General features: G+C 45.5%; 8 protein-coding genes, 4 long non-coding RNA genes and 1 pseudogene across 58 annotated transcripts; 8 read left to right on the top strand and 5 right to left on the bottom strand.

The window, feature by feature from the left end:
* Positions 1 to 20136: 20136 nt before the first annotated feature.
* Positions 20137 to 22704, bottom strand: LOC127309740 (BTB/POZ domain-containing protein POB1-like; annotated as a pseudogene).
* Positions 22705 to 55920: 33216 nt separating this feature from the next.
* On the top strand, positions 55921 to 57484 carry LOC139832338 (uncharacterized). Its single transcript, XM_071822075.1, has 5 exons — positions 55921 to 56067; positions 56674 to 56763; positions 56850 to 56960; positions 57040 to 57174; positions 57248 to 57484. Exons 1-5 carry the CDS (start codon positions 55921 to 55923, stop codon positions 57467 to 57469), a joined length of 705 nt encoding a protein of 234 aa, XP_071678176.1. The 3' UTR covers positions 57470 to 57484.
* Positions 57485 to 64487: 7003 nt separating this feature from the next.
* Positions 64488 to 69202, top strand: LOC127308385 (uncharacterized). The gene is made up of 4 exons (XR_011746623.1): positions 64488 to 64635; positions 64750 to 65396; positions 68655 to 68756; positions 68884 to 69202. It is a non-coding gene; the product is annotated as an uncharacterized lncRNA (long non-coding RNA).
* On the top strand, positions 65628 to 68647 carry LOC127308384 (uncharacterized). Of its 2 annotated transcripts, none has more exons than XR_007856470.2 (3): positions 65628 to 65655; positions 66332 to 66419; positions 66558 to 68647. It is a non-coding gene; the product is annotated as an uncharacterized lncRNA (long non-coding RNA). The 2 variants fall into 2 exon arrangements; XR_007856471.2 differs by having other exon boundaries at positions 65628 to 65676.
* Positions 69203 to 71643: 2441 nt separating the features above from the next.
* Positions 71644 to 76816, bottom strand: LOC127308386 (uncharacterized). 5 transcript variants are annotated; one of them, XM_071821570.1, is made up of 9 exons: positions 76331 to 76816; positions 76022 to 76114; positions 75090 to 75224; positions 73621 to 73722; positions 72922 to 73125; positions 72735 to 72818; positions 72526 to 72643; positions 72344 to 72437; positions 71644 to 71952 (listed from the first exon to the last, which is right to left on the bottom strand). In XM_071821570.1, exons 1-4 carry the CDS (start codon positions 76726 to 76728, stop codon positions 73677 to 73679), a joined length of 672 nt encoding a protein of 223 aa, XP_071677671.1. In that variant the 5' UTR covers positions 76729 to 76816; the 3' UTR covers positions 71644 to 71952; positions 72344 to 72437; positions 72526 to 72643; positions 72735 to 72818; positions 72922 to 73125; positions 73621 to 73676. The 5 variants fall into 5 exon arrangements, with proteins under 5 accessions (XP_071677671.1, XP_071677673.1, XP_071677670.1 ...); XM_071821572.1 differs by having other exon boundaries at positions 72344 to 72445; positions 72735 to 73125; XM_071821569.1 differs by having other exon boundaries at positions 72735 to 73125.
* Positions 76817 to 79593: 2777 nt separating this feature from the next.
* On the top strand, positions 79594 to 207634 carry LOC127308387 (uncharacterized). Of its 11 annotated transcripts, none has more exons than XR_007856487.2 (12): positions 79594 to 80103; positions 80852 to 81774; positions 81855 to 81939; positions 82030 to 82137; positions 82913 to 83016; positions 83106 to 83228; positions 84133 to 84248; positions 84720 to 84834; positions 86624 to 86842; positions 87090 to 87224; positions 88013 to 88236; positions 88332 to 88935. It is a non-coding gene; the product is annotated as an uncharacterized lncRNA (long non-coding RNA). The 11 variants fall into 11 exon arrangements; XR_007856488.2 differs by lacking the exon at positions 87090 to 87224 and adding an exon at positions 87260 to 87417 and having other exon boundaries at positions 79595 to 80103; positions 86624 to 86796; XR_007856482.2 differs by lacking the exon at positions 87090 to 87224 and adding an exon at positions 87260 to 87417 and having other exon boundaries at positions 79595 to 80103.
* Positions 178046 to 184965, bottom strand: LOC127308388 (uncharacterized). Of its 18 annotated transcripts, none has more exons than XM_071821563.1 (8): positions 184264 to 184965; positions 184057 to 184138; positions 181868 to 183962; positions 181717 to 181773; positions 180936 to 181016; positions 179732 to 179830; positions 178853 to 179060; positions 178046 to 178580 (listed from the first exon to the last, which is right to left on the bottom strand). In XM_071821563.1, exons 1-3 carry the CDS (start codon positions 184708 to 184710, stop codon positions 183868 to 183870), a joined length of 624 nt encoding a protein of 207 aa, XP_071677664.1. In that variant the 5' UTR covers positions 184711 to 184965; the 3' UTR covers positions 178046 to 178580; positions 178853 to 179060; positions 179732 to 179830; positions 180936 to 181016; positions 181717 to 181773; positions 181868 to 183867. The 18 variants fall into 18 exon arrangements, with proteins under 18 accessions (XP_071677664.1, XP_071677660.1, XP_071677666.1 ...); XM_071821559.1 differs by having other exon boundaries at positions 178046 to 178400; XM_071821565.1 differs by having other exon boundaries at positions 178046 to 178387.
* LOC127309742 (uncharacterized) lies at positions 203789 to 205633 on the top strand. Its single transcript, XR_011746622.1, has 3 exons — positions 203789 to 204245; positions 204327 to 204430; positions 205386 to 205633. It is a non-coding gene; the product is annotated as an uncharacterized lncRNA (long non-coding RNA).
* An 8154-nt stretch (positions 207635 to 215788) lies between the features above and the next one.
* Positions 215789 to 217294, top strand: LOC127310611 (uncharacterized). The gene has a single exon (XM_051341270.1). It carries the CDS (start codon positions 215789 to 215791, stop codon positions 217292 to 217294), a length of 1506 nt encoding a protein of 501 aa, XP_051197230.1.
* Positions 217295 to 217755: 461 nt separating this feature from the next.
* Positions 217756 to 225207, bottom strand: LOC127310612 (uncharacterized). Its single transcript, XM_051341271.1, has 7 exons — positions 223945 to 225207; positions 223755 to 223853; positions 221884 to 223260; positions 221567 to 221688; positions 221393 to 221443; positions 219535 to 220180; positions 217756 to 218062 (listed from the first exon to the last, which is right to left on the bottom strand). Exons 1-2 carry the CDS (start codon positions 225205 to 225207, stop codon positions 223791 to 223793), a joined length of 1326 nt encoding a protein of 441 aa, XP_051197231.1. The 3' UTR covers positions 217756 to 218062; positions 219535 to 220180; positions 221393 to 221443; positions 221567 to 221688; positions 221884 to 223260; positions 223755 to 223790.
* A 19581-nt stretch (positions 225208 to 244788) lies between these two features.
* LOC139832337 (uncharacterized) lies at positions 244789 to 246300 on the top strand. Its single transcript, XM_071822074.1, has one exon. The coding sequence runs from the start codon at positions 244789 to 244791 to the stop codon at positions 246298 to 246300; it is 1512 nt and encodes a 503-aa protein (XP_071678175.1).
* A 625-nt stretch (positions 246301 to 246925) lies between these two features.
* Positions 246926 to 270138, bottom strand: LOC127308390 (uncharacterized). 15 transcript variants are annotated; one of them, XM_071821543.1, is made up of 16 exons: positions 269719 to 270134; positions 269516 to 269610; positions 268644 to 269025; positions 267675 to 267815; positions 267220 to 267377; positions 266484 to 266534; positions 261909 to 261984; positions 260926 to 261057; positions 260757 to 260799; positions 260423 to 260583; positions 252676 to 252850; positions 250376 to 252586; positions 250139 to 250279; positions 249248 to 249384; positions 247371 to 247560; positions 246926 to 247278 (listed from the first exon to the last, which is right to left on the bottom strand). In XM_071821543.1, exons 9-11 carry the CDS (start codon positions 260789 to 260791, stop codon positions 252729 to 252731), a joined length of 318 nt encoding a protein of 105 aa, XP_071677644.1. In that variant the 5' UTR covers positions 260792 to 260799; positions 260926 to 261057; positions 261909 to 261984; positions 266484 to 266534; positions 267220 to 267377; positions 267675 to 267815; positions 268644 to 269025; positions 269516 to 269610; positions 269719 to 270134; the 3' UTR covers positions 246926 to 247278; positions 247371 to 247560; positions 249248 to 249384; positions 250139 to 250279; positions 250376 to 252586; positions 252676 to 252728. The 15 variants fall into 15 exon arrangements, with proteins under 15 accessions (XP_071677644.1, XP_071677641.1, XP_071677640.1 ...); XM_071821540.1 differs by lacking the exon at positions 266484 to 266534 and adding an exon at positions 263075 to 263149; XM_071821539.1 differs by lacking the exon at positions 266484 to 266534 and adding an exon at positions 263105 to 263149 and having other exon boundaries at positions 261909 to 262167.
* On the top strand, positions 256647 to 257852 carry LOC139831905 (uncharacterized). Its single transcript, XM_071821343.1, has one exon. The coding sequence runs from the start codon at positions 256747 to 256749 to the stop codon at positions 257845 to 257847; it is 1101 nt and encodes a 366-aa protein (XP_071677444.1). The 5' UTR covers positions 256647 to 256746; the 3' UTR covers positions 257848 to 257852.
* Positions 270139 to 288358: the final 18220 nt, after the last annotated feature.

Here is a 288358-nt window from a genome sequence, read left to right as displayed (position 1 = left end):
TATTAGGTGTGTTGGGGACACAAGAGACTTCTTGATTTGTGGTTGCAGGGTTGCATGAGAGGGATATCTTTGACCTCTTCCTCCCTGAGTTCGATAAACCTTGGGTGATCCACTTAAGGGAAAACTTGCTGCTGTTCTACAAACCTCAGCTCTAGGAGGCCCAACACTGTCTACAGGAAAGGAGGGGGAACGTAGACATCAAGCACTTTTCTGGCGCCGTTGCCGGGGAGGAAAGGTAAAAGGCACTCATACTTCGGTTCCAGGTAAAGTACTTTTCTGGCGCCATTGTGTTTGTGCTCGAAGCTATTTCCTTTAGATCCTGCAATTGCATCTTTTTGTTTCTTGTTTACACTAGTTTGGCATAATGGACAAGAATGAGCTTCTTATTCTATTTCCTGATTTAAAACATGGATTGTTTGATGCGAAAATTAAAAAACCCATGGAACTTTATATGCATATTAATGGGAATGTTATTAATATGAATGCTTTGAACACTATTGTTGCTAATGCTATGGAAAATTCTAAGCTTGGGGAAGCTGGTTTTAATGAGCTTGATCTTTTTAGTCCCCCAAGAATTGAGGAGAAAATTTACTTTGATGATACTTTGCCTCCTATTTATGATGATTATAATGATAGTAGTCTTTTGTTACCGCCTGTTATGGAGGATAAATTTGATTATGATTACAATATGCCTCCTATATTTGATGATGAGAATAATAATGATAGCTACTTTGTTGAATTTGCTCCCACTACAACTAATAAAATTGATTATGCTTATGTGGAGAGTAATAATTTTATGCATGAGACTCATGATAAGAATGCTTTATGTGATACTTATATTGTTGAGTTTGCTCATGATGCTACTAAAAGTTATTATGAGAGAGGAAAATATGGTTGTAGAAATTTTCATGTTACTAAAACACCTCTCTATGTGCTGAATTTTTTGAAGCTATACTTGTTTTATCTTTCTATGCTTGTTGGATTATGCTTCTTGAACTTGTTTATTTACAAGATTCCTATGCATAGGAAGCATGTTAGACTTAAATGTGTTTTGAATTTTCCTCTTGATGCTCTCTTTTGCTTCAAATACTATTTCTTGCGAGTGCATCATTAAAACTGCTGAGCCCATCTTAATGGCTATAAAGAAAGAACTTCTTGGGAGATAACCCATGTGTTATTTTGCTACAGTACTTTGTTTTATATTTGTGTCTTGGAAGTTGTTTACTACTGTAGCAACCTCTCCTTATCTTAGTTTTGTGTTTTTTTGTGCCAAGTAAAGTCTTTGATAGTAAAGTCAATACTAGATTTGGATTACTGCGCAGAAACTGTTTTCTTGCTGTCACGAATCTGGGCCTAATTCTCTGTAGGTAACTCAAAAAATTATGCCAATTTACGTGAGTGATCCTCAGATATGTACGCAACTTTCATTCAATTTGAGCATTTTCATCTGAGCAAGTCTGGTGCCATTTTAAAATTCGTGTTTACGGACTGTTCTGTTTTGACAGATTCTGCCTTTTATTTCGCATTGCTTCTTTCGCTGTGTTGGGTGGATTTCTTTGTTCCATTACCTTCCAGTAGCTTTGGGCAATGTCCAGAAGTGTTAAGAATGATTGTGTCACCTCTGAACATGTGAATTTTTATTATGCACTAACCCTCTAATGAGTTTGTTTCGAGTTTGGTGTGGAGGAAGTTTTCAAGGGTCAAGAGAGGAGGATGATATACTATGATCAAGAAGAGTGAAGAGTCTAAGCTTGGGGATGCCCCGGTGGTTCATCCCTGCATATTTCAAGAAGACTCAAGCATCTAAGCTTGGGGATGCCCAAGGCATCCCCTTCTTCATCGACAAATTATCAGGTTCCTTCTCTTGAAACTATATTTTTATTCAGTCACATCTTATGTGCTTTGCTTGGAGCGTCAGTTTGTTTTAGTTTTTGTTTTGTTTGAATAAAATGGATCCTAGCATTCACTTTATGGGAGAGAGACATGCTCCGCTGTAGCATATGGACAAGTATGTCCTTAGCTTCTACTCATAGTATTCATGGCGAAGTTTCCTCTTCGTTAAATTGTTATATGGTTGGAATTGGAAAATGATACATGTAGTAATTGCTATAATGTCTTGGGTAATGTGATACTTGGCAATTGTTATGCTCATGTTTAAGCTCTTGCATCATATGCTTTGCACCCATTAATGAAGAAATACATAGAGCATGCTAAAATTTGGTTTGCATATTTGGTTTCTCTAAGGTCTAGATAATTTCTAGTATTGAGTTTGAACAACAAGGAAGACGGTGTAGAGTCTTATAATGTTTACAATATATCTTTTATGTGAGTTTTGCTGCACCGGTTCATCCTTGTGTTTGTTTCAAATAACCTTGCTAGCCTAAACCTTGTATCGAGAGGGAATACTTCTCATGCATCCAAAATACTTGAGCCAACCACTATGCCATTTGTGTCCACCATACCTACCTACTACATGGTATTTTCCGCCATTCCAAAGTAAATTGCTTGAGTGCTACCTTTAAAATTCCATCATCACTTTTGCAATATATAGCTCATGGGACAAATAGCTTAAAAACTATTGTGGTATTGAATATGTAATTATGCACTTTATCTCTTATTAAGTTGCTTGTTGTGCGATAACCATGTTCACTGGGGACGCCATCAACTATTCATTGTTGAATTTCATGTGAGTTGCTATGCATGTTCGTCTTGTCTGAAGTAAGAGCGATCTACCACCTTATGGTTAAGCATGCATATTGTTAGAGAAGAACATTGGGCCGCTAACTAAAGCCATGATCCATGGTGGAAGTTTTAGTTTTGGACATATATCCTCAATCTCAAATGAGAAATTTATTAATTGTTGTTACATGCTTATGCATAAAAGAGGAGTCCATTATCTGTTGTCTATGTTGTCCCGGTATGGATGTCTAAGTTGAAGAATAATCAATAGCGAGAAATCCAATGCGAGCTTTCTCCTTAGACCTTTGTACAGGCGGCATAGAGGTACCCCATTGTGACACTTGGTCAAAACATGTGCATTGTGATGATCCGGTAGTCCAAGCTAATTAGGACAAGGTGCGGGCGGTACACTATGCATGAGGCTTGCAACTTGTAAGATATAATTTACATGATACATATGCTTTATTACTACCGTTGATAAAATTGTTTCATGTTTTCAAAATCAAAGCTCTAGCACAAATATAGCAATCGATGCTTTTCCTCTATGAGGACCATTCTTTTACTTTTATGTTGAGTCAGTTCACCTATTTCTCTCCACCTCAAGAAGCAAACACTTGCGTGAACTGTGCATTGATTCCTACATATTTGCATATTGCAGTTATTATATTACTCTATGTTGACAATATCCATGAGATATACATGTTATAAGTTGAAAGCAACCGCTGAAACTTAATCTTCTTTTGTGTTGCTTCAATGCCTTTACTTTGAATTATTGCTTTATGAGTTAACTCTTATGCAAGACTTATTGATGCTTGTCTTGAAGTACTATTCATGAAAAGTCTTTGCTATATGATTCACTTGTTTACTCATGTCATATACATTGTTTTGATCGCTGCATTCACTACATATGCTTTACAAATAGTATGATCAAGGTTGTGATGGCATGTCACTCCAGAAATTATACGTGTTTATCGTTTTACTGCTCGGGACGAAAGCGAACTAAGCAGGGGATGCTGATACATCTCCGACGTATCGATAATTTCTTATGTTCCATGCCACATTATTGATGTTATCTACATGTTTTATGCACACTTTATGTCATATTCGTGCATTTTCTGGAACTAACCTATTAACAAGATGCCGAAGTGCCAGTTCCGGTTTTCTGCTGTTTTTGGTTTCAGAAATCCTAGTAACGAAATATTCTCGGAATCGGACGAAATCAACGCCCAGGTTCCTATTTTCACCGGAAGCATCCAGAACACACGAGAAGGACCAGAGGGGGGGCACTGGGCCCCCAGACCATAGGCCGGCGCGGCCCAGGCCCTGGCCGCGCCGCCATATGGTGTGGCCCCCCCAGAAGCCCTCCTGCGCCGCCTCTTCGCCTATATAAAGTCTCCGTCGCGAAAACCCTGATGCGTTCGACGAAACCCACAGAAACCTTCCAGAGCCGCCGCCATCGCGAAGCCAAGATCTGGGGGACAGGAGTCTCTGTTCCGGCACGCTGCCGGAGCGGGGAAGTGCCCCCGGAAGGCTTCTCCATCAACACCGCTGCCATCTCCACCGCCATCTTCATCACCGCTGCTGCTCCCATGAGGAGGGAGTAGTTCTCCATCGAGGCTCGGGGCTGTACCGGTAGCTATGTGGTTCATCTCTCTCCCATGTACCTCAATACAATAATCTCATGAGCTGCTTTACATGATTGAGATTCATATGAGTTTTGTATCACTACTATCTATGTGCTACTCTAGCAATGTTATTAAAGTAGTTCTATTCCTCCTGCACGTGTGTAAAGGTGACAGTGTGTACACCGTGTTAGTACTTGGTTTATGCTATGATCATGATCTCTTGTAGATTGCGAAGTTAACTATTGCTATGATAATATTGATGTGATCTATTCCTCCTACATATGCATGAAGGTGACAGTGTGCATGCTATGTTAGTACTTGGTTTAGTCTTTTGATCTATCTTACACTATAAGGTTACTTAAATATGAACAAATTGTGGAGCTTGTTAACTCCGGCATTGAGGGTTCGTGTAATCCTACGCAATGCGTTCATCATCCAACAAAAGTGTAGAGTATGCATTTATCTATTCTGTTATGTGATCAATGTTGAGAGTGTCCACTAGTGAAAGTCTAATCCCTAGGCCTTATTCCTAAATACTGCTGCGTTACTACTGCTTGTTTACTGTTTTACTGTGTTACTACTGCTGCAATACTACCACCATCAACTACACGCCAGCGAGCTATTTTCTGGCACCGTTGCTACTGCTCATACTTATTCATACCACCTGTATTTCACTATCTCTTCGCTGAACTAGTGCACCTATTAGGTGTGTTGGGGACACAAGAGACTTCTTGCTTTGTGGTTGCAGGGTTGCATGAGAGGGATATCTTTGACCTCTTCCTCCCTGAGTTCGATAAACCTTGGGTGATCCACTTAAGGGAAAACTTGCTGCTGTTCTACAAACCTCTGCTCTTGGAGGCCCAACACTGTCTACAGGAAAGGAGGGGGAACGTAGACATCAATCCGCCATGAACAACAAGCACTTGAAGAACAAGAACGACAACGACAAGTACAAGAAGCTCAAGCTAGAAGACAACGCCTTCATGAAGAGGAACAAAGGCAAGCGCACCAAGAGCGCCAAATCATCAATTTTGTTCATCCTCAATGCCCTCAAGGTCAAGAAAATCGCCGCCATCATGATGATCGATCTCATGCTAGAAGATCACCTCCAAGGGCAAGAAATGAGGAATCAAGTCATCACCAAGCATCAAGTGAAGAAAGTGTGATGCCTCGACAACGCCACAACAATGATGATCAAGATGAAGGTCATGGAAGACCACCTCCTCGTCAACAACATAGCAACAACAATAGAGATGCTCAAGGTCCACAACATCTACCTCAACAACGTCAAGACCTTGGTGAAGAAAGACCACCTCCTAGACGCAATGACCGCAACGAGGAAGAAATCTTTGGGAAGCTCAAGTTCACCATGCCTAAGTTCCACGGAGAGGAAGACCCCGGTGCATACTTATCTTGGGTACTCAAGGTTGACAAGATTTTCCGCATACACAACTTCTCCGAAGCAAAGAAAGTGGCCATGGCATCACTTGAGTTTGAAGGATATGCAAATGTTTGGTGGGAAGAAGTGAACAAGAAGCGTGACAAGGAAGATCTAGAGCCCATTGACACATGGGAAGAGATGCAAGAAGTCATGCACAAACGCTTTGTGCCCAACCACCATAAACACGATGATACGTCTCCAACGTATCTATAATTTCTGATGTTCCATGCTTGTTTTATGACAATACCGACATGTTTTGTTCACATTTTATGTCATATTTATGCGTTTTCTGGAACTAACCTATTGACGAGATGCCGAAAGGCCAGTTGCTGTTTTCTGCTGTTTTTGGTTTCAGAAATCCTAGTAAAGAAATATTCTCGGAATTGGACGAAATCAACGCCCAGGGTCCTATTTTGCCACGAAGCTTCCAGAAGACCGAAGAGGAGACGAAGTGGGGCCACGAGGTGGCCAAACCATAGGGCGGCGCGGCCCAGGCCTTGGCCGCGCCGACCTATAGTGTGGGCCCCTCGTGTGGCCCCCTGACCTGCCCTTCCGCCTACAAATAGCCTTCGTCGCGAAACCCCCAGTACCGAGAGCCACGATACGGAAAACCTTACTGAGACGCCGCCGCCGCCAATCCCATCTCGGGGGATTCTGGAGATCTCCTCCGGCACCCTGCCGGAGAGGGGATTCATCTCCCGGAGGACTCTTCACCGCCATCGCTGCCTCCATGATGAGGAGGGAGTAATCCACCCCCGAGGCTGAGGGCTCCGCTGTAGCTATGTGGTTCATCTCTCTCCCATGTACCTCAATACAATAATCTCATGAGCTGCTTTACATGATTGAGATTCATATGAGTTTTGTATCACTATTCATCTATGTGCTACTCTAGTGATGTTATTAAAGTATTCTATTCCTCCTGCACGGTGTAATGGTGACAGTGTGTGCATCCGTGTTAGTACTTGGCGTAGGCTATGATTATGATCTCTTGTAGATTATGAAGTTAACTATTGCTATGATGGTATTGATGAGATCTATTCCTCCTACATAGCATGAAGGTGACAGTGTGCATGCTATGTTAGTACTTGGTTTAGTCGTATTGATCTTTCATGCACTCTAAGGTTATTTAAATATGAACATTGAATTGTGGAGCTTGTTAACTCCGGCATTGAGGATTCGTGTAATCCTACGCAAAGGTGTTCATCATCCAACAAGAGTGTAGAGTATGCATTTATCTATTATGTTATGTGATCAATGTTGAGAGTGTCCACTAGTGAAAGTCTGATCCCTAGGCCTTGTTCCTAAATACTGCTATCGCTGCTTGTTTACTGTTTTACTGTGTTACTACTGCTGCGTTACTACTGCTTGTTTACTGTCCTGGGCAAAGCACTTTTCTGGTGCCGTTGCCACTGCTCATATATATTCATACCACCTGTATTTCACTATCTCTTCGCCGAACTAGTGCACCTATTAGGTGTGTTGGGGACACAAGAGACTTCTTGCTTTGTGGTTGCAGGGTTGCATGCGAGGGATATCTTTGACCTCTTCCTCCCCGAGTTCGATAAACCTTGGGTGATCCACTTAAGGGAAACTTGCTGCTGTCCTACAAACCTCTGCTCTTGGAGGCCCAACACTGTCTACAGGAAAAGGAGGGGGCGTAGACATCAAGCTATTTTCTGGCGCCGTTGCCGGGGAGGAAAGGTAAAAGGTATTCACATCCTCCGACTACTAAGCTATTTCCTAGCACTATTGCCGGTGTGTGAGTGCTCGAAGCTATTTCCTTTAGATCCTGCAATTGCATCTTTTTGTTTCTCGTTTACACTAGTTAGGCACAATGGAAAACAACAAAAAAATTGGTGAGCTTTTTAATCTTTTTCCTGATTTAGAATTGTTTGATGCGAAAATTAAAAAACCTATGGAACCTTATTTGCATGCTAGTAGCGATGTTATTAGTATGTATGCAATTACTGCTAATGCTATGGAGAAGTCTAAGCTTGGGGAAGCTAGTTTTTGTGATCTTTTTAGCTTCCCATCTTTAGGGGAGAAAATTTGCTCTGATAATACTTTATCTCCCATATGCAATAACTCTAATGATGCTTGTGATATTTTAAATGCACCTACTGAAAGTATTCCGTATAAAATACCTATGAAAATTATTGAACGTGTTATGGATAACCACTATAAAGGGGATGGAACTGTCCACCCTAGAGATCATTTACTGTTTTTGCATGAATTATGCGGGTTATTCAAGTGTGCAGGTATCTCTATGGATGAAGTGAGGAAGAAGCTATTCTCTGTTTCGCTGTCTGGTAAAGCGGCGCATTGGTATAAATTGTTGGAGAATAGTCATTCTCTTGGTTGGGAGGAAATTGCATCTCTCTTTTATTCTAAATTTTATCCTCCTCATGAAGTGCATATTGATAGGAATTATATTTATAACTTTTATCCTCGTGATGGAGAGAGTATTTCTCAAGCGTGGGGGAGATTGAAATCACTAATGCTCAAATGTCCCATTCATGAGCTTCCCCGTAATGTTATTATTAACAATTTTTATGCGAGGCTTTCAGGACAACATAAGGACTATCTGGACGCATGTTCGGAGGGATCTTTCACAAGCAAGGAGGTTGAAGCTAGGTGGGATCTTCTTGATCGGATTGAGGACAACGCTGAAGGATGGGAGAACGACAAAGGTAAAGAGTCAGGTATAAATTATGATTATGAATGCATTGAAGCTTTTATGGATACCGATAAATTTCGAAATATGAGTGCTACCTATGGACTTGACTCTCAAGTTGCTGCAAATCTTTATAAAGCCTTTGCTTCTCATTTTGAATTACCTAAAAAGAATTTTGATAAATATCATGAACCTTTTAAAGAGGCTTGCATGAAGAATGAAATTGTTGTTAATTATTGCAATAAGCATGCTCAAACTCCTAAGAATGCTATTTCTTATAAGCATGTTAATTTTTGTGGAATACATAGACCTTGTGGAATTAATCAAATCAAAGATGAATATTGTATCCATCATGCTAATGAAAAAACTAGAAAGTGGTTTAGGGCTCTAGATGATCTTGGTAAAAAAGTTTGTGCCCTCTATCCTTTTATTTGTGAAGTTTGCCATGAAGTGGGTCATTTTAATTTTCAATGCTCCTCCAATGATAATTTGAACCCAATAAGTGCTGCAAATTTGTATTGTGATGATGAAATTACTCCTAATCAGCATGATGAACTTACTTTATTTTTGGGGTGTGAAGAACTGTCGAGAAAAATCTCTTTGTTACATATGAGAGATCTTGATATTGATGATGTCCTGCATGGGTGTTTTTCTTATTGCATTGATAATAGCCATACAAATACTTACATACAAAATATTTTAGAAGATGACACCTTGCCAAAATATGATAGGACCGCTGTGTGTTTTCAACTAATTAATGAAAAGGAGGGATCCTCCCAAGTTTCTTCTATTGTTTCTGAAAGTAAATCAGGTTATGCGGACAAGCCACCCTTCAAGACTCTTCCTCCTAAAGAAGGGAACGAGGAGAAGGAAGAGAAGAAGAAGAAAAAAGGAACGAAGAAGAAGAAGAAGAAGAAGGAGAATAAAAAGAAAGAGGGAACGGCGTATCCCCGCGTGAATGAGATAACACTAAGTAACCGTAAGTATGTTGCTCCTGACGATTATTGTGATAATGAATCTGAATACGATGATCTTCCTATGCCCTTTACATACATTAGCAATCATGATTTGAATGAGCACACTACTTTTGATATTGCAAATCTCTGGGAAATTAATTCTGAAAATGATGATGATAATAATTGCCATAGTGTCAGTGCTATCCATGCTTCCTCCCATAATGATATAGAAAGCTCTAAGCTTGGGGAAGAGGTGTTTGAAAATCCTTTAGCTACTGGTCATTATGTTCTTGATACATCTCCTTCTAATAACAATAATGGTGTGGACACAGATAAACCGACTGTGAAAGATAACTATTCTATTTCCTATGATGACACTGTGCCTCCGATCTCTGATGATTATTACAAAGAATGCTATGATGTAGGTTCTAACTATCCTTATGAAACTTGTCATAGTCATGATTGGGTTACCAAAAACAATTCCCTTAATATGCAACTTGTTTACCATGTTCAAATTCTTGATAATAATCCTGCTCCAATTACTATTAATGAAAAGAACTCTCCTTATGCCAAAATTAATGATACTTCTATGCATATGAACCATGATAAGAATGTTTTAAGTGATGGGTATATTGTGGATTTCATCAATGATGCTACTGAAAGTTATTATGAGAGAGGGAAATATGGTTATATGCATCTTAATAATATTAAGTTTCCCCTCTTTATGTTGAGAATCTTGAAGTTACTCGTGTTTTATCCTCTTATGCTTGTCACTTTGTTCTTCATGAATTCATTTGTGTATAAGATTCCTTTGCATAGGAAGTGGGTTAGGCTTAAAGTTGTTTTGAATTTGCTTCTTGATGCTCTCTTTTGCTTCAAATACTATTTCCCGCGAATGGATCATTAAAACTGCTGAGCCCATCTTAATGGCTATAAAGAAAGAACTTCTTGGGAGATAACCCCTGTGTTATTTTGCTACAGTACTTTGTTTTATATTTATGTCTTGGAAGTTGTTTACTACTGTAGCAACCTCTCCTTATCTTAGTTTTGTGTTTTGTTGTGCCAAGTAAAGTCGTTGATAGAAAAGTTCATACTAGATTTGGATTACTGCACAGAAACAGATTTCTTTGCTGTCACGAATCTGGGCCTAATTCTCTGTAGGTAACTCAGAAAATTATGCTAATTCACGTGAGTGATCCTCAGATATGTACGCAACTTTCATTCAATTTGAGCATTTTCATTTGAGCAAGTCTGGTGCCCTTTTAAAATTCGTCTTTACGGACTGTTCTGTTTTGACAGATTCTGCCTTTTATTTCGCATTGCTTCTTTTGCTATGTTGGATGGATTTCTTTGTTCCATTGACTTCCAGTAGCTTTGAGCAATGTCCAGAAGTGTTGAGAATGATTGTGTCACCTCTGAACATGTGAATTTTTGATTATGCACTAACTCTCTAATGAGTTGTTTTGAGTTTGGTGTGAAGGAAGTTTTCAAGGGTCAAGGGAGGAGGATGATATACTACGATCAAGGAGAGTGAAAGCTCTAAGCTTGGGGATGCCCCGGTGGTTCACCCCTGCATATTTCAAGAAGACTCAAGCGTCTAAGCTTGGGGATGCCCAAGGCATCCCCTTCTTCATCGACAAATTATCAGGTTCCTTCTCTTGAAACTATATTTTTATTCGGTCACATCTTATGTACTTTACTTGGAGCGTCTGTGAGCTTTTGTTTTTGTTTGAATAAATGCTTGTGTGGGAGAGATACACGCTCCGCTGGTTCGTACGAACACATGTGTTCTTAGCTTTTAATTTTCATGGCGAAGGTTGAAACTGCTTCGTTAATTGTTATATGGTTGGAAACGGAAAATGCTACATGTAGTAATTGGTATGATGTCTTGAATAACTTGATATTTGGCAATTGTTGTGCTCTTGTTTAAGCTCTTGCATAATATAATTTGCACCTATTAGTGAAGAAATACATAGAGCTTGTTAAAATTTGGTTTGCATGAGTGGTTTCTCTAGAGTCTAGATATTTTCTAGTGAGGTGTTTGAACAACAAGGAAGACGATGTATAGTCTTATAATGCTTGTAATATGTCTTTTATGTGAGTTTTGCTGTACTAGTTCGTGCTTGTGTTTGCTTCAAACAACCTTGCTAGCCTAAACCTTGTATCGAGAGGGAATACTTCTCATGCATCCAAATCCTTGAGCCAAACAACACTATGCCATTTGTGTCCACCATACCTACATACTACATGGTATTTCCTGCCATTCCAAAGTAAATTGCTTGAGTGCTACCTTTAAACAATTCAAAATTTATCACCTCTGATTTGTGTCAATGTTTTATAGCTCATGAGGAAGTATGTGGTGTTTATCTTTCAATCTTTTTGGGCAACTTTCACCAATGGACTAGTGGCTTCATCCGCTTATCCAATAATTTTGCAAAAAGAGCTGGCAATGGGATTCCCAGTCCCAAATTAATTAACAAAAATAGACACTCCTCCATGGTATGTGATTGTTGGACGGCACCCGAAGGATTCGGTTAGCCATGGCTTGTGTAAGCAAAGGTTGGGAGGAGTGTCATCATAGATAATAAAACTAAAATAAAAAGGCACTCCTTCATGGTATGAGATTGTTGGCAGGCACCCGAGGATTCGGTTAGCCATGGTTTATGAAAGAAAGGTTGGAAGGAGTGCCATCCAAAAATAAAATAAAATGGGAGCCGCTCTTTGAAGGTTTGTCTGGCAAGGGGGTTAGAGTACCCGCTACCATGCATTCGTTGACAACAACATACACCTCTCAAAACTTTATTTTTATGCTCTCTTTATGTTTTCAAAATAAAAGCTCTAGCACAAATATAGCAATCGATGCTTTCCTCTTTGAAGGACCATTCTTTTACTTTTATTGTTGAGTCAGTTCACCTATCTCTCTCTACCTCAAGAAGCAAACATTTGTGTGAACTGTGCATTGATTCTTACATACTTGCTTATTGCATTTGTTATATTGCTTTGCATTGACAACTATCCATGAGATATACATGTTACAAGTTGAAAGCAACCGCTGAAACTTAATCTTCCATTGTGTTGCTTCAATGTCTCTACTGTGAATTCATTGCTTTATGAGTTAACCCTTATGCAAGACTTATTGATGCTTGTCTTGAAAGTACTATTCATGAAAAATCTTTGCTATATGATTCAATTGTTTACTCATTGCATTTACGTTATTTCTAATCGCTGCATTCATCTCATATGCTTTACAATAGTATGATTAAGATTATGTTGGTAGCATGTCACCTCAGAAATTATCTTTTATCGTTTACCTACTCGAGGACGAGTAGGAACTAAGCTTGGGGATGCTGATACGTCTCCAACGTATCTATAATTTCTGATGTTCCATGCTTGTTTTATGACAATACCGACATGTTTTGTTCACATTTTATGTCATATTTATGCGTTTTCCGGAACTAACCTATTGACGAGATGCCGAAAGGCCAGTTGCTGTTTTCTGCTGTTTTTGGTTTCAGAAATCCTAGTAAAGAAATATTCTCGGAATTGGACGAAATCAACGCCCAGGGTCCTATTTTGCCACGAAGCTTCCAGAAGACCGAAGAGGAGACGAAGTGGGGCCACGAGGTGGCCAAACCATAGGGCGGCGCGGCCCAGGCCTTGGCCGCGCCGACCTATAGTGTGGGCCCCTCGTGTGGCCCCCTGACCTGCCCTTCCGCCTACAAATAGCCTTCGTCGTGAAACCCCCAGTACCGAGAGCCACGATACGGAAAACCTTACTGAGACGCCGCCGCCGCCAATCCCATCTCGGGGGATTCTGGAGATCTCCTCCGGCACCCTGCCGGAGAGGGGATTCATCTCCCGGAGGACTCTTCACCGCCATCTTCACCGCCATCGCTGCCTCCATGATGAGGAGGGAGTAATCCACCCCCGAGGCTGAGGGCTCCGCTGTAGCTATGTGGTTCATCTCTCTCTCATGTACCTCAATACAATAATCTCATGAGCTGCTTTACATGATTGAGATTCATATGAGTTTTGTATCACTATTCATCTATGTGCTACTCTAGTGATGTTATTAAAGTATTCTATTCCTCCTGCACGGTGTAATGGTGACAGTGTGTGCATCCGTGTTAGTACTTGGCGTAGGCTATGATTATGATCTCTTGTAGATTATGAAGTTAACTATTGCTATGATGGTATTGATGAGATCTATTCCTCCTACATAGCATGAAGGTGACAGTGTGCATGCTATGTTAGTACTTGGTTTAGTCGTATTGATCTTTCATGCACTCTAAGGTTATTTAAATATGAACATTGAATTGTGGAGCTTGTTAACTCCGGCATTGAGGGTTCGTGTAATCCTACGCAAAGGTGTTCATCATCCAACAAGAGTGTAGAGTATGCATTTATCTATTCTGTTATGTGATCAATGTTGAGAGTGTCCACTAGTGAAAGTCTGATCCCTAGGCCTTGTTCCTAAATACTGCTATCGCTGCTTGTTTACTGTTTTACTGTGTTAATACTGCTGCGTTACTACTGCTTGTTTACTGTCCTGGACAAAGCACTTTTCTGGTGCCGTTGCCACTGCTCATATATATTCATACCACCTGTATTTCACTATCTCTTCGCCGAACTAGTGCACCTATTAGGTGTGTTGGGGACACAAGAGACTTCTTGCTTTGTGGTTGCAGGGTTGCATGAGAGGGATATCTTTGACCTCTTCCTCCCTGAGTTCGATAAACCTTGGGTGATCCACTTAAGGGAAACTTGCTGCTGTCCTACAAACCTCTGCTCTTGGAGGCCCAACACTGTCTACAGGAAAAGGAGGGGGCGTAGACATCACACGACCTCTTCAACAAGCTTACTCAACTCAAGCAAAGCTTCAATTCCGTTGAGGAGTACTACAAGGAGATGCACATGACCATGATGAGTGCCAATGTGGATGAGCGAGAAGAGCAAACAATGACAAGATTCTTGAATGGATTGAACATTCCCATCAAGACAATAGTGGAGTTCTTGCCTTACACCAACATGGTTGAGTTGCTTCATCAAGCTACAAGAGCCGAGCGCCAAGTGCGAGAAGACATAGCAAGTGCAAAAACACAGTCCTTCTTCGCCGCGAGAAATGCAACAAACACCTCCTCAAGCATCAAAAACACAAGTGCTATTTCCTCCAAGGATCCTCCCAAGCAAACGAAGAGTGCCTTCAAGACAACAAGCTTCAAGCCGGAGCAATCAACTATGTCCTCCAAAGCTTCCACGGGATCTAGTAACATCACTTGCTTCAAGTGTGGTGCTCAAGGACATAAATCCTTTGAATGCAAGAACACAAGAGTTATGATAACTCAAGATGATGGAGATGTGGAATACTTGAGTGAAGGTGAATATGAAGCCTTGGTACAAGCCGCAACCAATCATGAAGATGATGACTTGGAAGACCAAGAGCAAGTCCTATGTGTGCATGATGCAAGCCCATCACTTGTAGTAACCAAAGTGTTGACAACCCATGCACTCCCCAATGAAGATCAAAGGTGCAACATATTCCAAACAAGAGCCGGAATCAATGGCAAGTCAATAAAGGTTATCATCGATGGAGGGAGTTGCCACAATCTTGCAAGCACCGAACTATGCTCCAAGCTCAACCTCACACTCCGGAAACACCCCCACCCTTACCATGTGCAATGGCTAAGTGACAATGGAAACGTCAAGATACAACACACCGTCACCGTATCCTTCAAGATTGGCGCCTATGAAGACACCGTTGATTGTGATGTAGTGCCCATGACGGTGTGCCACATGCTACTTGGTCGCCCTTGGCAATAGAGCAAGCCATGATGGCTACACAAATGCCTATAGCTTCAAGGTCGGCGACAAGACATTCATCCTACGCCCAATGACTCCTAGCCAAGTAATTGCGGACAATGCAAAGGCTTTAGCGAGGGCTAAGGAAGCTACCATCACTAGTGAGATGAGTGGTGAGAGAGTGACCCACCAAAAAGAAAGTGAGCGCCACAAGCCATATGTGAGTGAGATGAAGAGTGTCCTCATAGCTACCAAGAGTGAGATGAGAGAATTGCACCACAACCCATCCACCAAATTGCACTATGTGCTCATTTGCAAGGGGACATCCTCGGAGACTAACGACTTAACAACACTTCCTTCGTCTTTGTTGTCTCTTTTGAAGGAATTCCAAGATGTCTTCCCCGACGAACTTCCTCATGGACTCCCACCGCTTAGAGGGATTGAGCACCGCATCAACCTCATACCCGGAGCCCCTCTACCAAACTGCGCCGCCTACCGCACCAACCCCGAAGACACAAAGGAGATCCAACGCCAAATACAAGACCTCCTCGAAAAAGGGTATGTTCGTGAAAGCTTAAGCCCTTGTGCGGTTCCCGTGATTCTTGTTCCTAAACCGGATGAGACGCAACGAATGTGTATGGATTGTCGCCCCATCAATGCCATTACCGTTCGATACCGCCATCCCATTCCACGTTTAGATGACATGCTTGACGAATTGAGTGGTGCCACAATTTTCTCTAGGATTGATATGCTTAGTGGCTACCACCAAATTCGCATGGCAATAGGTGATGAATGGAAGACGGCATTCAAGACCAAACTTGGTCTCTATGAATGGCTTGTCATGCCATTTGGTCTTTCAAATGCTCCATCTACTTTCATGCGTCTCATGAATCACATCTTGCGACCTCTCATTGGCAAGAGTGTGGTTGTCTATTTCGATGATATTCTCATTTATAGCAAAAATCTCGAGGACCATGTGCAACATGTGAGAGAAGTCTTATGCATCTTGCGCCGTGAAAAGCTCTTTGCAAATCGTCCAAAGTGCACCTTTGCAAAACACAAGTTGGTTTTCCTTGGATTTGTGGTTTCCGCTAATGGTATTGAAGTTGATTCTTCCAAAGTTGAGGCCATCCACAATTGGCCCACTCCTACCAATGTTGGTCAAGTTCGAAGTTTTCATGGACTTGCCGGTTTCTATAGACGCTTTGTGAAAGATTTTAGCACCATAGCTTGCCCTTTGAATGAGCTTACGAAAAAGAATGTTCCGTTTGTGTGGGGCAAGGCACAACAAAAAGCTTTTGATGAGTTGAAAAAGAGACTTACCGAGGCTCCACTCCTTGTTCTTCCGAACTTTTCCAAAACTTTTGAGATTGAATGTGATGCGAGTGGACTCGGTATTGGTGGAGTTCTTATGCAAGATGGAAAACCCGTGGCATACTATAGCGAGAAGTTGGATGGCGCACGCCTCAACTATCCTATATATGACAAGGAACTTTATGCTTTGGTTCGTGTTCTTGAAGTTTGGCAACACTATCTTTGGCCAAAAGAGTTTGTTATCCACTCCGACCATGAGTCATTGAAGTATTTGAAAAGTCAACACAATTTGAACAAAAAGACATGCAAAGTGGGTTGAGTTCATTGAGTCCTTTCCATATGTAATCAAATACAAGAAGGGCAAGGACAATGTGGTTGCGGATGCTCTTTCCCGCAAGCTCACCCTCTTACTCACTCGTTTGGATATCCATGTTTTGGGTCTTGATGAAATCAAAGACTTATATGCCTCCGATAATTTCTTTGGCCCAATCTTTGCAAAGTGTTCTAGTGATAAGGGCATCGATGATTTCTATTTGCACCAAGGATTCTTGTTCAAGGGCAACAAACTTTGTATTCCCATGTCTTCGCTTCGCCTTTTGCTTTTACAAGAATCGCATGGTGGTGGTCTTATGGGACACTTTGGGCGAGACAAGACGCTCTCCATGCTATCTACCCATTACTATTGGCCAAGAATGAAGCGAGATGTGGAGCGCCTATGCAACCGTTGCACGAATGCTTACAAGCTAAGTCAACATCCAACTCTTATGGTCTTTACACACCGTTGCCTATTCCTTATGCTCCTTGGTCCGATATAAGCATGGACTTTGTGCTAGGATCGCCTCGAACTAAATATGGTCATGATTCAATTTTTGTAGTGGTTGATAGATTCTCCAAAATGGCTCATTTTATACCATGCTCTCGAACGGATGATGCTTCACACATTGCCTCCTTGTTTTTTAGGGAAATTGTGAGACTCCACGGTGTACCAAGAAGCATTGTTTCGGACCGAGATGTCAAGTTCATGAGTTACCTTTGGAAGACATTAATGGCCAAGTTCAACGTCAAGCTTTTGTTCTCGTCATCCTCGCACCCACAAACCGATGGGCAAACCGAAGTGGTGAACCGAAGCCTCTCCACAGTACTACGAGTCCTTGTCAAGAAGAATTTGAAGTCATGGGAAGATTGCATCCCGCATGCGGAGTTTGCCTACAACCGCGCCAAGCACTCTACAACAATGAGAAGCCCATTCATGGTTGTCTACGGGTTTGAACCACCTACGGCGATTGACCTCCTTCCTCTCCCGCTACAGGAGCAAGTAAACATGAACATCGACAAGCGAGCACAATAAATGAAGAAGCTACATGAAGATACAAGGGCAACAATCGAGCAACAAGTTCTTCGTCAAGCAACACGCCTCAACATGAAGAAAAAGGCACGGATCTTCAATGAAGGAGACCTAGTGTGGATACATCTTCGCAAGGACCGTTTCCCTCAAGAAAGAAACTCCAAGCTCAAGCCCCGAGGCGATGGTCCCTTCAAGGTCCTCAAGCGCATCAACGACAACGCCTACATCATCGACATACCAACATCCAAGTACTTGGTGAGCAACACATTCAATGTGTCCGACCTCTCAACATATCATGAAGATGAAGAGACCATAGAGTCGAGGACGACTCTTTCCCAAGGGGGGAGATGATGTAGCCCTACCCAAGGTCGACACTACATCAAGACCGACAAGCCCTCCTCGTGGACCAATGACACGAGCTCGAGCCCAAGCCCTACACCAAGAGGTGAATTCGCTCCTTTCCACGTATGCATTTGATACCCCTTTGGATGGGGTGCTACTTCATGCAAATACCTTATGTTCAATCAGGTACATCGACCAAGACGCGAGCCATGGAGACCAAGCCAATGGAGAGGGAGCTGGAAATGATGAAGATGGAGCTACAGCGCCCAGGCCGGAACTTCCACCCCCCAGGACCGGAACTTCCGGCCAGATGCCTTCCAGATGCCTACCAGCGCCCAGAGAAATGGATCAAGCTGGAACTTCCGCCCCGAGGGACCGGAACTTCCGCCCACCAGAACTTCCGTCCAAGTTCCGCCCTAGTTCCGAAATTGCGCCAAAACGCCCCTGGATGTTACTGCAAGGAAATGGGCCATTTCCGGAACTAGGCCGGAAGTTGGCCGGAACTTCAGCCCCGACCGGAACTTCCGCCCTGTCGAACTTCAGCACAACAACACTTTTTAGCGTGTAACTTATCCCTTCGCCCCCAACTATAAATAGTCTTGTTGGCTCAGATCTGAGATTAGACTTGATGTGAAATTAAACCTGAGCTTTGCTCACCCTTGTGGGAACCCTACCTAGATCTTCGATCTTGTACCCACCCGGGCTCCTTATCGACTCGTGAAGATCTCTTTGGTGACTTCTACCGATTTGTTGGTCTTTTGCTTGCACTTCTACCTATTTGGTCTTTTGCTTGCACTTCTATCAACCTTCCGGTCTTTTCACCCTTCTAGATCTCTCGGGATTCGATTTGTCGATCTCTTTGCGGGACTTCTACCGGAAGGTCTTTTCCTGCAACCTCTATCGAGTTGGTGGTTCGGGCCAACGAGGGAAAACCGATTTGTGTGCGTGTGTGTTGTATCCCCACGATTCCCCTCCGCGTTCTTCGTGTTCATCGCGTTCCTCCACCTCCCCCACGAATTCCACCCAAATCCGTGAAGATCGGGCACATCCTTGGGCTTAGCCCTTATCAGTCTGGGTGTCCACCGCGGGCCGCGGCACGTACTGGTTGGACACGGCGAGGCATGTGTGGACTAAGGCCGGCGACTGGGTGTTTCCTTTCCGGGGACAAGCCCTCGCTGCCTGGGACCTCGGCCTCTGGGTCGGGTTCTCGGCCGCTGACAGCGGCCACCTCTACGGGTCTGATCTGGACGTCGCCGCCGACGAGGACCGGCCACCGGCGGCGGACCATGTGTGGGAGGGATTCGCGGTGCCCCAGGGGTACCACGAGCTGTACTCGCACCTCGTGTACCTCGGCGGCCGCCGGTTCTGTGTCGCCAAGGCCTTCGACCGAGACAACAAGTGTTCACCGGCGTGGAGCTGGCGCGCGGTCATTTAGATGACAACTCAGTTGAACCGTGAATCCCTCACCGGCTGTGTACTCTAGTGGCATTATGCGAGTTCACTGAAACTAAATAACCAGCCATCAAAGGGTTGAGAATTTGGAAATTACTCAAAGTTGCGTAAAATCAACCCAGAAATCCACTTTGATTGATCCCTAGTGTATATGAACGGCCTGGTAAACATATTTAATCTCAAAAAGTTCTGCAATGCCCATACAAAGGAGAGACCACCGGAACCATGCAGCAACAGACGGCGCAGGCCGTGAGGCCGCGTCTGCAAACCTTCAGTTGTGAACACTGATCTGTACTATATCAGAACTGCGTCCTGTAACGAATGTTGTCAAAGCTCCTATATCCAGAGATCACACAAATTATAACATCGCGTCAATTGTAAGGATGATAACATGACATATATGAAAGAGGTCACTGGCAATACATATTGGCCATTACAACGAAGTGCACATTAGCGGCGCATCGCTTCCGCTACCATGGCAGAACACATACGCACACTTGGCAGTGCTACAGTCCAGTCACCAAAAGAAAGCAGAGGAAACGATAGCAGATAGCTAGAGCATTACGGTTCAGGTTTCTTCATACATATTTCAAATGAACAAGAAGGGACCTGAGCAAGGCAGATCAATCTAACAGCTAATGCATCTAATAAGAATAACTAACGCCTACTGCATGCATCACAAGGGCTAATACACTGTCTTCAGGTGAATTCGCAGATGCAGTATGTCGTCGATGAAGAAGGGACTGTCATCAGCAATGAAGTTTGTCCAATGAACACTAAAGAGATCCTTGCATCGAACATCCTCTCTACTACCGATGGTGCAGGTGCTCTCGTACTTTGTGTCAAACTCCAGAGTCAGTCTTGTCTTTGCCTCAAACTTATAATCTATTGTCCTCCTCACTAGCTCCTTGTCTTCTACAGGCATCTCTATTCTCTAATAAGAGGCCAAAAGAGTTGGACGAGTCCATGTTGCAGTGCGCCGAGAGGACAAAGAGAATAAGAGATGCCCCATGAAACGGAACTGCCGGCAGTATTCTGATCCTGACAGGAAGAGCCTGGAGCATCGCTCACGTTCTAGATTGATGTAAAGTTTATAGCTGGGCTGATTAATTGTAATCACATTTTTCATGGCACGCATTATTGGCACTAGTGGGAGTAAACGTGAGCCCAAGATCTTGCGTCTTTCTTCTGAATTTGGGTACTGGCAATCAGCCCACCTGAGCACAAAGTCGTAGATAGCTTCTTCAGATGCGACCACGAGGTGATTCCTCGATAAGATGGCTACAATCCCAGCTAGAGGGATCCTCATCAGTTCATCTTGGAACCTGAAAGAGAAAAAAAAATGTGATGCACTCAGATAATGATTTTTTGTTAACAAAAACATCATATTTCCTTTTTTTTTTTGACCTGGGAACATCATATTTCCTCAAAAAGTCAAAAGGAGATATCAATCCAATGGGGATCACTTACTTTGTTGAGAGGAATTCCTTGTATCTTTCAGCAAGGAATTTCTTGGCGGCCTCTGCCAGGGCAGCTGGCATTGAAACAGAACATGCAAGATCCAAGCACAAGACTGCAGATTGTGGGGTCATAGGCAGGCCCGTGAGACGCTGACCGCAAAGCTTCATGCAAGAAACGACCTCAAATTTGTCAGCAGCCATCAAGATATCAACCAGAAGAGTGGGCTCAGTTGTTGGTGTCAACTTTCCACTGTACATAAAGCGAATAACCTCCATGAATGCATTTTCCTCTGTTCCAAAGTAAAAGACAAGGAGACATAAGGATTAATGAAACAGTTCATAAAACACAAGCAGCGACAAATGAAATTTAAAAAGTAGTACGAAAAAGGAGGTAGCTACTTTTATGCCTACATGATTATTTATCTGTGACTATGAACTTCCAACAATTAACTGGGAAAATACTATAATGAACAAAGAATCGAAAAAATACCCATTTCATAGGTAAGTCTCAGTGGAAATGAGTAGCAAACTAGAATCATCAGTTGTAAGATAAAAATGTTAGAGTTCACATGTTACCTGAATCATTCATTCTAAGTGTTGTCTGTCTCTGATCAGACTCTTTCATGCCATTTGAGAAAAGCTAAGAAACATGAATGTTATCAGAAAGCTAAGTCAAGTGGCTATAGAAAAAAAATTGGAATGAAAAATGTCATCAAAATTACCTTGAAAAAGAAAGGACTTTTTGCAGCAAGTATCGCCGAATTGACATTTACAGTATTGACCCGTAAAATCGGTGTACCCATCATTATACGAGAAGAGTCACTAGATTTCTCATTATCACCTGCAAAGTACTAAGGTCAGATAAATATAGAGAAACATGTAAATTTAGGGGAGCCAGAAGGTACACAACATAATTACCAGACAACTTTTTTCTGTGTCCAAATATTTGGAAGTTGGAACAGCTGCACATTCATGTAATCAGCCTTTAGAAACACGGCAAAATGTTAAGCATATCAACAACTGGATACCCATTGAGCTTCATCACGCATAATAAGCACGCCCATATGTCAGGTGAGTGAAGTGATCACAAATGTTACCCTTAGGATCCTATTACTAGAATTAAAAAAAAATTACAACACGTTTTAGTCGTCCAGTGGCAATTCTCAACCTGAATAATAATTTTTTTATATATCAACTTGAATAATGTATGATGTACTGCTTGAACACCACTAGTACATCCAAATCTGCAACTACAGATCTGCTGCAATATGGCACAAATTCTGAACAAACAAAGTTCCACACAGATCCAGATCCTAATCGCGTGGAAAACGTGGCCGCCATTTGAAAAACCGATTTTATGGACAACCAAACGCACATACCAATCTGACCGATCTGTCTCACAAAGACGGGGGAAACATGAGGATGGGTACCGTACGCACCATCGGCCTCTTCGCGGCTGGCGGCGTCGGCGTCAGCTTCGGCGCCGGGCCAGGGCGCGTCGGCGCTGCTGCCGAAGACCTCTATCCGCAGCAACTTGTCGGAGAAAGCATCGTTGTCGAAGGCGAACTCGAATCCGGCGTCCACCTCCGTCTCCTCCAACGCGTTGCCTCCAGCCATGCGCACGCTTCAACGCCTCCCAACAACTTTAGGGCGCCGGTGGCCGTAACCCTAGCTAGCGGCGGCGGAGGAAGAAGACGGAAACAGAGGGACTGGAGTGCTGTGTTCTGAGCCGAGACTGAGAGGTGCTCCACGAATAAGAGAGCGCCATTGATGATTTGATGTGACCTTGCCTTGCGCCAGCGGCGAAATTTGCCCAGGCTCGACTGCCGAGGCGGGAAGGAAATGTTTTTCTTTTCGCTATTCGCCGGTGCCATGCCGGTCTTATTCACTAGGTTGTCAATTTAACATTGACAGTGGATTATGGGGGAGCAATTCGTATGACGTCATCAAGCAAGCACAATTGAGAAATACGTTACATTTTGTTTCGGTCAAGACCGTCATCATCGAGCTCAAGTGGAATGCACAAGATTAAGGTTTGTTCTTGATAGAGTTTCTTTCTTGCCGGTTTCATGGTGTAGTTGGATACCGGTTTATAGTTTAGTTGCCGTACTATCAAGAGGGCTCTCGAGTGAGTAACTTGATCGTATCGTTCGGAGAGAGGTCAAACCCTTGCATCTTTGCATCATCTTTTTTGTTTGTTATTTAGCTCTAGTTCATTGAGAATAGATTTTGCATGGAAACTTGTTGTGTTTTCAAGGTTGGAGGTTTTAACTGTTTTTCTTTTATAGATAGGTAAAACCTTTTATCATTTGTGTCTATCATCACCTAATGGACTATGATGGTTCCCTGCAAGATCTTGTAGAGCTTATTATCAGCTCTGAAACAAGCCCAAGATCATCAAAATCGAAATCCGGATGCTCAAGTTATGGTCTTTCTCGTTTTACCGTTTCTGCCAGTTTTAAGGGGATAATGGGGTGCGGATTTTTCCGGGGCTGGATTATCCGGGAGCCCTCGAAAAGTGGCTAAGAACCTAAGGAAAAACCTCCCCGGATACCCTCCCCCCCCCCCCCCCCCGCGCGGGTATTTGGCTAGATATTTCATCCCGGGCCCCGGATATTCCAGTTTGGCGCGGATTTTCCGGCCCCAGATGACCCAAACGGTCATATTTCGAAGGGGACCTATAAAAGGCCCCCTTATTCCTCCTTGGGCTGGTTACTACTCACATTCTCTCTCTTCCATTGTTGTTCTTGAGTAGCTTGCTCTATCTCTCAATCCATCCATGATTCTTGCCCCCATTTGAGGGAAAAGAGAGAGGCGATCTAGATCTACATTTCCATCAATCAATATCCTCTCTAAGTGAGGGAAACTCACTAGATCTAGATCGCGGAGTTCTTTGTGTTCTCCTATTTGTTCTTCCTCTCTTATTTCCACAATATATTTTGTAGCTTTGTTGAAGTTCGAGAGAGAAGGATTTGAGTATCTTTGTGGAGTTCTTGTCATTGCATTTGGTGCATCGGTTTGAGTTTTCCATGGTGATTCGTGGAAGTGAAAGCAAGAAAGTTGTTACTCTTGGGTTTTTGTAACCCTAGACGGATTTGAGGCCTTCGTGGCGATTTTTTGGGAGCCTCCAATTAAGTTATGGTTGCATGCTCCAAGCTTTGTGTAAAGTCCGGTTTCCGCCTCGAAGGAAATCTCTTAGTGGAACCGTGACCTAGGCCTTTGTGGTGAGGGTCACCGGAGAATAAGGTGAGGCGCCTTCGTGGCGCTCGATGTGTGTTGTGACTACCACATCTTGGGGTGAGGCCTTTGTGGCGTTGATGTGCATCGAGCAACCACACCTCAAGGTGAGGCCTCTTGTGGCGTTCGGGAGCATTAAGCCACCGCACCTCTCCAACAGAGATTAGCACTCGCAAGAGTGTGAACTTCGGGATAAATAATCGTCTCCCGCGCGCCTCTGTTATCTCTATACCTGAGTTCTTTACTTATGCACTTTACTTTGTGATAGCCATCATGTTTGAAGTTGTATATCTTGCTATCACATAGTTTCTTATATTGCTTAGCATAAGTTGTTGGTGCACATAGGTGAACCATAATATATAGGCTTTGGGCTTGACAAAGTAAACACTAGTTTTATTCCGCATTTGTTAAGCCCATCTCGTAAAAGTTTTAAACCACCTATTCACCCTCCTCTAGGCGACATCCGTGTCCTTTCAACTGCTAGTCCTTTCTGAGTGTATGTAGGTGAAAAATGTTGGATGTTCTTTGCTATTTCATGTTTATGTACAACGGCTGCTGGGCTTGATTTTGTTGTTATTTCAGAGGTAGCTGGGATGGTAGCTACTTCCCCATCAATTTGGAAAAGTCTCAGCCAGTTTGGATGTTTTTCATTCTAGTTTTCCTGTTTGTTCGGTAGAAAACTCTAGTATTTTCCTTCCCTGTAATACTTTGGCTTATTTTCAATGGAATGGAGCTGGGGAGTGATCCTTGTTGATCTAAAAAATGCTTGATTCGAGCGTTTTTTCGTGGTCAGGTTCTAGCAAGCGGAAATATGGGCCCTTCGTGGATAAAGTTACACGAGCATGTACATAAGTTTGCCACTAATCTGCATCATTTTAATCCTTTCCAATCTACAAAACGGTGACACGGTGTGAAATATGATGAACACAAAAAAGATGCATATTGATGTAACGAATCAATTCCCATGAATGTTCCTAGTTTCGTGGAGTATTTGAATGGCAATTTCCTGACCTGTTTGAAACTTTTTTAACCAAATTTAGTCAAATTTGTCGCAACCGTTCACACGTTTCGTAATTCCTTCGAGGAGTAGCTTCATCTCACTGTCGCGCACGACTTTTGTGTTCATAGTTCTCTATTTTAGCATTTGTATATGAGTACATCAACGTCTTTCAAGTATATTGTACGTTGTTGTAGATATACTCATTTACGAATGTGGAAACCAAAAGGAATGTGAAATGGTGAGGTAAAGCTACTTCCCGAAGAAATTTGTTTTATGCTAATTCAGTGGTTTCCTACTTATAAGAGTGGAATTTTGTGGCACTATGTACTAATCTATTTGGTGCCTGACTTTAGTTATTAAGTATACTGCAAATTGACGGATATTCTTGGTGTATGTTTACTGAAATTAATTTACTAATATTTCTGTTTGTCATTATTGGAGTTGGGGAATGTGAGTTGATATCCAAGTTTTGTTTACTGCCATGCATAATGTTGAGCTGGTGAGAGTGACTACCACTAGGTTATGCTTTGCACCATGGTTCCTCTTATTTTGATTATACTTCTACTTTAGTCTTAAAAGAGATAGTTCCTTTGTTTCTGGATTGTGCTGCTACTATTTGATTCTTAGATAGTCCACTCAACTGTTTATTCTGAATTCTGTGTTTATTAGTGGGCAATTTCAGATAGGATCAGTCTGGTAATTCACTAGGAAAAACTGAGAACAGAGTATTTAGTCCTTTGGTGGCTACTAATGTTCTGTTCTTCATCTAACCAACATCTTATTTGCTTGGTTCCCTGCTTTATGTTGGATTCTTTCTACTCTGTACAACATGAGCTTTGCTAAATTTTCTATTATTAATGGGTAGTTGGTGCAAATTTGAAGATTAGAGGTCTATTGTTAATATGTGCATTTTTGAAAAGTACCAGATTCTCATTTTGAATCCGCCCGAAAAATTGGTACTCAGTACAAATTTGAAGATTCAAAGTCAGTTGTTAATGCTTACATTTAGAAACTTTCTTCAAAATGATGACACAATGTGTATCTCTCTTTCTGGGTGGTGAATTTAGATCAAGATCATTCAGATGTCTGTTCTATGTTACAAATTCTAGCTCTTTTAGGTTCTATGGGGCAAGTGTATTACTATTGTGAAAATCTATGTAGGCAAATTCATAGCTTGGTTTGAGCTAAAATCATTGGTACTATTGTGTTTAATTCTCTTTATTTCATTATTGCAGTAACATTTAAATAATTGGTATGTACATATCCAATTGATCAATACTATAGTAAAAACAACTTCAGGCCGCCACATGTATATCGAAGAAGCTGATGGTTCTGCAAGGGTTCTTGCATATGAAAAATACGTCATGTTTACAATTTCTTCTTGAAGATATTTGGCTGCCTTTCTGGCCATATCCAGTTGTTCTACATATCTTTGCACCAACTATACTTCTATTCTTTGCCTCCCAATTTTCTTCATCACATAAAATTGCTGTTAAATTGTATCACTCTGTTTCATAATATAATCCGTTTTAGCTAACTAAAATAGTTTGCTAAAATGGATTAATATTGTGGATTGAAGGTAGTAGCCTTTAGATAGTACATTGATCTACATAAACATACGAAAAAAGATTGCTTAGTCTTCACCTATAGTCATCTATTGGTATAGTGCTCTGGTACAAGTAAGTGAACCCAAGCACGTATATGTAGGATCAAGAAGAACCGTGATAGCAAAATATGCACACACCAAAAGAGACATTTTTTTCGATAAAGGATGCTTTATTACTCAATTTTTTTAAGCATTACACCCAACCAAAAGAGGCATAATTACGTTGTTGTGTCATTACCACTTTATTTGCTTAGATAGTTATCTCTGTTTACTAGAATGTTTCCTTTATGCAAGCAAAAAGAACATAGTAAGGGGTTCTTTTGGTTCTTCGTAGATACACGATGTAGCACTGCAGTTGTAGTGCCCCCCTCGGTACTTCATTAATTCGAGCCTTCAGACTAACATGAGATTAGTTATTACTTAAAGTTTTCAAGTGGACGTACAGAAAAATGTATGTATATTTTTAATCTAAGAAGTCTGTTCAATTGGGAGCTCTTTGAGTGTCACAAAATTTGTTCTTATATTATATATGCTATTTCATTTAGTACATATACTCTCCTTTAGGTATCAAAAAAAATCCTCTCAATGCATAGGAATCTATTCAGTGAAAGGGGATCTCGGGAACTATGTTTTTTTTTCGAAATGGGGTACGTCCCGGCCTCTGCATCGGTTGATGCACACAACCTTTTATTAATCTCGGGAACTATGTGGTGTATTGATGCTGGTTTAGAACAGACCATTTGTAGATACATAGAAACAACTTACTGAATGAGTATGTCATGTAAAGTGTAGAGAACCCTTTTTTGATTTGAGTCCTTAAATTGGATTTTTGGCACTCATTCCTTCGAAGGTTTGCTGATTACGTAGACATGCAATACTCTTATGGCATGGGCTGTATTGTATGGTTATTTTGATGTATCCTGCAACTATGTTAGTAAATTTTGAAAAAGACATTTTTTAAATAGAATATATACTTTTACTAATCACTTGTTCACTATTTGTTTTGCTCATATCTTCAACACTATTTATTTTGATTTGTCTTTTCTATGAATATGGTGATAGGTCCACAAGATCACTTTGGAACACTTAGAATGACTCAATGGGAAAATAGAAGCATGATTACCAGTTTTAGAAGAACAATTGAATGAAATTTCATGGAATTAAAGCACTGCTTAGATATCTCACTTCAGTGATGCCTGAGAGATACCTTCCAAGAGCCAGGAAATCGTTGTTCTACCATCCGATAATTAGGATGATGCCAACATGCACTGAAGAACGGAAAAAACTTAGGTATGATAGCTGCTTTCGGTTGTTTCCTAGGTACTGAATTTAGTAAAATCCATTGTCAACACTAGTAGGAAAAGCCTTATAGGTGAGATCTTAGTTCTGTGGCGCACCAGACAAAAATGCGCCACAGAAAGTTGTTTTCTGGAGCACCAGGCACAGTGCGCCTCAAAAATAGTTTAATTTTATGGCGCACCAAGAATCCATGCGCCACAGAAACTTAGTGGGGCCTACAACCTGCCACCCCCAATCATAGCTTCCACTATTTCTGTGGCGCATAGGATTTCTGTGGCGCACTTGGGCTGGTGCGCCACAGAAATAATTGGTTCAGTGGCGTAGTTGTTCTGGTGCGCCACAGAAATAGTGGACTTATATCATGCCGTACCCCCTCCCCTCTCCCTACCACCGCCTGTACCCCTCTCCCCTCTCCCCTCTCCGATCCCTACCGTCGCGCGCCGCCATGGTGAGCGCTAGCGTCGCCGTCGCCATCGCCGTCGCCTTCCTCCGCGAGGGCCGCATGCCTCCACGCTCCTCCCATCCCCGCCACCTGCAGCACAAGGTGCCGCTACGGCGAGGAGGGGCTGCTGCCGCATCAAGGTGGAGGAGGGGCCAGCGTCGCATCGAGGTGGAGGAGCCGCCGCGTCCTCCTCCTCCTCCACCCCTGCCGTCGTCGTCAACCTCCTCCTCCACCCCTGTCATCGGTGAACTCTCTCCCCTCCCCTCCCTCTTCCTCTCCCGCGCGAGCACAAAGTGCTCGATGAAATGGTCAAATGAACTATTGTTGCTATTGCTCGTGTGTGCATGCTCTAAATGGTCAAATGATCATCATGTGCTAGTGATTTACTTACTGGCTCATTGCTCATGCCTTTTACTTAATGTCTTATGCTATTGCTATGTCTCGATCTGTAGCTTCTCACCATGTATTGGTGACTGCTCATGCTTGTAAAAGCATGCTGGAGGGTTTTGGTGATGTGCCTGATGCTTCCATAGCATCCTGGTATGATTGTTGTTGCCTAATTCAATTATATGAAAAGGTTTTCTTCATTGATGTCAAATAATTGGATGAACTGCTTATGCAGTAATGATTCCTTTGATGTGTTATTGGAGCTTGGATGGAAGCCAACTAGTGTTGGGTACCCTAGCTTTGTATTGAACTCAACTGAGTAATGATAAATTTCTATTTCTTGTTGGCTTGGATGAATTTATGGTTGATGTAACCTCAGCAGTGGTTCACTGGTGTGATTGCTTGTGCTGTGCTGTGACCTCATTAGCTCTTGCTACTGCCACTGGTTGCATCTCATAGTTAGATAATTGGTTCGTTTTGGTGAAAATAGAGATATTCACAGTAGGGAATCATGTAAATGAATGCCACTGTGGTATCCTGTGAAGAAACCGGGAAGTTTCTGATGGTTTAAAAGACTAGGTGATGCTCGGTTATTAAGTTGGCTGTCAAAGTTGGTTTTATCTGGTTAACTTGGATAGGCTATGTGTTCTTTCTTACTTATGCATATCCATCTCTACTGGATTTACTAGCTCAGGCTTGGCCTCTCTCTTGCCAGCATCACTTGGTTACTACCAAAGTGATGAGTAATCCCTTATGGTACCCCAGCTTTGTTTTCAACTCAACTGAGTAATGATAAATTTCTATTTCTTGTTGGCTTTGATGAAAATAGAGATATTCACAGTAGGGGATCATGTAAATGAATGCCACTGTGGTATCCTTTGAAGAAAATGGGAAGTTTCTGATGGTTTTAAAAGGGTAGGTGGTGCTAGGTGATTCAGTTGGCTATCAAGACTTGTCTCATCTGGTTAGTTGGGATATGCTTTGTGTTGTTGCTTGTTTACGCATATCTATCACTTACTGGATTTACTGGTTCTTGATTGGCCTCTCTTTTGCCAGCATCACTTGGTCTATACCAAGTGATGAATAATCCCTTTGGAGCATCTGCTCCATGCTATGTGTGTTTGAGCATCTTGATTTATGTCACCATGGTTGCTGGTTTGGTGGTGTTTTTGTACTTGCCGATGATTAGATGTTTGGTCGATCACTACTCTCGATTTGGGGTGACGCCAGTGAGCCTGATGTGATGGCACAAATATCAATCTCTTGTGCATCCTACCTGGCCTCACTGACGCCATCCCGGAATGTTCATATTTGTTTCGACCAACAATGTATGAGGCATTCCATTTAGTTCATACTAGCTACTTGTCTCTTATTTGAGTTGGCACTTCTTAATTGCATTGGCCGATGATTAGAATGTTTGGTAACTTGTACACTCTGGGATGGGGCCAGTGAGCCTGGTGTGATGGCACAAATATCAATCTCGTGTGCATCCTACCTGGCCTCGCTGACCCCATCCCTGAATGTTAATATTTTTTTCGACCAACAAATTATGAGGCCCTTGTCATTCCATTTGCTTTGGTATTTTCAAAATGCCGATGATTAAAATGCTTGGTCACCGTACACTCGGGGGTGGCGTAAGTGAGCCCGGTAAGATAGCACAAATATCAATCTCTTGTGTATAACACTTGGTCTCACTTACCCCATCCCTGAATGTTAATATTTGTTTTGACCAACAAAGTATGAGGCATATGATATCTAGTTGAGATACCACTTGGCTCTTTATTTCATTTTAGTGCCGATGATTAGAATGTTTGGTCAGCTATACGCCGCACTATACTTTGTAGACGGCCCCCCTTTCCCCGGCCGCCGTTTCGTGAACGAGTCCTTGATGAGACAACAACGCCGACCTGTCTCTCCGGCGCAGAACCACGCCACTCCCAGCCGCCTCCCTTGTGGATGCGTCTCCTGCGCCCTGCGCTCTTCTCCATGGCCGGACCACGATTGGATTCACCGGGGGAATAATGATAATCGCCATCACCACTATCTCATGCTTCTCACATATAGTTTCTGCTCGTTAAATGCCCACGTGTTGTCATGGGGCCACATGAAATCAAAATCAAATGAACAACAATTTGAATGTTTATAATCTGTATGCCAGTCAAATCCAAATGTCATAGATTTCTTGATTGACATGTATTTTTTACCGTGCAATAGTGAAAATAGTAGAACATGCATTTTAAACTTGTATTAATGAAAACTAGAGACTGTCCAAATTTCCTAACCCATCATTAGGTTCGTGCAGGGCGAAAGGTGGGACAATGTATGATTTTGGGTGCAAACACTCACCCTTTCATTAATATATTAGGTATATCAATAGGTATTAGGTGAGAACCAACCTGTGGCTGGATAGTTAGGAGGGCAGTGGACACCCAACCCACCAGAGTTCAAATCCCAGATTTGACACTTTATGTCTCATAAAGGCGGAATATTCTTCAGTGGGAGGCGACGTTCCCGTCGACAGCGAGGCGCCTGTGGTGACTTCGTCAATCTCAAGACCCGCCGGATCAATTCTTCGACGCAGTCTCTTGGAGGTGCTCATAGAGGTAGGATGTGCGTGTATTTATAGGGATGAGTGTGTGAGCATCTTTATTGTACCGTGTTTCGCAAAAAAAAAGGTATTAGGTAAAAATAAATATTTATGTGTATAACATAACATAGTACAAAAATCTACATATGAGAGCTAATCTGAGGTTGAATGACCAGGAGAGTGACTTTACCTCAATAGAGCTCGAAGTCTGGGTTTGACACTTACTATCTCATAAAGACGATTTGGACTCATTCTTTGGAGGCATTCATTGAGGTACGGTGCGTGCGATTGTTGGGGTGAAATGGTGAAAAATTGTATAGACATGTACTCCCTCCGTTCTGAAATAGTCTACATTCTAACTCCAAAATTTGTTCTGAAATACTCTACATTCTAGCTTTTAGTCAACAACAACACTGAAAACGAGGTGGTTTTACTCTTTTTATTGGATGTTGTTATTTTCAACTAGTAAGTTTGCACGTGCAATGCACGTCTCAACTATTACAAATTGCTACTTAAAAACTACAAATCAATCATAATAAAAATTTGCAAATTTCAACTTAAAAACTACAAATGAATTATACTACAATTTTACAATGACAAACTTTTTAGCATGAAAAAGTTTCACTCGAGACTCAAAGAGTGATGACATTCGAGAGGAACCTTCACCTACAGCTTTCTTTATCTTTCATAAGGCGTAGTTCAGATGGAATTTATGGGTGTTCTAATATCAACCGATAATTCTACATATGACACCATAAAATGTTGACAAGAACAACAGCTCAAACAACTGTTGTACTCGAATATTATACAAATGCTAGCATTCATCAACAATGTTTAATCCAATTTGAGCCATCAAAATTGTAAATACATGAATGGAGTGGCTGGAACATCACATATCCTATTGACCGGCATACGCAGACTGGTAATTGGAGGATGGTATTCCTTATGCCTACGCCTTTGGTGTACTCTCGAAAGAAAAAAGAAAAAAAAAGTGTTCTTTCTGTCACATAGAACGGGTGGTCTGCCCGATAATAAAATCTTCTAGTACAACAAATTTCCCGTACGAATATGAAGGCCTCCTGGTCTCTTCATTCCCAATTTTCCATCACCAACTATTCTCCTCGGTGCAACCCTGGTACAGAATTCAAATCATACTAAATTTAGACATAATCTATGGCAAAACATGGATGACAGAAATATATATACTGATGAGTGGTTGATGTAATAAAAGGCTACAATGCTGATGATGTTGGTATCCAGCAAGCCACCAATAAATCAGTTCATATATATGTTATATGCTCGTAATCAATCTGGTAAATCATCTACTAACTGAACCAAGATTGTGAAAGGGGGGAGATGGAAAGCTATCCCAAGTTCAATTGATTAAATATTAGGACATTATATTTAGCAAGTCATTGAAAACGTAATTTCTTTTCAAATAGTCCGAAAGAGTAAATTTTAACTTATCATTGAAGAAAGCAAGAGCCAAACATACATAACACTTTGAACAGAAATGAACACAAAATATGATGCATACCGGACCTACTTAAATTGGCGAATACAGTAGCAACAACACATCATATTTAGACTCCACTCACTCTCGACAACTTCAATTGGCGATTCGTACATGTAGACATATAACAGACAGTAGAAGTGTGACATAAGTGGTCAGCACAAAGAAAAAACATTGGATGACACATACGCCTTAAAGAATATTATTGGGTTTGGATTTTCAGACTCAACTTTTTAGCAGAGAAATCACAAAATATAGTTTGAAAAAAATAGGAAAACATAAGATCAAACTTGGATACAAATGCCAATAGCTATAGTCAATGTTCAACTAATAGGCTAAGCAAAACCAGTTCATCCGAAACGGAAACCCACCTAAGCAAACTACAAAAGCTCTTGGTTAATGGCTGTTTGTCCATGAGAACTATTGATTAATTTGTTAATATCTGCTGCAACCTCAATGAAGGACCCTGGGAGGAGTCCGGGCATGCCGGGCTGAAGCTCCATTACTGCACCTTAGAAGATACGATTGTGTCAAACCAGTGATCATTACAGGGCATGGCCGAAGGCGGTTGTCAAAGCAGGATACAACAATTGTTCTTACACCAGGTCACCAGCCCATCTCAATGCTTCAAGAATATATTTAGCATCAGGGTCAATGGATTCCCATGCCTAGAAAACATTTTTTTTGTAGGGTCCAACATATAATAAGTTGGCTTCAAAGCATTTGGGCTCCAGAGTTTATCTCACCTTTTCAGTTGTACAGTACTGATCAACGTTCGTCAAAGTTTTGAGAATCTGAGCAGCCTGTAGCAGAACTGTCTAAACGGTTACCAAAAGGATCTCCATCACATACCTGGAGATGTTCAGAAATGATAGTATATGCAGCAAAATACTTTTTTAAGAGAGGTTTCAAATGTAAAAAGAAAAGAATGATAGATACAAAAGAGTGAAATTAGTACAGCTTTAGTACATATATCACCGGTTCACCTATCACCAGCGTCCAAATATGCTGAATGAAATTAGTTCCATATAGTCTCTCGACTCTGGATTGTACGGTGGCAGGTAGCTGTGCTCTGTTTTCAGAATACTGCAAGAAACCGAATCAACGTTCCTTCTTCGACATTTCCTGTTTAGCCACACCAGAAACAAGCAAAAGAACCTCATTCATGTTCGAGTAGATAATTTCCAAGGACAAAGCCCACAAAAAACTTGGTAGCATTCCAGTTTCTGGATCCCGATCTAAATTACTGAAAGATGCTCACCATGGCGGGATTGGCCCTGCCCTGTCGTCACAATCCCCGTGTTGCTGTAAATCGATGCGATGTGGCGGCGTGGAGGAGCTCGGGCATGTGGATGCAACCGGACTTGGAGAATATAGTCGCGGTACAGGTGGTAATGGTATGATAAGCAGGAGGTCGTGCGGTGGTCGAACAGAAGCGGGGTTCGCGTCTCCTCGTGGTGCGCGGCGTGGCGGCGTGGTCGCAGAGTGGTGTCAGTGCGGCGTGCAGGCGGCGGCTTCTTAGATGGCTGCAGGCAGGGGGGCAGCATGCGGCAGTGTCGTCTTCGCTGGCGGCAACAGGTGGCGATGCAGGCGGCGGCGGTGTCGTCGTCTTCGCGAGCGGAGCCGTCGGGCTGTCCGGCGACGTGTTGACAGGGAAGCGGCAGAGGCGGCGTGCTCACAAGGCAGCGGCAGAGGCGGCATCTTCGCGGGCGGAGCCATCGGGCAGGCCGGCGGCGGCGGGTGTCTGGAATCTGGATGCGGTGATTCTAAGGTTGAGCAGTTTTCTAGTCGTGCGCTGGGCAGCCCGACGTGGGCGAGGTGTTTGCCTCTCGCGAAAAACTGTTTTAGGCGGAGCGTGGGATGGTGGGCGTCTAACAATGTTTTAGTGCTAATATTAATCGTTGGATTAGATGATTGGACGGTCTAGATGGTTTGGATCTGCCGCTCTGGTTCTTTTAATAGTAGTGGAGATGTAGCTTGGATTGGTTGTTCAAATATCTAAGTAGTACTAATAAATGCACTACTAATTTGTCTCAGTTTTCCTAGAATGTAGACTAAATCAGAACGGAGGGAGTATGTGACTATGTGAGTGTGAACGTATAGATTTTGTAGGGGTGCCACAAATTGTGAAAAAAATCTGAAACCAATTGTCGGTCATTAGGATCTGGAATACTGCAAAATTGGATCCTGGAGTGGAGGGGCTGTGCAAAATTATGTTTCAAAATGGAGAGAATACTTACTTTTAATTGAAGGAAGTAGATACATACGGAGTATATATAACCCCACAAGTTTCAGGTTTTGGACTCATGACCCCCCAGGTCTAAACTGGCATTGTTGGCTTCAGGCTTGTTCTGTCTCTGAGAGTGTGAGTGTCGGATGATCGGTTGCAGTGAACGTATGTGCTGTCAGAGAACGCGCCGATTCCTCTCGGTGCCTGTATGGCTGTATATAGGAGTTCAGTACCATGTGGCCGGTCCGGTTTCAAGCCTCAGCTATTTGGGATACATGTTCTCTTAACATCTTCCTGCCTGTGCGGTCGGTCTTATTTCGTTCTCAGCTTGCCAAGCATGATGCAGTTCCACACACATGCTTCTCATTTCTAGCTAGGCACACCCTGACCAGCTATCTCCAAACCCTGCTATATATGATCGGATTGCATTATTACTGACTGGGGCTGGTGCACCCTTGGTGTGCATGCAGGAAATGCTTGGGACGGTTCCGCGGGATATTCAGAGAGCCACTCTTGCTGGCCTGGTCATTTTTAGTCCACATGTAATGGCGCGTCGATCGTCACTTGGATCTCCCGGCCATGATTTTTTTTCTTCCTCAAATTATTAAGCATGGACTCACAAAGAATTGCTTGCTCCGTTCACTATTATAATACGTTTTAGGTATTTCAATATGTCAAAATAAGTGAACCTACACACAAACACGTCTAGGTACATGCATTTTCGATTTTTTTAAAACATCTGATAATAATCAATATAAGGAGTAGAGTCCCTTTCCTTGGCATTCTCTTGTTGTATGTCACGGTGTATCGGGTGCTCCTTCTAGGGTGTGTTCGGTTTTAGAATTAGGTAGAATGGGACGGAACGATTCCATGCCTAGCAGCCGTTCCTTCGGTTGGATTCAAGGAATGGAACCAACTAGTTCTCCAGAACGGAATATACCCGTGAGATGTGGAAGCAACTCGTTCCACCGAATCGGTCGAATCTGGAGGAATGCCTCGCTAACCGTCCTCGCTAATCATCCCAAGCGAACAGAAAAAAAGCCTGGCCGAACAAATCGGCTACCCTATCTCTATTCTCTCCCTCTCGTCTCATGTACCGCCGCTCTCCCTCTCCCTCTCGTCTGCTACGCCGCCGCTCTCCCTCTCCCTCTCATCACCTGCGCCGCCTCTCTCTCTCTCTCTCTCTCTCTCTCTCTCTCTCTCTCTCTCGTGCGTTGCTGCTCCCCGGTGGGAAGAGGGCCTGGTAGCCGAGGGGAAGGGAGCAGGCAGTCTAGGCGGAGGAGGGGTCGGGCGGGAGTGGCGGAGGAGGGTTCGAAGGGAGTGAAGGTGGAGATACAGGCGCGAGTCGACGATGAAAGCGGGCTAGGCGGCGACAGGCGGAGCGAGCCAGCGGTGAAGGCCTTCTCAGCGACGGCGGCTACTGCACATGTCCCCTGGACATTTTGATTTGGCTAACAACGATTTTTAGATTTGATTTGACCAAAATCCGATTCCATTCCATTCCAAGTTCTTCCCAACCGAACAGAAGACGGAACCATTCCGTTCCTTGTTTTTGTGCGAACCGAACATGAGCACGGAACCGTTCCGTGACGATGGAATGGAACCATTCCATCCCTCCAGGTTCTTGAACCGAACACATCCCTACCCTACACGTCACGAATCGTGAAAATTTCGGAAAGCAATCTACCATGTAGATACACAATGTGATAATCATGTCACAAAAATGAACTCCCTGTAGTACTCTTGTAGATACATTCAAATTAGCGACAAGAAGTATGAAACATAAAGGGTATTCAGTTTGCAATCAAAGAATATAAAATTTACAATACCAGACTAGGAAATTATAAATAATATAAATTCCATTAATTACCACATGCGATGATGTATTAATTTGTCTTACTCAAGACACTAAATAAGGGGCACCCTCTACAGAGGTAACACGTCCACCTCTCTGTCCGCAAGCTGGCTCACGGTGCACGTTCTGTTACATATGGTTGTTTCATTGTACGTAGATACTCGTTAAAGTTTTTTTTGCGGGCTATACTTGTTAAAGTTAACTTTGAGATGCAGCCATAGTTAAACCAAACATCGAAACTATTACCCGATGGCACAATCACTACGGGAGAGACGCCGTGTGCCGACGGCCAGGCCATGTGCCGACGGCCAAATGTCGGGGCCGTCGGCACAGAAGCGTTCGTCGACCGGCGACGGAGCTGACCGTCGGCGCACAGTCACCGTCGGCACACCGCGCGCGACACTGACGGTCACCGTCGGCACCAAATGGACCGTCGGCACAGGAAGCTAGTGCCCGAAGGTCACCGTCGGCACTGTGACGGCCGTCGGTACATGCGCTGACACGGGGGGCCCAGCCGTTAACTGTCACGGAGCCGTCTGCACTGTGCCGATGGTAGCCCTCGGCGCAACGGTGGCCGTCGGCACATAGACTGACAGGTGGGTCTTTCTAATGCTGTGCCGACGGTGACCCTCGGCGCAACGCTGGCCGTCGGCACATAGACTGATATGCATATTTTTGTTTTTCCATTTTTTGCATCAAAGAGATAATTATTACCCATATAATTATTAATCACAATCATTTTTTTTGTTTATTTATTTCTCACTGCTATTTTGGCGAACCCCTTTGCGGGAAACCTATATATATGTATAAGGGCGGTATAGAACCCCTTCGCCAGAAATCGAACCTCGGAGGGGGTGAATGGTCCCAAAACTTGTGTGTGTACACATGGCATGCACAAAAGTGATACATTTAAGAACTTAAGACCCACACACGACACAAAATACTTAAATAACTAGACTTACACACATACCAAAGCGCTTACAAAACTAGACCCACACACGAACCGAAACAGTTAAAGAACTACACCCACACAGAGGAAGCAAAACACTTAAAGAAACTACACCCACACACATGAACCAAAACACTTAAAGAACTAGACCCACACACAGACCAAAGCATTTAAAGAACTACACCCACACACGAACAAAGCACTTAACACTGGGTCGACACATGACCCGCTAGACACACGGACTCGACACACACACATATTAATCAGAGAAGTCGAAATCTTCATCCTCGCTGGGGGTGTCCTCTGAAGCGGTGGTTGTGAGGTTCCACGACCACCGTTCATCATTCTCCCCCCATGTCGACGCCTCTCCTTTGGCGTACTTTGCTTCAACCTCGGCCTTCCTCTGCCGCTTTCCCGCCCTCCTCTCTCTCCTGTACGTCTGCTTCTCCTTCCAGAATGCGCGCGTTGCCTCGACGTCTCCGGGATGGTCTCTGCGCCACTGTGCCATGAACTGCTCGTCCGCCTCGGTGGTATCAATCCGCCGCTGGCCAGCCCTGTACCGCCGCGCTTCACCCTGTGAGCGAAGTAGCGGCTCAGTAGAGAGACTCTGAGCTTCCGTCAGAGACCTGACCTCCGGGAAGTTCATTTCGTGGCGCGGCCGGCCAAACCTCCAAGCCGCAACGTCGTATGCGCGGGCAGCAGCCTCCTTCGTGTAGAAGGTGCCGAGCCACACACGCGTACCACCGGCGGTGATTTCAGCCGCGAAATGTCCCGCAGGCCGCAGGCGAACGCCGATGAAGCCCGTGTTGCTACGGCGACGAGGAGCCATCTCAGCGGCAGCTCAGCTCAGAGGATTTTGTGGTTCTATTGGATGAGAGAAGTGATGAAGGGAGAAATGTTGCTGGTGCTGTTAGTGGAGAAGCCATGGCTATATATAGGCCGACGAGGGGCTGAAACGGCGAGAAAACATGGCGGGAGAGAATGGGCGGGAAAGGGTGGGCGGGAAAAAAGGGCGGGAGAGAAGCAGCGGGAAAGGGTGGGCGGGAAAAAAGGGCGGGAGAGAAGGAGCGGGAAAGGGTGGGTGGAAAAAAAGGGCGGGAGAGAAGCAGCGGGAAAGGGTGGGCGGCAAAAAAAAGGGCAGGAGAGATTCTGCATGTATAGGGGGAAACTCCCTCGGAGGTGAACCGGAGAGAACCTTGGGATCATAGGGTATGATCCTTGTTTCCACATGTACCTATGACCTAACCAAGCTCAAACGTATGCATACGCCCACCGGGGGACCCCCGATGGGATGCAGTCAAAGGGGTAGACGGCGCGGTCAACAGAACTAGGGTTTCATCGGAAATCGAGCATCGGACCTAGGGAATGGCCCCAAAACTTGTGTGTGTCCACATGGCATGCACAAAAGTGATTTGAGATGGTTCTATATCCAATGCTATCCCCTCCGGGTGTGCCCGGCTTCTCGGACATGGGGTTCCTACACTTAGGCAGATTCTGCATGTATAGGGGGGAACTCCCTCGGAGGTAAACTTGAGAGAACCTTGGGATCATATGGGCTGATCCTTGTTTCCACATGTACCTATGACCTAACCAAGCTCAAACGTAGGCATACGCCCACCGGGGGACCCCCGATGGGATGCAGTCAAAGGGGTAGACGGCGCGGTCAACAGAACTAGGGTTTCGTCAGAAATCGAGCATCGGACCTAGGGAATGGCCCCAAAAGTTGTGTGTGTCCACATGGCATGCACAAAAGTGATTTGAGATGGTTCTATATCCAATGCTACCCCCTCCGGGTGTGCCCGGCTTCTCGGACATGGGGTTCCTACACTTAGGCGGTTCTCGCATGTATAGGGGGAACTCCCTCGGAGGTGAACCGGAGAGAACCTTGGGATCATAGGGTATGATCCTTGTTTCCACATGTACCTATGACCTAACCAAGCTCAAACGTAGGCATACGCCCACCGGGGGACCCCCGATGGGATGCAGTCAAAGGGGTAGACGGCGCGGTCAACAGAACTAGGGGTTCATCAGAAATCGAGCATCGGACCTAGGGAATGGCCCCAAAAGTTGTGTGTGTCCACATGGCATGCACAAAAGTGATTTGAGATGGTTCTATATCCAATGCTACCCCCTCCGGGTGTGCCCGGCTTCTCGGACATGGGGTTCCTACACTTAGGCAGATTCTGCATGTATAGGGGGGAACTCCCTCGGAGGTGAACCGGAGAGAACCTTGGGATCATAGGGTATGATCCTTGTTTCCACATGTACCTATGACCTAACCAAGCTAAAACGTAGGCATACGCCCACCGGGGGACCCCCGATGGGATGCAGTCAAAGGGGTAGACGGCGCGGTCAACAGAACTAGGTTTCGTCAGAAATCGAGCATCGGACCTAGGGAATGGCCCCAAAAGTTGTGTGTGTCCACATGGCATGCACAAAAGTGATTTGAGATGGTTCTATATCCAATGCTACCCCCTCCTGGTTTGCCCGGCTTCTCGGACATGGGGTTCCTACACTTAGGCAGATTCTGCATGTATAGGGGGGAACTCCCTCGGAGGTGAACCGGAGAGAACCTTGGGATCATAGGGTATGATCCTTGTTTCCACATGTACCTATGACCTAACCAAGCTCAAACGTAGGCATACGCCCACCGGGGGACCCCCGATGGGATGCAGTTAAAGGGGTAGACGGCGCGGTCAACAGAACTAGGGTTTCGTCAGAAATCGAGCATCGGACCTAGGGAATGGCCCCAAAAGTTGTGTGTGTCCACATGGCATGCACAAAAGTGATTTGAGATGGTTCTATATCCAATGCTACCCCCTCCGGGTGTGCCCGGCTTCTCGGACATGGGGTTCCTACACTTAGGCAGATTCTGCATGTATAGGGGGGAACTCCCTCGGAGGTGAACCGGAGAGAACCTTGGGATCATATGGGCTGATCCTTGTTTCCACATGTACCTATGACCTAACCAAGCTCAAACGTAGGCATACGCCCACCGGGGGACCCCCGATGGGATGCAGTCAAAGGGGTAGACGGCGCGGTCAACAGAACTAGGGTTTCGTCAGAAATCGAGCATCGGACCTAGGGAATGGCCCCAAAAGTTGTGTGTGTCCACATGGCATGCACAAAAGTGATTTGAGATGGTTCTATATCCAATGCTACCCCCTCCGGGTGTGCCCGGCTTCTCGGACATGGGGTTCCTACACTTAGGCAGATTCTGCATGTATAGGGAGCAACTCCCTCGGAGGTGAACCGGAGAGAACCTTGGGATTATAGGGTATGATCCTTGTTTCCACATGTACCTATGACCTAACCAAGCTCAAACATAGGCATACGCCCACCGGGGGACCCCCGATGGGATGCAGTCAAAGGGGTAGACGGCGCGGTCAACAGAACTAGGGTTTCGTCAGAAATCGAGAATCGGACCTAGGGAATGGCCCCAAAAGTTGTGTGTGTCCACATGGCATGCACAAAAGTGATTTGAGATGGTTCTATATCCAATGCAACCCCCTCCGGGTGTGCCCGGCTTCTCGGACATGGGGTTCCTACACTTAGGCAGATTCTGCATGTATAGGGGGGAACTCCCTCGGAGGTGAACCGGAGAGAACCTTGGGATCATATGGGCTGATCCTTGTTTCCACATGTACCTATGACCTAACCAAGCTCAAACGTAGGCATACGCCCACCGGGGGACCCCCGATGGGATGCAGTCAAAGGGGTAGACGGCGCGGTCAACAGAACTAGGGTTTCGTCAGAAATCGAGCATCGGACCTAGGGAATGGCCCCAAAAGTTGTGTGTGTCCACATGGCATGCACAAAAGTGATTTGAGATGGTTCTATATCCAATGCTACCCCCTCCGGGTGTGCCCGGCTTCTCGGACATGGGGTTCCTACACTTAGGCAGATTCTGCATGTATAGGGAGCAACTCCCTCGGAGGTGAACCGGAGAGAACCTTGGGATTATAGGGTATGATCCTTGTTTCCACATGTACCTATGACCTAACCAAGCTCAAACATAGGCATACGCCCACCGGGGGACCCCCGATGGGATGCAGTCAAAGGGGTAGACGGCGCGGTCAACAGAACTAGGGTTTCGTCAGAAATCGAGAATCGGACCTAGGGAATGGCCCCAAAAGTTGTGTGTGTCCACATGGCATGCACAAAAGTGATTTGAGATGGTTCTATATCCAATGCAACCCTCCTCCGGGGTGTGCCCGGCTTCTCGGACATGGGGTTCCTACACTTAGGCGGTCTGCATGTATAGGGGGAACTCCCTCGGAGGTGAACCGGAGAGAACCTTGGGATCATATGGGCTGATCCTTGTTTCCACATGTACCTATGACCTAACCAAGCTCAAACGTAGGCATACGCCCACCGGGGGACCCCCGATGGGATGCAGTCAAAGGGGTAGACGGCGCGGTCAACGTAACTAGGGTTTCGTCGTAAATCGAGCATCGGACCTAGGGAATGGCCCCAAAAGTTGTGTGTGTCCACATGGCATGCACAAAAGTGATTTGAGATGGTTCTATATCCAATGCTACCCTCCGGGTGTGCCCGGCTTCTCGGACATGGGGTTCCTACACTTAGGCGCATTCTCGCATGTATAGGGGGAACTCCCTCTGAGGTGAACCGGAGAGAACCTTGGGATCATAGGGTATGATCCTTGTTTCCACATGTACCTATGACCTAACCAAGCTAAAACGTTGGCATACGCCCACCGGGGGACCCCGATGGGATGCGATCAAAGGGGTAGACGGCGCGGTCAACGTAACTAGGTTTCGTCAGAAATCGAGCATCGGACCTAGGGAATGGCCCCAAAAGTTGTGTGTGTCCACATGGCATGCACAAAAGTGATTTGAGATGGTTCTATATCCAATGCTACCCCCTCCTGGTTTGCCCGGCTTCTCGGACATGGGGTTCCTACACTTAGGCAGATTCTGCATGTATAGGGGGGAACTCCCTCGGAGGTGAACCGGAGAGAACCTTGGGATCATAGGGTATGATCCTTGTTTCCACATGTACCTATGACCTAACCAAGCTCAAACGTAGGCATACGCCCACCGGGGGACCCCCGATGGGATGCGATTAAAGGGGTAGACGGCGCGGTCAACGTAACTAGGGTTTCGTCAAATCGAGCATCGGACCTAGGGAATGGCCCCAAAAGTTGTGTGTGTCCACATGGCATGCACAAAAGTGATTTGAGATGGTTCTATATCCAATGCTACCCTCCGGGTGTGCCCGGCTTCTCGGACATGGGGTTCCTACACTTAGGCGGCATTCTGCATGTATAGGGGGAACTCCCTCGGAGGTGAACCGGAGAGAACCTTGGGATCATATGGGCTGATCCTTGTTTCCACATGTACCTATGACCTAACCAAGCTCAAACGTAGGCATACGCCCACCGGGGACCCCGATGGGATGCGATCAAAGGGGTAGACGGCGCGGTCAACGTAACTAGGGTTTCGTCGGAAATCGAGCATCGGACCTAGGGAATGGCCCCAAAAGTTGTGTGTGTCCACATGGCATGCACAAAGGTGATTTGAGATGGTTCTATATCCAATGCTACCCCTCCGGGTGTGCCGGCTTCTCGGACATGGGGTTCCTACACTTAGGCAGATTCTGCATGTATAGGGAGCAACTCCCTCGGAGGTGAACCGGAGAGAACCTTGGGATTATAGGGTATGATCCTTGTTTCCACATGTACCTATGACCTAACCAAGCTCAAACATAGGCATACGCCCACCGGGGGACCCCCGATGGGATGCAGTCAAAGGGGTAGACGGCGCGGTCAACAGAACTAGGGTTTCGTCAGAAATCGAGAATCGGACCTAGGGAATGGCCCCAAAAGTTGTGTGTGTCCACATGGCATGCACAAAAGTGATTTGAGATGGTTCTATATCCAATGCAACCCCCTCCGGGTGTGCCCGGCTTCTCGGACATGGGGTTCCTACACTTAGGCAGATTCTGCATGTATAGGGGGGAACTCCCTCGGAGGTGAACCGGAGAGAACCTTGGGATCATATGGGCTGATCCTTGTTTCCACATGTACCTATGACCTAACCAAGCTCAAACGTAGGCATACGCCCACCGGGGGACCCCCGATGGGATGCAGTCAAAGGGGTAGACGGCGCGGTCAACAGAACTAGGGTTTCGTCTGATTTCGAGCATCGGACCTAGGGAATGGCCCCAAAAGTTGTGTGTGTCCACATGGCATGCACAAAAGTGATTTGAGATGGTTCTATATCCAATGCTACCCCCTCCGGGTGTGCCCGGCTTCTCGGACATGGGGTTCCTACACTTAGGCAGATTCTGCATGTATAGGGGGGAACTCCCTCGGAGGTGAACCGGAGAGAACCTTGGGATCATAGGGTATGATCCTTGTTTCCACATGTACCTATGACCTAACCAAGCTCAAACGTAGGCGACCCCCGATGGGATGCAGTCAAAGGGGTAGACGGCTGATGTCTACGGGTGCTTCTATTCTTGTAGACAGTGTTGGGCCTCCAAGAGCAGAGGTTTGTAGAACAGCATCAGTTTTCCCTTAAGTGGATCACCCAAGGTTTATCGAACTCAGGGAGGAAGAGGTCAAAGATATCCCTCTCATGCAACCATGCAACCACAAAGCAAGAAGTCTCTTGTGTCCCCAACACACCTAATAGGTGCACTAGTTCGGCGAAGAGATAGTGAAATACAGGTGGTATGAATATATATGAGCAGTAGCAACGGTGCCAGAAAATAACTTGCTGGCGTGTAGTTGATGGTGGTAGTATTGCAGCAGTAGTAACGCAGTAAAACAGTAAACAAGCAGCGATAGCAGTATTTAGGAACAAGGCCTAGGGATTACACTTTCACTAGTGGACACTCTCAACATTGATCGCATAATAAATAACTCTTTCTCATATGTGCTACATACACTCTTTTGTTGGATGATGAACACATTGCGTAGGATTACACGAACCCTCAATGCCGGAGTTAACAAGCTCCACAATAATGTTCATATTTAAATAACCTTAGAGCATAATAGATCATTGCAAAATAAACCAAGAACTAACATAGTGCACACACTGTCCACATTACGCTATGAAGGAGGAATAGATCACATCAATACTATCATAATGATAATTAACTCCACAATCTACAAGAGATCATGATCATAGCCTACGACAAGAACCACATGGTGCACACACTAGTCACCTTTACACCATGCAGGAGGAATAGACTACTTTAATAACATCACATGAGTAGCACACAACTAGTAGCGATACAAAGCTCATCATATGGATCTCAATCATGTAAAGCAGCTCATGAGATCATTGTATTGAAGTACATAGGAGAGAGATTAACCACATAGCTACCGGTACAGCCCCGAGCCTCGATGGAGAACTACTCCCTCCTCATGGGAGACAGCAGCGTTGATGAAGATGGCGGTGGTGTCGATGGAGAAGCCTTCCGGGGGCACTTCCCCGTCCCGGCGGCGTGCCGGAACAGAGACTCCTGTCCCCTAGATCTTGGCTTCGCGATGGCGGCGGCTCTGGAAGGTTTCTGTGGGTTTTGTCGAACGTGATAGGGTTTTCGCGACGGAGGCTTTAAATAGGCGGAAGGGCAGCCTCGGAGGGGCACAGGGCCACCACACCATAGGGCGGCACGGCCCCCCCTCTGGCCGCGCCAGGGTGTGGTGTGGGGCCCCCAGGGCTTCCCTCTGGCGGCTCTCAGGTGTTCTGGATGCTTTCGGGCAAAATAGGAACCTGGGCGTTGATTTCGTCCAATTCCGAGAATATTTCTTTACTAGGATTTCTGAAACCAAAAACAGCAGAAAACAGGAACTGGCACTTCGGCATCTTGTTAATAGGTTAGTTCCAGAAAATGCACGAATATGACATAAAGTGTGCATAAAACATGTAGATAACATCAATAATGTGGCATGGAACATAAGAAATTATCGATACGTCGGAGACGTATCAGCATCCCCAAGCTTAGTTCTGCTCGTCCCGAGCAGGTAAAACGATAACAAAGATAATTTCTGGAGTGACATGCCATCATAATCTTGATCATACTATTTGTAAAGCATATGTAGTGAATGCAGCGATCAAAACAATGTATATGACATGAGTAAACAAGTGAATCATATAGCAAAGACTTTTCATGAATAGTACTTCAAGACAAGCATCAATAAGTCTTGCATAAGAGTTAACTCATAAAGCAATAATTCAAAGTAGAGGCATTGAAGCAACACAAAGGAAGATGAAGTTTCAGCGGTTGCTTTCAACTTATAACATGTATATCTCATGGATAATTGTCAATGCAAAGCAATATAACAAATGCAATATGCAAATATGTAAGAATCAATGCACAGTTCACACAAGTGTTTGCTTCTTAAGGTGGAGAGAGATAGGTGACCTGACTCAACAATAAAAGTAAAAGAATGGTCCTTCAAAGAGGAAAGCATCGATTGCTATATTTGTGCTAGAGCTTTGATTTTGAAAACATAAAGAGAGCATAAAAATAAAGTTTTGAGAGGTGTATGTTGTTGTCAACGAATGGTAGCGGGTACTCTAACCCCCTTGCCAGACAAACCTTCAAAGAGCGGCTCCCATTTTATTTTATTTTTGGGTGGCACTCCTTCCAACCTTTCTTTCACAAACCATGGCTAACCGAATCCTCGGGTGCCTGCCAACAATCTCATACCATGAAGGAGTGCCTTTTTATTTTAGTTTTATTATGATGACACTCCTCCCAACCTTTGCTTACACAAGCCATGGCTAACCGAATCCTTCGGGTGCCGTCCAACAATCACATACCATGGAGGAGTGTCTATTTAAGTTAATTAATTTGGGACTGGGAATCCCATTGCCAGCTCTTTTTGCAAATTATTGGATAAGCGGATGAAGCCACTAGTCCATTGGTGAAAGTTGCCCAACAAGATTGAAAGATAAACACCACATACTTCCTCATGAGCTATAAAACATTGACACAAATCAGAGGTGATAAATTTTGAATTGTTTAAAGGTAGCACTCAAGCAATTTACTTTGGAATGGTAGGAAATACCATGTAGTAGGTAGGTATGGTGGACACAAATGGCATAGTGTTGTTTGGCTCAAGGATTTGGATGCATGAGAAGTATTCCCTCTCAATACAAGGTTTAGGCTAGCAAGGTTATTTGAAACAAACACAAGGATGAACTGGTGCAGCAAAACTTACATAAAAGACATATTACAAGCATTATAAGACTATACATTGTCTTCCTTGTTGTTCAAACACCTTACTAGAAATTATCTAAACCTTAGAGAGACCAATTATGCAAACCAAATTTTAGCAAGCTCTATGTATTCTTCACTAATGGGTGCAAAGTATATGATGCAAGAGCTTAAACATGAGCACAACAATTGCCAAGTATCAAATTATTCAAGACATTTTAGAATTACTACATGTAGCATTTCCCGATTCCAACCATATAACAATTTAACGAAGAAGATTCAACCTTCGCCATGAATACTATGAGCAAAGCCTAAGAAACATGTGTTCATACGAACCAGCGGAGCGTGTCTCTCTCCCACACAAGGATGAACTTATTCAAACATAAACAAAAACAAACAGACGCTCCAAGTAAAGTACATAAGATGTGACCGAATAAAAATATAGTTTTAGGGGAGGAACCTGATAATGTTGTCGATGAAGAAGGGGATGCCTTGGGCATCCCCAAGCTTTGACGCTTGAGTCTTCTTGATATATGCAGGGGTGAACCACCGGGGCATCCCCAAGCTTAGAGCTTTCACTCAGCTTGATCATAGTATATCATCTCCCTCTCTTGACCCTTGAAAACTTCATCCACACCAAACTTAAAACAAACTCATTAGAGGGTTAGTGCATAATCAAAAACTCACATGTTCAGAGGTGACACAATCATTCTTAACACTTCTGGACATTGCCCAAAGCTACTGGAAGTCAATGGAACAAAGAAATCCATCCCACATAGCAAAAGAGGCAATGCGAAATAAAAGGCAGAATCTGTCAAAACAGAACAGTCCGTAAAGACGAATTTTAAAATGGCACCAGACTTGCTCAGATGAAAATGCCCAAATTGATTGAAAGTTGCGTACATATCTGAGGATCACTCACGTAAATTGGCATAATTTTCTGAGTTACCTACAGAGAATTTTGCCCAGATTCGTGACAGCAAAGAAATCTGTTTCTGCGCAGTAATCCAAATCTAGTATCAACATTGCTTTCAAAGACTTTACTTGGCACAACAAAACAGAAAAGTAAGATAAGGAGAGGTTGCTACAGTAGTAAACAACTTCCAAGACACAAATATAAAATAAAGTACTGTAGCAAAATAACACATGGGTTATCTCCCAAGAAGTTCTTTCTTTATAGCCATTAAGATGGGCTCAGCAATTTTAATGATCCACTCGCAAGAAATAGTATTTGAAGCAAAAGAGAGCATCAAGAGGCAAATTCAAAACAACTTTAAGTCTAACATGCTTCCTATGCAAAGGAATCTTGTACACAAACAAGTTCATGAAGAGCAAAGTAACAAGCATAGGAAGATAAAACAAGTGTAGCTTCAAAAATTTCAGCACATAGAGAGGTGTTTTAGTAACATGAAAATTTCTACAACCATATTTTCCTCTCTCATAATAACTTTCAGTAGCAACATGAGCAAACTCAACAATATAACTATCACATAAAGCATTCTTATCATGAGTCTCATGCATAAAATTATTACTCTCCACATAGGCATAATCAATTTTATTAGTAATAGTGGGAGCGAATTCAACAAAGTAGCTATCATTATTATTCTCATCATCAAATATAGGAGGCATATTGTATTCATAATCAAATTCATCCTCCATAACAGGTGGTAACAAAAGACTACTATCATTATAATCATCATAAATAGGAGGCAAAGTATCATCAAAGTAAATTTTCTCCTCAATGCTTGGGGGACTAAAAAGATCATGCTCATCAAAACCAGCTTCCCCAAGCTTAGAATTTTCCATAGCATTAGCAACAATAGTGTTCAAAGCATTCATATTAATAACATTCCCATTAGTATGCATATAAAGTTCCATGGGTTTTTTAATTCTCTCTTCAAACACATCATGTCCTAATTCAAGATAAAGTTCATAAAGATCTCTCATATTTTTGTTGTTTTCCATTATGCCTAACTAGTGTAAACAAAAAACAAAAAGTTGCAATTGCAGGATCTAAAGGAAATAGCTTCGAGTACTTACGGCGCCGGAAAATAGCTTAGTAGCCGAGATCCGGAGTGTGAGTACCTTTTACCTTTCCTCCCCGGCAACGGCGCCAGAAAATAGCTTGATGTCTACGGGTGCTTCTATTCTTGTAGACAGTGTTGGGCCTCCACGAGCAGAGGTTTGTAGAACAGCAGCAGTTTTCCCTTAAGTGGATCACCCAAGGTTTATCGAACTCAGGGAGGAAGAGGTCAAAGATATCCCTCTCATGCAACCCTGCAACCACAAAGCAAGAAGTCTCTTGTGTCCCCAACACACCTAATAGGTGCACTAGTTCGGCGAAGAGATAGTGAAATACAGGTGGTATGAATATATATGAGCAGTAGCAACGGTGCCAGAAAATAACTTGCTGGCGTGTAGTTGATGGTGGTAGTATTGCAGCAGTAGTAACGCAGTAAAATAGTAAACAAGCAGCGATAGCAGTATTTAGGAACAAGGCCTAGGGATTACACTTTCACTAGTGGACACTCTCAACATTGATCGCATAATAAATAACTCTTTCTCATATGTGCTACATACACTCTTTTGTTGGATGATGAACACATTGCGTAGGATTACACGAACCCTCAATGCCGGAGTTAACAAGCTCCACAATAATGTTCATATTTAAATAACCTTAGAGCATAATAGATCATTGCAAAATAAACCAAGAACTAACATAGTGCACACACTGTCCACATTACGCTATGAAGGAGGAATAGATCACATCAATACTATCATAATGATAATTAACTCCACAATCTACAAGAGATCATGATCATAGCCTACGACAAGAACCACATGGTGCACACACTAGTCACCTTTACACCATGCAGGAGGAATAGACTACTTTAATAACATCACATGAGTAGCACACAACTAGTAGCGATACAAAGCTCATCATATGGATCTCAATCATGTAAAGCAGCTCATGAGATCATTGTATTGAAGTACATAGGAGAGAGATTAACCACATAGCTACCGGTACAGCCCCGAGCCTCGATGGAGAACTACTCCCTCCTCATGGGAGACAACAGCGTTGATGAAGATGGCGGTGGTGTCGATGGAGAAGCCTTCCGGGGGCACTTCCCCGTCCCGGCGGCGTGCCGGAACAGAGACTCCTGTCCCCCAGATCTTGGCTTCGCGATGGCGGCGGCTCTCGAAGGTTTCTGTGGGTTTCGTCGAACGTGATAGGGTTTTCGCGACGGAGGCTTTAAATAGGCGGACGGGCAGCCTCGGAGGGGGCCTGGGGCCACCACACCATAGGGCGGCGCGGCCCCCCTCTGGCCGCGCCAGGGTGTGGTGTGGGGCCCCCAGGGCTTCCCTCTGGCGGCTCTCAGGTGTTCTGGATGCTTCCGGGCAAAATAGGAACCTGGGCGTTGATTTCGTCCAATTCCGAGAATATTTCTTTACTAGGATTTCTGAAACCAAAAACAGCAGAAAATAGGAACTGGCACTTCGGCATCTTGTTAATAGGTTAGTTCCAGAAAATGCACGAATATGACATAAAGTGTGCATAAAACATGTAGATAACATCAATAATGTGGCATGGAACATAAGAAATTATCGATACGTCGGAGACGTATCAACGGCGCGGTCAACAGAACTAGGGTTTCGTCAGAAATCGAGCATCGGACCTAGGGAATGGCCCCAAAAGTTGTGTGTGTCCACATGGCATGCACAAAAGTGATTTGAGATGGTTGTATATCCAATGATACCCCCTCCGGGTGTGCCCGGCTTCTCGGACATGGGGTTCCTACACTTAGGCAGATTCTGCATGTATAGGGGGGAACTCCCTCGGAGGTGAACCGGAGAGAACCTTGGGATCATATGGGCTGATCCTTGTTTCCACATGTACCTATGACCTAACCAAGCTCAAACGTAGGCATACGCCCACCGGGGGACCCCCGATGGGATGCAGTCAAAGGGGTAGACGGCGCGGTTAACAGAACTAGGGTTTCGTCAGAAATCGAGCATCGGACCTAGGGAATGGCTCCAAAAGTTGTGTGTGTCCACATGGCATGCACAAAAGTGATTTGAGATGGTTCTATATCCAATGCTACCCCCTCCGGGTGTGCCCGGCTTCTCGGACATGGGGTTCCTACACTTAGGCAGATTCTGCATGTATAGGGGGGAACTCCCTCGGAGGTGAACCGGAGAGAACCTTGGGATCATGGGGTATGATCCTTGTTTCCACATGTACCTATGACCTAACCAAGCTCAAACATAGGCATACGCCCACCGGGGGACCCCCGATGGGATGCAGTCAAAGGGGGGTAGACGGCGCGGTCAACAGAACTAGGGTTTCATCAGAAATCGAGCATCGGACCTAGGGAATGGCCCCATAAGTTGTGTGTGTCCATATGGCATGCACAAAAGTGATTTGAGATGGTTCTATATCCAATGCTACCCCCTCCGGGTGTGCCTTGGCTTCTCGGACATGGGGTTCCTACACTTAGGCAGATTCTGCATATATAGGGGGGAACTCCCTCGGAGGTGAACCGGAGAGAACCTTGGGATCATAGGGTATGATCCTTGTTTCCACATGTACCTATGACCTAACCAAGCTCAAACGTAGGCATACGCCCACCGGGGGACCCCCGATGGGATGCAGTCAAAGGGGTAGACGGCGCGGTCAACAGAACTAGGTTTCGTCAGAAATCGAGCATCGGACCTAGGGAATGGCCCCAAAAGTTGTGTGTGTCCACATGACATGCACAAAAGTGATTTGAGATGGTTCTATATCCAATGCTACCCCCTCCGGGTTTGCCCGACTTCTCGGACATGGGGTTCCTACACTTAGGCAGATTCTGCATGTATAGGGGGGAACTCCCTCGGAGGTGAACCGGAGAGAACCTTGGGATCATAGGGTATGATCCTTGTTTCCACATGTACCTATGACATAACCAAGCTCAAACGTAGGCATACGCCCACCGGGGGACCCCCGATGGGATGCAGTCAAAGGGGTAGACGGCGCGGTCAACAGAACTAGGGTTTCGTCAGAAATCGAGCATCGGACCTAGGGAATGGCCCCAAAAGTTGTGTGTGTCCACATGGCATGCACAAAAGTGATTTGAGATGGTTCTATATCCAATGCTACCCCCTCCGGGTGTGCCCGGCTTCTCGGACATGGGGTTCCTACACTTAGGCAGATTCTGCATGTATAGGGGGGAACTCCCTCGGAGGTGAACCGGAGAGAACCTTGGGATTATAGGGTATGATCCTTGTTTCCACATGTACCTATGACCTAACCAAGCTCAAACATAGGCATACGCCCACCGGGGGACCCCTGATGGGATGCAGTCAAAGGGGTAGACGGCGCGGTCAACAGAACTAGGGTTTCGTCAGAAATCGAGCATCGGACCTAGGGAATGGCCCCAAAAGTTGTGTGTGTCCACATGGCATGCACAAAAGTGATTTGAGATGGTTCTATATCCAATGCTACCCCCTCCGGGTGTGCCCGGCTTCTCGGACATGGGGTTCCTACACTTAGGCGGTCTGCATGTATAGGGGGGAACTCCCTCGGAGGTGAACCGGAGAGAACCTTGGGATCATATGGGCTGATCCTTGTTTCCACATGTACCTATGACCTAACCAAGCTCAAACGTAGGCATACGCCCACCGGGGGAACCCCGATGGGATGCGATCAAAGGGGTAGACGGCGCGGTCAACGGAGAACTAGGGTTTCGTCGGAAATCGAGCATCGGACCTAGGGAATGGCCCCAAAAGTTGTGTGTGTCCACATGGCATGCACAAAAGTGATTTGAGATGGTTCTATATCCAATGCTACCCCCTCCGGGTGTGCCCGGCTTCTCGGACATGGGGTTCCTACACTTAGGCAGATTTTGCATGTATAGGGGGGAACTCCCTCGAAGGTGAACCGGAGAGAACCTTGGGATCATAGGGTATGATCCTTGTTTCCACATGTACCTATGACCTAACCAAGCTCAAACGTAGGCATACGCCCACCGGGGGACCCCCGATGGGATGCAGTCAAAGGGGTAGACGGCGCGGTCAACAGAACTAGGGTTTCGTCAGAAATCGAGCATCGGACCTAGGGAATGGCCCCAAAAGTTGTGTGTGTCCACATGGCATGCACAAAAGTGATTTGAGATGGTTCTATATCCAATGCTACCCCCTCCGGGTGTGCCCGGCTTCTCGGACATGGGGTTCCTACACTTAGGCAGATTCTGCATGTATAGGGGGGAACTCCCTCGGAGGTGAACCGGAGAGAACCTTGGGATCGTATGGGCTGATCCTTGTTTACACATGTACCTATGACCTAACCAAGCTCAAACGTAGGCATACGCCCACCGGGGGACCCCCGATGGGATGCAGTCAAAGGGGTAGACGACGCGGTCAACAGAACTAGGGTTTCGTCAGAAATCGAGCATCGGACCTAGGGAATGGCCCCAAAAGTTGTGTGTGTCCACATGGCATGCACAAAAGTGATTTGAGATGGTTCTATATCCAATGCTACCCCCTCCGGGTGTGCCGGCTTCTCGGACATGGGGGTCCTACACTTAGCGGTCTGCATGTATAGGGGGGGAACTCCCTCGGAGGTGAACCGGAGAGAACCTTGGGATCATAGGGTATGATCCTTGTTTCCACATGTACCTATGACCTAACCAAGCTCAAACGTAGGCATACGCCCACCGGGGGACCCCCGATGGGATGCAGTCAAAGGGGTAGACCGTACGGTCAACAGAACTAGGGTTTCGTCAGAAATCGAGCATCGGACCTAGGGAATGGCCCCAAAAGTTGTGTGTGTCCACATGGCATGCACAAAAGTGATTTGAGATGGTTCTATATCCAATGCTACCCCCTCCGGGTGTGCCCGGCTTCTCGGACATGGGGTTCCTACACTTAGGCAGATTCTGCATGTATAGGGGGGAACTCCCTCGGAGGTGAACCGGAGAGAACCTTGGGATCATATGGGCTGATCCTTGTTTCCACATGTACCTATGACCTAACCAAGCTCAAACGTAGGCATACGCCCACATGTCAGAATGAGGAACTCATGGGCTGGGAAGTCGTGTTCCAGGTATCGCCACATGGTAAGCTACCCATCCCCTCCTAGGACGATTACAACAACATTGACCCGGTAACATATGAGGGAATTTTCTATCAAGAGGAAGAGCAGTTCGGGGCTCTTCAAATAGACATAGGTCTTCAGGATCTCCACAACGATGTACAAATGCGTGGTGAGACCGTGGTGGACCTGAAGGACATAGCTATGCTCACCAAGCGCCATGCGAACAAAGACAACATTGTCGAGACTCAACCGGAACCCAATGCCGACCATGAATACTCATATGATACTAATTTTGATAGTGAGGCTGAGAACCCAATGCCTAGAGATGAGAGTGGTGATGAATGGTGAGGGTCTTTTATGCTTAGTACCTACATTATCATTATGCTTAATACATACATTTGTCATTATGCTTAGTACCTACATTATCATTATGCTTAATACATACATTTGTCATTATGCTTAATACCTACATTTTTCATTATGCTTAGTACCTATATTTGTCATTATGCGTAGTGTTTACTCATTTTCAACATGCTTATTAATTATTTTCTCTTTTCTTATGCAGGTAATTGCCTAATATGAGCGGACGGAAGGCATCATCGTGCTCCTTGCTTGATCAGATGCATCAGCGGAAGCCAGGGCCGGGTGCTTCCAGACGGAGTGGAAGACCCATTGTTCCCACCCGGCGTTACGAAGACGCAGACGGAGGACGGGGAGGACGAGGGGGAGGACGAGCTGGAGGACGAGCTGGAGGACGAGGGGGAGGACGAGCTGGAGGACGAGGGGGATGCACAGCTCCTTCTAGCCGACATTCCCTACGCCACAGCTCGGTGGCTTCACAGTCTATGGACGAGGAGGAGGACACTAGGGAGGAGGAGGAGGACACTAGGGAGGAGGAGGAGGAGTCTAGGGACGAGGAGGCTTCGACGGAGATGGCTCCGAAGAAGTTGCGGATTCGTGGGGAAGCGTAGGTTCCCGATGAGAGTAAGGAACCTGCTACGGAGGATGAGAAGTGGCTCCTTGTCCCAGGAAAGATAGAGTAAGTAGTAAGGTGATTTCATTTTCGTTATGACACTTAGCATTTTCTAATGTTTGATAATTGTGCAGGAATTTCACATATACGGGGAAGAATGTCCGCGTGCCAGGGAGTCTGATTGGAGCTGCTATTAGGAAGTACTGGCCGGGGATGTACACTCCGGTCCTTGGGGGCGAGTCCAAGCTAGCCTACACTTGGGAAGACTTTGAGATAGCGCCTTACCCTGGCTTTACTTCCGCCGCCGACGCCGTGATCAAGAAGTTTTGGATACGTAATGCATACTCTTTGGGTTTCGTTCATATGTAGTTGATAACCCCACCGTGATAACTCATGCCTCTCACACTTTCTGTTATGCTTGATTGCAGCGCAATTATAGGGTGGCGACTGAGCATAAGAAGAGGGTGGACGTGGTCCTCCGTAACATGTGTCGGAAGTTGACACGGCAGCAGTGGTACAACCAGAGGATCACGTGCATCGGCCACTTCTATGCTGAGCAGGGCGTAAGGTACACAAAGCCTGAGATTGTGCAGGAACTCGCCCCGGCTATGACGATAGATGACTTCATGTTGGTAAGTAATTGTCAATGCGATTCTATGTACTGCGGCTAACTTGCAACTATATTGTTTGTTCTTCAAATGAGTTTTGATTTTGCAGGTTGTACCACATTGGGCTGATAATAATAAGAGGGCCGCCTTCATGGACTTGGTCAAGAATTGGGTCGCGAAAACCCCGATTTCAAGGCCGTGAGCGACCGGAACAAGGCCAACCGTGGGAATCAGGGAACACACAGTGCGGGGAGCAGCAACACCGATCGCTATCGGGAGCGTCTGGTACATATAAAAATGGAACAAGCTGCATTTTTTTGATTTTCGATGATATGCATAACATTTGTTTTGTGATGCAGGGGAAGAAGCTCGGGAGGGAACTTGGTGAGATGGAAGCGTGGACGCACATGAAGCTGGTGACGCCCCGTCCGAACGAGCCTCGGCCCGCGCCTGAGATGTACTACGGCAAGGCCAAAGAGAACAAGGAAAGATACTACGAGGAGTACGCCAAGCTCCATCCAGAGGTGGAGGACCCTATGACCGAGCCGGTCGACGAGGTGGCGATGATCTTTGGCGGGGTCCGGCCAGCCGCATGGACGTCTGCCTGCCTTTGGGGGTTTCAAGCCTCAGAATAACTTCACGCAGATCAAGGCTACCCTCCCCTCCGGCAGCTACGCTACCTCCTCGCGGACTACATGCCGTTCTCGGGTAGAGGTAGATGTAAGTCATCCACACTTTCATCCTCTGTTTTGACTCTTGTTCCTGAATGGCTATGTTGATGAGACGCATTATTTCTGAAATTGTAGACTCAGCTCGAGGAGGCCTATGCAGTAGCTTACGAGGAGTATCTCGAGAAGATTAAGGAGCATGACCTTGTGAAAGATGCCTATGTCCAGTGGACGAGCAACCAGATGGCGGTAAGTTTCAATCTCTATGGTTGCAAAACATCATAAGTCCCCATGTTTGAATCTGAGCTATCTCTCCTGTTTCTTGCAGAGTTTCACTCGGTTCATGATGACTGGAGTGCGAGAGGAACCACTCCCAGAGCCACCTCATCCGGGGCCGACGCCAGTGTTCCCGTCCAAGGAGGAGTTCTATATCATGTACAAGCGTCAGCGTCAGTTGACCCCGGTAAGTTGCTAACTTGGCTAAGTTGCTAACTTGGTGTGACATGGCTAAGTTGCTAACTCCCTCCAACATGTAGGGATTGGGAGAATCCGGGAACGACGCTCCTGATGGTACGCCGATGCACCCCGGTCGCTGTTCTCCTGGTGCTTCTGCCGAACCTCGGCATGGTTCTGCTTCCGGTGGCTCTCGTCGTGGTTCTACCTCCCCGAGCACCGTCGAAATACAGCGGCCTCACTTCACCCACTCGGAGCTAGATCGTCTGGAGCTAGATCGTCACTCGGGTGGTGCACCACCATAGTTTCTACATTGTACTAGCTACATGACACATGCTATATGTGTAGAATGATCTATGTAGAATGACTATATGTACCGTATTGCTTGTGTGCTATATTTGTACTAAATTTGGGATTTGGTGCCATATTTGTGCTATATCTGTGATGTGAGCTATATGTGTGCAATTCATATATGATACTGCTATTTTATATGCAATTGCTGTGCAAATGGAGCAAAATCAGGGAAATAAAAAAATCTGGGCAGCAGCTGTGCCAGGCCCATAGCTGTGCCAAATGGCAGGGCCTGTGCCGACGGTGACACCGTCGGCACAGCTGCTGCGGTTCGCGCCATTTTTTTCCAGTTTGAAATGCCGTGCGTTCGCGCCGTTTCTGGGAAAAAACAGGACGGCATGTGCCGACGGTTACACCGCCGGCACAGAGGGACGGTAACGGCGAGCTGGGACATGGCGAGCCACGTGTGCCGACGGTAGTACGGCCGATGGCCACCGCCCAGCCGTCGGCGTACGCGTGTGCCGACGGTGGAGGCCTGTGCCGACGGTGAGCGCGCCGCCCCCGACGCGATCTGTGCCGACGCGAAGACGCCGACGGTCACCGTCGGCAGAGACGGTGCCGACGGTGCTCCACCCTGTGCCGACGGTGCGGGGCCGTCGGCGCACCCCGTGTCTCCCGTAGTGAATTGTGCTTCTCATACATGAAGGGTTTCAAAATTAGGCTCCATTTTAATATATTTAGCTAAATAGTTTAGACAAGATTTGTAAATAGAAATGGCTCCTTCCCTGAATACACCGTGCCTTATATGTTGCCGTTGACGAGCGTGCTCTACAACCTATCTCCACTTATATAATGTATGTAAAAAATTGTCAATGAAATGCAATTATATTTAAACCAAAGGTCCACATTAAGATCTGGTTGCACAATTGTGTTTCTTATGTAAAGGTCTTGTCCCATCTTGGTACATTCAGCTAAATGTTGCCAGTAGTAGAGCCATGTCGTATATCGCCATTGATGAATGTGATCTTTAACTTATGTTCCACTTGCACTATGTACTCCATCCGTTCCTAAAAGTAAGGCGTATTTTGGTACGTTGGGATATGTCTTTGATCAACAAATGTTGAATAAGGTTATATGGCATGAAATTTTTATCATTTTTTGTTGTTTTCAAAAGTATTTTACTATTATACTGATTGTGTATCACATTATAAGCGTATTAAAAGAGTATATTTTTGTTAAAAATGTGCCTTAATAAAATAAAATGCCTATAGGAGTGAGTGTGTGAGTGTGTTCATAGAGATGAGCGTATGTATATATTTATCCAATAAACTATATTTTAGGGTTTCTATTCAATATTGTTTGACAAATGGCATCAAAATTTACTAGGCTGAACTTTGGTGTGGTGGATATTTCCTTTGCTCCATGTATTTATAATGAGGTAGCTCATGCATTAGCTGCGTTCGGTGCCGGCCACAAGGCGACCGTGCATGCTGGGTCAACATGGTTCCAAAAGATGCAATGTGTGTTGCAGCCAGTGAGTTTGCAGAGTCGATATAATAAAATTATGGTGTTCCGGGTAAAAAAACTGCCTGGCCAATATTGTAAAGAAGAACCGTTCAAAGAATCTGGTGCCCTAATTTGAATCGTGCCGATAAAAACTAGAAGGACAGAGTGCCATGGAAACTTTAAATAAAGACCACACCCATGGCCGCAACTCGCAACCGACTTTCGGAGCTCGCACGCACACCGCCCATGCTCAACCCTCGCCCACGCCGGCTATAGCCGCCTGCTCCACCTCCCTCACGGGATGGCCGCGCCCGTCCGCGCACTGCAGGAGCTCGCCGTAAGTGGGGCCCTCTAGAATTTACAAAAGCCCATAATAATTAGATCTGCCTTGGTTAGTTGGTTGGAAGGCCTCCCCTCTGCCGTGTCACCACTGATAATGGGACCCACTGTCACATTCCGCGTTAATACCATTGCAACGAATTTTCCCAATAAGACCTTGTTTGGTACTAGTGTTTTAGTGGGGATAATACTCTAGAGTATTGGGTGAATCACTGCTGTTACCCAATCCCCACAAAATCTCATCCTCAATCCACTAGGTAGGGGTAGAGTATTGGGGATTGAAAAAATTACACTAAAATTTCAGAAAAAGTGGGGATAAGTGAGGATTAAACTCGCTCATACTCTAGCACCAAACATGTAGGGTTTGTTTGGTATTAGAGTTTTAGTGAGGATTAGTGGGGATAATCCGCTCCAAATTTCAAATCCCCACTTATCCCCAATACATGTTTGGTGCTAGAGTATGAGCGAGTTTAATTTCCACTTATCCCAACTTTTCCCCAAATTTTAGTGTATTTTTTTCAATCCCCAATACTCTACCTCTACCTAGTGGATTGAGGTTGGGGTTTTATGAGGATTGGGTGACAGATTCACCCAATACTCTAGAGTATTATCCCCACTAATCCCACTAAAATACTAGTACCAAACAAGGCCGTATTGGGGATAAGTGGGATTTGAAGTTTGAAGCGGATTATAATCCCCACTAAAACTCTAGTACCAAACAAGCCTTAATGGTGGATTTTGCAATTTAAACGAATGTGGTAATTTTTCGGAATTAACTCGATGTTTGTAGAACACCAAGCACACCGGAGCATCGCTCTCCTGGTACTGAATTTCCTGCTCGTCCAAGCCACCACTGTTTGCTTGCTATAAAACCAAGGGCACCCCATAAGCTTGTGGACCATCGCTCCCTTTCCTTCTATACACCGAAAGCGCCGCACGTCCGATACACAATGGCATCACCGCTCGCCGGCGTTCTCACCGCCAAGCACTCCTTGGCCGTGCTCCTCCTCCTCCTCGCGTCGTATCCGGCGTGCCACGCCGCCGTGAACGTCACCACCATCCTGGTTTCATTCCCAACCGGGCATCGTCGGCTGTGTGCACTCAGAGTTTCAGACTGTTAGAGTGGAAACCCCAAATGTTAAGAATAGACCTGCTGAAATAAACATACACCTACGTAGCTTGGAGGTTATGTACTTCGCGCAGCAGTTATTTGTACCGTCTGCTTCTTATTTCTAGCTTTGGATGCCATGCATTTGCAGTCAGTTTTGTTTTTATTATCAGCTTTGCCTTGATCCAACTGAACATGCATGCTTCTCTTTTATGGGTACACCCCTCAGAATGTTTTCACAATGTTAAGTCCGTTTAAAAAAAAGTGAGTTCCAGTAATTGCTTGCTTGACAAACTATCGATACACGGTGTAACTGATGAGTCAAAATATTGCTTAGACTAGAGAAAAGAACTGCCTACATGTCTGAAACTGCATAGAAATACTGCTGCTAAAAGGAAGCTCATGCTCGTCGGATTTGATACGATACAGCGGTTGTTGCAGGCCAAATTGTGTCTGGCGAGACATAACAGTGCTTAGACTACAGAAGAAACTGCCTACATGACCGAAATTACATAGCGATATTGCTGTTGAAAGGATGCTCGTGATAATCTGAAGTTGATACGATGAAGCAGTTCTTGCTTTGTATTTGTCTAACTGACGGCACCAGGCTCCGATGGGGTGCATGACCCTGCTGCGTTGCCCTTGCTGCTCCCATTGGACATCACTTCCTTGCCCTTGCACTTGGGCATCTTCCCATCCACTTTCCTCTTCTTTCTATGTGGTCCGGCAGGATCATCTCCATGCCTTTCAGCGCCGTAGTTTCTCCCCAGTCGCAACTCTGTTTATTGATCAATCGATAGAAACTTAGGTTAACTAGCAGCGTCCAATCAGTGTATATAAGAAAATATTTCTCGTGTGTAAAAAATTAATTGAGCAGCTAGCGTGTGCCGTAACCGAAAATAGATAATAGACCAAGCATTTTGAACTTGCCTAGATGGTTCTTGTTCATCTCGACAGCTCTTTCCTGAGCAGCGGCTTCCCGTGCCACCATCCGTTTTGTCAACTCCATCAAGCACTCAGCTGCCTTCAGTAAGTTTTCGGAGGCAGCATCGAGCCTTTCGCAAGCTTTCTTCAACTGCTCTGCCGCCAATTGAAAGCTGCGGGCTGCGTCTTGTAGACGGTGCTGCGGGCAGCCCTGTAACAATGAATTGTTAACACTATCATCAGTATAAGAAGCTGATAGACGCTACAGCTACTACATTTTTCCTAGATCACACACGGAGATACCTGCGGTGCCGGCAGAGGAGCGAGCATCGGTCCTGCAGGCGACATCTGATGCTGCTGCAAACGTTTTAGAAGGTTTGATTTTGTGTGTGAGCTACCATTTAAAACTGAAATTCCTAAAGTCAGCGCTAAAATAAACCTAGATTAACTACTGTGTGTCGATCTGCTATTGAAGAACATCTGATTCAATTGTTTCCCCCGCTACCCAGATCCATAGGAAATTTTGGACTAAAGCTAATTAGTTCTGTGGGGATTATACTATACCTGAATGAGCAGCCTGCACACAACGGCTGCTCTTGGCCCTGACCTCCCTGCCGGCTGGGCTGCTGCGGCGTCCATGGCTGTGCAAGCGACTGGCTCTCCGTCTGGAACCCTGATGTTTGCTACTGTGGCAGAGGAATGTGTGCCATCCCCCGTTCCGCTGCACTCTATATATATAGGATAGGAGGGGCAGGATGTACATCTACTTCTTGTCCGTTCCATTGCCAAAGAAACTGTAGAATCAGTGGTATTACCATTCGGTTTGCATTGTACAATAGGAGGGCAGGATGTACACATCTACTTCTTGTCCGTTCCATTGCCAAAGAAACTGTACAATCAGCCGTATTACATTCGGTTTGCATTGTACAATAGGAGGGCAGGATGTACATCTACTTCTTCCGTTCCATTGCCAAAAAAACTGTACAATCAGCCGTATTACCATTCGGTTTGCATTGTACAATAAACGGTAAAACGAATGGTAGGTTGGGTTGTATGTCCAGCGAAACTGCAGAATCGGTTGGGTTGCTGCTGCTACCACGTGAGTCTCGGTCAAATCTCACACGGGACTATGGTGGTGTTTCCTTTTGCCAATATCGTGCCACTAGGAGCATCTCCAGCCGCGTCCCCCAAAAAGATTTGGGGCTCGCCGGACTAAAAACCGTTCCAGCCGCGTTCCCCAAAGCTTATTTTTATCCGGCGCACCCCGATACGGTGTCTGGCGCCCCGAGCCCGTCCCCGTCCCACAGGGGACGTACCGGGGACGTCGACACACCGAAAAGCGAGGCGGGGAGTGGCGGGGCCGACTCGTCAGCGGCACAATAAATTTTAACCTAACCGTCGCCTACCTCACGATGGAAGTTATTGGCGCGCAGCGACGGTGCAGTTCCTGCAGCGACGGTGCAGTTCCCGCAGAGCCGCAGCGACGCGTCCCGTCGCGCCTAGCTCTGCGTACCGACGTTAATGAGCGCCACCGCTCCTCCGCCTCCCTCCGGCCTATAAAAGGGTGTAATAACCCAGAACATAGGAACAACGAATGGTAGATTTAGAAATGGGATGTGCATTTCATCGCAAAACGGGGGAAATTTTCGCGCCTTATTGCAACTAAACCTAAGAGGGATCGAGGTTCTCTCTCATTTTGCACTTAGGGTTAGGCAAGGTGAGTTGGGAAAATTTCGACATGATCTCTTTTGTATTTTGTTAATTTGGGAGATGATTTCATTTGGCAAGTTATAATACATTGAACAATAAGCAATAATCATTATGGAAATTGAATTCACAATTCAAATACAACTTATGAATTCAAATGAGTTTGAATTCCAAATTGAATATTAAATACAATATTTATTCAAGAATATAAACATTACACAAATCAAAAGCTCATAAATAAAATTCGAGCTTTATTGATATATCAACACAGATTACATTATCTTTACAATATTCTTGATACAAGAATTGATGCACAATAAACAGAAATGCAAAAGAAAGATTACAATATTGATTCTAAACTAAAACCTAGACTAAATGACTTAAAGTATATCTTCATGGTCATATTCATCTTCAAAACCTGCAAAACAACACAATATGTAATAGCCAGGGGTTAAGTGTTAGACAGAATTCAGTTTGGACAGAAGTTAAGTGTTGACAGAATTCAGTTTGGACAGAACCAATTGTCCTGCACACTTGTGCTTGTCCAAAGTCTTGGACAGCACAAGATGAGCCGCATAGAAACATTTTCCCCGCTGAATTTTGGAGGAGCTACCGGGATTCTCCCCCACAGTTGCAGCTCCTCCTCTTTCCTTCCACCACCATGCCACCGAAGAAGCTCGCCGCCGATGGCGCGCCGAAGGCGAGGAAGCCGCGGGCACCAAAACAAAGGCCGTCGGGCATGTCAAACACGGAAAGGGCGGTGGATCAGGAGCGGCGCCGGAACGAAACTCGCGGCAGGGCGGAGAGGGAGAAGAAGTGCAACGCGAAGAGGGTGGTGGCGGTGGCGGAGGAACATGCGAGGTTGATCTCCATCAACTTCGGCAGTCGCGCATCGGTCAATTCCCCGGGCCATGGCCGACCCAAGGTATGATCGGCTGTCCGTCCTTCTCGCCGACGTCGCCGGCCACGGCCATGTTCCACGACACCTACGCCGCCGGCATCTATTTGCAGAGTGCCAACAAAAAGATATATGCAGGTTATCCAGATTTTAGAAAAGGAGTATCTTTCTTAATAAAAGAAGTTAACTCACCTGCTATTGCTGACCACTGACAAGGGAAAACAACTTTGTTTCCAGCCTTGCTCTAAACATTGACCTGTAATATGCAGAATTAGCTAGTCCGAGCTGCTCGAGATGCATGAATACACAGTCCTATTCCTGCCCATTAGCTAAATCAAGTTTTGAAATCAATTTCCACTGATGTCTATTTCATTCTAATTCGTAAAGTGTAGTGCTATTTTAATGCCTTAATCGGTTCGTAATTACTTGGTAGTAGTAATTTGTCTTCATATGCTAGTTTGATGCCTCTCTTCTATAGTGGATCATTCAAATTTCTTCTGATTTTATTTCACAAGCACTCATAATTTCTTCTGTACTCACTTTATGCACTTTAAGCAGGAAGTGACAAGGCAAGAGGCATTGGTGCTGTTCAAAGACACTGGAGGCTTGACTGTAATTTGGAGTTGTACAAGGGCACTGGAGGCTTAGCTATAATTTGGCTATCAAGTACTTGTTATCTTTAAGATCTTGTGATAAGTGTACGTCCTCTGCATAATGACCATGGTGCATTCAACTGATAAACTGTGTTTTTCTATAATAGTTTAATTGTATTTGTTTCTTTTCAAATATACACTCTTCTTCTAATATGTTAGGTGCATAACAGTATGTTGTAAGGCTGCTGTTGTTCAAGCCATGGCGGTGAGTTCAGCGTGCCACAACCGCGGTGGTGGTGCTATCTCGGTTTCAGCTACCGTTCTCTCAGGTGAGGGACACCCGTTTCTCCTCACCTCTGGTTCCTGGTTTGGTGCGTTGTGAATCTGCACATGCTTGCATTCGTTTTTGGAATTTGCATCCCGATGTGTGCCAACAGCTGGAGCTCAGTAGAGAGCTTTAGGTGAAAAGTTCAGATTTTTTTGTTTCAATTTCCGTGTGAGCGAGTACATGTACGTCCAGATAAGGTTTGGTTTTCGTTTGATGTAATATCGACTCATGATGTGCAAGATTAGCTAGTCTGAGCTGTCAAGATGCATGCCACCAACAGTTGCAAGAGCCATCGCCTTATTGGGTCTTGGTTTCTTTTTCCGTTGAATCTTAATATCCAGACAGTATTACCATGGGTATGACTTTGTACTTGACTTGCATGTTGCTTGAACTATTGCTTTGTTTTATTGCATTCCTTGTGCAAGTGTAATGACTGCCCTGTTGATAAATTTTCTAGGATGCACCATTTGAAGGAATCTAGAAGACCTGGAGCGGTGGCCTTCTTCTTCGATTCCATGTTGTGTCTAGGTAGATTCTGGTAAGTGCTAAGTGTTACACGCTGTGCATAGTAACCATTGATAAAGTGTATTTGGTTTTCCATAGTAGCTTAATTGTATTCGTTCTTTTTTAATATATGCAATCTTTTTCTAATATGTGAGGTGCGTCAGAGTATGCTCGGTAGACCTAGACGGCGAGTTAACCTTGCTGCAACTGCGTTGGTGGTGCCATCACGGCTGCGCCTGAAATTCTGTCAGGTGATTCCTTGAGTCAATGCGCTTGGTCCTCCCATCATGCCGGTGAACATTCAATTATTTCTGGTTCTTTTTGGATCGTGCTGCTGGTTATGTAGATTATAATATGGTCCTAGTTTTTATTTAACTATAATGTCTAAAATGAGTAACGATGGTGGTGCTGTCTTCTTCGAGTTGGCCATCAAGCTGAGTTGTTCATATTAGCAATTTTAGAATTGTTAACTCAGAAATGCCTTGGTAGAGGATTTTCTTGCGCTGCTCTGCCATTTCAACATGATCTGTACTCATATGCTTCACCGTGCCGTTTAACTGGTGCTAGCATGCTTGAGAATAACAGGGAATGCATGTTGATATTAGTTTCCTAATTACAACATTTTTCCTTGGAAAAGCATCAAGATGCGGTAGTATTTTCGCATTCTTGCGCCATGAGATGAACCAAATTAGTTGATTCCACTTTATCTAGATACGGATGTACCTAGATACGTTTGTTAACTAGATACATCCGTATCTAGACAAAGTGGAATCAACTAATTTGGATCGGAGGGAGTACTATATTGTTTTTGTTACTTCAGTATTTTCGCATTAACTGGTGCTAGAACGCTTATGTCTTGACAGCTAGTTGTGTATATTATATTTCATTTGTTACTTCAGTTATTCAATTGAATCTGTTTTTCATGTACCTATGTATTCTTCACTGACACTGCCCTTCATTGTCTCAAAGATGCATTTCTGAATTGATGGAGAGGGTTGCCAGAGGAGAAGATCCTACATAGCTGCATAAATAGCCAGTGGAAGAAATCATACCAGAGGTGAACCAAACACTTTATTATTTGCTTATAGTGCACATATGCAAATCCTTAGGTGTTTAGGTTAGATGTGCACTTGTCTGGTTCCGTAAGCTGCATTGCAAACATTCTGAACATAGCATTGCTCATTGTTTGTTGCAGATGGAGCCACACAGCAAGTCCTAGAGACCAAACCGTCGTCGATGGAGTTGGTGCAAGAAGATAGATCCAGCACTGATGGATAGTAATGATGCCGATCCCATGCAACACACTTTTGCTGGATGAAATATACCAAAACACAGTTAATGTAAGTCATACAATACCTTGACAAACTTTACATGGCTATTGTTGCATTTAAGAGGATTTGCAGATGGAGCCACAGCTGAACGAAATCTGTAGCTTTATGCTATTTTTTTTTTGATTCAACACAATGAGGCAGTAATAAGAAGCTGGTTTAGGTTCAGTTTTAGTGTATTTATGTTGCCTCTGGAGTTGCATTTAGTAGAGCTGAACCATTTTTCTAATATGAAATGTTGATTCTTGCGCCATGAAAGTGTTCTTCAGCTGGATTGTTTCGCCCATTCGTGATGGATAAAAAAATAGAGCTTCAGTCTTTCTACTCTTGTTTCCTTTTGCAATTCTGCAGTGGAGATTTGATCTAGGATTTGTTTCTTATTGTTTCTAGTTCGTTTCTATTGTGGCTGGGCTGCTGGGAGTACTTTAAGCTTTTTTGTGTATGCTTCCTGATGTTAAGTTGGGGATCTCCAGCTTTTTGGATTAAAAGCGTACGCTTACCTTTTTCCTAATGTAATACACTTCGGAAACATTATGCTTATAATCGAAAGATAATTCTGGACCGAAGAATGGCATGGTAGATAACTGCTACTTTGCTAGTACAGTTAATTTCGACCTACTAGTACTCACAAGCAGCAACTGGTTAAGTATTTCTATAACACCTTTCTTTGTTTTTTCCAAACTAACACCCCCACACCATACACTTTAATGTAGAAGAGGTGAAAATAGCTCCGTCTTGCTATCGTTGCAGTTCCCACATCATAATACTTGGGTCTTTTGATGTTCCATTACTTTGTTTATGCTGCCATTAGTTTTGCTTCTAGAGTTGCATTTAGTAGAGTTGATAATGGTTAAAGAGTTACCATTTTCTTGAAGTGCTAGTGCTTAGGCCATGTGAGTGTTGTTCTTCAGCTGGATTGTTTCTTGCATTTGTGATGGACAAAATAGAGCTTCAGTCTTTCTATATTTGCTACCATTTGCTCTTTCGCAGTGGAGGTTTGCTTTGGGAGCTGTTTCTAATGTTGTCTAGTTGATTTCTTTTGTGTTTGGGCTGATAGGAGTCCTATAAGATTTTGGATTATGCTTCCTGATGTTAAGCTGGGGATCTCCAGCTATTTAGACTAAAAAGCATAATGTTTTCCCTAATTAAAAAGATGGGGATCTTCCTGTAGTGACGTGGTGTGTTCGTTTGATGGTTTGTTTGAAGCGGTAGGGAAAGTCCTTGTGCCTAGTGTCGTCCATGTTGTTATTGCCGTCCAGGCCTGAGCATAGCTGATATGTAGCTGCCTGTGGTGTGTAGTATTTTTGCAGGCTCACGTGTGGCCAGTTTAGAGAGTTGCTGTCCAATTTTTCCCTGTATTTTTGCACAGTAGAATAAGAATAATAGCAGTGCATGATTTTCACCTAATTTTCATGGTTTTTCTTTCTTGATGCTGCATGCATATACTATATGGGGCTGTTGCTTATTCGCTGCAATGATATAACCCGTTTTAACAAACTATTTTAATTTGCTAAAACAGCTTATATTGTGTAACAGAATGATACTATATTGCTGTCTTGCAATTTCTGGTGACATGTTTCCTGTTTATATGCCAAATTTCCAAGGGCTTGTCTTTTTTGTTTTGATTGACTTGCTGCCATTTGTGTCTTTGTGCAGCTGAAACACTTGTGTATGTAATTATAGGCCTCTGCATTTATTTGAAGATAGGTTACTTCCTGGTGACAGGTTCATCTCTATGCCAGTTTCCTTTCGTGACTTGCTCTTGTTCTGGTTCTATTCTTATCTTTAAAACAAATTGATGTTGACAATAACTCCACATAGTAGACTTGTTATAAATCTAGTAAACATGTAGATTTACGAGTGCTGATGTGTTGCGTGTGTTAAGTAAAATGCTCCTTTTTTTAATTTTACTTTTTAGGGTTTTATTTGCTATACTGAATATGGGTTGTTTGTTCCTGATCAAGGGCAAGGAGGAGGACTAAGAACCGGCAAGCTGGATGGAGCTATAGTCGGTAGTTGGAGTACCCAGTGACAACCAAGACATGCTGGTGAGCTGAATGTTCCAGGTCGGCTTTGGTTGTTTATGATACCTGCAGTTTCCGGTGATATGTTTCTTGTTTATATGCCAATCTCCAAGAGATTTGGCATTTTGTTTCTGTACATATCGATTCATTTTCTGCCGTTTGTGTGCAGTTGAAAACATGGGCAGACGCGGCAAATGGCATCAGCTGCAGTATAGGTTGGGTGCTCATGCATGCTCCAGATGATGCCGCGAGTTTTGTTGTAGTAAGAATCGATAGCAGTGTGGTGGTTTCCTGGGAGTTGCATCGATCATAGTTGTAATCGTGTGTTGTTTGATGTACCAGGCGCGCAGGAGTTGTGCCCCAGATTAGATGAGCATTAGTTCGTTGCTGGTTATTTAATCCTTCTTGTGGAAGTCAGTGAAAATATGAACTGGTGAATTAAGATTGAGTTAGTTGACCAAAGTTATATATGCAGGCCTGGTCAGTAATTTCAAATATTGAGAAACAAAAATAGCAATCAAAACATGCCACACACACATACAAAAAAAAAACAAGCTAATGCAAACTAATCTAGACATGATCACTGAAACTCCTAGTTTCCTATAAAAATCTTCATTGGTCGCTCCTTTGCTTGCTGAAGAGGAGTACGATCGTGGAAACAACAAAAAAAGAACTTGGACATCATATACCTTCTAGTATTTCAGCGACTTCTATTTTGATTCATAGGATTCTAAAATTTCACGAGTAAAACAGATTTTCGCCTAGGTAAGATGGTCGATGTATGCCTGTCATCACTGACCACCAGTCTACAGTACATCTTGGGGAAAGCTGTATTCACCAAAGTTATATCTGCACGACCTATGCTTGATCATGCGGAGTTCTCCGCGGTCGCAGCGCTCCACCTCCACGCCGGTGAGCACAGCGAAGCTAATCTCATTAGGCGTGCCGTCGTTGTAGCAGCGAGAGCAAGCCCCCGGCGGCACCGGCTCGTACGTCTGGTAGAGCTTTGCAACGCAGAACCGGCCGCCATCACCCAGATGCAGCAGGTGCGACCTCACATTGAAGCTCCGGCTTGGCGCCCCGAAGCCACCCTCCCACACGCCGTGCGCCCGTAGAGGTGCGGCGGCTCCACCAGGTTCAACGGAGTTGAGGTCCCACGCGCAGAGGAGGTCGCTGTCCCCGGACTCATACCGCCAGTTGTCATGGGATTCATACTGCCATTCGTCATTGGGGAAGCCGAACCATAGGCCGAGCTCCGGCGCGTACTCAGCACGCCCCGAAAACGGGAGCGGCGAGTCGCTGGCCCTGCTCCAGGTGCCGCTCGCAGTGTCCATGGAGAAGGTCCCGCGGATGCGGGTGGACGCCCAGATGTGCGACTCGCCGACGACCGCGTAGGCGCCGAGCATGTCCCTCCTCTCGGGGTAATGCGGCCGTGGGTCGTGTTCGCCGGTGCCTATCGCGTCGTAGGGTGGCGGCGGGAAGCAATACCAGTACCAGTCACTATCGATGTCAGGCTCACGCGCGGGGTAGCGAATAAGCGCTCGCAAATTTTCCTTGCTGGGCACGACGCCCTCCTCCTCCCCCATGAAGTAGAGGTTGTCGCCGACGGCGACAGGCACGGTGTCGCGCTCAGGCAATCCGGTGCAGAGCTGCGCGCGGACAGAGTGCACGGCGTCGTCATAGAGGACGGCCTGGTGCCTCCCAATTATTTCCGGTGTAGTCGGGGTTTTCGCCGTCCACGGCGACGATCTTATCCTTGCTTCGGCCAATGAGCGCGAAGTCCATGGCGATGCCGGGAGTGGAGAAACTCATGCTGGGGACAGGCAAGCGAGCCTCCTCCTTAATCGAGTTCGGCCACAGCCGAGACTCCCGCATCGCCTTTTTCCTAGCCCTCAAATCCTCCGCCGCCGCCTCCATCGTTGTCGCCCTCATACAAGCCGCCGCTGCCGCCGCCGCCCGATCCGGTGAATCATTGGGGTAGAAAAGACCCAACGGGTTGATGCGGTGCAGCGTGTACAAGCTGGGAGCGAACGAGCAGTTCCCGACCACCATGTAGAGAAACCGCCGGCTCATCGTGGCTCGCTCAACAAAGACCTCTCCGACTCGATCGTCTTTTTTGTTTTCTTTTCACCGAAACCTATGCCTTCTGTTATTTTAGGGTGTACGTGTATCAAATAGGACCGGCGGGTGGGTGGTCGAATCGGCCGGTCGGTCGGAGGCTGGAGCAAGCGCGCGCTGCCTCCGGCTCGCCCATGGTTGGATCGCGCGGTTCTCCGGTCGCTCCCTCCACTTCTTTTCTTTCGTCATGCTAGATGATAAAGAAAGGTCGTCGTTGCTCCACACTTGTCTCCCGGGCCTCCAGAACGAGGTCGTCCTGCCGCTGGCCCAGCTTCCGCAGAGCGCTGCGCCGCCGCCGTGGGAAGACCATCGTGCGCGTCTCCGCTCCCGTAGCGCCGCCACACCGTCGACCTCCGCCTCTTAGAGCCACGCGCCGCCGGCTGGGTCGCCGCCGTCCTCCACCGCGCCACCCTGTGCCCCGGGGGAGCCGCCGCTGATCTATCAGGGGGGTCGCCGCCATGTGCCCCGAGTGGGCCACTGCCGACCTCCACCATGCAGGCCACCACCGACTCGGAGCTCCACGGCGTCGGTAACTTGCAGCATCTCCTGCCCTACCGACGGCGCCGGGGCGCTCAACGTGGTCTCCGGATCTCCTTCGCCGCTAACGCCCAACGGGCGTGCTGCTCGCGGGATCTCCTCCACCATGACAGCCAGCATCGTGGCTGCTGCTGCGGGGGAAGGCCTCGATCTAGCTTCTCCTCCTCACTACTCTACATACTTATTACTACTGCTAGCAGTGTCAGCTCTCACTTGGAATTTTCGCTGCATCATCTTCGGCACCAATGAATTAATCAACTAGAACCAAAGAAAATGCCACGGAATGACTGCTCCAAATTTTGGCATGTCCTCGCCTGTTTTTCAAGATACATATCAGAGTAGAATCAAGCACAAAACTCCTCGACACGTCAAGGGCAACGGCGACACACATCATCAAAGTTTCCGCATGGTTACATACAACACAACACACCATGCTGCGTTACAACATCTGCAAAGCTGCTGCTTCATATTGGTGCCATCAGGTCTTCCAGCTTCCTAGGTAATATGCATCAGGTCTCAAGCCGCACCTACCCTGTCCTCCATTCATATACTCCTCCTCCTCCTCCTCCTCCTCCTCGGTATCCTCCAACAACAGAAACAAAACATGATGGTCAGCTCTACAGCATCTACAACAGACTAGCTAGCAGAAAAACAAAGACATGCATTTCTGGATTTGACCAGTGTCAGGCATCCATGTGTGATTTGCATAAAAAAATCATCAAGATTTTACAACAGCAATGCATCATCTGGATTTCAAATATATAATTGCTTTCTGCTCTCAAAAGAAACTTAGTGCAGCTTGCACTACAGGTAGGCACACAATTTACATGACATTTTGCTTTACTTGGCCGAAAGAGACATATACCATATGTTCATAAATACAGCACAACACCCCCTCAAAGCACAACAAGATTTCTAAGCAAGTTAATCTACTCGTAAATCAAGTGTGGTGTCATGGGTACCCAAGGGCTCACCTTAACCCACAGACTTGACGAAGAAGGCCCTCGCTGCCTGCCAGACAGATCCAACAGCCATGGCTACCTCCTGGGCCAGCTCTAGCTCGATCCACTTCTCCCCTCAAGTACAAAAGGGCAAAGCCAAATTATTTTCGAGCTCAAGTTACATACAACACAACATGCACCATAACCATATATACCTCACATTGTTCAAAGAAAGATCCTCTCTAGCCGAAGCTAGAATCCTTCCAGGTGTGCCCACCACAATGAGGACATCAAATAAATCCTTCTTTATGTGAACAACTCCATAGAATAGAGCTTCAATTCAGAACACAAAAGCAATGATCAAATAAAGAAATACGAGGGAAATATACACAGAAGAGAAGTGCAAACAACCAGATTTACAAACCTGGTAATTAAGCCAGCTCTCTTGTGTGGCACAATAAAACCAGCAGTCTTCCCCATCCCTTACTTTGCTTGCCACATGACATCCCTCCAACAGGAAATGAAATAATAAAGTAAGAACTTTATTACCACACAAAAAAACATACATATTGCCAAAGGTAAAGCTGAGAAAGCAAACCGTATGGACTAACTTAAATTGCCTCCTTTTGTCATACTACCTATCACACCAGGATGGATAAAACAAATATCCTGGCAGTGATCGATTGATGCACTTCATTACATTACAAGGCACAAGAACAAGGTTGCTGTGCATGGAGATCAAATTCAGAAACTATCATCAACTTTACAACCGTATGCTTAGGGAAGATCCTCGTCAACATAGATCAAAGCATCATCTATTCACAACAACAAAGACAAGGCTTTAGCTAGCTTGATCAATTGCAGATTGCAGGTTAATTAGCACTAGATTAGAGAGATACCATTGTAGCCAACACTGACACAGAAAAACAAGGATAATTACAAAATGAGCATCACTATGACCAAAAATAGCACAAGTCATTATGCACCATATTTCCATAGCTTAAATAAACTAGAGAACAAAAAAAACACTAACCAAGAACATGATATTGAGCAATTAAGTCGCGAGATAACGCTAACAGTCACCGATAGCACAAGTCATTATGCATATTAATTCAGCTTTTCATAACCTAGAGAAAGAATAAACAGAACACACTGATTAAGAGCATGCTACTGAGACATTATGTCGCAAGCGGTAAGAATCACCAAGAAATGTAGCATTTACTGTATTTCAATACATGGACACATGTCTGCTAATCCAGTGATAGCATGACAGCAATGTATTCCAGCTTTACCAAAGAAAGAAATTCAACCTTTGGGAGCCAATGTTGACGATCTCCTCGATGGTGGTGTCGAGGTCGCCGCGGCGTCAACCTCCTGGACATGTGATCATCTGCATCCGCGCATGATTGGAGCTGCGCCGACAAAAACTACAGCAAGTGAATCGAACCGAAAATACGACACACACATCTCGGACGAGATGACATGTCACACAAACTTCTCAAAGCATTCACATGCAAATGAGAGATGGGATGAACCAATTTTATCAGGATGAGTGGACCAAGTAGTAAGAAATCAGACATTCTCCAGTAAAACATTTTTTCGAGAAAACGCAAAGGACCTTTGCGCTTCATATCATTGAAAAGAGAGAGTTTAGGTTACAAGTCCCCTAGGGGAAACAAAAAACAAGCGAATAAAAAAAAATTCAGTTTGCCTAAATTGGACTAATCATACTACAGACCTGGGGACAACATACTGGACAAATCATGATATAGAGGACTAAAAATTAGGCAAATCAACTATGCTTAGACATTCAATAAATCCTTCCATTTAGGGACTAAGGATCCAGCAAAGGGGATACAACCTACTTAGGAGCAGAATTTTCTTGTTTTACATAATAGAATTGATCCCAGGGTATCCAAAGATGCCATAGCTGAGCTCTCATTAATAGGATGAGGCTGCATAGGGCCAAATGAACAATACGCTCTAACCAAATCATAACATAAAACAACAACAACGTATGCAGCAGATAATAAAAATCAGATCCACTAGCAGTTTTTGCAAGGCAATAACCTAAACATTTTAAGAGTAGAAATCCTTGAAGTTCTTTTGAAGAATATATGCAAATGTTTGGATACCAACAATGTGAAGCACTTATAACAACAGTGTGCCACATACGACAATTGAGTTAACATGTACATATAGGAAACTCCTTATGTTGCATATAAAAAATGGAGAATCGCTTCTGATGCATACATGCAAGTCAAACTAAACCATGCTAGTTCATAAATCAACAACACATCGGTACAAGGAATTAGCTAGCATAGCATCAGCAGTACCAGGATATGCAATTCCTGTGTCGTTAACCTAAATAAAGAGATATGCTTCAAGTGAGACAATGAGCTGATAGCTAGCTCACGTATTCATGATTTGTAGAACCATGGAAAACTCACAACAGGAAAATAAAACATGGTTAAGCGAATCAATCAAATCAAATATCAATCAGCAAGATTTTTCAAAAATTCACCACACCTTTTGCAGATCTGTCTTGTTTTCAACAAGATTTCTTAGATCAGTTAGCTTATTTTCTTTAAGAAAAAACAAAAAGATGGAAGCAAACAAGCTCAGGTGCATGTGCAATTTGATTCTAGCTTAGAAGCTAGCTATGTGCACTTCCGAAAGTAACTCATGTGAGGAATCACTAAGAAATGCAGCATTTCGCGTATTTCAACACATGGACACGAGTCTACTAATCCAGCGATAGTGTTGGCTCTATTCTTACCACGGCTCCAGGCGCAGGAGGCTCTGGCCAGCCCAGCAGCAGTTGCGCCACCGAAACCATCGCCAGTAGCTGCAGGTCGGAGTGGTGGCCAGCAAGAGCGACAGCTCGGTGACATGGCCGCATACACTTGTGCATCTCACATGTTAGAAAACGAAACGAGGTTCAGCATGCATAGCACATACACTGATCACAAGAACAATTACTCAACAAACATCATGAGATAGCATATAAGTGATCTAGGGTTCAAGCAACCTAGAAAATAAAGGGAAATCAAGTGGATGATCAATTATACATTTACAGATTTGCGCAATTACTAAGATATGATCATGAATTAGGTTGTTAAGCTGTCATGGTAAATATTAGTGGTTCATCAACTGCAACAATTAAAAAATTAACAAGATTTCGAATTGCTACTATGATTTCGCTTGCTTTTTTCTTGCTGTTTTGGATGTGAGTTGTGAAATCAATTGCCATCAACAAGCAGGAAAAAAGGCTTAAGGCTTATTCTATGCAAGGCAACATAGGACAAAAATCAATTGAGGTGCAGAGAAGATAGGCTGCTCCATCGATGTGATATTGAACTACCACAGACGATTTAACATCATGCAATGCATATATGACAAACCAGAATGTGGCGGCGGCATGATGTGCTGCTCCAGCAATGTGACCCCGAGTAACCACACATAAAAAAAAAACACCACGCAATGCAAACAGAGATAGCTAAAGCACTCATTTAGCCTCAGTGTTCAACACCAAATTATGGAGAGAGCTTTGCAACAATTCCACTAGACTCCACTACCATGAATCCATCGTATTCATCCCAAATTGCCAAAATCAAACCCACAACATACCTAACTCTGTACAAGGCAGAGCTAGATGGCCGTGCTATCACGGAGAAGCAAGAGGGCAAATGAGAGGAACCAGAAAATTACCGAAAACCATGGAGTCGAAGAAGAAGGAACCGCTTGCAACTGCACGCCTCCGCGGTGAGCACACTGGCTGGTTTCCACTCTTGCCAGGGACACCTAGAACGAACATACATGCAAAACCAGTTCGATCAGTTTCCTGTAGGTTCGAAAATTTCTTTCGATTGTATGCAGCACAAGTACGGAAGTGTAGAGTGATCTAGGACGACAGCGCCTGCAGAAGCAGCTCGACAAATAGGTCCTCGTACAACAACAAAAATCGATGGCGAGCATCGGGTACATTCTAGAGCGCGAAAAAAGGGGGAAATTTTCGACCTTTGGGTGGCGAGAGGTGCTCCTGGATGGACGGCGGCGTGGTTGTGGGGCGAGGTCCTGCAGGTCGTGGACGCGCCCCATCTGGCGCTCACGGCCGCGTCCATGGTGTTGGGCGACCACGCGAAGACGCCGGCGAGGCAGGGGCGCCGGAGTTCGCGCGCGGACAAGCAGCGGCTGACACGGCTGTTGAATCGAAGGCGAGGGCTAGCAGCACCGCGCGAGGCTGGGCGTCGTCGTCCTCGACGCCGGCGCAAGGGTTTGAAGCAGGCCGGGGAAGTCAGCTCACGGAGGCGAGCCGTGCTGGAGCGCCGCAGGCGGCAGGGGAGACACAATTTGAGGTGCGGGCCGGTGTGCTGCATCGGCGTGCGAACCAAGCGGGGAGACGGCGGCGACGTCATGGGTGGCTGGCGTCGGGGAGTTGGGTACCAGGTGGCGCGTCTCTTTCTCTGTGCTTTGGAGAGGGAATTGAGGTGCGATTTTCTTTGTGCTTTGGATTTCCCAGGAGCTCACCACACCACCTTAATTGCATGGCATACATAACTAACCCACGGAAATTGTGCCGCTCACAATCGCAGGCCAGTAATTAACTAGGGTAATCTATCCGATGCATCCATCTCCTCCTTAATTTAATTTACAGCGCACCTCACACCTTTTACACAGTTACTAATAATTTTCCGAATCTAGGTCACCGATCCGTCGAGTGTAGAGGTGGAAATGGAGCATCAAATAGTGTTCTTCTTTGTATCGCTTTCTATATTTTTAAAACGAATATCGATGCCGACCGAGTATGAATTGGAGCAATAATACGAATTGCAGCGGACTGATTTGTTAATTTCTCTAGGTTAGGTAATTGACATATTAAGTACGAATTACTGAAATTAGCTAACATAATCTTATTTATATACAGGTATATCCATTTCCAAATCCTTGTTTTATTCAAAACTCAATACCATATTTGGATTATTTTTTTCCGCAAAATGGATCCGGATATTTACCATATTCATTTTCACAAATATCCGGATTCGGATATTACGACTTCTATTTTCAGTTTCTTGAATACAAATATCGGATAATATGGACTATCCACTACCAATTTCCACCCCTAGTGGTGTGAAGCATCTCACAATTCCGCATTGCTGCCCATCCCAACAAATCAGAGAGAACCGATATTTTACATATCTCCTCCAAATTATAGTTGGTGGCACAACGACGACAAGGGCGGAGCTTCCTTGTCGAGCTGCAGCGATACATGCATGTTTGTTACGTCCTCAAATAGTTTTCCAACATATTTTTTTGACACATCCTTCAAATTCTTGGGATTTGTTTTACCGTCTCGTGCATGTGTATATGCATCCATGCATTACTTATGGCATTACTTTTTTTGTCGAGTCAAGTTTTTAGCTAAAACCTCTTAGTCTAAGAAATCTAGAAGTGTGGTGGGATATGAGAGGGTGGCGTCGGTGGTGGCATGTTGCTTAGGTGACATGATGACAAACCTGACCTCATGGGGATCCCTTCGTTCACGCCAGCGCTAGCGATGACGATGATGTCGCCGCCGATAGAAAATCATGTTTGCTTTCCCGCCCTCCTTTTGTGTCTCTCTTTTTGAACCTCCCCTCTCTTCTGCCATTTTTCTCCACCACTCTTCGAGATACTTCTCTCGCTCATTATTTTTATATCGTTATTCTCATGGCACTAGCTTAGGTCTATACCATGGGTCTAAAGCTCTAGTCTAGGTCAACCATTTAGATCTAGGTTTTAAGTACAAGGGACTATGGTGTGGGTGGGGGTTAGGGTTTATGGCCTCCTTCGAAAACCTTAGACCTAAAACTAGAGTTACTTGGACATACACACCGAGACATATAAAAGAGAAAATTCACATGGAGTGACCATTTTGGAAGGAAATCTTGGGATAGACGCCACGGAGCCCACAAAACAAGGTTTCGCCTAAAACTGGAGAGAAAGGGTACGAAACCTCCCCATTTTTGCATGTGGTCAACATATGTGTATACAAGGTTGTTGTGAAGAGGAAAATACGATATAAAACTCCGAAGTCGCATCTCATTCGAAAAACATGACTACCTCGGAGTAAGATTGGAATTTTAGTACAAAAATCCAACTTCGAGGTCACCGACTCAACTCTTGTAAAAACTTGGACTCTACACTAACACAAACAAAGAGATAAATCACATTAAATCACCACTTCAGAAGGAAATCTAGGGCTTGACGTGACGAGGCCCATGAAAAAAGGGCTTCGCCTAAAATTGCAAGAGGAATCGTCGAAAGCCCTACACTTGTTGCATGGGATCAAATTGTTGATACATATGGGTGTTGTGAAGAGAGAAATCAATCGCACAACTCAAAAGTGGCATCTCCTTCGCAATAGTGACTATCCACACACATAATACAAAACTCCTACTTCGAAGCCACCAAACCAACTATTGTAATAACTTCGCCTCTCTTGGCGGTTTTATGTGGTCTTCCCATCTTTGGCATCGCGAGGTTCTCAACGGGGCATGAAACTATAGCCTAGCATTTTGCTCGAGACACCATCTCGGTCTGTGCTCGACTCCGCATCGCCTTTTGGAGGGCGACGCCGACGTGTGTGACATAGTCTCGGCTCCGTAGTTCCACGAATGTGTGCGACACAGTCTGGGCTATGTAGTTCCTCCTCTGCCATCGACGGGCCACGGTCGCTTCGCTGTAGATATTTGTGCCTACACCATGTAATCATCTATCGTGTTATCCCAGGACTCGTCTCACCTCGAACGGATATGTTTGATGAAATTTCCCTAAACAATAGACTTTTATTTTCAAAAGTTATTATTTCCAGCATGAAAAGTGCGACGATGCCGTGTATAATATAGCGTGACATGGGTGCATGCATTACCATGTTGTACAATTGCGGCGGTACCTAGTAGAGGCATCCTCAAATACATGTTGATTGCCTTTGGGAGGGCGACGCCGACATTGTGCGACATAGTCTCGGCTCCGCGTAGTTTCCTGACGTGTGCGACACAATGTAGTTCCTCCTTTGCCCTCGCTGGGCCACGGTGTTCGCTTCGCTCTAGATGTTTGTGCTTACACCATGTAATCATATATTCGCATGTGCTAGCATTTTTTTTGAGATGTAAATGTTGATTGCTAGCTAGAGACTCTACCATACCATAGGTATGTGGATCGTTGAGAGACCCTCATTTTCGGAAAGAAATTAACCACACGCGGGAATTATAGGCGCAAAACGCGAGACGAAAATTTAGCTAATTATTAAGTGTACCCAACCCCAAGCGACACCACTCGCCAAAAAAATCCTTTCCCCTCCCACCGACAACCCCGATTGATCACGTTTCGGCTCCGGCCGGCAGATCCCGGCCATCTCCACCGGCGGTAGCTCCTCCCTGCCGGAGCCGGGCCAGCAGCGCCCCAGTTCCCTTCCTCCCCGGCGCACCCCAGAACGGGGGAGAAAAGGCGGCGCGGCTGGCTTGCTTGCCGGCGCCGGCGTGCATCTTCAGGTCGGTGCGCGCGGCCCCGGCGAGCTCGCTGGCCGCCGTCCCCTGCGTGGCCGAGAAATTGCGGTGCATCTGAAGCACCCAGGTGAGTGGGCTACCGGCCTCCATGGCGGCGCGTCCGTTTCAGTGGCCGGCAGGAGGACGGCTGGAGCTCGCCGCGGCGCAGGCAGGGAGGCGCGGACGAGCTGCTGCTGCTGCCTAAGTCGACCCGGTGCTCCTCCCTGAGCTGTTGGCGGCCGCAACCTCCACGACAACCTGCTGCCTGTCAGTATTCCTCCTTCCTGTATTCCTGCAAAAAAATGAACATTTATCATGTCAGTGTGCTAGCAGTTGAGAAACATGGACAATCTGGTGTGTGCCATGTAGTTCTAGGATTAGCATTTGGTCCTAGTGTCGTGTATGGCATGCCGATTACATGGGTTTGCCCACCAATCTGCAGGACGAACCTTAGTTGATCCGTAGTTGCTTTGGTGCGGCAAGCTTTCTTTGGTGCCATTTAGACTGTTTTTGGCATCCAGATTCTTATATATTGGCACTTAGCTACAATTGTGATGCAAAGGTTCTTGATTTTCGAGGTTGGTCTCCAGGTTGAAATGCTTGATGGCTCTATACGGTGCTTTCCTATTTGTTTTCATATGCTTTGCCAAAGAGTGAGCTTCTGTTTTTTCCTCACTATTTGTCAGCATTAATTTTGACCTCCATTACAGGTCCTCTGTTAATTTGGACAGCAATAGGTCTGCTTAGTTGCAGCGGATTAATTAGACAGCACTAGCCATGCTTGCTGTTATTTAGTTAAACCTAGATGCATGCATGAAAAAGAAAAGTAGCTACATTAGCATTTGTTTGTTCTAGCAGTACGTATGGTATGCATCTGTTGTTCAAGGATAACTGCAAATTGTCCTTTGTCTATAATGTAGTGTTGATGTTAGTACCAAATTTCTTACCATGAGCATTGTGAGCATTACTTTACTTTGGTTCTAATATCTAGCTTAATTTTTTTTGAGTTTGCTAGAACATGTCACACGCGTGGACAGGCGCTGATGCAGCATGCCGTTGACTGGGCGTCAGACACCAAGATGCATTGCAAGGGACCCACAAAGGGACAGTGGCGTATTATCTGGTCTGGCGGCCACCCGTTGCTGTTCCTTTTGGATCAATCGACGAGCAGGTGAGCGAAATCGAGCTGCAGAGCAGGTCGTTCTGGTATGGTGCCCTAGCCGCCCGGGTTCACCGCCGACGACATGTCGCCGGTGCTGCCATTCTGCTCGGCCAGGACTCGAGCATTTGCGAGAAATTCATTGCTGTGCTACACTCTCCTTTGATGAAGTCATGTTTAATCTGGTGTTATGGTCGGGATTTGTTCTGCTGCTATCTTATGGTTTTGTCTAAAGCGTGATTTTGCGGATACATGTCAAGTTTGTATCCTTGCTTGTTTACAGGACCTGTAGGTTTGCATTTAATTAATTAGGAAATGTGGTTGTAATAGTATTTATGCTGACTTATTCTTTTAAGTAGCCTGGGATAGTTGTTTATATTTGTCAGGCATGTATTGCTGGGAGTAGATTTATGTATTGGTGAAGAACATGTGAATATTCATTGAAACCACTTGGTGGAAAACAATTTATTACCTACAATGCTTGGAATTATCTAGTGTATAAGGAAACAAAGTACTACCCTTTTTAATCTGGGATTATCTGTTATAAATGTACACGTTTGAGCTCCACATTGCCGAATCTTACTATTCTTAGTTTCGCTAGTACTGTCTATTTATGGTTCAGTGTCATATACATATTTTACTATCTTGTTTCCTGGGTTATTTTTCTTTTGTTTCTTGATTAGATTGATGCACATGTTGGTGGTGTAAATGATATTGCATTCGCCCATCCAAATAAGCAGCTATGTATAATTACCTGTGCAGATGATAAGACGATAAAGGTGAGTTCATGGTATTAATTCTCGGACTCTGTCATATTTGTTTAGTTGAGAAATATGAACTCTCTATAAATGCATATTAGGTATGGGAGGACACTAGTGTACCTTTTTGAAGGTCATGAAGCTCATGTTTATTCAGTTGGTCCACATTATAAGGAAAATATTCAGGTACCCATGCACTTATCATCGCAGTTATTTGTACACCATTATATCCTTTCTCTGTAGGAAGCTAATGTTTGGTACTTGCCTAGTATGCAGTTCATCTTATCAACTGCTTTGGATGGAAAGATAGAGGTTTGTGGAAGTTTATGGAGATAGCTTATACAAACCAGTGCAGAACTAGCTGATAATCATGGGACAACTAAGGTAATTATTTCTTCTCTTGCATTTTAGCTCGACAACTAAGGTGAAACTTCAACTCAAATAAGATGTTATTTGTTCTTTCTACAAGTCAAAAGCAATATTATGGGGCACTCTAAGAAAATTACTGGTCTGGTCTTTTCAAATGCGTTAAATGTGCTGGTATTCTCTGGAGCTGATGCCCAGGTTATTTACTGACCTACTTAGTTAGATCATGTCTATGAAACAACTTCTTTTCCATCTTTAGTGTTTCAGATTTTTTTTCTCTTATATAGATATGTGTTTGGAACTCTAATTTCACATATTAGTCTTCCTAAATTCACGTAATGATAAGTAATTTGTTAAACTGCAGATTATTCTTTTGTATTTTTCGTTTCTTTCTTTTGTCAGTTCTATTGCATGGAAAATCTGTCTAAGTTCTTCTCCTTGTGCACTAAATGTATTTTAGACATCTTGTTGCGCGTAGCAATCTCACTTCCGTAGATAACTTGGTTTGATGTAATTTATGCTACTTTGGGCCTCGGTCAATTCATTAGATGCATGTGGTATGGTGTTGGTTTGGGAAGCTTCTAAGGCTGCTAGCCTGAACAGAACATTTATTGTTATTTGGCTCATTCATTTTTTTTTTTGAGATGGGCTCATTCATTGTTTGTTCAAGACCAAGTGAAATCGTTTGCTTTATCTTATTTTTTTAGTTACTTCTCTCCAGTTGTTGTATTGAAGACATTATGCTACTTTGAACATTCCTCATGTTATAATTTGTTTATGACGGCTGTTGCAGGAGTTGGTGAAAATGTACTCTAAGTACATCTATTTCCCCCTTTAAGGAGGTTGATGTTGAAGTGCCGGCTCACGAGAAGTAATCAAGTGAAGAAGAAGATGCATGTAAGTTATAGTCGACATTATTCTTTTATTTTAGGATCATACCAGGATGTGTTCATTCGATCACTAATACACCATGCTTTATTTTGTAGCCACAAATACTAGAGGAAGTAAAGACATAAGATGGTGAAGATAAAAATCCCAAGAGCATGCGGGTACTTTGTGAAGATCTTCGCATGCTCTCATACTTCCATTTCGGTGAACTCTCGGATTAGGTAAATTCTTCGTTTCTTCTTCTTTTCCCCCTACTTGCTCTTTTCTACAACGGCGGCCAAGCCATGGTTGTTATCTGCTCTGGCCCTTGAGCCTATAACTTACCCCGGTTTGGTTTAGTGTTGGTAATATTGCTAGGATTTGGTTTTGTGTTTGTGATACTAATAAGTGTTGTTCTAGCTCATCTTCCGTGTTATTTATGATTAGGGGTGTTCGCGGTGATTGCTAGCTTGTATCATAATCTTGCATTCAACCTGTGTATTCTAGAAATTTTCATGAGCCTTTTCAAATCAATTATGCTGAGTATAATAACCCTTTCTATATCAATCTGTAAATTTTGAAAAGATGTGATCTTTGAATAATTAATTAGTGGTAATAGCTTTTTCTACAGAAAAGAGGCTTGTCCTGACTTCATTTGCATTGATTGATGCAATAATGAGCACAACCATGATAGTGGAGACAATGGACCCATAAAATATGTGAATCAAAGCTGGGGGAAAACTTATAATTTGCTGTGTTTTATCATGATTTAACGAATGTCATCAAAGTGAAATGCTTTGTTGGACGCCTGAAGAATTGCGTGTAATTGTTGTATATATGAATGTATGCCAACTCTGCCTGGATTTGCATCTATTTACACACGATGTGCTTGGATTAAATGCAACTAGTACTTAACCAATATTTTGGAATCTTGATGCATTTACCATGTTGTGCCAGGCTGCTAGATTTTAATTTTAACCTTTGTGTTTTAGATTTTAATTCTTACTGGAGTGGACCTTTTTTGTAATTAGAATGCCTCTTGGTCTGGTATGTGGCTTGATCATTCTTATTACAAGCATGTAACCATGATCTCTGAATTGTTTTGAGCATGTGCTTTTGGTACTAAGTTGTGCATTCTGTTGGCAGGATGAAGAAGTGGAGCTGTAGCTGGCCAGGAGGGAGCCATGGTCGCTGAATCTGGCGTGTCCGACGGTTATAGCATTCATAAGGGATCCATGTCCGCCAAACCGGCGTAACTCTAGGTACTGATCGATAAACCATCAGTACTTTGGTGTATTTTGCAAGATACTTGGTGAGTGCGCTAGTGGTACCAAGTTCCATTCCATGTATATTTGATCCTGCAGAAATTTTTGTTTGGTGTAGAGCATGGTTCCAGTTCCTTGCATCCTGTGTCATGTTTCCTGACCGCATCGTTCAGTATTCTCTGCCTATACCTGCAGCAAAGTATTGCAGTATTTGGATCCTTTAGCAATTTTGGTAATGCTTCAAATTATAGAATGACTGCTATCTGTACCGATGTAAACTTGCAGAACACTAGCGAATATGAGCATATCCTATCGCCTAAATGTGTTACCTAGATTGGTGTAGCATTTTGTTGCCTAATTCGGTTGCCTATGAATGAATGATTGGCTTGATCAATTAGGGTCCCATATCCATTTCTGCATGGCTATGAGCATGTGCTTTTGGTACTAAGTTGTGCATTCTATTGGTAGGACAAAGAAGTGGAGCTGCAGCTGGCCAGTAGAGAGCCATGGCCGCTGGATCCGGCGTGACCCAATCATTCTAGCATTGAAGGAATCCATGTCCGTTGGGCCAGCGTAACTCTAGGTACTGGTCGATCAACCATTAGTACGTTGGTGTATTTTGCAAGATACTTGGTGAGTGTGCTAGTGCTACCGTCTCCATTCCATGTATATTTCGTCCGTGTACAACATGTTTAAGTTCCTTGCATCCTCTGTATAGTATCTCTGAAGCTTTTATGGCAGTCCGAAATTTGCCCTCACTTTGAACCTAGTTAATGATTAAAACTTGGCACTATGCACTACCATTTTTTTGTGCTTGCGAAATGTTTGAGTGGATGTCAGAGAGGGGATTGGAGTCATCTTACCAGTTGACTATTAGTGACTATTGCTTTCTTGCCATACATGTTTATTTTAATTCCTAAGAGTGACATGTTATGAAGCAACAAGAGGATGTCAGGTTGAAAATAGTCTTGGGTTTTATGTTTGCGCTATCTCTTCTGATGAAGAAAAATATACCCATCATGATATAACTCCTTTGTTCAATAAATTCACTCGTGTGGGTATCTTTTCTATTAATCTTGTTCGCTGTATTTTCATGGTTCAGTATGTTCTTGTACTTTCCCAGTGTATTTCTTTGTGTGATTGGTTATATTTAAATCTTTAAATATTTGCTTTGTGTGAACAAATGAACATAGGAAAGTGAGTTTTCTATTAGGGAATGTAGTGTTGAGAAAATATATTATCTCTGTCATTTGGTATATTGATTCTGCCAGCCTAAGGTTTTGTTTCTTTGGAGATGCACATGTAGTGGTTTATTATTTTTAGAAGGGGTTAGATCTTTTTTCAATGGAGGCTAAAGATGGTAAGGTATTAACATACCGCATCATGATACATGTCACATAACTATGACTGCACCCTCTTTCTATATATATATACTATGCGAAGGAGCATCGCTTGGGCTTTTCCTTTGTTCATACTCATTGGTTCTCTCTTTTTAAGTTTGTATTGTATGGCCTGTTAAATCCATGACACTGATAGTTCTATTTATAGCTCAAAGACTAGATTATTTTTAGTTATTACATAGGTTTACTGAAAACATTCTCCATGGGGTTCTGTCATATTGATTCTTTTGAACACCATTTGGATATATTTTCTTGAGATTTCTACATACTAAATAAGTAATGAGTTTATATAATCTCATCTTGCTTCGTTTGCTAGATTCATTTTGCTACAATTGTTCAACCAGGAGTGCGCTGGACATGTGCTTCGCTCTTCAGCGCGCATAAGCGGTGTTTTTTCTCTCTTTTTCCCGCTTTTTCTGCTTAAGAGCTTATGTAGTCGATGCGGAAGGCCTCCGCATTGCGCTTCAGCATGCATAAGTGACGCTATTTTCCGCTTTCCTGAACCTTGGTTGCTTGTGTATGACAGACTGAATGTTGTACTCATGCCAGTTTTCTTGCCTTTACTATTGGTCTGTCAAGTAGCTATTTTGGCTGGGCTTGGTCTATGGGATCCCACATTGTGGGCTTGATGGTTGGAACAAAATAAGCTTATTGCCATGTGGCTGGTTTGGCTATGAAAATTTGTTATTTCTTGCATCTTGGCATAACATGTTTCAGTTGGATTCCAACATGAAAACCGAACGTCATGGCCTTGTGGTTTGTGAAGTCTCTCACCATTTTTTTAATATGATGTAAATATTGTACATGCCCAGCAAGTTTTATATCTAATAAACAGTCGAATTGTCACCTGTTGAACATTCATTTTGCTCGTTTTGATTCGTGGCCTTGCGTAGTTCATCTTTTTTGTGTTTCAAGTAATAATTACCCGTGCCATACGTGGAGCTGAACCTTTCTTTCTGCGTTTTCTTGCAGGTGATGGATGGATGAGCCAATCTTCTTGGAACTGGGGACGTGACGCTGCAGTGGTACACGTACTGTTGGTCTGTTGCGGCTGGCGCTCGTGAAGGTGAGAGGTGGATGTAGCCCTAGTGATGTGGCGGCAGCGACAAGGGAGGAGAGGAGCTGGAGCTGACCAGGCGATGTCGGTGAGTTCACCACAGCTGGTTTCTCTACTTCATCTTCATGGTTTAGGTGAGTGTTTGGTAGTCACATTCTCCTCTACATGTTCTGTTGGTTTAGATCTTAGTGTTGGTGGTGGCGGCCATATTGTTTCTAACAAATCAATATAGTACATTTTTTTTTGCATTTTTGACAATCTGCACAACTGTTCATTTTCAAATGCTGATATGTGAGAACACCAAGTCATGTTTGTATTTTCTGTTTTATAATTCAGGTGACATCTTTTTTTCTAATGCTGATTTCCAGTATGTGTGGCTAGTCTTTTCAGTTCTCTTGCCGCCATTTGGGCCTATGCACTTGCAATCATGCACATGCACAAATGATATGTATTTTGTCTTGTTTGGGGATTGGTGACCAGTTGACGGGCAATGTCCAGTTGCTGTTGTGATTTATGGTAATCATTCCTAGGCCTACCTATGTATGTATCAGGCATGGAGATGTATCAGACCTTCTGTGTTGAAAATACCAGCAATGGAGTTCTAGGATATGCTGGGTGGCATTGCTTTGTTGACTGGGTGTCATATGCTTCTCACTTGGATTTCCTTGCACCGGTGGCTGGCGTTCATGTGCTTTTTATTATCTTTCATGTGAGAAACTAAATATGTGCACTTCTCTAGTACTCGTTGCTATGTCCCTGGCTGCTAATAATAGATACTAGTATGTTGAATTGCACCATAAAGTTTATACTGATCAGTGAGCATGCATACTCGTGTGAAGTGAATCTGAATAGAAGGTACTGAATTTTATTAGGACATTGGCATTGTGTTTGTCCCGAACTCAGTAACCTTGTATTACATCTTGTAATTTCTGTTACACTTGAAATTTGTTTCACTCAATTAGAACGTGTGGTATGCATACGCAGTACATTGCTCATGTCTTCTATTTTCAATAAATTTGCTCTGTTGTGCATTGTTGAACCCTATATTGTGCATGGAATGCTCTGTGTAAAAGTATAGTCAACCTGAATATGTACCATTTCTGCTAATTTTAATTCTGTATTTGTAGATGTAACTGGGCCTCCTATTTAATTTGTCCATACATTGTGGTTTAGCCTAGACACTCGTTTTAGGCCTTGCCCGAAGATAATTTGCCCACCCCTTGCTCTTTTTGACAATCTCTGTACATGCATTAAATTGTGTCGTATGTTATCTGGTCATTGAGATGTTCAATTTCTCTTGGTAGAGTGCCCTCGGTGAGGCAAAGAAGGATGACAAGGCGGAACAACCAGAAGCTATCCACTGAGATGTTGACTGACAAGTTCCCCAAGCTCTAGATCGACCTGGTCTTCCAGAAGGAGTTTGAGCTGTCACACACCTCCAAGTCCTCCATCCTCTTCTCTGGGTACAAGTTCTTCCAGACGGCTGACAGAGATGCGATGGATTTTGACTCTGAAGAAGAATCTCAAGGTATGTACATACATGTCACTGTACTTGTATGTTGTAGTGCTCTTGTGTCGAATGTACATGGTGAGAAATAAACCGGTGGCATGTTTTGATTTTAGGTGAAGGGGGTGAAGAGAAGATCGTTCCAGTCATGAAGGAAAATGGTACTTCTTCGTCCCTATGGTTTAGGTGAAGTTCTGCTTCTGCCCTTCTCTCCTATATGTGCCCTATGACATGATGGAAATTGAGCCTTGGTTATTCTGTGCTCCGACCGTCGAGCCAATGGTGATCTACTTATTAAGGAATCTACCTTACAACATAGTTCGATTTCTACTGGTGTAGCCATGCTGGCATTCAGGTTGGCTTTATGTTATTTGCAATTCTTAATAGTTGACGCGCACCGTTGAAAGGCAATTCCCAGGCTTAAGCATTGCTGAATTGCTGCCAAGCTGTAGTAATACATTGCCAGTTTGCTTGAGGCCGGGTGGTAGCTGGAGCTATGTCTTCCAGCGGTAAGATTGTCCTTGCAAGTGGCATGTTGCTTACTTCAATTGAGAAGCTTGGACTTGACTTGCAAGTTGTTTGTAATATTCATGTTCTTAAAACTGCATTTCTTTTATGATCAGACTAGCTGAAGTCTGCATTGTAAATGTGGCAGGAGATGGTGATGTATGTGCTTTGTCCTACTTGATATATGTTTGACTTGAATGTGCTGAAGGAATATGTGACCATGTGAGCTATGCTTGTATTGGCGGCTTGCAATAATTAGTTTGCCCCTTGTGATAGGGCACTAGTAATTGTGTGAATTTTTTTTCTCCCTGATAGTTGTGGCACTGTCAATCTGACCCCTGTTGAGGTTAGATGATCTCATAACTTGGTAGAAACTCCTACAAAATGTCTGTTGTTTTGCGTTTGCTTGATTGGTTTTATAAGTTGATAGTAGGAGCAACATTGCCTGCTATAGGATTTGTTTTGGCAGAATCGGCACTTGATAGATTCACTTGGGAAACAAATTCTTTCACCGTTGAAAGAAATCAAAATCCGTTGAGTTCACCAGCGGATAAGCGCATCATCATGCTCTCCATTACATGGCACCATACCTGTTGTCGAGATGAAGGATCATCTTGCTTGATGCCTTTCTGTAGAGAAACGCTCGAGTGCAAAGTACACACGCACATGGAGCTGTCATTTTCCTTGACTCGCCGGTAGTCACCATTACGTCAGCCCTGAAGAGCTGTGTAATCTTCCTCGTCTCGCCGATAGAACAAGTCACCATTACGATAGCCCTAAAGAGTTTTCATCTTCCATGTCTCGACGATATAACATCAAGTCACTGTTACATCGCCCTGTAGAGCTTAGTAGTTTAATACCCAAACCCCAAGAAAAGAAAGAAGAATTCTAACCCCATGAAAAAAAGGTTCATGGGTTGAAACAAACCAAGAGAGGCTCATTAACGAAATAGGAGACTACCGCTTGCTTTATTATTGGACTGCTAGGATTCCGTCCCTTAGTTATAACATGGCGCTAATCTCTTAGTCTCGCAGGTAGCACAACAAGTCATCATTACACCAGCCCCGTGGAGTTTGGTACTACTAGCTCAACTCAAGGCCCAATCTCGTCCAGAGTTGTAGCTCCAAACAATAAAGAAGTTTTCTATTCCCGTGAAAAAAGGCTGGCTGGTTGAAACAAACGAGGGAGGCTTGTGTTATGTAATCCGAAACACCAGATTTAGGGGGGGATCTGAACCAGTTGTTCCTTGCATGTAACCAAGGAAATAAAGAGAAAAATTGAGACGCCCCCATAATTATTGGATCAGCTAGCTAGGAATCCGCCCCGTAATTAAAACCATGAGACGCTGATCTCCTCACGGCTGGCATGCAGTAATTACAGGACCTTTTGTTTTCTTTGGTACGGGATGGTGCCATGTCAACGATCCGTGGGGTTGGGCATCTTGGCCGTGCATCCTTAGTGTATCCAAGCAATCAGCTATCAACGAACGGATGCAGATACCCCGCACACTATCTCTAATCTTCTTCTTTTCCCGCTCTCCCTCTCAACACCTCGAAACAGAGCTTATAAATATGAGGTCACCGTCAAAGTGCCGCACGTCGGCTAGCGCGTGACTTGTGACTTTGGACTTTGGCGAGGCGAGGCGAGGCGAGGAGAGGGGAGGACATGGCGGAGGCGGCGCGAGCCGAGAACCGACGACTAGATCGATGCCCGGCCGGCGGTGAGATAGTGTTGTGATCATCGATCGATCGATCCAGCAGGTAGGTTGATTTACTTAATTAGCTTCCTCAGTTTATGTCTTTTGTGTTAATTTGCTCCACCATGCGTGTCCACCATGCGTGTCTCAGGTCAGGATGCGAAGTGGACGATGATTACTTTGCTGTTGATTAGAGATGCGCGAGAAAAGGAGGTGGTAGGTATGTAGGCTGGAGTTCCATCTTGGTGACCAGCTGACGCGCAATGTTGAAAGACAATTCCCATGCCTAAGCATTGATGAATTGCTGCCAAGCTGTAGTAATACATTGCCAGTTTGCTTGAGGCCGGGTGGTAGCTGCCTAGCTGGAGCAACGTCTTCCAGAGGTAAGATTGTCCTTGCAAGGTGCATGTTGCTTGCTTTTGTTGAGAAGCTTGGACTTGACTTGCAAGTTGTTTGTAATCTTCATGTTCTCAAAACTGCATTCCTTTTATGATCAGACTAGATTGTAAATGTGTCACGAGATGGTGATGTATGCACTTTGTCCTACTTGATATATGTTTGACTTGAATGTGCGGAAGGAATATGTGACCATGGAAGCTATGCTTGTATTGGTGGCTTGCAACAATTAGTTTGCCCCTTGTGATAGGGCACTATTAATTGTGTGTGTGTTTTTTTTTTCTCCCGGATAGTTGTGGCACTGTTAATCTGACCTGTTGAGGTTAAATGATCTCATAACTTGGTAGGAACTCCCACAAAATATCTCTTGTTTTGCGTTTGCTTGATTGGTTTGATAAGTTGATAGTAGGAGCAGCATTGTCTGGTATAGGACTTGTGTTGGCAGAATGGACACTTGATAGATTCACTTGGGAAACAAATTTATTCACCGTTGAAAGAAATCAAAATCCGTTGAGTTCGCCATCGGATAAGCGCCTCATCATGCTCTCCATTGCAAGGCGCCATACCTTGTGTCGTGATGAAGAATCATCCTGCCTGATGCCTTTCTATAGAGAAACACTCGAGTACAAAGTACACACGCACATGGAGGTGCCATTTTCCTCGCCTCGCCGGTAGAAGAATAAGTCACTATTATGTCATTCCTGAAGAGGGGAGGACATGGCGGAGGCGGTGCGAGGCGAGAACCGTCGCTAGATCGATGCCCGGCCGGCGGCGAGATATTGTTGTGATCGTCGATCGATCAATCCAGCAGGTAGGTTGATTTCCTGCCTAATTAGCTTCCTAAGTTTATCTCTTTTGTCTTAATTTGCACCACCAAGCGTGTCTCAGGCCAGGATGCGAAGTCGGCGATGATTACTTTTGATATTGATTATAGATGGGCGAGAAAAGGAAGCGGTCGTAGCTATGTAGGCTGGAGTTCCATCTTTTTTGTTTCTTGCTAGCTGCATGTAGATGACAGGAGCAGAAGGAGAGACGTACGTACGGTCCGATCTGGCCGCCACCGAAGACGAGGACCGGCCACCGGCGGCGGACCATGTGTGGGACGGATTCGCGGTGCCCAAGGGGTACCACGAGCTGTACTCCCACCTCGTGTACCTCGGCGGCCGCCGGTTCTGCGTCGCCAAGGTCTTCGACGAAGAAGAAGACCAAGACAAGTGTTTCGCCATGTCATTAGCGGACTCAACATGCGATGGCGCACGTTCTGGTGTGACACTTGCGCGACGCTGCTCACGGCTATGCTGGCGCGCCCCTCCCTTGTGTGATTCCGCACTGCCAAAACTCGCAAAACTCAAGCCTCTCTTTGCTGGTGGTGGAACATAGTGTGGCCGGTGCTCAAACTTCTTTTGCGGACTACAGCGAAGCTCATGCGCATCATAGTTCAGCGACGGGCCTCCTTGGAACTTTTTCTCACACACGTCCGTCTTATGCCCCATACAGCCGCAATGGGTGCAGTAGTACGGCAGGCGTTCATACTGCAGCCTATACCTCTTCTTCTCCAGGGGTTTACCCTTCACGCCGACGGTCAGATATGGCTGCAAGCGCCTGTCATACGGCAATTTAACTCTCACCCGGAGATATTCCTTCTTATGTTGTTCACTGGCAGGCACGTCCACTTCCATCGCCTCTCCTAGCCCATCTCCATATTTCATGCCCCACTCCCTATCTTGCTTCCCCCATGGCACGTCATATATCTTCACCCACACTGGTACAGAATTCAGTACCGTCTCTGCCAGATCAGTAACGATGAGGGCATTCTGGTTAAAAATCCACGGGCCACCCCTCATGATGAAATCATAATCTCCCTTAGAGAAAAGGGTGATCATGTAGTAGTTCTTCCCCTTCTCCGAGTACTCAATGCCAGCTCTCGGATGCCAGACCTCATCAATGAATCGGTTGAACATAGCCGTGGTATTCGGTTTGAACGATGCCATATACCGTGCTAGCAGATCCCATGTTTTTTGTTCACCCGGTACAGGCTTGACTTCTTCTTCCTCCTCAAATTCTAGGTAGGCTTCATCATCCATGTTCACGGCCCCGTCTGCCCGCAGTTCCGCGCCCCGCCTAAAGCCAGGCTCATCCATCCCATCACCAGCATCCCAGTTGCCGTCGTCCACCTCCTTGTTGCGTGGCTCCAGGAGCGCTGGCCGCCATGGCTGCGGGCCTGCCGACGGGCCGCCAAGAAGCTTCGGGCGGGTAGGTCTCTCACCGAGGCCCCCTTGTTCGCCCCAACCTCTCGGCGGCGCCATCAGGAGTGGGGTTCTGGCGGTTTCCCATACGCTCCACACCTGCGTGCACCATGTCGAGCCGGTCCGCACCGCCTCCGGCCGCCGCTGCCTCCCGCACGTCCCGATTCGCTGCCGCTCCCGCCGATCCCCTCCTGCCGCCCTTCGCCGCCTCCATGAGCCGAGACGGATCGCAGAACACAGCGATGTTGGCCAATCTTCCCGTGTGGCTGCTGATTTGGTTATCTCGATCTATGTTACCCGGCAGGTTGGGTTTTAAGGATCCGCCCACCGCCTTATCTGAGCCGTCTCGGGGCTGGACTCTCCCCGGATCTTCCTTCGGCCCTACACGTCTCGTGGCGCGCAGGGACTCTCTCGCCGCTTTCCGGCGCATCGATGGACTAACATAGGCCGACGGCGGCGGTGGCGGGACGAGATCACCCCGATCGCCTTCGTCGCCCATGCTCCGTGGTTTTCGGAACCGCCCGTCTGTATTATATTATTATGTTCCTAAAATAAGCAATCGTGAGTGGTTAGGGGGAGCTATTCACGAAATCCCGCAATCCACCCCACATATACGGTAGGAGTAATTAATTTCGTTATGGAAACCCCCGGACAGGGTGGACAAACGTTTTTTACAACACAATCACACGGACAGGATGGAATCAATCGTACGTCCCAGCACTAGTTCGATGGGAAGCTAGAATCGGAGGCCGATCCCTAGTGCTCCCCCATCATTATTGGATCGGCTAACTAGGATTCCGCCCCGTATTAAAACCATGACGCTGATCTCCTAGTCCCACGGCTGGCATGCAATAATTACAGGACCTTTTGTTTTCTTTGGTACAGGATGGTGCCAGTCAACGATCCGTGGTGTTGGGCATCTTGGCCGTCCATACTCAGTGTATCAAAGCAATCGGCTATCAACGAACGGATGCAGATACCCCGCGCACTATCTCTAATCTTCTTCTCTTCCCGCTCTCCCTTTCAACCCCTCCAAACATAGCTTATAAATATGAGACCACCATTAGAGTGTCGCACGTCGGCTAGCGCGTGACTTGTGAGGCCGCATGGGAGGGAAGGGGAAGGGAGGGCATGGTGGAGGCGGCGCGAGGCGAGAACCGTCGACTAGATCGATGCCTGGCCGGCAGCGAGATATCGTTGTGATCGTCGATCGATCGATCCAGCAGGTAGGTTGATTTCCTGCTTAATTAGCTTCCTTTGTTTATGTCTTTTGTCTTGATTTGCTCCACCAAGCGTGTCTCTCAGGCCAGGATGCGAAGTCGGCGATGATTACTTCTGCTGTTGATTAGAAAAGGAGTTGGTAGGTATGTAGGCTGGGAAGGAATACCAGTACAAGTCAGTATCAGGCTCACGCGCAGGGTAACGAATAAGCGCTCGCAAATTTCCCTCCTCTTTCTCATTGGCGGCTCGCGGCGCTCCGCCGCTGGAGCTCCCCTCCCATGCGGCCTTCCACGCGCACTCCTGCTCCCACGCGCTCTGCCACTTGTCAAAATCGCCGCCGCTCATCAGCTTCAGCGGCGGGTCGACCTTGTGGTAGCGGCCGCCCTCCGCGAAGTCCACGAGTGTCGGCGGCACCCAGTCGGAGGCGGTGTATTTGCACGCCGCATGCCAACTCCCGGCGGCGGAGAACTTGTAGTGGCGGCTCCACGCCTCCTCCATCGTGGCCGGTTCGCGGGATCGCTTCGATCCGGCGGCGGGCGAGACGCTACTCCTCCGCTGTGCGCTCATGGCCGGCGGTGGTGCGAATGCGGTGGCGTGCGCGTGCGAATTGCTCGCCGGAGTGGGTGAGGGGAGGCGGCGGCGCACGGCGGGGCTAGGGTTGCGAGTGAGGGGTTGGACCCCCACTCGCACCTTCACCCTGTATTTGTAGGGGGCGGCGGGGTGGATTTGACGGGCCCCGTATTCTGCCGATACGGGCCGGCCCGAATACGGGGCCTGCTAGACGGCCCATTTCGCCCTCACCCCTATCCTGCCGGAATTATACGGGGTGCACGCGTTTTGAAGGGCCTAGACATGGTCTAAGTTCCATGGAAATAACAATCAGACTTGCCGGCAGGCCTGGTCAGTAATTTCAAATCTTGAGAAACAAAAATAGCAATCAAAACATGCCACACACAAAAAAAAAAACAAGCTAATGCAAACTAAACTAGACATGACATGATCACTGAAACTCCTAGTTTCCTATAAAAATCTTCATTGGTCGCTCCTTTGGTTGTTGAAGAGGAGCACGTGGAGACAACAAAAAAAAGAACTTGGACATCATATACTTTCTAGTATTTCAGCGAGTTGTATTTTGATTCATAGGATTCTAAAATTTCACGAGTAAAACAGATTTTCACCTTGGTAAGATGGTCGACGTATGCCTGTCATCACTGACCACCGGTCTAGAGTACATGTTGGGGAAAGCTGTATTCACCAAAGTTATATCTGCACGACCTATGCTTGATCATGCGGAGTTCTCCGCCGTCGCAGCGCTCCACCTCCACGCCGGTGAGCACAGCGAAGCTAATCTCATTAGGCGTGCCGTCGTTGTAGCAGCGAGAGCAAGCCCCCGGCGGCACTGGCTCGTACGTCTGGTAGAGCTTTGCGACGCAGAACCGGCCGCTATCACCCAGATGCAGGAGGTGCGATCTCACATTGAAGCTCCGGCTTGGCGCCCCAAAGCCACCCTCCCACACGCCGTGCGCCCGTAGAGGTGCGGCGGCTCCACCAGGTTCAATGGAGTTGAGGTCCCACGCGCAGAGGAGGTCGCTGTCCCCGGACTCATACCGCCAGTTGTCGTGGGATTCATACTGCCATTCGTCATTGGGGAAGCCGAACCAAAGGCCGAGCTCCGGCGCGTACTCCGCGCGCCCCGAAAACGGGAGCGGCGAGTCGCTGGCCCTGCTCCAGGTGCCGCTCGCAGTGTCCATGGAGAAGGTCCCGCGGATGCGGGTGGACGCCCAGATGTGCGACTCGCCGACGACCGCGTAGGCGCCGAGCATGTCCCTCCTCTCGGGGTAATGCGGCCGTGGGTCGTGTTCGCCGGTGCCTATCGCGTCGTAGGGTGGCGGCGGGAAGCAATACCAGTACCAGTCACTATCGATGTCAGGCTCACGCGCGGGGTAGCGAATAAGCGCTCGCAAATTTTCCTTGCTGGGCACGACGCCCTCCTCCTCCCCCATGAAGTAGAGGTTGTCGCCGACGGCGACAGGCACGGTGTCGCGCTCAGGCAATCCGGTGCAGAGCTGCGCGCGGACAGAGTGCACGGCGTCGTCATAGAGGACGGCCTGGTGCCTCCCAATTATTTCCGGTGTAGTCGGGGTTTTCGCCGTCCACGGCGACGATCTTATCCTTGCTTCGGCCAATGAGCGCGAAGTCCATGGCGATGCCGGGAGTGGAGAAACTCATGCTGGGGACAGGCAAGCGAGCCTCCTCCTTAATCGAGTTCGGCCACAGCCGAGACTCCCGCATCGCCTTTTTCCTAGCCCTCAAATCCTCCGCCGCCGCCTCCATCGTTGTCGCCCTCATACAAGCCGCCGCTGCCGCCGCCGCCCGATCCGGTGAATCATTGGGGTAGAAAAGACCCAACGGGTTGATGCGGTGCAGCGTGTACAAGCTGGGAGCGAACGAGCAGTTCCCGACCACCATGTAGAGAAACCGCCGGCTCATCGTGGCTCGCTCAACAAAGACCTCTCCGACTCGATCGTCTTTTTTGTTTTCTTTTCACCGAAACCTATGCCTTCTGTTATTTTAGGGTGTACGTGTATCAAATAGGACCGGCGGGTGGGTGGTCGAATCGGCCGGTCGGTCGGAGGCTGGAGCAAGCGCGCGCTGCCTCCGGCTCGCCCATGGTTGGATCGCGCGGTTCTCCGGTCGCTCCCTCCACTTCTTTTCTTTCGTCATGCTAGATGATAAAGAAAGGTCGTCGTTGCTCCACACTTGTCTCCCGGGCCTCCAGAACGAGGTCGTCCTGCCGCTGGCCCAGCTTCCGCAGAGCGCTGCGCCGCCGCCGTGGGAAGACCATCGTGCGCGTCTCCGCTCCCGTAGCGCCGCCACACCGTCGACCTCCGCCTCTTAGAGCCACGCGCCGCCGGCTGGGTCGCCGCCGTCCTCCACCGCGCCACCCTGTGCCCCGGGGGAGCCGCCGCTGATCTATCAGGGGGGTCGCCGCCATGTGCCCCGAGTGGGCCACTGCCGACCTCCACCATGCAGGCCACCACCGACTCGGAGCTCCACGGCGTCGGTAACTTGCAGCATCTCCTGCCCTACCGACGGCGCCGGGGCGCTCAACGTGGTCTCCGGATCTCCTTCGCCGCTAACGCCCAACGGGCGTGCTGCTCGCGGGATCTCCTCCACCATGACAGCCAGCATCGTGGCTGCTGCTGCGGGGGAAGGCCTCGATCTAGCTTCTCCTCCTCACTACTCTACATACTTATTACTACTGCTAGCAGTGTCAGCTCTCACTTGGAATTTTCGCTGCATCATCTTCGGCACCAATGAATTAATCAACTAGAACCAAAGAAAATGCCACGGAATGACTGCTCCAAATTTTGGCATGTCCTCGCCTGTTTTTCAAGATACATATCAGAGTAGAATCAAGCACAAAACTCCACCAGGTTCAATGGAGTTGAGGTCCCACGCGCAGAGGAGGTCGCTGTCCCCGGACTCATACCGCCAGTCGTCGTGGGATTCATACTGCCATTCGTCATTGGGGAAGCCGAACCATAGGCCGAGCTCCGGCGCGTAGTCCGCGCGCCCCGAAAACGGGAGCGGCGAGTCGCTGGCCCTGCTCCAGGTGCCGCTCGCAGTGTCCATGGAGAAGGTCCCGCGGATGCGGGTGGACGCCCAGATGTGCGACTCGCCGACCACCGCGTAGGCGCCGAGCATGTCCCTCCTCTCGGGGTAATGTGGCCGTGGATCGTGTTCGCCGGTGCCTATCACGTCGTAGGGAGGTGGCGGGAAGGAATACCAGTACCAGTCAGTATCAGGCTCACGCGCAGGGTAACGAGCAGGGTAACGAATAAGCGCTCGCAAATTATCCTTGCTGGGCACGACGTCCTCCTGCTCCCCCATGAAGTAGAGGTTGTCGCCGACGGCGACAGGAACGGTGTCGCGGTCAGGCAATCGGGTGCAGAGCTGCGCGCGGACAGAGTGCGCGGCGTCGTCATAGAGGACGGCGCGGCCTGGTGCCTCCCAATGATTTCCGGTGTAGTCGGGGTTTTCGCCGTCCACGGCGACGATCTTATCCTTGCTTCGGCCGATGAGCGCGAAGTCCATGGCGATGCCGGGAGTGGAGAAACTCATGCTGGGGACAGGCAAGCGAGCCTCCTCCTTAATCGAGTTCGGCCACAGCCGAGACTCCCGCATCGCCTTTTTCCTAGCCCTCAAATCCTCCGCCGCCGCCTCCATCGTTGTCGCCCTCATACAAGCCGCCGCTGCCGCCGCCGCCCGATCCGGTGAATCATTGGGGTAGAAAAGACCCAACGGGTTGATGCGGTGCAGCGTGTACAAGCTGGGAGCGAAGGAGCAGTTTCCGACCACCATGTACAGAAACCGCCGGCTCATCGTCGCTCACCAAACACCTCTCAGCCTCGCCACGATCACTTCTGTAGATTAGAAATTTGCTCTGCGATGCGTCTTTTTTTTCTCCTTCATCTTTGAAACTCGCCTTCTGTTATTTTAGGGTGGTATCCGATAGTACCATGGCCCATGGGCTGAGCGACAAAAGGCCTTGGCAGAATACTAAAAGAACACACTCTCTCTGTGCATCAAGAACATACTCTCTTTGGGCATCAATGTAAGATGTTTTAGTCTATTTTTATAGTAGAATACATACAAATTAAAATTAAAGTGAGTGAACCTACACATAAAAATAAACTAAATACAAACGATGAACCAAACAAAATGCTTTAACATATTATATTTGCAAACGGGGGAGTACGATATGTTCCAAAAAAAAATCACAACGGAGTTGTTGGTCATGCCACTGGTAGAAAATGGGCCTTTCATCCCGGTTCGCAACTGCCATTAATCCCGGTTGCGCAACCGGGATTAAATATGTGGGACTAAAGGCCCGTCCACGTGGCCGCCAGCCGTCCGTCGGGGCGGAGGACCTTTAGTCGCGGTTCTCCTGGCCAACCGCGACTAAAGGCCTCCGCATGTTTAGGGTTTAGCCCCCCCCCCCCTAAATCTGGTTTCTTTTTAATTTGTATTGTTTTATTTCTTTTATATTTTATTTTGTATTTTATTTTAATTTTGAAGAAGTTTCAGTACACATATTCTACGCTACTATATACATGCATATGAATGTACAATTTCAAACAAGTTTGAAATTAGAACCAAGAAGAATTCAAGAGGAATATACAATATATATTCAATCACGGATGACCATATACAATTTCGAATAAGTTTCCATACATAATTTACGGCATCAGAAGTTCTACGTCCTCGTAATAGTGTTCTCCTTTAGGATGGAGGACTTCCCTCATCAAAAATCCTGCTAGTTCCTCTTGAATTGGTCGGAAGCGAGCTTCTAGACTAAGCGTCTTCCGGAAGTTGTTCCTCTTGACGTTATTATCCGACGGCTTCCGCTCAGAGGTGTGTCTCCGGATGAACTCACAAACATAGTATCCACATAGATTGGTCCCCGGTGGCTGAATATCCCCAGTCGGCGACCTTCTAAATTCTAGTTTTTTTTGTATTCACCGACCGTTTGATCTGTGAACCGTCTCCAAACCATACGAGGCAAAGAAAATTAAATGAACAAGGGAGTTATTAGTTACTTGATATTAGGAAATGAACGAAAGAGGCCGATCGATATAGAGCGCAAATGAATGAAAATAATTACTTTTGCAGCATTTTTCTCATGTTGACCCAAAGCTTTGGATCCATATTCAGAGAGTCCATGATGAGAACTCTGGAGGTGTGAAATTCAATTACTAGCAGAATCCAGTGGAACCTACGGACACGATACATGCACAGTCATGCATAACTCATCGATTAATCATACCATGCATGGAGTAAACAAAAGAGAATGTGCTCAAGACAGAAACACTCACCCAAAATGGTAAGGAAATAGAATTTGACTTTTGAGTTGCTGCTTTGTAAGAAAATCCTACAGGTCTTGCTCCACGTCGGCTGGGTGTCTTTCTAACACATATCCATTAACGATTTATGGGTCAATGAACCCAACATCATGGATGTTCCTTATTCTGCATTCCCTAATCTTCATTCTACATAATAGCGTACACAATAATATAGTTAGGACAATATATATAGTGCAGGCAATGAATGAGATGAGGTAGAAATAAATCACTTACAGAACGTAGCAACTGATGATAGATTTGTCGAGCTCGCGCAGATTGAACAGCTGGAACAATTCACTCATATGAAATGTTACATAGTAATGTTTGAAGTGATGCGCATATCTAACTTCCGCATAAATATATTCTTTGCCGGCGTTAGTTTTTATGTAACCCTTGTAACAACGTAGCAGATTTTTCATTTGTGGAGGTAGATCCTCTTCCTGCGCAGGCTCGACGAGAGGCCCATTCGGCACATATATAATTGCTACCTCACTCATTGGCGCCTCCTCAAGGCCTAACACTGCACGAAGAGTCATACCGATCTCGGCCGCTTGTTCTCTGGCACCCGTTACAGTCATTCCCTGTGTTGCCGCAGCTGCTATGATAGCGGGGTCCATTAGTTCAGCATCCGGACCGGCGGCTTTCACTATGAGCGGGGGGATCGATTGTTTACTTTGTTCCCCGAGCTGGGCAACTTGTTTCCCACTTTTTTTACTTTCTTCTTTCTCCTCCTCCAAGGCTTTCTTCTCCTGCTTCTCCGCCAAGTCTTTCTTCTCCTTCAATATGAGTGCTTGCCTACGAAGTTCACGTCCATAGTCGTCAGGCATATTCTTCTCGGCTTGGGACGGTGTGCTAAAAAATGACTTAGCCCACTTCTTTTCCTTCTCGGAAAATTCTGGCTTGGGCTCAGGCTCTCTTTTCGCCTTCATTTCCGCCCTCCATTTCTCATGGTGAGCAGCCGCGGCCGCGTCCCTTTCCTCGACACTACGTTCCCAAGGCCTTGGGGGGAGAGGCTTCAGTGATGGCTCCGGTACCTTTGTGGTTTTAGGTACATAAGGGTCCGGGTTAATAGTCCAGGACTGCTTCTGCTTCTTCGCCGGAGGTGGATTGGGGGGCGGCGTACCCGCTGGAGGCGGACTGGGGGGCGGCGTCTGCTTACCCGCCGGAGGTGGATTGGGGGGCGGCGTCGGCTGACGTGAAGGAGGTGTAGGTGAACCACCACCGCCGCCACCACCACCACCACTGGAGGGGGGTGGACTTGTTGGCCTTGGCGCCTCGCCTGGAAACTTGATGAACTTATTTTTCCATAGAATGAACTGGCGCTTGACATCTCCAAGTCTTCTATCCCCTTCGGGTGTAGCATAGTCAATCTACAGGTCCTCAAACCCTTGGACTATGTCCTCCACCGTGACACGAGCATAGCCATCTTGAATGGGGTTGCTGTTGTGGAGTGCTCTGATACGTCCATTTTGCATCACTATTTTATATCATAATTTGCTGTTATTCATTGATATATTTCATATTTGGAGATGATACTTATGTTATTTCATCTATTTTGCATGTTTCATGATTATTGGAGGATCACGCACCGGAGTCAGGATTCTGCTGGAAAAAGCGCCGTCAGAATGCAATATTTCGGAAGATCAACAATTGATGGAAATTATATGAAAAATCCTATTTTTCCAAAAGACGAAGGGAGCCAGAAGGGGGAGCCGAGGAGGGCCTCCATGGGCCCACCTCATAGGCCGGCGCGGGCCAAGGCCTGGCCGCGCCGCCTTGTGAGGAGGGGGCCCACAACCCCCTCTGGCCTCCTCTCCTTCGCGTACTTCTTCGCCCCGAAAACCTAAGCTCCAGAGGATAGTCGCGAAGAGTCACAGCCGCCTCTGCGGGGCGGAAAACACCAGAGAGAAAAGAGCTCTCCGGCAGGCTGAAATCCGCCGGGGAAATTCCCTCCCGGAGGGGGAAATCGACGCCATCGTCACCGTCATCGAGCTGGACATCATCTCCATCATCATCATCACCATCATCTTCATCATCATCACCGCCATCTCCACCGCTGCACCTCGTCACCGCTGTAACAATTAGGGTTGGATCTTGATTGTTTGATAGGGGAAACTTTCCCGGTTTTGATTTCTACTTGTTATTGATGCTATTGAGTGAAACTATTGAACCAAGGTTTATGTTCAGATTGTTATTCATCATCATATCACCTCTGATCATGTTCCATATGATGTCTTGTGAGTAGTTCGTTTAGTTCTTGAGGACATGGGTGAAGTCTAAATGTTAGTAGTGAATTATGTTGGTTAGTATTCAATGTTATGATATTTAAGTTGTGGTGTTATTCTTCTAGTGGTGTCATGTGAACGTCGACTACATGATACTTCACCATTTATGGGCCTAGGGGAATACATCTTGTATTCGTTTGCTAATTGCGGGGTTGCCGGAGTGACAGAAACCTAAACCCCCGTTGGTATATCGATGCAGGAGGGATAGCAGGATCTCAGAGTTTAAGGCTATGCTTAGATTTATCTTAATTACTTTCTTGTATTTGTGGATGCTTACAAGGGGTATAATCACAAGTATGTATTAGTCCTAGGAAGGGCGGTGCATTAGCATAGGTTCACCCACACAACACTTATCAAAACAATGAAGATTAATCAGCTATATGAAGCGAAAACACTAGACTAAATTCCCGTGTGTCCTCAAGAACGTTTGGTCATTATAAGTAAACAAACCGGCTTGTCCTTTGTGCTAAAAAGGATTGGGCCACTCGCTGCAATTATTTCTCTCGCATTTTACTTACTCGTACTTTATTTACCTGCTATATCAAAACCCCCTGAATACTTGTCTGTGAGCATTTACAATGAATCCTTCATCGAAACTGCTTGTCAACACCTTCTTCTCCTCGTTGGGTTCGACACTCTTATTTATCGAAAGTACTACGATACACCCCCTATACTTGTGGGTCATCAAGACTATTTTCTGGCGCCGTTTCCGGGGAGTGAAGCGCTATTGGTAAGTGGAATTGGTAAGGAAAACCTTTACTGTACGTGCTGTTTTTATTTCTGCCTGCTGCTATAATTCATTATGGAGAGGTCTTCTCTTGAATTCCTATTTGGAAAATCTACTACTACTGCAAAGGTAGTGGATGAGGCGCCAGGTGAGAAAGAGGTTCCATACAAAATACCTATGAAAATTATTGAACGTGTTGTGGATAACCGCTATGAGGGGGATGGAACTGTCCATCCTGGTGATCATTTACTGTTTTTACATGAATTATGCGGGTTATTCAAATGTGCTGGTATTGCTATGGATGAAGTTAGAAAGAAACTATTCTCTATATCGCTGTCTGGTAAAGCGGCGCATTGGTATAAATTGCTGAAGAATGGTGATTCTCTTGATTGGGAGGACATTGTGCCTTTATTTTATTCTAAATTCTATCATCCAAGTGAAATTCACAAAGATCGGAACCGCATATATAATTTCTGGCCTCATGATGGAGAAAGTATTGCCCAAGCATGGGGGAGATTGAAGTCTTTAATGCTCAAATGCCCCATTCATGAGCTTCCTGGTAATATTATTATTGATAATTTCTATGCAAGATTGTTTTTCAAGATAAGACTTTGCTGGATACTTCTTGTGCTGGATCATTTACACGCAACGAAGAAGAGTTTAAAAGGGACCTCCTTGATCGGATCCAGGAGAATACTGAAGGATGGGAAAACGACAAAGATAGAGAGTCAGGTATAAACTATGATTATAAATGCATTGAAGTTTTTATGGATACTGATAAATTTTGTAATATGAGTGCTACTTATGGTCTTGATTCTCAAGTCGTTGCAAACTTTTATAAAGCTTTTGCCTCTCACTTTGAATTGCCTAGGAAGAATTTTGATAAGTATCATGAACCATATAAAGATAAAATTGATTCATCTATAAATAAATGTGCTATAATTGAAACTGTTGATCATATTCTTCCTGAAGCTTATATTGAAAAAACTCCTTTCCCTGCTAAAATGAAGGAGTACTCTGTTATATCTAGTGCGGTTAATAAAAGTGCAAAGAAACCTATAGAACCTGAAGAACAAATAAAGGTTGAACCTGCCGTTGCAATAATTAAAGATCTTGTAACTGAAAGTGTAGAAGATGGTCATATTATTTTCTGTGAAGATGCTTCTAATATTGTTTCGCATCCTAATAAGTCTAGGAAAGCCAGTGTTCCTATGCTCTCTGTTAGAATTGGTGATCATTGTTATTATGGTTTATGTGACATTGGTGCAAGTATTAGTGCCATTCCTTATGAGCTTTATACGGAGATCATGCATGAAATTGGTTCTTGTGAACTTGAAGATATTGATGTGGTTATTCGGCTAGCTAATAGAGAAACTATCTCTCCTATTGGTATTGTTCGAGATGTGGAAGTTCTATGTGGTAAGATTAAATATCCTGCTGACTTTTTGGTACTTGGTTCTGCTGCTAGTAAGTATTGTCCTATTATTTTTGGTAGACCTTTTCTAAATACTTGTGGAGCTGTTATAGATTGCAAGAAGGAAAAAATTGTGACTAAGTTTGCTGGTGAATCTTATGAGTTTAATTGCTCTAAATTTGCCAAAACTTCTTATAAAGCTGAATTGCATAATAATGATTTTAGAGTTGAACAATGTGTGTCTATTGATCTTGCTCCTAATAATCCTTTGCAGCAACATTTGGAGAATAGTGAGAGTGAAGTCTTTAGGGAAGAAAGAAATGAGCTTGATGAAATTTTCCTTCGTCAACCTATTCTTAAACATGACTTGCTGGTTGAAGATTTAGGTACAACACCACCACCAAAGGAAGATCCTGTTTTTGATTTAAAACCGTTGCCTGATAATCTTAAGTATGCTCATATTGATGATAAGAAAATATATCCTGTTATTATTAGTTCTAAGCTTTCAGATATTGAGGAAGAAAGGTTATTGGAAATATTGAAGAAACACCGAGGAGCAATTGGCTACACTCTTGATGACTTGAAGGGGATTTCTCCCTCTATTTGCCAACATGCTATCAATATGGAAGATGATGCAAAGCCTGTTGTTGAACATCAGCGTCATCTAATTCCGAAGATGAAGGATGTGGTAAGGAATGAGGTATTAAAACTTCTTGAAGCTGGTATTATATATCCTATTGCTGATAGTAGATGGGTTAGTCCTGTGCATTGTGTTCCTAAGAAAGGAGGAATGACTGTTGTGCCTAATGATAATGATGAGCTTATCCCTCAAAGAGTAGTTGTAGGGTATAGAATGTGCATTGATTATCGAAAAGTTAATAAAGTTACTAAGAAAGATCATTACCCTTTACCCTTTATTGATCAAATGTTAGAGAGGTTGTCTAAAAATACTCATTTTTGCTTTCTTGATGGTTATTCTGGGTTTTCACAAATTGCTGTTAAAACTAAAGATCAAGAGAAAACCACTTTCACTTGTCCCTATGGAACTTATGCTTATAGGCGTATGCATTTTGGTTTATGTAATGCTCCTGCTACTTTTCAAAGATGCATGTCTGCTATTTTTCATGGCTTTTGTGAGAATATTGTAGAGGTATTCATGGATGATTTTTCTGTCTATGAGAATTCTTTTGATAATTGCTTGCGAAACCTTGATAAAGTATTGCAGAGATGTGAAGAAACTAACCTTGTTCTTAATTGGGAGAAATGCCACTTTATGGTTAATGAAGGAATTGTATTGGGACATAAAATTTCTGAGAGAGGTATTGAAGTTGATAGAGCTAAAGTTGAAGCAATTGAGAAGATGCCCTATCCTAGGGATGTTAAAGGTATTCGTAGTGTTCTTGGTCATGCTGGGTTTTATAGGAGATTTATTAAAGACTTTTCTAAGATTTCAAAGCCTCTCACTAATCTTCTTCAAAAAGATGTACCTTTTGTTTTTTATGATGATTGTAAGGAAGCTTTTGAAACTCTAAAGAAAGCCTTAACAACTGCTCCTGTAGTTGAACCTCCTGATTGGAATTTACCTTTTGAAATTATGTGTGATGCTTGTGATTTTGATGTAGGCGCTGTTCTTGGACAGCGAGTAGATAAAATATTAAATGTTATTCATTATGCTAGCAAAACTCTTGATGCTGCTCAAACAAATTATGCTACAACTGAAAAAGAATTATTAGCTGTAGTCTTTGCTTGTGACAAGTTTAGATCTTACATCGTTGATTCAAAAGTTACAATTCATACTGATCATGCTGCAATTAGATACCTTATGACGAAGAAAGATGCTAAGCCAAGGCTTATTAGATGGGTGCTTCTTTTGCAAGAATTTGATTTACATATTATAGATAGGAAAGGTGCTGATAATCTTGTTGCTGATAATTTATCTAGATTGGAAAATATTGCTTATGATCCTGTTCCTGTTAATGATAGTTTTCCAAATGAACAATTGGCTGTAATAAAGGTGAGCTCGCGAGATAGTCCTTGGTACGCTAATTATGCTAACTTTATTGTTTCCAAGTACTTGCCTCCAACCTTTTCAGCTGAGCAAAGGAGGAAATTCTTTTATGACTTGAGGCATTATTTTTGGGATGACCCACACTTATATAAAGAAGGAGTGGATGGTATTATGCGAAGATGTGTTCCCGAATATGAACAACAAGAGATATTGAGTAAGTGTCATGGTAGTGTTTATGGAGGACATCACGCCGGAGATAGAACCGCGCAAAAGGTTCTACAATCAGGTTTTTATTGGCCAACTCTCTTCAAAGATGCAAGAAAGTTTATTTTATCTTGCGATGAATGTCAAAGGGTTGGTAATATCTCCAGACGCAATGAAATGCCTATGAATTATACTCTTGTTATTGAACCATTCGATTGTTGGGGATTTGACTTCATGGGTCCTTTCCCTTCTTCAGAAGGTAACACTCATATACTTGTCGCTGTTGATTATGTTACTAAATGGGTGGAAGCCATACCTACAAAAAGTGCTGATGGTGAGACCTCTTTAAGAATGCTTTTAGATATTATTTTTCCTAGATTTGGAGTTCCTAGATATATTATGACTGATGGAGGTTCTCATTTTATTCATGGTGGTTTTAGAAAAACTCTTGCTAAATATGATATTAATCATAGGATTGCTTCCGCTTATCATCCTCAAACTAGTGGGCAAGTAGAATTATCAAATAGAGAGATTAAATCTATCTTGCAAAAGACTGTTAATAAATCTAGAAAGAACTGGGCTATTAAATTGAAGGAAGCATTATGGGCTTATAGAACTGCTTATAAAAATCCCATGGGTATGTCACCATATAAAATGGTTTATGGGAAAGCTTGTCATTTACCTTTAGAACTAGAGCACAAAGCTTATTGGGCTGTAAGAGAACTAAATAAAGATCCTAAACTTGCCGGTAAGAAGAGATTGCTACAATTGAGTTCTCTAGATGAATGGAGAAGTGAAGCTTATGAAAATGCTAAACTCTTTAAAGAGAAAGTTAAGAAATGGCATGATAGAAGAATTATCAAAAGAGAATTTAATGTTGGAGATAAAGTCCTATTGTATCGGTCTCGTCTCAGATTTTTTGCAGGGAAATTACTCTCAAAATGGGAAGGACCATATGTCATTGATGAGGTGTATCGATCAGGAGCAATTAAAATTAGCTCTCTGCAAGGTAATGCCACACAAGTGGTGAATGGACAAAGACTCAAGCATTATATCTCTGGTGATTCTTATAATAAAGATGTTGATGTTATTCAAGTGGTAACTTCGGAGGCCTTCATCAAAGGCCAAGTTGACAGTCCTGCTGAGTTCGACTTTGAATAGGTAACAGTTCTGGTAAGAAAAAGTCCGCGTTTAACTTTCCGAACAATGTTTTTGCAACTTTTGGAAAATATGAAAAATTGCGAGATCGAAACGGAGTGGAGGAGACGCACGAAGGCGTGCCCCCACAGGCCGGCGCGGGCCCCAGCCTGGCCACGCCGCCCTGTGAGGAGGGCCCCTCGTTGCTCCTCTCCGACTCTGGTTCGACCTGGTACTTTCCTTCTGTCGCGAAATTTTTTGCTATATAATCTCCCGGACCCCTGGAGGTCCGTATATCGTTTTCTCATCGTGTTTTGTTTCGAGCTATTTTCTGCCAGGATCTGCGTCTGATCTAGAGCCACCATGTCTTCGTCGGGAACTCCGAAGGATAGCTTCCTTGAGGACGTCGTCAACCCGTACATGAGCGAGTTGAAGATGCACCCCGAGGAATTGCTGCTCGTAGATGGAGAGTTGCAGATTGAAGATGTCCGGGGTCCTAAGGGAGAAGGAAGCTTGGAAGACAGGATGGAGAAGCTAGAACAAGAGGTCTTTAACTACAAGAAGATGGCTGAGCGTGAAGTGGACATCTTCCACAAGATCGTGTCTGAACTTATTGATGAACACGAGAAGGAGACTGCAAAGCTGTGGAACGACATCCTCTCACTTCACGACACCACCAACAAACTCCAAGCTCAACTCTATGATGTTCAAAATCAAAACTGTGAGTATGAAAACAGGTTTAAACACATAAGCTATGCTGCTAGTTTCAGGATTCCTGAGACCAAGATGTCGTTTGTTGATGGAGAGCCTCTTCCCTGGAAGTCTGTTGACGGGCCATCACCACCACCACCAAAGGAGTAATTCATCATCGGTATTGGCACCCCCTTGGTTTGTTCCAAGCTTAGGGGAGTGCCGCGGTATCACACCATCACCATCTTTTACTTTTTACTATCAAGTAGTGTCATATCATGAGTAGGGAAGTTATCATATAAGATGTGTTGCGGTATGGAAGTATCTCTCTTTTAGTGGTTATCTATGTATCCCTTGGTGTGAGTTATCGTTATGGAATATTAATGAGAAGTCCTATCATTTACATATTGCACATCTTATTTTAGTTTGCAATCTCTATTATGTGATTGATCTTGTTGTTAGTATTGCTATCACTTTGGGAGCATTGAGTAAACCTATTTGGTTTTGGAAAACTTAGCTTGGGTCAATAGCAACAACACCTTGAATTTGAGTAGAAAAGAGGAAATACATGTAGATATGTTATTATCTTTCTTGTTAGTTCCTAGCTTAGTATTCTGAAGTTAAATTTGTTTGTGCTTACAAGGAAGATGCATGATTGTTTCTATCACATGTATATTTGTTTGTTTCCCTCAACTCTTATGCTTGCTAATTAACCTTGCTAGCCAAAGACCTGTACCGAGAGGGAATACTTCTCGTGCATCCAAACCCTTAAACCAAACCTATGCCATCAGTGTCCACCATAACTACCTATTATGTGGTATTTCCCTGCCATTCCAAGTAAATAATTCATGTGCTACCTTTAAACTATTCAAAAATTATTACCTCTTATTTGTGTCAATGTTTTATAGCTCATGAGGAAGTATGTGGTGTTTTATCTTTCAGTCTTGTTAGGCAGCTTCCATTAATGGACTAGTGGCTTCATCTGCTTATCCTATAATTTCGCAAAAAGAGCTGGCAACGGGGTTCCCAGCCCCAATTAATCAACTTTCATTAATAATTCTCTTCACATGTTTTGCCCTGATTCATCAGTAAGCAACTTAATTTTGCAATAGACACTCCTCCATGGTATGTGAAATGTTGGAAGGCACCCGAGGATTCGGTTAGCCATGGCTTGAGAAAGCAAAGGTTGGGAGGAGTGTCATCCTTAAATAAACTAAAGTACATGTGTAAACAAAAGAGAAGGGGGATGATCTACCTTGCTGGTGGAGATAACGTCATTCATGGGAGCCGCTCTTTGGAGGTCTGTTTGGCAAGGGGGTTAGAGTACCCATTACCATTCGTTGACAACAACAAACACCTCTCAAAACTTTACTTTTATGCTCTCTATATGATTTCAAAACTTAAAAGTTCTAGCACATGATTTAATCCATGCTTCCCTCTGCGAAGGGCCTATCTTTTACTTTATGTTGAGTCAGTAAACCTATTTCCCTCCATCTTAAGCAAGCAATTGAGTTGTTGTTATCCAACCATCTATATTGTGATCTACTTAATCATGCCTTTTATTCTTCCTTGTTTAAGTACAAGTTTTATCTGAATGAACATAGCTTTGAAAGTTATCAATGATCATGAGGAGATTACTATGATTGAGTATGCAAGTTTATTATAAGCTTTAATATGAGAGCGCTGCTCAATAGATAAATATAATTTGTTAACTGTTCTCTGACCAAGAACAAAGTTTGCCATCACCAATTATGATTTACTATGCACCTTTATTTGTGATTACCTTCTACTTGTTTCAAGTTGAATTATATGAGGAAGTTGTTCACTAGAATGTCTTGTGTGAATGAATGTGATGCTTCTTGTCCGTATTTTATTTATCGACTCTTCACTCCATAAACATGTGGTCCTGTTTACCGAGTTCAGTTTCGCTTGGGGACAAGCAAAGTCTAAGCTTGGGGGGAGTTGATACGTCCATTTTGCATCACTATTTTATATCATAATTTGCTGTTATTCATTGATATATTCCATATTTGGAGATGATACTTATGTTATTTCATCTATTTTGCATGTTTCATGATTATTGGAGGATCGCGCACCGGAGTCAGGATTCTGCTGGAAAAAGCGCCGTCAGAATGCAATATTTCGGAAGATCAACAATTGACGGAAATTATATGAAAAATCCTATTTTTCCAGAAGACGAAGGGAGCCAGAAGGGGGAGCCGAGGAGGGCCGCCATGGGCCCACCTCATAGGCCGGCGCGGGCCAAGGCCTGGCCGCGCCGCCTTGTGAGGAGGGGGCCCACAGCCCCCTCTGGCCTCCTCTCCTTCGCGTACTTCTTCGCCCCGAAAACCTAAGCTCCAGAGGATAGTCGCGAAGAGTCACAGCCGCCTCTGCGGGGCGGAAAACACCAGAGAGAAAAGAGCTCTCCGGCAGGCTGAAATCCGCCGGGGAAATTCCCTCCCGGAGGGGGAAATCGACGCCATCGTCACCGTCATCGAGCTGGACATCATCTCCATCATCATCACCATCATCTTCATCATCATCACCGCCATCTCCACCGCTGCACCTCGTCACCGCTGTAACCATTAGGGTTGGATCTTGATTGTTTGATAGGGGAAACTTTCCCGGTATTGATTTCTACTTGTTATTGATGCTATTGAGTGAAACTATTGAACCAAGGTTTATGTTCAGATTGTTATTCATCATCATATCACCTCTGATCATGTTCCATATGATGTCTTGTGAGTAGTTCGTTTAGTTCTTGAGGACATGGGTGAAGTCTAAATGTTAGTAGTGAATTATGTTGGTTAGTATTCAATGTTATGATATTTAAGTTGTGGTGTTATTCTTCTAGTGGTGTCATGTGAACGTCGACTACATGATACTTCACCATTTATGGGCCTAGGGGAATACATCTTGTATTCGTTTGCTAATTGCGGGGTTGCCGGAGTGACAGAAACCTAAACCCCCGTTGGTATATCGATGCAGGAGGGATAGCAGGATCTCAGAGTTTAAGGCTGTGGTTAGATTTATCTTAATTACTTTCTTGTATTTGCGGATGCTTGCAAGGGGTATAATCACAAGTATGTATTAGTCCTAGGAAGGGTGGTGCATTAGCATAGGTTCACCCACACAACACTTATCAAAACAATGAAGATTAATCAGCTATATGAAGCGAAAGCACTAGACTAAATTCCCGTGTGTCCTCAAGAACGTTTGGTCATTATAAGTAAACAAACCGGCTTGTCCTTTGTGCTAAAAAGGATTGGGCCACTCTCTGCAATTATTTCTCTCGCATTTTACTTACTCGTACTTTATTTACCTGCTATATCAAAACCCCCTGAATACTTGTCTGTGAGCATTTACAGTGAATCCTTGATCGAAACTGCTTGTCAACACCTTCTGCTCCTCGTTGGGTTCGACACTCTTATTTATCGAAAGTACTACGATACACCCCCTATACTTGTGGGTCATCATGCTCGAGGTTTACATGGTAAAGCACTGCCGATGGCTACCTTCATGGAAATGTTCCCCATTGGATAATGCAGATCACATTCTTTCATCTCCTTTACATCGTCCACGGGGTAGCGAGGAGGCTCCGGTGCAGTAATATCGATCGTCGGTGCATTAGCACCAGCCGGCTCCAGCAAGGGTGCATTAGCACCAGCCGGCGGGGCCTCCGTGGAAACTACGCTGCTTCTCCGCTGCTGGCTTCCGACATCCGCTGGATGATCTTCATGCGTCCCAGCTGCCAATCTTTCTTGTACTAGTACATTCACCATTTTCTTCATCTCATAAAATTCAGATGCCAAATGCGCCACAAAATCTGCATCCCATTCCGTCTTTCTCTTACGGCTTCTGTAACTATACGGGTCATTGTCCTGGGAAAACCCTACTTTCCACGGAATGTTGCCCTTGCCTCGTACACGTTCTCCGTGTTCAGGATTCCCGAGGGAAAATGTCAGCGCGTCGTTCTCTCTGTTGAACCTGATCATCCCCTCTTGAGCTTTGGTCATTGCTTCAGTAAGGGCTTCGGTGGGTTTAAACTTTGTCTGTCGGTGAACACACTCCCCTTTCACCGGGTCTAGCGATCCCCCATGCCCGTACCACCAGCTTTTGGCCCTTGGGTCCCATCCCTCTGTACCTAGAGGGATTCCTCGCTGCCTCAGGTCGTCCTCCATCTTCTGCCACTTAGGCTCCGAAAGGCGGTATCCTCCTGGCCCCATAATATGATTGTACGTTTTCTTAGCCGCATTTGCCTTATTTTTTCCGATATGGCCTTGAATTCCACTGATTGCTTTTGCCTCACAAATTCGGGCCAATCATCTTTCAGCTTCTCATACTGTCCCAAGAAATCCAGAGTCTTCCCCTTCTCGACATATTTAGCAGCTAAATTTTTCTTGTAGGTCCGGAATGCTTCGGCCATCTTGTGAAGAGCGAACTCTTTGACTAGCCTCCTCCTCTTACGTCCATCCGGATTCTCGTTACCGAATTAATCTTTTTTGTTGTATTCCGGAGGTAGAATGAAATGCTCCATAAGCTTTCTCCAGCATTCCTTTTTCGTTCTCTTGCTGACGAAAGTGGAACCAACACGTGCCTTCACTGGCTCATGCCATTCCTGGACGGTGATCGGGACGCTGTCTCTAACAACGACTCCGCATTGGTTGATGAACTTGGTATAAATCACTTCGGGCTCCACCGGCCTGCCGGTTGCACTGATAACATCGATGTTATATGTTACTCCTTGTTTCAGCGTCTTGGTTTTGCCACGCTTTGTCTTCACCGATTTTTTCGACGATCCGGCCGAGGGCTAAAATAAGAAAGAGAGTCGCGTTAATACACATATTTATTCAAATCGGTAAATTTGTATCACCAGAGGCTCAATGTATATATATAACTCGCCGGAGGTGGTTGCTAATTTCTTATCTCCATCATCGTTTGTCGACGGTTGACCTCCACCGACAGTGTCCATTCCTTCGTCATCACCTTGTTGACGACCTTCACCTTCACCGTCAAGGTTCAGATAAGAAGAGACATCCTCTTCTTCATCTTCTTCGGCCGGCACATAAGGAATGTCGCCGTTTATGATGCCGCAAAGATGTGCCTCAGCTTCCGCATTATAGTTTTCCCTAATCGGATCGGCTCTATCGTCTGCCATATGTGTCACTCCTGAAAACATGTAGTAATTAAAAACTAATTATATTAAGTAAAGAAGGAGGCGGTGGCGGTGGCGAAAGGGGGGCGGTGGTGAAAGGGCGGTGGCGGTGGTGAAAGGGCGGTCGTGAAAGGGGGCGGTGGCGAAAGGGTGGTGGCGGTGCCGAGAACAACACACATAGGGGCCTCCCTCGCCGCCGGCCCCCTCTCGATCCAAAAAAAAACACCGCGCGTATACGGAGGGGGCGACGAGGGGGCGGCACACCTCGCCACGCCCCCCCTCCGTATACGCGCGGGGTTGGTTTCTCCAATTATTTGTTGTTGTGTTAAGTTAAAAACAAAAAAAAAACTAATTCATTTTGTTATAAGTTTTTTTGTTAAGTTAATTAAGATTTTTGTTATAAGTTTGTTTTTTAAGTTAAATTTTTTTAAGTTAATTTTTTTGGTTTTTTTTAAATTGAGAGAGAGAGGGGCGCCCGTCTCCTCACTGTGGCGCCACCCCATCTCCTATGTGTGTGTGTGGTGTGGCGCACGCGCGCGGCCACGGCCGGAAAAGAGCTAGCGGCGCGCGGCACCGACGCGGTGGCCACGGCCGGGGAAGAGCGCGCGGCGGCGCCGGCGGTCGAGGAAGGGCACCACGTACAGGGGTGTGTCGCGCACGTGGCGGCGGGCCGGGGGAGGAGAGCTCCGCGACGGGGGCAAATCGGCGACGTACGGCGTGCGGCGGCGGAAGGAGCTTCGGCGCGGTGACGGCGCGCGGCGGGCCGGGGAGGAGGTTCGTCGGCGGCGGGGAGGTGATGGTGGCGAGCGCAGGCGGTTCGTCGGCGAGCTTCGGCACGGCAGCCTGACGGCGTCGGTCTGTCGATCGGCGTCTTCGAGGAGGTAGATGAAGTGATACCGCCCTGGGCCGAGCGCGCGTATTTATAAAAATCCCTTTAGTCGCGGTTGGTGTCCCCAACACCAACCGCGACTAAAGGCTTTTTTTCGCCAGTTTTTGCGGTTCCCGCGGAAACCACTGATACGTCCATTTTGCATCACTATTTTATATCATAATTTACTGTTATTCATTGATATATTTCATATTTAGAGATGATACTTATGTTATTTCACCTATTTTGCATGTTTCATGATTATTGGAGAATCACTCACCGGAGCGAGGATTCTGCTGGAAAAAGCGCCGTCAGAATGCAATATTTCTGAAGATCAACAACTGACGGAAATTACACCGAAGGTCTTATTTCTCCAGAAGAAGGAGCCAGCCAAAAGGAGGGGCCGAGGAGGGCCGCCATGGGCCCCCCATAGGCCGGTGCGGGCTCCACCCTGGCCACGCCGCGTTGTGGGGAGGGGGCCCACAGCCCCCTTCGGCCGCCTCTCTTTCGCGTACTTCATCTACCCAAAAACCTAAGGTACTGGGAATAATCGCGAGGAGACACAGCCGCCTCTGCGGGGCGGAAAACACCAGAGAGAAAAGAGCTCTCCGACAGGCTGAAATCCGCTGGGGAAATTCCCTCCCGGAGGGGGAAATCGACGCCATCGTCACCGTCATCGAGCTGGACTTCATTGGGATCATGATCACCATCATCTCCACCACCGTCACCATCATCTCCACCGCTGCACCTCGTCACCGCTGTAACATCTAGGGTTGAATCTTGATTATTTCATAGGGGAAACTCTCCCGGTATTGATTACTCCTTGTTATTGATGCTATTGAGGGAAACCATTGAACCAAGGTTTATGTTCAGATTGTTATTCATCATCATATCACCTCTGATCATGTTCCATATGATGTCTCGTGAGTAGTTCGTTTAGTTCTTGAGGACATGTTAGTAGTGAATTATGTTGAGTAATATTTAATGGTTTGATATTTAAGTTGTGGTGTTATTCTTCTAGTGGTGTCATGTGAACGTCGAATACATGATACTTCACCTTTATGGGCCTAGGGGAATTCATCTTGTATTCGTTTGCTAATTTTGGGGTTGCCGGAGTGACAACAACCTGAACCCCCGTTGGTATATCGATGCAGGAGGGATAGCAGGATCTCAGAGTTTAAGGCTGTGGCTAGATTTATCTTAATTACTTTCTTGTATTTGCGGATGCTTGCAAGGGGTATAATCACAAGTATGTATTAGTCCTAGGAAGGGCGATGCATTAGCATAGGTTCACCCACACAACACTTATCAAAACAATGAAGATTAATCAACTATATGAAGCGAAAGCACTAGACTAAATTCCCGTGTGTCCTCAAGAACGTTTGGTCATCATAAGTAAACAAACCGGCTTGTCCTTTGTGCTAAAAAGGATTGGGCCACTCGCTGCAACTATTACTCTCGCATTTTATTTACTTGTACTTTATTTATCTGCTACATCAAAACCCCCTGAATACTTGTCTGTGAGCATTTACAGTGAATCCTTCATCGAAACTGCTTGTCAACACCTTCTGCTCCTCGTTGGGTTCGACACTCTTATTTATCGAAAGTACTACGATACACCCCCTATACTTGTGGGTCATCAAGACTATTTTCTGGCGCCCTTTGATACGTCTCCGACGTATCAATAATTTCTTATGTTCCATGCCACATTATTGATGATATCTACATGTTTTATGCATACTTTATGTCATATTTATGCATTTTCCAGCACTAACCTATTAACGAGATGCCGAAGAGCCAGTTGCTGTTTTCTGTTGTTTTTGGTTTCAGAAATCCTACAAAGGAAATATTCTCGGAATTGGACGAAATCAACGCCCAGGGGCCTATTTTTACACGAAGCTTCCAGAAGACCGAAGGAGTCACGAAGTGGGGCCACGAGGCGCCGCCACAACAGGGCGGCGCGGCCCTGGTGTGTGGGGCCCTCGTGTGGCCCCCTGACCTGCCCTTCCGCCTACTTAAAGCCTCCGTCGTGAAACCCCCAGTACCGAGAGCCACGATACGGAAAACCTTACTGAGACGCCGCCGCCGCCAATCCCATCTCGGGGGATTCAGGAGATCGCCTCCGGCACCCTGCCGGAGAGGGGAATCATCTCCCGGAGGACTCTTCACCGCCATGATCGCCTCCGGAGTGATGAGTGAGTAGTTCACCCCTGGACTATGGGTCCATAGCAGTAGCTAGATGGTCGTCTTCTCCTTATGTGCTTCATTGTTGGATCTTGTGAGCTGTCTAACATGATCAAGATCATCTATCTGTAATGCTATATGTTGTGTTTGTCGGGATCCGATGGATAGAGAATACTATGTTATGTTGATTATCAATCTATTACCTATGTGTTGTTTATGATCTTGCATGCTCTCCGTTATTAGTAGAGGCTCTGGCCAAGTTTTTGCTCTTAACTCCAAGAGGGAGTATTTATGCTCGATAGTGGGTTCATGCCTCCATTAAATCTGGGACAGTGACAGAAAGTTCTAAGGTTGTGGATGTGCTGTTGCCACTAGGGATAAAACATTGATGCTATGTCCGAGGATGTAGTTATTGATTACATTACGCACCATACTTAATGCAATTGTCTGTTGTTTACAACTTAATACTGGAAGGGGTTCGGATGATAACCTGAAGGTGGACTTTTTAGGCATAGATGCATGCTGGATAGCGGTCTATGTACTTTGTCGTAATGCCCAAATTAAATTTCACTATACTTATCATATCATGTATGTGCATTGTCATGCCCTCTCTATTTGTCAATTTCCCGACTGTAATTTGTTCACCCAACATGCTATTTATCTTATGGGAGAGACACCTCTAGTGAACTGTGGACCCCGGTCCTATTCTTTACATCGAATACAATCTACTGCAATACTTGTTCTTTACTATTTTCTGCAAACAATCATCATCCACACTATACATCTAATCCTTTGTTACAGCAAGCCGGTGAGATTGACAACCTCACTGTTTCGTTGGGGCAAAGTACTTTGGTTGTGTTGTGCAGGTTCCACGTTGGCGCCGGAATCCCTGGTGTTGCGCCGCACTACATCCCGCCGCCAACAACCTTCAACGTGCTTCTTGGCTCCTCCTGGTTCGATAAATCTTGGTTTCTTTCTGAGGGAAAACTTGCTACTGTCTGCATCACACCTTCCTCTTGGGGTTCCCAACGGACGTGTCGATTACACGCATCAAGCACATTTTCTGGCGCCGTTGCCGGGGAGATCAAGACACGCTGCAAGGGGAGTCTCCACAATCCAATCTCTTTACTTTGTTTTTGTATTGCTTTACTTTATTTACTACTTTGTTTGCTGCATTATATCAAAACACAAAAAAAATTAGTTGCTAGCTTTACTTTATTCACTGTCTTGTTCTCCATATCAAAAACACAAAAAAAAAATTAGTTACTTGCATTTACTTTATTTACCTCTTGTTTATTTCATCATGTTTCCTCCTAAGTACACTCTAAAAGACATACCGGTAGGACGTGGGTCTATAATTGGGAGAGATAATATAGAAGATTTTTTCACTCATGTTAGTACCACTGAAGATTTTGAAGATAGACACTTGGTAGAACTTGCTCCTACTTATGAAATCGCTGCTGCTTCTTTAGTTCACATGTTGGAAACTAAATTTGTTAATCTTAATCCTATAATCCAACACATGTTTCTCACACTTGGTGATATGGAAGAAGGGGAAAAGAAAGATTTTGTTTTAGAAACCCTTCTTAAAGAATTTGGTGGTGTAGCAAGAGAGGCTAGAAAGGTCTTTATCAAATACAATATGCTTGGCTCTTATACCAATTTTGTTAGTATCCTTGAAAAGATGGATATGGAGAGAGTAAGGTACACTAATAATATTAATGATGTAGGGGATATTAAGACATCAATACCTTGCAAGCTCGCAGGAATGTTCGAGGCACTAGAAAAGAATTATGACTGGATTGTTCCTGAAAATTTGTTTAATGAGAATAGCAAGCCTAAGAGTAATAAAAAGGGAACCTCTGAAACTTACATAGATAAGATAACATGCATTGTTGAGGCAACTCCCAACACCCAAGGTAATGTTGATGCTTCATCTCTTGATAACACTTGATACACACTTTCTGCGCCTAGCTGAAAGGCGTTAAAGAAAAGCGCTTATGGGAGACAACCCATGTTTTTACTACAGTACTTTTATTTTATATTTGAGTCTTGGAAGTTGTTTACTACTGTAGCAACCTCTTCTTATCTTAGTTTTGTGCATTGTTGTGCCAAGTAAAGTCGTTGATAGTAAGGTTCATACTAGATTTGGATTACTGCGCAGAAACAGATTTCTTTGCTGTCACGAATCTGGGCCTAATTCTCTGTAGGTAACTCAGAAAATTATGCCAATTTACGTGAGTGATCCTCAGATATGTATGCAACTTTCATTAAATTTGGGAATTTTCATTTGAGCAAGTCTGGTGCCACTTTAAAATTCGTCTTTACGAACTGTTCTGTTTTGACAGATTCTGCCTTTTATTTCGCATTGCCTCTTTTGCTATGTTGGATGAATTTCTTTGATCCATTAATGTCCAGTAGCTTTGTGCAATGTCCAGAAGTGTTAAGAATGATTATGTAACCTCTTAACATGTAAATTTTTATTATGCACTAACCCTCTAATGAGTTGTTTTGAGTTTGGTGTGGAGGAAGTTTTCAAGGATCAAGAGAGGGAAATGATGCAATATGATCAAGGAGAGTGAAAGATCTAAGCTTGGGGATGCCCCGGTGGTTCACCCCTGCATATTTTAAGAAGACTCAAGCGTCTAAGCTTGGGGATGCCCAAGGCATCCCCTTCTTCATCGACAACATTATCAGGTTCCTCCCCTGAAACTATATTTTTATTCCATCACATCTTATGTGCTTTGCTTGGAGCGCCGGTTTGTTTTTGTTTTTGTTTTTGTTTGAATAAAATGGATCCTAGCATTCATTGTGTGGGAGGGAGACACGCTCCGCTGTTGCATATGGACAAATATGTCCTTAGGCTTTACTCATAGTATTCATGGCGAAGGTTGAATCTTCTTCGTTAAATTGTTATATGGTTGGAATCGGGAAATGCTACATGTAGTAATTCTAAAATGTCTTGAATAATTTGATACTTGGCAATTGTTGTGCTCATGTTTAAGCTCTTGCATCATATACTTTGCACCCATTAATGAAGAAATACATAGAGCTTGCTAAAATTTGGTTTGCATATTTGGTCTCTCTAAAGTCTAGATAATTTCTAGTATTGAGTTTTGAACAACAAGGAAGACGGTGTAGAGTCTTATAATGTTTACAATATGTCTTTTATGTGAGTTTTGCTGCACCGGTTCATCCTTGTGTTTGTTTAAAATAACCTTGCTAGCCTAAACCTTGTATCGAGAGGGAATACTTCTCATGCATCCAAAATCCTTGAGCCAACCACTATGCCATTTGTGTCCACCATACCTACCTACTACATGGTATTTCTCCGCCATTCCAAAGTAAATTGTTTGAGTGCTACCTTTAAATTTCCATCATTCGCCTTTTCAATATATAGCTCATGGGACAAAATAGCCATAAAAACTATTGTGGTATTGAATATGTACTTATGTGTCTTATTTCTTAATAAGTTGCTTGTTGAGCGGTAACCATGTTTTCTGGGGACGCCATCAACTTTTTACCTTTGTTGAATATCATGTGAGTTGCTATGCATGTTCGTCTTGTCTGAAGTAAGGGCGGTTTTCACAATCAAATGGTTTGAGTATGCATACTGTTAGAGAAGAACATTGGGCCGCTAACTAAAGCCATGAATCATGGTGGAAGTTTCAGTTTGGACATAAAACCTCAATCTCTTATGAGAATATTATCTGTTGTTGAATGCTTAAGCATTAAAAGAGGAGTCCATTATCTGTTGTCTATGTTGTCCCGGTATGGGTGTCTAAGTTGAAGAATGATCAAAAGCGAGAAATCCAATGCGAACTTTCTCCTTAGACCCTTGTACAGGCGGCATAGAGGTACCCCTTTGTGACACTTGGTTGAAACATATGTTATGCAATGATAATCCGTGTTAATCCGAGCTAATTAGGACAAGGTGCGGGCACTACTAGTATACTATGCATGAGGCTTGCAACTTGTAAGATATAATTTACATGATACATATGCTTTATTACTACCGTTGACAAAATTGTTCCATGTTTTCAAAATAAAAGCTCTAGCACAAATATAGCAATCGATGCTTTCCTCTTTGAAGGACCTTTCTTTTACTTTTATGTTGAGTCAGTTCACCTATTTCTCTCCACCTCAAGAAGCAAACACTTGTGTGAACTGTGCATTGATTCCTACATACTTGCATATTGCACTTGTTATATTACTTTACATTGACACTATCCATGAGATATACATGTTATAAGTTGAAAGCAACCGCTGAAACTTAATCTTCCTTTGTGTTGCTTCAATACCTTTACTTTGATTTATTGCTTTATGAGTTAACTCTTATGCAAGACTTATTGATGCTTGTCTTGAAGTACTATTCATGAAAAGTCTTTGCTTTACGATTCATTTGTTTACTCATGTCATTACCATTGTTTTGATCGCTGCATTCATTACATATGCTTACAATAGTATGATCAAGGTTATGATGGCATGTCACTCCAGAAATTATCTTTGTTATCGTTTACCTGCTCGGGATGAGCAGGAACTAAGCTTGGGGATGCTGATACGTCTCCGATGTATCGATAATTTCTTATGTTCCATGCCACATTATTGATGATATCTACATGTTTTATGCATACTTTATGTCATATTTATGCATTTTCCGGCACTAACCTATTAACGAGATGCCGAAGAGCCAGTTGCTGTTTTCTACTGTTTTTGGTTTCAGAAATCCTACAAAGGAAATATTCTCGGAATTGGACGAAATCAACGCCCAGGGGCCTATTTTTACACGAAGCTTCCAGAAGACCAAAGGAGTCACAAAGTGGGGCCACGAGGCGCCGCCACAACAGGGCGGCGCGGCCCAGGCCTTGGCCGCGCGGCCCTGGTGTGTGGGGCCCTCGTGTGGCCCCCTGACCTGCCCTTCCGCCTACTTAAAGCCTCCGTCGCGAAACCCCCAGTACCGAGAGCCAGGATACGGAAAACCTTACTGAGACGCCGCCGCCGCCAATCCCATCTCGGGGGATTCAGGAGATCGCCTCCGGCACCCTGCCGGAGAGGGGAATCATCTCCCGGAGGACTCTTCACCGCCATGATCGCCTCCGGAGTGATGAGTGAGTAGTTCACCCCTGGACTATGGGTCCATAGCAGTAGCTAGATGGTCGTCTTCTCCTTATGTGCTTCATTGTTGGATCTTGTGAGCTGCCTAACATGATCAAGATCATCTATCTGTAATGCTATATGTTGTGTTTGTCGGGATCCGATGGATAGAGAATACTATGTTATGTTGATTATCAATCTATTACCTATGTGTTGTTTATGATCTTGCATGCTCTCCGTTATTAGTAGAGGCTCTGGCCAAGTTTTTGCTCTTAACTCCAAGAGGGAGTATTTATGCTCGATAGTGGGTTCATGCCTCCATTAAATGGGACAAAGGATGAAAGTTCTAAGGTTGTGGATGTCTTTGTTGCCACTAGGGATAAAACATTGATGCTATGTCCGAGGATGTAGTTATTGATTACATTACGCACCATACTTAATGCAATTGTCTGTTGTTTACAACTTAATACTGGAAGGGGTTCGGATGATAACCTGAAGGTGGACCTTTTAGGCATAGATGCATGCTGGATAGCGGTCTATGTACTTTGTCGTAATGCCCAAATTAAATTTCACTATACTTATCATATCATGTATGTGCATTGTCATGCCCTCTCTATTTGTCAATTGCCCGACTGTAATTTGTTCACCCAACATGCTATTTATCTTATGGGAGAGACACCTCTAGTGAACTGTGGACCCCGGTCCTATTCTTTACATCGAATACAATCTACTGCAATACTTGTTCTTTACTATTTTCTGTAAAAAATCATCATCCACACTATACATCTAATCCTTTGTTACAGCAAGCCGGTGAGATTGACAACCTCACTGTTTCGTTGGGGCAAAGTACTTTGGTTGTGTTGTGCAGGTTCCACGTTGGCGCCGGAATCCCTGGTGTTGCGCCGCACTACATCCCGCCGCCATCAACCTTCAACGTGCTTCTTGGCTCATCCTGGTTCGATAAACCTTGGTTTCTTTCTGAGGGAAAACTTGCTACTGTCTGCATCACACCTTCCTCTTGGGGTTCCCAACGGACGTGTCGATTGCACGCATCACCCTTGTCGGGGAGTGAAGCGCTATTGGTAAGTGGAATTGGTAAGGGAAACTTTTACTGTACGTGCTGATTTTACTTCTGCCTGCTGCTATAATTCGTTATGGAGAGGTCTTCTCTTGAATTCCTATTTGGAAAATCTACTACTACTGCAAAGGTAGTGGATGAGGCGCCAGGTGAGAAAGAGGTTCCATACAAAATACCTATGAAAATTATTGAACGTGTTGTGGATAACCACTATGAAGGGGATGGAACTGTCCATCCTGGAGATCATTTACTGTTTTTACATGAATTATGCGGGTTATTCAAGTGTGCAGGTATTGCTATGGATGAAGTTAGGAAGAAACTATTCTCTATATCGTTGTCTGGTAAAGGGGCGCATTGGTATAAATTGCTGAAGAATGGTGATTCTCTTGATTGGAAGGATATTGTGCCTCTATTTTATTCTGAATTTTATCCTCCAAGTGAAATTCACAAAGACCGGAACCGCATATATAATTGCTGGCCTCATGATGGAGAGAGTATTGCCCAAGCATGGGGGAGATTGAAGTCTTTAATGCTCAAATGCCCCATTCATGAGCTTCCTGGTAATATCATTATTGATAATTTCTATGCAAGACTTTCTTTTCAAGATAAAACCTTGTTGGATACTACTTGTTCTGGATCATTTACACGCAACAAAGAAGAGTTTAAATGGGACCTTCTTGATCGGATCCAAGAGAATACTGAAGGATGGGAGAACGACAAAGGCAGAGAGTCAGGTATAAATTATGATTATGAATGCATTGAAACTTTTATGGATACTGATAAATTTCGTAATATGAGTGCTACTTATGGTCTTGACTCTCAAGTTGTTGCAAATTTTTATAAAGCTTTTGCCTCTCATTTTGAATTTCCTAGGAAGAATTTTGATAAGTATCATGAACCTTACAAAGATAAAACTGATTCACCTATAGATAAATGTGTTGAAATTAAAACTGTTGATCATATTCTTCCTGAAGCTTATATTGAAAAAACTCCTTTTCCTGCTAAAATAAAGGAGTATTCTGTTATAACTAGTGCGGTTAATAAAAGTGCAAAGAAACCTATAGAACCTAAAGAGCAAATAAAGGTTGAACCTGCTAATGCAATAGTTAAAGATCGTGTGACTGAAATTGTAGAAGATGGTCATATTATTTTCTGTGAAGATGCTTCTAATATTGTTTCGCATCCTAATAAGTCTAGGAAAGCCAGTGTTCTTGTGCTCTTGATACGTCTCCGACGTATCGATAATTTCTTATGTTCCATGCCACATTATTGATGTTATCTACATGTTTTATGCACACTTTATGTCATATTCGTGCATTTTCTGGAACTAACCTATTAACAAGATGCCGAAGTGCCAGTTGCTGTTTTCTGCTGTTTTTGGTTTCAGAAATCCTAGTAAGGAAATATTCTCGGAATTGGACGAAATCAACGCCCAGGGGCCTATTTTGCCACGAAGCTTCCAGAAGTCCGAAGACGAAACGAAGTGGGGCCACGAGGTGCCCAAACCCTAGGGCGGCGCGGCCCCCCCTGGCCGCGCCGGCCTGTGGTGTGGGGCCCCCGTGCCCCCTCCTGACTTGCCCTTCCGCCTACTTAAAGCCTCCGTGACGAAACCCCCAGTACCGAGAGCCACGATACGGAAAACCTTCCAGAGACGCCGCCAACGCCGATCCCATCTCGGGGGATCCAGGAGATCGCCTTCGGCACCCTGCCGGAGAGGGGAATCATCTCCCGGATGACTCTACGCCGCCATGGTCGCCTCCGGTGTGATGTGTGAGTAGTCTACCCCTGGACTATGGGTCCATAGCAGTAGCTAGATGGTTGTCTTCTCCCCATTGTGCTATCATTGTCGGATCTTGTGAGCTGCCTAACATGATCAAGATCATCTATCTGTAATTCTATATGTTGCGTTTGTTGGGATCCGATGAATAGAGAATACTTATTATGTTGATTATCAAAGTTATATCTATGTGTTGTTTATGATCTTGCATGCTCTCCGTTACTAGTAGATGCTCTGGCCAAGTAGATGCTTGTAACTCCAAGAGGGAGTATTTATGCTCGATAGTGGGTTCATGCCTGCATTGACACAGGGACAATGTGAGAAAGTTCTAAGGTTGTGTTGTGCTGTTGCCACTAGGGATAAAACATTGATGCTATGTCTAAGGATGTAGTTGTTGATTACATTACGCACCATACTTAATGCAATTGTCTATTGCTTTGCAACTTAATACTGGAGGGGGTTCGGATGATAACCTGAAGGTGGACTTTTTAGGCATAGATGCAGTTGGATGGCGGTCTATGTACTTTGTCGTAATGCCCAATTAAATCTCACTATACTCATCATGATATGTATGTGCATGGTCATGCCCTCTTTATTTGTCAATTGCCCAACTGTAATTTGTTCACCCAACATGCTGTTTGTCTTATGGGAGAGACACCTCTAGTGAACTGTGGACCCGGTCCAATTCTCTTTCTTGAAATACAATCTACTGCAATACTTGTTCTACTGTTTTCTGCAAACAATCATCTTCTACACAATACGGTTAATCCTTTGTTACAGCAAGCCGGTGAGATTGACAACCTCACTGTTTCGTTGGGGCAAAGTACTTTGGTTGTGTTGTGCAGGTTCCACGTTGGCGCCGGAATCCCTGGTGTTGCGCCGCACTACATCCCGCCGCCATCAACCTTCAACGTGCTTCTTGGCTCCTCCTGGTTCGATAAACCTTGGTTTCTTTCTGAGGGAAAACTTGCTGCTGTGCACATCATACCTTCCTCTTGGGGTTCCCAACGAACGTGTGAGTTACACGCCATCAAGCTAGATTTCTGGCGCCGTTGCCGGGGAGATCAAGACACGCTGCAAGGGGAGTCTCCACTTCTCAATCTCTTTACTTTGTTTTTGTCTTGCTTAGTTTTATTTACTACTTTGTTTGCTGCACTAAATCAAAATACAAAAAAATTAGTTGCTAGTTTTACTTTATTTGCTATCTTGTTTGCTATATCAAAAACACAAAAAAATTAGTTACTTGCATTTACTTTATCTAGTTTGCTTTATTTACTGTTGCTAAAATGGCCAACCCTGAAAATACTAAGTTGTGTGACTTCACAACCACAAATAATAATGATTTCTTATGCACACCTATTGCTCCACCTGCTACTACAGCAGAATTCTTTGAAATTAAACCTGCTTTCTTGAATCTTGTTATGCGAGAGCAATTTTCTCGGTATTAGTTACGATGATGCTGCTGCCCATCTTAATAATTTTGTTGAACTATGTGAAATGCAAAAATATAAAGATGTAGATGGTGATATTATTAAACTAAAATTGTTCCCTTTCTCATTAAGAGGAAGAGCTAAAGATTGGTTGCTATCTCTGCCTAAGAATAGTATTGATTCATGGACTAAATGCAAGGATGCTTTTATTGGTAGATATTATCCCCCTGCTAAAATTATATCTTTGAGGAGTAGCATAATGAATTTTAAACAATTAGATACTGAACATGTTGCTCAAGCTTGGGAAAGAATGAAATCTCTGGTTAAAAATTGCCCAACCCATGGACTGACTACTTGGATGATCATCCAAACCTTCTATGCAGGACTAAATTTTTCTTCACGGAATTTATTGGATTCAGCTGCTGGAGGTACCTTTATGTCCATCACTCTTGGTGAAGCAACAAAGCTTCTTGATAATATGATGATCAACTACTCTGAATGGCACACGGAAAGAGCTCCACAAGGTAAGAAGGTAAATTCTGTCGAAGAAACCTCTTCCTTGAGTGATAAGATTGATGCTATTATGTCTATGCTTGCGAATGATAGGACTAATATTGATCCTAATAATGTTCCATTAGCTTCATTGGTTGCACAAGAAGAACATGTTGATGTAAACTTCATTAAAAATAATAATTTCAACAACAATGCTTACCGGAACAATTCTAGTAACAACTATAGGCCATATCCTTATAATAATGGCAACGGCTATGGTAATTCTTATGGGAATTCTTACAACAATAATAGGAGTTCACCCCCTGGACTTGAAGCCATGCTTAAAGAATTTATTAGTACACAAACTGCTTTTAACAAATCTGTTGAAGAAAAGCTTGGGAAAATTGATATACTTGCTTCTAAAGTCGATAGTCTTGCTGCTGATGTTGATCTTTTGAAATAAAAAGTTTTGCAATGAAAATCATCATAATAAAATTGTTACTACAGCAAATGCCATCCAAGTTAGAATTAATGAGAATATAAGATTAATGGCTGAACTGCGTGCTAGGTGGGATAGAGAAGAAAATGAAAAACTAGCTAAAGAAAAGAATGTAGCTAAAGTTTGGACTATTACCACCACTTGTAATGCTAATGCTACACATGTTGCTGCACCTCCTACTAATAATAATAAAAGAATTGGTGTTAGCAATGTTTCCACTTCTAATGCAAAGCGCGAGAAATCGCTCAAATCGCTAAAGCTATTTGAAACTGCCTGTGATAAAGCTGCTGAAATTTTTTCCAACATTGGGGATGATGATCCCATTTCTTTAGATTATAATGGTTTGAATTTTTATGATTGCCACATCTCTGAAGTTATAAAGTTCTTGCAAAAACTTGCTAAAAGTCCTAATGCTAGTGCTATAAATTTGGCTTTTACACATCATATTACAAATGCTCTCATAAAAGCTAGGGAAGAGAAACTAGAGCGCGAAGCCTCTATTCCTAAAAAGCTAGAGGATGGTTGGGAGCCCATCATTAAGATGAAGGTTAAAGATTTTGATTGTAATGCTTTATGTGATCTTGGTGCAAGTATTTCTGTTATGCCTAAGAAAATTTATAATATGCTTGACTTGCCACCGCTGAAAAATTGTTATTTGGATGTTAATCTTGCTAATCATTCTACAAAGAAACCTTTGGGTAAAGTTGATAATGTTCGCATTACCGTTAACAATAACCTTGTCCCCGTTGATTTTGTTGTCTTGGATATTGAATGCAATGCATCTTGTCCCATTATATTGGGAAGACCTTTTCTTCAAACTGTTGGTGCTACTATTGATATGAAGGAAGGTAATATAAAATATCAATTTCCTCTCAAGAAAGGTATGGAACACTTCCCTAGAAAGAGAATGAAGGTACCTTTTGATTCTATTATGAGAACAAATTATGATGTTGACACTTCGTCTCTTGATAATACTTGATACACACTTTCTGCGCCTAGCTGAAAGGCGTTAAAGAAAAGCGCTTATGGGAGACAACCCATGTTTTTACCTACAGTACTTTGTTTTTATTTTGTGTCTTGGAAGTTGTTTACTACTGTAGCAACCTCTCCTTATCTTAGTTTTGTGTTTTGTTGTGCCAAGTAAAGCCGTTGATAGAAAAGTAAGTACTAGATTTGGATTACTGCGCAGTTCCAGATTTCTTTGCTGTCACGAATCTGGGTCTACCTCCCTGTAGGTAGCTCAGAAAATTAAGCCAATTTACGTGCATGATCCTCAGATATGTACGCAACTTTCATTCAATTTGAGAATTTTCATTTGAGCAAGTCTGGTGCCATTTTAAAATTCATCAATACGAACTGTTCTGTTTTGACAGATTCTGCCTTTTATTTCGCATTGCCTCTTTTGCTATGTTGGATGAATTTCTTTGATCCACTAATGTCCAGTAGCATTATGCAATGTCCAGAAGTGTTAAGAATGATTGTGTCACCTCTGAATATGTTAATTTTTACTGTGCACTAACCCTCTAATGAGTTGTTTCGAGTTTGGTGTGGAGGAAGTTTTCAAGGATCAAGAGAGGAGTATGATGCAACATGATCAAGGAGAGTGAAAGCTCTAAGCTTGGGGATGGCCCGGTGGTTCACCCCTGCATATATTAAGAAGACTCAAGTGTCTAAGCTTGGGGATGCCCAAGGCATCCCCTTCTTCATCGACAACATTATCAGGTTCCTCCCCTGAAACTATATTTTTATTCCATCACATCTTATGTGCTTTGCTTGGAGCGTCGGTTTGTTTTTATTTTTGTTTTTGTTTGAATAAACTCGGATCCTAGCATTCTTTGTATGGGAGAGAGACACGCTCCGCTGTTGCATATGAACACATGTGTTCTTAGCTTTACTTTTAATGTTCATGGCGAAGGTGGAAACTGCTTCGTTCATTATTATATGGTTGGAAATAGAAAATGCTTCATGTGGTAATTGGTATAATGTCTTGAATAATTTGATACTTGGCAATTCTTGTGCTCATATAGATCATGTTTAAGCTCTTGCATTATGTACTTTGCACCTATTAATGAAGAACTACATAGAGCTTGTTAAAATTTGGTTTGCATGATTGGTCTCTCTGAGTCTAGATATTTTCTGGTTAAGGTGTTTGAACAACAAGGAAGACAGTGTAGAGTCTTATAATGCTTGCAATATGTTCTTATGTAAGTTTTGCTGTACCGGTTTATACTTGAGTTTGCTTCAAACAACCTTGCTAGCCTAAGCCTTGTATTGAGAGGGATTACTTCTCGTGCATCCAAATCCTTAAGCCAAAAACTATGCCATTTGTGTCCACCATACCTACCTACTACATGGTATTTCTCTGCCATTCCAAAGTACATTACTTGAGTGCTACCTTCAAAATTTCATTCCTTGTCTTTGCAATATATAGCTCATGGGAAAATAGCCTTAAAAACTATTGTGGTAAAGAATATGTAGCTTATGTATCTTATTTCTTATAAGTTGCTTGTTGAGCGGTAACCATGTTTCTGGGGACGCCATCAACTTTTACACCTTTGTTGAATATCATGTGAGTTGCTATGCATGTTCGTCTTGTCTGAAGTAAGGGCGATTTTCATGATCAAATGGTTTTTGTATGCATATTGTTAGAGAAGAACTTTGGGCCGCTAACTAAAGCCATGAATCATGGTGCAAGTTTCAGTTTGGACACTAATCCTCAATCTCTTATGAGAATATTATCTGTTGTTGAAATACTTATGCATTAAAGAGGAGTCTATTATCTGTTTTCTATGTTGTCCCGGTATGGATGTCCTTGTTGAGATCTATCAAAAACGAGAAATCAAATGCGATCTATCTCCTTGGACCTTTGTACAGGCGGCAGGTACCCCTTTGTGACACTTGGTTGAAACATATGTTGTGCAATGATAATCTGTGTTAATCCAAGCTAATTAGGACAAGGTGCGAGCACTATTGGTATTCTATGCATGAGGCTTGCAACTTATAGGATGTCTTATACATAACACATATGATTTATTACTACCGTTGACAAAATTGTTTCTATGTTTTCAAAATGAAAAGCTCTAGCACAAAAATAGTAATCCATGCTTCCCTCTGCGAAGGGCCATTCTTTTACTTTATGTTGAGTCAGTTTACCTACTTCTTTCTATCTTAGAAGCAAACACTTGTGTCAACTGTGTGCATTGATTCTTACATGTTTACCTATTGCACTTGTTATATTGCTTTATGTTGACAATTATCCATGAGATATACATGTTGAAGTTGAAAGCAACCGCTGAAACTTATATCTTCCTTTGTGTTGCTTCAAAGCTTTCTACTAAGAATTTATTGCTTTATGAGTTAACTCTTATGCAAGTCTTATTGATGCTTGTCTTGAAAGTACTATTCATGAAATGTCTTTGCTATATGATTCAGTTGTTTAATCATTGTCTTTACCATTGCTTCAAATCGTTGCATTCATCTCATATGCTTTACAATAGTATTGATAAAGATTATGATAGCATGTCACTTCAGAAATTATCCTTGTTATCGTTTACCTACTCGAGGGCGAGTAGGAACTAAGCTTGGGGATGCTTGATACGTCTCAAACGTATCTATAATTTCTTATGTTCCATGCTACTTTTATGATGATACTCACATGTTTTATACACACTTTATGTCATTATTATGCATTTTCCGACACTAACCTATTGACGAGATGCCGAAGAGCCAGTTGCTGTTTTCTGCTGTTTTTGGTTTCAGAAATCCTACAAAGGAAATATTCTCGGAATTGGACGAAATCAACGCCCAGGGTCTTATTTTTCCACGAAGCTTCCAAAAGACCGAAGGGGATACGAAGTGGGGCCATGAGGGCCCGTACCCATAGGGAGGCGCGGCCAGCATGGGGCCCGCGCCAGCCTATGGTGTGGGGCCCCCGCGCCGCCTCCAACCCTACCCTTCCGCCTACTTATAGCCTTAGTCGCGAAAACCCCTGTACCGAGAGCCACGATACGGAAAACCTCTCAGAGACGCCGCCGCCAATCCCATCTCGGGGGATTCAGGAGATCGCCTCCGGCACCCTGCCGGAGAGGGGAATCATCTCCCGGAGGACTCTTCATCACCATGATCGCCTCCGGATTGATGTTTGAGTAGTTCACCCCTGGACTATGGGTCCATAGCAGTAGCTAGATGGTTGTCTCCTCCTCATTGTGCTATCATGTTAGATCTTGTGAGCTGCCTATCATGATCAAGATCATCTATTTGTAATGCTACATGTTGTGTTTGTTGGGATCCGATGAATATGGAATACTATGCCAAGTTGATTATCAATCTATCATATATGTGTTGTTTATGTTCTTGCATGCTCTCCGTTGCTAGTAGAGGCTCTGGCCAAGTTGATACTTGTAACTCCAAGAGGGAGTATTTATGCTCGATAGTGGGTTCATGCCTCCATTGAATCCGGGACAGTGACAGAAAGTTCTATGTTTGTGGATGTGCTGTTGCCACTAGGGATAAACCATCAATGATTTGTCTAAGGATATTTGTGTTGATTACATTACGCACCATACTTAATGCAATTGTCTGTTGTTTGCAACTTAATACTGGAAGGGGTGCGGATGCTAACCTGAAGGTGGACTTTTTAGGCATAGATGCATGCTGGATAGCGGTCTATGTACTTTGTCGTAATGCCCTGATTAAATCTCATAGTAGTCATCGTGATATGTATGTGCATTGTTATGCCCTCTCTATTTGTCAATTGCCTAACTATAATTTGTTCACCCAACATGCTATTTATCTTATGGGAGAGACACCACTAGTGAACTGTGGACCCAGGTCCATTCTTTTACATCTGAAATACAATCTACTGCAAACTCTATTCTTTACTGTTCTTCGCAAACAAACATCATTTTCCACACCATATGTTTAATCCTTTGTTTACAGCAAGCCGGTGAAATTGACAACCTCACTGTTATGTTGGGGCAAAGTACTTTGATTGTGTTGTGCAGGTTCCACGCTGGCGCCGGAATCCCTGGTGTTGCGCCGCACTACACTCCGTCACCAACAACCTTCACGTGTTCCTTGACTCCTACTGGTTCGATAACCTTGCGTTCATACTGAGGGAAAACTCGCTGTTGTACGCATCACACCTTCCTCTTGGGGTTCCCAACGGACATGTGTTAACTATCACGCCAACAGCAGTGTGTTGGGGACACAAGAGACTTCTTGTATCTTAATTGCAGGGTTGCTTGAGAGGAATATCTTTGATCTCTACCTCCCTGAGTTCAATAAACCTTGGGTGATTCACTTAAGGGAAACTTGCTGCTGTTCTACAAACCTCTACTCTTGGAGGCCCAACACTGTCTACAGGAATAGAAGCGTGCGTAGACATCAGACAGGATGGAGAAATTAGAACAAGAGGTCTTCAACTACAAGAAGATGGCTGAGCGTGAAGTGGACATCTTCCACAAAATTGTGTCTGAACTTATTGATGGACACAAGAAGGAGACTGCAAAGCTGTGGGACGATATCCTCTCACTTCACGACACTACCAACAAACTCCAAGCTCAACTCTATGATGTTCAGAATCAAAACTGTGAGTATGAAAACAGGTTTAAACACATAAGCTATGCTTCTAGTTTCACGATTCCTGAGACCAAGATGTCGTTTGTTGATGGAGAGCCTCTTCCTTGGAAGTCTGATGATGGCAAGAAATCATCACCAACACCGCCAAAGTAGTAATTCATCATTGGTATTGGCACCCCCTTGGTTTGTTCCAAGCTTGGGGGAGTGCCGCGGTATCACATCATCACTATCTTTTATCTTTTTACTATCAAGTAGTGTCATATCATGAGTAGGGAAGTTATCATATAAGATGGTTGCAGTGTGGAAGTATCTCTCTTTAGTTGGTTATCTATGTATCCCTTGGTGTGAGTTATCGTTATGGAATATTAATGAGAAGTTTTATCATTTACATATTGCACACCTTATTTTAGTTTGCAATCTCTATTATATGATTGATCTTGTTGTTAGTATTGGTATCACTTTGGGAGCATTAAGTAAATCTATTTGGTTTTGGCAAACTTAGCATTGGTCAATAGCAACAACACTTTGAGTTTAAGTAGAAAAGAGGAAATACATGTAGATATGTTATTTCATTATCTTTCTTTCTTGTTAGCTATGATCGTAGTATTCTGAAGTTAAAATTATTTGTGCTTACAAGAAAGATGCATGATTGTTTCTATCACATGTATATTTGTTTGCTTCCCTCAACTCTTATGCTTGCTAACCAACCTTGCTAGCCAAAGACCTGCACTGAGAGGGAATGCTTCTCGTGCATCCAAAACCTTAAACCAAACCTATGCCATTTGTGTCCACCATAACTACCTATTATGTGGTATTTTGCGCCACTCCAAGTAAATACTTCATGTGCTACCTTTAAACAATTCAAAAGTTATTATCTCTTATTTGTGTCAATGTTTTATAGCTTATGAGGAAGTATGTGGTGTTTTATCTTTCAATCTTGTTGGGCGGATTTTCACTAATGGGCTAGTGGCTTCATCCGCTTATCCAATAATTTTGCAAAAAGAGCTGGCAACGGGGTTCCCAGCCCCAATTAATTAACTTTCATTAATAATTCTCTTCACATGTTTTGCCCTGATTCATCAGTAAGCAACTTAATTTTGCAAATAGACACTCCTCCGTGGTATGTGAAATGTTGGAAGGCACCCGAGGATTCGGTTAGCCATGGCTTGTGAAAGCAAAGGTTGGGAGGAGTGTCATCCTTAAATAAACTAAAGTACATGTGTAAACAAAAGAGAAGAGGGATGATCTACCTTGCTGGTAGGGATAACGTTCCTCATGGGAGCCGCTCTTTGGAAGTCTGTTTGGCAAGGGGGTTAGAGTACCCACTACCATTCATTGACAACAACAAACACCTCTCAAAACTTTACTTTTATGCTCTCTATATGATTTCAAAACTTAAAAAGCTCTAGCACATGATTTAATCCCTGCTTCCCTCTGCGAAGGGCCTATCTTTTACTTTCATGTTGAGTCAGTAAACCTATTTCCCACCATCTTAAGCAAGCAATTGAGTTGTTTTGATCCAACCATCTATATTGTGATCTATTTAATCATGCCTTTTATTCTTCCTTGTTTAGTACAAGTTTTATCTGAATGAATATAGCTTGGGAAGTTATCAATGATTATGAGGAGATTATTATGATTGAGTATGCAAGTTTTGCTGTATAAGCTTTAATATAAGAGCGCTGCTCGACAGATAAGTACAATTTGTTAATTGTTCTTTAACCAAGAACGAAGTTTGCCATCACCAACTATGATTTCTGATACGTCTCAAACGTATCCATAATTTCTTATGTTCCATGCTACTTTTATGATGATACTCACATGTTTTATACACATTATATGTCATTATTATGCATTTTCCGACACTAACCTATTGACGAGATGCCGAAGAGCCAGTTGATGTTTTCTGCTGTTTTTGGTTTCAGAAATCCTACAAAGGAAATATTCTCAGAATTGGACGAAATCAACGCCCAGGGGCTTATTTTTCCACGAAGCTTCCAGAAGACCGAAGGAGAAACGAAGTGGGGCCACGGGGCGCTGCCACACTAGGGCGGCGCGGCCTAAGGGGGGCCCGCGTGGCCCTAGCGTGTGGGGCCCCCGTGACTCCTCCGACTCCGCCCTTCCACCTACTTAAAGCCTCTGTACCGAGAGCCACAATACGGAAAACCTTCCAGATACGCCGCCGCCGCCAATCCCATCTCGGGGGATTCAGGAGATCGCCTCCGGCACCCTGCCGGAGAGGGGAATCATCTCCCGGAGGGCTCTTCATCGCCATGATCGCCTCCGGATCGATGTGTGAGTAGTTCACCCCTGGACTATGGGTCCATAGCAGTAGCTAGATGGTTGTCTTCTCCTCATTGTGCTATCATGTTAGATCTTGTGAGCTGCCTATCATGATCAAGATCATCTATTTGTAATGCTACATGTTGTGTTTGTTGGGATCCGATGAATATTGAATACTATGTCAAGTTGATTATCAATCTATCATATATGTTGTTTATGTTCTTGCATGCTCTCCGTTGCTAGTAGAGGCTCTGGCCAAGTTGATACTTGTAACTCCAAGAGGGAGTATTTATGCTCGATAGTGGGTTCATGCCTCCATTGAATGCAGGACGATGTGATGAAAAGTTCTAAGGTTGTGGATGTGCTGTTGCCACTAGGGATAAAACATCGATGCTTTGTCTAAGGATATTTGTGTTGATTACATTACGCACCATACTTAATGCAATTGTCTGTTGTTTGCAACTTAATACCAGAAGGGGTTCAGATGATAACCTGAAAGTGGACTATTTAGGCATAGATGCATGCTGGATAGCGGTCTATGTACTTTGTCGTAATGCCCTGATTAAATCTCATAGTACTCATCATGATATATGTATGTGCATTGTTATGCCTTCTTTATTTGTCAATTGCCCAACTGTAATTTGTTCACCCAACATGCTATTTATCTTATGGGAGAGACACCACTAGTGAACTGTGGACCCCGGTCCATTCTTTACATCTGAAATATAATCTACTGCAATTGTTCTTTACTGTTCTTCGCAAACAAACATCATCATCCACACTATACATCTAATCCTTTGTTTACAGCAAGCCGGTGAGATTGACAACCTCACTGTTACATTGGGGCAAAGTACTTTGATTGTGTTGTGCAGGTTCCACGTTGGCACCGGAATCCCTGGTGTTGCGCCGCACTACACTTCGCCGCCATCAACCTTCAACGTGCTTCTTGGCTCCTACTGGTTCGATAAACCTTGGTTTCTTTCTTAGGGAAAACTTGCTACTGTACGCATCACACCTTCCTCTTGGGGTTCCCAACGGACGTGTGTTAACTACACGCATCATCAATTTTTCTGGCGCCGTTGCCGGGGAGATCAAGACACGCTGCAAGGGGAGTCTCCACTTCCAATCTCTTTACTTTGTTTTTGTCTTGCTTTTCTTTATTTTATTTACTACTTTGTTTGCTCTTATATCAAAAACACAAAAAAACATTAGTTGCTAGCTTTACTTTACTTACTGTTTTGTTTGCGTTCTCTATATCAAAAACACACAAAAAATTAGTTACTTGCATTTACTTTGTTTAGTTTGCTTTATTTACTACTGCTAAAAATGAGTAATCCTGAAGTTGAAGTTCGTTCGTTTAAGCAACAAGGTGGAGAAAGCTTTAAAGATGCTTGGTATAGAATTAGTGATGCTCATCATAGGTGCACTAAGAAACACTCCACTATTATCCTACTTAGGAACTTTTATGTTGGTATATCTAGCTGGAATAGGTATGTTCTTGATACTCTTTCGGGGGGTAATTTCCTAGGTACTCCTGCTTTAGAAGCTAGTTGCATCATTGAGAGCCTAGTTGGAATACCACCTATTAATGAAACTAAAATTGAAATCTCTCTTGAGGATGTCATGAAAAAGTTGGAAGCCATAGAGAAAAATCTTCCAAGTGTTGATACTAAACTGGGAATATTACTTGATAATACTGATAAACTTGATAAATCCCTAGGAGGAATTAATGAAAGAATTGCTATTGTAGAAACTTGTGCTATCCATGATAATCAAACCCATAGGATTGGTAAACTTGAAGAAGCTATGGGAACATTGGGTTCAACTTTCTCTTCTCTTAAATTTAAGGAGAAAGCTTATGTGGGCAAGGAGCAAAAATTCATGTATGTATCTAAGGTGCCTAAGCCAAAGAATTATTATAAGCCTAAAATTGATAAAACCCTTAGTACCACTATGGGGAATTTACATAATGGAGCATCTAAGGTACCCTCTGCAACAAGTTGTGTTTGTAAGAAAAATTATGATGTCGATACTTCATCTTTTGACAATACTTGATTCACACTTTCTGCGCCTAGCTGAAAGGCGTTAAAGAAAAGCGCTTATGGGAGACAACCCATTATTTTACTTCTGCACTTTGTTTTATATTTGAGTCTTGGAAGTTGTTACTACTGTAGCAACCTCTCCTTATCTTTATTTTATTGCATTGTTGTGCCAAGTAAAGTCTTTGATAGTAAAGTCAATACTAGATTTGGATTACTGCACAGAAACAGATTTCTTGCTGTCACGAATTTGGGCAGGGTTCTCTGTAGGTAACTCAGAAAAATCTGCCAATTTACGTGCGTGATCCTCAGATATGTACGCAACTTTCATTCAATTTGAGCATTTTCATCTGAGCAAGTTAAGTGCCCCTGATAAATTCGTCTTTACGGACTGTTCTGTTTTGACAGATTCTGCCTTTTATTTCGCATTGCCTGTTTTGCTATGTTTGATGGATTTCTTTGTTCCATTGACTTTCAGTAGCTTTGTGCAATGTCCAGAAGTGTTAAAAATGATTATGTCACCTCTGAATACATGAATTTCCAATTATGCACTAACCCTCTAATGAGTTTGTTTTGAGTTTGGTGTGGAGGAAGTTTTCAAGGGTCAAGAGAGGAGGATGATACAATATGATCAAGAAGAGTGAAAAGTCTAAGCTTGGGGATGCCCCCGTGGTTCATCCCTGCATATTTTAAGAATACTCAAGCATCTAAGCTTGGGGATGCCCAAGGCATCCCCTTCTTCATCGACAACTTATCAGGTCACCTCTAGTGAAACTATATTTTTATTCAGTCACATCTTATGTACTTTGCTTGGAGCGTCTGTTTTTTTTATTTTTTGTTTTGTTTGAATAAAATCGGATCCTAGCATTCTTTGTGTGGGAGAGAGACACGCTCCGCTGTTGCATGTGAACACATATGTTCATAGCTTAATTCTTAATGTTCATTGCGAAGGTTGAACTACTTCGTTCATTGATATATGGTTGGAAACGGAAAATGCTTCATGTGGTAAATGGTATAATGTCTTGAATAATTTGATACTTGGAAATTGTTGTGCTCATATAGATCATGTTTAAGCTCTTGCATCATGTACCTTGCACCTATTAATGAAGAACTACATAGAGCTTGTTAAAATTTGGTTTGCATGATTGGTCTCTAGAGTCTAGATATTTTCTGGTTCAGGTGTTTGAACAACAAGGATACGATGTAAAGTCTTATAATACTTACAATATGTTCATATGTGAGTCTTGCTGCACCATTTTATACTTGAGTTTGCTTCAAACAACCTTGCTAGCCTAGCCTTGTATTGAGAGGGATTACTTCTCGTGCATCCAAATCCTTGAGCCAAAAACTATGCCATTTGTGTCCACCATACCTACCTATCACATGGTATTTCTCTGCCATTCCAAAGTACATTACTTGAGTGCTACCTTTAAACTTCTATTCTTTGCCTTTACAATACATAGCTCATGGGAAAATAGCCTTAAAAACTATTGTGGTGAAGAATATGTACTTATGTGTCTTATTTCTTAATAAGTTGCTTGTTGAGCGGTAACCATGTTTCTGGGGACGCCATCAACTTTTACCTTTGTTGAATATCATGTGAGTTGCTATGCATGTTCGTCTTGTCTAAAGTAAGGGTGATTTTCATGATCAAATGGTTTGAGTATGCATATTGTTAGAGAAGAACATTGGGCCGCTAACTAAAGCCATGAATCATGGTGGAAGTTTCAGTTTGGACACAAATCCTCAATCTCTTATGAGAATATTAACTGTTGTTGAATGCTTAAGCATTAAAAGAGGAGTCCATTATATGTTGTCTATGTTGTCCCGGTATGGATGTCTAAGTTCAGAATAATCAAAAGCGAGAAATCCAATGCGAACTTTCTCCTTAGACCTCTGTACAGGCGGCATAGAAGTACCCCTTTGTGACACTTGGTTGAAACATATGTTATGCAATGATAATCCGTGTTAATCCAAGCTAATTAGGACAAGGTGCGGGCACTATTAGTATTCTATGCATGAGGCTTGCAACTTATAGGATGTCTTATACATAACACATATGACTTATTACTACCGTTGACAAAACTGTTTCTATGTTTTCAAAATGAAAAGCTCTAGCACAAAAATAGTAATCCATGCTTCCCTCTGCGAAGGGCCATTCTTCTACTCTATTGTTGAGTCAGTTTACCTATTCTTTCTATCTTAGAAGCAAACACTTGTGTCAACTGTGTGCATTGATTCTTACATGTTTACCTATTGCACTTGTTATATTACTTTGCGTTGACAATTATCCATGAGATATATATGTTGAAGTTGAAAGCAACCGCTGAAACTTATATCTTCCTTTGTGTTGTTTCAAAGCTTTCTACTTAGAATTTATTGCTTTATGAGTAAATCTTATGCAAGTCTTATTGATGCTTGTCTTGAAAGTATTAATCATGAAAAGTCTTTGCTATATGATTCATTTGTTTACTCATTGTCTTCATCATTGCTTCGAATCGCTGCATTCATCTCATGTGCTTTACAATATTATTGATCAAGATTATGATAGCATGTCACTTCAGAAATTATCCTTGTTATCGTTTACCTACTCGAGGGCGAGTAGGAACTAAGCTTGGGGATGCTTGATACGTCTCAAACGTATCCATAATTTCTTATGTTCCATGCTACTTTTATGATGATACTCACATGTTTTATACACATTATATGTCATTATTATGCATTTTCCGGCACTAACCTATTGACAAGATGCCGAAGAGCCAGTTGCTGTTTTCTGCTGTTTTTGGTTTCAGAAATCCTACAAAGGAAATATTCTCGGAATTGGACGAAATCAATGCCCAGGGGCTTATTTTTCCACGAAGCTTCCAGAAGACCGAGGGAGAAACGAAGTGGGGCCACGGGGCACCGCCACACTAGGGCGGCGCGGCCTAAGGGGGGCCCGCACGGCCCTAGCGCGTGGGGCCCCTGTGACTCCTCCGACTCCGCCCTTCCGCCTACTTAAAGCCTTCGTCGCGAAACCCTCTGTACCGAGAGCCACGATACGGAAAACCTTCCAGAGACGCCGCCGCCGCCAATCCCATCTCGGCGGATTCAGGAGATCACCTCCGGCACCCTGTCGGAGAGGGGAATCATCTCCCGGAGGGCTCTTCATCGCCATGATCGCCTCCGGATCGATGTGTGAGTAGTTCACCCCTGGACTATGGGTCCATAGCAGTAGCTAGATGGTTGTCTTCTCCTCATTGTGCTATCATGTTAGATCTTGTGAGCTGCCTATCATGATCAAGATCATCTATTTGTAATGCTACATGTTGTGTTTGTTGGGATCCGATGAATATTGAATACTATGTCAAGTTGATTATCAATCTATCATATATGTTGTTTATGTTTTTGCATGCTCTCCGTTGCTAGTAGAGGCTCTGGCCAAGTTGATACTTGTAACTCCAAGAGAGAGTATTTATGCTCGATAGTGGGTTCATGCCTCCATTGAATCTGGGACAGTGATAGAAAGTTCTAAGGTTGTGGATGTGCTGTTGCCACTAGGGATAAAACATCGATGCATTGTCTAAGGATATTTGTGTTGATTACATTACGCACCATACTTAATGCAATTGTCTTTTGTTTGCAACTTAATACCAGAAGGGGTTCGGATGATAACCTGAAAGTGGACTATTTAGGCATAGATGCATGCTGGATAGCGGTCTATGTACTTTGTCGTAATGCCCTGATTAAATATCATAGTACTCATCATGATATATGTATGTGCATTGTTATGCCTTCTTTATTTGTCAATTGCCCAACTGTAATTTGTTAACCCAACATGCTATTTATCTTATGGGAGAGACACCACTAGTGAACTGTGGACCCCGGTCCATTCTTTACATCTGAAATACAATCTACTGCAATTGTTCTTTACTGTTCTTCGCAAACAAACATCATCATCCACACTATACATCTAGTCCTTTGTTTACAGCAAGCCGGTGAGATTGACAACCTCACTGTTACGTTGGGGCAAAGTACTTTGATTGTGTTGTGCAGGTGCCACGTTGGCGCCGGAATCCCTGGTGTTGCGCCGCACTACACTTCGCCGCCATCAACCTTCAACGTGCTTCTTGGCTCCTACTGGTTCGATAAACCTTGGTTTCTTTCTGAGGGAAACCTTGCTACTGTACGCATCACACCTTCCTCTTGGGGTTCCCAACGGACGTGTGTTAACTGCACGCATCAATTTCCTATGCATCTTTATTTGTGATTTCCTTCTACTTGTTTCAAGTTGAATTATATGAGGAAGTTGTTCACTAGAATGTCTTGTGTGAATTAATGTGATGCTTCTTGTCCGTATTTTATTTATCGACTCTTCACTCCATAAACACGTGGTCTTGTTTACTGAGTTCAGTTTCGCTTGGGGACAAGCGAAGTCTAAGCTTGGGGGGAGTTGATACGTCCATTTTGCATCACTATTTTATATCATAATTTACTGTTATTCATTGATATATTTCATATTTAGAGATGATACTTATGTTATTTCACCTATTTTGCATGTTTCATGATTATTGGAGAATCACTCACCGGAGTCAGGATTCTGCTGGAAAAAGCGCCGTCAGAATGCAATATTTCTGAAGATCAACAACTGACAGAAATTATACCGAAGGTCTTATTTCTCCAGAAGAAGGAGCCAGCCAAAAGGAGGGGCCGAGGAGGGCCGCCATGGGCCCCCCCATAGGCCGGCGCGGGCTCCACCCTGGCCGCGCCGCCTTGTGGGGAGGGGGCCCACAGCCCCCTTCGGCCGCCTCTCTTTCGCGTACTTCATCTACCCGAAAACCTAAGGTACTGGGAATAATCGCGAGGAGACACAGCCGTCTCTGCAGGGCGGAAAACACCAGAGAGAAAAGAGCTCTCCGGCAGGCTGAAATCCGCCGGGGAAATTCCCTCCCGGAGGGGGAAATCGACGCCATCGTCACCATCATCGAGCTGGACTTCATTGGGATCATCATCACCATCATCTCCACCACCGTCACCGTCATCTCCACCGCTGCACCTCGTCACCGCTGTAACATCTAGGGTTGAATCTTGATTATTTCATAGGGGAAACTCTCCCAGTATTGATTACTCCTTGTTATTGATGCTATTGAGTGAAACCATTGAACCAAGGTTTATGTTCAGATTGTTATTCATCATCATATCACCTCTGATCATGTTCCATATGATGTCTCGTGAGTAGTTCGTTTAGTTCTTGAGGACATGGGTGAAGTCTAAATGTTAGTAGTGAATTATGTTGAGTAATATTTAATGGTTTGATATTTAAGTTGTGGTGTTATTCTTCTAGTGGTGTCATGTGAACGTCGACTACATGATACTTCACCTTTATGGGCCTAGGGGAATGCATCTTGTATTCGTTTGTTAATTGTGGGGTTGCCAGAGTGACAGCAGCCTGAACCCCCATTGGTATATCGATGCAGGAGGGATAGCAGGATCTCAGAGTTTAAGGCTGTGGTTAGATTTATCTTAATTACTTTCTTGTATTTGCGGATGCTTGCAAGGGGTATAATCACAATTATGTATTAGTCCAAGGAAGGGCGATGCATTAGCATAGGTTCACCCACACAACACTTATCAAAACAATGAAGATTAATCAACTATATGAAGCGAAAGCACTAGACTAAATTCCCGTGTGTCCTCAAGAACGTTTGGTTATCATAAGTAAACAAACCGGCTTGTCCTTTATGCTAAAAAGGATTGGGTCACTCGCTGCAACTATTACTCTCACATTTTATTTACTTGTACTTTATTTATCTGCTACATCAAAACTCCCCGAATACTTGTCTGTGAGCATTTACAGTGAATCCTTCATCGAAACTGCTTGTCAACACCTTCTGCTCCTCGTTGGGTTCGACACTCTTATTTATCGAAAGTATTACGATACACCCCCTATACTTGTGGGTCATCAACCACCTTTAGTCGTGGTTGGGGACACCAACCGCAACTAAAGGTGATTTTCCAGATTTAGAAAAATAAAACTAATACATTTCAAAATCTTAAAAATACAAATAATATATCAAAAAAATTAGAAAAATAAAACTAATTCATTTCAAAATCTTAAAAATACAAATAATATATCAAAAAATTCAGAACAATAAAACTAATTCATTTCAAAATCTTAAAAATACCAATAATATATCAAAAAATTCAGAAAAATAAAACTAATTCATTTCAAAATCTTAAAAATACAAATAATATATCAAAAAATTCAGAAAAATGAAACTAATTCATTTCAAAATGTTAAAAATACAAATAATATATCAAAAAATTCAGAAAATTCCAATTTCTTCCCGCCTCTGTCTTCCCGCCTCCTGTCTTCCCGCTCCCGCTTCCCACAAGTTCTTCCCGACCGCCTCTGTCCTCCCGCGCCCCTCTTCCCGCCAGTTCTTTCTCGCCTCTGTCTTCCCGCCATTTCTTCCCGCCTCTGTCTTCCCGCCTCTATCTTTCACGGGTTTGCAGGAAAAATTACCCGAGGAGCAACTTCCGAAGATGTCGTAGGGCGTGTGCACCGACGACATCTTCGAGAAGCTGCGCCACGGGAGATTTTCCAACCCTTTACCCAACACTGTTAGAGGAGATGGAGTCTTTCACGGGCTTGCAGGAAGATTTTCCTGAGGAGCAACTTCCGAAGATGCCGTAGGGCGTGTGCACCGACGACATCTTCGAGAAGTTGCGCCACGGGAGATTTTCCAACCCTTTACTCCACCCATGGGGATGAAACTCTCGCTACCTGCTAGGTTGGCTTGTTGGTATGCTTGCCAAGGCGTATCGATGCTCCTTTTATAGGCACGGCGCCGCTGCTGCTTTGTCTTGTTCCTCCGACAGGGCATCGTGCGCTACATGCCTTATCTCATCGAGCAGTGCGTCCACCCACGCGTCCTTATCCTGCCGACAACTTTAGTCACGGTTGCACCCTCCAGCCGGGACTAAAGTTTACCCAAACGTCCTTATCCCACCGACAGTTTTCTTAGATGACACAAAAACCACATTTAGTCCCGGTTGCACCCACCAGCCGGGACTAAAGCTTACCCAGACGTCCTTATCCCACCGACAGTTTTGTTAGATGATACAAAACCACCTTTACTCCAGGTTGCACCCACCAGCCGGGACTAAAGGTTAGATGACCAGCTCTGGATTCCTCTTCTTCCCTCCATTTCTTCCCTGTCTTGCCGCCTCTTTCTTGCCGCCTCTTTCTTCCCACCTCTTTCTTCCCGCCACTTTCTTCCCTCCTCCTGTCTTCCCGCTCCCATTTTTCCCGCCATTTTGTAGGGATTCGTTGCATAGAAAACAAAAAATTTCCTACCGCGAGAACGCAATCCAAGCCAAGATGCAATCTAGAAGACGGGAGCAACGAGGAGATGATCGAGACTCATCCTTGAAGATTTCTAAAGCCTACAAGATGAGGCTCTTGTTGCTGCGGTAGACGATCACTTGCGCTTGCAAAAGCGCGTAGAAGATCTTGATCACGGTGCCACGATCGGGCAGCACCTCCGTACTCGATCACACGTTCGGTGTTGATGAAGACGACGTCCTTCTCCCCGTTCCAGCGGGCAGCGGAAGTAGTAGCTCCCCCTTGAATCCGACAGCACGACGGCGTGGTGGCGGTGGCAGTGGAGATCTCCGGCGGAGCTTCGCTAAGCGTGCGGGAGAGGTGGAGGAGAGAGGGGGCGGCTAGGGTTTGGGAGAGGGGGTGGCCGGCCTCTATGGGGTGCGGCCAGCTTGGTGGCTTGTGGTGGCCGGCCCCCTCCCCTTGGCCCCTCATTATATAGGTGGAACCCCCAAGTGTTGGACTACAAGTCTTCGAATAAGACCCCAACCAAAACCTTCCATGTTGTAGGGAAACCTACCCAAGGTGGGATTCCCACCTCAAGTGGGACTCCCACCCTTCCATGAGGGGGGGTGCCCGGCCACCCTTGGTGGAGTCCACCTGGGACTCCACCCCTCTAGGGTTGGCTGGCCATGGGAGGTGGAGTCCCTTCGGGACTCCGCCTTCCAAAGTGATTTCTTCCGGACTTTTCTAGAACCTTCTAGAACCTTCCATAAATACACCGGATCATTTCCAAACTTGGAATATGACTTCCTATATATGAATCTTATTCTCCGGACCATTCCGGAACTCCTCGTGATGTCCGGGATCCCATTCGAGACTTCGAACAATACTTTGAACTCCATTCCATATTCAAGTTCTACTATTACAACATCAAACCTTAAGTGTGTCACCCTACGGTTCGCGAACTATGTAGACATGGTTGAGATCTCTCTCCGACCAATAACCAATAGCGGGATCTGGAGATCCATAATGGCTCCCACATATTCAATGATGACTTAGTGATCGAATGAACCATTCACATACGATACCAATTCCCTTTGTCACGCGATATTTTACTTGGCCGAGGTTTGATCATCGGTATCACTCTATACCTTGTTCAACCTCGTCTCCTGACAAGTACTCTTTACTCGTACAGTGGTATGTGGTCTCTTATGAACTTATTCATATGCTTGCAAGACATTAGACGACATTCCACCGAGAGGGCCCAGAGTATATCTATCCGTCATCGGGATGGACAAATCCCACTATTGATCCATATGCCTCAACTCATACTTTCCGGATACTTAATTCCACCTTTATAACCACCAATTTACGCAGTGGCGTTTGATGTAATCAAAGTACCTTTCCAGTATAAGTGATTTACATGATCTCATGGTCGAAAGGACTAGGTAACTATGTATTGAAAGCTTATAGCAAATAACTTAATGATGTGATCTTATGCTACGCTTAATTGGGTGTGTCCATTACATCATTCATATAATGATATAACCTTGTTATTAATAACATCCAATGTTCATGATTATGAAACTAATCATCTATTAATCAACAAGCTAGTTAAGAGGCTTTACTAGGGACTCATTGTTGTTTACGTAACACACATGTATCGATGTTTCGGTTAATACAATTATAGCATGGTATATAAACATTTATCATAAACATAAAGATATATAATAACCACTTTTATTATTGCCTCTTGGGCATATCTCCAACAGTCTCCCACTTGCATTGGCGATTCTGGTGTTGGTACCTAACACCCATGGCATTCTGGTGTTGGTCATGCTTTGCCCTAGGGAGAGCTTTAGTCAACGGATCTCCTACATTCAGATCAGTGTGTACTTTCCAAATCTTTACTTCTCCATCTTTGATGTACTCGCGAATCGAATGATAACGAAGCTTGATATGCTTCAGCCTCTTGTGTGACCTTGGTTCTTGTGCATTGGCGATGGCACCCATGTTGTCACAGTAGATAACTAGTCGGTCCAATGCACTAGGAACCACACCGAGCTCTACAATGAACCTCTTCATCCATACCGCTTCTGATGAAGCCTCTGAAGCCGCTATGTACTCCGGTTCTGTTGAAGACTTCACCACCGTGCACTGCTTCGAGCTTGCCCAGCTTACTGCAGCACCATTCAATATAAACACATACCCAGACTGTGACTTAGAGTCATCAGGATCAGTGTTCCAACTTGCATCGGTGTAACTTGTTACAATGAGCTCTTGGTCACCTCCATAACAAAGAAACATATCCTTAGTTCTTTTCAAGTACTCCAGGATATTCTTGACCGCTGTCCAGTGTTCCATTCCTGGATCACTTTGATATCTGCTAGTCAAACTAACAGCATGTGCTATATCCGGTCTAGTACATAGCATGGCATACATGATAGAGCCTACTGCCGAGGCATAGGGGATCTGACTCATCCTTTCTCTTTCTTCTACCGTAGCCGGACCTTGAGTCTTACTCAAGACCTTGCCTGGTAACATAGGTAAGAATCCTTTCTTACTTTCGTCCATTCTAAACTATTTTAGAATCTTGTCCAGGTATGTACTTTGTGATAGCCCTATTAGACGTCTTGATCTATCTCTATAAATCTTGATGCCTAATATATACGATGCTTCACCAAGGTCTTTCATTGAAAAACTATTATTCAAATAACCTTTTACACTGCTTAATAGTTCTATATCATTCCCAATCAATAATATGTCATCTACATATAATATCAGGAATGCTACAGAGCTCCCACTTACTTTCTTGTAAATACAGGCCTCTCCATGACACTGTATAAACCCAAAGTCTTTGATCACCTTATCAAAGCGTCGGTTCCAACTTCTTGATGCTTGCTTCAGTCCATAAATTGAACGCTGAAGTTTGCATACTTTGTCAGCATTTTTAGGATCGACAAAACCTTTGGGTTGTACCATATACAACTCTTCCTCAATGTCTCCATTAAGGAACGCCGTTTTGACATCCATCTGCCAAATCTCATAATCAAAAAATGCAGCTATTGCTAACAAAATCCTCACAGATTTTAGCTTCGCTACAGGTGAGAAAGTCTCATCGTAGTCAACACCTTGAATTTGTCGAAAACCCTTTGCGACAAGTCGAGCTTTATAGACAGTAATATTACCATCAGCATCTGTTTTTCTCTTGAAGATCCATTTATTCTCGACAGCCTTGCGGCTATCAGGTAAGTCTACCAAAGTCCACACTTTGTTATCATGCATGGATCCCATTTCGGATTTCATGGCTTCTTGCCATTTGTTGGAATCTGGGCTCATCATCACTTCTTCATACGTCGCAGGGTCTTCATCATTGTTGTCCACAATCATGACATTTAGACAAGGATCATAACAATCAGGAGTGGCACGTTCCCTTGTTGATCTGCGAAGTTCAGTAGTTATCTCGTTCGAAGTTTCATGATCATTATCATTAGCTTCCTCTATTGCCGGTGTAGGCGGCACAGGAACATCTTCCGGTACTACGCTACTCTGATCAACGAGTGAAGATTCATCAATCTCATCGAGTTCTACTTTTCTTCCAGTCACTTCTTTAGTGAGAAATTCTTTCTCAAGAAAGGTTCCGTTCTTAGCAACAAAGATCTTGCCTTCGGATCTGTGATAGAAAGTGTACCCTATAGTTTCCTTAGGGTATCCTATGAAGACGCATTTCTCCGCTTTGGGTTCTAGCTTGTCCGGTTGTAACTTTTTTACATAGGCTTCGCAACCCCAAACTTTAAGGAACGACAACTTAGGTTTCTTATTAAACCATAATTCATACGGTGTCGTTTCAACGGATTTTGATGGTGCTCTATTTAAAGTGAATGCGGCTGTCTCTAATGCATAACTCCAAAATGATAACGGCAAATCAGTAAGAGACATCATAGAACGAACCATATCTAAGAGAGTTCGATTACGACGTTCGGACACACCGTTTCGTTGAGGTGTTCCCGGCGGTGTCAATTGTGAAAGTATTCCGCATTTCTTTAAATGCATGCCAAACTCATAACTCAGATATTCACCTCCGCGATCAGATCGTAGAAATTTAATCTTCTTGTTACGTTGATTTTCTACTTCACTTTGGAATTCCTTAAACTTCTCGAAAGTTTCGGATTTATGTTTCATGAAATAGATATACCCATATCTACTCAGATCATCTGTGAAGGTTAGAACATAACGATAACCACCGCGCGATGCTACACTCATTGGTCCGCACACATCGGTATGTATGATTTCCAATAAGTCAGTAGCTCGCTCCATAATACCAGAGAATGGAGTCTTAGTCATTTTTCCCATTAGACATGCTTCGCATCTATCAAGTGACTCAAAGTCAAGTGATTCAAGTAATCCATCAGTATGGAGTTTCTTCATGCTTTTCACTCCAATATGACCAAGATGACAGTGTCACATATAAGTAGAATTATCATTCAATTTAATTCGCTTAGCATCAATGTTATGAATATGTGTATCACTACTATCGAGATCTAACAGAAATAAACCATTCTTTTCAGGTGCTCGACCATAAAAGATATTATTCATAAAAATAGAACAACCATTATTCTCAGACTTGAATGAATAACCGTCTTGCATTAAACAAGATCCAGATATAATGTTCATGCTCAACGCGGGTACAAAATAACAATTATTGAGGTTTAAAACTAATCCCGAAGGTAGATGTAGAGGAAGTGTGCCGACAGCGATCACATCGACTTTGGATCCATTTCCAACGCGCATGGTCACTTCATCCTTCAATAGTCTTCGTTTATTCTTTAGTTCCTGTTTCGAGTTACAAATATGAGCAACCGAACCAGTATCAAATACCCAGGTACTAGTACGAGAACCAGTAAGATAAACATCTATAACATGTATATCAGATATACCTTCTTTCTTTTTCTTGACAAGGCCGCTCTTCAGATCCGCCAAATACTTGGAGCAATTACGCTTCCAGTGTCCCTTCTCCTTGCAGTAATAATACTCAGCATCAGGCTTAGGGCCAGTCTTAGGTTTCACAGGAGGCGTGGCAGCTTTCTTGCCACCCTTCTTGAATTTTCCCTTAGACTTGCCCTGTTTCTTGAAACTGGTGGTCTTGTTGACCATCAATACTTGGTGCTCTTTCTTGATCTCAATCTCAGCAGATTTCAGCATTGAGAAGAGTTCAGGTAACTCTTTGTTCATGTTCTGCATATTGTAGTTCATCACAAAGTTCTTGTAACTAGGTGGCAGTGATTGAAGGACACGATTAATCCCCAGTCGGTTAGGAATCACTATTCCCAAATCACTGAGTTTCTTCGCATGCCCGGTCATGGCGAGCATGTGCTCACTAACGGAGCTGCCTTCTTCCATCATGCAACTGAAGAAGTGTTTCGATGCTTCATAGCATTCCACGGCCGCATGAGTTTCAAAGATAGTTTTCAACTCATTGACCAACTCATGAGGATCGTGGTGCTCAAAACGTTTTTGAAGATCGGCTTCCAGACTGCATAGGATGGCACACTGAACTTGAGAGTACTGAGTTTTCCGAGTCTCGTAAACGTTCTTTACTTCATCGGTTTCAGTTTCTGCAGGAGGGTCACCTAGCGGTGCATCAAGCACATATTGCAGATTTCCGCCATTGAGGAAGATCCTCACATGACGGAACCAGTCGGTGAAGTTGCTACCGTTGTTCTTAAGCTTTTCTTTCTCTAGGAACTGGTTAAAATTGATTGGGGACGCCATATCTACAACATATATTTGCAATAGTTTAGACTAATGTTTATGACAAATTGAGTTCAAATTTTAATTCAACAAAATTAAAAACTAGGTGAACTCCCACTCAAAACAATATCCCTCGCTTTGTCTTACTGATCACACGAACCAAATCCACCACACCAAGTCCGATCATCACGAGACAAGATGTAACTTCAATGGCGAACACTCAAAGTGTTCATCATATCAATCATATGATTCATGCTCTACCTTTCGGTATCACGTGTTCCGAGACCATGTCTGTACATGCTAGGCTCGTCAAGGCCACCTTAGTATCCGCATGTGCAAAAACTGGCTTGCACCCGTTGTATGCACTTGTTGAGTCTATCACACCCGATCATCACGAGATGCTTCGAAATGACAAGTCTTGGCAACGGTGCTACTAAGGATGAACACTTTATTATCTTGATATTTTAGTGAGAGGGATCATCTTATAATGCTACCGTCGCGATCTAATCAAAATAAGATGCATAAAGGATTAACATCACATGCAGTTCATATGTGATATGATATGGCCCTTTTGTCATTGCGCCTTTGATCTTCATCTCCAAAGCACGGACATGATCTCCATCATCAACGGGCATGATCTCCATCATCGTCGGCGTAGCGTCAAGGTCAATGGCGCCGTCTTCATGATTGTTCTCCCATGTAGCAACTATTACAATTCTTTGAAATACTACTCAACATGAAATTTAAAGACAACCATAAGGCTCCTGTCGGTTGCCACAATACAATAATGATCATCTCATACATATTCATCATCACATTATGGCCATATCACATCACCAAACCCTGCAAAAACAAGTTAGACGTCTCTAATTTGGTTTGCATATTTTACGTGGTTTAGGGTTTTCGAGTAAGATCTAATCTACCTACGAACATGAACCACAACGGTGATACTAGTGTTGTCAATAGAAGAGTAAATTGAATCTTCACTATAGTAGGAGAGAGAGACACCCGCAAAGCCACTTATGCAATACAAGTTGCATGTCGAGCGTGGAGCAAATCTCATGAACGCGGTCATGTAAAGTTAGCCCGAGCCGCTTCATCCCACTATGCCACAAAGATGCAAAGTACTCAAACTAAAGACAACATAAGCATCAACGCCCACAAAACCATTGTGTTCTACTCGTGCAACCATCTATGCATAGACACGGCTCTGATACCACTGTAGGGATTCGTTGCATAGAAAACAAAAAAATTCCTACCGCGAGAACGCAATCCAAGCCAAGATGCAATCTAGAAGACGGGAGCAACGAGGAGATGATCGAGACTCACCCTTGAAGATTTCCAAAGCCTACAAGATGAGGCTCTTGTTGCTGCGGTAGACGATCACTTGCCGCTTGCAAAAGCACGTAGAAGATCTTGATCACGGTGCCACGATCGGGCAGCACCTCCGTACTCGGTCACACGTTCGGTGTTGATGAAGACGATGTCCTTCTCCCCGTTCCAGCGGGCAGCGGAAGTAGTAGCTCCTCCTTGAATCCGACAGCACGACGGCGTGGTGGCGGTGGTGGTGGAGATCTCCGGCGGAGCTTCGCTAAGCGTGCGGGAGAGGTGGAGGAGAGAGGGGGCGGCTAGGGTTTGGGAGAGGGGGTGGCCGGCCTCTATGGGGTGCGGCCAGCTTGGTGGCTTGTGGTGGCCGGCTCCCTCCCCTTGGCCCCTCATTATATAGGTGGAACCCCCAAGTGTTGGACTACAAGTCTTCGAATAAGACCCCAACCAAAACCTTCCATGTTGTAGGGAAACCTACCCAAGGTGGGATTCCCACCTCAAGTGGGACTCCCACCCTTCCATGAGGGGGGTGGCCGGCCACCCTTGGTGGAGTCCACCTGGGACTCCACCCCTCTAGGGTTGGCCGGCCATGGGAGGTGGAGTCCCTTCGGGACTCCGCCTTCCAAAGTGATTTCTTCCGGACTTTTCTAGAACCTTCTAGACCTTCCATAAATACACCGGATCATTTCCAAACTTGGAATATGACTTCCAATATATGAATCTTATTCTCCGGACCATTCCGGAACTCCTCGTGATGTCCGGGATCCCATCCGAGACTTCGAACAATACTTCGAACTCCATTCCATATTCAAGTTCTACTATTACAACATCAAACCTTAAGTGTGTCACCCTACGGTTCGCGAACTATGTAGACATGGTTGAGATCTCCCTCCGACCAATAACCAATAGCGGGATCTGGAGATCCATAATGGCTCCCACATATTCAACGATGACTTAGTGATCGAATGAACCATTCACATACGATACCAATTCCCTTTGTCACGCGATATTTTACTTGTCCGAGGTTTGATCATCGGTATCACTCTATACCTTGTTCAACCTCGTCTCCTGACAAGTACTCTTTACGCGTACCGTGGTATGTGGTCTCTTATGAACTTATTCATATGCTTGCAAGACATTAGACGATATTCCACCGAGAGGGCCCAGAGTATATCTATCCGTCATCGGGATGGACAAATCCCACTGTTGATCCATATGCCTCAACTCATACTTTCCGGATACTTAATCCCACCTTTATAACCACCCATTTACGCAGTAGCGTTTGATGTAATCAAAGTACCTTTCCAGTATAAGTGATTTACATGATCTCATGGTCGAAAGGACTAGGTAACTATGTATCGAAAGCTTATAGCAAATAACTTAATGACGTGATCTTATGCTACGCTTAATTGGGTGTGTCCATTACATCATTCATATAATGATATAACCTTGTTATTAATAACATCCAATGTTCATGATTATGAAACTAATCATCTATTAATCAACAAGCTAGTTAAGAGGCTTTACTAGGGACTCATTGTTGTTTACATAACACACATGTATCAATGTTTTGGTTAATACAATTATAGCATGGTATATAAACATTTATCATAAACATAAAGATATATAATAACCACTTTTATTATTGCCTCTTGGGCATATCTCCAACACATTTGTCCCTACATATATGTAGCCCGGCTTGGCCAGCATTATCACATCTCTACAATCTATCATCACTCTCTCATGGCTTCCACCGTACCCACTCTAACCTACCAGCAGGTGGAGGAGCTTTGCGCCTCGAACTACCCTTGCCCACCGGGCTACCACGTCCCCGCCGGCTGGAGCCTAAGCGCCGGAGGCGTGCCGGTCCCTCCCGTCCCTCAGGGTACTCCGCGCCGGGCGGCCATCACGAACCACTACTACCTCGACCTCACGCCGGAGCAGCGGATGAATCCCCGCTGGCATCCCGATAACCAGTATACTTGGGACGCCTTCTTCATCAATCGGCGTGAGAGGGCGCTCGCCAGGTATGAGGAGGACGGTCTGCCTCCTGGGAACTTCCACGAGGCCAGCCGTCGGCTATGGTGGTACGGCCGGACTCTACAGAGCATCATGGACTACATCACGGCCGGCGATATCCCCCGCCTGCGCTACCCTCAGTTCGAGCCACGAGCGCCGCCCGACGACAGTGACGACGGCAGCGACGACGACGGCGGCAACTTAGAAGGCGACGGATACAAGTACAACAGCGGCGACTATGAAGACTACGAGTACGCATATTATACGCCTAGGCAGGAGTATGACTAAATCACTCCAAATTTCATGTATCATCAGTGGTATCTCGAATCAATCGAATCATTCGAAAATGGACACCAAACACATCACAGATAATAAAATTCACATGATCCATTCAACAAAGTTTGGTACAATAAATTATTACACATCATTTCTTCCCTTGTGTCCCTGCTTGCTTACGATTGTGCCGTATCCATGGAGCATCCTCATCATTTAACTTAATGCTTGGGTCAGTGTTCACTTTGAAGGGCGGAATTTCACCAAACATATTATAATCTTCTGACATGTCTGTCTTGTCCTCCACTCCCACGATGTTTCTTTTCCCTGAAAGAACAATGTGGCGCTTTGGATCATCGCATGATGTACTGATCATTTTCTTATCTTTCCATTTCCTCGGTTTGCTACTCATGTCCTTCACATAGAAAACCTGAGCGACATCTTTGGCTAGGACGAATGGTTCATCTAGGTAACCAAGATTGTTGAAATCCACCATTATCATTCCGTATTGCTGGTCCACCTTTACCCCACCTCCTGTTAGCTTGAACCATTTGCACCGAAACAAAGGGACCTTAAAGGAGGGTCCATAGTCAAGTTCCCATATCTCCTCTATGTAACCATAATATGTGACCTTTTGCCCATTCTCAGTTGCTGCATCAAAGCGAACACAATTGTTTTGGTTGGTGCTCTTTTTATCTTGGGCGATCGTGTAAAATGTATTCCCATTTATCTCGTACCCTTGGAAAGTCGTTATAGTCGAAGATGGTGTCTTGGCCAACATGTACAGCTGATCTCCAACATCATTGTCATTCATTAAATGTTTTCTCAATCAACTGCCGAAAGTCTCCATGTGGGCCTTTCTAATCCAGGATTCAGGCTTCCCCGGGTTGTCCGAGCGTAAAATATTCTTGTGTTTCTCGAAGTACGGAGCCACCAAGCTGGAATTGGTCAGAACTATGTGGTGTGCTTCAGTCATAGAATGGCCGTCCATACATATCGTTGATTTCCTTCCGATCGTGCCTTTTCCACTTAGTCTCCCCTCGTGCCGCGATCGAGGAAGACCAATTGGCTTAAGGTCAGGAACAAAGTCAACACAAAACTCAATTACCTCCTCATTTCCATAGCCCTTGGCAATGCTTCCTTCTGGCCTAGCACGGTTACGAACATATTTCTTTAATACTCCCATGAACCTCTCAAAGGGGAACATATTGTGTAGAAATACAGGACCGAGAATGGAAATCTCTTCAACTAGGTGAACCAGGAGGTGCCTCATAATATTGAAAAAGGATGGCGGGAACACCAACTCGAAACTGACAAGACATTGGACCACATCATTCTATAACCGTGGTAGATCTTCTGGATTGATTACCTTCTGAGAGATTGCATTGAGGAATGCACATAGCTTCACAATGGCTACTCGAACATTTTCCGGTAGGAGCCCGCTCAAAGCAATCGGAAGCAATTGCGTCATAATCCCGTGGCAGTCATGAGACTTCAGGTTTTGGAACTTTTTGTCCGCCATGTTTATTATTCCCTTTATATTCGACGAGAATCCAGACGGGACCTTCATACTTCTCAGGCATTCAAAAAAGATGACCTTCTCTTCTTTGGTAAGAGCGTAGCTGGCACGACCTTGAAACCATTCCGGATGCCGGTCATCGGGGTCTTTCAAACGTTGCTGGTCTTGTCGTGCTTCCTTTGTATCTTTTGTCTTTCCATGCACGCCCAAGAAGCTTAGCAGGTTCACGCAAATATTCTTCGTAACATGCATCACGTCGATTGCAGAGCGGACATCTAGGACTTTCCAATATTATAGCTCCCAAAATATAGATTTCTTTTTCCACATGGGTGTGTGCCCGTCTGCTCCCTGCGGAACTGATTGTCCGCCAGGACCCTTTCCAAAGATGACTTTCAAATCCTTGACCATATCAAATACCTCAGCGCCAGTACGTTCTGGAGGCTTCGGCCGGTGATCTGCCTTGTCATTGTAATGCTTGCCTTTCTTTCTTACGTTATGATTTTTGGGAAGAAATCGACGATGCCCAAGGTACACGTTCTTCTTACAATTTGGCAAATATACACTTCCAATCTCATGTAAGCAGTGCGTGCATGCATTGTATCCCTTATTTGTCTGTCCCGAAAGGTTACTAAGAGCAGGCCAATCGTTGATGGTTACGAAAAGCAACGCTCGTAGGTCAACTTCCTCTTCTTTGTGCTCATCCCACACACGTACACCAGGTCTGCCCCACAACTGTAAAAGTTCATCAACTAATGGCCTTAGGTACACATCGATGTCGTTGCCGGGTTGCTTCGGACCTTGTATGAGCACTGGCATCATAATAAACTTCCGCTTCATGCACAACCAAGGAGGAAGGTTGTAGATGCATAGAGTCACGGGCCAGGTGCTATGGTTGGAGCTCTGCTCGCCAAAAGGATTCATGCCATCTGTACTTAGACCAAATCTTATGTTCCTTGCATCAGCTACAAAATCTTCGAACTCTCTATCGATCTTTCTCCATTGCATTCCATCTGCGGGGTGTCTCAACTCCCCGTCCGACTTACAGTCCTCTTTGTGCCATCGCAACAACTTGGCATGCTCTTTGTTCCTGAACAAACGTTTCAACCGTGGTATTATAGGAGCATACCACATCACCTTGGCGAGAACCCTCTTCCTGGGTTTCTCGCCCTCAACATCATCACCAGGTTCATCGCCTATGATCTTATAACGCAATGCAGTGCATACCGGTCATTCATTCAAATTCTCGTATTCACCGCGGTAGAGGATGCAGTCATTAATGCATGCATGTATCTTCAGAACCTCTAAACCAAGAGGGAAGACAACCTTCTTTGCTTCGTAGGTACTGGCGGGCAACTCGTTATTCTTTGGAAACATATTCTTCAACATTTTCAGCAAGTTTTCAAATCCTGAGTCTGCTACACCTTCCCGTGCCTTCCATTTCAGCAAATCCAGTGTGCAGCCCAGCTTTTTCAGACCATTATCGCATCCTGGGTACATCGACTTTTTGTGATCCTCTAACATGCGATCCAAATTCTCCCTCTCCTTTTCAGTTTCACAGCGTCTCCGTGCATCAGCAATGGTTCGACCAAGATCATCAGCGGGCTCATCACGTGCCTCTTCTTCACCTTTCCCTTCACCTTCCCCACCTTCAGCATCCTCCATGAAAGTATCACCGAAATGATCAGGATAGTTGTCATCGATGATATCATCCCCTTCTTCATCTTCTTCCATTATAACCCCTCTTTCTCCATGCTTGGTCCAACAATTATAGCTTGGCGTGAAACCGTGCCGAAGCAGGTGCAGGTGAACTTCTCTTGAGGAAGAGTAACCCTTCTGATTCTTACAGCCAACACATGGACAGATAACAAAACCCCCTGCTTGTTCGCATTAGCCACTACGAGGAAACCTTTCAAACCCGTAGTGAACTCGCCGGAGAGTCGGTTACCGTACATCCATTGCCGATTCACCTGCATTATTATTATATAAAGTATATAATTAACCATCATGCATTTGTTAAACTAACTAGCTAGAAATAATAGAAATTAAACAATGAACTACACACATGCATATTTTATCAATGACACAAGAAAGGTTCAAGTTGCTAACCGCGATCGAGGAGGAAAAATAAATGAGAAAGGTCAAGTGTGGCTCGGACACTTCATATCATATCTGTTTCATGCTCTCGGGCATTTCATCGAACACCTTGTGTGCATAAGAGGAACCAAAAGCAAACCACCACCCCTTGTGAAGATTGTGAAGAGAAGTGGCACCAAATGGCTAAGTGAAGTGAGCTGAGCTGCCTTTTATAGGGACGAGCCTTTAGTCCCGGTTGGCCTGGCCAACCACGACTAAAGGCCTTCGCGCACCTTTAGTCGCGGTTGGCCTGGCCAACCGGAACAAAATCCCCTCCCGTCCCCCAGCTGTCGACCGAGCCCGCTGGGCCCAGACCATTGGTCGCGGGTCGCCTCCCGAACCACGACTAAAGACCCCTTTAGTCGTGGTTCGAAAGATTTGGGGACTGATGGGGGTGGATGGAAGCCTCATTTTCTACTAGTGTGCCGATATTGGCATATTGAGTGGCGTGCAGCCTCACACGACCGGTGACGAGGACTGCATGAGACACTCGCCAACGATCTGATCCGTCGCATGGACTCATAGTAAGCAGTTTGGACATCCACATGATGCTCCGAAGGATGTCGTCGCCAAGGCATGTGCCCCCACAAGCTATCGGTGATCGACTTTAGGGTGAGTGGCCTGAATACCTCCTCGAAATAGACTTTTGCCCCGCTATATTAATATAACAACCAATCAATACAAAATTGAGATCACCACTGGCACATCAAAGCCCAAGAGAAAATAAGAAGAAGAAAAAAGAAAGCAATGTCAACCAAGTCGGATCGACGAAAACGCTAATGATCCGCCACCGTTGCACCCTCCGGAGAATTCCCACCATGATCTTAGCCCTCTGAAGCGCCACATACCTAAGCAACACCTTCAAGAAGGGATGCGACGATGACGACAATGCTGCCCGGAAAAATCCTAGGGTTTCCCCCCGGTATGCGGGAAGGGTGTCGGGAGGGGGAATTCGGCGCCCTTCAAGAAGGAATGGCGTCACCGCGTCGGTGTCAGAATCCGACCAGGATTTCTCCCAACCCCCAAAGAACCACGACCCCGGACGGTCCATCGTGCTCCGCCAACCTCACCACCCACCAGCTCACGCCACCACGGTCTCGGGGTCACTACAGCCGTCTCACCATGTTCAAGCAACGACAACCGACAGAAACGAGAAGAGACAACCATGGCCAAGACGTGGCTAAGCAGCGACCATGCGGGAGGACACAACTTCCACTGCCACATGCGGTGTAACACCCCAAATTTCAAACCAAAGAGAAAATGAATTTTCCTTTTTCCAAAAATGAGAACCAACAAAAACTTTTCTTACATTGGGTGCTATGCCTAGTGCTCATACCTAGTATTTGTGTTTTGCCGTGATGAGTGTTATTGTGCTAAACCCTAAAACCCTAAAGTGATCAAGTGAAGATCACCAACCAAATAAAATAAAAGAGAAAGAAATCAAATAAGAAAAACCCTAAACCCTAACCTTCTCAAAAATCATTTGGATCTATTTTGAGAAACCAAAATAAAAGGAAAGGACATATGTGGGCATGTAGCCCTAATATGTAAATTTTGAACCCTACCTTTAATATTCTTGCTAAATGGTGGTGAAACATGGTGAACCCCACTAAACTCTAAACCTCATTCCCTATTGTCACAAACCTTTGAAAAACAAAATAAAAAGAAAAGATCTTAATTAAGAAAGAGGCATATGCAAGCCTATGGCTACTTTGTGCAAATGCTCCAACTTGAGTGTTGAACTTGGTAGATATTTTGAAATACATCAACACACTCAACAAAGTACTTACCAACCAATTCAAGTGTGAATTAAAATAAAATCAAAACATATGCATAGAGGTATATGTGGCACTTATCCAAAATATCAAATCTTGACCTAGGCACCCACATTGTCCTAAAATGGTGTAAACCTTTTACCCAACTCAATCTAACACCAAATAAACCTCCCTCTTGTCAAAATGAAGAAAAGAAAAATAAAAAAATAAGAAGTAGGAAATCACAAAACCCTCACATATGGTTTATGCCATTTTTCCAAATCTTTGACCTAGACCATTTTGGCTTTCACCATTAGTTGTATTATGTTACTAAACACTTATTACCACTTTTGGAACCAAAGAAACACAATTCAAATCAAAATCCAACTCAACTTGTGCTCACATATGATGATGGTCAAATCTGCCAATTATAGTCTGGTCACTACTTTGAGCCCTTGCAATTCAAAATTTTCAAACCAAACTTGCTCAAGTCTTTGCATGTCATCCAAGAGGACATCAAGGTGAACAACTTTTGTAAAGACAACCATGCCAAATTCACTTTGGATCAAATTCTATATTAATGCAAAGTTGAGACTTTTTATCAAATGCAACAATCTCACCTTGAGCAAAATTGCATTTCTTTTATTCTTAAAATTCCACCACCACTTGTGAATGTCTCTGGTCAATTGCAACTCATCCCAATCCTCCATTTTCAAATTTTTGAACCAAAGTGCACAAACCAAATTTTGACAAAACTTGCATTTTGCAAATAGGCATATTTGCAAACACTATTTGAAATAGTGCTTTACGTCAAAATAACTTGCCCCATTTCACTCCACCTTGCTCACCTGTCCCCTCTCTCCCTACACCAACCCATAAACCCTAAGAGGAGGAGCCAAAGCTAGCATGGCATGGCCATGCCGGCCATGTTCCCCCTCTCTTCTCTCCCTTCATCACCAGCCCTGGCCACCGTGCCAATTCTCTCCACCTCACCCTACTGCACCCATCTATACATGCCCTTGTCGAGGAGGACGTCGACAGCCGCCGCATGACGCGCGCCCAGGACGGCCACGCATGCCGATGACGTCGTCGCAGTACTCCCGTGGACGCGCACTGGACACGCGCCGCCCCAGCACTCGCCGCCTCCCCTGGACCCCATAGCTGCACGACGAGCTGCGCCGCCACGACACGATCCCGCCAGACACACTCTCGACCACGACCCGTGCCCGCCGCCGCCAGAGACAAGGACGGAATCCCGCCTTGGCCGCGCCAGTACGCGCCATCGCCCGACCGTCGTACGCCTCGCCGTACCGCGCCATTAATGCCCCAAGGACCGCCATGACGTCGCCTACCTACTGCGCTCCTTCCTCGCTCCTTCGCCGCTGTGGACCGACGACTTCGCCGTTGACCTCGCCCACGCCTCACAGCACCCCTGGCATCTATAAATAGGGAGCTCCACGAGCCAAACCCAGCACGCCACCATCTTCTCCTCCCATCTCTGAGCCTCCTCGTCCACTCCTCTCACTCGATTACTCACCGGAGCCGTCCAATCGATCGTCGGAGCCCGCAGCGGACCTGAGATCATCGTCGACGAATTGGAGCACCATCGGCGACGCCACTGGTACCAGCGCACTCGCCGTCGACGCCAACCTCGCCGCGCGTCAACGCCACCGCTCACCGGAGTCCCTGCTCGCCGTCGACTCCCGTGCCTCGCCGCGCCAGTAAGCCCTCTCGTCGGAGGAGACGATGATCGTGCGCCGCACGATCGCGTTATAATCCAACGGCCGTCCCTCCCCCGTACTGATTCGGGGTCAGTGAGCCGCTGACAGGCGGGTCCCGCGCTATCAGGCAGCCCACGCATCTGTGGACCGTGGTGGGCTGGACGTGGGCCGTTTTAATTCAATTCGGCCCAACTCTGTTTCCCGCCAGCCCGTTAAATTCAAATTCGGTTTAATTAATTCAATTCAAATTCAATACTGGCTCCAACTTTGAAAATTCATAGAATATGTTTGACTTGCCCAAATTTTACAAATTTTATATATTTGGAAAGCTTAGGATTTTATCTACACAATGCCACTGGATTGAACCCTAGATCTATTATAGAATTAAAGTAGGAAAATAAACAAGGCAGGGACTTTTCTGCCTTAGGATAATTATTAAAAATCAACCAAAAATGCTTTTAAGTTAATTCCAACTCCTATAAATCACATTTCACTTGTACTAATTGTTTCTGCAAGAATATGCCATGCTTACTTTGAATGATCATGGCCTAGCTTAATTAAAGGACTATATGGCTATTTCTAGTCAAAGATATTGTCCAAAACTATTAATAAATCACATGGGAGTTTTTCTCTCATTTAAATCTTGTCATGAACAATTCAAAATAAGGTAGAGACTCTGGTCATTTAGGTCTCATATGAATTGTTTGATGATATTAAATCTTTGCCATATTATGATTAAAGTGTATGAGGTGCTTCACCCCATTTAAATCATTTTCTTAAATAATAAGTATGAAGAGGTTGACTTTGGTCAACCTAGGTCATATATTATTCATAAGAGAAATTAAATCTTAATAAGATAATGAGAGGAAATTATTTCTCTAAGTAATTAAAAGTAACACCTTAATTAGTATGAGAGGAAATTATTTTTCTTAAATAAGAAAACAACACATCTACCCACTTAATAGTAAATGGTGATGCTAGTTTAATTTGTGTAAATTATATGAGGTGTTTCACTTCATTTAAATCTTGTCCCAAATACTTTCATATCAAGTTTGGACCCCTGGTCAAATGCTCTCATATGAAATACTTGGAGAAGTTAAATCATTTGTAGAAGTGTTAAATAGTATGAGGTATCTCTGCCTCATTTAAATCATTTTCTCAAATGATGATGATGAATGGTTGACTTAGGACAACCTAAATTCATGAGTGATTGTTTGAGAAATTAAATCTTAAAGAAGATTCAATGAGAGGAAATTATTCCTCAAGAACTATATGGAAACTATCATTTACATATGAAATGAGAGGAAATTATTTTTCCTCAAGCAAGACCACCAATGCACCAAATTGTATTAATTGTGTGAATACATGTGATGTTTAGAATAGCCAATGAATTGCTTGGTGATTGTACCTCGTATTCGTATTTTAGACGCTAGTACCGAGGAGTATCAAGAGGAGGAGGAGGTTAACTTTCAAGGACAAGAAGACCACTTTGATCACCTCAACAACCAAGGCAAGCTAGAATAATGCAAGCTATTTTGTTGCAAGCTAATATTCTTGCTAAGTGCAAAGCTCTACAAGATCAAGGCATCACCACATTTTTACTTTATGCTTAATGAGCCCATCCCAAGTTTTACTTTACAAGCTTTATTAATTTTTGGTTTATCAAAGTTTACGTTTTGGATTCATGATTCACTTGGTCTAGAGTAGAACAAGATCATCAAATTTAGCCTAGAGCAATGAAAGCTAGTTAGCACCCCTCATGACTAGTTGCTAGTGCTAATAAATAAAATTGACTACTTTAGATGGGAACATGTGAAATAACATGACTTTGAAAACCTTGGAATGGTGAGTCATTCTATTGAAAGATTTTGAAGGTGAATATGACTGGTGAATGAAATGGTGAACTTTACAAAAACTGATGGTTGGGTTCGGATGCGATACCATTCCAATTTTACAAGTACCCCCACAATACCTGATATGGGTAGGGCTTAACTAGAAGCTTATGTATCTTAGTATGGGTTCCCTCTGAACAAGCGTCATCGGGGTTATGCCAAGGGCTGCCTCCAAAGAAATATGGAATGATGTGATATGACGTGAATATGAGGTGAATGTCCGGCCCAAGCCCTGTGCAGTTCCCAGGCTGACTGTCTGTCTTCACTGGGAGGCCAAGCTCATGGGGAGAGATGCCTATACTAGGTTATATAAGTGAAAGGTTATGGTTGGTAGTCCGCACACGGAGTGTGATAAATCAGGGCCAGTTAACCCTGACGGATTATTGCAAATGTTGTGGCACAAGTGTACGACCTCTGCAGAGTGTATAACTATTCGAATAGCCGCGTCCACGGTTATGGACGGTTGGAAAGGCCATACTGTTCCGTCATCAGACCATTTTCAAAAATGTGACATGGAAAGGGTGACTTGTGATTTGAACTTGAAATGGTGACTTTGACTTGAAAACACAACTGAGTTGTGGGAATGACACTAATGTTCCCACTTGAGTTAGTTAGCACTTGAAGAGTTTTTATTTCAAATACTTGTGAACTAAAATTGGCTTTATGCAAAAGAAACTAGAGCTTAGCACCCCCTTACCAGAAATGTTAGTACTTATATTAGTATTAGTTTGCGAGTACTTTAAAGTACTCACAGCTTTGTCCCTGGCTATTCAAATGGCCATACTATGAAGAGGAACAGCAGTATGAAGAGGATGGACAGCTGGACGTCTACGACAACTAGGACTATTCCTGACGTCAAGCGCTGGCCTGTGGACTATAGAGTCCCCTTCTATCGACGCTTCCGCTATATATCTGTGATGTGTGTTGAAACAATAGTTCAACTATTATTGTAATATTGGATCATGTGATCCATTTGTAAGACGACTATGGTATGTAATGAATGATGACTTATGATATTCAACTGTTATGTCTCGCAACAACAATATTCCTGGGATTGCGATGTATGGCATAACAGGCATCTGGACTTAAAAATCCGGGTGTTGACAAGTTGGTATCAGAGCCATTGTTTGACCTTAGGAGACCCTAGTTAGAATGGACGTCTGAAAAACTTAGTTTCAAAACCAATGAAGTGAATATTTATGAAAATTTATTCTCACTCTTATCCTTGATAACTCTTTTTCAAAAAGAGAAATTTATGCTCTACTTTTCTTTGAAATCCGACATAAAATTTTGCACACTTGATCACTTCACTAACTTACTTATCCTAATTGCTCACAGATGGAGTACCAATGGGAGTTCCATCAGCTTGGTCACGGAGGCGACCTAAAGTTCGAAAAGGATTTGAAGCAACTAGTGGAATATCTAGGACACCCGTATCCCGAGTTCTTCGGAATACCCCTCAATAATCAGTTGGGAGGACCACATCAGTGGGAAGTTTCTACAGATCTACGAAGAAAGCATGGAGCCCCGGTATGGGAAACCATATGGTTTTCTGTAACGGGAAGCACCTGGAAGGAAGGACTAGTCAGAGCTATGCAAGAAGCCATTGCCCGTCTGTGTGGACAAAATGAGAACAAGATCCGAAACACTCGCTTCATCTACTACCCAAGACATGACTCCATGGGAAGACCGATGACCATGCCACCACACACAGAGATGAACCACTATGTAGCACACCAGGACTTCAGGCTGTACAAAACCCGCAGGGATTTGGACAACGCCCTCGCCTCTCGCCAAGCACATCACCCGTGAAGACGAAGAATTCACCCGGAAGAGTAGTATCACTCCATCACTTAAGTCGGTGTGAGTTGTATCAGGATCCCCTTGTATCGTAGCGCGAATGAATGGTTTTTCAAACCAACGGTGTGTTAGATTTGTAATGTGTGATGTTTGGTATGAATGAAAAAGTGTTGCTGGTTTTTACCCCCTCAACACTACTCAAGTTTTCAAGTTTTGAACTTTTTGAACTTTCAATCAAACAAACCATAGGAATTTCCCTCTTATCTTATCATCCACTCCAATGTTCAGATGGCCCCACCAACCCGCAGCACCACCCAAGATGCCATGATGCAGATGCTAGAGATGATGATGGCCGACCGCGAAGCCGAGAGAGCTGAACGACACGCCAACATTGCTGCACTGTAGCAGATTGCTCAGAACAACAACGTCCATGGAAACCACGACCACCCTGGGTCAAAACTGAAGAACTTTCAAAACACCAACCCACCTATTTTCAGCAATACCGAAGAGCCCCTCGACGCAGATGACTGGCTCCAGACCATGGAGAACAACCTGGAAGTTGCGGGAGTAGAAGCCGCAGAAAAAGTACTGTTCGCCACCCACTACCTGTCAGGACCCGCACGAGCCTGGTGGACAAGCGCCCGCGCAATGAATGCGGGACAGATGATGAACTGGGAAGACTTCAAGCTGAAGTTTAGCAAGTACCATGTGCCCCAAGGACTGATCAAGAAAATGAGAGACGAGTTCCGCGAACTCAAACAAGGCAGAATGTCGGTGGTAGAATACCGCGACAGGTTCCTCACCTTGTCAAGGTACGCCCCCGATGAGACCAACACCAATGAGAAGAGGAAGGAGAGATTTCTGAACGGACTGCATGACGAGATGCAGACAGTGCTGGTCAACATCCCCTTTGCCGACCTAGAAGCCCTGGTGGACTCAGCCATCCAGATGGAAGGGAAACTGCACCAAGCCAATGAGAACCGCAAACGCCGGATGATAAACCAGCATGGGTCCTGCAATACCCAGAAGTACCGCAACAACTCATCTGGAGGATTTGCCCCAAGATACAACAAGCCCACTGCTCAGAATTACCGCCCAAACTACACCAACAACCACGGAGGACCCCCGAAGCCCGGAGGCAACAATAACAACAATCACAACAACAGCCACAATAACAACGGCAACCTCACCAACAACAACAACCACCCCAATGGCAACAACAACAACCCCAATACTGCCCAAATGACTGGAAGCAACACTGTTCCCGTCAACTCCAAGGAAAAGTCCACCATCAACTGCTATGAGTGTGGAATTGTGGGTCACTACTCCAATGAGTGCCCCAAGAAGCTTGCCAAGATTGCCGCCAACACCGCTGCACCTGCTCAGAACCAGCGCCGCTTTGCCGCAAGAAGGAACTAGAACAACAACAACGGCCGCCTTTACAACATGACTGCAACAGAAGCACCAGAAGCACCTCAGGCCATGCCAAGTATGTCTTCCTGTTAAATCATATCGCCCAATCTCTCTTAGGAACCTAACTTTTCTTAAAATCTCGGGACGAGATTTGTTTAAGGGGGAAGGGTTTGTAACACCCCAAATTTCAAACCAAAGAGAAAATGAATTTTCCTTTTTCCAAAAATGAGAACCAACAAAAACTTTTCTTACATTGGGTGCTATGCCTAGTGCTCATACCTAGTATTTGTGTTTTGCCATGATGAGTGTTATTGTGCTAAACCCTAAAACCCTAAAGTGATCAAGTGAAGATCACCAACCAAATAAAATAAAAGAGAAAGAAATCAAATAAGAAAAACCCTAAACCCTAACCTTCTCAAAAATCATTTGGATCTATTTTGAGAAACCAAAATAAAAGGAAAGGACATATGTGGGCATGTAGCCCTAATATGTAAATTTTGAACCCTACCTTTAATATTCTTGCTAAATGGTGGTGAAACATGGTGAACCCCACTAAACTCTAAACCTCATTCCCTATTGTCACAAACCTTTGAAAAACAAAATAAAAAGAAAAGATCTTAATTAAGAAAGAGGCATATGCAAGCCTATGGCTACTTTGTGCAAATGCTCCAACTTGAGTGTTGAACTTGGTAGATATTTTGAAAAATACATCAACACACTCAACAAAGTACTTACCAACCAATTCAAGTGTGAATTAAAATAAAATCAAAACATATGCATAGAGGTATATGTGGCACTTATCCAAAATATCAAATCTTGACCTAGGCACCCCCATTGTCCTAAAATGGTGTAAACCTTTTACCCAACTCAATCTAACACCAAATAAACCTCCCTCTTGTCAAAATGAAGCAAAGAAAAATAAAAAAATAAGAAGTAGGAAATCACAAAACCCTCACATAAGGTTTATGCCATTTTTCCAAATCTTTGACCTAGACCATTTTGGCTTTCACCATTAGTTGTATTATGTTACTAAACACTTATTACCACTTTTGGAACCAAAGAAACACAATTCAAATCAAAATCCAACTCAACTTGTGCTCACATATGATGATGGTCAAATCTGCCAATTATAGTCTGGTCACTACTTTGAGCCCTTGCAATTCAAAATTTTCAAACCAAACTTGCTCAAGTCTTTGCATGTCATCCAAGAGGACATCAAGGTAAACAACTTTTGTAAAGACAACCATGCCAAATTCACTTTGGATCAAATTCTATATTAATGCAAAGTTGAGACTTTTTATCAAATGCAACAATCTCACCTTGAGCAAAATTGCATTTCTTTTATTCTTAAAATTCCACCACCACTTGTGAATGTCTCTGGTCAATTGCAACTCATCCCAATCCTCCATTTTCAAATTTTTGAACCAAAGTGCACAAACCAAATTTTGACAAAACTTGCATTTTGCAAATAGGCATATTTGCAAACACTATTTGAAATAGTGCTTTACCTCAAAATAACTTGCCCCATTTCACTCCACCTTGCTCACCTGTCCCCTCTCTCCCTACACCAACCCATAAACCCTAAGAGGAGGAGCCAAAGCTAGCATGGCATGGCCATGCCGGCCATGTTCCCCCTCTCTTCTCTCCCTTCATCACCAGCCCTGGCCACCGTGCCAATTCTCTCCACCTCACCCTACTGCACCCATCTATACACGCCCTTGTCGAGGAGGACGTCGACAGCCGCCGCACGACGCGCGCCCAGGACGGCCACGCATGCCGATGACGTCGCCGCAGTACTCCCGTGGACGCGCACTGGACACGCGCCGCCCCAGCACTCGCCGCCTCCCCTGGACCCCATAGCTGCACGACGAGCTGCGCCGCCACGACACGATCCCGCCAGACACGCTCTCGACCACGACCCGTGCCTGCCGCCGCCGGAGACAAGGACGGAATCCCGCCTTGGCCACGCCAGTACGCGCCATCGCCCGACCGTCGTATGCCTCGCCGTACCGCGCCATTAATGCCCCAAGGACCGCCATGACGTCGCCTACCTACTGCGCTCCTTCCTCGCTCCTTCGCCGCTGTGGACCGATGACTTCGCCGTTGACCTCGCCCACGCCTCACAGCACCCCTGGCATCTATAAATAGGGAGCTCCCCGAGCCAAACCCAGCACGCCACCACCTTCTCCTCCCATCTCTGAGCCTCCTCGTCCACTCCTCTCACTCGATTACTCACCGGAGCCGTCCAATCGATCGCCGGAGGCCGCAGCGGACCTGAGATCATCGTCGATGAATTGGAGCACCATCGGCGACGCCACTGGGACCAGCGCACTCGCCGTCGACGCCAACCTCGCCGCGCGTCAACGCCACCGCTCGCCGGAGTCCCTGCTCGCCGTCGACCCCCGTGCCTCGCCGTGCCAGTAAGCCCTCTCGTCGGAGGAGACGATGATCGTGCGCCGCACGATCGCGTTGTAATCCAACGGCCATCCCTCCCCCGTACCGATTCGGGGTCAGTGAGCCGCTGACAGGCGGGTCCCGCGCTGTCAGGCAGCCCACGCGTCTGTGGACCATTGTGGGCTGGACGTGGGCCGTTTTAATTCAATTCGGCCCAACTCTGTTTCCCGCCAGCCCGTTAAATTCAAATTCGGTTTAATTAATTCAATTCAAATTCAATACTGGCTCCAACTTTGAAAATTCATAGAATATGTTTGACTTGGCCAAATTTTACAAATTTTATATATTTGGAAAGCTTAGGATTTTATCTACACAATGCCACTGGATTGAACCCTAGATCTATTATAGAATTAAAGTAGGAAAATAAACAAAGCAGGGACTTTTCTGCCTTAGGATAATTATTAAAAATCAACCAAAAATGCTTTTAAGTTAATTCCAACTCCTATAAATCACATTTCACTTGTACTAATTGTTTCTGCAACAATATGCCATGCTTACTTTGAATGATCATGGCCTAGCTTAATTAAAGGACTATATGGCTATTTCTAGTCAAAGATATTGTCCAAAACTATTAATAAATCACATGGGAGTTTTTCTCTCATTTAAATCTTGTCATGAACAATTCAAAATAAGGTAGAGACTCTGGTCATTTAGGTCTCATATGAATTGTTTGATGATATTAAATCTTTACCATATTATGATTAAAGTGTATGAGGTGCTTCACCCCATTTAAATCATTTTCTTAAATAATAAGTATGAAGAGGTTGACTTTGGTCAACCTAGGTCATATATTATTCATAAGAGAAATTAAATCTTAATAAGATAATGAGAGGAAATTATTTCTCTAAGTAATTAAAAGTAACACCTTAATTAGTATGAGAGGAAATTATTTTTTTTAAATAAGAAAACAACACATCTACCCACTTAATAGTAAATGGTGATGCTAGTTTAATTTGTGTAAATTATATGAGGTGTTTCACTTCATTTAAATCTTGTCCCAAATACTTTCATATGAAGTTTGGACCCCTGGTCAAATGCTCTCATATGAAATACTTGGAGAATTTAAATCATTTGTAGAAGTGTTAAATAGTATGAGGTATCTCTGCCTCATTTAAATCATTTTCTCAAATGATGATGATGAATGGTTGACTTAGGACAACCTGAATTCATGAGTGATTGTTTGAGAAATTAAATCTTAAAGAAGATTCAATGAGAGGAAATTATTCCTCAAGAACTATATGGAAACTATCATTTACATATGAAATGAGAGGAAATTATTTTTCCTCAAGCAAGACCACCAATGCACCAAATTGTATTAATTGTGTGAATAGAATAGTTTGTGTGAATACATGTGATGTTTAGAATAGCCAATGAATTGCTTGGTGATTGTACCTCGTATTCGTATTTTAGACGCTAGTACCGAGGAGTATCAAGAGGAGGAGGAGGTCTACTTTCAAGGACAAGAAGACCACTTTGATCACCTCAACAACCAAGGCAAGCTAGACTAATGCAAGCTATTTTGTTGCAAGCTAATATTCTTGCTAAGTGCAAAGCTCTACAAGAGCAAGGCATTACCACATTTTTACTTTATGCTTAATGAGCCCATCCCAAGTTTTACTTTACAAGCTTTATTAATTTTTAGTTTATCAAAGTTTACTTTTTGGATTCATGATTCACTTGGTCTAGAGTAGAACAAGATCATCAAATTTAGCCTAGAGCAATGAAAGCTAGTTAGCACCCCTCATGACTAGTTGCTAGTGCTAATAAATAAAATTGACTACTTTAGATGGGAACATGTGAAATAACATGACTTTGAAAACCTTGGAATGGTGAGTCATTCTATTAAAAGATTTTGAAGGTGAATATGATTGGTGAATGAAATGGTGAACTTTACAAAAACTGATGGTTGGGTTCGGATGCGATACCATTCCAATTTTATAAGTATCCCCACAATACCTGATATGGGTAGGGCTTAACTAGAAGCTTATGTATCTTAGTATGGGTTCCCTCTGAACAAGCGTCATCGGGGTTATGCCAAGGGCTGCCTCCAAAGAAATATGGAATGATGTGATATGATGTGAATATGAGGTGAATGTCCGGCCCAAGCCCTGTGCAGTTCCCAGGCTGACTGTCTGTCTTCACTGGGAGGCCAAGCTCATGGGGAGAGATGCCTATACTAGGTTATGTAAGTGAAAGGTTATGGTTGGTAGTCCGCACACGGAGTGTGATAAATCAGGGCCAGTTAACCCTGACGGATTATTGCAAATGTTGTGGCACAAGTGTACGACCTCTGCAGAGTGTAGAACTATTCGAATAGCCGCGTCCACGGTTATGGACGGTTGGAAAGGCCATACTGTTCCGTCATCAGACCATTTTAAAAAATGTGACATGGAAAGGGTGACTTGTGATTTGAACTTGAAATGGTGACTTTGACTTGAAAACACAACTGAGTTGTGGGAATGACACTAATGTTCCCACTTGAGTTAGTTAGCACTTGAAGAGTTTTTATTTCAAATACTTGTGAACTAAAATTGGCTTTATGCAAAAGAAACTAGAGCTTAGCACCCCCTTACCAGAAATGTTAGTACTTACATTAGTATTAGTTTGCGAGTACTTTAAGGTACTCACGGCTTTGTCCCTGGCTATTCAAATGGCCAGACTATGAAGAGGAACAGCAGTATGAAGAGGATGGACAGCTGGACGTCTACGACAACTAGGACTACTCCTGACGTCAAGCGTTGGCCTGTGGACTATAGAGTCCCCTTCTATCGACGCTTCCGCTATGTATCTGTGATGTGTGTTGAAACAATAGTTCAACTATTATTGTAATATTGGATCATGTGATCCATTTGTAAGACGACTATGGTATGTAATGAATGATGACTTATGATATTCAACTGTTATGTCTCGCAACAATAATATTCCTGGGATTGCGATGTATGGCATAACAGACATCTGGACTTAAAAATCCGGGTGTTGACATGCAGTAACCGACCTGATGCAACTACAGGAGCAAACCAGGCCCCTATTGGCCCGGCCGAGCCCGCCGCAGTACGAGCCGCTCCGTCGCTCGCCGGAGACACCACAAGGAAGCCCGTACCTAGCCCGCCCAGGCCCAGATGGGGCCCAAAGGGCCCAGATCCGGGCCGGGAGAGCGCCGCCGCCAGTTTCCTTGTCGCAGCGCCGCCGCCACCAGGCCACCCAGCACCACACCGCCCAAGAGACGCGCCGCCGCCGGAACGAAGACGACCTAGAAGCACCTCCACCTGCCAGCCAGCCCCGCCTACAGAGGGAACGCGTCGGGTAGAGAAGGGGCCGCCGCCACCGGCTCCGCCTGGTTCCCGGGGGGAGCTAACTTGAGGACGAGGATTTATATTTAAATTTCGTCTCTGGCTAGAATACGACCAGACCATCGAATTCATCCAGCACAACTTGTTGCGTGACACGACTTTAGCCAGGATGGTCAATGGTGTCATGACGCACAGTAAGGAGAACAAATTTGATGGAGATAATTGCGGTAGCCGATTCAACCCTACTGCCAGGAATGGGAGTACCATAACTTCTGCCTCCCGGCAGCTCCAGAGCACCCCCCCCCCCGACCCAATAGCGCTTCTCTGGCTGCCGCCGCCACGCCGATGCTGGCAGTGATGCCGGCGCCCAACCCGATGAAGGCGAAGGGGCTAAGGGGATGAGCTGTTGTAGTGCTTCGAGGCGGTGAAGCGGAGTCGGCTGGTCGCGGTTGGTGACAGAGCATGGAGGAGCAACGAAATTTTGGTGCATGGTGAGCAGCGAGAGGCAGTGGAAGCTAGAGGCGTCATCCGACGATGACTTTGTGTTACTCGAGGCGAGTTGGCTGGGATGTAGGAACCGGATCTGGGCCATTTCTGGTCCGATATGGGGTGGGAGACCGGGAGGGCCGAGACGGTTTTATTTCCATAATCTTAATTACTGGTGGGTGGAGATAAGGGGGTCTTATCAACCATTGCACATGTCCTAAAACCGCTTGAACAAAAATAGGGTTTGAAGCATTTTTCTAAGATTCCTTGAACAAAAAAAGGAAAAACAGAAAAAGCGATTTTTTTCTCAGATTGAATATAACATTTAGACAATAGAAGGATCACAATTATTATTGAATTGATGCACTAAAAAATAGTTCGAATTGATGGAAAAGATTAAGCTATACTAGAATAGTGTAGCCATGAAAATATCTTAGATGTAAGCTCATAACCATAGAAAGATCTTAGATGTGAGATCAACATATGTACGCGAAGACCGTAGAAGGGTGATCAAAAGGCCATAACTAATTTTTATATTAAATAGTGTGTTACATGGGTCTTGAATTTGAGACCCCAAGGCTATACATGGGTCGAGCAATGGCTTTGTGTCGTTCGCTTCTTGTAGGCGTTGTATCTTTAGACCTATATGTGTGGGAAAAGTCTGGTTTGAACCCGGGTGCATGTGAACCCTAGTTGGAAATGCATTTTCCAAATGTTAAAAAATTCTGAAATAAAAATATCCGGGTACGTACGCATGTTTCATGTGTGCGTAGAAAGTTTTCGCGGAGAAACCACTTTTTTTATTTCAGAATCTAAAAAAGATAAAATACGTCACATATATACTGCTATATAGCCCTGCAAAATTTTACTTTTTTGCCGAGACAAAATAAAAGATTTTTTCGTCACGAAACTCATGTCCAGAGCACATATTTGAGATCATCTGCGAAATCATTTTGTGTTTCGATTTTTAAAACATGTTTTAACATCACAAATGAAACTTTTAAAAAAGTGGGTTCACATGCCCCCATGTTCCATATATGCATTCTCTGTGTGTGTGTCATTCATTTAGTTACTACTTGTGGTGTCACTCTTTGGCTAGAGAACCATAAAACGATAAATTAAAAGTCCATGTAATCATGAATTCAAATTTGACTAAAATTTAGCCCAATATCACAAACCTGCCATTGACATCCAACTCGCTGCGGAAATGCTCATTGTGCATGTCATACCAATTGGCAGGACGTCCTTCAAGAACAGTGGCGGCATGAAGGAGGTGATTCCGGAAGTAATTAAGAGAAGACGTAAATTCTACACATTGAGCTACATGATCTTGTAGAAAAAGGGACAAAATTGTAAGTTCCCCAAAAATAATAATGTCAGGCCCCGGTCATCAGCAATTTCAAATCTTGAGAAACAAAAATTACAATCAAAATTTGCCACACAAAAAAAAACAGGCTAATGAAAACTAAACTAGAGATCACATACTGAAACTCCTACTTTCTTATGCAAATCTTCATTGTTCGCTCCTTTGTTTGTTGAAGATGAGTACGTGGAAACAAAAAAAAGCGAACTTGGACTTATACTTTCTATTATTTCGGCAACTTGTTTATTTTGATTCATAGGATTGTTCTCATATTTCATGAGTAAAGCAGATTTTTACCTCGGCAACGATGATGGATGCATATATGCGTGTCATCACTCATCACGGGTCTACATTACATCGCGTGGGAAGCTGTATTCACCAAAGCTATATTTGCAAGACCTGTGCTTGACCATGCGGAGCTCTCCGCCGTCGCACCGCTCCACCTCCACGCCGGTGAGCACAGCGAAGTTAATCTCATTAGGCGTGCCGTCGTTGTAGCAGTGAGAGCAGGCCCCCGGCGGCACCGGCTCGTCCGTCTGGTAGAGCTTGGCGACGCAGAAGCGGCCGCCGTCACCCAGATGCACGAGTTGCGACCTCACATCGAAGCTCCCGCTTGGCGCCCCGAAGACCTTCCACACGCCGCTCGCCTGTAGAGGCACGGAGGCTCCAACAGGTTTAACGGAGTTCAGGTCCCAGGCGCCAAGGAGGCCACTGTCGCGAGACTCATACTGCCATTCGTCGTTGGGGAAGCCGAACCATAGGCCGAGCTCTGGCGCGTACTCCGCGCGCCCACGGAACGGGAGCGGCGAGACGCTGGCCCTGCTCCAGGTGCCGCTCGCAGTGTCCATGGAGAATGTCCCGCGGATGCGGGTGGACGCCCAGATGTGCGACTCGCCGACCACCGCGTAGGCGCCGAGCATGTCCCTGCTCTCCGGCCCATTTTCGCCGGTGCCTATCGCGTCGTAGGGAGGCGGCAGGAAAAAATACCAGAACCAGTCACTGTCATGGTCAGGCTCACCGGCGGGGTAACGGATGAGCGCTCGCAATTTTTTGTCGCTGTTGTTGGGCACGACCTCGACCTCCTCGTCCATGAAGTACAGGCTGTCGCCGACGGTGACAGGCACGGTCTCGCACTGGGGCAGTCGGATGCCGGGCTGCGCACGGACGGAGTGCGCGGCGTCGTCGTAGAGGACGGCGCGTCCCGGTGCGTCCCAAACGTCTCTGGCGTATTCGGGAGGGGCGCCGTCCACGACGACGATCTTGTCCTTGCTTTGGCCGATGAGCCCGAAGTCCATGACGACGCCGGGACTGGAGAAGTTCATATGGGGGGCCGGCAAGCGCGCCTTCTCCGCATCGTCGGCAACTAATTAGTTCTGTGGGGATTATACTATACCTGAATGAGCAGCCTGCACACAACGGACCGTGGCCCATGGGCTGAAGGAGAAAAGGCAAGCGAGCCTTGTCCGCCAGGCGCAGAGGAGGCCGCTATCCCGCGAGCCCGTTGTTGCTAGCTGGCATTGGGGCGGGCAATGCGCGTCGACGGAGCGTGGCACTACGAGCGTCAGCCACGGACGGCATCGAGCGGAGGAACCGAATGGATGGGTCCCATTCACATGCACTACGAGTCGCGACCAAGCCATCGCGGACGTTGCGGCTTGCGAATCATCCCGGCCGGCCCCACGGCGCCTCGTGACGCATGCCTCAACCAATCACCCCCACGCCCACGGAAATCAAGCAATCGTAATAATTAATTATGGAAACAGGCCATCAATTATCCGTCGCATTCGCATGCCATCTAGTCCGTCCGTCCCGGCCCTCCTGCCTAATAATCCGCGCGCGAGATCTGCGCTCCACACTCCACGTCACCGATCCGTGCCGGCAATCATCTCCGCCATCCATCCCGGTTCCCTCTCGAAAACGCAGACCTTCCTTCGTCTATAAAAAAAGGTCATAGACCACCATGCTCCGGAGCTACGTCTAGCCGGTCAGCCGTTGGCGAGCTCCTTCCGCCTACCGGCCTGTTGGAGAAATCCGTCGGCAAGCAAGCTCTTTCCGTGATCAATCCATCCCATGCATCAACTCCACGGGTGTGCCATGTTCCATTCACAAATCTCTCTCTCCTTCCCCTACCGGCATGTTGTAGAAATCCGTCGGCAAGCTCTTATGTCACAACAACTACTACAGAGTACATTTCTTTCAATCCAACCGATTCAGGTTTCATTCCACATGTTTCACTTCAGGAGTAGGCCAGATGACCATTGGACACTCATCTTAAACATTAATGTTCTTCCCGTAATTCATACTTCCTCTAAACAAGGCGTACTACTAGTTAGTATTGTTTTGGCATGGTTGATTAAGGAGTTCCACGCAATAGTAAATTAGTTTCCATGCTTACCCCATTTTACTCCGTTCCACTCGTACCCCCCTTTCTGCATGCAACAGCCCCTTACTATTGGCCTGCCCAAGCATGCACACGTTTTTTCCTCTTAAAATCTGCATATGCAATGTAACTATTGGCCTGCATGAGTAAATCACGGAGGGAGTAGGTTGGGCAAAATCACAACAATTCTCAACCCGCACCTTACGCTTCCATGACAATTGCACAAAAAAAGTACGCTCTAATCAAGGGAACGGAGAGAGAGTACAGAACATAATCTTCTTCCATGAACATGAGTATTCAACTGAATACCCATGATCATGTTTGTGTCCGCCACTGCTTCCATCGGATCCGACCTCAGTCGACACTAGTATTGTGTTCTTCAACGCCCTTTAATACACACGGGAACTAGAACTGGCTCACTGTACAACACCACAAAAGCTGGCTAAGCTAGGTTGCTTAAACGTGCATGTGCATGTCAACCTGATTGATGACATATCTAATCAATTTTGAAAAAATGCAACCGAGGGGGTGGGGGTGCGGGGGGCTAGTAACAAATTGCTTGAGCTTTTGGAACTGTTTGATTCTAAATGGAGGGGGATAGTTTGATGGGAAGAAGGCAAATCTGGGTTCAATCACTCAAGGTCTCTTAAATCTTTCAACACGGACGGCAGTGTGCCATATATTGCTAATATGGCACTCCATTAATCGCCCGGTATTCATCTATTGACGAATGGATTGTTTCGCTCCCCACACAAATTAAGTGAGTTGCCTTTTTTTTTCTCCAATTATCACGGTTGCGCTCATTATCTCGGCCAACCACGTAAACCGAATGCACAGGAATATTTGTAAACTACCCAGAGGATGTACGGGCGTTCTATCGACCACACATGTTGTACAGACCTCTATCTTCCAGCAACACAAGACCACAAACAAAACACAACAATGATTTATTCAACCGTTTTACGCCAACGGATGCTCGGCCTACACTCATTCGTAACAGCTTCTCGGCCTACACTCGCATGCCAGCCCTATGGCGCCATAGGGTCAGCCGGCGACTGAAAAAACCTAGGGTGTTGCGCCCTTGCGGCCTCATGCTAAATTGGAAACATGGCTTAGGGATGGACTCGCCGATGACCTCCCTCGGCGCCGGACGGATAGAAGTCTGATATCCTCCATACCACTGTCTTTGTCCGGCTCGCACTCCGCCTGTTGGAGAAAGCCGTCGGTGGTGATGGGCGTGCTAGTAGTGTCTTCCATCGACTCCAAACTCCGACCTCCAGCAACACTAGTATTATATTCATCAACACCCTTTACGCGGGAAATTATAGAACTGCGTTACTCTACAACACCATTAGAGCTGACTCGTATCTAACATTCACATACAGAAGTAGCCAAACTAGGTTGCTTAACCGTGCATCTGCATGTGTACCTGATTTTTTACCAATCTGATCATCTTGTGCAAAGCAAAATAGATGTCACACGTACGGTTTAATTATGAAACAAACATGTCCAGGAAAGCCTGCTTGGTCCAAGAAATGACCGGGCGCTAGGATCAGCTTTACACTGCACATGGATCAGGTCAGGTCCAAGAATTAATTAAGGCGCAATACCAATGTTGCTGTTGTGCATGGAGATTAAAATTTAGAAACTATCATCAACATTTTACTAAGGCAAGCTTTGCTACATAGGCAACAACTATTCACACCAACAAATACAAGGCTTCAGCTCGCTTGACTATTTCCAGGTCAAACGTAGCTAACTTCATTGATCCTGCTTCCTATCTAGCACTTGTCAAAAAAATAAGTATTTCTACTTGTTAGCAAGATCAGTAGTAGAGTTTTGTTTAATACCTAAAGCTAGTCATTTATTAGCAAGGCTTCTTATAGATAAATGGGTGTGTCATCCATCAGGCCATTTTTTCCTAACATTCCCTTGGCACGCATTGCAAGTTTAGTATACATGCATATACAAGCTCAGCTCCAAGTTTACATTCCTCAATACTTTAACTTTGCTACAGATTACTACAGAAAAAAATATAAAATTTGCCAAAACCTTTTGATTTCTCAAGCATTCAGGTCACATATCAAACAATCAGCAATAAAAGCGAATATATATCAGCATCTTTTAGGGACATTCACAACAAAAAGCAAATAAAACAAAGCTAAAGGCGCATACAACACAACTCATGCAACATGGTACGGCGAATAATACAGCAGAACACATCCTTTGCAACTATATACATCACGGATATAATATTCAAGGAGGCTAAAGGCGCATACATCACAACTCATGCAATATGGTGCTGCCTGATGGCCACGTCTCCTTGCCCCCCTGTTACTTCCTTGTCGAGTGATACATCAACACACAAGCTGATGCCTTGTTATTTACCCTCCAGCAGGAACAAAACATCAGTATCAGCTTTAATAAAGCATATTTAGCAAATAAATAAATAGATTTAGGAGGAAGACTTCAACTAGACACACATGACAACGGGCATGCATCTATCTACCAACATGGTAGCACCTTTGTTTCCTCGAAATGGCAGTCACCTATGTATATGGAATTACAACTGCACTATAGTTTTCAAGTTATCAGGAAAATAAACACCAAGATATACTGGAACCACCAAGAAGATACATAGTGACATACAATTTTTAGGATTGCAAAAAAATAAACAAATTGACAACAAGTGATGGCAATGTCAAACGAAACTGTGATGCAAAAGAAAACAACACATCAAGATACATAGCCTCATCATCAAGTGCTACCTTGCTGCTGTTCTAATTATTACAGTAAGCACTGCACTAGTTAAGTGGCAATCATTTGGTAAGAGAGGATTACCTGTGATCAAAAGATTAGAGCCCGTTTCTACTCGGAGCCTTCGACCAAAACATTCCCAGCAGGTATCACCAACTACAGTCACTCGGAATGACTGCGTTTTCGAGGGTGCACAACCTTCCGTCATCGCTAGAGTCGGCCTGATCAAGGACGAGGCTAGGCTGTGGGCAAGAGCTGGCGCCCTAGGTCTGCGCATCTTGCTACCGACGACCTGGGATGTACATTAAGTCCCTGATCATGTATTCTGCCTCTTAGGAGGGTTGTAAAACTTCTATCTTTCCAATGAAATGAAATGCAAAGAGTCCTTGGCGTTTTCTCGAAAAAAAAATCAGAATCATCAGTAACCACAAAAAATATCAGAGCTCTAAACAACATCAATAGCAACAGAGATATGTTAGGTTTGTAGCAACAGAGCTCTAAACAAAATATATGTTTTGCATATAGTAAACAATTCTTTAGATTTATAATCTATAAAAGTGCACCCATTTGAACAACAGAAAAGTAAAACATAAGAGTGTTACACGAACGAGAGCAAGATGTGCATGCAATCAACACTCTCGCCAAAGAATCCATGCAAGCGGCCAAATACGAATACAACCCTTATCAAATCCATCTACAGATGAATTAGTTCATCATCAGACTCAATCCACATCTAAATGTAGCTAATTAATCTCTACTACCACCTAAGAGTAGAGCAATATGTAACGTAAAGTGTCAAACATCTGTACCAACAACTTCACATGACCAGTTTCAAATAATCTGAACAAAAAGAATGGAATACAATTAAGAACCTCTAACATAAAATCAATCATTCACAACTAGGCCTACATGCCAATACAACCACAAATATCACAAAGCTAATAGAGAAACCCGACATCTTACCTAAACCTCGGCGACAAAAAAGAACCATTCCGCTTGCTTGGTATTTGAATAGTTCCGCTTGCTTGGAATTCTTGAAGCCAAATAGTTACCAAGAATCATCTGAGGAAAAAGACACAAGTTTACTTCCACGAAAGAAAGAAAAGCAATAAGATGTTGAAACAATACTTGACTAGCAGAATTACTGTCTTGTCATAGTAGTAGTAATATGTACAAATTGGTACATGTAGTGCTACTGCTGCCTATAGATGCAGCCCTACTAGCATGGTTTTAAAGGCGCCAAGGCGTCCTAAGGCGAAGGGGGGGCGCTCCGACGCTTAGGCGACGCCTAGGCGGACGCTTTGGACGCCTAGGCGCCTAAGGCGGGCGTTTTTCTAAGGCGGAGGGGGAGCGCTTGGACGCTTAGGCGTCCCTAAGGCGACGCCTAGGCGACGCCTTTAAAACCATGCCTACTAGTATTTGGCAATTCAAAAGATAGAATTTTGTCGAAGGAAATAAATTTGTAACCAACATAAGAGGGCAGCTGGTAAATTTGAATGAATGAATAGATCACACATAATATTCACACATAAGTAGAGTTAAATGGCGAAGCATTTTGGCACAGTTACAATCACTAAATTCAAAGTAAAATCGCCAAGGTTCAGGAAAGCGGAAAAAAGCGTTGCTTATGCACGCTGAAGTGCAATGTAGAGGCCTTTCGCATCGATTGCATAAGCGCTTAAGCGGGAAAAAAGCGGAAAAAGAGGGAAAAATTCGCCGCTTATGTGCGCTGAAGCGCTAAGCGGAAGGCCACCGCACCAATTACGCTTAACGCTTTCTTGAACCTTGAAAATCGCTACTACTGCATCAAATTCCACCAAAAAAATGGCCAACAACTTGCTAGAGCAGACGGATCTCAACCTGAAAAAACACTACACAACACACACAACTTGATACCAAACTATGTTCAGGCACAGACATTGTAGCAACCTGAAACTTCCAAGACGTCGCTAGGAGCAAAGTCGTTCACGACACTTGTACCAAAACAGGGAATGAAACACCACATAGCATCCATAAGAAGAAGAACCAAAAAAAACATAATAAATGGGGTTTCTGGCCTCTTGACATATAAAAGACAGGGGATAGAAACAACATAGCATCTGAGGATGCGGAGGTAACCATGCATCCATGGCCATGTATAGCAGTGAAGGGAGAAACAGAAACTGACCCAAACACATGGAGTCGACACCGCTATCCATGGCTCGGATGATCAGGCAGAAGCCCGCGACAGCTCCCATGAATAGCACAACTGCACAAGAGATAAACATATGTTAATTCCTGGTATAAAGAACCAAGTAACAAAAGACTAGGTCAAACTGGGATCAAATTGGGAAGCATAAAAGAAAAGTGAGACCAGGATTGGCATTGAGAACGCTCTTTCATGTTGAAATCAAACATAAATATATTTATAATCTACTACATTTAGTACCAAATTTTGTTCTGATGCTATTTTCTTAACCAGAAGTAGAGAAATGTAAAATAATGGAGCTATTCTCCCAAAACAGCACCTCATCACTAAACATTAGTGTAACAGGAAAAAAAAAAGAAGCAAACTTTTAGCAAGCAAAATATTACATGATGGGGTTCCAATAATTTGAAGAGAATTACATACAAAGAAGAAAGAAGAAAAAGATTCTCAATGAGAAAACAGAGGAGCTAATTACTGCATAACACTTGCACCAACGGTTAGCACAATACCAGATCACCAATCACAATACTCACTCCCAAACACAGAATATTAGCAAACTAAGGGACACTAAATCCTACATATACAGGTGTAATCAAGCAGTGGAAACTACCTAGACCACTATAACGTGTCGCTAGGCAAGCAGGTAAGCCACAATCAGGACCGGCGGCTCCTGCAACCCAACTGTGGCGCATATGGACGTTCTAATATCAATGGAACCGAACAACACCGAACATAAACGAACAGGAAGTTGGCAACTCACCTTGCAGATAACGTGCTACTTCTTCTGGAGGCACAACAGGCTATCCTTGAGGCGAAACTGCACTAGATTAACGAGATAGTAGAGATGATTCAGAAGGTACGTAAAAAAGGATTGCAACTGAAGTCGAAATGAGTAAAAATCTTCAGTCTACCTTGCCAGTGGGATTCTGGTCACTGCACTGTCATTTTCCACACCGTTGCAGCCAAGAGACAAAAGTGCAGTCCTGTTATTTGTATATAACACAAGGACAACCTACTGAGGAAACTAATAAAGCACGACATTCTTCAGAAATAAGCATGATCCATAAGGATAATTGGCAATATTCGAGAGTGACTAGAAAGAGCTCTAAAGTGGAAAAAAAATGACCATCGATACTGTAGCCTATCTTCTTGACAACTCAACAACTAAAGTGAAAAACAGATCATACATAGTAGTATTCTCTTCTTATTATTCATGCCATCATCAGAACCAGAACAAAGTGATTCTCCCCAACCAAAACTAGAACCACAACAAATAAGGGCTATTTCTCCCTAAATAAAAAGGCTATCATCAGAATCAGAACATACAGATCAAAATCAATCGCTTATGTCACCAACAGAGCTATGAGAAATCACATCTCTTCGCACACAAGTCCATAGAATTTCCAAGAATAAATCAAAGATAACCAAAACATAAGTGATGCCATCTCAGAACACATACATGTGCATCAACTAAATATGCGCTATCGGGGATCTTATGTTCTACAATGCTTCTACCAGAGACAGGTGTAGCACTTGTTCTGTATACTTATCAGTCCTTCCACCATAAATAAGTGATGATATATATAAAATGCTTTAATCTAATTCCTTAGCCAACGGAACGAATTATTAGCAATAAGTAGCCATACAGATGCATTATCAGTCCTTCCACCATAAATAAGTGATGATATATATAAAATGCTTTAATCTAATTCCTTAGCCAACGGAACGAATTATTAGCAATAAGTAGCCATACAAATGCATTAAGCAGGTTAGATAAGCAGTTCAAATATTAAATTCCTATGCTAAAAATGGGCAAAAGTAGCCATGCGATGACTAAACCAAAGAACAACCGTATGGTAAAACTCCATATCCATATGCATACCATATCAATCAACGATTAGCACAATACCAGCCCACCAATCACAAGTACCACTCCCGCAACACAATGTAGTTTCCATTAAAGAGAACGACGGTAAATACAAAATACGCAGATGGAATTACTGGAACCAACCTACTACACCACTCCAACATGTTGCTGGGCATGCGGGCGATCAAACAATCAACCCAAACAGAAGCGCATCAGGACGTTACCCCCAAATCAACGAATCGAACCACACCGAATCAAATCAAGATGGCAAGCTAGCCTTGCAGATCACGTAGTACTACTCATTCTGGAGGCGCTCCAGGCTGCCGTTGTGGGCCATGGCGAAACCCTTGGTGCACAATAAACTCGAATAAGATCATTTACTAGATAAAAATTTCTCCTAATATCGAATCAGTTGTTCTACCGAAGCAAGGACGGAGAGGAAATCTCCCTCGAGATTTGCAGCAGCACCTAACCTGCCATCAGCAGCACATCTCCTTTGCCCTTCAGCGGCATCAGTTCTTCTCCTCTGCAAAGAAAACAAAATTGTCACACTGCAACTCTGAACCTGGGACCGTCGTATGCTAAAGTTCCTGATAATAGTGAAGGGTAATGAACTCAATATTGTGCTCAGAGTAAGGCGTCATTGAGGAAGTGTAACATTTATCAAGAATCTCTATTAACCAAGTTTAGTGATACAACTGAAATTCCTTGCTGCATTAATTTTCAACTGGGGGTTGCAGGATTGATTTAATTACAACATTGTTGCATCATAGAAACTGAGCTTTTCATTAGCAGTGAAATGGTGAAGAAACTACAGCAACATGTAATGTGAGCATTTAAAGGAGAAACTAACCAGTGTAGTCAACACACTTCTGGTACTTTGAAGAAATAATTTACAACATTGACAATATTGATAAAGCACAATAACTGAGAATTACAACAGACATGCAGCAAAAATTTATCTTTGTGTAGATGCACTCTATATTTCGGCAATTAACTAATTGATATAGCCAGTTCAGTTCCAGTAATGCAAACTAGTCCAGTTCATTGAGAAAAATTCGGTGGTGGCGTGGCGGCGGAAGCGCCGTGGGCAGCCTGTGCCACTTGCAGGCGTAAGCCACAACCAGCACCGTAAGCTCCTGCACCCCAAAATAAAGCGCGTCAGGACAGTATCCATACATCAACGGAACCGAACCAGAGCAGATCAAACCGAACGGGAAATTGGCAGCTCACCATGCGGGTCACGAGCCACTAATTGTTCTGGAGGCGCTCCACGCTGCCCTTTTTTTTTTTTTTTTTTTGAGAGAGCTCCACGCTGCCCTTGCCGGCCACACAAAGAAACTCTAATCAGATCATGTACTAGTACAAAATCTCCTCCTGGCAGTCGAATGGGCTGCTTTACCGAAGCAAGGACGGAGAGGGAGTCTACAAAGCTGCTACCTTTGAGGCCGATGCCGACAATCCCCTGGACGGCGTCGTCTCCCTGACGAGCAGCTCGACCTCCCGGTCGTCGGCGGCCCCGCGGCTGCGTGCAGCACCGCGCCGCTGTCCCTCGTTCGCGCGCACGACGCAGACCGGCGTGATCGACGGAGCCGCGCGCGTCGCCGAATCGATGCACGCGGCGTCGATGACGAGCAGCTCGACCTCCCGGTCGTCGGCGGCCCCGCGGCTGCGTGCAGCACCGCGCCGCTGTCCCTCGTTCGCGCGCACGACGCAGACCGGCGTGATCGACGGAGCCGCGCGCGTCGCCGAATCGATGCACGCGGCGTCGACGAGCAGGCCAGTCGCACCGCCATAGTGGCTGCTGCGCGGCGCCTCGTCTTTCGTCTGCGTAGATGGGGCGGCGCTAGGGAGGAGGGGCAGCGGGGGAAACCGCCGGTGACCCATTGACCACTGTCGATCTGATCCGGGCGAGCTCTAGGCGAGGTGTGGAGAAGGGGCTGGCAGAGAGGAGGAGGTGCCGGTGATGGGGGAGATGAGGCGGCGGCGCCGGAGGGCGAGTGCGGGGCGGTGGTTGGGGAGCAGAGGGGTGGTGGTTGGCGAGATATACTCCAGAATAGAATTGAGGAGGCAGCGTTGCCGAGAGCGACGGCGTCAATTTCGTTTTCTTGTTTCGTTGGTCATAGCAATGATTATGGCAAAGGATCCATGCCAAAGGATGATTATGGCACGCCATAGCAATGCTAATTATTAGCACCTAAAATTGTGGATGATTAGCGCAAGGAATCGTTCGACACTCCGAAAATTCTGTTTAGGCCAAAAATTATGTCGATTGCTTAATCAGGGAGGCCGTGCCGTCTAATCCATGCATGCGCGTAGTACTAGCTTGCAATTGCTCCTTTCGTCTGTGAATAATAATGCATGTGGCCTAATCAACGTCATATTAATAATTCACCTAGTATTCCGGCTACCCAAACATCAAGTTGGCAAAATGGTTGATTTATATTGTATTTTTACTACAGAAAATTTAGTTCTCCATGATTCTTTTTTTCGTTTATGAAAAAGCCTCTCACGAGCTTTTGCGGCTCGGCCTAGATCCATAAGCCGATCATCCTAGGCCGCTCCAGGGTTTGGAAGTGTGACCAGGAAATATATCCAAGTACTCGTAGATTAATTAGCTCTAACAATCACCCCCTGATCTTGTCATGCTAACACACCAAATATTTGGATCACCCGAACCATCTTGCAGGAGCTTCACCATGTTGTGGACGAACTGCGAGCACCACTGGCAACATACGTCCCATTGTCGATGTCGCAGCACCCAATACCACCATCATGTCTTGGTTATGGCATCACACCACTGCCCTCGCAACGCCATCTTCTCCAAGCGACATCGCAACGCAACGCAACTACCTCCACACCTCGTGTCTCGTCATCCATGTCGCATGGAGTCTGTCGCTACCACCTCGAACCTTGAGGCTCTGATACCAATTGTTGGAGCTACATCGGGCAGCTCCTTTCTTCTCTCTCAACTACATATGACAAAGATTAGTTCTAATTGGTATATGTTGATACCAATTAGAAATAATCTTTTCATATGTCGAAGATGATTCTGGAGTAGCAGAGGAGTGGAGCATGTGCATGTTATACATCTCTAAGAATATTAGGAACCAACTACAAACTATTAAGTAATTAACCTCTAATGAGACCTTTTTTCCGCACATTGCCTTCATCGTCATCACTCCTTCATACTATATCTGTTTCAACGAGTAAGACACATACACATGTCAAGACGAACTCTAACCGAGAAAATTGAGGAACCAAATTTTGATTATATTGTACGTAATTAGTATCATTGGATTCATTATGGAAAACACTTTCTAATCATGCTAATTGTATATCAGTAATCTTTATATATTTAGAGTAATTCTTAGTCAAAGAAAAAACATGCAAAATGAGGATGTCTTATTCATTAAAATGGAGAGAGTAGTTTTTTACTACCAAAAGAAAACATTAAGTTTGAATACCAAGTGGCATGCACGGTTAACAAGACATTCTTGTCTGGCTGCTCTCACGCTAGTGTCTTCATCCTCGTCACTCCTCCTTCGTGGTTTTTTTATACCAGAAAGAAAACAATAAGTTTGAATACATTAGTGCCATGCATGGCTAACAAGATGAACTTGTCTGACTGCTCGTCACATACGAGATCCAGGTGAAGTATGCCACATCGATCTTAGAGAGTCGTATACCTCGAGGACACAACTATCGATCAGGTGATAACAATTACACTAGTGGAGAAGAGGCCTTTGGACCCAAGCAAATGACCCACTGCTGAACCAAACCGGGTCTAATGCCCCCATTGGACCCGGTTCGTTTCTGCCCAGGACGACCCCACCTGCTCGCGCCTGTCCTGTAGCGGCCTTTGGACCCGGTTTGTCATACAAACCGGGACTAAAGGTCCACCCGCAGGGCGCGGCAGGCCGTGTCGGCTGGGGAACCGTTTAGACCCGGTTTGTATCACAAACCGGGTCCAAAGGCCCCCCTCTGGCTATATAACCTTGCCCCTGCCCAAGTGTGAGCCACACTTAGCCATTTTTTCACTATCTTCACAAGAGGGGTGTGTTGCTTTCCTCTCTTCTTCACATGCACAAGAGGTGTTCGATGAAATGCTTAAGAGGATTTGCCACTTGAGTTTACACAAATCAAGCCACACTTAACTTGCTTTTTTCTTCTTCATCGAGGTTAACAACTTTATCCTTTTCATCTGCAATTGATAAAATGCATGTGTATATATACATCGTGATGTTCTGTAATGGTTTTGATCAGCTTAATTATATCATGCAGATGAATCGGTAATGGATGTACATTGACCGACGGTTTGACGAGTTCACTGCGGGCCTGGATAATTTTATGGCCGTGGCGGAGGCAAACAAACATGGTGGCTTCATGTATTGTCCATGTGTGGACTGCAAGAATACCGTAAATTACGCTCGCTCGAGTCTCATTCACAGCCACCTTCTGCGATCCGGTTTCATGCCCGATTACTATTGTTGGACCAAGCACGGAGAAAGAGGGGTTATGATGGAAGACAATGACGAAGAGGAAGAGGATGATGACGGTTATCCCAATTTCCCTGAATACGATGATCTGCAGAAGGCAATGAAGACAATGAAGTAGAAGATCAAGAGGCACCAGATGAGCCTGCGATGATGATCTTGGCCGGGCCATTCTTGATGCAAGGAGAGAATGTGAAACTGAAAAGGAAAGGTTGGCCTTCGACAAGATGATAGAAGATCACAACAAATTGTTATACCCAACTTGCGAAGATGGCCATAAAAAGCTAGGCGACACCGGAATTATTGCAATGGAAGGCGAGAGAACGGTGTCACCGACTCGGGATTTGGAAAGTTGCGACAATAATTAAGAGGAAGCTTCCAAGGGGTAACGAATTGCCCGCCGATGCGTACGAAGTGAAGAAGATTGTCTGCCCTCTAGGATTAGATGTGCAAAAGATACATGCATGCATTAATGATTGCATCCTCTACCGCGATGAGTACGAGAATTTGGATGCATGTCCGGTGTGCACTGCATTGCGGTATAAGATCGAGACGAGATGACCCTGGTGATGTTGAGGGCGAGCGCCCAGAATAGGGTTCTGCCAAGGTTATGTGGTATGCTCCTATAATACCACGGCTGAAACGCTTGTTCAGAAATAAAGAGCATGCTAGGTTGTTGCGATGGCACAAAGAAGACCGTAAGAAAGACGTGATGTTGAGGCACCACTGCTGATGGCTCCCAATGGAGAAAAATCGATAGAGAGTTCCCAAACTTTGCACAGGATGCAAGGAACTTACGGTTTGGTCTCGGTACGAGATGGCATGAATCCTTTTGGAGAGCAGAGCTGCAGCCATAGCACCTGGCCTGTGACTCTTTGTATATATAACCTTCCTCCTTGGTTGTGCATGAAGCGGAAGTTCATTATGATGCCGGTGCTCATACAAGGCCCGAAGCAACCCGGAACGACATTGATGTGTACCGAAGCCATTAGTCGAAGAACTTCTACAGCTGTGGCCCCTAGCGGTGTACGTGTGTGGGACGAGCACAAGCGGAGGAATTTGACCTAAGAGCGATGCTTTTCGTAACCATCAATGACCGGCCTGCTCTTGGTAACATTTCGTGACAGTCAAACAAGGGATACAATGCATGCACACACCGTTTACATGAGCTCGAAGGTGATTATTTGGAAAAAGGTCGAAGGTCGTGTACAGGGCATCGTCGATTTCTTAGGCTTACCCATCCCGTAAGAAAGAAAGGCAAGCATTACAACGGTGAGGCTGATCACGGAGGAAGCCTCCCCATCGTGATGGTGTTGATATATTTGGTATGGTCAAGGATCTAGATGTAATATTTGGAAAGGGTCTGGCGGACGGTGCATTCCGAATGACGATGCCGGACACGCGCCCATGTGGAAGAAGAAATCTATATTTTGGGATCTACCCTATTGGGAAGTCTTAGAGGTCCGCTCTTCAATCGATGTGATGCACGTGACGAAGAATCTTTGCGTGAACCTGCTAGGCTTTACGGGTGTGTACGGGAAGACAAAAGATACACCGAAGCACGGGAGGACCAGCAACGTTGGAAAGACCCCAAAAAGCTGCATGAGAGAGTTAAAGGACGTCATTTATCCAGCTACGCTCTTACAAAAGCGAGAGAAGGAAATATTTTTTGAATGTCTTAGCAGTATCAAGGTCCCGTCGGCTTCTCCTCCAATATAAAGGGAATAATAAATATGGAGAAGAAAACATTCCAGAACTTGAAGTCTCATGACTGTCACGTGATAATGACACGGTTGCTTCCGATTGCATTGAGGGGGCTTCTACGGAAAATGTTCGATGCCCATTGTGAAGCTATGTGCATTCCTCAATGCAATTTCTCGGAAGGTAATAAATCCAGAAATTCTACCGAGGTTGCGAGAATGATGTGGTCCAATGTCTCGTTAGTTTTGAGCTGGTGTTCCCACCATCCTTCTTCAATATTATGACACATCTCCTCGTTCACCTGGTCGATGAGATTTCCATTCTCGGTCTGTGTTTCTACACAATATGTTCCCCTTCGAGAGGTTCATGGGAGTCTTGAAGAAATATGTTCATAACCGTGCTAGGCGAGAAGGAAGCATCTCCAAGGGCTATGGAACAGAGGAGGTCATTGAATTCTCGTGTTGACTTTATTCCTGACCTTAAGCCGATTGGTGTTCTGAATCGCGGCATGAAGGGAGACTAAGTGGAAAAGGCACGCTAGGAAGGAAATCAATGATATGTAGGGACGGGATTTCTTTGACTCAAGCACACTACACGGTCCTACAAAGTTCCACCTTGGTGGCTCCGTATATCGGTGACCACAAGAACTTTCTACGCTCCCGAACCCGGGCGGTCGAACGATTGGATTAGACGTGAACACATGTCGACTTTCGGCGGTTGGTTGCAAAAACATCTCTGAATAACAAACATATTGAAGATCAGTTGTACTTGCTGGCCCAGACACCATCTTCGATCGTAGTGACTTTCCAAGGGTACGAGATAAATGGGAATACATTTTACACGATCGCCCAAGATAAAAGAGCACCAACCAAAACAGTGGTGTCCGCTTTGATGCAATAATGAATGAAGGCCCAAATGACACATATTATGGTTACATAGAGGATATATGGGAACTTGAGTATGGACCTTCTTTTAAGGTCCCTTTGTTTAGGTGCAAATGGGTCAACAAAACAGAGGCGGGGTTCGAGGTAGACAAGTTGTATGGAATGACAACGGTGGATCTCAACAATCTTGGGTATAGAGACGAACCATTCGTCCTAGCCAAGGATGTGGCCCAGGTTTTCTATGTGAAGGATATGTCTACCAAACCAAGAAAAAGGAAACATAAGGAAACAAATACATCAAACGATGAGCCAAAGCGCCACATAGTTCTTTACGGAAAAAGAAACATCGTGGGAGTGGAGGACAAGACAGACATGTCGAAGATTATAATCAGTTTGATGAAATTCCACCCTTGAGTGAACATTGATCCAAGCATCAAGTTAAATGATGAAGATGCTCCATGGTTACGGCCGAAGAAGATTAATTAAATGATGAAGATGCTCCATCATCAAGTTAATTGAAGAATGTTCATGGCACAAATGAGTATCTCAACATGGCAATCAATTTCCCATTTATTTTTGTGTAATCATGTAACTGTATGTAAGATATTAAAAGTGGAGATGCGCCACGGGAGATTTCCCAACCCTTTCCCCAACAACTGTTAGATGAGATGTAGTCGTTCGGGGGCTTGGCAAGGCGTATCGATGCTCCTTTTATAGGCACGGCACCTCTTCTACTTTGTCTTGTTCCTTCGACGGGCGTCGTGCGCTACATGCTTTATCTCATCGAAAGACGTCCACCCATGCGTTCTTATCCTGCCGACATCTTTAGTCCCGGTTGTACCCACCAGCCGGGACTAAAGGTTACCCACACGTCCTTATCCCACCGACAGTTTTGTTAGATGACACAAAAAAGGATCTTTAGTCCGGTTGTACCCACCAGCCGGGACTAAAGGTTACCCACACGTCCTTATCCCACCGACAGTTTTTGGCGCCACTGCGTTCCCGCCTATTTTTCTTCCCGCGCTTTCCACTGCTTCCCGCCTCTGTCCTCCCGCCATTTTTTCACTATATATATGTTGGCTTGGCCTCCATTTACATATCACATCTAGACTCATATCTGCAAACCTCATCACCAGGTCACATGGCTTCCATCGTATCTCTAACCCTCCGGAGGCGGAGGCGCTTTGCGCGTCGAACTACCCCTGCCCGCCGGGCTACCGCGTCCCTACCGGCTGGTTGCTCGAGCGTCGGAGGGGTACCGGTCCCTCCTGTCCCTCTAGGTGTGGCGCGCGAGATGGCCATCACGAACCACTACTACTTCGAGCTCACGCCGAGCAGCGGAGGAATCCCCGATGGCATCCCGACTACAGCCCGACTTGGGAGAGCTTCTTCATCAATCGGCGTGAGAGGGCGCTCGCCGGGCACGAGGAGGGCGGCCCGCCTCCTTCGAACTTCAACCACCCCGTCCGTCGGCCGTGGTGCCGCGACCGGACTCTCCAGGGCGTCATGGCCCACCGTGGCCCCCGCTGCGCTACCCTCGGTCCCAGCCCACGCGTGCTCTCCCGCCGAGGTTTGACTACCGCGACCCCGATGCCAGCGACGATGATGACGGCGACTACGACGACTACGGTGGCGAGTACTACGGGGCTAGGCACGAGTATGGTGAATGACTCGAACGATCGAATACGGCCATGTATCTTAATTAATTTTCGGTTGAGCTAGGCACGAGTACTATAGGGCTAGGCACGAGTACTATCTGGCCATGTATCTTAATTAATTTTCAGTTGAGTTCGTACTTTAATTCCACATGTAATCTGGCGGGAAACTTTTCTCATCATCGGCGTACGCACAACGACTTTATTGAAAATACAATAAAATAGATAAACAACTAGTCTAGTCGATCTACTCGTCGTCGGAGGTTGTCTCGGTCCAAATGTCGTCCCACCGAGGGTCGTTGTCGGCCCAAGTTGTATTCGGGTTATCGAGCTCGAACACGGCGACGGCCCGACGATGGCGCTGTTGGACTGCGTTGTGCCGGAGGTCAGCGAAGAACGCGGCGGTGTTGTCGACGTCGTTGGGGAAGCTGCGCCCTCCACCGGCGCATCAACTCCTCGTCGTGCTCGGCGATTGCGATCCGGCGCTGCACTGGCGGTGGCGGCGACGGTCCTCGTCGTCGACGAGGCACGGCGTCGGCGCGAGGAACTCCGCCTCCTCTAGCGATTCAACGTACGGGAAGTTCATGTCGCACCGTGGCCGCCAAAATCGCCATGCGGCCGCGTCGTGGCGCGCGCCGCCAGCTCCGGGGTGTTGTACGTGCCGAGGGTGAGCCGGAAGCCACCGGCACGCATCTCGGCGTAGAACCTACCGTTCGGCCGCGCTCGGACGCCACGGAAACCGGACGAGCCGCGACGGCGCGGCGGCATCCCGGCGACGAATGAACGGAGGCGACGGCGACGTGTGGTTCCGCGCGCACGCGGCGCTTTATAGCACAACGACGCGGCAAGTTTGGCGGCAGTGGCGCGGGGAAGCGGCGGGCGTGGCACGTGGAAGCGGCGGCGACGGTGGCGCGGGCGCGGCGGGGCCGAGGCACGGCGGTGGCCCGTACATGGCGGTGACGGTGGTGGCCAGCGGTGGCGGTGGCGGTGGTGGGCAGCGGTGGCGGTGGCGGCAGTGGCCGTACATGGCGGTGACGGTGGTGGCCAGGCGGTGGCGGTGCGGTGGTGGGCAGTACACGGCGGTGCCGACGGTGGCCGATACACGGCGGTGGCGGTGGTGGGCAAGCGGTGGCGGCAGTGGCCACTACACGGCGGTGACGGTGGTGGCGGTGCGGTGGCTTTTTTCACTTGAAATAAGGCGGGAATGAAATTTTTAAAAAATTGGCCTTTGGACCCGGTTTGTATTACAAACCGGGACTAAAGGCCTTTTTTGCGCCTGGCAAAAACGCACAAAAAAAGGCCTTTAGTCCCGTTTTTTTTTACAAACCGGGTCCAAAGGGGGGTCTTTGGACCCGGTTTGTAAACCGCACCGTGTCCAAAGGGGGGGGGGAGTATAAAAGAAAGGACTTCGTCTCCGCGGCGATCAATCCCGCGGAGACGAAGCGCGCGCCGCCAGGCTGCCCAACTGCCGCGCGCCCACGCCGCTGCCGCCGCCGCCGCCGCCGCGCGCCATCGCCGCCGCCCTCCCGTGCGCCATTGCCGCCGCCGCCACCCGCGCCGTCCGCACCATCCCCGCCCTCCTCTCTCTCCCCCGCGCGCGCACGTCGGCCGCCGCCTCCGCCACTCCTCCTCGCCGTCCGCCGCCACCGCGCCCGCCTCCGCCGCGCCCGCCTCCGCCTCTCCTCGCCGTCCGCCGCCATCGCCGCCGCCGACCCCGCCGGCCGCCACCGCGCCTCTCCCTCCGCCGGTAAGCCTCCTCGATCCGGCTTTTTTTTTTTTCATTTGTTAGATTAAAGTGTAGTTAGTTTTACCCCGCAAAAAAAAATAGTGTAGTTAGTTTTAGTGAAAATTTAGTTAAAATTAGTGTGTTAGTAAAATTAGTTAGTGTGTTAGTAAAATTAGTGTGTTAGTTAAATTATTAGTTAATGTGTTAGTGTGTTAGTAAAATTAGTTAGTGTGTTAGAAAAATTAGTGTTAGTAAAATTAGTTAGAGAAAAGTTAGAAAATTAGTTAGTTAGTGTTAGTAAAATTAGTTAGAAAAAGTTAGTAAAATTAGTTAGGGAAAAGTCAGAACAGTTAGAACACAGATTCATTTGTGTCGGCGCCGCCCCCCGCGCGCGCCGACGACTTAGACCGTGGCGGTGCCGAGTCCGTAGCGGTGCCGCCGCGACATAGACTTAGGGTCGCGAAATAGAGAAAGAGCGAGCGAGGAGGAGCGCCGAGTCCGTGGCGGTGCCGATCGCTGGCGCCCTGCCGACGCCCCCAAAACAGGGTCGTGGAACGCGGCGTTAGTACAAAAGTAGTGAAGTTTTTTATTTAGCACAATATCATGTTTTTTATTTATATTAGTATACATATATGATTTGTTTTCGTAGCTACGATGCCGCGACAGCGACAGCCGGCGGGCCGTGGTCGACTCTCACCGAGGAGATGGAGCAGATGGGGAGGTCCGGGACCGGGCTCCGCCGGGGGTGGCACTGGGAGGTCTTAGCTTCCGGGTCGCGCACCTTGGTGCGGAATCCGGGTCCCGTTGTCGACCCGGATATTCTTTGGTGGAGGTCTTATGGGCCACGGTCGTTTCAGAGGGAGCCGGCCCCGCCGGAGGAGGTAGCTCAGCGCATTGAAGCGGAGGACCAGCACGTTCGCCGTTACATGTACGCGTTAGACAACATGTATAGGACCGGATGGAGCGTTATGCGGGGATCTCATGTTAGCTATGCTCCCGTTGTTGTTCCGTGGCTTTGGGGGCACACCCGGCGCGGCTCGGGACCCGGTCGGCGCCCTCTAGGACCCGGTCTGCGCGGTTGAGTGGTTGTAGTAGTGATTGATATGTATTAGGGTTAAATAAACATGAACCCGATCTATGTATGCATGTAATCTGCAGTATCTGCTTTCAGCACTATATTATCGATCCTTAGTTAAGAACTACACATATGTAACTCCATTTTCAGTTTTCTGCATTATCCTTAATTTGATCATATGATGGTTCCTATGTATAGCTTGCAGGTCGTTGTAGAAAGCATGGAGAGAGATGAAATTCAAGAAAATTTCATGGAGGAACTCATAGCAAACGGTACTCTGGATGATCGCGACGACGACGTTATTCCAGATGATGGCGGTGACGATGTCACCGCAACTTATTTGAATGACTCCGGTGAGGGAGCGGAGGATATTGAGGAAGAAGATCCTAGTGGCGCCGGTGAGGAACAAGATCATCATAATGGCTCCCGAACCGTAGTTATCACCGAGGTATATAAATTAATTAAGCCGCTGTTGATCGACTAGATGCATTAACTAATGAAATTGTACCGACTATGAACTATTTCTTTTTTAGCCCTCCGGATCGAGCACTTCTTCCGTAAAGTCGAGGAAGCGAGGCCCGGCCAAAAAGTTGGATGACGGTGTTAGGCACGACATCACCCACATCGACAAGGATGGTAAACCGATTGCTCCGAGAGAAAGGTGCAAAGGCATTTATAGCTCAATGCGGAGTGCTTGTTAGGGACCACGTCCCGATCACCGTTCGAGAATGGCACAAGCCGAAGGGACTAGTGCTGTCTGGCAGAGGAAGAAGCTCAAGGTCTTTATATCGATGATGTAGCCAAAAACAGCATTATGAACAAGCTCATGGCACATTTCAACATAGTACCCGAAGAGGGGGTGACGCTGAGAAGGCCAAGATGGAGCAGGCCCTCCGCGAGTTTGGCAAGAAGAAGATGGCCGAACTATTCAAGAGCCACAAGAAAAGATTGCGCCGCCTTATCAAGTTAAAGAAGACTCGGACGGTGAGAAGGTAAAAAATCACTGGACGAATTCGTGAAGTACAGCACGGAGTCGGAAGAATTTTTGAGAAGGTCGGAAATAAATAAGGCAAATGCTGCGTTGAAGCTATATCACCAAATTCTCGGGGTCCAGGTGGATACGGGGCTAACCGTCCTAAGTGGGAGGCGGTGAGGCGGAGCGACCGATAAAGGGATCAGATTAGGGACACACGGTTGGATCGAACGGTGCAAGGAGTGGTTCTACGGGATTGGGGGAACGTTGGATCCGAGAAACAGGGAAGTGCATCTATAAGAAAGCTCATCCGAAGGTTCCCATTGATGCCCTGGAAAAGGCACATAGGGACGTGGAGGCGGGGTTGTTCCAGCCCGAAAGAGAGAACGATGAGCTGACACGCGCCCTTGGGAACAAAGAACACGGCGGACGAACACGAGGCACGGCAGGCTCCGTTCCGTGGAAGTATGGCTTTCTGCGGAAAGGAAGAGATTTACGATAAAAGCCATGAGAGGAGGAAGGCAAGGGAAACAGACCGCACTGGCTAACTTAGAGGAGGGTATGAGCACCATGCAAGCCCAATTAACCATGGTAACCCAAGTACTTACATCTCGAGATGGCTCGGGGGCAGGCTGTAGATCTGCACTGCTCAATGCCATCGCCCCGCTGCAATCTCAACCACACCGGAAAAGCAGCGTGGCTTCCTCTCGGCGGTGGATAATGATGATGATGATGACCAGGTGGTCGAGCCTCCTCGCTACCCCCGTGGATGATCTCATTGAGAGCCGTCCTTGTGAGCTGCATGTTAAAGTTTTCAACCTATCCTTCAAGGCGGCGGTCGGCATCCTCTTACCTACAAGGTCTTACCATTGCCGTCCGGTCCAAGACGACTTTCTTTGTTGTGATGGTGGATGAAGTGTTGAGAGAGTATGAGGGGTTGGTGCTTGAGCACCTGCAGTGAAGATGGGGAAATCAAAGAACTCGGGAGAAGCCCGTAGAACCACCGTGCAATGGCGGAAGGAGAACATTGTGTTTCCGGGTGAGAAGCCAACAAGCGAGGCCACCTCCGCCTCCTCCGCCACCTGTGCGGTCTCCTCCGCGTGATGATTCTCCTCTCGCGCGATGATGATTCCCCTATCCATGACCAGTCTCCTCCGCGTGAAAATACTCCGCCGCCTCCTCCTCCTCGTCAGAGACTCCGCCGCTTCCACCTAAGCAAAAGAGGAAGCGGTCCGCGGCACCTCCTACAGCTCCGAAGAGATCATCAACTCCAATGAGGGAACAGACTCGAGTTGTTGCCACATGAGCAGATCGAAGAGCAAAAGGCGTTTCTTGCAAGCGCGCCGAAGAAGATGTTTATTCCACCGCAGACGGTGAAGCACTTTGCCGAGACGAGAATGAAGAGACCTGAGCTGAGAGCTGATTATGACCGCTCTCTTGGACAGTCCTCTAAAGCGATGAAAGAAGCAAAAAAAGTCGCCCGGCTTGGACAGCGGGACATTCGGGCCGCACCCCACTTCATCGTGGAGCCATATCATGATCCAGAGACGGCATCGATGATCGAACGGGCGGCTAGAGCTCGGGGAGCATCAGTTGAGTACGAAGATTACTATCCAACGGCTCAAGTGGTAAACAAGTATAGATACGGATCTGATCTCGTCAAACCTGGCGAGCTCGCGCGTCTAGGGACTCAGATGCGAAGGTTGCATGAATGGTACCTGAAAGCCTGTCGAAGAGGTGATCGCTACCTCACGGTGTATCTTAGAGATGAGCATTACTTCCGGGGAAGACGAGATAAACATTGACGTAGAAGAAGCTGTTTCAGTTATTCAATCAAGACGCCCTCGACAAAGCTGTCATCAGTTGCTACTGCCTGTAAGTGATTTATTTGTGTAATTAAGTTTGTAGCTCATTCATTTGCACTAACAATTATCCTCATTATATTCTTTGTGTACGCTATACATTTAATTATGCGGAATGAAGAAGCTGGAATACAAAAGAGGCAAGCTCCTACCGTGGGGTTCATAGACCCAAACACAGTTCATGAAGTTACGGTTCAAGACTTCGCCAAGGACACAGAGGACAACATCGTAATGTTTTTAGAGAAGCAAGCGAGACAAAGAGGATATATTCTTTCCCTACAACTTCAAGTGAGTGTTATATATAACATACATTATGCTTGTGCACCTTCCACTTTATTCTCGTAATCATTGAGCTATGCTTGTGCAGTTTCCATTTTATTCTCCTAATCATTGATCTTCACCTTGGAGTCGTAAACGTCATGGACTCGAAACGTAAAGAATATGCGGAATGGGCGGACATGGCTGCCATCCTCCAGAGGTAGTTTCAATCAATTTCGTATTGGCATCTTCATCTGCTCTAATTCGAAGATATCATCAACTAATCAATTACTCATTTACTCATTATTTTTTGCCGGGCAGGGCTTGGAAACGGTTCATCAATACTGTTCCGGGTGAATGGAAACCGGAGCTTACATTTAGAGATTACCTGTAAGTAGTACTATATATATAGCTATGTCCGTGAAACTTTATATATGATATTTACTTTCAATACGATGCTTGATTATTAGTTTGATCGAACTATTTTTTCGTAAAGTGTATGAGGCAGGAAAAAGGGAATAACTTATGTGGATACTACGTCTGCACCTTCATGCGTGACATGTCCTGTCCCAAGGGTGGGGATCCCCAAATACACCACACTCGTGTACGATAACAAATTTTCACAATTAATCTTAATTAGTACCATCTATTGTATTGAGTTCCATTCATATATTGATCTCCTTTTTTAAATATAGATGACACGCCTGCGGGACACTCTCATAACAGCGGATCAAATAAAAGCAATTCAAGAGGAAATCGCGGGATTCTTTATTACCGAGGTCCTTACCCCAGGTGGAGAGCACTATCGGAAGATCGTGACGGCGGAGGATATTCGTTCAGGAAAAGTTGTATTGTAAATATGCATGCATTACGTGTACTGTGTTGACTATGTCGTGTACTGTTGACGATGTCTATATATATTCATGACGATTTTTTGTGGTTTCTTGAATGATATATATATGCATTGCTGAAACTCTGCCGCGGCAAGGGAAACAGACTGTTTCTCTGCCGCGGCAGAGAAACGCTGGTACAGCCCAAATCTGTGCCGCGGCAGAGAAATAGCAATTCTCTGCCGCGGCAGAGAAACATAGGCCCGGTTCGTACCACGAACCGGGACCAAAGCCCTTCCAGCGCGAGCTCCCTGGTCGCACCACGTGTTGAGGCCTTTAGGCCCGGTTTATCTTTGAACCGGGACTAAAGGGTACCCCCTTTAGTCCCGCCTAGTTGGTCCCGGTTCAGGAACCGGGTCTAAAGGCCCAAATGGACCGGGCCTATTGCCCAGTTTTCCACTAGTGCAACTTTCTAGCTCATCGGTTTGGCAGCAGCTAGCTCATACATGCGCCCATGTATACTAGCTCATTCATACATTACCTAGTGTTGCACAAAACTAGCACATCAACATTGCATGCTACCAGATTTTGGTGTTTGCTCTCTGGCCGTGATGTCCATACAACTACTTGCTAGCTCGTGGAAATAATAAATAAAATGAACTTGGTCAGCAGAAGTACTGGTTATACCACACTAGCTACTAGTAACCGAAAGGATCACTCACAAATCACCATGAGCACGAGGATAAGTAGCAGAGGACAAACGAATAAAACACAATGAGCACGAGGCCAACTAATAAAATAGTACTTACATGTACTATTATGCAATGTATGTTGTGTGAGGAAGAACCGAGAAATGCACGTGTGGTTAGCCTGTTTATGTACACACAAATTCCGAACATCCCAGTTAGGCTTTATTGATGGAGATGGTGGCGCGTCCCCGTGGCGGTGTAGCGCCCATGAGTGGCGGGTAGGGTACGAGGTCATAGAGAGAAGAGAGTGGGGTCGTTATTTGTGAGTTGGGGATACGAGAAGTAGGGTTTGGATGCGCTAATAGAGGTTTTTTTTGGGCTGGGCGTCGGGTGTTCGGGTTTTATGCCTGGCGTGACCTAGTACACATCAGCTAGTACATCCGCAAGTGCCACCGCATGTATATCTTCTGAATTGTGAGCTTGCAAGTGGATATTTACTTTGGTCCATAAGTGTAGATGCACCCATTACCTAAAAAGCATATTTTAAAATGTTTAAAATTTCCAAAAAGTTATCTAGGAATACATCTAGACATTTTATGTTCGCACACAAAAAAAATCACGAAAAAATGATTTTTTTTCGTGACCCATGTAAAAAGACAAATTTTGTGCTCCAAAATAGCTTTTTAGGGCCCTTGACTGAAAAACTAGCTAGCACACATAATTCTATTCAATGTTAAAATGTGAATGGATTAAAACTGCAGTACAAGCTTCACTTGATGAGTCAAACTAGCACTTGATAAAGAAACACAAAGAAAACAAAGTATGTTGTTAAATTTTGGCTTTGAGTTCCACCAGGTTGGACCTTAATTGTTCCATGTACCTTGCAATCGCCATGAAGGGGTTTAACATGACAAGACAATGCAAGAAAATTCCAGTATTTGCATGGATAATATAAAAACAAAGATCACATATATTCCAATATTTGCATGGAGTATTAAAAAAAGGCTAACATAAGTTAAGATTTTTTTTGTAATAAAGCACACATCAGCAACAACACACATCCAAGAACAACAGCAATACACAAAATCATTATATTAGGAGTAGTTTAAGTTGATCAACCCGTATGTAGTAAGTACAATTTTGGTAATGGGCAAAGGCAGAACTTTAGGACTAACTAACTAATATCATGTGCTAAATTAATGTTTACATCATTACATGGTGTCTTTTATCAACTTATTTTCCCAAAAGTCAATAAAAAGAAAAATGCAAGAATATATAAAATAGAACATGTACTCCATTCGACTCGGTTGAGATTATACTTAATTCCAACCCAATAGTCAAATGATACACCATTACATGTGACAATACTTATATCCAGGCATGTCCAATAGCTACTACGATCGGGCAACTATAGGTGACTTAGGTTTATTAGTAATTCAAGAAATTCCCATCGTAAATGCACGTGCGCACTTCCAAGCAGAATTTTTGTTGCAACAATGACATGACTACCACATCGACACAATAAAGTGGAAATTTTAGTGCAGTCTATGGCTTTGATGAAATTGTAGAAAATAAAAAGGTAACAACACGGGAAAGAAACTGAGCTCACATCAAAAACCCACATTACCATCTAATCTAAGCATAGTGGGAACTGAATCACGGGAACACTCATCAGTTTCATCACAGGTAGACAGGCTAACTGAAGAAAACAATATGAGCGAAGTGAAAAAGCATTTTCATACCATCTTGGAGAGCCTCTTCCAGCTCTTGGCCTTCTTCTTGCAAAGAAGATGATTCTTCCCGTCTCACGGCCGCACGATCTTCCCCATCCCCGTCCCCCTAAATGGCTTCATCGGCGCCATTGCGACACAAACAAAAGAGGAACAAAATTAAAAAAAAACTCCCACAACAAATGAGGGATTCGTAAGACCAAACATATAGGCCGAGGTGGACCAAGAGGAAAGATTGTGCGTTTTCATCTTCTAGCCTTTCCCATCTTTCGAGGGTAGGTGGAGGGAGCATAGTGATGCGATGGAAGGTGGCATGATGAGCCAGGGGAGCGCGGTGGTGAGGTGAGGGGGAGGGGAGGCACGATGGAGCAAAACGAGGGAGTGAGGGCGTGGTGAGGGTGGACTGTGGGTTGAAGGAGAAAAAGCTTGAGGCCGTGAGGGTGGCGCTGCTTCATGAACAAGGGGAAGGCATGTGGAGATGGTTTGAGCCAACCGAACAGTCCAAAGAAGTTGAGTGGAACAGAGACGAAACAATATAATAACATGTGGTGCATTGAGAATTAATTTGTTGCTAATAGCATTTGATAAAATAAAGTGATGATGTGGAGCTGCATGTGCTGAAAAATTGTGAACTCAAGTGGGACTTCGTGATGTGGATAGGCTGCATGTCAAGATAAATAGGTTAGTGAGGATGGACTTCTTAGTTATATAGGATATAACTATCCGAGAGGATGATAGTGAACTTATAATGCAAAACTACCACTCTGAGACATCGACCCAATTCTTGAAAGAAGTTGTTCTCTTCTTGATTTGTTCATTTTGCTATGAACTACATCATGAAATAGACAAAGAGTAAAGTTACATGAAATCGCCAATTTCAGGTAAAATCTAGGGGCAGACATCTCGGGACCCATGAAATAGGATTACGACGTTGGGAATCTTCTAATTTTTTGGTTTATGCTTCCTGATGTTAAGCTGGGGATCTACAACTTTTACTGGATTAAAAGCATAATGTTTTTCTTATGTAGTAAATGTTGGAAACATTATGATTATAATCTTAAGAGCAAGCCCTAAGCATGAAAACCGGTCTTCCTATTTTTTGTAAATGTAATGAGATGACAAGATAATGTCTATTATATACTTTTGGGTTAAACATCTATAAAGGTTGTTAATCGTGTTGTATTCTAAGCTAGTGACTTTGTGTCACCGAGATTTTTTGGGTACCTCATATATCGTTCATACAACCAGTCAAGCCACACCCCTATTCCACCAAACTAAGACGCCTAGGCTCAAACCCTCACACGACAAGAACGACCGCGACACCGTGATTCCATGTGGACGATAAATCGCTTGAGTCACCGATCAGAACTTCATGATATTTAGATCTAGTGAAGCTCAGTTCAAAACTTATTTGCTCTAGTTGGTCGAGGTAGGTAAGAGACCTATACACATTTTTTTTATCATAGGGGGCGAGAGAGAGAGATATATACATGTAAGCATATGCGTGTAATTGTAGAGAACATGCATGCAATCTATGTGCAGGGGAAATAAATCCCCGTGCAGGATTTGGTCTCACGCGAACGAATTTGGTTTTTGGGTCGAGGTGTGAAGTCCGGAATGAAACCCACGCTCTGAGGGGAGATGGAGTCCAACATGGTTGTGTGTTCGGCCTGGAACAAAAAACCCTACCCGGCATATCCATTCATCTCCAGCGAGATTTGAGGGGGCACCCTCAACGCGCCTAAGAGCTCCGACAAGAGCCTGACACCGGCGCCCAGCAAACAGCAAGAAGAAGCCACCACCACCATTGCCACGGCTCACCTCGCATCAGAGGAGACCGCACCCATGGCCGTCATCTGCATCACCATGGGGCGCACCAGTGCAGACGAAAGCAACTTCCCCTGCCACTAACGGCAAGACATAGGGGCTCAACACCCAGCCACGACGTCCCCCCCCCCGCGTGAGGAGTGCGTCACCACCATGGCCGCCACTGTGAAACCATGGCACTCGCCAGCCCTAACGCAGACCGTTGCAGGCTGATGGCTAAGTAAAGAGGCGACAACCCTCATAGCCACGCTAACGACCACCAAAGGCTGGCACATCGCAAGCAGGGCACCCTGGCACTCGACGCCACGCTGGCCAGCGAGAAGAACCAGCTCACGCCCACAACCGGCTAGACCACCGTACACCGAGGGCTGGGAGGGGGCGCCCTCTACCACCGATGCATGACACGACAAACACCCCAAGAAACCAAGACGCAACCCAGCCAAACCCGCCACGGGCCCGTTGGCCCGTAGCAGGCCCATATCGGGCCCGAACTGACGCTTAATTCGCCGGCAGAATTTCCTTCCGCCGACGCAGCCCTCCGCCGATGCGCCGCACGGAGGCTGCCAAGCTCGCCAAGGAAGCTCCTCCGAGCCTCGTCGTCGGTCGAAAAACGCGGAGAAGAGCTTCGCCACCAGCCGCGACTGCCCCGCGAGGCCGCCCTAGCGTGCGAGAAGAGGAGATCCCGCCGCTGTCCGGGCTTTGCCTAGCGTCTCCCGCCGGTGGTGGCAGGGGAGAGAAGGAGGGTGGTGGTTGTTCGGACGGGCTGGGGTTTCCGCCCCTGCCGTCACCCGCGGGAGCGAGAGCAGAAGCCTCGAAACGTTTTTCTTCCCACCGAAACCTCGTGTATCGTTCATACAATGAGTCAAGCCACACCCCTGTTCTAGCAAACCAAGACTCCTAGGCTGAAAACCTCACGGGACAAGAACGACCCCGACACCGTGATTCCATACTCACCGATCATAACTCCGTGATATGTCCATCTAGTGAAGCTCAGTTCAAAACTTATTTGCTCTAGTTCGCCGAGCTAGGTAAGAGACATATATACATTTTTTTACGAGAGAGAGAGAGAGATATTATGTATATACATGTAACCATATGCGTGTACTTGTAGAGAACGTGCCATGCATGCAATTGCAATTGCAATGTGTGTGATCCAGTCAGCTGGTAGGAGCGGTAGCCAAATAAATTCCCGCGCCAAACGAATTTGGTTTTTGGGCTGAGGCGTGAAGTCCGGAACGAAACCCACGCTTTGAGGGAACGGAACGCATTTTCAGTCATCTCCAGCGACGCGATCCCCTCCTCTCCTACCCAACGAAATCCAGATCGAACGCCGCCGCCGCTCTTCCCCGTCGCCGGCCACCTCACCTCCGCCGCCCCCTCCTCCATCCGGCCAAGCTCCACCCGCTCCCGAGCCCCGCGCACAAGATCGACCGCCGTCGCCATGGACTCGCCAAGGAGAGAGGCGGCGCCCCCAAGAACTATCTTGTCGCGGCGGCCCGTTCGCCGGCGCGCACGTGCACCGGTAGCACGGCGCGCGGCGCTCCGTCGAACTCGCCGCCCACGTCGAGCGCGTGGCCGACGGGGGCTGCTTCACGCCGGCGAGGTGTGCCGCCCTTCCAGACGCGTCAGGGCAGCTGCTTTCTTTTTGCGGCTCGTCTCCGCCGACGGCCAGACCGGTGGCCCTCGCAGCGCCCTACTCTGGGACGTCGCCTACAGGTACGCTGCCCGAACCCTGAACCTAATCTTTTTGTTCCCCTGATTCAGTTTCATTGATTGAAAAAAATTGTTTCTCTGCAGAGGATCCGCACTAGTACTACTGCCGATACATCAGCTTCTCCGGCCAGGAGTTCACCACATCTGCTGGGTGCTACCTTGGGACTTGGGAGGGGCTGCAGTTTCAGGTATGGCAAGCTCTTACCGTGTTGGTTCAAGACGCTTGTATTCGTGGACTTGTATAGCTGTATGCTGGCGCAAGGGACGGGCATATCAATTTGATATGGATTAATGGGTGGCTAGATTGGCTGAAAGTGCAATTTGGTTCAAACTTGCATACATTTGGTGCTAACGCTGAAAGTGCAATTTTTGTGGAATTTTTTCTACTCTCTAGTTTGGTGAGCAGGCTAGAATAGTTGGCAAGTGTGCGGGATTCGTTCTGATGTATTACAAACGATGATGATGATCTTTTTTGCAGCCTCAAAACTCAGGTTTTGGAAAATTGTGTGCATTACAAAACCTGATGCTCTCAAGTCTCAAACTTAAATATAAGTACATTGATATGAAAACTGCTGGTCTGCATTTTTTGTGAGAATTGTATTTTTTGCATGCATCGGGTTTATGTGATATGCATCTCTGTGCATCATAAAGACTGGGTTGGTTGTATGCATCAGGTTTTATGAACCATCTATTTGCAGAGTGTCAACAAATTGATATATGCAGGTTATCCAGAATTTAGAAAAGGAGTATCTTTCTTCATAAAAGAAGTTAACTCACCTGCTATTGCTGACCACTGACAAGGGAAAACAACTTTGTTTCCAGCCTTGCTCTAAACATTGACTTGTAATATGCAGAATTAGCTAGTCCGAGCTGCTCGAGATGCATGAATACACAGTCCTATTCCTGCCCATTAGCTAAATCAAGTTTTGAGATCAATTTCCACTGATGTCTATTTCATTCTAATTCGTAAAGTGTAGTGCTATTTTAATGCCTGAATCGGTTCATAATTACTTGGTAGTAGTAATTTGTCTTCATATGCTAGTTTGATGCCTCTCTTATATAGTGGATCATTCAAATTTCTTCTGATTTTATTTCACAGGCACTCATAATTTCTTATGTACTCACTTTATGCACTTTAAGCAGGAAGTGACAAGGCAAGAGGCATTGGTGCTGTTCAAAGACACTGGAGGCTTGACTGTAATTTGGAGTTGTACAAGGGCACTGGAGGCTTAGCTATAATTTGGCTATCAAGTACTTGTTATCTTTAAGATCTTGTGATAAGTGTACGTCCTCTGCATAATGACCATGGTGCATTCAACTGATAAACTGTGTTTTTCTATAATAGTTTAATTGTATTTGTTTCTTTTCTAATATACACTCTTCTTCTAATATGTTAGGTGCATAACATTATGTTGTAAGGCTGCTGTTGTTCAAGCCATGGCGGTGAGTTCAGTGCGCCACAACCGCGGTGGTGGTGCTATCTCGGTTTCAGCTATCGTTCCCTCAGGTGAGGGACACCCGTTTCTCCTCACCTCTGGTTCCTGGTTTGGCGCATTGTGAATCTGCACATGCTTGCATTCGTTTTTGGACTTTGCATCCCGATGTGTGCCAACAACAGAGGCTTTAGGTGAAAAGTTCAGATTTTTTTGTTTCAATTTCCGTGTGAGCGAGTACATGTACGTCCAGATAAGGTTTGGTTTTTATTATCTTTCATGTGAGAAACTAAATCTATGCACTTCACTAGTACTCGTTGCTATGTCCCTGGCTGCTAATAATAGAGTTGAATTGCTCCATAAAGTTTATACTGATCAGTGAGCATGCATACTCGTGTGAAGTGAATCTGAATAGAAGGTACTTAATTGAACAGACAAATTTTATTAGGACATTGGCATTGTGTTTGTCCCGAACTCAGTAAGCTTGTATTACATCTTGTAATTTCTGTTACACTTGAAATTTGTTTCACTCAATTAGAAGGTGTGGTATGCATATGCAGTACATTGCTCATGTCTTCTATTTTCAATAGATTTGCTCTGTTGTGCATTGTTCATCCCTATATTGTGCATGAAATTCTCTGTGTAAAAGTATAGTCAACCTGAATATGTACCATTTCTGCTATTTTTTATTCTGAATTTGTAGATGTAACTGGGCCTCCTATTTAATTTGTGCATACCTTGTGGTTTTGCCTAGACACTCATTTTAGGCCTTGCCCTATATGCCCATCCCTTAACTATATGCCCATCCCTTGCTCTTTTTGACAATCTCTGTACATGCATTTAATTGTGGTGTATGTTATCTGGTCATTGAGATGTTCAGTTACTCTTGGTAGGGCGCCCTTGGTGAGGCAAAGAAGGATGACAAGGCGGAACAACCAGAAGCTATCCACTAGGCTGTTGACCGACAAGTTCCCCAAGCTCCAGATCGACCTGGTCTTCCAGAAGGAGTTTGAGCTCTCACACACCTCCAAGTGCTCCATCTTCTTCTCTCGGTACAAGTTCTTCCAGATGGCTGACAGAGATGCGATGGATTTTGACTTTGAAGAAGAATCTCAAGGTATGTACATACATGTCACTGTACTTGTATGTCTTGATTCATTTCATATGTGGGTATGACCAACTTTCGGTTATGCTTGCTTATATATTCTGTTGATGTTCTATCGTTGCTACGACTGATGTAGGATGGACGCTAAGCGGCTTGGCATGGTCTTGGTTGCTGGCACCACCACCATCCAGAAACCCACAAGCATACTGCCACACAGCGAGGAGGGCCAGGCAGCAGCACCGATGGCAACGATCTGGCGTTCCTGCATGGAGATTAGCTTGTTTGTCTCTGCCGCTTCACCTACCTTGGTCGTTGGGGCTCTTCTGTGCCAAGCAACTTGCTAGAGGCTGGGTGGTGGCTGCAGGAACGTCATACAGCGGTCAGATTGTCCTTGCAAGGCGCATGTTGCGCATTTATGTTGAGAAGCCGAGACTTGGCTTGCAAATTGTTGTGTCTGGGCTAGCGAAAGCTTGCAGCCTGCAAGAAACAGCCGATGCCTAGTGGTGCTTGCCTGCATGCGAGACCTCGTGTGGTTGAATATATTGTCAACTTGGGTAGCTATTTTGAACAGCTTGGTGACCAGCTCACGCGCAATGTTGAAAGGCAATTCCCTTGCTTAAGCATTGATGAATTGCTGCCAAGCTGTAGTAATACATTGCCAGTTTGCTTGAGGCTGGGTGGTAGCTGCCTAGCTGGAGCAACGTCTTCCAGCGGTAAGATTGTCCTTGCAAGGCGCATGTTGCTTGCTTTTGTTGAGAAGCTTGGACTTGACTTGCAAGTTGTTTGTAATCTTCATGTTCTTAAAATTGCATTTCTTTCATGATCAGACTAGATTGTAAAAGTGTCACGAGATGGTTGATGTATGCGCTTTGTCCTACTTGATATATGTTGGACTTGAATGTGCGGAAGGAATATGTGACCCTGCAAGCTATGCTGTTTTGGTGGCTTGCAACAATTAGTTTGCCCCTTGTGATAGGGCACTAGTAATTGTGTGATTTTTTTTCTCCCGAATAGTTGTGGCACTGCCAATCTGACCTGTTGAGGTTAAATGATCTCATAACTTGGTAGAAATTCCTACATAATGTCTCTTGTTTTACGTTTGCTTGATTGGTTTGATAAGTTGACAGTAGGAGCTGCATTGCCTGCTATAGGACTTGTGTTGGCAGAATCGGCACTTGATAGATTCACTTGGGAAACAAATTTATTCACCGTTGAAAGAAATCAAAATCCGTTGAGTTCGCCAGCGGATAAGCGCCTCATCATGCTCTCCATTACAAGGCGCCATACCTTGTGTCGAGATGAAGGATCATCCTGCCTGATGCCTTTCTGTAGAGAAAAGCTCGAATACACAGTACACACCCCACATGGAGCTTTCATCTTCCTCGTCTAGCCGGTAGAACAACAAGTCTCCATTACGTCAGCCCTGAAGAGCTGTGTAATCTTCGTCGTCTCACCGGTAGAACAACAAGTCACCATTACGCCAGCCTTGAAGGGGCCGCCGCCACCGGCTCCGCAGGGTTCCCGGGGGGAGCTAACTTGAGGACGAGGATTAATATTTAAATTTCGTCTCTGGCTAGAATACGACCAGACCGTCGAATTCATCCGGCACAACTTGTTGCGTGACACGACTTTAGCCAGGATGGTCAATGGTGTCATGACGCACAGTGAGGAGAACAAATTTAATGGAGATAATTGCGGTAGCCGATTCAACCCTACTGCCAGGAATGGAAGTACCATAACTTCTGCCTCCTGGCAGCTCCGGAGCACCCCCTCCCCCCGACCCTATAGCGCTTCTCTGGCTGCCGCCACCACGCTGATGCTGGCAGTGATGCTGGCGCCCAACCCGACGAAGGCGAAGGGGCTAACGGGATGAGCTGTTGCAGTTCTTCGAGGTGGTGAAGCGGAGTGGGCCGGTCGCGGTTGGTGACAGAGCATGGAGGAGCAACGAAATTGTGGTGCAGGGTGAGCAGCGAGAGGCAGTGGAAGCTAGAGGCGTCATCCGACAATGACTTTGTGTTACTCGAGGCGAGTTGGCTGGGATGTAGGGACCGGATCTGGGCCATTTCTGGTCCGATATGGGGTGGGAGACTGGGAGGGCCGAGATGGTTGCATCCATGTGCGGTTCTCATACTTGGCGCTACTGGCTGCGCCTTCTTGATTTGACCTTTGGCCGGGGTGCTGGGGCTGCTGCTTGATCTGGTCGCAAACAACAACTTTGCGGTAAGGCGGCTGGGCATGAGGCAGTGCAAGTTTGCACCGTGCTTGAGGTCATGTGGGGAGCGGAGTGCAGGGGCGTCGCACGGCTGTGCGGGATTGAGAAGAACGGTGTCATCGGTGTCTTCTCTTAGTTAAGACATGATCTTTTAGCACAATCTCTCTCACCATATATTTAGTTTGTCTAATTAGTAGAAATAAGAACAAAAAATAACTCGTCATACAACATGTTTTATTTCCATAATCTTAATTACTGGCGGGTGAAGATAAGGGGTTCTTATCAACCATTGCACATGTCCTAAAACCGCTTGAACAAAAATAGGGTTTGAAGCATTTTTCTAAGATTCCTTGAACAAAAAAAGGAAAAAACAGAAAAAGCGAGATTTTCTCAGATTGAATATAACATTTAGACAATTGAAGGATCACAATTATTATTGAATTGATGCACTAGAAAATAGTTCGAATTGATGGAAAAGGTTAAGCTATACTAGAATAGTGTAGCCATGAAAATATCTTAGATGTAAGCTCATAACCATACAAAGATCTTAGATGTGAGATCAACGTATGTAAGCGAAGACCGTAGAAGGGTGATCAAAAGGCCATAACTAATTTTTATATTAAATAGTGTGTTACATGGGTCTTGAATTTGAGACCCCAAGGCTATACATGGGTCGAGCAATGGCTTTGTGTCGTTCGCTTCTTGTAGGCGTTGTATGTTCAGACCTATATGTGTGTCATTCATTTAATTACTACTTGTGGTGTCACTCTTTGGCTAGAGAACCATAAAACGATAAATTAAAAGTCCATATAATTGCTATTTTTCATGGCTTTTGTGAGAATATTGTAGAGGTATTCATGGATGATTTTTCTGTCTATGAGAATTCTTTTGATAATTGCTTGCGAAACCTTGATAAAGTATTGCAGAGATGTGAAGAAACTAACCTTGTTCTTAATTGGGAGAAATGTCACTTTATGGTTAATGAAGGAATTGTATTGGGACATAAAATTTCTGAGAGAGGTATTGAAGTTGATAGAGCTAAAGTTGAAGCAATTGAGAAGATGCCCTATCCTAGGGATGTTAAAGGTATTCGTAGTGTTCTTGGTCATGCTGGGTTTTATAGGAGATTTATTAAAGACTTTTCTAAGATTTCAAAGCCTCTCACTAATCTTCTTCAAAAAGATGTACCTTTTGTTTTTTATGATGATTGTAAGGAAGCTTTTGAAACTCTAAAGAAAGCCTTAACAACTGCTCCTGTAGTTGAACCTCCTGATTGGAATTTACCTTTTGAAATTATGTGTGATGCTAGTGATTTTGATGTAGGCGCTGTTCTTGGACAGCGAGTAGATAAAATATTAAATGTTATTCATTATGCTAGCAAAACTCTTGATGCTGCTCAAAGAAATTATGCTACAACTGAAAAAGAATTATTAGCTGTAGTCTTTGCTTGTGACAAGTTTAGATCTTACAACGTTGATTCAAAAGTTACAATTCATACTGATCATGCTGCAATTAGATACCTTATGACGAAGAAAGATGCTAAGCCAAGGCTTATTAGATGGGTGCTTCTTTTGTAAGAATTTGATTTACATATTATAGATAGGAAAGGTGCCGATATGGGGTGGGAGACTGGGAGGGCCGATACAGTTGCATCCATGTGCGGTTCTCATACTTGGCGCTGCTGGCTGCGCCTTGTTGATTTGACCTTTGGCCGGGGTGCTCGGGCTGCTTCTTGATCTGGTCGCAAACAACAACTTTGAGGTAAGGCGGCTGGGCATGAGGCAGTGCAAGTTTGCACCGTGCTTGAGGTCATGTGTGGAGCGGAGTGCAGGGGCGTCGCACGGCTCTGCGGGATTGAGAAGAACGGTGTGATCAGTGTCTTCTCTTAGTTAAGACATGATCTTTTAGCACAATCTCTCTCACCACATATTTAGTTTGTCTAATTAGTAGAAATAAGAACAAAAATAACTCGTCATACAACATGTTTTATTTCCATAATCTTAATTACTGGCGGGTGAAGATAAAGGGGTCTTATCAACCATTGCACATGTCCTAAAACCCCTTGAACAAAAATAGGGTTTGAAGCATTTTTCTAAGATTCCTTGAACAAAAAAAGGAAAAACAGAAAAAGCGATTTTTCTCAGATTGAATATAACATTTAGACAATTGAAGGATCACAATTATTATTGAATTGATGCAATGGAAAATAGTTCGAATTGATGGAAAAGGTTAAGCTATACTAGAATAGTGTAGCCATGAAAATATCTTAGATGTAAGCTCATAACCATAGAAAGATCTTAGATGTGAGATCAACGTATGTACGCGAGGACCGTAGAAGGGTGATCAAAAGACCATAACTAATTTTTATATTAAATAGTGTGTTACATGGGTCTTGAATTTGAGACCCCAAGGCTATACATGGGTCGAGCAATGGCTTTGTGTCGTTCGCTTCTTGTAGGCGTTGTATCTTCAGACCTATATGTGTGTCATTCATTTAGTTACTACTTGTGGTGTCACTCTTTGGCTAGAGAACCATAAAACGATAAATTAAAAGTCCATATAATCATGAATTCAAATTTGACTAAAATTTAGCCCAATATCACAAACCCGCCATTGACATCCAACTCGCTGCTGCGAAAATGCTCATTGTGCATGTCATACCAATTGGCTGGACGTCCTTCAAGAACAGTGGCGGCATGAAGGAGGTGATTACGGAAGTAATTAAGAGAAGACGTAAATTCTACACATTGAGCTACATGATCTTGTAGAAAAAGGGAAAAATTGTAAGTTCCCCAAAAATAATAATGTCAGGCCCCGGCCATCAGCAATTTCAAATCTTGAGAAACAAAAATTACAATCAAAACTTGCCACACACACAAAAAAAAACATGCTAATGAAAACTAAACTAGACATCACATAATCACTGAAACTCCTACTTTCTTATGCAAATCTTCATTGTTCGCTCCTTTGTTTGTTGAAGATGTACCTGGAAACAAAAAAAAACGAACTTGGACTTATACTTTCGATTATTTCGGCAACTTGTTTATTTTGATTCATAGGATTGTTCTCATATTTCATGAGTAGAGCAGATTTTCACCTAGGCAACGATGGTGGATGCATATATGATCACTCATCACGGGTCTACAGTACATCGCGTGGGAAGCTGTATTCACCAAAGCTATATTTGCAAGACCTGTGCTTGACCATGCGGAGCTCTCCGCCGTCGCCCCGCTCCACCTCCACGCCGGTGAGCACAGCGAAGTTAATCTCATTAGGCGTGCCGTCGTTGTAGCAGTGAGAGCAGGCCCCCGGCGGCACCGGCTCGTCCGTCTGGTAGAGCTTGGCGACGCAGAAGCGGCCGCCGTCACCCAGATGCACGAGTTGCGACCTCACATCGAAGCTCCCGCTTGGCGCCCCGAAGACCTTCCACACACCGCTCGCCTGTAGAGGCACGGAGGCTCCAATAGGTTTAACGGAGTTCAGATCCCAGGCGCCAAGGAGGCCACTGTCGCGAGACTCATACTGCCATTCGTCGTTGGGGAAGCCGAACCATAGGCCGAGCTCCGGCGCGTACTCCGCGCGCCCACGGAACGGGAGCGGCGAGACGCTGGCCCTGCTCCAGGTGCCGCTCGCAGTGTCCATGGAGAATGTCCCGCGGATGCGGGTGGACGCCCAGATGTGCGACTCGCCGACCACCGCGTAGGCGCCGAGCATGTCCCTTCTCTCGGGGCCATTTTCGCCGGTGCCTATCGCGTCGTAGGGAGGCGGCAGGAAAAAATACCAGAACCAGTCACTGTCATGGTCAGGCTCACCGGCGGGGTAACGGATGAGGGCTCGCAATTTTTTGTCGCTGTTGTTGGGCACGACCTCAACCTCCTCGTCCATGAAGTACAGGTTGTCGCCGACGGTGACAGGCACGGTCTCGCACTGGGGCAGTCGGATGCCGGGCTGCGCGCGGACGGAGTGCGCGGCGTCGTCGTAGAGGACGGCGCGTCCCGGTGCGTCCCAAACGTCTCTGGCGTATTCGGGAGGGGCGCCGTCCACGACGACGATCTTGTCCTTGCTTTGGCCGATGAGCCCGAAGTCCATGACTACGCCGGGACTGGAGAAGTTCATATGGGCGGCAGGTAGACGCGCATTCTCTGCATCATCCGCCATGGTCGGCTTCATGGCCCTCTCCCGCATAGCCGCCCGTATGGCCTTCTTCCTAGCCCTCTGAGCCGCCTCCGCCGCCCGCATCGGCGTCATCCTCGCCCTCTCAGCCGCCTCCGCCTCCCACATCGTCTTCTTCCTCGCCCTATCAGCCTCCTCCGCCGTCCGCATCGCCTTCGTCCTCGTCCTCTCAGCCGACTCGGCCGCCTCCATCGTTGTCGCTTTCGCACCAGCCGCCACCGCCGCCGCCGCTCGCTTCGGTGAATCCTTGGGGTAGAAAAGGTGCGACGGGTTGATGCGGTGCAGCGTGTAGGAGCTGGGAGCGAACGAGCAGTTTCCGACCACCATGTACAGAAACCGCCGGCTCATCGTCGCCGGTCAAGCCCTCTCCAATCTCCACCTCGATCCTTTGTGTAGATCAGAAAATTACTATGCGACGCTTTCTGTTTTTCTTAGGGTGGTATATCCGATCATTTTTTTTTTGTTTTGTTTTGACCATAGTATATCCGATCGTACATCCCATCAGCTAAAAGAAAAGGTTGTTATATCCGATGGGACCCTCGCAAAAAAAATCCGATGGGACGATGCCCCATGGATCAAACGACACAAGGGTTTAGGGCATCTCCAGCGGAGCGGCGTAGGGATGACAACGGGTCTCCCCATCGGCGAGTGCCATCTCATCCCCATCCCTATTTAGTAATTCGGGTGACTTTTTTCCCATCCCTATCCTCACCGGGTTCGGGGCGGGGATCGGGTTCCCCATTAAGAAACTAAATTTAAATGATCTTCTTATAATTTTATGATCTTATATATTTTGCACATATAAGTAAGCAACTTTTAATGCTTTCAAAATAAAGTAACAATAAATTAGTATCATATGCTAAATAATATTGAAATATGCTACACGAGACACAATATTACAATATATTTCATATAAAAACATAACAATTTATATGCATATACAATTATAACGGGAGATAGCGGGGAACGGGGATGGGGAGACCTTTTAATCCTCATCCCCATTTTAGAGTACGGGGATAAAAGTTGCCCATGCCCGTCCCCTAATAGATCAATTCCCTGCGGGTTTGCGGGGAACGGGGCCCCATTGCCATCCCCAACGCGACCGTTTGCTTCCGCGGAGACCGAAAATGCGTCTGAACTCTGCTTCAGCGGAGCGATGCAAAGTGATCAGGCCGTTCACGGTGACGCAAACCTGACCCAAATATGCGTCAGGTTTGCGTCTCCGTGGACGCTGCGCGGACGCGCCGAGCGTCCGCTCGCTTGTCCCACGGGTCCGCCTAGCAGCGACTCTGACTTAAGCTGGCGCAAATTCAAATCACAAGGGCTGGCAGGAAGGGCAACCGCTGGAGTGGCAACCGCGTCGATCGACGTGCGAACCGCCGGAATGGAGCGCCGAACCTCTGCGGAAGAGCAACCGCAACACGCTTTGGTATATGCGTCGCCATTAATCCCCGCTCAATAAGACCCCTGCGTCTGCGCTAAGGATCTCGAATCGTCCCCACCATTCATCCCTCTCTCACCATGAGTAACCTTTCTTTACCGTCGGACACATACATCGAGGGAAAGCCACCTGGATGGTGGCATTGGTGGGATAGAGCTGCCGAGCAGCTCTAGCTCCCCGCCGACGGACGGCGTGGAGGAGGAGGCGCAGGTCATCGCCGAGGACGTCGACGAGGAGGAGCCGGAGGCCGTTGTCGAGGACAACCTGGAGGAGGTGGAGGCCGTCATCGGGGACGGCAAGGAGGAGAGGGACGCTGTCACCGATGACGGCCACGATGAGGGGGACGCCGTTGCCGAGGACAACGAGAAGGAGGAGGAGGAGGAGGAGGATGCGAGGTGGACGCAGCGGCAGCAAGGAAGGAGGCAAGGGCCCGGATGAGGGCGCAGGTGCAACGTTCGTTCACGGACGACGAGGAAGACCCTGATGACCACTCATCTGAGGGGGACTCAAGATCGTCGGCCGCATCGACTGCCAGTGCCTATTCACAGGAGGTGACGAGTTGGAGGCGCGTCCGTGAGGATGATGAGGCGGAGCCATCTAACAAGAAGGCATTAGTTAGTTTAGAATTTGTTTCTTTTCGCGTTTGTTTTCCTAGTTCGTATGTTAAATTTGTTTGTACTTGTTTGATTCGATAAAGCATGACATGATCAATTGAACTTGTTTTCGCGTTTGTTCCCCAAGAATTAGTTAGTTTCTCCAAAATGCGTCGGACCGCTGGGTTGCTCCCGACGGAAACGGATAATTTGCACCTAGCGGTCATTTTCGCGTCCGCCAGACGACGAAAATGAACGCGCGTGGACAATTTAGAGTCCGAAATGTCGCGGAGATGCCCTAGCGGAATATACAATAAGGACGTGCGATGAGATCTGAAATGATATATCTGCAAATTAGTTGCGGTAATGTTGCGTCGCCTGCGTCGGGTTAACAACGTCTGGAACGCTTGTTACTGTACGGCCCGCGTGCCAGGCACTGCATTTTGCTGTTACAGGATTTTCTCCAGTTTTATTGTTACACGGGGAACCTTAATTTCCGGCCGAATCCAAACTGCATGGTGCTTTCCATAGCCCCAACGCCTCCGTCTTTCAAGGATCCCTACCAGTCGCGAACGTACCACCGAGAGCCATGCCGACGTTGCGTCGAGTGCGGCGGCGCACGGTTGACGGCGAGGATCACCTCAGCGCGCTCCCTGACGATCTGATCCTCCTCATAGTAAGCAGGCTGGCCACCCGGACGGCGCTCTCCACGGCTGTCCTCGCCAGGCGCTGGGCGCACATCCCGCGCGAGCTGGCGGCGCTCGACTTCAGGGTGAGCGACATACTCCCGCCGGAGTATGACCGGACCGTCGCCCTCCGCCAGCGCAATCTGCCGCGTGACACGACTTTGGCCAGGATACTCGACGGTCTCATGGTGGACTGCGAGATCGATACGATGAGGACGTTCGCCAACGGAGTGACGAGCTTCCTGGATGCGGATGGTGCCCAGGACCGGCGCCTGAAGATCCTCCGTCTCGAGTTTTTTCAGACACATGAAAGCATCTGCGCAGACCGCATGATCACCGCCGCGGTCGGCGCGTGGGGAGTGGAAGATCTGGAGGTCGTCGTCAGGCTAGCGTCCGGCGATGATCAGACGCCGGCCTACAGCTTGCCTCACGACTGCCTCAACGCCCGGTCCCGTCTTCGAAGCCTGACGCTGGGAAAGTGCTGCTCACTGCTGTCGCTGCACAGCTACGGCACGCTCACCAAGCTCGTCCTGCGTGACATTCCCACTTCCACGACCGTAGACGTGTACGAGAGGGTGTTCAAAGACTGCACCGGGCTACAGGTGCTTCACCTCATCTCCTGCTGTTGTGCACATCACACTTTGGTTGTGGACGCGCCGTGTTCACAGATTAGGGAGCTCGTCGTGGAAGAGTGTTCTTTCATGGAGATCAAGCTGCGCAACCTCCCAATGCTTGTTCGCCTGGCATTCTGCCTAACCGATACTCTAAGGATTGAATTCGGCTCGGTTCCGTGCCTCATGGACACTAACCTCACATTCTCTATGGAGGATGATAGTCTAGTGGCGCTACGGCGTCCAGTGGATAAGTTCGACTCGTTCCTTGGTATGTCCCCCACCATGGCGAACCTCGTCATCCGATTTACCAGGCTCAGAAGATGGATTGGGCCAAGTCATACTAAGAGGCAGTTGCCGGACCTGAAAAGGCTCCTTGTGGCCGACATGCCTTCAAACTGGGACATCTCATGGACACGCGGCCTCCTGATGGCCTCGCCATTTCTCGAGGTCCTGCACATTCATGTGCCTCAGTCGGAAACAGGGCCAGATTACCTTCGCGGGATGAATTGGTCGAAAACGCATATTAATCTTCGGCACCATCACCTCAAGGAGCTAGTCGTGATTGGTTTCACGCAGCGCAACATATGGCTTTTCAAGTATGTTGTGAGGGTTTGCACATCGTTGCAACGAGTTGTTCTGCTGAAGGATGGCCATGTTCGATACAAGGGACTCTGGGATTGGCAGATGGTCGGGCAGTCAACATGTACCTCATGGAGCGATGATGAAAAGCTGGTGGCGAGAAGAATGATAAAAGAGTTTGGGCTCAGGCCTCTTGCTGAACTCATCTTGGGATGATCTCTTTATTTACTCTTATTAAGTGCACATTGTTATCTGAACCAAAAGGCACCTTGTGATGGATGTTGAACCTAGTGGATCGTATCTAAAACATGTTTGCCCTCAGTTCAGTTTTATTCGATCCATGTGCATTGTCCCATTCTCAAAACTAAAATATGTGTACATGCTTTACTTGATTGAGTTGTTCTGCCTACAGCTTTTTTTAGTGGAAATACATTCCACTTAAGGCCTTGTTTGGTGCCAATGTTTTTCTGTGTTTTGCGTAGTGGTTTGAGGGGTGTTTTGGGTGAAAACACCAACCACCAAAACCACTACCCAAAACACTACAAAACCCCTATCACTTAAAACACTTGTCAAAACACTTGTTTGGAACACTAGTTTTACAAACTAGTGTATTCAAGTGTTTTCAACATAAATGGATAAAAAATCAATCTGTTTTGACATTTTAAACTAGACTCGTATCACAAGTAAAAATCCAATCTTTTTAGCACATTAGAATAGATCGAAATTCAATAATTACACTGAATAGATAGAAATTCAATAATTGGTTCAGTTAGCTCATGGCCTCAGATCTCACAATCCACTTTTTGGAGCAATAAATTATCATAGATTTGTTACAAAAATGGCTTATCATCTTCCCATCATTCTGAACACAAACAAGCAATATATTATCGGATTTTTCACCAAGAAATGTCATTGAGCTGAGCAGAACGGATTAGAATACTTTGCATCTTCCCAACATGCTGGAGCAGTAATCTGGAGTTATTACTGCAAAAAGACAAAGATGTTCAATCTTCAAGTGCTGAACTGCAACCTAGATAGCCTACATCCAGTCACAAAGGAGCCGCAAATCATACAGATGCATAAACATTGTGCAACAAGGCAAACAAATAAATCAGGTCTTGCTAAAAAAACATAATCAGGTAGCAATTTGAATATGATTGGCAGTACTACTCTACGCTAGGTTGACACTTGATCTCCCGATGGATGATTTCTCAAGTGGTAGCTAGCTGGTTTCGAAAAAAGAGAGAGGATGAGATAAGGGGCAAATCATCTTCAGTTTGACATTATTTTGAATATTTTTGTATATTCCTGTGGTAAAGAAACTTGAAGTACTTATGTTTTAGGATGTTGCAAGCATGAGAATTATACAAAAATAATAACAATATATAGTGCAATCTTAGAAACATGGGAGTATGGGTTTAACTTGCAAACTGCCAGGCAACATTTCTCTCATGAACCAACACAGCAACACAGGTTATACCGTATAATCTCTGCTGGGAACTTACATCTCTCATGAATCAACACAGGTTCGGTCATAAGACATACAGACAAATGATTTTATATCAAGTAGAAAAGAGCAATTGTGTAAACTAAGACGCGCACCCAGAGACATGATTCTCCTGTGTATATGTAGTTATATACTGGTTGTTGAATACTGGCTTTGAAAAGGCATCAGCGTATAACACTGGCCCTCAGTCCTCGGGCGTACGGAGAACCTGATGCGCGATGGACGGTGGCAGATCGTCGACGCAATATTACTTAACGGAGAACCCTATTTTGTAATTAACGATGAAAACCAAGTAATCCCTGATCTCACATGCATGCACCTTACGCCTCCTACTAAGAGCATAACAGAATAGAAGACAGATAACATGCATCATAGATTCTGCTGCCAAACAAGCCTATATTTCTACTCGTAAACAGAAGGCAATTACATGGATCTAAATGTATCATGTTTGATTCACTAACACTTCAACAAATATGTCTTAGCTACTGATATCAACAAAAAAAACCCAAATAGATGTTTGACATGCTAAACCAATATGAAAGCAGGTTACAGACCTCTCATTTTATTTTCCCTACAAGTTACATGCCTGGTCAGTTGAGAGTTCATCAGAGACCAACCGAATTAGCTGCTTCCAACACATTCTGTGACCAAAATTAATGATTCCAGAACCGAATTAGCTGCTTCCAACACATAGGCATAACCTAGCAACTACGTGATTCTATATCTGAATCTGTTAGTTGATCCATCATTTGAGAGTGTTGGTTAAGTTGTCATGTATACACTGCAGTTCGGGAAATCAAGAACCCTAGAATTCAACAAGGCACTAAGAACCCTAAACACAAGAACCCTAGAATTCAACCAGATCTCGCGATCACGAATCCTAGAAATCACAAAAAGGTGGAGCATCTAGAAATACAGGGAGAGCAGGAGGTGGGTGGATGGTACTCACGAATGTCTCCAACTTCGACGGAGAGGAGGGGCGACGGCAGGAGCTCAAGGTCTGCGGCGGCAAGAACGTCGGCGGCGCGTCAGAGGGAGCGACGGAGAGGGAGCTTCAGAAGCGCATCAGAGGAAGCGACGGAGAGGGAGCGTCGGCGATGGCGGCGTCTTTGAGCGGCGACGGCGGCTTCTTTGAGCGGCGGCGCCGGCGTCGTCTTCCTGCCTCATCGCTGCGTCACCCTCTGGTCGCCCTCGTCACCAGTCGCCAGCCGCCAGAAAACGCGAGGGGGGTGAAGCGTTTTAGTTCCACTCCAGCCCGACGGGTTTCGGCAGGTTTCCTCGGACCTAAACGGGCCAAAACCGGCCTACCAAACAGCCCAAACGTGTTTTGATGTGTTTTCAGGTGTTTTGCCCGAGCCCGAAAAAAACACCTCAAAACCGGCCCAAACACTTATGAAATCTCTGGCACCGAACGAGGCCTAAACTTGTTGTGCAGCAAGTTTGCTGGAGACCATGTCACATCCAAAACACCATCCAACTGGATCGTCTGAATGTAATCTTGCTAGCCAAATTGAGCTCCTAGGTCTTGGTGAATGCAATCAAACATGGAACACTGGTCTGTCGGACGCAGGTGTCTTGAGAGGGAGGCGCAAAGCCTGAGAATTATGATCTTAGATACGTTAGTATGATGCCTAAACGTGTTTTGGTTTTCACAAATTACTGCAAAAAAAGATTTATGCTGCGAAAAAACAATAACTTTTTCAGGCCACATCAAATGAAAACCTTCAGACGGTATGAATGTATGATACAGAGAACATGAACAGAGATAACAAGGTCCTGTACAAAGACACAGAAAATACACCAAACTGCAGGATGACAGCATAGACAGAAAAACATACTCCCTCCAATCAAATTTGAACTAAACCCCCGACACTTATTATAGATCGAAGGGAGTAGAACAAACCGAATGCAGAAAAGGCTCGGAGCACATGAGGCAGCATGTGGAACCACCTATCATCACAGGAGTTACAAACAAAATGAACTAAAACTCATCTGTAGCAGCCCCAGAGACTGGGTGCAACAGGAAAGAAAATACTTGGTTCATGCCAAGAAAATACTGCAAGAAGAATGCAGCAACTACTAATCATTCCACTAAAACGAAAAACAATTGCTATTTAGACGCATGTGAATATCTAAAGGAATAATATGAATTCATTTATCCATCTATCAGTGGACAAACTATCTTTGAACATTACATGAACAATTTACTCAGACCATGGACGCAACATGAATATAAACCTCCACTCTGTGCTGCAGACCTAAGCACATCCAGCTACTGAGCATAAGAGCAAGAATTGCTATTCAGACGCATGTGAATACCTAAAGGGATAAGATGAATTCCTTTATCTATCTAACAGTGGACAAACCATCTTCAAACATTACATGAACAATTTGCTAAGACCATGAATGCAACCTAAATATAGCCCTCCACACCTGTAGTATCAGTAAAAAGAAGATCATGGCCTGAAGTATCAATAAAGTGTGTCATTAAGGAAAATTCACCATGGACAAATAACTGAATGTATTAGTCTTAAAAGATGTTCCAGATTCCGATAAGAAGCAAGAGGTTCCAGCAAAGCTAACAGATAAATTAAAAGTGTCACTTTATATAAACTAGAGCCATTTTTCTATTGTAGTTTTAATCCAAACTAAAATGAGTTTCAAATTGTCAGGCGAGTTTAATATGGAAAGCCACATCGCGTGTATAACCAGGTTAGTTCCGTAATGTACAACAAATTTTGATATTTGTGGGTAACCCTTTCACTGAATTCCCAGATATTGTAAGTAGTTCAGGGAACAGAGAACACCTTTTCCCTTTGTTTCTGTGACTACCCACACGCAAGATACTCTCCATGAGCCTGCATTTCCATTATTATGGTTATAAATCAGATGTAACATTGTGCATTGTAAGAGATTAAAAAAAATCACGCTTTGCATCAGCATAACACAATAAGATGAGAAAGAAGTGCTTGTAAAGCAACCTGGAAAGCCGGTCAACACATGGAGCCACGATCATGAATGCGAAGGGGGGAAACCCATGCACGGAGATGCGACGACAGTGAGTTCCTCCCCAACAGATTCGTTGGCAGCAACCTCCTCGATACTGACAAAAGAAATGCACTTGTATGTTAGAACTGCAAAATAAATAAAATACTTTATCAAGTTTAAGAAAGGATAACTTTAGAGACCTGAGATAGATCAACAAGTATAACTGAAAAGGAATCAAAAGATAAGCACAACTCTGAACCATCATGGCATCATAAACGATACGGCCTGGCCAATCATCAACCATATGTACCTTCAGTCTACAGGAAGTGTCCTAGCAGCTTCTCCAATCTTGCACTAAGATGTAGCCTCAAAAAAATTCACATGAATAAGTCAAATGTTTAAATAATAGCAACTTACATAAATAGGGTTGATGCAGCAAGCAAAAAGGTCTCCATAAATGTATAAGAACAATTAGATGAATACTACAGACAAGCACAAAAAAGCACCTGTGCAAAGCACAATAACTTCGCACATGAGAGGAACTTGTCTGATCAGGGAATAACTTAGCTCGTGCACTCGATGAATCGACACAAAATATTAGTGCAACTGCTGGAATACGTCTCTCCCATCCCCTGTCGTTCTCCATTGCGTGCGCGGTGGGCGGCCAAGCTCCACCTCCTCCCGACCACGGTTTTTAGCTGTTCACGAGAGCAAAGGGAGGCAGCAGGCAGATGGTGTGTCGTCCGCTGCCACCACCCTTTACGATGTAATTTGGTCTATATCTTTAGTTAGCTGAATTTGGTGCTTGTCTTCAGTTAACTGAATTTCGTATCTGTCTGCAGTTGTCCCCTGGAAAACTGCACTGTGAATCGCTGCTGAGCTTCCTGCCTCATGGCTGCCAGCTCCAGGAAGCTCTTGATTGTCGGAGCGGGTCGTCGGAGGGGAGCATAGGAGGACTTTCAATGTTAATATGCCAACCCGCTGGAAAAGTTTGATTGCCGCTATCAGAACTTCTGAAATATTAACACTGACGACGTGCTGGGAACCGACAGGTCTTTACAATAAGAGCACAACCCAGAAACTAATCCTCCACTCACAAAGCACTCCCACGAAGTATCAGAAAAAGCTAGATTCACAAGCAATAACGATCGAACTACAGCCGCTAAGTCAAAAACCAACAAAAACAAGATCATCTATAGGCATCAACCGGCTTGATCAAACCGCTCAGCAAAGAAACTATCCCGTTAACCTGGGTACTCTTGGCTGCCATCCCTGTGCCATTAACAAAAATGAGATCATCTGTATCCATAAAGCAGCTCGATCAAACTGCTCAGCAAAAGAACTAAAGGCTGTTACATCTGGCATCTCACCATCTATCAACATCATCAGCAATGAGAGAGGATCTCCAAAAACAGCAAACTGAATTCAGAACACAAATATGAGCCCTCAGGGAACCGTCAGTTTTCGCCGAAGACCATATAAAAGCATCCCAAAAGAATCAGAACTGCCATCTCAAAGAGCCAAACACTAAACACAATCTAATGAGATGAAAGGATCTTCCGAATGTCTTTTCCTTCTGCTGTGATCACCCTGGCTCCAAGTCATCCGTCCTCGCGAAGCGTTGAATACCTCATTTTCTACTTGATCTATTCTTTTCCTCCAAGGCCTCTTGCTTTTCCTATTTTATCTGAAGAACAGTCCATGTTAAGTAACAAAATTGGGTCAGTTATTTTCTGACTGTCAAAACATTTACTGTTTCTGGATTTCCTTAAAGTCTAGAATACTGCAGCAACTCCAACATCTTTGTTTTCCTGTTTTAGCTGTAATATCGACCAACAGTTCAGACAATGACCAAACGTGTGATCAGAACAACAGGATCTCGAATTATGTTATGCTCAAATCATGCTTCGAATCTAAACTTCCATATTGTCCAGAAAACAGCAGCTAATTGTACCATGATATATTTCCTATTTCTCTTTATCAAATTTACCAAGGGAACCTCCAAATAAGATGCTCCAAATCAGTTGGGCCACATCCCCACTTATTCTAACTTCATTGCATCTTTTAATTATCTCTTCCTATAACATCAGATTATCATCCCACAAATCCCAACTAAATTTCATGAAGTGACAACCATGATTGATAACATCAGTAAATCCCAGCAAACATCTGCCCACTTACCTCGAGTTAGCCATCCATTAGATCATGTTGAGCAGCCTAGTGGTCATCATCTGCATCCTCCATCAACCCGAAAAGCTGATATTGACCATCGTCGGCTTCCTGTGTGTGCAAAGAAATTGAAGAGGATCAACAATAAGAATCAAGAATCAATGAAATCAGGGCGAGGGGGAGTAGCAAACAGGGGATTCACCTTCTGAGCAACCTCCGGGTTAGCCGCGTTGACGACTCCGAGCTCTTGTGCAGCCCCCGGTGCGTCCTCCAGCGCTCCTCCTTGGAGCGGTCCGAGGTCTGGTACAGCCACCGGTGCGGCCTCCGCTGGTTGCGGGAGAGGCTGCTCCCGCTCACGCGGCAGGGGCAGTCGGAGCCGCGGGCGGGTCGGAGGATTTTGGTCGGAAAAGTCCATCCTCTGCACAGCCGGCGGCCCTCGCGGAGCCGACGGCACCAGGGTCGCGTGATCCGAGGCCTTGAGAGCGGCAGGCCCGCGAGACGAAGCTTGCCTCGGTCCCCCGGCGAAGGCAGCCGTTGGTGGACGGTAAGTGTCGATCCTCACCATGTCCAGGCTGGGGCGAGGGCGTTTAGCCTGGTGCGTCGGTGGCGGCGAACGACGTCGCACTGCCTCGGCGGCGTTGGAGGTAGCCGAGCCCTGTGGCGGCGGAGCGGCGTGGTCGAAATCCGGTAGCGCGGCGGCGGAGGAGGAAGGGCGCGAGGCCGCGGCGGCGGAGGAGGAAGGGCGCGAGGCCGCGGCGGCGGAGGAGGAAGGGCGCGAGGCCGCGGCGGCGGAGGAGGAAGGGCGCGAGGCCGCGGCGGCGGACGAGGGCGGACCCTGCTGCCGCGGCGGCTGCTGCTGAGGCTGCGGTGGCGGCCGAGGCTGCGGTGGCGCCCGAGGCTGAGGTGGCGCCCGAGGCTGCGGTGGCGCCCGAGGCTGCGGTGGCGCCAGCCGCGGCGGCTGCAGCCGCGGCGGCTGCTGCCGCGGCGGAGCGGCTTGGAAGAAGTCCGGGGCCTGTGGCTGCGGAAGAGCGGGGAGGCGCACCAATGGAGCATATGCCCGCCGCGGCGGAGCGGCATATCCCCGCGGCGGCAGAGCCACATATCCCCGCAGCGGCGGAAAATCGTGGTGCTGCTGCGGCGGCGGGAATACCTGGTGCTGCTGCGGCGGCCAGAAGCCCTGGTGGGGCTGCGGCGGCCGGAAGCCCTGGTGGGGCTGCGGAGGCGGGAATCCGTGATACGGCGGCGGGAAGCCGTGATACGGCGGTGGGAATCGGTGATACGGCGGCGGGAAGCCGTGATACGGCGGCGGCGGCGAAGGAGAAAGTGGGTGGTACGGCGAACCAGGCGCCCGGAAGAGTGAGGCAGCGAAGAAGGCGTAAGGCACGTGACGCTGGAAGGCGGCCGGGTTCGGGTTTGGGTTCTGGTGTTGCCTCGGTCCAGGCGGGCGTGGCGGGCCCTCCGCCATTGCTGCGCTGGATAGCTTTGATTGCCGACAGGTGGCTCAACGGATTCCTGCCACTTGTCTATTATTTATAGGCAGGTGACTTTAGGCGGTTACGCTTGCAAAAGCTTTTCTCGTATTGGCCTATGTTGAGTTTGTTGTCAAATTGTAAAAACCGGCTGGTAATAAATCTTAACTAATCATGCATGGCACGGTAACTTGAGTGAGTAATGAAAAGTGGCAATCAATATAACTCACATGAATAGGAAACCACCCGAACCTCTTCTCTTGAAGACTATCCAAAAGCATCTACATGCACTATAGCATGCCTTTTTTTTTTCATTGAAATGCGTCGATCGGGTAATGCAACACAGCTAGAGACAAAGTTTTGTTGCAGTCCAAAATTTTGTTGCCTTAGAGCATCTCTAGCCGTGTTCCATAAACCGTCTCCCAAAACGATTTGGGACGCGCCGGATAAAAAAACGTTCCAAACCGCGCGCCTCAAAGGCCATTTTTGTCCGGTGCGGCCCAATACGGTGTCTGGCGCCCCGAGCCCGTCCCCGCTACACAGGAGATGGTCCGGACACGTCGGACACAACGAAATGAGAGCCGAGGAGACGCGGGCCCGACGCGTCAGCGGCTTGGACGCTCAACCGCCGCCTACGTAGCGACGGTGAAGTTGCCGGGAAGCGGAACTGTCGCATTGGCAACCGCGTCGACCGACGCGCCAACCACTGAAATAGAGCGCGGACTCTTCGGAAGAGCAACCGCCGCTCTCTTCGACTTCTGCGCCGCCATTCATCTGCGCTCAGTAAGACCCGTGCGTAGGCGCTTTCGGATCTTCAACCGGCCGCCATTCATCCAAGCTTCTCCTCACGACGATGAGCTACATCTCTGAGCTTCCATCCGACACCTCCAGCGAGGGCAAGCCTCCAGGATGGCGCCATTGGTGGGACAGAGCCCGGATGCCCAGCAGCGGCGACGATTCCCCGCCGCCAGTTGACAGCGCGGAGGAATGGCAGGCCGTGGAGGAGGACACTGAGGAGGAAGGGTCGGAGGAGGAGGCGCCGGCGGCCCGTGCGAAGGCGGAGGCGGACGCGAAAGCGAAGGCCAAGGCCAAGGCCAAGGCGCAGTCGGCGAGCACCGACGACGAGGAGGACACAAGTTCCTCCGACGCGTCGGCCGACACCGCCTCTTCGGAAGAGGTGACGAGCAGGAAGCGCCACCGTGATGACGATAACGAGGCGGGGCCATCATCAAAGAAGAAGAAGAAGTTTAAAATAATTTATATGTAATTTGATTATGTTTTTTTGAAGTTTTATATGTAATTTGTCTATGCTGCACCGATTTAAATATTAGTAAAGAGTTTTCTTCTATCTATTAAAATTATTTTTAATGTTTTGGGACGGCGTTTGGGGGACGCGGCTGGGGAGCGACGTCCCCCAAACACGGCATGAACGAAACACGTCCTCAAACGCTCAATCCAGCGCCGTTTGGGACGGTTTAGGGGACGTGACTAAAAATGCTCTTAAATTATATGAACCAGTTTGGCTCGTTAGACTTAATATTCATCTCCAACGGTGTCGTCTCATGCATTTCGAGCACAAAAGGTGTATCATATGGTTCGTTTACGGGTGACGCGTGAACAGAATAACGGACTGTTGTCCATTTTGGGTGGTCTGTGCACCCAACGGTGCGCCTCATTTTGAAAAAGCCATTGTTCAAAAGAAATTGAAAATTATCCACATGTAACCAACAATGTACACTACTACCGTGCTAATTTATAATGTGAAATTACTTATATTGCAAACACAACAAAAATATGATAAAATTACACAAGTTTGGAAGAAAAAAAAAGTGAGCCACTTCCCCATGGAGCATGGACATAGACAAATCAGCGGACATGGGCCATGTATCTCTCCTCATTAGTTAGCCCACATGCATATGCCAGGCTGGACATGCTGACGCGCGAACAATGTCTCTCCCCGGTAAATCCAATCCACTTTTGGTTTGAAAGTGTGGTTGCGCGGATCAAAAAACAAACACTTTGTTTGAGGGTTGTCGTTGGGCCTCACATTTAAGCTGTGTGGGCACCATCTATCTGTTTGCGATCGTTTGTTGGAGATGATCTTACCGTACGGGGAGTCACTCCATCTACAAACACGAGTGTATGCAATATCTCGTGAAAAAGGTCTCACATAAAATACATGGCATACATACAAGATGCAAGAAAAACTTGGGTTGTGTAATCCAGAGCTAACATTAGCTAATACTACCTCCTTCCCAAGGCTTAAGGCCTATATTTTTTTTCAGAAAGTCAAAGTATGTTAAGTTTGACTAAGTTTTTATTAAAAATCATTAACATGAAAAGTACAAATCAATATCATTAGATATATAATAAAATCTATTTTCATATGGTATCTACAAAATATCATATTTATTCATAAATTCTTCTAAAAATTTGGTCAAACTTTATTTTGTTTGACTTCCTGAAAAAATATAGGCCTTAAGCTTTAGGATGGAGGTAGTATACTCCATCCATTTGACAATAACTAAATCAGTTTTGCTAGATATGAATGTAGCTATACGCATTTTAGAGTATAGGTACAACTATATCTAGACAAAGTTGAGTTATTTATTTATGAAAGGAGGTTGTATCTTGCAAACGAAATCAAATCAGCACCCAATATGGCCAGAAATGGAAGTGTCTTACTTTAGTTGCACTTGTTGCAGGTGGATCATTAGGACTCCATGCAGGTACGTAGTTCTTGAGCTTATCACGCTGATCGGCTATGGCCACTTTGCATCTCTTCAAGCTAACATCAAAACCTCTCGATTGTGGTGTACGGGAACCAGGCGGCAGACATCTTTTTGCGGCGGATCGGAGCACGCCCACCAGTCTCTTCAAAAGAGAAGATTTCAAATGACGTAAATGTCAACACGTACCTCGGTTTAGCAGAGCTTAGATTCTTAGAGGAGCGGTAGGATACTAGGATTAGTTTTAGTAGTTTCCTTGCAGATCAATGAAGTGGCATCTTACCTCGGTTTTTTGTTCGTGCCTGTGAGAGCTTTCTTGCAATGTAAAGTGAGGATGCCCACGTGTTAGGTTGCATGATTTGTCGTGGTATCGTCACGGCATATGCCATAGGGTGGCTAACGAAGGTGGTTCCTAGGAGATCTCACGGCGGTATCCGGATGCGGGTATGGGGACGAGCGACACGGCGACGTACCCAGGTTCGAGGCCCTCCGATGGAGGTAACACCTCTACTCCTGCTAGAGTATATATAATGATCACACAATACAAGGTTGCTCCTTGAGCTGTGTCCGGCTGCTCCTGGGAGGCTAAGGAAGACAAGAGTCTCTCTGCTAGGGCAGCGCTAGGGGTGGAAGTGAGGTGAGAATGATCGATCCCCTGCACGAGAGGGGGTAGCGCGGCTTATATAGGCACCGGCACTTTACATATAAGACCATATAGTCTACTGGTCGGTTTGGCCGGCTCCGGCTTCCGCTCCTTCCCGAGGCAATGACGTCAGGAGCCGTTGAGGCCTCATGGCCTGTCCCATCCGGCTGCCAAGGTCAGCGGTATGGAGAGGAGGTGTCCCTGTCGCCATCAGCCACTGTAGCCAGTACGGATCGACGTAGACCATGATGGCCTGTCGGGCACGTGGCACTATTGCTCTACAGTGCCCCGCGCTTTACGGAAGATGAAGTCAGCGTGGACTTTGGGAACCCGGATCACCAACCCGGTTCCTTCTAGTGCAAGACTCGCCAGCCTCGAGTCGGTCTGAGGTACAAACCCCCAGTCGGATATGGCTTGTAGAAGCCGGCCCAGCTACAGCATTGGCGGCCGTAGTCAGGCCGACTAGGACCTAGAGCCAGCCGGCTTCCGGACCAGCCGGCCACGGCGCCAGCCGGCTGCTCCTCAGCCGGCCTTTGCCGCGAGCCGGCCAGTGGCCAGCCGGCTGCTCCGCGTCCATTGCCCTACCCGGGGTCTTCCCCCCGACACTAGCCCCCGAAGCTGGCAAGGTCCTGCGTTTAGAAGGACCTAGGCAGGTTTTCCTGGCTTCTTGAATATACTTGACGGCACTTGGAGGGGCCGACTGAAAATTTCCACTCAGCCGGCTGCGCCCTCATCCGGCTCGTTTCGGCCGGCTGCTCCTAGCCGGCCGCTATTTGCACTTATGCAACTTTTGCTTTCTCGCAAGTTGTGGTGATGTCTCCGCCTCGCTGGATAAATTTTGGGCCGAGGTGAACTTAATGTCCGGCTCCGGCTTGCGGCGCGCCGGAGTCTCCGCCGCCTCGGGTCCTGCACCCGACTTGACCCGTCTGACGTCTGGGCTCTGCCGCCGGTTCGTCTGGTCACATCAATGTCTCCTCCGGATCCGGTGCGGTCGTGGGCGACGTGGTGTGGCGGTTTCCGGTAACTGCAGCGGTCGTGGGGAGTTAATGCGCAGAAGATCCGGGCGACGTGGCCACGATCGCCACTTGGAGGCTAACCGTCCGCCGCGGGCGGCTATAAATGCCGCGGGGGAGGGTACCGAGGCGGCCACTGCCTCACTTCGTCTTCCTCGCGCTTCCGCTCCTCTCGCTCTCTTCTTCGCGCTCGAGCCTCTCGCTGCTCCGGCGAGCGTCTCTCACTGGCGAACTCCGGCGAGCGCATCTCCGCCGATCCGCCGCCGCTACTCCGACGAGCCGGCGCCACGGGGCCCCGCGTTTCAACGGAGCGTCCTCCGCCGCCGCCGTCGCCGCCGTCGCGAGGTTCTTCTTCACCTTTCCGCCTTTCGTGGTCTTCTTCCTCCTCCTCTTCGTCAATGGCCTCCGCCAGCGGATCGTGGAGGGGGTCGTACATGAGGGACGACGACATCGAGCGGCTGGTGCGCCTTCGCCGGATCCCGTCGACGGTGGTCGCGAGGGCGCCCGGCGAGGAGATGGAGCCCAAGCCGGAGCCCGGCGAGCGCGTCGTCTTCGGCGCGCACCTCGACTGCGGGTTGGGCCTGCCGGCGTCCAACTTCTTCCGCCAATTCCTCGACAACTTCGGCTTGCAGCCGCATCACCTGCCGGCCAACGCCTGTGTCCTCCTCAGCTGCTACGTGGCCTTCATGGAGGCGTATGCCGGCTTGTGGCCAGACATAGACTTCTGGAGCCGGCTCTTCTACCTCAAGACGCAGACTACTGACGGCCGCCTGCGGGCCTGCGGCGCTGCCTCGATCTACACTCGGCCGGGTACGCCCTTCCCCAAGATTCCAACCGTTGACTCGGTGAAGAATTGGCAGATGTCATTCTTCTACGTGCGCAACGAGGGCGGGCTCGTCGACCGGATCAATCTGCCGGAGTTCAACCCGGCTCCTCCAGTCGGCCGGATCAACTGGAGCTACAACGCCCGCACGACGGATCCGGACGCTGAGGTGAATCAGCTCTGGGACTTCCTGGGGGCGGCCGTCGAGAACGGGCTGACCGCCGAGGACCTCCTCTGCACCATCGCTGAGCGCCGGGTGCTGCCGCTCCAGATGCGCATCCACAAGATCGGGCACATGTCCGGCCGGTTTGACCCGACCCGGACGTCCAGGGCGCCGCTCTCCAAGGCCCAGGTGGCCCACCGGGTGAATAACATCACCAAGGCGAACATGCCGGAGGAGTGGAACTATGGGCTGGCGCCCCGCAGCAGGGATCTGCCGCCCGAGCTGGTAAGCTTTTACTGTTTAGGCCGACTTCCGGCTTGCGGCTGCGAGGCCGACTTGTCTTTCTTTCTGCCGACTTCCGGCTTGCTGTTTGCTCATGTCTTCTGTTTTTCTAGCTCTTCAACCGCCAGAACGTCGAGGACGGCGATCTGGTGACAAGGAGGTGGACGCCGGATCACGCCGATCCGGCTGACCAAGCCGGCGACCAGGCCGGCGACGACGACCTGCTGCAGGCGCCTGATCTAGGCAGCCAGGGGGAGCACAATCCGCCCCCTTCACCGGAGCGGCAGGAGGACGAGGAGCCGGCGACGTCCGCCACGGGGCCAATCCCTGCCGTGCCTCTGCGCGCGAGGCCGCCAAGCACCACGGTGACTTCGGCGCCCAAGGGGAGGAAGCGGGTCGGCGACCCCCGCTCCACCGTCGCCTTGGAGGCGAAGGCGAAGAAGCTCCGCCGGCAGCAGCCGAAGAAGGTTCCGGAGCAGGCCGGGTGAGTTCTCTTTTTCTCTTGTTTGATTCCTTTTCTTTCCTTACTCTTTATGCTTATCTTTTTCTTATTTGTTCGGCTAGGGCCCCCATCAAGTTTGCTCAGGGCGGCGGCTCCCGGCAAGCCCCGCGTATCGTGTCGCCGCTTCCGCGACAAAGGAGGGAGTCGACGCCACAGCCTCCACCGCGCGCGCCTACGCCGCCACCGCCTGCGGGTACTCCGCCTCCAGCAGGGGCGCCTTCTTTCGCCGTGCCGCTGGCCTCAGCGCCTGGCCGCGGCACGCGGGCCGAGCCGACGCGCCGGCCCGACGGCGGACGACATGTTCCCGCGCCGTGCTCGTCTTACGGACCAAGGCAGGGCCGGCTGGGAGCATGCCGCTGCGGCCGGGCCGGAACCGGGCCGAGCGTGGTGGTGTTGGTGGAGAGCCCGGAGGAGCCTCGCGCTGGAGACGGCTGCGCCGACTGGGCCAACTGCTTCGCCCGGAGCGCCGCCACCGCCGGAGCCGACGAGGGAGGGGCCGGCCAGGCAGGAGCCGGCAAGGGATGAGCCGGCGCGCATGGAGGACGCCGACTCGCGCGCGCTGGTGAGGACGGAAGCCCCGTCGGCGCCGATGGGGAGCATGCATGTGGCCAAGGGCGCCCGGCTGCTGCACGTGCCGTCCGCCTCCGACTCCAGCCTTGGCTCGGCTGGCACTATGGAGCAAGCGTGGCTCAGCGCTGACTCCTACGAGGTGACCAGCCGGGAGGGGAACCCAGGCCAAGCGTCGGTGGAGATGTTCTTCTCTGGCTTGCAGGCCAACCTCAAGGCCAGGGCTGCTGAGACCGCGGCCAACGTCGCCAAGGTGGAGGAAGCCAGCAAAGTAAGCGCTTCGTCTGTTTTTCAATTTGGTTATCATCCTGGTAGCCCTCCGAGGCATGGGCCGGCTGCTCGAAGCCGGTCCGGGTTTCGCCTAGTTGGTTGATTTTCTTTCTCCTTAGGCTGTGGCGGAGCGGCGCACCGGCTTGTACAGCCGCGCCGTGACCCACTACCACAAGGCCAAGCTGGACCGGGCCGACTTGGCTCGCGAGCTGGAGGCCGTCAAGGGTAAGATCTTTTTCTTTCCGACCCGATGTCTTCTTTCTTTTTAGTCTTGGTTGGCTGACGCTTCTTTCCGGCTGCCTTGCAGCTGAAGCCGCCAAGGTCCCGCGGCTGGAGGCGGATCTTCGGGCTGCTCACGCTCAGTGCGCCGAGAGCGAGGAGGCGGGCCGATCTGCAGCCGCCAAGCTCAAGGTGGCCGAGCTGGAGCTGACGCGGCTGCGCCGGCTTGAGGCGAACCACCTCAATGAGCTTGCCCTCCTCAGGACGGCTGAGAAGGAGAAGGTGGAGGATCTGAGCCGGCGGCTAACCGAGGTGGAGAAGCAGCGGCTTGCGCTTCAGGAGGAGGTCACCACCAAGACCACGGAGCTGTCGGCCACTGCCAAGCGCTAGGTGGGCGAGATTGGCGCGCTCGACCGCGGCTTGTCGGGTGAGTGCATTTCTTCTTTCTCTCTTTCCCTTTGCCGGCTTTCGGCTGTCGGCTGCCGGCCTAGGTTGGCAGCCGGCGGCAGAAACTTTGATTTTTTCGCTATCTCCATCTTCGGGCTGGGGGCAGTCGGTTCTTGCCGGCTGCTGCCAGGCTTTTCCTTTTATCCTTCAGAATTTCCATCTTCGGACCGGGGGCAGTCGGTTCTTGCCGGCTGCCGCCTGGCCTACTTTAGGACTTCGAAAATTTGCATTTTTCAGCTTATTTCGGCTTTGATGATTTCTGACGTGCTTTTTCTTGCAGCGGCCTTCCCGGAAACGCAGGATGCGGCATTAGCAGCCGTTGGCATTGCGCGCGAGACTAGGAGGCGGGCGACTGGCAAGGGCAGCTCGGAGTACTTCACCATGGAGGATTATATGGCATCCATGGCTGCTCGCGTCTAGCCCATCACCAAGCTTGGCTGGGAGCTCCGGAAGGCGGCTGAGGAGCTGGTTCCGATGCTGTGGCCCGCGGAGGCGGTGCCGCAAGATATCTCCGACCTCATCTCCTTGATGGAGCGGGCGCCGGATCGCTTCCTCGACTGGAAGGAGTCGGCCACGCGCGCTGGAGCTGACATGGCGCTGTCCTTTGTCCTCTCCTGGTACAACGAGGTGGACCTTGGGCAGCTCGAGTACCGGCGAGCCGACGTGGAGGGCAAGCTCCCGGCCGAATACAAGACTGCCCGGCTTGCCCGAGCCAGCGCCATCGCCGACTTCGTCGACAAGAGCCTCTTCGTTGCGGACCCGAACCCGCCGTCTGACGACGAGGATGAGGAGATGCAAGACGAGGAGGCGGAAGACGCGCCTGGGGACGACCCGGCAGCCGGCTCCGCTGATGCTCCTCCGGCTGGTCCTTAATTTACCTGTCTCTCAGTTGTTGCTTTTGCCAAGACAATTTGTTAAATCCCCGGGATGCCGGGTGCACATGTATGAATATTATCATCTCTTTTATTATGTCACACTTTAATGTGTTTGTTAATCACTTGTGTGCCGACTTGCTTTCTTTCGACTTGTTCGCTTTTTCCCATCCGCCCCACTCTTTGGCTTTGCTCTTGTCGGTCGTACGTCCGACTTGCGATCCGTCGCCGGATCAAGAGCGGGCCGCTGGGTGAGGCCGACAGTATTTCAGTCGAACGAGCCGAATTCGGCAATCCGGCACTTTTATGAAAAGTTGCAAGTCAACTCGCTTTTACTCTTTCCCTTAGCCGTCTTTCGCGTGCCGGCTTCCTAGACCTTACTCCCGCCAGCCGGACAGCCGGGTTGCGGTCTGTAGCTGGATCGGAAGCCGGCTGTCGGAAGCCGGATCACGTTACTGAGCCAGCGTGAGAGGGTTTAAGCCAATTGGCGAAACAAAGTAGAGTACGCGAAAAACTTGTCGGAAACGGCGCTCTTGGCGCATGCTTTTTCATAGCTTAGAAAAGGGATACAAGGGATACATACATTCCTGCTCTCAAGTATAAAATGGTCGAAGCAACCTGACATTCCAGGGACGTTTAGTCTCCTCGTCAGTTTTGTTTGCCTTGTTTTTCTTAACCTCTTGGGCATCTATGAGATAGTAGGAATCATTGCCTACTGCCTTGCTCATGATGAAGGGACCCTCCCATGGGGATGACAGTTTATGCTGTCCGGCTGTCCGTTGGATCAGCCGGAGCACTAGGTCTCCTTCTCGGAATGCTAAGGACTGGACCTTCCGGCTGTGATAGCGTCGTAGGCTTTGCTGGTATACAGTGGACCTGGATTCGGCCATCAGCCGGACCTCTTCAACCAGGTCGACTCCATCTTCGCGAGCTTCTTTGGCTTCAGCTTCTGTGTATAGCTTGATCCTTGGCGCGTCGTGCTCGATGTCAGTTGGTAGGACGGCTTCGGCCCCATATACGAGGAAGAAGGGTGTGAAGCCGACTGAGCGGTTTGGCGTCGTGCGCAGGCTCCATAGTACGCTGGGCAGCTCTTCAATCCAGCAACCGGCCGAGTGCTCAAGCGGCTCCACCAGCCGGGGCCGGATGCCAGCTAGGATCAAGCCGTTTGCTTTCTCCACTTGGCCGTTTGACTCTGGGTGCGCCACGGACGATAGGTCCATTCGGATCCCCATCTCCCCACAGTAGCGTTTGAAAATGCCTTCGGCGAAGTTGCTGCCATTGTCGGTGATGACGCTGTGGGGGTAGCCGTATCTTACGATTATTTCCTTGAGGAATGTGACGGCTGTGGAGCCGTCCAGCTTCTTTATTGGCTTGGCTTCGATCCACTTAGTGAATTTGTCAATCATCACCAAGAGATGAGTCATGCCGCCTCGCGCTGTTCTGAACGGGCCCACCATATCCAAGCCCCATACGGCAAACGGCCATGTGATGGGGATGGTTTTCAAGGCGGAAGCCGGCGTGTGCTTTTGCTTGGCAAAGCGTTGGCAGCCATTGCACTTCTTGACCAGTTCTTCTGCGTCTCTGAGCGCGGTCGGCCAGTAAAAACCATGCCGGAAAGCTTTGGCCACTATGGATCTGGATGAGGCGTGATGTCCGCACTCTCCTTGGTGGATTTCCCGTAGGAGTTCAATCCCTTCAGCCGGCTCGACGCACCGCTGGAACACCCCACTTACGCTGCGTTTGTATAGCTGGTGGTTGATGATTGTATAGGCCTTGGCCCTTCTCTCAATCTGCCTGGCCTGGACTCTATCATCAGGCAGCGCACCGTCGGTGAGGTAGGAGAGGAATTCTTGTGCCCATGAAGGTACGCATCTTATCTCGAATACGCTGACCAACAGGGCCTCCTGCGTGGCAGCTTCCGAATTCGACTGCATGGTCGCCGGGTTCGGCTTGCTAGCCGGCGGGTTCAGCTTGCTAGCCCCCCGAGTTTGGCGATGAAGCCCCCGGGTTGGACTGAGAAGTCCCCAGGTTCGGCATGGTAGCCGGCGGGTTCGGCTTGTTAGCCCCCGACTTGGGCGATGAAGCCCCCGGGTTCGGCTGAGCAGCCCCCGGGTCAGCCGGCACGAATATTGAATCCGAGTCCGGTGACGGTATGATGGACGACTTCTTGAGAACCGCCAAGGCGACACCCGACGGAATGGCTTGCCGGGTTGAGCCAATCTTGGACAGGGCGTCAGCCGCCTCGTTGTTTGCTCGTGGCACATGGTGGAATTCGCAGCCGTCGAAGAAGCCGGATAGCTGCTGGACGTGGAAGCGGTACGAGGCCATGTTGGCGTCCTTCGCGTCCCAGTCGCCCGATGCTTGCTGTATAACCAAGTCGGAGTCGCCGAAGCAGAGTATGCGGCGCACGCCAATCTCCTTGGCCAGCTTCAGCCCATGAATGAGCGCTTCGTACTCCGCCACATTGTTGGATGCGGCGAAGTGGATCTGCAGGACGTAGTCCAGCCGGTCTCCCTTGGGAGAGGTGATGACGATGCCGGCTCCCAAGCCGTTGCGCATCTTCGAACCGTCAAAGTGCATCTTCCAATGTGTGGAATCCGGCACAGGCGGTAGGTATTGCATCTCGGCCCAGTCGACGAAGAAATCCGCGAGGATCTGCGACTTGATGGCTGTGCGCGGCTCGTAGAGGATGGTGTGGGCGGCTAGCTCCAGAGCCCACTTGGCAACCCGGCCGTTGGCGTCTTTGCTGCCAATGATTTCCGCCAAGGGCGCTGTGGCAACCACCTTGATGGGGTGCTCTTGGAAGTAATGCTTGAGCTTCTTGGCCGCCATGTATACGCCGTAGGTGACCTTCTGGTAGTGGGGGTAGTTTTGCTTCGACTGGGAGAGCACTTCGCTGAGGTAGTAGACTGGGCGCTGGACCAGCTGCTCCCTGCCGGCTTCTTTGCGCTCCACCACCAGGACAACGCTAACCACTCGATTGGTGGCTGTGATGTACAATAGCATCGGCTCCATTGAAGCCGGCGTTGCAAGGATTGGCGCGGTTGAGAGCACGCGCTTCAAGTCACGGAAGGCTTCATCCGCCTGCGGTGACCAGACGAACTTGTCCGCCTTCTTCATCAATTGATATAGGGGCAGTGCCTTCTCCCCCAGCCGGCTGACGAAGCGGCTCAAGGAAGCCAGGCAGCCAGCGAACTTCTGGACGTCCTTGAGGCACTGCGGCAGTTCCATCTTCTCCAGGGCACTGATCTTCTCCGGGTTGGCTTCGATCCCTCGCTGAGAGACGAGGTAGCCAAGGAGCTGGCCAGACGGCACGCCGAATGTGCACTTGGCCGGGTTGAGCTTCATCCGAAATCTTCTCAGATTGGTGAAGGTTTCTCTCAGGTCATCAAGGAGGGTAGTCGTCTCCTTGGTCTTTACAACGACATCATCCACATATGCGTGAACGTTCCTGCCGATTTGATCCTGCAAGCATTTTTGCATGCACCTTTGGTAGGTGGCGCCTGCATTTTTCAAGCCGAACGGCATAGTCGTGTAGCAGTAAGCCCCGTACGGGGTAATGAACGAAGTCTTTATTTGATCATCCGGATTCAAAGGAATCTGGTGGTAGCCTGAATAGGCATCTAGAAAAGACAACAGTTCGCAACCGGCAGTCGAGTCTATGACTTGGTCTATGCACGGCAGGGGGAAGGGGTCCTTCGGGCACGCCTTGTTCAGGCTGGTGTAGTCGATACACATGCGCCAGGAGCCGTTCTTCTTCAAAACCAGGACCGGGTTCGCCAACCAGTCCGGGTGCAGCACTTCTATGATGAAGCCGGCTGCGAGTAGCCGGGCGATTTCTTCACCGATGGCCTTCCTTCTTTCTTCGGCGAAGCGCCTGAGAGGCTGCTTCACCGGCTTGGCTTCAGGCCGGACGTGGAGGTGGTGCTCAGCCAACTCCGTCGGCACACCCGACATGTCTTTTGGAGTCCATGCGAAGATGTCCCGATTCTCACGGAGGAAGCTGGTGAGCTCGCTTTCCTATTTCCTGCTCAAGCCGGCGCCGATGGTGACGTACTTGTCTGGCTGCACCGGGTCCAGCAGGATCTTCTTGGTGTTGTCGGCCGGCTGGAAGTGAGTCGTCCCAGCCGGGTTGCCTGCAGCCGGCATGTCTGTCTGCGCGGCCTTGGCGAGGGCGACGGCGTCGTGGATGAGCTGCTTCTCGGTGGCGATGACCAGCGTCTGGGCCATCTTGGAGCTCTGCGTGGCGCAGTCCATGGAGCGGCGATAGTCGCGGGCTATGGTGATGACCCCCTTGGGGCCAGGCAGCTTCATCTTCAGGTACCCATAGTGGGGCACCGCCATGAACTTGGTCAGGGCCGGCCTGCCTAGGAGCGCGTGGTAGGGACTCACGAGGTCCACCTCCTCGAACTCGATTCTCTCGGTGCGGAAGTGGTCCGGCTTCCCGAACATCACCTCCAGCGTGATCCAGCCGATCGGCTGGCAGCAGTGGCCTGGCACGATGCCATGGAAGACGGTGGGGGTGGGGCGCAACTCGGCCTCCTGGATGCCCAGCTTGCGGGCGGTGTCGCGGTAGAGGATGTTGATGCTGCTGCCCCCGTCGATGAGGACGCGCGAGAAGCGCACGCTGCGCCGGGTTGTGCCGATGGTGGGGTCGAGGACCATGGCGTAGCTGCCCTGCTTCGGCAGGACAGCCGGTGTGTCGCGGTGATCAAAAGTGATGGCCTTCTCTGACCAGTTTAGGTACTGGGGGACCGGCGGTATGACCGCGTTGACCTCGAGGGAATGGCTCTGCTGGCTCGTCTTGTCCTCGGGCTCGGAAGTGAAGATGATGTAGGCGGCGTCTTGGGCCAAGTATCGGCCGCCATGGTGCACTTGGTTAGCCTCGTGGTGCTCGAGGTTGGCGTTCTCCGCGCCGGCTGCGCCACCCGGCCCGCCGGCTGGAGGCGGCGGGGGTGGAGGCGGGAGAGGTTCACCGCTTGTCAGCCGCTTCATGAAGTGGCAGTCGCGGGTGGTGTGGTTGGAAGGGTTCTTGCCGCTGTGGTACTTGCACGGCGAGTCGAGCATCTGCTCGAAGGTGTACTTCGGCTTCCACTGCCGGTCTTGCTTCTGGCGGCGGCTGCCGCCTGCCACGGCGGCTACGTGGGCGGAGCCGTACCGGCGGTCCGGCTGGTCGCTGTGACGCTTGCCGCGGTAGTTGTCCCGCCGGCTGCCATGAGAGGCGCCGTCTGCCGGCTTATGCTCAGCCGACTTGTTGTTGTCCCGTCTTGCTGGGGCCGGCGAAATATCAGCCGGCGCCTTGCCGGCTTCCTCAGCCAGCGCGTACTTGTCCGCGATGGCCATCAAGGCGGCCATCGACTTGGGGTCGCTGCGGCGCAGCTTGTGCCACAGCATGGTGTTGGGCCGGCAGCCTCCCATGAAGAAGCTGATGGCTTGGATCTCGTACACACCCTCGCAGGAGTTGCGCATCTCGCACCAGCGCGTCAGGTATGCGCGGTCCGTCTTGTCCGGGCCCTGCTTGCACATCTCAAGCTGCTGAGGGCGACCCGGCCGGCGATAGGTGCCGGTGAAGTTGCTGATGAAGGCCTCTTCGAAATCCAGCCAGCCGTTGATGCTGCCGGCTGGCAGGTTGTTGAGCCAGGTGCGGGCGGAGCCGACCAGCATCAGGGGGGAGTAGCGTACCGCCCAATGCTTGTTGCCTCGAGAGATGCCGACTGCGGTGGAGTAGTCCTGCAGCCAGTCCTCCGGCTTGGCGGTGCCGTCGTACTTGGGCGTGTCGCGGGGGAGCTGGAAGCCGTCGAGCATGGGCTCGTTGGCGATGCGGGGCCCGAAGCACTTGGGGCAAGCCGGCGCCTCCTCTTCCGCGATGCGGGATTCGACCAGCCGATCGAGGCGGTCTCTGGCGTCGACGGGCTCGATGCGGGGGCCCAACCGGGAACGTGCCGGCTGCCGGGTGCCGGTTCGCTCTGGAGCTGGTCTGTGCTGGCGCCTTGGCGCCGCCAGCTCGGAGTCGTTCTCCTCGTTCCGGTGTGGTGGTGGGCGGCTGCGGCCGCTGTGGCCGCCGTCCAGCCGGCTTGTCCGGCTTGAACCTGCGCGGGTGTCGCGGGAGTCTCTGTGGCGGCTTGGTGCGGGCGAGGCGGATTCGGCCGTGTCCCTGTGGTGGTCCTTGCTGGTGCCTGCAGCAGCGCGGACGGGAGGAGCTTTCGAAGCACCATACCTGGGGTCCTTGGTCTGCTCAGCTGCAGCCCGGCACAGGTCAGCTACGCGCTGCGTCTGGCGGCGCAGCTCTTCTCCTTCGAGGAGGGCTAGCTCCTTCGAAGTCGCTTCGGCTGCGAGGATGTTCTTGTCGGGGGTGTTGTAGATGGGCAGCTCCGCGGACGGAGCCGGCGCTTCCACGCCGTCGCGCTCGATCTCACCGCCTAGGCCGCCTCCGCGCTTGCGGATCATGTCGGCTCGGCTGGGGTTGTTGCCGCCTGGCGTGAAGCCATGGGCGTGCTCGAACTCACGCTGGGTGATGCCCAGCTGGCGCTTGGCTGCAGCCAACTCTTCGGCCTGCTGGAGGAGGAGCTGGCGATGTGCTTCCAGGTCCGCCTCGATGGTGGCGGCGTCGCCGCCTGCGGTGAGCGGGGAGCTCAACTTTGTCCGGACTTCGTCCAGCCGGGATGGAGGTGGGGGCGCCTTTGGGCCCGAGCCGGAGGCGTTGGGGTCGACGTTGCGCTCCAGGTTGGGGCCGCGGGTGCGTGGGTTCTTGGTGGGGAGCTCCTCGCCAGCCATCATGAATTGCACGACGGTGGGGCTGGCGGGAGCGCTGCTGCCGGTTCGCGGAGGAGGGCTTGCGCAGCGCAGCACCTGCCGCGGGTAGCGCGGCGGTGCGACGGTGGCGACGTAGACGTCGTGGCCGCCGAAGGAGATGACGCTGCCGCCGGCTGGGAAGGGCCGGTCGGCGAAGCAGCCAGCGTTGTCGGCCGACGCGATCGAGGGAGCCGAATCTCCAGATCAAGCCTGAAGCGACTCGCTCGCCGGTGGTGATGGTGAGGCCCATCCGGATGAAGACACCGGCCGAGGATGCTGAAGGCCCCACGGTGGGCGCCAAATGTCGTGGTATCGTCACGGCATATGCCATAGGGTGGCTAACGAAGGTGGTTCCTAGGAGATCTCACGGCGGTATCCGGATGCGGGTATGGGGACGAGCGACACAGCGACGTACCTAGGTTCGAGGCCCTCCGATGGAGGTAACACCTCTACTCCTGCTAGAGTATATATGATGATCACACAATACAAGGTTGCTCCTTGAGCTGTGTCCGGCTGCTCCTGGGAGGCTAAGGAAGACAAGAGTCTCTCTGCTAGGGCAGCGCTAGGGGTGGAAGTGAGGTGAGAATGATCGATCCCCTGCACGAGAGGGGGTAGCGCGGCTTATATAGGCACCGGCACTTTACATATAAGACCCTATAGTCTACTGGCCGGCTTGGCCGGCTCCGGCTTCCGCTCCTTCCCGAGGCAATGACGTCAGGAGCCGTTGAGGCCTCATGGCCTGTCCCATCCGGCTGCCAAGGTCAGCGGTATGGAGAGGAGGTGTCCCTGTCGCCATCAGCCACTGTAGCCAGTACGGATCGACGTAGACCATGATGGCCTGTCCGGCGCGTGGCACTATTGCTCTACAGTGCCCCGCGCTTTACGGAAGATGAAGTCAGCGTGGACTTTGGGAACCCGGATCACCAACCCGGTTCCTTCAAGTGCAAGACTCGCCAGCCTCGAGTCGGTCTGAGGTACAAACCCCCAGTCGGATATGGCTTGTAGAAGCCGGCCCAGCTACAGCATTGGCGGCCGTAGTCAGGCCGACTAGGACCTAGAGCCAGCCGGCTTCCGGACCAGCCGGACACGGCGCCAGCCGGCTGCTCCTCAGCCGGCCTATGCCGCGAGCCGGCCAGTGGCCAGCCGGCTGCTCCGCGTCCATTGCCCTACCCGGGGTCTTCCCCCCGACATGATTCACCTTTGAGGTTAAATTCATGTGCAGGATAGATTGGCCCCGCAGCAATTAAGCTTTACTATTTTCTCTTGTTACATATGAATGGGCCGATTTTTTACCTCTCTTCGGTTCACAGAGATGGCTGTGCTTAACAGTATATGGAATTGAAAAATGTAGCTTACTTAGAAACGGAAATTGATTACCAAGCGTTGGGGTAACAACAGAGTGACACCACTGATTCATTTGAATACACTAGTTGCAAGATGTCGTGCTGTTTCTTTTTCGCGTAACCTCTCAAGGCAAGGGAGAGCAAGGTGATTCATATACTCCTTCCGACAATAGAAGTTATCTTAAATTTGTCTAAAGTTAGATGTACCTAGATATTTTACACAAATCTAAGACCACTCTCATGGGATAGCGGGAGTAGATGAAAACACTTAATCCAGTACATAAGAAAAATCAGGCTCCAGAACCATACATTGCCCTATTTATGAGGCTGAGGCACTGAGCCAAAAAAAAACACAAGTGAGTCAACCCGTCGTCCACACGATGCTATTTCAACAACGTGCAAACACGCAACTCCGACTCCTGGGCCGTTACCCTAAGTTACACAACTCAGCGCCAATGCTGCATGCAAGCCACATAGTCGCATGACTCAACCAACTCGGAGCCCCGCTACGTAGGGGGAGCTAGCATACCTCGGACGATCACGCCATATCAGGTGTCGTCGCCCCGACATGGAAACTAGATCAAACTGCGCATTGCTCAAATTCAACTCATCCGGATTGATGAACTCGATCTCTTCCCACCTAGATCCAGATCGCCACCCAATTTGCGCTACACCACGACCCTACCCCATAGGACCATCGCTGCAGAGGGAGACCAAGGCCACTGTCTCGATAGGAACCTTAAAACCTGAACTTTAAACCCTAAGATGTTGTTCTAGCTCCATAATGGTTCTTGTTGTTTGCTAGACTGAGTGGTGTGTAGCGAGCCGTGTTTCGAGCTGAATCATGACAATATGGTTTCGAGCTAGACTTGAGCATGGATCATTAAAGTATCGCTAGCTTGTCAATTATGAGGATGGAATGTTTGTTTCCATAGAGGTCCCAAGCTTTTTTTCCTTGAGTGATGCTTGGTAAGTTGTCGGTACGGAGAGTGCATTGCACGGGGTTATATCACAACCACTCTTTCTATGAGGAAAATGGTCAACATAAGTGTACAATTCAAACTTTGGAAGGTACATCGAAGTTTCAAGTTCCTTCTTCTAAATCAAGATTTGCGGGTCATTTATCGCTTCCAGAGATTGCTTATTAAGTCGTTACTGTGGTTACCATGATAGCGTCTGTTTTCAAGGCGTTTATGGTTGTGTATATGGAGGAACAAGTCGAGATGTGATGTGAGTGCAAGTTTGGTTTAACGAAATTGAGCAAGTGATTCAGATTGGATGACACGTGCAAAAGAACGAATTCGAAAAATAAGATATGTGTTCTCAGTTGTCCGTAAAGAAATAAGATTTTGAAGTTTGTGTGTGGCGTCAGCTAACTTGTGAAATTCTCCTCTCTCTCTCTCTATTTTTTAATTATTTTGAGTTTCTAATTTTTAAATTTTGACCATGTGCGTAGTAACAAATAAAAAGCCACGTCTATAATACCAAATAATATAGTATGAAAATAAATTTTATGATTTTTCTAATAATATCGACTCTAAAACATGGGGTAACTAAAAACGAAACTGATGCATGCATGTGGTATCTGTGTAGACGAAATTGTTAATTTTAGCAGATTCTCATCTAATTCATAAATTTTAAATCTTTTATGTTAAACAAAAAATCCGATTTTTTTAATACTGTACGTTCTACTACTATTCAACTATTCAGAACCCTCCTACTCTCCTGGGCCTCGCGGTAGTTACTCTCTTTCCTAGCCTCTGGGTGGCTCTGCAAGCTAGGATGCTAATGGCCTCTTGCGACGCTCGCTGGCCGGCGCTCTACGTATCTTCTCTCGCCGGCGATCGCACCCTCACTTACCTAAGCGGATCGCTTCCTAGAATTGGATGCTCTAGTCAGTGTAACCAAAACACCGATTCTATGAAGAACTAGCCAATTATATTCAAGACCTCCCTTGCGTTTAGGTCAGTGGGTCTTTTTTTATAGATCTCGCACGGGTTTTAGATGTGTATCTTTCGATTTGTTTTAAGAAGGCTGTAAATAGTTATTTTAAATATTGTGTTAGCTAGGATTTGAACTAAGTCCTAGGATACCGCCTATCCTCTTTGGCGCAAAAAAATAAAACTATTTTTTACAAACTAATGATGTCATTAAAAAATATTTAATTTTATTGAAAGAAAAAATGTAGAGGGTACCTTAATATTGGCCCACTTGCATCAATAGACATGGAGCCTGTTTTTTGAATAATTCGAAAATGGCAAGCAAATTGTTTGGATGTAAAAAACATAATGTGCTCTACCAAAGAAAAAAAAGAACCAACTCAAAAAATAACCCTTATTTTGGGTTGCAGAAAAATGGAAAAAATCTGACATCTAAAGTAGCAACCAATGCAAAACTTCAAACTTCAAAATTCTGTCTGATTTTCGTCATTTTTGTTAATCCCGAATTATAAGGTGTTTCGGGTCGAGATTTTATATGTTGGTAGAGTACACCACTATCTTTGTGCATGATTATTTTTCAATATTTTTAATGTTGTTTTCAAATTTTGAAGAAAAAAAACGGGTTCCATGCATGTAGCTCGAGATTTAAAGCAATTTTTTGTCACTCTCTGACCCTAAGACCTATTTTAACCTTGACGAATATATATTGACCATGCATGGTATGCAAAATATACAAAGGTGTGATTGCTTAGAGATCATGATACCATGACAATACGTGAAGAAAACGACATCTGGCTTTATACGACAATCAGATGCAGAAAAAACATACGGTGGAAACAGCAATAGCCTCCCGGATCCGATTGCCAGCCTTAATTCCAGTCCGAATCGAACTGCCTTAGCCGGGCCCTGATATAGCCCCAACACATGCCCCTTAATCCCGTAAACCTAATCGCGAGCATACCATTGAGAACCATGCCGACGTCGCGTCGAGTGCGGCGGCGCACGGCTGGCGGCGAGGACCGCCTCAGCGCGCTCCCCGACGAACTGATCCTCCTCATAGTAAGCAGGCTGGACACCCGGACGGCGCTCTCGACGGCTGTCCTCGCCAGGCGCTGGGCGCGCATCCCGCGCGAGCTGCCGGAGCTGGACTTCCGGGTGAGCGACGTACTCCCGCCGGAGTACGACCGGACCGTCACCCTCCGCCAGCGCAACATGCCTCGTGATACGACTTTGGCCAGGATACTCGACGGTCTGATGGCGCGCTGCGAGATGGATACGATGAGGACGTTCGCCAATGGAGTCACGAGCTTCCTGGAAGCGGCCGATGGTGGCCAGGACCGGCGTTTGAAGACCCTCCGTCTCGAGTTTTTTCAGAGACACGATGACGACGGCGTCTGTGCCGACCGCATGATCAACGCCGCGGTCGGCGCATGGGGAGTGGAAGATCTAGAGGTCGTCGTCAGGCCAGCGTCAGGTGAGGATGATCATACGCCGGCCTACAGCTTGCCTCACGACTGCCTCGGCCGGTCTCGCCTTCGCAGCCTGACGCTGGGCATGTACTGCACACTCCCGGAGTTGCATAGCTACGGCACTCAGCTTACCAGGCTCGTCCTGCGTGACATGCCCGCTTCCACGCCGGTCGACATCTACGAGAGGGTGTTCAAAGACTTCACTCAGCTGCAGGTTCTTCACCTCACCTCCTGCTGCTGTGCGCATCACACTTTGGTAGTGGACGCGCCCTCTTCTCAGATCAGGGAGCTCGTTGTGGAAGAGTGCTCGTTCTTGGTCATCGAGCTGCGCGACCTCCCAATGCTTGTTCGCCTGGCATTCTCCCTAATCGACACTGCAAGGATTGTATTTGGCTCCGTTCCATGCCTCATGGACACTAACCTCACATTCTGTACAGAGCAAGATGCTTTAGTCACAACTAAGTTGAGAGATAACTTCGACAGTTTCCTCCGTGGATCTCCCACCATGACGAACCTAGTCATCCGATTCACCGGGCTTAGAAGATGGATTTGGCCCAGTAATTCCAAGAGGCAATTGCCGAATCTAAAAAGGCTCCTGGTCGCTGACCTACCTTCGAACTGGGACATCTTATGGCCCCGAGGCCTCCTGATGCTCGCACCTTCACTCGAGGTTCTGCACATCCACGTGCCTCGCTCGGAAACTGAGCCAGAATACTGGGACTGGATAGAATGGACGAAAGAACACAATAAATTTAGACAACATCACCTCAAGGAGCTGGTAATGATTGGATTCATGGAGCGCCACATATGCCTTTTGAAGTATGTTGTAAGCGTGTGCACATCGTTGCAACGCATTGTTCTGCTCAAGGATGGCCATGTTCAGTACAATGGACTCTGGGTTTGGCAGATGGTCGGGAAGGAAACATGTTCGTGGAGTGACGATGAAAAAATGGTGGTGAGGCGAATGATAAAAAAGTTTGGACCTAGCCATTTCGTTGAAATGATCTTGGGATGATCTCTTTATTTGCTCTTATTATGTCCACCTTGTTGTTTAACCTAGAGGGATCCTGACATGTATGGGAAAGTGTGTCGTATCTCAAATATGTTTGTTGCCTGAAGAAACTTTCAAGATGCTGAATAGTGGAAAGTCATCATAAATTGAATAGGAATCAAAACAAGGTAGAACAAAACAATGAGGCCAAAGGATGACAAGCTTACTAAAGTAAGGCAATCTACACTACTTAAAAAGGAGGAACATGTTCCCTATTCTGCCTACCTCTCACTACAACCAGCTTTGGTCGTCACCTAAATGGGCCGCACCGAATGGGCCGCACCAGAAATCGCACAACATATGTAATCTCGTCCAGAATCACTCTCGCCCAGAATCTCGCCCAGAAGGAATGTGCCCACAATCAATCTCGCCCAGAAGGAATGTGCCCAGAATCAATCTCGCCCCATAATCAAGATCGTCCCATAATTACCAAAAGGAATTTAATCACGCCCAGTCAAACTCGCCCAGAATCAATTTCGCCCATAGTCAAGATCATTCCATAAACAATATCGTCCCATAAGGTAATATGAATCTCGCCCAGAAGGAATGTGCCCAGAATCAATCTCGCCCCATAATCAAGATCGTCCCATAATTACCAAAAGGAATTTAATCACGCCCAGTCAAACTCGCCCAGAATCAATTTCGCCCATAGTCAAGATCATTCCATAAACAATATCGTCCCATAAGGTAATATGAAGAAAAATGGAATGAAGGTTAATGATGACGTGAATAGCACCCGGGCAGAATACTTGATGTACAAAAGCAGGACCCGGCCTAGAAATTAGCAGAATATGGTGCAACCAATCTTCAACCTTACAAAGTAACCATGGCAGTACAACTTAGCTTCGGACGCGCCTGCTCGAAGAGAATAATGCCACCAAGGCCGTACTCTCGTTTCGCCTGGAATCCTCACTTGTAACTTCTTCTTTCTACACTATAATACTGCATCAAAGATTTCATTTGTTAGTTTGACTGATACATGTGTTCTTATTTCTCAGGCATGTTATTTTCCGATTTGTTGAAGACATGCACACCTACGGTCATGGTTGGGTGACGATCGCGAAAATTGTGACCGCGCGAATTAAAATGACTCGGATGGGAGATCTTATTTACCACGCCATCCTAGCTGACACAAATGTAAGTCCTCTAATGTATTCTTGGTATCCAGTAGCTACAACTTTCTTCTCGCAATGCTATGTAAATGTTTCTTCCTGCATACATTACCTGCATGTGTTTCTTTCAATTCGTTAGGATGTAAATAAAGCAGTCAAGTAGACATTCCTGAAAATAGGATGCAAATAAGGACCATGAGTAAGGCAGTATAGCAGAGCCCAAGCTTCAGAATAAAATGATTTTACTCCAGGTTCCCATAATTATGTGATGTCCAGGTTCCCATACAAGTTTATGTAATGCATCTATTCTTTCATACCCAGTAGTGCAAACGTGCCATTTTAACAGGAATGTGTGGTACTTACTGGTATTGCATGGATAATTATTGGTAAAATGTTGGTGTACTAAAGAAGAGATCAGCATGTAGATTGATATCTTTTGCAAAATGGCTATATTTTCATAAGTATCTATCTTTTGCAATTTGACAGGGAGACAAGATGGAGGCGATAGCGTATCGGCGGCTAGCAGAACGTTGCAACACTGAGCTTCATGTCGGTGAGGTGTACTATTTCAAAAGGGTGGGGTTCCAGATTTCTGAGGCTCCACCACCATTTGGATTGATCACACCAACAGACTACTACATTCACATGGACTCTCGTACAGAGATTTGTCCTGCTCACCCTAACATTCGCATCCCTGAACTTCCGACACAGTTCGCCAATTTCGAAGTGACCACGAGAATTAGAAACAAAACGATCGTAGGTAGGTATAATTTTTTATATTTTAACTAATTAAACTACTGATGTTCTTACTATCATGCATTTGTAGATGTTCAGGGTATTGTAGTACATGTCAGCCCTGTCATGTTTCAAAATTCAAACAATCGTAGAACCCCTTGCCGAGATGTCTTCCTGATGAATACCAAGTAAGATAAAAAAAGAGTCTTCGGTTGTTTTATTATTCTTCTAACTATGGGTTTACTAATGACTGGTACTTTACAAGGGGACAATACCTTGCTCTGCGCATATGGGGCAAGCACGTGTCACGTCACATGACACAGTGGCGGCTTGCCGAACAACATATGTGGACCTTAGCTGCATCAAATCTTCGGTACAGCGTGGCGCAAGGTATATTACAAGCTATGTGTAGTTGTCTTCACTAAATCTTGAGCATACATGTCTATTATAATATTTATTTATTATATATGTATATATGTATATATGTTGTAGGGGCTTTGAGATCAATAGACGAGTCACATATTGTCTTCAAGCCATGCATTGATGGTGATCTGGAGTCATATCGTCTAACGCTTACCCCAAATCTGAAATACATAAGGAGACGGATCAGAGTGTTTGTTCGACTCAGGTTGAAGATGGGTTTCTATACAAACCTACGTCCGACAAGGCTGTGAGTCCATGAACAGGGGGCAGCTTTTATCCTCAACAGCAAAGACTCATATATGCCCATGAATTATTATTAGTATTAGAACGGAATACACTGTAATTCTTGGTCACATACCTTGTTCTCAGTGTAATGGCCATTCAATTATTACGATACAAGTGTTTTCTATTCTATTGTTTGTGGTTAACCAGTTTCTGATAAACTCCAACTTGAAAAGTACTTAGGATATGCATAAGGTGCATACAGAAAGTTAGACGCAAACTTGGAGCGCAAAGATTAAGAGTGTTTGTTTAAACACAACGGATGGTTAGATGCTGATGTAAGTAACAATGCATTTCTTCAATGCAAAAAGTGTGCATGGCCATCTTCACTTATACACTAAGAAGGAGAGGGGGTTTACCTGGTATCATTGTTGCTCACTTATCATGATTTGGGCATATGTGAAAACATGTTCCCTATGTCTGACCAACCGCTGCTCAGTTCTTCATCCATATTACCTTCCAGCGAAACAAATCACATTGCAAGCTTTAGATATATCTGAAAAAAAATTGCAAGCAATTAGTCATCAACACTACTATACACTATACTGTAACAGAGGCAGGTTCATAACTCCCGCAATTTTTTGCGGAGATTAGGATCATAGGTGGAGGCAAAGCAGCTTTCCGGATTCTTATCTCCTAAGAGTGACATAATATAGTAGAATGCACTAACCACTTTGTCATGCACACAGCTGAACACACCAACTAATTCCATTGAAAAAGAATCAGCGCCTCTATCTCAAGCTCAGCAAGTCATAAAATATTAAAAACTCCAGACAACCAAACTGATATTGGGATTTCAAAGCTGACTGTCAAGTTTCATACTATCCTTGGGTGGAACCAAGCTAGCAGTAAATTGCCAGTTCAGATGTGAGAGCAAACTAAACTACTGAAAATGTGACAAGTACTGCAAAGTTTCGATATGAATATCAGTGAGCAAGTTTTGAGGCTGAGATCAGTGAGGGCAAGGAATATTCATATGCTCTAATCATACCCGTTGTGCTCCTACATAAGTAAGGTGCATGCATGCCTTGCTACTACATTCCTTGAGCGAAAATAAGGAAATAAACATGAGCGAACATAAATTAGTACAGCATGCAATTAGTAATATTGATAATTAAGATGAGCGATCACCTTCCTTATTAAATAGGATTTATAATAATTACCCTCCTACAATTCATCCTCTTGCCCAGATTTGCCTCTACTCCCAGCCAATCAACATAACTAATAATACCCAAATTTCGGCCCCTTACCCAGATTTTGTTCTACTTTCCCAGACAATTAGCACGGCCAGCAAACCAAGACATATGCAAGTGGAAATTTCGAAGGTCCCGTCGACATATCGATTTGATCTCTGGTAAGTTCGACGAATCATTCATGTTTCCTCCGTCTAACTGCATCCGAAAGTGGGCAAATCAATGCATATGTGACTAGATAGATAAATGTGTTGTAATGTTATGCATTCCAGCTTCATGTTTATTCACTTTTACCTTGCAGATGGATCCGTCGAAACGATCGAGTGAACGTAGTCCGTTCAAAGACTTGTCCAACAGCATCACCACAAGTAACTACAATGATATATAATGTGTAAGTCAATCAACCAATGCTCAACAACTGATTACATTGTTTATTTTATTAGGTGTCGCGGACACCAGTAATGGAGGGGAACCTATAGATGGGAAAGAACGCAATAGACAACGTCGACAGATATATGCACTGATGGATCCACAAAAGAAAGAGGAGCTACTTAAGAAGCGTCGTGAATCCTATCAGCGGAAGAAAGCTAAACTACAAAGCACACAATCTGTTACAGGCACGCAAGAGTCAAGTGGAGGTCCATCTGCACTCACTCAACTAGAAAGCACACCCGCTGTTAAAGGTGCACTAAACCACATGTTGGGTTTTTGCAATTTATAGCTCCTATGTTTAATTCATGTATATAATGCAACTAAATCACACGCTCCTTTTGTTTTGATAAGGAGACACTGCTACAAACATAGAAAATGGTGTAGCTGCTGAAAATGAGGCATACCAGGGGCAACGGAGTCTCGTGACTGGTATGTAGGCACCTAATTTCTCTACAAAAAAAAAATAGTGCAACTATCTAATAGTTCATATCTAATGTAGCTACATATGTGATATTTTTCTGTGTAGAAAATGTTGACACCTATAATAGTTGTACTGATGGACCCACTTCATTGAGTGTTCACGCAACACCCATATGTCCAAAGGAGCGGAGGAGGCAACAAGCTAGGGAGCGATATGCACATATGGATAGCACAAAAAAAGAAAACTTTCTGAAAAAACAACGTGAATCTGTTCAAAAACGAAAATCATCAAACTCAGTTAACAAGGAAAATGAAGTTCCTTTAGCGAACAAGGAAACTGAAGTTCCTTCAGAAGATGATGAATGGCTAAGAAGAAATGACAACTATAAGAGGCAGTCAATTCATATGCCATTTCAAGGGCAAACAATCATCCCTACTGGTATGATTGCAACTTATTCATGTTTACTGTGTGAAGTTGCTTTGCCATATAGAATGATATAAAAAAATAATAATATTGCTTATTATTAATGTGGTTTGCTTATTCTAGCTAACATGGAGAACTGCGGTAGTAATGAACCCACGTCATCCCGCATTCAGCCACCCGTTGTTGATTGCACGGAGAAGAAAAGGGAGCGGGAAAGGGAGAGATATGCACAAATGAATACCGATGGTAAAAATGAACTACTAGCAAGAAGAAATGCAACTTATCAACAAAAGAGATCATTATCAGGTAAGCGATTTGTTATTGATGATTTCTTCATAGCTACATGCACTCGTGCTTACAAGCATTTTATTATTCATGTTATCAGAGAACATTGAAAAAATGCGTGCAAGGGATAGGCTCCGTTATGCCGATATGAGTCCTAAGAAAAAGCGTGGTAAGAAAGCTCTCCGAGAGTTACGAAGCAACAGTCTGAGTAAAGAATCCATAGCCATGGAGAACCCATGTTGGACCCCTGGGGTTATTCATACTCCTGATACTCAAGGCTTCATACCCACATGTGATTGGCATATCCCTGATTTCAGTGGAACACCTATATATATCGAACCTATTGCAGAGCAAATGTCAGGGGAGGTGACGCCTGACATGGATGTTAGTAATAAGTCACGGAGAAAACATGTCACACCTGGAGAAAGGCATGCCTTGCTAGGTCTTCGAAATGAAGCATTCTATGCAAATAGTAAGAAGCATGCGATATCATCAGCAGATGAAAACCCATCGATGAGCATGGAAGGCGTAAATGGTTCCGATACACCAACACAATCAGCCGTGATTAATGATGGTAATGTTCATGCCTTCATTTTATTTTACTCCAATTACTTCGTTAGCGGTTCTGATGGTCATACTTTCATGCATTACGAGTGTATATAGACCTTCAAATACCTATGTGTCCTATACTTTCATGCATTTGTCCTATAGTGCATATAGACCTTCAAGTACCTATATGTTTTTCTCAACTTAACTGAAGTAATTGCAACCAGTACTGTTCTTAAACATTAAATGTGAATTAATATCACCCACAAGGTTTTATTTAAAAACTTATCTGCCAAACGTAGCTCTGCCAAATTTGCTCAATTTGAACAATGCATTGCCCTCTTCTTTCTTAACGCCTCAATCTTCTCTGCATTGTTTAAGTTCCATGACTCCTTATCCTACGTATTAAGAAGATGCTCATAATTTTTACTGCACACAGAATGTTCAAACAGAAGAGTGCACATGCATATCTCAAAGAAAAACATACCTTTACAAATAATACAAGCTCCACTTCATAAATCACAATGCTGTTTGCTGGAATCACAGAAGATCCTGCTTCGACTCTGTTGAACCATAAGCATATTCAGGAGGAATAGTGACAAGAGCAATCTCTCCCTTCTTCATGGAAAGCACAGCACGATCAAGCCCCTCAATAACCACCTCTGTAAAAAGAAATTAAACCAAAAGAAACATGTTACTCTCGCAGTAGCACAGTGAAGTTCAATCATTAATTAGCCTGACTAAAACATGCATAGATAAAAGAAAAGAGACAGGTCGGCTCCTGTTCATCAGTCTTAAATTCAAGCAGCTCCTATTTATGATTTAGTTCTACAAGTTGGTTTTCTTAACAAGTGCAGTGGCTGACACTTATACTTTAATGTTGTGTATGCAGATACTACGCCTCCAACGAACGAGATTGTTCAACAACTTCAAACACAGTCACCAGCTAATGGTAATTGTTTTTCCACTATTCATTAATGCCTATTTGAAACATGTTCTCATAAATAGATAATTATACTTCAGGTGAGGACGAGGGTGTCATATTGGAGGAAGACTCCGAAGATGAGGAAGGATACATGTTTGCTGGACAAGGTAATTTGATCATGTTCCAGGCCATATCATGCACATATTGCACATAATATTATGGCTAATGTTGTTATCCACCATTTCAGAAGATGATACCGATGAGGATGTGGAAACAGATGAGGTCAATGATGGCTCTGCTTCAGTTCCAAACGTCTCAGATCCATATGACATGGTGTACAACAAAATACCAACTGAAACACACATGCTCAAGTCTGTTGACAACTGCATACATAAACATTGTGGTGCAAAGAGGTTCGAGCATGAGCCACCAGGGTTTTGCTGTCGTAATGGGCAGATCAAGCTAGCCAACACGGCTACACCACCCGAGCTCGAGAGGCTTTGGACGAGTGAAGACCCTGATGCTAGGCATTTCCGTGATAACATAAGGTTTTTCAATGGACATTTCTCGTTCACCTCACTATACTGCAACCTTGATGGTGATACCACTAACACATCAAAGCATCCTATCTACACTTTTCGTGCTCATGGCCAAATGTACCACAACATAAGGTCATTTGGCAAAATAGATGGTCTGCAAGGCAGTCACCTGGAGCTTTACTTCTTTGATGACGACCCCAATTTAGAACACAGGTATCGAAGCTGCCGCAAAGAGCAATGCGCAAAAGACAAAGAAGTAATCACACAGATGGTGAACATACTTCGTGAAAACCCATACTCTGAACACCTACGGAGTATGGGACAGGTTGAGGATGTTGATGATTATCGTATCACACTAAACCTCGACCAAAGGATGGATCAGAGGAGATACAATGCACCTACCACTTCTGAAGTAGCCGCAGTGTGGGTGGAAGGAAGCGAACGAAGAAGACAGTTCGACCACAGCGTGATCTTGCAAGGGAAAAACAGAGATATTTTTGGCATCAAGTCATATCATGGATGCTATGACGCACTGTCGTACCCACTATTCTTCCCTAGAGGCGAGCTTGGGTGGCATACCGATATCCCGAAGGAAAATGTGTCCTATGATACTGTGATGGCAGCTCGTGCAGCTCGTCTAGCTCGTCGTAATAAAGACGAGTCCTCTGAATCCCCCGGCGACAACAATGATGATGGCGACGAAGATAATGATCCAGGTATGTGTTTTGATTATTTCTTACATGCGCAGTCCATGCTAAGACATATGATCTTCCGTTTCTAACACCACTCATTCTAAATTCTCTATGCAGCTTCGGGAGGAAGTAAATGTGTGTCAGTGCGGGACTACTACTGCTACAAATTCCAGATGCGTCCTGGGATATTTAACCCAATCCTCCACGGAAAGCGTCTTTTTCAGCAGTTCGCGGTCGACACGTATATCAAGATCGAGAACTCACGGTTGGACTATATTTGGAATCATCAAGATAAGATAAGGGCAGACCTGTACCAAGGCCTGATGGACAGCTTGCATGCCGGTGAGGGTAGTGCTGATGCTATTGGAAAGCGTACAGTGTTGTCTACGTCATTTATCGGTGGTCCACGTGACAAGAGGCGTCGCTACATGGATGCTATGGCCTTGGTGCGGAAGTACGGCAAGCCGGACATCTTTCTCACGATGACATGCAATCCTAACTGGGATGAGATCAAGCGTGAGCTCTACCCTGGCCAAACACCTCAAGATCGCCCAGACCTTGTTGTGCGTGTCTTCAGGGCAAAACTGGAGGAACTCAAAAATAAGTTGCTTCACAAGGACATCCTCGGGAAGGTGAAAGCATATGTGTATGTGGTGGAGTTCCAAAAGAGGGGCCTTCCACATGCACACTTCTTGCTCATCATGGAGGGGAGATTCAAGCTCACATGCCCTGAACAGTATGACAAGCTTATCTCAGCAGAGTTGCCTAATAAAATAAAGTACCCAGAACTGTACAAGATGGTAGTGAAACATATGATGCATGGCCCATGTGGTGTTTTGAACCCTGATTGTCCATGCACGAAGGGCCGTCCTGCTTGCAAGAATCAGTACCCTCGACCTTTCAATGCGGCTACCTTACAGGGAAAGGATTCATACCCTCTATACAGAAGACGTAACGATGGTTGTAAAGTGATGGTTCGAAAGGAGTTGCTAGATAATAGGTGGGTTGTCCCATACAACCCTCACCTTTTGCGTCACTTGAATTGTCACATCAATGTCGAGGCATGCTCAAGCATAAAGGCAGTTAAGTACCTATTCAAGTATATATACAAGGGGCATGATCGGGCGTCTATCACAGTGAGCGAGGCTAACAAGGCAGATACCAACGGGAACATAGATGAGATCAACCAATATAGAGATGCGAGGTGGGTGACTCCCCCTGAAGCCTTGTGGAGGATATACGGCTTTGAGTTGAGTAAAAATCACCCACCTGTGATGCAGCTGCAGCTCCATCTAGAAAACTGTCACATGGTTTCGTTCAAACAGGGCCAAGATATCCAACAAGTAGTTAACCGTCAAGGTGTTGAGAAGTCGATGCTTACAGAGTACTTTGCGGCAAACAAATTACATGAGGAGGCCCGTGGTATCTTGTACAGGGATTTCCCCGAATGGTACACTTGGCAGAAAGGTAAGAAAGGGCAGGATAAACACTGGCAGAGAAGGGCTGTAAAAAAAGATGGTACACCTACGAAAAGGATACAGGTTGGAAGGATTGTGTCAGCTCACCCAGCGGAAGGGGATCGCTATTACCTGCGTGTCCTTCTAAACCATGTCACTGGGGCCACCTGCTACGATGACCTAAAGACGGTTAATGGCATTCTACTGGGATCCTTTCGTGAAGCTGCAGAGAGAAGGGGGTTGATCGAAGGGGACAACACATTGGATGACTCCCTTACCGAATCTACACTCTTCGAGATGCCTTCATCTCTACGAAGGCTCTTTGCGACAATATTGGTATTCTGCGAGCCTAGCGATGTGCGCGGGCTCTGGGATAAGCACTTTGACGCAATGTCGGAAGACTATCGCCGCAACGATCCATCCAATATTTTAGCTGAGCAGAAGGTTTTGATAGATATCAGAAATATGCTACAGTCAATGGGGAAGGACATAAAGTCATTTCCTCTTCCTGATATTGATGAGGAATTTGACAACGCCACCGGTGTGGAAAGGGAGATCTTCGAGGAGTCTGTGATTGAGCCCAACAAGGAGGACATAAATCTATCAGACTCACTTAATACGGATCAGAAGGCCGCATATGAAAAAATTATGTCTGCTGTTCATGGCGATGAGGGTGGTGTGTTCTTTGTGGATGGACCTGGTGGTACCGGAAAGACTTTTCTGTATAGAGCACTGCTCGCAACGATTCGCAGTCAGAAAAAGATTGCTGTAGCGACAGCTACATCTGGTGTTGCAGCTTCCATAATGCCTGGAGGGAGAACAGCTCATTCCCGATTCAAGATACCACTGAGCATTGATGATGGTGGGTATTGCACCTTCACTAAACAGAGCGGTACTGCCAAACTCCTACAGTCGGCTTCTCTCATCATCTGGGATGAGGCTTCCATGACAAAGAGACAGGCAGTCGAGGCTTTGGACAACAGTATGCGCGATATAATGAGCCGTCCAGACCTGCCATTTGGTGGAAAGACGGTCGTGTTCGGTGGAGATTTCAGGCAGGTCCTCCCTGTTGTCCGTAAGGGGTCGAGGGCTCAGATAATTGATGCGTCGCTACGTAGGTCTTACCTTTGGGATTGCATGACTCACCTAAAGCTTGAACGCAATATGAGGGCACATAGTGACCCTTGGTTTGCGGAGTACCTACTGCGCATCGGTGATGGTAAGGAGGAGGCCAATGGTGATGGTGACATCCGTCTTCCTGACGAGATATGTGTGCCATGTTCTGGGAAGAAGGGCTCCGACCTTGATAAACTAATAGACTGCGTTTTTCCCAGCCTTGGTGCTAACATGTCAGACCCAAACTACATCACCTCCAGAGCAATCTTGTCGACACGAAATGATTGCGTTGATAGGGTTAATTTGAAGATGATTAATCGATTCCAAGGACAAGAGATGGTGTACCGTAGCTTTGATTGTGCGGTGGACGACCCTCATAACTACTACCCACCTGACTTTCTTAACACATTGACCCCTACTGGTCTTCCTCCACATTTGCTAAAGCTCAAGATTAACTGCCCTATCATATTGCTCCGAAACATTGACCCCGCAAACGGACTTTGTAATGGCACGAGGTTGGTGGTTCGAGGATTCCAAAGGAATGTCATTGATGCAGAAATTGTTTTGGGCCAACATGCTGGAAAGAGGATCTTCCTGCCAAGGATCCCACTTTGCCCCTCTGATGATGAGATGTTCCCTTTTCAGTTCAAGAGGAAGCAGTTTCCTGTTAGGCTCAGCTTCGCTATGACTGTTAACAAGGCACAGGGGCAGACTATACCTAATGCCGGTATTTACTTGCCTGAGCCAGTGTTCTCTCATGGGCAGTTATATGTCGCGCTATCTAGATCTACTGCTAGAAAGAACGTCAAGATTCTTGTCATCACAGATGTTGATAACAAGAAAACAAACTCTGATGAAAGCAAAAAGAAGAGGCGTCCTGTCAATACCTACACGAAGAACATAGTCTGGAAGGAGATCCTTACATCTTAGGTGAGATACTTTGCGCTTGTACTTCACTATGCTATCTTTTAAAATTTGTGCAGATCAGTTCCATTATGGTAATCATTTCATCTATAAATTTATTGATCTATATATGGCTTCCTGGAATGTTTTATAAAGTGTGCTTGAACTGTTCAACATGGGTGCTGCTATCTCACTATCTTTTTTCTGTTTAATTAAACAGGTGGCTAGCTTGAAAAGGTCATTGGACTGAATTTTGATTCACTTAGAAGATTTGCATCCATCACCTATCACCACCACCATCGTTGCAGGCTTGCAGCGGTGGCCGTTCTCCAGCAGCAGGGGCACCATGGTCGGATGGTAGATATATCTGGAGGAGATGCTGCTCACAGGGAAGGTATTAGGAAACTACGAGTTGGCGCCATCTCAAAGGATTATTTCTATTGTATGCTCGTTGGCTTAATTGGTGGCGCACAACTGTGCAACATTACACTTTAAAAATAATGTGTTGGTCTTGTGGTATAACAATATGGTAGAGGAAGCATTCAGGCTCTACGAATGAAATATTAAAAAAAAATATCGGATTTTTGTTAACCTTTTGTTTAAGATAGCTTCTGAAATCACCCATGCGTTTCAGTTTATATATTGAGTCTCTGAAGTCCAATGTGGGAATCAGGCTATGGCTAGCAGGTGGATCAGCTTCGTGAGAACAAGTTCTTAAAGGGTTAAGGGGATGCTGCCTTCGTTGGCCATCCACATTTTTCTCTGCAATTTCTTTTATTTTCTACTGTTGTGAATTTTAATTGGTAAAGTTTAAGACGTGCCAAGAATGTGTCCACACTTACTATGATGCCCAAGTAAGCGAGGGGATTACTAATATAAAGAAAAACTGCATGCCATAGCCTGATTAAAAAAAATCAGAACATTTGGGGAGGTGCTGAAATTGCCTCTAAACTAAATGGCCAATCAGTTAACCACGGATCAAGGACATCCTTCTCACAAAACTTAAAAGAATATCAAGCATTAATTGCGTAGAGATTTGAAAGGAACGTTTAGAACGTAACTGCAGAATGATATCTCTCCCTTCCACGTTTAAAAAGATTTGGATCCAATCAGATCCCAATATATGGAACGCTGCCTATAAATCTGAATGCCAGCCCAGAACAACACGTCCTCATTTAGCACCTCCCCAAACCACCAGGAGTATTATCAAGATATTTCCCTGTAGATCTTCATCGGTTTGTCCCGTTCTCAGGTACGTAAAGGCTTAAAAAACTTCTTAAACATGTGAATTCTAAAACTATTCTAAAGCTATGGCTTCATTTCTGTAGATCAATCGTGTGTCACAAGGCGGATCATCAGAGCTGGGAGTTCAAGTATGTAACACCCTCTCCCCCTCTCGAATCAGGCATGCTTTTTTCTGGAATACTTTTGAAGAATTAGAGAACCTTGCCATTAACATTAAATTTCGAGTTCAAGATCGGTTCCAGACTGTAGCCTACGAACTGCGAGTACAACAATAATGGTGCCGTTACATCTTTGTAAAATTGTGGATGCTGCATCCTTCAAACTAAAGTCAACATTAAGGAATGTTTCTTGCCTCCTCGAGACAATTTTTAACTGATTCCTGCAGATAATTTTAACAGTTGCTTTCTACAGCTTGATATCTGATTTATGCAAAAAAAAGAAAAACTTGTACTGAAGTTTTTCTGATTGGGGACTCGATCCAGCTGGTGAATATAGGTAGTTAGATAATCTCCCAGATAGTTTCTCTTTTCGATTAAGGAGCTCCCTGCTCCTCCTGATTTCATACCATAACAACGAAACACAATGTATTGTTGACACATGGATTCATGCAATCACGTCACGCCAAGCCCAAATACACACCACTTAACCCCAAAAGACACAGCTTCACAAGCAGTTCCTACGAATCTACGCAAGAACTGAAGTATTTTTAATCGTTTACGTTGCAAAGCATCATTCCATCAGGGCAGCAACTGATGTATTAATAATAATTTATTTTTTAACACCAGGAGTAGAATTAAGTAGAGTTGTACAGCACCATTACAGTCATTATAATCATAATGCGTGAATATCAGCTGTAACAGTTTCGAGATGAATCTCTTGCTTAACTAAAAAGCAAGAAAAGATCATGTACATGACCATCTATAACCCAGTGAATTTCTGTTGTGATACCATTTAGCCTCTCCTAATTATAATTTGAGGGGTTTGAATTCAGGGGTGGAAACAGACCTGGGGCAACTAGGCTTTCACCCAGGGCCCAGGACTAGAGCCAGGACTGGGGCAAGCTTGTGATTTTTTTGGCCCAGCCCAATGCCCAGTAGAGTATATGATCAGGCTGGACTAGCCACAAGCTTGCCCAACCCTGGCTTCTACCCTGTTTGAAGTGCCAAGATACCAGATGATAGAACTTGTCTTTAGCGTATCACGGACCAGGTCAAAAACTATAAATAGTATAATGCCACTACGAATTATGCAAATACAAAGGAAACAAAATTGATAAATCAAGCATTAAATCAAAATCAGTAAAAAAGAATAAAAAGCAAAGCATATCGGTAAGGAGTTAGGGCTCTGAGGCACTTACTCTCTTGGTCAGCAAGCCACCGCAGCTTCTCCTGCACGGGAGCGTCAGGTCCAGGCGGGTCGGGCGGTTGCGGTTGCTGCTGCTTGGTAGCGGTGGTCACCCCCTTTTTCCCCGCTTTCTTGGCGGCATCGCCTTCAAGGGAAGATCCTGGGAAGAGAAATCTGGGGAAAGAACAGAAAAACAAACATACTAATATGAGCCTACTGTTCAAATTATATCCAAATCTGAGCACTTCTGAAATGGTAAAATGACATATCAAGTTGCTGCCCAGAAATTTTGAACCGCCCAGACAAATATGAACAAAATACAGAAATGGTGCTACTGGAAAAACTACCTGTTGATGTTGTCGTCGACTTCAGCTAATTTCATGCTATAACCTGCACACAAAAGGCAACTTAAGCTAATTTTGGAATGAACCATCGTCAAATTCGGTAACCATGTAGTACTAAATACTAAAAAGCAATGAAGTCACTAAACTGCACTTAACATCAAACTTCACTAACCATATGTACAAGGCTTCTACCCGTCCGAGCAAAATGATTCCAGGTCCATACTCTATACTCTGTACATGTATTCACCCTTACCACTTGCTCTGGGGTGCTACCAAGCGTCCAATGCTCTACTGTATTGAATCTCTGAATTTATACAGTAATAATAGTATATAAGATGTCTGAAAACTCTAGCGTGTTTAACATACTAATCAAGGAGCTTACTGACTGCAGCCCAATAGCTCAAAATTGACCTTATCATCAACATCTTATCACATATAAAAGTTTTAAATCACTTGTGAAACACAGATTAAGTGTGCTAATTTTCACCCAAAATCAGGTGACTGTTTCAGATATAAAGGTATATATGTGTGATTAAGAATTAGAGAAGAAATTCAACAGTATAAATTAAACTATTCACAAACTAATTCATCACGTTCCTAACTATCTTATTTTTTTAACTCCATGACTACCTTTCACATATGTGTTCGATTGATATTCAGATGGGAGAGATTGTGGAAAATGATAAGAAAGAGAGTGAATCAGGAGACAACGCTCAGGTAAGGCAATTCATCTCCTTGCATAAGCTCTTTTTTATTTTTTAACTCTATGATACCTTTCAAAAATGATGTTAATGCATGTCAAGGCAATCATCATCTTGATGACTATCTTTAGTATTTTTTTAACTCTATGACTACCACATGTTCATAGGTGAGCTCAACAGATGTTCAGGGTAGTGCCGATGCTATTGGAAAGCGTACCATGTTGCCGGGAACATTTATCGGTGGTCCACGTGACAAGATGCGTCGCTACATGGGTGCTATGGCCTTGTTGCGGAAGTACGGCAACCGGTACTTGGGGTTCTATAAAACCCTACGTCTCGGAAGGCAGTGAGTACATGAGATGGGTTCCTATTCTCCTAAACAACAAAGACTAATAGATCCTGAATAATGTATCGCTTAAATGCATCAACAAGGAGGAAGCTCAATAAAGTTTACCTTATTTGCGCCACCATGCAGTGTACCATATAGAGCTCCAACAGCACCAGAAAGAGCAGTGAACACATCGACACCACTACATAAATATTTCTAATTAGGCACCAATTTACTCCTACTACTTGCGCGGATAATGGAAGACATGATTTATCTTGAAGACATGAAGCTGTAGAGCAGTTCATTTTGTGTTCAGCGTGAAGAATAAAAAAGGACATCTATAACACGGTCAAATAGGGGATTTGGCTTATAATCTTTTTTATCCCTGCGACACATTATAAAAGGAAAACATGCATCAATAAAACTTGAACCTTCTAGCAAACACATGTGAGCAAAACTGGTAGAGCTTCCAAGGCAAACCTACAACATTTTATACTAAGCAAAAACTTGCATACAATAATAGACAAATTTAAATAAAATAAAATATTTGTAATAAAGCATCTCATTTAATAAACCCAAAATTTACGTGGCTCAAATCAGTGCCTAAGTCAACTCGACCCAAATAGTATCTCCCGATGCTGTCATTTAATAAACCCAAAAATTCCGTGGATCAAATCACTGAGTAATTCAACTCGACCCAAATAGTATCTCCAGATGCTCTCATTTAATAAACACAAAAGTTACGTGGATCAAATCAATGAGTAAGTCAACTCGACCCAAATAGGATCTCCGGATGCTAAAATCAACTCGGCCCATAAATCACGCTATAGTAATGGTGATTATGTAATTACTTAATTTAAGATAATTGTGCACACATAAAAATGGTATCCGGAGATCCCGCAGCATCATGTCTTTTCTTTTTCTCTCGCACTATTCAGAAAAAAAGGCATGTGAAATATTTCTGGCGGGATTAGTCCCTAATTTCCAGCGCATTTAAACCCGGAGAAACAAGGCCCGAAAAATTAATAAGCACGGATCAGGGAACGAGCACATATCCATTTAGGTAAAAGAAGCAAATAAGGAAACCGGAGACACGCCTGCAATTGAATTAATTTGATTTCCATCAGACCCACAAAATATTCCCTACCATAAATAAAATATCTTCGTAAATCACGCTTCAGTAGGTAATAAATCATCTCCCCTAATTACCGGTTTGATACCATCCCGCTATTGTAATGGTAATTAAAACATTTACCAAAATTGCGATAAGGAAGCAGACATATAAAAGGTACCCTCAAGCACCACCGGGGAGAGATTTTAACCTGCCCATTCTTCAAACAAGTTTCAAGGGACATCAAAAGTCGGACCTGCAGAGAAGTTCATCTCGTTCAAGGTATGTAATCAAATCTCTATAATACAAGCTCATGCACCATCACCCTCTCTCCATTCATTTGTGCTGTTGTAAACCAAATGTACACCAAGTAAAATTAATCCTAGCCCTATGTAATGTCTTTCATGGTATAAATCTGTTCATTAGCCATCTACTGGATTAGAAATCGTCTAAATCTGTTCTTTAACTTAGGTGAAATTTAGATGCCTGATTAGCTGTATTATCCCTTGTTTGATTCGAAATTTCAAGAACAGCCATTTGGTTCAAAGCCAAACTGGACTATATTGCTGCATCTTGACTAGGGTAAACTTAAAAATTAGAGCTTGCTATAATTGAGATGCAGCAATTATCGTAATTTAATTGCTGAATTAGAGAATATGAGGCACTATTGTTTGTTGCTGCTCTTATTTGAGAGAGAGATGAGAGAGCTTGCTACTGCTGCTTTACCATTACTACAAGTAGCATATTAGAAGGCAATGGTAAATACATCAGTAGAACAATATGTCTTTGGCAACAAAATATTATGATATATTAAAATTATGGATACAACTGCAACTATTTCTACTCTGATACGTAGGCATAAATCAGTAGGTCGTACGCTGTTTCTACTCTCTTCCATGTTCAGTTTATTGTTATATGCATGTATGGAATCCGACCTCTGATACGGTCCCTTACTTTTATGCGAACATTACATCTGCCACTATATAAAAATATAAATTCATCATATTGCTGACTAACTTTCTAATTTTTAACTCTATGACTACCATGCATAGATGAGCTCAACCGATGTTGAGATGGGAGAGATTCAGGTAACTGATATGAAAAAGAGTGAAACGGCATCCATCGCTCAGGTAAGGCAATGAATAGAAAATGATGTTATTGCACATTATCACATCCCATTTAAAAAAAAACAATCCATCATCTTGCTGACTATCTTTTTTTTAACTCTATGGCTACTGTTCATAGATGAGCTCACCCGACGGAGAGGTGGGAGAGATTAAAGAAAATGATAATAAACAAATTGACATGGTAGGCAGCGCTCAGGTAAGTGAATTGAATAGAATGTTGCTGACTAAGTTTTTTTTAAAACTCTACTACCTTTCATAGATGAGCTCAACCGATGGAGAGATGGAAGAGATTACAGGAGATGATAAGAGGCTTGAAGATATTAAAAAATACATCATGTCTTTCCCTCTAACGACCAAGTTGGTCCGGATACATGACTCATGCTTAAGGCGCAGTGATTTTGAAGAGTGCTTATTTCCAAACAATGGATGGTTGGATGGAGACGTGAGTAAAGTTATAATTTGAAGAGTGCTTATGTCCACATTATTTCCACATTTACTCAGAACATCATGTAATTATTGTATATCAATGTTATAATTTGACAATTTCTTATTTGATCTTACAGTGCATTAATGCTTACACTTACTGCTTGAGGGCGAAAGAACACCTAACCAATAAGGCTGGTGGAAAAGTTTGGTACGAAAGCACACATATTTCTCAATTAATGCGAAGAGACGCCAACAATAACATAAGCGAGAAAGATTGTGATGGTATTATAAAACGTGTGCGTATCTACCTAGAACATGACATGGTAAGTTCAGCATAATTTACCGAGTTCAATTTAGTTATAAAAATACTATTGCTACCACTTACTTTTTTTTGTGATCAGATTTTTATACCGTTTAACGAAAATACAAATCATTGGGTTTTCTGTAACGTCGATGTGCGCAACCGCCGTATACAAATTCTTGACTCCTTTGGTTCAGCAAAAGACCGCCCCGACTTACAACGGACGGTAATCACTTTATACTCTCATATTTATCATTATAATTGTTTGTGAAATAACGTCTACCTTTTATATCACCATGTCATTTCCTTTTCTATTTAACAGCTACAAGGTCTTCAAAATCAGCTTCAACTTGCTGCTCAGATGAGTGATTTTAATCTAGGTCAAAAGTGGCAAGACCTGGAGGTAACTACATGGAAGTGGGTGGAGTGTATTCAGCAACCATTACAGACAGATAGGTATGTTACAGCCGTATTACCTTTTGGACTATTCGATAATTTCTTATACTTGTAGATCCATGTAGACCAACGTTTTTTACACTATTGCAGCTCATCATGTGGTTTGTTTGTCCTCAAACTCATGGAAGAGTGGACAGGCCAAGAACTAGCTCATCCTGTAACTCAGGTATTTGCACAAGGATTCAAATATTATATTATATAAGTATGATAAGTATGAAGATCAATTCTTCCATGAATTAATTATACTCCCTAATTTGCAGAATGGACTCAAACTCTTCAGGAAACAGTTACCATTTATCCTACATAATACTGCCTTGAATATGTTAAAAGGAACCCCGGAGTTTGCACAACCTGATACGAAGGGAGACCCAAGTGATATCCTCATGTGGGACAGTAATGGTCCTCCTCCCACTGAATTTACACAACTACCTCAGGTAGCCAATGCCCCCACACCTCCCTTGAAGATTATCAAGAAGTCGTTTAACAAGAATGAAGCACTTTCTGAACTGCGAAATTATATTCTATCTGTTAGCGACAACGATGCCATGAAGTAAGTCCAAACTGCGCCATTTTCAATTTTGAGTTTTATCCTGTAGTTAACTTTCTGGTTTGTTTTGTAGACAAATATGGGTGAAGAGCTCTAAGCCATATCCGATTAGCATCAGTCTTAAACAATTGAAAGACTTGCTAAACGATAAAAATGGTATAGACACTGATTCTTTCAACATGGCCGTACGGGTAAATGCTACTGACGTAGCGCGGTTGTTTTTGGAGACTAATTATCACATTGTCGATCTCAGATTTTGCGTGAGTGGTTCTGTTTAAATTCATCTTACATGGTAACCACATGTCATGTTTCATCTAACTCTAATAATTCTCTCATCTCAGACCTTAGTGACCGACTCCTCCACTGACCCAAAGAAACGTTTACCGTTTGACAAAAAGCGCGAGATCATGGCAATGATGTGTGAATGCTGGCCAGGGATGGAGTTTCATGTGTCAGAGTGCAACTCGGTAAGATTGGTCAATTCTCCATGCAGTCTGAGTCCCAAGATGATAAACTTATTGGTCTCTTGATTTACCTACGTCCTAATATTTCATAATTCAAAATTATGCAGATTTTGGTACCATATCGCCCATCTCCACAATGCTACATTCTTTTTGTGTTCAACCTGGATAAACGGACGGTTACTCTAATTGATCCCAATCCTGAACCGGAAATGTATAAACCAGGACTTCATCACAAATATATATTTAAGCTGAAAGAGATATCATTCTACCTGAACATTGCTCTTGGAGATGCAATCAAAGGCTGGAAAGATGACGTTTTTCTTTGGAGTCGCATCACACCATGTGGGTTGCCAATCAACAATGACAGGTTAGAATCCATGTAGTTATTACTGATTTTCAAGATCTTGTCTACAATTTCGCTAACAATAATGTATGCTTTCTCTATAGCCTCATGTCAGGATTTTTGGTGCTATCATATATGCGGTGGTGGAATGGCCAAGAAGTCCCAGCAAATGTCAAGGTGGGTACTAAATTTTGGTGCTAACATATTATGAACTGTAAATTTGAACTCTTGGGCAGTATTGACATATAATTCATGTGTAGGTTGGTTACACTCTGCGGAACAAAGCGGTGATACACATGCTGTCCTACATGGACAACGAGTGTGAAGCCAACATCCCACAACATGTTAAAGATTTAGTCAAAATGCTTGGGTCAGATTTTTTTCTTTGAAAAGTTGTTGTTTCGGTATTTTGAACACTCCCAGTTTGTGGATTTATAGTCTACTCTTGTAAAAGACCTTAGCGGTTTTCGTTTGAATGCTGGATAATGCTATGAGCAGATTTTATATAAGTTGATGGCGCACCAAGTATTTATTGCCTTTGCACATGTTAAAAAAATATTATTGATATCCACTATCAGATATCAGTAACAATGCATTCTTACAATACAGAAAGAAGTGTGCATGCACATCTTGAATTACACCGAGAGGGACAAAGGGTGTACCTGCCAGCTTTGTTGCTCACTTGAGTTACTCTAGATTGTGTGTCCAGTAATGCCTTCACAATTTCATGTGATGCTGGTCCAGAATTTCATTTTGCCAAGTTATGTGCTCTCTGGATGAATTTTCTCTATGGAATACTCCTTCTGTAATAGCCAATACCCTGAAATTTGAAAGAGAATTGAGAGAGTATTGTCATGAATTACACTGAAATTTACAAGTAAATTCATACACTCTACAATTTTTATTTGCAAATTCATGTAAGACGTGCAGAGTCGTATGAATAAGCATTAAGTAAACAAGCACACTACATTTCAGAATTATCAGCTTGTGTCAAAAAGAAACAGGAGTTAAGCAATTTTCAGTTACAAATTCATGGTTCAGTGCACAAGCAACACTATGTGTCAAAGAAACAGGAGTTAAGCAATTTCTATCATTTGGCCAAGATAGAAAAGAGTACCTTACTGAGAAGATACAACAACAGAGATCTTCAGAATCATCAGCTTGTGTCGTACTAAATGCAAGGATCAAACTGATAAAATTCCCTCGATTAGGCACTGGATGTCTTTGATTTGTTCGTCTTCTACAGGCATGCTCCTCCCTATTATAAACACAGAAGTTAGCCAGAGTAATTATGAAAGAAGAAGGCCGAATTACAGAGTATAACCCACAGCAAATTGAAAATTTATCACCCGCAGGTAATAAAAAAAAGGAGGCAGATATAGTAATCAAACAGACAGTTGAGGGAGAGTTCAGTTGCAGTTGAGGGACAATCGATGCATTTATCTACGAAACATTCAGTAAAGCTATACACACACCTACTCCATTTCTGACTATATGAATATAACTCTTCTGCAACTTCTAGGCTATAATGACATTACATATCACTCCAGCTAAATAAAGAACAACAACATTGGTACAGAAGTTGCCGCAACTTAGTAAAAGAACAAGAACAGGTCATCCAAACCAAGGACAAGCTTAAACTAATGTTGAACTAAATAAAACTGAACTTTGCCACTAGAATTGGAAGCTAAACCATCGAGTACTTACTAATCTATACGATGCAAAACTGAATGTATTTTCTCATTCACATTGTTCAAAACAAACAACGAATGTTGATGTGCTCGGCCAAAATCGTCGCTGATTCCAGAAAATATTCAGGTCACTTCTTTATTTTATGACTTCTTGTATGAACAAAGCAAAGTGGAAAAAAGCCTTTTTGAACTAGCCAAGGAAGGAAAGTAAGGAAAGCGGGAAAGGTCCGATACAAAGGAAAGGGTTGCGAGGCTTAACGATTTCAAGATTCATGCGGGATTACAATCCCATGGCTAAGTTCCAAACGTTCATGTGGAGTACTAAAACTGTAGCAGCAGCGCCAATCTTGCCATGGTAAGATACAGTAGCAATTGATGTTTTCCTGTATACGTACCTTGGTAAGAACACGCCCTGCGCTGCCGCCGGTGAGCCAAAAGATGACTTGGTTCCAGGTCGCCCTCCGTCGTGGGGAGCACGCCCAGCGTGGCCGCACTCGTGCTCCAGCTCGGCGAAATACCGTCCGCTCTCTCCAGGACGCCACCGAAGATCGTGGACGGCGACGAGCTGCGGAAGCTCCTCCACCGGTTTGAATCCCTCAAGGCACCGCACCGCTCCACCGGTTTGAGAGCTCAAGCCACTTGATGCATTTGATTCACATGTAGGGCGCCTTTAGCCAGTGTTTCGTTTTCTGTAAATCTCTAGGCGTCGACCTGAAAACTATCTTCTACATAGTCCATACATCTACTCACTGCAGTGTATTATCCTGTGTATCTGCGCTGAACCAGGGTATAGAAATTTAGCTTTCCTGTTTCCCGTTTTAGTGCTACTTTCCGTTGTTAGTAAGAGTATGTATGATGCTACACACGCTAGGGCACAACTGAATAGAACTGTTTTTCACTATTGTAATCTATAATATGTTCTCAAACTATCTCGAATATGTACAGTTGCCTAAATATATAAGCCAATACATTGCGAGTAACAAAACTGCAGTACAAGAAATACACATACAGCAAGATATCCATGTTTCAAAAAGCAATCTTCTACCAAATCTAAATCTCTCACATATATATTAGTTTTCCTGCTTTAACCTCTCTGGTTTACCACCAGAATGGCCAATTTGACGGCATGTGTCAACTTATTATGGTTGGGTTTTTTCTCTAGCATTTCTTCTTTGATATGTTCAGCACGATAGCTTTCATTCAAAATTTAGCCAATCGCTCCAACACACAGAAGCAAAGCTCTTGTGTACAGAGAAAGGGAACATACCGACGGCTAACAACCGAATCAATTATTGCTTCTGCTCATCCTCAGCCATCTGTAGTTCCTCGCTCCTCTTTCCCTACTGCATACGTCCACTCACGCTGCAACACACCACAACGCCGCCCTCAATCCCACTGGAATTTCTTAGGCACCACAACTTTGATTCGAATCTACCAAGTATTAAACCACATACAGAGCATTCGTAGTACCTTGCAGACCGGGAGCGATGAGAGTCGGCAGCCGCGACCTTGCAGACCGGGAGCGCCCGCAACAAGGGTGACCAGCCAATTGAGTGCTCGAATCACTAGCGGGGCACCAGAGGTCATGGCCTCGCAGATCGAAGGAGGCCGCAACCAGCGCCGACGGCCACGACCTAGCAGATTGGTGGCGTGAGAGACCAGCGCCGGTGGCCGAGACCTCACAAATCGGCGACCTGCGCGACCAGCACCAGCAGCCGCGACCTCCCACCGGACTACGACCTACGCTGGGTCGCGGGGTTGACGAGACCGGCGGAGAAGAGCGGGTCGTCGAGGTAGCCGCGGGGAGGGAGGGGAGTGGACACCGGCGGTGGTTAGACAGTGAGGCCTCGTTCGGCACACATGTTTTGGAGGGGATTAGAGTGTAATGATTTTCCTGTACCAGCCAAAGACTCTTGTAAACAAGTACTGAACTGTTCGGCCGGCCGGATTTGTACCGGTTTGGAAGGGTTTCGGCTCCAAGTATGTGTACAAAACCTGCTAATACACGTGTGAATAGAAACGCTAGGCGCCCCTCGCGTTTTTTTCTGGCGAGTGTGCTGTCAAATAAGGCTGAAGTTTACTCCAAGTGTGAGCAGTGTGACCTGCTATGGGCTCGTGACATAATCATGCTGTAAGAGCTGCTGTGGGCCATCCCAAAGAGAAAGCTAGAGATCAGACTCACATATCTATTTTTTGCTCGCTGCTGATCGTTACCAAACCAGTAGCCACCACTTGTTTTCACCTAAAACACTACAGATTATACACTCCAATCCCTCCCTGCCGAACGAGGCCCGAAGAGAAGAAGAGATGGTCGGCGAGGGAATGGGGGGAATAGTGTGGGGCTATTTGATAAAATGCCCCACTTTACTTTGGCATTTGTCCCAAAAGGCACAATTACTTTGACATAGCTAAAATGCCCCGTTTTACATTGTCCATTTGTTAAAATGCCCCATGTAGATGATTTACATCTCTCCTTGTCATCTAATCTATAACCCGCGACAACCTTTTGACTCTAAGTGGATTGCAGCAGCTTCCGCGGCTCCGCCGCCGCAAGCGTCCGTGGCAACGGAAGTAAGTCAGCTGTTCGAGGGAGAAGGCCGGCCTTTGCTGCTATAGCAACCAGCAATTCACCCGTCCTTGTCCAAGCTCTAGGCCTGCATGGCTGTCTTGGCCGCCCCATCGCCGTCGCCGCCGCCGCAGTCCTTGGTCGCTGCCGAGGTCGCCCTAGCACAGAGAGGAGGAGGAAGGGGCGGAGAGGACGAAGAAGGACAGGGGCTGAGAGAAAGATCGGCACTATAGCTTGGTCCGGCGTCCGGCCGCTCGTCGCCGGCGCTCGTGTCGTTCGTTCTTATGGGAGAGAGAAAGAATGGAGTTTAGAGATGGGCTCTCACACGCTCAGCTTTGTATCGATTCACTAAGTGGCAAAAAGATAATTAACTACCCATTAAGTATCAGATTAGGAAGTAACTACTGTAATAGTAAATCATTTAAATAGGGTATTTTAGCAAACGGGCAAAGTAAAGCAGGGTATTTTAGCTATGTCAAAGTAAACGTACCTTTTGGGGCAAATGACAAAGTAAAGTGGGTCATTTTATCAAATAGCCCAATAGTGTGAGAGAGTGCAAGAGAGTGAAACGACCAGTGAGTTTTTTTTTTGAGACGATTCTCTTCAGCTGGTTGAGATAGGCTTTAATCTGCATATGGGCTATGGACTGAAAAGGATACTGGTTTGACTTTTTTTTCATACTGCCAGTGACATTAAGATCTCTAATATCCTCATTTTTTGGAGATAAACGTTTACCCTCAGCCTAATAACTATATTTATATTGCTTTTACTGAATATATTTTGAAAAATTGGAAGCACACATGTGTTATGTTATCCATAAAAGGATATATTAGATAATTGTTGGGATGTTTCTTTGATGCATATGATATTAAATTGTAAATTTTATTAAACTATATTTTAGTGAAATAATGTTGTTTTGAATATTTTTTGCTTATATTTTCCTATGGACGTAAATGTCCATGTGTATCATGTTTAAACATGGGTGGCAAGAAAAGAATTGAAAGGGCCATGAAAACAAACAAACACTTCAATAAAATGTTGACTTATTTTATGTCTTGTTGCCCCGTGGCAACGCACGGGCATTTGTACTAGTCAAGAGATAAAGGGAGAAAGAAATGAAAAGACAAGCTAATCCCTAAAGAGCTCTAAGCTTCCAGCGGTTGATTGGTAGGTCCCTTTCGCGGGGCATGCAGGAAAGATTGCGTTCGTGCCACTAATCTGGACAAGCAGCGCACCACAGTTCACAGGGGCACGACAGTACCGCATACCAGCCCACCACACATCGTCCACCGCCTTACCCAGATCTCGACCTCCCTCTCCCACGGCATGGCAGCACACGACAATGAGCTGGAGCTTGGAAAGAAAATGTCAGCGGAGCTTGCCACGGAGTGCGGCGGCGCTAGACAGGGACGCTCATCGCCTCCTCTGTTCCTAAGTCGGTCTGATTCATGTCGATCTCGCCTGCTTGGAGGATGAACCTGCAAGCTGCAGGATTATTTCCAGTCTATGCCTGCTCCTTCCCTCTCCTCTCGCTCCTCTCTGTAGCACTGATTCATTTTTTCTCGATGTCACGATGCGTGTACGTGGCCGGATGTAAACTAGATTGTTTTCCCCCAAGTTCTTGTTTTTCACTGCTGTCCTGTTTAATGTTATGGCCTGTTTTTCCGGTGCTATAACATTGCGATTAATAGGAAAGGAACTCCTTAATATTCCATGGAACTTTCTGCAGTCGGTTTCTCCCTTGACCACTGCTCTAAATTAGTATTGTGCCGCACGTACAAGTATTGATAAACATAAGTACTAATTCAGATACCATATATATGCACAACACAGTTTATATTACTCAGCTATCAGTCATGACTTTATGTAAATTGTAAGTAGCACACCCATAATAATAATTCTGTGGTCATAGATATGCTTCTCAACAGTATTTAAATTATGGACTATTTATATAAGCATTGACAACAATATATTTTGAGGTGCTGAATAGTAGCTAATTAATTTGGATTTTGTATAGTTTCCAGCTGGCTAGCTGAAATGCATATTACCTGTGAAAAATCAATATTTTAGTGCTACTATTCACCAAGGTTTAAAATAGCGCGTTATTTCTCCGCTAATAGCACTGACGTGGGCATTACCATTCGGATACCCGACATTAGTCTACCTCCTTTGGCCCAACTAGGAGCCCATGAAGATTGCCCAACGACCAAGGTGGGTCCATACGTCGGTTCCAACAAGGCAAGAAGACATCGTTAAGGGAAAGACTATAATAGATTTCATTGTAACCTAGTCGAGATCGGACAGGACTCTCGAGACTTCGCCTGCTATATACAGGGCCTGCCGAACAGCACAACAACAGTACGTAGAACCACCGCGATTTAGAGCACAAACCCTAAAATCCTTGTCTCTCGGCGAATTGACCATAGCAGCCAATCGACTTCCCCATTGTAACCCGATATATTCGATAATCAAGATCAGACAAGCAGAAAGTAAGGGTTTTACCTCATCGAGGGCCCCGAACCTGGGTAAATCTCTCTCTCTCTGTTTGTTTGGTATTTGATGTCTTGTTCTAGCCTGCAGGATTCCATCAACCCTAAGCCCCTCATGGTGGGCATTGCCGAGGAGCACCCTCGTCAATTGGCGCCGTCTGTGGGAAACCTGCTGGTACAAGGCACTTCGTCGACTGCTCCGGTCATGTCGGCTACATCGCCGATACCATCGACTCCGTCATCACCAAGCTCAAGGAATTCGATTCGCTGCGGATCCCTCTAGTTCACTGCGCACATCGACGAGTCGCGCTCGGCCCATTTGGGGCTGCGCGGCGGCATGGATATGACATTCGGCAGCGTCCACTTCATCATCGACTCCGGAGGTTTTCTTTGACTCCCAGGCTCGATCACGCCTGGCATGGAAAAGGCTGCAACTCCATCAATGGTTACAATTTCATCACCAACCACAACAGACCTACTACGTACGTTTGCTCAGCAACAACAACGAAAGCAGTCAAAGGTTTCTGAATAGCATCGGAAACAGGCACGAGCACCAGAAGAGGAGAATGGATCTCCACTATGAGGCAATTGACCGTGCTGCCAGCCGTACCTGTCAATACAGCGATCAGGATGAAGGGCATTATGATGAGAGATAATCCAGAAGACGGAGCCGACAAATTCACCTCCCTCGGACGCATCACCTACCAGCCGCAGAGCAATTAGTCGCCCCATGTTACTTGAACGTTTACATCGACCCAAAAGACAACATCGAGAATGCATCGCATCTACTCAAGGATTGTCGACAGTTCCTCGATATTCAGAAGTTATGCGAAGAATTGAGGTCCAACTCCAAAGCATCGGCGCACCCGATGAAACAGGGTATAACTGCCTCTACCCGATCACCCAAACCACAAGAACCCTCATACGCGCCAGCAAAAGTCTTCCCCGTATCACGAGGACATGTGAATATGATCCACAAAGCTAGCATCTCCAAAAGAGAATCCAAGAAGTTTACACGGGAGATAAAGCTTGCAGAGGTGGCCATGGCAAGTTTACCTGAATATATCGACTGGTCAGATCAAAGTATCTTGTTTAGCAGGGCAGATCATCTGGCAGCTGTACCAAGGCCTGGTCACGTCGCCCTAGTACTCGAAACACAGATTGGTGAATTCAACATGAGCAAGGTGTTCATGGATGGAGGCAGTGGCCTAAACCTCTTGTTTGCAAGCACAATGAACGCAATGGGTATGACAGTCGATATGTTAAAAGAATCCGACACAGGTTTTCACGACATTATCCCGACCCTACCCGCATGTCCTCTCGGCAAGATTTTGCTGGATGTCGTTTTTGGCACACCCGACAATTTCAGGAAGGAAAGACTCGAGTTTGAGGTAGTAGATTGGGAATCACAGTACCATGCTATTCTCGGCCGGCCAGCATTTGCCAAATTCATGGCAGTTCCTCATTATGTGTACTTAAAACTCAAGATTCCAGGCAATAACGGGACAACGATAACTGTTCAGGAAAGTTTTTCTCGTTCCGATAATTGCGATAAGGACTTTCAGAAGATCGCCTCCAAATTCGGAGTCAGGGAAGAGCTCAATGCACTAGATGTACTCACTGGCCATAAGCAGCCACATGCCGATAATCGGAACACAAAGTCTGATGGGTTTGACGCCGCCAAAGAAGCAAAGAAGCATCAGGTGTATCCCTCTGATCCGAAGAAAACAGTCAATGCATCGGCTGACCTTACTGTCGCATAGGAAGGCACGTTCATCGAGTTACTCCGTGAGCGTTGGGAAATATTTTCATGGGAGCCATCCGACATGCCAGGTATTCCCAGGGAACTCACTGAGCACGCCCTCAATGTTGACCCTAAAGCCAAACCTGTACAGCAGATACTACGTCGCTTTTCGGAACCAAAGAGAAAAGCCATCGGGGAAGAAGTTAATCGGCTCTGTAAAGCCGGGTTTATTCGAGAACTCAAAGAAGCCAAGTGGGTAGCCAACCCAGTGATGGTGCCGAAGAAAGATACAATAGCTATTCGTATGTGCATCGACTTCACGAGTCTCAACAAGCATTGCCTGAAGGATCATTTCCCGTTGCCTCGTATCGATCAAATAGTCAATTCCACGGCAGGCTGCGACCGCCTCTCTTTTCTAGATGCTTATTCTGGACACAATCAAATCAAACTCAAAGAAGATGGCCAAGAGTTAACGGCGTTTATTACACCGCATGGTGTTTATTGCTACAACGTTGGGTTAAAAACGCGAGCGCAACCTATCAACAGTGTATGCAAGCCTGCCTCGGGGAACAGATTGGCCAGAATATTGAGGTCTATATTGACGACATCATCATCAAGACAAGAAATGTCGCTACAATAATCGATGACCTGCGAGAAACTTTTGACAACCTCGATCGTTACAAAATCAAGTTAAACGCGAAGAAATGTTTTTGCGGCGTACCTGGAGTCCAAGTACTCAGGTACTTTATTTCCACTAGAGGAATTGAAGCCAATCTCCAGAAGATCAAGGCTGTTCTCAATATGGAACCGCCGAGGAATTTGCAGCAGGTGCAGTAGCTGGAAGGGCGAGTGGCAACCCTTAGCACATTCACCGCTAAATTGGGAGAAAAGGCGCTACTCTTCTATCAACTAATGAAGAAATCAGAAAAATTCGAGTGGACAGCAGAAGCACAGGATGCTTTCGGCGATCTTAAGAAAGTTCTGTCAACTTCCCCGGTCCTCGTTACCCCTCACGACAGGGAGCCAATGCTCCTCTACATCGCTACAACCAGTCGAGTCGTCAGCACTGTGCTCATAGTCGAATGCGCGGAAGCAGGGAAAGTCCACGTCGTACAACGCCCTGTCTATTACCTCAGTGAAGTACTCACACCAGCAAAGCAGCGGTATCAGAAGCTGGCACACACCGTGTGGATGACAACACGAAAGTTGCGACATTACTTCACCGAGCATCCGATTATCGTCGTCACCGAGGCTCCGCTAAAAAACATACTCACCAATCCAGATGCCACAGGTCGAGTATCTCAGTGGGCCATAGAATTGGCGCCACACTGTATTTCTTATGTCAATCGAACATCTATCAAGTCCTAGGTCCTCCCAGACTTCTTTGTCGATTGGATTCAGTCGCAAACTCTGGCTGCACCCGATATGTCAGGTTCATGGACCATGTACTTCGATGGCTCAAAGCGAAACACGGGCATAGGTGCAGGAGTAGTATTAATCTCACTGCAAGGTGACAAGATGAAATACATGCTAAGGATGAACTTTTCGCTGCCGACAAACAATGAAGCAGAGTATGAGGCGTTATTGCATGGTATGCATATGGCTAAAGAATGTGGCGCTACTCGTTTGGATATTTATGGAGATTCAAACCTTGTTGTCCAGCAGTTGATAAATTTGTGTGATGCTATCAGTGATAACATGATTTCTTATCGCCAAATGTATCAGTCGATGGAAGCCAAGTTCGAAGGTTGCGAGTTAAAACATATCGGCAGAGCCAGCAATGAATAAGCGGGCGTGATATGTCTCAAACGTATCTATAATTTCTTATGGTCCATGCTAGTTTTATGACAATACCTACATGTTTTGTACACACTTTATGTCATATTGATGCGTTTTCCGGAACTAACCTATTGACGAGATGCCGAAGGGCCAGTTGCTGTTTTCTGCTGTTTTTGGTTCCAGAAATCCTAGTAAGGAAATATTCTCGGAATCGGACGAAATCAATGCCCAACATCCTATTTTTCCACGAAGCTTCCAGAACACCCGAGAGCCACCAGAGGGGAGCCCTGGTGGGCCCAGATGATAGGGCGGCACGGCCAGGGCCTGGGCCGTGCCCCCCTACTGTGTCACCACCTCGTCAGCCCTCCGACTCCGCCTCTTCGCCTATTAAGCCTCCTCGACCTAAAACCTCGATACGAAAAAGCCACGGTACGAGAAACCTTCCAGAGCCGCCGCCATCGCGAAGCCAAGATCTGGGGGACAGGAGTCTCTGTTCCGGCACGGCGCCGGGACGGGGAAGTGCCCCCGGAAGGCTCCTCCATCGACACCACCGCCATCTTCATCAACGCTGCTGTCTCCCATGAGGAGGGAGTAGTTCTCCATCGAGGCTCGGGGCTGTACCGGTAGCTATGTGGTTCATCTCTCTCCTATGTACTTCAATACAATAATCTCATGAGCTGCCTTACATGATTGAGATTCATATGATGATGCTTGTAATCTAGATGTCATTATGCTAGTCAAGTGGATTTTACTTATGTGATCTCCGGAGACTCCTTGTCCCACGTGTGTAAAGGTGACAGTGTGTGCACCGTGTGGGTCTCTTAGGCTATATTTCACAGAATACTTATTCGCTGTTATGAATGGCATAGTGAAGTGCTTATTTATATCTCTTTATGATTGCAATGTATTTTGTATCACAATTTATCTGTGTGCTACTCTAGTGATGTTATTAAAATAGTTTATTCCTCCTGCACGGTGTAATGGTGACAGTGTGTGCATCGTGTAGTACTTGGCGTAGGCTATGATTGTGATCTCTTGTAGATTATGAAGTTAACTATTGCTATGATAGTATTGATGTGATCTATTCCTCCTTTCGTAGTGTGAAGGTGACAGTGTGCATGCTATGTTAGTACTTGGTTTGGTTATGTTGATCTGTTATGCACTATAAGGTTATTTAAATATGAACATTGAATATTGTGGAGCTTGTTAACTCCGGCATTGAGGGTTCGTGTAATCCTACACAGTTAGTGGTGTTCATCATCCAACAAGAGGGTGTAGAGTCTAGCATCTATTTATTTATTCTGTTATGTGATCAATGTTGAGAGTGTCCACTAGTGAAAGTATGATCCCTAGGCCTTGTTCCTAAATACTGCTATCGCTGCTTGTTTACTGTTTTACTGCATTTATACTGCCTGCAATATTACTACCATCATCTGCACGCCAGCAAGCACTTTTCTTGCGCCGTTACTACTGCTCATATTCATTCATACCACTTATATTTCACTATCTCTTCGCCGAACTAGTGCACCTATTAGGTGTGTTGGGGACACAAGAGACTTCTTGCTTTGTGGTTGCAGGGTTGCATGAGAGGGATATCTTTGACCTCTTCCTCCCTGAGTTCGATAAACCTTGGGTGATCCACTTAAGGGAAACTTGCTGTTGTTCTACAAACCTCTACTCTTGGAGGCCCAACACTGTCTACAAGAATAGAAGCACCCGTAGACATCAGGGCGCCTTGGCAAATATCGGCTCCACATGCTCCGCAATTCCAGATGGAGTTTTTAAGAAGTAATCAATCAACGATCTATCAAAGTCAAGACTTCGACACCTCCCGAACAGTCGGCTACTGACTTGGGGGCTACGCCCCAAGACGTTGCCGAAGATATTGTTGTTGGACCTGATCAGCAAGTTCTGCTCCTCGAGCCCATATGGACTAAGCCTTTCTTGGCATATTTACTTCATCAGGAGCTACCCGATGACCCGGCGGAAGCTCGGCGCATCATGCGTCGCTCCAAAGCGTATGCAATAGTAGCTGGCGAACTTTACAAAAGAAATATATCTGGCATATTCCAACGGTGCATCGCCATCAAAGATGGAAATTCCCTGTTGCGAGAGATACATGAAGGCACGTGCGGCCATCATGCAAGTAGGCGAGCACTTGTGGCTAAAGCTTTTAGAGCTGGGTTCTATTGGCGAACATCAGCAGCCGATGCGAGAAACTTGGTCAAGAAGTGCGATCATTGTCAGCGTTTCCACTAGTATCATATGGGTCTTCAATGACGGTATGATACTAACGACTGAGAAATCCGTCAGCGATTGTCTTTTTCTATGATGTTTTTCTATGATGATATGGCGTTTTCACGTCACGGATGGCGATTTGGGTCGCTCGGCCCGAAAAATTAGTGACGGGTGAGGTCTAAACGTCAACAATTTTGCAGAAATGAGCGTCGCGGGTGGTGGGCGGCCCGAACTACGGAGTTAGCAGGGGGGCGTCACAACAACTGGGGTTCGGGCTGGTGGACACACCTAACCCACACTCTGCACGCTCTTGTTCACGTACTTTTTTCTATCTGCCCGCACAACAGTCCAAGGCCTGCAACACTGGGACCCATATTTGTAAGGGGAGACAACCACTGTCGGCATACATGTACCTGGCATGCAGCACTCGGGCCCGCATGTCAGGTACCGACACGACCCACCTACATGGGGCCGCCCGTTCCGACAGCCTCTAAGCATGCGAAGTGGACCAGAACTATCAGTACCACCAACATGGGTTCCACATGTCAGTTGCCATGCCAATTTTTTTGCGCACGTGCCAACACAAGTGTCTGCCTGCCGTCAATTCTAGACGCATGGCCCCGCAAGTTAGAGCCTGCTGGTCCTACATAATACGTCGGGCCTACGTGGATCCCAGGTGCCATTCCCATCGAGCCCACAATGAGATGTGACGTGGCCCCGCATGTCAAAGCTTTGGTAGGCCCGGCATGTTAGACTCGCTGGGCCCATATGTCAGAGCTTGGTGGGCCCGGTATGTCAGAGCTAGGTGGGACCGCATGTCCGAGCTTGTTGGGCCTACAAACTTTGTCGGGCCTACATGGGTCCTAGGTGCCATTTCCATCGGGCCCACATGGAGATGTGTCAATTATGGACGAGTGGCCCCGCATGTCAGAACTGGAACACATGTCGTGTCTCCAAGGTGGATCCCATATGTCAGTTTACACGTGTTGAACAGACTGGGCCAAAATAACTATCCCATCTTGCTGGGCTGAACCTATAAAAGAATCTGGTTTCCAAATTTCAGGATAGAAGACAACAAAGGCCTATTTTGCTAAATTAGTATGGCCTGATTTAGGCCCCTCTAGCCGCCGGGCACCTTATTCTTGGATCCAAATGAACTACGGTGAAATATGGGCCACGTTTTGGTTGGGCCAGTTTGGGATTGTTGTCCGAAGAAAGTGAATGTACTTTTGTGTTCAACAACTGATAAAGGCCTATCACCTATTACTTGGTATCCGAATGAACTGGGTGTTCTTTTATATATATGCTGCAGATCCTGTGTTTCAAACTTTACTCCAACAATGCATAACAAACATTTAGCATAATAAATATTTCAATTATGGAACTACTGGCCAACACATTCGTCTACAACTATCGAGAAAAGACACATCGCAACTACAATGAGCCCTTCCATCACGTACGAAGAAGGGAACATTAGGTGCCAGAAAAGGGGTGGCTAACCGAAGCCTTGATACGAACAACAATTCATCTACTCGACAGTACCATGAACATCCTCCTCTACAGGTAGCTGGCTACGCAGGTCCTCGATCCTCATTAGCAGCTTCTGTGTTGGACTCATGCAAGGTATCAAGGGCCTCATTGAGGTCCCTGCGTGCCGACACGAGATCAATCGCAGCCTGATTCCACTTGCCAACAACGTCGGCATTCTGTTCGCGGAGGTCATGGATGGAAGTCTTATCTCTCTCCATCATCGCAATGTTCTCCTCCTGAAGCTTGGACAACTTGTTAATCTCCAAACGCAGCATGTTGCGTTCCACACAAAGATCGTTCACCTCTTTCTTATACAAATTAGCGCACCCAACAATTTCATCCAGGTCGTGCCTGAGATGGGTAATATTCTCTTGAAGCCGGCAGGTGTTGGCGATGGACTGCAATAAAACAGAGAAACACCATAAGCCTGAGATGGGTAATATTCTCTTCACGAAAATTACCCTAGGTTTCAAATTTGTAGACGCGGATTTTTTCAGAAATGTGGGAGACTACACGGTTTAACGAGTCTAGAATAATGCGTATCGAGAACAAATCTGACATGGCTAAGTCAACTAAATTGAGGAGGTGCTTGGATCCACACAAATAAATTATTTATGGGGGGATTAGACGACGTTCATTATCTGCAGCAAATTGTCTCTCAATTTGAAAACAGGACGGCACCCCGAAATCCATTGCCCATGTTTAGGGCTCCTTTGATTTGAAGGAAATATGAAGGAAACGGAAGGGAATAGGAAACTTTCCTGAGCTGCTACTGTAAACAAGGAACTAGGCAAGGATTCCTATTCCTATGTGCTACCAATTCCTTTAAATCAAAGAGGCCCTTAGAAAGAATTAAGTACCTCGGGCGGCAATTCCGAGTTAGTGGCATCTATCCTCCTTGAGCTTCTGTAGATCTCCTCTATATGCCGTGTATCCGTCACTTCCATCTCCTCATCAAATCTTGGTGCGGCACAGGTCTTGACCCGTCCTCTGAATATTGAGAAAACATGGCATCGGAATCTGAATCTGATCAACATTGGTGAAAGAAATAGAATGCAACAAGCAATTAAACTAACATTACGTTTCCGCAAGCATGTTTCCACGGACGACTTGATGAAGAGGATCTACCGGGCAGCCTCTTCCTCAAAGATAGGTCGGACCTGGCCTCCAGCGCTGGATCATCAGACGACGTCCAAGCAAAGAGGACATGACCACAAGCTTCCGAAGTGGAAGCACCACGCCTCTTCCTCCCCATATCATGAGGGGTGGAAGGAAACGGTCCAGATACACCGGTTGGGAAATTATACACCTTAGGTGGTCTATTACTTTCGATAAATGGGTTGGTACCAATGTGAAACTTTAACTTTCTGGTTGCTTCACAAAACACCTCATTTTTGGCACCTCGAAAATGGAAAATGGCTTTTTCGTGCGATAAAAAGGAAAACTTCCTCCTGCAACATCGTAAGATATCCCAAGATGCACGTGTGTGCACAATATGGGCACATTATCACAAACTATGCCGTGATTCTATCCATAACATTGGTCGTTTGGCATAAATGTCATGAAACCTCGAACGTGATAGCTCAATTTGTAAAGGATTTTTGGTGATGTTTGTAATTTTGTAAGTTCAATATTTTTCTTTGCAACTATGACAGATAATATGACACCACGTGAAGGTTTCACATTCTTTGGGTCGTTTTTGAATTTGTTATGCCCGTTTCAAACAACATTCAAAATGACAGGCATGAGGATTCTTAGCCCGGGCTGAGCCTCGCTAAAAACTTGCACCTGGATCTCTGAAGAAATATCATGTTGTGAACCTAAAAATAATTTCTACAAAAAATCTTGAGCATTATATCATGTACATGTAGTTCAAATCTTGCTTGCCTCCTACCGATTCGGCGGGAATTTGTCTTTTTCATGAGGGATGGACCGAAAGGTTCCAGATACACCGGTTGTGAAATTGTCCATCTTATGGGGTCTAGTATTTTTTTAAATGGTTTGGTACCAATGTGAAAGTTTTGTGGCTGCTTCACAAAACACCCCGTTTTCGGCACCTAAAAAATGGAAAATGGCTTTTTCGTTCCATAAAAAGGAAAACTTCCTCCTGCAATATCGCCAGACATCCCAAGATGCACATGTGTGCACAATATGGGCATATTATCTAAAATTATGCCGCGATTCTGACCATAACATTGGTCGTTTGGCCTAAATAACATGAAACCTCGAGCGTGATAGCTCATTTTGTGATGGATTTTTTGTGATGTTTGCAATTTCCCAAGTTTAATATTTTTTTCCTGCAACTTGACACATATTATGACTCCACGTGAAGGTTTCACGTTATTTGGATCGTTTTTGAATTTGTTATGTCCGTATCAAATTATTTAAAACGACAGGCATGAAGATTCTTAGCCCGGGGATGAGCCTCGCTAAACTTGCACTGGATCTCTGATGAAATAGCATGTTGTGAACCTAAAAATGATTTCTACAAAAAATCTTAAGCATTATTTATATCGTGTACCTGTAGTTTTAATCTGGCCGGCCTGGAAAGGTTCCAGATACACCGGTTGGAAAATTGTTCATCTTAGGTTGTCTAGTATTTTTTTAAAAATGGGTTGGTACCAATGTGAAACTTTAATTTGGTGGTTGCTTCACAAAACACCCCCCGTTATAGTTATAGTTATAATTTTAATAGTTGTTCTAGTTATAATTTATTAGTTATAGTTATAATTTATAGTTACTTATTAGTTATAGTTATAATTTTATTAGTTATAGGTATAGTTTTTATTATTGGTAATAGTTATAATTTCATTAGTTATTGTAATTATAACTTATTAGTTATAGTTATAATTTATATTATTTTATTAATTATAATTTATAATTTATAGTTATTTACTAGTTACAGTTATAATTTTATTAGTTGTGTTGTTTTATTTAGTTGTTAGAAATAGGGATAAATTATAGTTATTTATTTGTTCTAGGTATAAATTTAATATCTAATGAGGTGGGAAACAGAGGCAGTGCAAATTTTTTTTTTTTAAAAAATAGCTTTAGCACCGGTCTGTGGCTCAAACCAGTGATAAAGGGTGGACCTTGGCGCGCCATCAAATACACCTTTTGCACCGATCGGTGGCTCAAACCGGTGGTAAAGCTCTGAGCTTTAGCACCGGTTGGAGCCACCAACCGGTGGAAATTGGTCTTTAGCACCGGTTGGAGCCACCAACCGGTGATAAAGGCATGTCCTTTATATTGACGCAGCCCCTTCTTCCTGTTATCACCAGATTTTGGCCAAATCAGGAGGTTGGCCGTAAGGGAGATGGGCTTGGAAGATTACACGTGGAAGATCTCTGAAGCGGCCTTGCACGAAGAGTTTGGGCTAGATTGCCCGTGTATCTTTAGTTATAGTAGATCGCATCTTAGATTAGAAGTTAGAGTTCGTCTCGTGCACGGTGGGGATTATTCCCACATTAGAAAGTCCCCTGGACTATAAATATGTATCTAGGGTTTATGGAATAAACAACAACCAACGTTCAACCAACAAATCAATCTCGGCGCATCGCCAACTCCTTCGTCTCGAGGGTTTCTACCGGTAAGCATCATGCTGCCTGGCTTGCGATCTAGGCAGCATAAGCTTAATGTTGTTCATGCGTTGCTCGTACTGAAGCCTTTTTGATGGCGAGCAACGTAGTTATCATAGATGTGTTAGGGTTAGCATAGTTCTTCGTATAACATGCTATCGTAGTGCAACCCTTGCATATCTAGCCGCCCTTACACCTATCTTAGGCGTAGGGGCGGCACCCCGCTTGATCATTATTTAGTAGATCCGATCCGTTACGGTTGTTCCTTGTTCATCAAGGATTAGTTTAATATCTGCAATAGTTAGGCCTTACAAAGGGTTGGAGGATCCAGCGGCACGTAGGGTGTCGTCTGCTAGTCCTAGACAGGATGTTCCGGGGATCAACCTCGTGTTGGTTTTTAGGCCCTATCTAGGATCGGCTTACGATCACCGTGCGTGGCCGCGAGGCCCAATCGTGAGTAGGATGATCCGATTATGCGGTGAAAACCCTAAATCGTCGTAGATCGTTTTAGCTTTATCTTGATCAAGCAGGACCACCATATATTCGTGCACCTCGTACGAATCATGGGTGGATCGGCTCCTTGAGCCGATTCACAGGATAACCTGAGAGCCGATCGAGGCTCGTATTTAATGTTTACGTGTATGCCATGCAGGAAACTAAGCGAGGCATCTCCATCACCTTCCTGACCAGGTATAGGTCAGGTGGCACGCCCTTGCACCAGCATCGGACGTGTGACCAGAAGGCTTTGCGGGCCGTCGCTCGGAGGGATCAGGGCCAGCCGCAGCCCTAAGTTGTTCCCGGCTCTACTGTGTTGCCCGTCGCTGCCCGCCGGTGGGTTTTGACCGCAACACATTCTGGCACGCCCGGTGGGACTATCGTCTACATCAACCACATCGCCATCTACATCTGAGATGGCAGACGGCACGCCAGTCACGTACGAGGATCTGACCGACGAGCTCAAGAAGAAGTATGACGAGGTCAAAACCATCCTCGAAGCCGACCTCATCGGCTCTTTTCACAGAACCCGTTCACATGGCATCAGGTGGAAGGGGTTCTCGCCTGATGGTGCACTCGATGGGATAGACCTCTCTGTCCCGTCAGAAGAACGCACCAGGTCCCTGCGGCAGGAGATCAACTACTTGGTGGCTCACTCGCTACACCGCCACTCTGAGAACCTGGTAAACACGTTGGAGTGTGTAGCTCTTCGGGTGATCCAAGAGATCATGAGGCACCAGTACTCGCCGTCAGGACCAGCTCTCGGGACGCATCAAGGAGAGTTGCCACTCCAGTCCCGTCCACCGCTGCCATTTGCGTTGGCAGCACCAGAAGTGCCGAATTCACCGGCATTCGTCGTCTACAAGATTGGTGGTGACCCTAGTGACTGCCAGTTCTTGCATGAGGCGCCTAAGGAGATCCCTCACGGGTACACGTGCACGTATGTGCCAGATTGCGGTAACTGGGCGCTCACAAACCAGGCCACAACATCAGGGACTTACGGGAAAACAGGAGGGACGTCAGCAACAGATCTTGAGAAGCAGACGTGGCTAACTAAGTACGCCACCCCGACGAACCTCCAGAGCTCAGCTCCTGCAGTTGGCTCAGAGCTGGAAAAGCAAACATGGCTGGCTAAGTACGCCACCCCGGCGAACCTTCAGAGTTCAACTCCTGCAGCCAGCACAGCGGATCAGATCAGTACCATACTGAGAGACCAGTTCGGCATGGTGCCGAAAAGGAGGGCAATCGGCTATTCCAAGCCGTACCCCGACGACTACGAATTGATCCCGCTACCACCTAAATATCGGCTCCCTGATTTCTCCAAATTCAGTGGATCAGATGGTTCCAGCTCCATCGAGCACGTGGGCCGATATTTGGCACAGCTAGGACCGGCCTCAGTGTCGGATCAACTACGCGTGAGGTTCTTCTCACAGTCCCTCACGGGATCGGCTTTCGGGTGGTACACCTCGTTGCCACCAGACTCGATCCGGACTTGGAAGCAGTTGGAAGAACAGTTCCATATGCAGTACCATTCAGAGGCTTCCGAGTCCGGCATTGCCGATCTAGCACAAATACGTCAGAAGCGTGGAGAAACTGTGACAGAATACATCCAGCGCTTCAGGAATCTTAGGAACCGATGTTATTCGGTTCATGTAACTGAAAAGGAAGCAGTCGAGTTGGCAGTAGCGGGCCTCGCAACACCGCTCAAGGACATGGCCTCCCAAGCAGACTACCCCTCACTGGCGCATATGGTTCAGAAACTGTCAGCATATGAGCAGCGCCACCCGGACTTGTACCAGGACAAATTCAAGCGTGCAGTAGTCCTGGTCGAGGCAGAGGAAGACGAAGTTTCTGCGGGAGATCAAGAGGTAGCAGTGGCTGAGTGGACTCGGGGGGCAACCCCCGTGTCCTGCAAATGGGTAAAGCCACCAGGCCCGCCCAGGGGGTTTGATTTTGACGTGACCAAAACTGAACAAATCTTCGACCTCCTACTCAAGGAAAAGCAGTTGAAGATACCCGAAGGTCTCAAATTCCCCACGGTACAAGAGCTGAACGGAAAGCCATACTGCAAATGGCATAACTCGCTCTCCCATGCCACCAACGACTGCAGGGTTTGGCGTCAGCAGATCCAAATGGCTATAGAAAAAGGACGTCTGATTTTCAACCAGTACGCCATGAAGGTCGACACCCAACCTTTCCCCGCCGTTAACATGGTGGAATGCACTTACCCTGAAGGTTGCCAGCCGGGATCCTCGTTCAGCATCAACATGGTAGGACCTGGGCACCACTCTGGCAAAGATGGAGACGAGGGCAACTGCTCTCGTAGCAAGGACACAGAGGAGGCCGCTCCACGCGATCGGCTCTGTCATGATGGCAAGCGCTACGTCACAGAGGGAGAAGTGAAGAACATAAGATATCAGCGTCCCCTCTCTGATCACCTCCTCAACAAGTATGTGAGTCAGTATGACCAACGCCGACGATCCAGCGATGATGATGAAAGAGATCGTCTGGCTAGAGAAGCCAGAAGACATCGTCGGCACGATCGCGATGAGGAGGAGCACGAGCGCCGTGCCAAAGGAAAATAAGGGAGCAAGACGACAACGATAGGCACTGGGACTGCCCCTTCTTCAGACACTGCTGGGATTCATGAATGAGCCGATTGCCCACAATCGGCAATTGCCCAGAATGCAACCAGAAGAAGAAGGAGGCAGCCAACGTGTCCGTGTTCAAGCGCCTAGGGCCTCTCCCACCACAAAGCAAACGCGCTGAGTCCCCTCGGTGGGAAGATCTCGAGGATTCAGAAGACGAGGGACAAGAAGAAGAAGACAGGTACCACCGGCCAAGGTGGTGCCCTGATGGGCTCAGCCGTTCCCAAAAGCGCAGGGTTCAGCGATTGCGTGGCCTGGAGGAAGCCGAAAGGTTATACTTGCATACGCTAAGGAAGGCACGACCTGATCTGGCTGCGAAAGTTCAGTGAACCCTGGACGAAGAGGGTCGACCACGGAAAATGGAGTGGCACCCCAAGCAAAGGAAAGCTGATGATGAAACATCGGCTGGCACAAACATGGTGCTCGTCCTTCCGACGGAGCTTAGTGCTCCACGATTACACGATGCACTCAAGGTGGACGACAGCAAGCGCATCAACATGATAAAGTCAGAGGTTGGGTTGGTTTTATCCACCAGCCTGACTGAGTAGCAAGGACAAACTGATGAGCAAACGGGGCGAGGCTGATCCTTGTGATCGGCCCCAAAAATCTATGAAGGGACATTACAGAACCTTCAGTCAGCGCTTTCAGCGCTTCAATCAACATGGCGGCCGATTCCAGCAATCGGCCAAAATTATCTTCACCACATGTTCTGCTTGTGTTCAACATCGATTTACTGGGCAGCGATCACGTCGGCGGATGAAAGTCAACACGAATCCTCGCAGAGCCGACATGCAAGTACAGTGCCTTGGCTAACCACAAAGCCGATATCTGCAGTCACCTGGCAGATTCGGCTCGGGGGGCATATAGTCAGGTGAACATGTGCAGATAAACATGTGTAAACATGTGCGCAGTGAAACACTGGGAGCCGATTAGGAAAAATCGGCCAGTAAAAAAATTTTTTACAGCCGATGCAAGGGCATCGACTTTAGAACTAAGAAGCAAAGCCGATGCACAGCCATCGACTCTAGAACAATTACACGGGA

This window comes from Lolium perenne, chromosome 6, assembly GCF_019359855.2.
Source record: "Lolium perenne isolate Kyuss_39 chromosome 6, Kyuss_2.0, whole genome shotgun sequence".
NCBI classification, from domain to species: domain Eukaryota; kingdom Viridiplantae; phylum Streptophyta; class Magnoliopsida; order Poales; family Poaceae; genus Lolium; species Lolium perenne.
This window is presented reverse-complemented; position numbering and strand designations above follow the sequence as displayed.

Coding starts and splice junctions, on each gene's coding strand:
- LOC139832337 (XM_071822074.1), top strand. CDS start 244,789: ATGCCGACGTCGCGTCGAGTGCGGCGGCGCACGGCTGGCGGCGAGGAC.
- LOC127308388 (XM_071821552.1), bottom strand. CDS start 184,710: ATGGGTCACCGGCGGTTTCCCCCGCTGCCCCTCCTCCCTAGCGCCGCC. Junction 184,139..184,263: donor TGTCGGCATCGGCCTCAAAG/GTAGCAGCTTTG, acceptor CGGCAAGGGCAG/CGTGGAGCTCTCTCAAAAAA. Junction 183,963..184,056: donor AGTGGCTCGTGACCCGCATG/GTGAGCTGCCAA, acceptor TTTGGGGTGCAG/GAGCTTACGGTGCTGGTTGT.
- LOC127310611 (XM_051341270.1), top strand. CDS start 215,789: ATGCCGACGTTGCGTCGAGTGCGGCGGCGCACGGTTGACGGCGAGGAT.
- LOC127308386 (XM_071821572.1), bottom strand. CDS start 76,728: ATGACGTCGCCGCCGTCTCCCCGCTTGGTTCGCACGCCGATGCAGCAC. Junction 75,225..76,021: donor CTTCGACTCCATGGTTTTCG/GTAATTTTCTGG, acceptor CTAACATGTGAG/ATGCACAAGTGTATGCGGCC. Junction 73,723..75,089: donor CTCCTGCGCCTGGAGCCGTG/GTAAGAATAGAG, acceptor TTGTCGGCGCAG/CTCCAATCATGCGCGGATGC.
- LOC139831905 (XM_071821343.1), top strand. CDS start 256,747: ATGACAAAGAGACAGGCAGTCGAGGCTTTGGACAACAGTATGCGCGAT.
- LOC139832338 (XM_071822075.1), top strand. CDS start 55,921: ATGTGTCGGAAGTTGACACGGCAGCAGTGGTACAACCAGAGGATCACG. Junction 56,961..57,039: donor GGACGAGCAACCAGATGGCG/GTAAGTTTCAAT, acceptor TGTTTCTTGCAG/AGTTTCACTCGGTTCATGAT. Junction 57,175..57,247: donor GTCAGCGTCAGTTGACCCCG/GTAAGTTGCTAA, acceptor TCCAACATGTAG/GGATTGGGAGAATCCGGGAA.
- LOC127308390 (XM_071821536.1), bottom strand. CDS start 261,976: ATGTGTTCACTGCTCTTTCTGGTGCTGTTGGAGCTCTATATGGTACAC. Junction 260,584..261,908: donor TGCATGGTGGCGCAAATAAG/GTAAACTTTATT, acceptor TTCTTTCCCCAG/ATTTCTCTTCCCAGGATCTT. Junction 252,851..260,422: donor GTGGCTTGCTGACCAAGAGA/GTAAGTGCCTCA, acceptor TTCTTTTTACAG/AGGTGGTTATTGAGGGGCTT.
- LOC127310612 (XM_051341271.1), bottom strand. CDS start 225,207: ATGGCGGAGGGCCCGCCACGCCCGCCTGGACCGAGGCAACACCAGAAC. Junction 223,854..223,944: donor ACCCGGAGGTTGCTCAGAAG/GTGAATCCCCTG, acceptor TTGCACACACAG/GAAGCCGACGATGGTCAATA.